The sequence below is a fragment of the Oncorhynchus kisutch genome, linkage group LG24 (assembly GCF_002021735.2).
Source record: "Oncorhynchus kisutch isolate 150728-3 linkage group LG24, Okis_V2, whole genome shotgun sequence".
NCBI classification, from domain to species: domain Eukaryota; kingdom Metazoa; phylum Chordata; class Actinopteri; order Salmoniformes; family Salmonidae; genus Oncorhynchus; species Oncorhynchus kisutch.
This window is the reverse complement of record NC_034197.2, coordinates 35057509-35345866: the sequence shown is the minus strand read 5'-3', so window position 1 is coordinate 35345866 and position 288358 is coordinate 35057509. Positions and strand designations below refer to the sequence as shown.

General features: G+C 42.7%; 4 protein-coding genes across 10 annotated transcripts; 1 reads left to right on the top strand and 3 right to left on the bottom strand.

The window, feature by feature from the left end:
- Positions 1–15566: 15566 nt before the first annotated feature.
- Positions 15567–32004, bottom strand: LOC109869552 (antigen WC1.1). 2 transcript variants are annotated; one of them, XM_020459770.2, is made up of 18 exons: positions 31931–32004; positions 28523–28834; positions 27996–28115; positions 27184–27390; positions 25595–25810; positions 24976–25290; positions 24194–24499; positions 23703–23996; positions 23175–23501; positions 22741–23055; positions 22001–22300; positions 21024–21299; positions 20585–20887; positions 20157–20291; positions 19420–19533; positions 17183–17347; positions 16711–16934; positions 15567–16458 (listed from the first exon to the last, which is right to left on the bottom strand). In XM_020459770.2, exons 1-17 carry the CDS (start codon positions 31986–31988, stop codon positions 16759–16761), a joined length of 3939 nt encoding a protein of 1312 aa, XP_020315359.1. In that variant the 5' UTR covers positions 31989–32004; the 3' UTR covers positions 15567–16458; positions 16711–16758. The 2 variants fall into 2 exon arrangements, with proteins under 2 accessions (XP_020315359.1, XP_020315362.1); XM_020459773.2 differs by having other exon boundaries at positions 15674–16458; positions 23011–23055.
- A 7486-nt stretch (positions 32005–39490) lies between these two features.
- Positions 39491–133127, bottom strand: kcnd1 (potassium voltage-gated channel, Shal-related subfamily, member 1). Its single transcript, XM_020459833.2, has 7 exons — positions 132973–133127; positions 127659–129571; positions 52789–52951; positions 52422–52505; positions 42041–42136; positions 41574–41821; positions 39491–40876 (listed from the first exon to the last, which is right to left on the bottom strand). The coding sequence occupies exons 2-7, from the start codon at positions 128771–128773 to the stop codon at positions 40675–40677; spliced, it is 1908 nt and encodes a 635-aa protein (XP_020315422.1). The 5' UTR covers positions 128774–129571; positions 132973–133127; the 3' UTR covers positions 39491–40674.
- Positions 133128–158506: 25379 nt separating this feature from the next.
- On the bottom strand, positions 158507–273364 carry LOC109869082 (GRIP1-associated protein 1). 6 transcript variants are annotated; one of them, XM_031804076.1, is made up of 29 exons: positions 273073–273364; positions 271866–271932; positions 271524–271585; positions 271346–271372; positions 267779–267886; positions 267481–267637; positions 267162–267334; positions 266682–266730; positions 257610–257776; positions 256215–256262; positions 256065–256096; positions 255188–255235; positions 254943–255042; positions 254627–254704; positions 251894–251986; positions 251325–251459; positions 251050–251145; positions 250443–250655; positions 250219–250332; positions 249598–249675; positions 244857–244952; positions 243036–243092; positions 233838–233937; positions 225679–225812; positions 224380–224496; positions 222993–223086; positions 191077–191261; positions 159270–159406; positions 158507–159156 (listed from the first exon to the last, which is right to left on the bottom strand). In XM_031804076.1, exons 1-29 carry the CDS (start codon positions 273112–273114, stop codon positions 159057–159059), a joined length of 2907 nt encoding a protein of 968 aa, XP_031659936.1. In that variant the 5' UTR covers positions 273115–273364; the 3' UTR covers positions 158507–159056. The 6 variants fall into 6 exon arrangements, with proteins under 6 accessions (XP_031659936.1, XP_031659938.1, XP_031659937.1 ...); XM_031804078.1 differs by having other exon boundaries at positions 257610–257680; XM_031804077.1 differs by lacking the exon at positions 251894–251986.
- A 1140-nt stretch (positions 273365–274504) lies between these two features.
- Positions 274505–285456, top strand: LOC109868937 (tyrosine-protein phosphatase non-receptor type 18). Its single transcript, XM_020458708.2, has 15 exons — positions 274505–274782; positions 278646–278754; positions 278866–278942; positions 279039–279134; positions 279437–279475; positions 279610–279678; positions 280182–280244; positions 280460–280602; positions 281183–281249; positions 281428–281505; positions 281651–281740; positions 282362–282447; positions 283834–284162; positions 284518–284607; positions 284802–285456. The coding sequence occupies exons 1-15, from the start codon at positions 274699–274701 to the stop codon at positions 284873–284875; spliced, it is 1494 nt and encodes a 497-aa protein (XP_020314297.1). The 5' UTR covers positions 274505–274698; the 3' UTR covers positions 284876–285456.
- The last annotated feature ends 2902 nt before the right edge of the window (positions 285457–288358 follow it).

Below are 288358 nucleotides of genomic sequence, written 5' to 3'. Positions count from 1 at the left end.
AATACTTTCCGAATACACTGTACATACTGCTTGAGTACATTCATGGCTGGCACTTTGGGCTCTGCAGATAAGCCCCGTATTACACTGGACCTGGACCCATCTCAGCCAGGACAACCAACGGTGACCCCAGCTGGCCAAAAGCCAACAGAAAGCTGGTTGCAACAGACTGGATCCGTCACCAGTAGATATATGGTTTAACAAATTAGAAGTTTTGAATCTGCTTTATATCCTGCAATAAGATAAAGGATTCCGTGTTATTATCGGTTTCCTTCATGTCAGCAGTGACAGCTAAACCACACTGCGGGTGGTAAGGTAATCTAGTCAGAACATCAGTTCAAGCACATGTGGTCTGTTCAATGAGTACATTCTCAGAGTGCTTACGTTGGCTTGGTTACAGAGCAATGAGAACCTAAATACATGTGGTTGAAAGTGTGTGTGTGTGTGTGGGGGGGGTTGCGGCGTCAACTGTAAAATGGAAAAGGGGCCCGCTCTACACACCTGTTTTGCTCTCAAATCCTTTATACAAATAAATGTTTGCTTATTGAAAGCAATATCAGGCAACAACTTTGTATCCTATTACATTTGTGACTGGCGAGTGCTGATACAGGGCTAATACAGTATAGTCTCTTCACTGTGTGTGACTGAGACTGATACAGGGCTAATACAGTATAGTCTCTTCACTGTGTGTGTCTGAGACTGATACAGGGCTAATACAGTATAGTCTCTTCACTGTGTGTGACTGAGACTGATACAGGGCTAATACAGTATAGTCTCTTCACTGTGTGTGACTGAGACTGATACAGGGCTAATACAGTATAGTCTCTTCACTGTGTGTGACTGAGACTGATACAGGGCTAATACAGTATAGTCTCTTCACTGTGTGTGTCTGAGACTGATACAGGGCTAATACAGTATAGTCTCTTCACTGTGTGTGTTTGAGACTGATACAGGGCTAATACAGTATAGTCTCTTCACTGTGTGTGACTGAGACTGATACAGGGCTAATACAGTATAGTCTCTTCACTGTGTGTGACTGAGACTGATACAGGGCTAATACAGTATAGTCTCTTCACTGTGTGTGACTGAGACTGATACAGGGCTAATACAGTATAGTCTCTTCACTGTGTGTGACTGAGACTGATACAGGGCTAATACAGTATAGTCTCTTCACTGTGTGTGACTGAGACTGATACAGGGCTAATACAGTATACTCTCTTCACTGTGATCAAGTCATTACTAAAGATAAACATGCCTGTATTGTTAAACCTGCCAATGTGTCCTTTTACTGTCCTGTGAGCATGGAGCGCATTGAGAGGTTATAGTGTTGTGAGCACATGTACCTTTGGTTCCCCCTAGGAGTTATATTGGTGTGTATTTAGTGTGTGTGTGTGTGTGTGTGTGTGTGTGTGTGTGTGTGTGTGTGTGTGTGTGGGTGGGTGTGTGTGTGTGTTTGTGTATGTGTGCGCCCATATGGGGGCATTCAGAAGTGGTCTCTGTAGTAGCTTTAGCCCTCCTCTCACCCTGGTCCAGTCAGCCAGCCACACGGCTCTCTGTTCCATAGCACCACTGCAGTAAGGTGAGGGAAGGACGGAGGGGCACTCAGCCAGCCACACAGCTCTCTGTTCCACAGCAGCACTGCAGTAAGGTGAGGGAAGAACGGAGGGGCACTCAGCACGCCACACAGCTCTCTGATCCACAGCACAGCTGCAGTAAGGTGAGGGAAGGACGGAGGGGCACTCAGCCAGCCACACTGCTCTCTGATCCACAGCACCAATGCAGTAAGGTAAGGGAACAATGGAGGGGCAGTCACTCAACCTGAGCTACGCTACTACACTAATTTGTACATGCATGTCACATGCCGGTTGTGTGTATGGGTGTTTGTGTTTGTGTGTTTGTGTGCCTGTGTGTTTGTGTGATTGTGTGTTTGATGCAACGTGTGTGCATGTTGGTTGTTCAAGGCCAATGGGATCCTCTACTAAAAAGGTAAGACAGGTAACCATGAATCATCAATTAATCCGTTTTCTAAACAGTATTTTGGTTGATGTCATTTTTAATGCTTGAGTATGTAGTGCAAAATGCAATGAAAAAATAGCAGATTTGTGAAACCATAGTTTTAGTTGAGATTTTATATGTAGTTAGACACCAATTATATATCTACGCCTACAAAATGTGCATTAATACGTCTTGCAGGCATGGCTTGGGTATTGCAAAACAGGATACTTTTTTTATGATAATGCATGATATGATGACAGAAACACTAAAAGTAGTCTAAATTTATAAGTAGAACTTTTCAATATTCACTGTGAAAAACGATCAATTGTGATTGTGAAACACACATTGCTTCCTTTTGTTAAATACTTTAAAGATTGGAAATAAATATAAAAAATTGTGTTCCTACAAAATCAGTTCTAATTTTGTTCATTTTGTTGTTCAAACATTAAATGAAATCTATGACATAACCTAAAAGAATAACATTGGAACTGATTTGGGGCGGCAGGGTAGCCTAGTGGTTAGAGCGTTGGACTAGTAACCGGAAGATTGCAAGTTCAAACCCCCGAGCTGACAAGGTACAAATCTGTCGTTCTGCCCCTGAACAGGCAGTTAACCCACTGTTCCTAGGCCATCATTGAAAATAAGAATTTGTTCTTAACTGACTTGCATGGTTAAAAAAAATTGTAGGAGCACCATTTAATTTTTTTTATTTTTTATTGACAATTGTGAAATAAACTCTACATACATACATACATACAGTATGCATCTGTTTCAGAACATTATATTATAAAATAATTCAAAATGGGGTAACTTTTGGGGTAACTCATTTTAAGTCCAACCGAATTGGATATTTGTACTGTAATAGTTTACATTATTTACATCGGCAATTGTAATAAATTGTTGTTGAATTAATTGAATGTATCTTTATTGTCTACATTTTAATTAGGCATTTACAGTATACTGCTACAATTACAGCAACGTGTTTTTTCACCACACAGTGCCGTATGATGGGGATAATCATTTCCTGATTAGGTTTGTTATGAACCACTGTTGCTGAGTTTTCAGCAGTCAGTGTGATTATTTGCTCATTTATTTGACCTCAGCCTTCACAAAACATACAAATCTTCGAGAAGTATTTAGGCTGTCACGTATAAGATAACCAGGCCATACAGAAATACATGTTCGGAGGAATCCAAGTAATACACCCTGTCATTAAAAATACTGCACTGATAATTCTGAACACCTGCAACAAGTCTACATAACATTTCATCTAGAGGTCGACCGATTAATCGGAATGGCCGATTAATTAGGGCCGATTTCAAGTTTTCATAACAATCGGAAATCGGTCATTTTGGACTCTGATTTGCAGACTTTTTTTGTGTTGTTTTTTTTACACCTTTATGTAATCTTTTTTTAACTAGGCAAGTCAGTTATGAACACATTCTTATTTTCAATGACGGCCTAGGAACAGTGGGTTAACTGCCTTGTTCAGGGGCAGAACGACAGATTTTCAATATGTCAGCTCGGGGGATCCAATCTTGCAACCTTAACTAGTACAACGCAATAACGACCTGCCTCTCTCTCGTTGCACTCCACAAGGAGGCTGCCTGTTATGCGAATGCAGTAAGTCAAGGTAAGTTGCTAGCTAGCATTAAACTTATCTTATAAAAAACTATCAATCATAATCACTAGTTAACTACACATGGTTGATGATATTACTAGATATTATCTAGCGTGTCCTGCGTTGCATACAATCTGACTGAGCATACAAGTATCTGACTGAGCGGTGGTAAGCAGGCACGTAAACATTCATTCAAACAGCACTTTCATGCGTTTTGCCAGCAGCTCTTCATTGTGCGTCAAGCATTGCGCTGTTTATGACTTCAAGCCTATCAACTCCCGAAATGAGGCTCGTGTAACCGAAGTGAAATGGCTAGCTAGTTAGCGCGCGCTAATTGTCGTTGTGTTGCTGGTTCGAGCCCAGGGAGGAGCGAGGAGAGGGACGGAAGCTATACTGTTACCCTGGCAATAGTAAAGTGCCTATAAGAACATCCAATAGTCAAAGGTTAATGAAATACAAATGGTATAGAGGGAAATAGTCCCGTAATTCCTATAATAACTACAACCTAAAACTTCTTACCTGGGAATATTGAAGACTCAGTTAAAAGGAACCACCAACTTTCATATGTTCTCATGTTCAGAGCAAGGAACTGAAACGTTAGCTTTCTTAGATGGCACACATTTTACATGGAACATATTGCACTTTTACTTTATTCTCCAACACTTTGTTTTTGCATTATTTAAACCAAATTGAACATGTTTCATTATTTATTTGAGGCTAAATTGATTTTATTGATGTATTATATTACGTTATAATAAGTGTTCATTCAGTATTGTTGTAATTGTCATTATTACAAATAAATAAATAAAAACCGTCCGATTAATCGGTATCGTCCTTTATGGTCCTCCAATAATCGGTATCGGTATCAGCGTTGAAAAATCATAATCGGTTGACCTCTACTTTCATCTAATCCCATAATTGTTCTTCACCCCATGTGATACTGTAAAATGGTAGGTTTTTGTATTAGTGTGCATGAGTGCGCGTTGTACAGAGACTGGGTGGTCAGTTCCGCTCAGCTGAAAGGTAGAGGGACATACAGGTACATTAGTAAGACTGACTATGGATTCCTCACTTTTCTAGAGCTTGTCATTGTGGTTCACCCCCTATTGACTGTCAATCAATTATTAGGATTGGCTTGATAAATACATTTGTAAAAAAATATATTTAAAAAATTACCTCAAAATTGAGCTCTGTTGTCTTGGTATAAACTGGGAATATCTACAGATGCAGGAAATGTCACATTTGAAGTGCATTTGAGGTTTAAAAAGGCTTCTAAAGTTTGTAATTTCCAATTAGAAATTTCAGACATTATTTTCCCTTACGAAAAAAAGTATCAACCCCTACAAAAACATCCATTAACTATAATATAATAATTTACATTTCCTGTTACTGCAGTATTATTTTCCTGCTGAAGCAAACCAGCTCAAATTAGAGTCCTACATCTGTAGTGTGTTTACATCAATAGTTGTTTGTTGTGAATTGTACAGAGGCATTGATTGGACCATAGCAATCATTAACCTATGGCTCTCTGATTGTCAGATTTGAGAGACAGAAAGAGAGTTGATTGAGCTGGGCCTTGATGAGCTGATGGCGCTGACGGCGCAGAGTCTGAGCCACCTAGAGATTAAAGAGCACTTCAACATCATCAAGGAAATCGTCTGGGGGGGGAGTATGACAAGGTGCTGCTGGTCACCCATCGCTGCAGGGGTAGGTAGCCTACTCATAGTTTAATAGGTTGAAATACTATTAGCTTTTCTTTGGTTCAATGACACAATGAAAGATTAATTTATTTCAAGTAACTTGAAAGTGGTTGAAAGTTTCACATCAAAGTATCCTTAGAATTGGCTTCCTAGTGTAGACTACTGCCAATTCTGGCAAAAAAAATCTGCTAATATAATTTATACCGTCTGCTATATCTACAGTGTTTTCTACAGTGTTTTCTACAGTTGTCTACAGTGGTCAAAACATTGCCTATGGTCATAACATTTTGCCAAGTTGTTACAAAAAATACAAACTGTCCTGATAAACCTTTATAGACACGAATACAATGTATTCTGTCTTCTAACAGTGTTTTCTGGTCAAAAACCTCATATGGTCAGTGGTCACATTTGGAAAGTTGTTATGAAAATGTAAATAGAAATAGTAAATCTGTGACCTATAAAGTGTTTAAGAAAACAATTAAAATGTGCATGTTATCAATGTTATTCTTTTAAGGATCCATAAAGCTCAATGTGTTGTCAAAGAAATCCCATATGGACTGTACAGTCTTCTAATTCACATGTTAGACAGGTACAATGACCCCAGAACAAATGGTGTAGCCATGTTGCAAGGCACACTATCCATAACCCACTGCGTGGGTGCGCACTGCATTATGGGTAGTGTAGGGTTTATGTTATTAACACAAACAACACACCACTCCTCTGCTCCCAGGTAGGTATCCCAGAGTGTGCTGTGAAGCGCTGTGTCCTTCAGATCACCAGTGCCCTGGAGTTCATCCACGAGCACGGTCTGGTCGACCACGACATCAAGCCTGGGAACATCCTGCTGCTGGGTCAGTGCATTTGGAAAGTATACAGACCCCTTCCCATTTCCCACATTTTGTAACAGCCTTATTCTGAAAAATATAAAAGAAAACAACGTTTTTTAAGATATGTTTGCAAATGTAAAACTGAAATATCCCAATTACATAAGTATTCAGACCCTTTGCTCAGTACTTTGTTGAAATCCATTCCAGGTGACTACCTCATGAAGCTGGTTGAGAGAATGCCAAGAGTGTGCAAAGCTGTCATCAAGGTGAAGGGTGACTACTTTGAAGAATCTCAAATATACAATATGTTTTGATATGTTTAACACTTATTTTGGACTACAAATCATATCAAAGTTTATTTGTCACGTGCGCCGAATACAACAGGTCACCTTACAGTGAAATGCTTACTTACAGGCTCTAACCAATAGTGCTATTTCATGTGTTATTTCATAGTTTTGATGTCTTCACTATTATTCTACAATGTCAAACATTTTAAAAATAAAGAGAAACCCTGGAATGAGTAGGTGTGTCCAAACTTTTGACTGTGGTTCTATGATAATACTAGCCTGGCACACCTGTATTTGGGGAGTTTCTCCCATTCTTCTCTGCAGATCCTCTCAAGCTCTGTCAGGTTGCATGGGGAGCGTTGCTGCACAGCTATTTTCAGGTCTCTCCAGAGATGTTCGATCGGGTTCAAGTCCGGGCTTTGGCTGGGCCACTCAAGGACATTCAGAGACTAGCCCTGAAGCCACTCCTGCATTGTCTTGGCTGTGTGCTTAGGGTCGTTGTCCTGTTGGAAGGGGAACCTTCGCCCCCAGTCTGAGGTCCTGAGAGCTCCCGAGCAGGTTTTCATCAAGGATCTCTCTGTACTTTGCTCCGTTCATCTTTGCCTCGATGCTGACTCGTTTCCCAGTCCCTGCCGCTGAAAAACATCCCCCCAGCATGATGCTGCCACCACCATGCTTCATCTTAAGGATGGTGCCAGGTTTCCTCCAGAAGTGAGACTTGGCATTCAGGCTAAAGAGTTCAAACTTGGTTTCATCAGACCAGAGAATCTTGTTTCTTGTGGTCTGAGAGGCTTTAGGTCCCTTTTTGGAAAACTCTGTGTGGGCTGTCATATGCCTTTTACTGAGGCGTGGCATCTGTCTGGCCACTCTACCACAAAGGCCTGATTGGTGGAGTGTTGCAAAGATGGTTGCACTTCTGGAAGGTTCTCCTATCTCCACAGAGGACATCTAGAGCTCTGTCAGAGTGACCATCACCTCCCTGACTAAGGCCCTTCTCCCCTGATTGCTCAGTTTTGGCTGCCAGCCTGCTCTAGGAAGAGTCTAGGTGGTTCCAAACTTCTTCCATTCAGGAATGATGGAGGCCACTGTGTTCTTGGGGACCTTCAATGCTACAGAAATGTTTTGGTACCCTTCCCCCAGATCTGTGCCACGACAAAATCCTGTCTCAGAGCTCTACGGACAATTCCTTCCACCTCATGGCTTGGTTTTTGCTCTGACATTCACTGTTAACTGTGGGACCTTGTATAGACAGGCGTGTGACTTTTCAAATCATGTCCAGTCAATTGAATTTACCCCAGATGGACTCCATTGAAGTTGTCAAAACATCTCAAGGAGGATCAATGGAAACAGGATGCACCTGAGCTCAATTTCAAGTATCATAGCAAAGGGGCTGAATAGTTATGTAAATAAGGTATTCTGTTTTTTTATTTGTAATACATTTGCTAAAATGTCTAAAAACCTGTTTTTTCGCTTTGTCATTATGGAATATTGTGTGTAGATTGCTAGGATTTTTATATATTTCTATCCATTTTATAATTATGCTGTAACGTAACAAAATGGGGAAAAAGTCAAGGGGTCTGAATACTTTCCAAAGGCACCGTAATATATACACACACACACACATGCACATAGTTTCAAATGTATGTGGACACCCCTTAAAATGTGTGGTTTTGGATATTTCAGCCACACCCATTGCTGACAGGTGTATAAAACCGAGCACAGAGCCACACAATCTCCATAGACAAACATTGGCAGTAGAATGGCCTTACTGGAGAGCTCATTAACTTTCAACGTGGCACTGTCATAGCATGCCATGCTAGAGCTGCCCCGGTCAACTGTAAGTGCTGTTATTTGAAGTGGAAACGTCTAGGAGCCACAACGGCTCAGCCGCAAAATGGCAGGTCACACAAGCGCACATAACGGGACCACCGAGTGTTGAAGTACTTGGCGTGTAAAAAGCATCTATCCTCGGTTCCAACACTCACTACCGAGTTCCAAACTGTCTCTAGAAGTAACGGGAAATAGGTTTCCATGGCCGAGCAGCCGCATGCAAACCTAAGATCCCCATGCGCAATGCCAAGCGTCGGCTGGAGTGGTGTAAAGATTGCCTCCGTTGGACTCTGGAGCAGTGGAAACGCGTTCTCGGGAGTGATGAATTATCATTGATGGTCAATATGTCAACTACAGTATATATATAAGTGGATTCTAATGTTAGAATGTTTTGCAAAAATGGAACGCCTGTTAAACCAGTATTTTCCATTAGTCATCCTAACACGACATAACAGTGCACACGATTTGGTCATCTAATACTTTGGCAGTTTCCTCAATCACAACATTTACCACATTCCTGTACAGCATGCCATTGATGCGGTGGACTGTTTGCACATCATTGATTTCCCCAAGCAGAAGCACTACCAATAATGCATCTCTTCTGTTATGGAAAATCAACTAAACTGGGCCTTTGTCACAGCCAAAGGCCTCCCCATTACAGAAATCAACAGAACTGGGCCTTTGTCACATCCCAGCCTGGTCTCATAGACTAGACATTACATGGATAAAAGTCCATCAGAGACAGTGAAATTAGTATGATATGCTACATTTGGTATGGTTACATAAGAATGATGGCTACTTAACCTTTTTACATGTGAGTTCCAAATATCATTAATGGCCGCCCCAGCGCAAGTTTTTTTTATGTGTGTGATGTCAGAATGTGATTGTTACGCAACATGGAGAGTTAACCCGCGCTACCCTCAAACCAAGGCACGCTGCCTGTTAATTATCTAAAGGCTATGTTTCAACTTCTCAATGTCTAATTATTTTTTAACAACAGTTTGAATTGAGGTATGTTCCGCCTCCTCATTAATTCGCATAAGAAGATCCCCATTTCACTGTTGCGGACAATTTATGTTTGAGGCTTTACTCAACTGGACAAACACGAGATCCCAAGCACTTCCCCAGATCAAGTATGCAGAAATTAGCTGTGTAACATAGATCATTAAGATGTCTTATCTGCATAGTATACTTATGTGATATTCTTGTTATTAGAATGTATCCCTTCGGACTCTGGTATTGGCAGTTGCACTTCTTCCCTCAGCTGGGGCTCAGTCACCTGGAGCCCGGTCACCTGGGGCTCAGTCACCTGGGGCCCAGAGAGGGGAGAGGTCAGGCTTGTCTTTCACATGTCCCTGGTGCTATGCAGAATATCAGAAAGCGAAGAGGACAGGAAGGAACATTGTCTTCATACAGTGAGTGGAAAAAAGTATTTGACCCCTCTGCAAAACATGACTTAGTACTTGGTGGCAAAACCCTTGTTGGCAATCACAGCGGTCAGACGTTTCTTGTTGTTGGCCACCAGGTTTGCACACATCTCAGGAGGGATTTTGTCTCACTCCTCTTTGCAGATCTTCTCCAAGTCATTAAGGTTTCGAGGCTGATGTTTGGCAACTCGAACCTTCAGCTCCCTCCACAGATTTTCAATGGGATTAAGGTCTGGAAACTGGCTAGGCCACTCCAGGACCTTAATGTGCTTCTTCTTGAGCCACTCCTTTGTTGCCTTGGCCGTGTGTTTGGGGTCATTGTCATCCTGGAATACCGATCCACGACCCATTTTCAATGCCCTGTCTGAGGGAAGGAGGTTCTCACCCAATATTTGACGGTACATGGCCCCGTCCATCGTCCCTTTGATGCGGTGAAGTTGTCCTGTCCCCTTAGCAGAAAAACAACCCCAAAGCATAATGTTTCAACCTCCATGTTTGACGGTGGGGATAGTGTTCTTGGGGTCATAGGCAGCATTCCTCCTCCTCCAAACACGGCGAGTTGAGTTGATGCCAAAGAGCTCCATTTTCTCATCTGACCACAACACTTTCACCCAGTTGTCCTCTGAATCATTCAGATGTTCATTGTCAAACTTCAGACGGGCATTTATATGCGCATTCTTGAGCAGGGAGACCTTGCGGGCGCTGCAGGATTTCAGTCCTTCACGACATAGTGTGTTACCAATTGTTTTCTTGGTGACTATGGTCCCAGCTGCCTTGAGATCATTGACAAGATCCTCCCGTGTAGTTCTGGGCTGATTCCTCACCGTTCTCATGATCATTGCAACTCCACAAGGTGAGATCTTGCATGAAGCCCCAGGCCGAGGGAGATTGACAGCTCTTTTGTGTTTCTTCCATTTGCGAATACTCACACCAACTGTTGTCCCCTTCTCACCAAGCTGCTTGGCGATGGTCTTGTAGCTCATTCCAGCCTTGTGTAGGTCTACAATCTTGTCCCTGACATCCTTGGAGAGCTCTTTGGTCTTGGCCATGGTGGAGAGTTTGGAATCTGATTGATTGATTGCTTCTGTGGACAGGTGTCTTTTATACAGGTCACAAACTGAGATTAGGAGCACCCCCTTTAAGAGTGTGCTCCTAATCTCAGCTCGTTACCTGTATAAAAGACACCTGGGAGCCAGAAATCTTTCTGATTGAGAGGGGGTCAAATACTTATTTCCCTCATTAAAATGCAAATCAATTTATAACATTTTTGACATGCGTTTTTCTGGATTTTTCTGTTGTTATTCTGTCTCTCACTGTTCAAATAAACCTACCATTAAAATTATAGACGGATCATTTCTTTGTCAGTGGGCAAACGTACAAAATCAGCAAGGGATCAAATACTTTTTTCCCTCACTGTATGTGAATGTGTCTTTACCTATTCTTTAACCATGTGAAGGGATGGCGTGATTAATGGGGACCCAATTACTTGTCTCCACAATGTCTATGCGCCAGTCACTCCCTCCTTTGGCACTGGGGGATGTGTGTGGTAGTGTCTGGAACCATTGTATGTAATCTCTGATGTTGCACTTAACCTGGAATAGTGTATGACCTAGAGGCTCACTCCCCTCAGTGAGCTTGTCCAGGAGTGTGGTCAATAAGGGGTTTTACTTGAGATGGGAGTATCTGGAATTGACAATTGATTTATGTCATTGGTCAAGTTGGTGTTTTTGTGCTATGAAGTACCAGGAAAGAGATCAGAACCTCGTCTTAGGGGCCAAACTGAACGATAATATATAGCGAATGCTATCTGGCTACGGGATATTCCTTTCTCATTTAAAAAGTCTCACCTTGTGACCCGTTCCAAACATCTGTGGTTTGTTATGTAGACTATGGGGTGGATCTTTGCTATAAAAGATCTCAGTAGCCTTTGTGTTGTGGCTCTCAACGGATCATCAGAGAAGGTGATTCGTTGACCAGCCATCGCTATTGCAAAGCTCTCACTATTAAAGATTTAGTTTAAGTATAACTCTGACTTGTGTGATAAGTTTGTCTCTCCTCATTTGATGGTAAAGAAATGAACCACCACACACCCGCATTACCTTCATTGTTGTTTTCCTTACAAATAATAACTTTGGACATGTGTGCGTAAATCATGTTGTCATTTCTACTGTAGCGCACTGAATGTATGTATGACGCATCATGCATTTTCTGCTTTATTCACGCTTTTCAAGTACTGGTGGCACATCATGAATTCAAATTCTTGCGTAGTGAAACGGTGGTCTTCCTCTGACGAGGAGGAGTAGTAGGAAGGATCGGAGGACCAATGCGCAGCGTGGTAAGTGTCCATAATATTTCATAAGAATCATGACCACTGAACAAAACAATAAACTACACGTGAAATAACTAACCGAAACAGTTCCGTGTGGAACAAACACTGACACGGAAATTAAACACCCACCAAACACAAGTGGGAAAAGGCTACTTAAGTATGATTCTCAATCAGAGACAACTAACGACACCTGCCTCTGATTGAGAACCATACCAGGCCAAACGCAAACACAACATCGAAAACGGAACATAGACAAACCCACCCAACTCACGCCCTGACCATACTAAAACAAAGACATAATAAAAGAACTAAGGTCAGAACGTGACACGTAGATTGTAATGGACACATATGATGTGTGTAAAATACTTTTTTAACGTTTTATGGTGCTTTGAAGGCAACTGGGAATTCGGAAAAATCATGGTCAAATCATGATGTCAGTGATCTTCAGGTCGTATAGTCGGAGCTCTAGAAAGAGGCCCGAGTTCCCAAGTTGGAGTTCCGAGTTGGATGACAGTTCAAAAATATGTTTTTTCAGAGTTCCCAGTTGTCTTGAATGCACTAAAGTCAGAAGTCTGAGATTTCCAAGATCCCAGCTAACCAGTTCCGAGTTGTTTTGAACACACTAAAGTCAGAAGTCTGAGACTTCCGAGTTCCCAGCTCCGAGTTCCCAGTTGTTTTAAACACGGCATCAGATTGTAACTATGGTATGTCAGGGTTACTAGATCAGACCCCCCCCCCCCTTCCTGGGGTTTTATTTGAACATATTTTTTATTTTATTTAGCTTACAAACTTCTCCTTTGCTATATTGATAAATCCCCCACCATAGTAATATTTGCCCCCCACTAATTAAATTAACCCTGCCACCAACCCCCCTAAAGTGGTTTCATCCATATCTGACAATCCTGTTTAGCTTCCGCACTACAGTTAGGCTAGGCAGTAGGCTTGTATTTGGGGTGATGATCTGTGAGGTGATAACATTTTATTTGCTTTGTGATTTGTCAAAAACTGTAAACAACTTGTCAAGTCATTTGCTTCGGTTCTTGTATTCACTGTAACAAGTACATCGAAGATTTGTAATATGCTGAAAAGTGGCCAAACTAAGTTAATATTTTTCATGCAATGGGAGCTGCCATCTTTAACTTTGACTTTGTTTATTTGCATCTTATAGTGAATGGCGTTCTGGGATTAGGAAGTTCTCGCTTGTCAAACATAAACAAACATGGCTGCCACCATAAAAAAATGTAGCTGCTGTTAGCTTAGCTGACACGCATCTCTTTTCTAAACAATATTATATTTCTTCCTTGTGCTCACCAGAGATGTGGTACATATTAATCAAGTCTGTCAGGTCGCTAACTTATGTTTTATGTCAGAGGAACCAATTATTTAGACTGATTTATGGAATGAGTTTGGATGAAGTTCACATTTATCTTTTACAATAAAAAATGAAATTGAGGAATAAAGTTTTGAAGACCTTATTTTCCATCAGTACCAAACATTATTTAGATTATTTTCAGACAACAATTCTGATTAGACGCGTTTGTTGCATCATATTTTCTGTTGCTACTGTTCCAATCACATATTTGCGATGGTACGTCCTTTTAGCTAACCCTTCCCATAACCCTAACCTAAACCCTTTAACCTAACTCCTAAACTTAACCCTAATCTTAACCCCTAACCCTAACCCCTAGTCTAGCTAATGTTAGCCACCTAGCTAGATGCATGATTCTCGTAAAAACTCGTAACATATTGTACATTTTTTAAATTTGTAACATATAATACGAATTGTAATTCGTAACATATCATACAAAATGGGTGCTGGACATCCACAAATGAATACATACCATACGAAAAGTAACATATACTAAATGGAGTGTCTCGATATCTAGTGGAAGAGGTTAGCTGGTTGACATTTCAGCAGTTAGTTCCACAAACTGCAGGGTCTTAGTTAATTGCCATTTAATTTATATATTAATTGCAGTGTAATTAAATGCAATAAAATGAATCGTTTTAACATTTTTTTATCCATAAGTTTAAATATTCAATTAACTTCAGTAACTCGTATTATTTAATTTCAGATTGTAAATGGTAAAACACACTGTTGCTGTTCAAGCCCTCAGAAGATCTATTTACTATGAACGAGGTAGTGATAAACCATGAACCATTTTGTCATGACTGCAGCCTCAGTGCTGTTAGACAAACCACATAACGTAACGCCATACACTGTCATTATCTTTAAGCGCATGCTTTATGCAATCAAAAAAGCTAAGTCAAATTGAAATCCGTACCAAAATACAGAGGCTGCAGAGATTGCTGTCAAATTAATTCAAAGTGTGCACTATGGATGCTCTGAAGTGACAAAAAGCAAGCCCAGAATGAAAATGTTATCCCCTCGTTTAGATATTGGTATGTACTCTGTTCTATTTCTGTTTATATGCAACCTTTCCCCCCCCCCCTTTTTTTCGTGATATCCAATTGATAGTTACAGTCTTGTTCCATCGCTACAACTCCCATACGGACTCGGGAGAGAGCAGTTCATCCTCGGAAACACAACCTCGCCAAGCTGCACTGCTTCTTGATTTGACTTGGAAGCCAGCCGCATCAATGTGTCGAATGAAACACTGTACACCTGACGACCGTGTCAGCGTGCATGCACCCGGCCCACCACAGGAGCCGCTAGAGCGCGATGACACAAGGACATCACGGCTGGCCAAACCCTCCCCTAAACCCGGACGACACTGGGCCAATTGTACGCCGCCTCGTGGGTCTTCCGGTCGCTGCCGGCTGCGGCACAGCCTGGGATCGAACCAGGATCTCCCTGCATCTTTTTTTAATCATGCATCCCTACCTTTACAAGAGCCCCCTGCTAGAGTGGGAGGCTGTGTGTGATGTTTACACATAACACTAGAATCACCATTTAAAAATGAATCCCGCTGGGTATATCCTCAGTCCTGGGACCTCAATGGGCACCGAACAACTCCTGATAGCGCATGTAATGCGGGATGCTGTTGTACTGCATGTGTCTGCCGTAAAGGGACAACATATATCAGTATTTTCATTAGAAACACTATAGCTGGTCATGGGAATATTTTTTTGTAGGTGTAACAGGCTGTGTGTCACAGAATCCTTTTTGTTTGCCTGAGAGAATGTGATGTGATGGTAAATGGCTTTTTATGCTGTGTATCAAACTATAGCTGTTCAAAAACATACAATTTAATACACAACACCAAAGCAATCTCCTATGTCTTGAACACCTGATTCTGTTTCCAGTCAGTCCGTGTTTACAGTAGATAATATTACAGTCTAACGAAGGTTAATCTATTGTCCTTTTTCACAGTATTGTCAACTCTTACCTACAGTATGTGCATGTCCCTTCACTGTTTTCACTTCTCTACACTGTAATAGTTTTTGGAGCACTGTAAACATTGAGAATATGTAGGAAAAACCATATACTATATAATTACCATCAATTGAATCATTTCATGTGAAATGTTGTATAAACACGACAGGATCAATAAAGCCAATAATTGGATCTCATTAGAAAACAACACAATACTGACATCACAGTATGTTATTATAGCAGTGCATTTTCATTTTTGTCCAAAGTGAATTACATAAAAAAAACTATCAGACACTTTAATCACATAATCAGGGCCAGTATTCTTAATTATATATTTTTTATCTCATCATCATCTCAAATGTCTTAATTTTTTAAGTTTAAGTCGACTGATTTTTTTACACTGGATATTCATTTTTTTTCCACCTATTGATACTATTCTTTAATTCCAGTCACCAAATCCCAAACATGATTTCATAGATAAAAAAACAACACACTAAAACAGACATGTTTTAAACAAAAGACAGACAAGCTCTTAACTACTACATTCATACATTATAATCCTTAACATTAAACAACTTCTAAAGGAAGAAAAATATTATTATTGATGTAAGATCATCATAATTAAGTTGAAGACCAGAATAAAAACAACATCATTTTTTTTGCACAATGCGACTGCAATTAAAAATACAAAATGTTTAAAATGTTATGTTTATAAATGGTAAAAGTAGTCATTTAAAAAAAAAAGTACAATAAAAAAGATTGAAAAACAGCTGTTGGCTATGAGCTTTGATGCATTCACTAAAAGCAGTTAATTTTGCAGGTCTTCATGGAAGGAAACATCACATTTCAAGATCATGTTTTATGAATACATGTGTTGTGGTGAGACAGACACTATTGAGTCCGTGTCAATCAGTTCTGTTTTACAGGCCATGGCACAACAAACTAATCAAAACAGATTTTTTTTTGAAGCAATATCAAATGTTAGACAAAAAAAAGTCAAGAAATTTGAATAATTGTATCTTTAAATATAAAAAAGAAATACCGATATTATATGAAGGAATGTGAGTTTTTTTTATGCAGGCAGCTTTTCCCCTCCAACTTTGGGATCCTGTAGACCAATGAGACAATCAAAATGAGAGACACACTGGGTTATTTAATACCCTCCAGATGACATTTGATGTGGTAATGTGTGTTTTTGCTATTTTGTCAAATTCAATCAACCAAACAGTAGTAATTTTACATGACATGATTAAAATGATAAATTACTGGCTAATTCCTTCATAAAGTAGAAAAAATTATGTATATCATTCAATGATGCATAGTGTCAATATAAACCATATCATCAAAACACCATAATCACCTCTCATAGTTCTGTTACACAACAGATCATGTCAAGCCTGCACGTTGCTCACTTCTGACCATCAGGCTCCAGGTAATCCTCGTCATCATGGATCGCCAGGCATTTGGGCTTGGGTCTTTCATGGACCTCTGCAATCTCCTCTCTGGTCTCAGCTGGCGTGATCATTGACACCACATCATCATAGCTCTCCTGTTGATCTTCCTCCACCTCGTAGGTAGCATGTTCTGTAAAAAATGTGGTACAGAGCAACACATTAAAATAGTATAATCTAAGCTATTTAGCAGCCACTTCGTATCCAAAGCGACTTGTAGTCATGCATGCATACATTTTTCATATGTAGGACCTCAGTGGGAAACAATCCCAAGACCCTCAGTGTTGTAAGCACCATTCTCTACCGACGGAGCCACATAGGACCAAAGACACAACACATTCATGTATGCATGTATGTAACTGAGCTGGACCTTTATATTACCGTGGGTAGCAGAAGGTCCAGCACCTGGGCCTGGGCTACTGGTTCCATCTTCTCCACTGGATACTGGTTGAGCTGGGACATTCTCCTCCTCAGCAATGTCATCATAAGACAGGGAAGACGCAGTACTTCGTCTGCCATTCTCTTTGTCTCCGCCACTCTCTGATTCTGTAGGAACGGAGATACAGAGAGGGATGGTACAGCAACGCATCACTTCATTTTACTAGGACAGCTACAGTGATCCATTCTCGACCCCTTATCATTACAGTAGTTATCCCTTCTGTCATATACAGTGCATTCGGAAAGTATTCAGACCTCTTGACTTTTTCTACATTTTTGTTAGATTACAGCCTTATTTTATAAATAATGTAATAGTTTTTTTCCTCATCAATCTACACACAATACCCCACAATGACAAGGCAAAAACAGGTTTTAACATTTTTAGCAAATGTATTACAAATAAAAAACTGAAATATCAGATTGACAGAAGTATTCAGACCCTTTACTCAGTACTTTGTTGAAGAACCTTTGGCAGTGATTACAGCATTGAGTCTTCTTGGGTATGACGCTACAAGCTTGGCACACCTGTATTTGGGGAGTTTCTCCCATTCTTCTCTGCAGATCCTCTCAAGTTATTTCAGGGTGGATGGGGAGAGTCGCTGCACAGCTATATTCAGGTCTCTACAGAGATGTTCAATCGGGTTAAAGTCTGGGCTCTGGCTGGCTACTCAAGGACCTTCAGAGACTTGTCCTGAAACCACTCCTAAGTTGTCTTGGATGTGTGCTTAGGGTCGTTGTCCTGTTGGAAGATGAACCTTCGCCCCAGTCTGAGGTCCTGAGTGCTCTGTAGCAGGTTTTCATCAAGGATCTCGCTTTACTTTGCTCCGTTCTTCTTTCCCTCGATCCTGACTAGTCTCCCAGTCCCTGCCGCTGAAAAACATCCCCACAGCATGATGCTGCCACCACCATGCTTCACCGTAGGGATGGTGCCAGGTTTCCTCCAGACGTGACGCTTGGCATTCAGGCCAAAGAGTTCAAACTTGGTTTCATCAGACCAGAGAATCTTGTTTCTCATGGTCTGAGAGTCTTTAGGTGCCTTTTGGCAAACTCCAAGCGGGCTGTCATGTGACTTTTATTGAGGAGTGGCTTCCCTCTGGCCACTCTACCAAAGAGGCCTGATTGGTGGAGTGCTGCAGAGATGGTTTTCCTTCTGGAAGGTTCTCTCATCTCCACAGAGGAACTATAGAGCTCTGTCAGAGTCACCATCAGGTTCTTGTTCAACTCCCTGACCAAGGCCCTTCTCCCCCGATTGCTCAGTTTGGCCGGGCGGCCAGCTCTAGGAAGAGTCTTGGTGGTTCTAAACGTATTCCATTTAAGAATAATGAAGGCCACAGTGTTCTTGGGGACCGTCAATGCTGCAGAAATGTTTTGGTACCCTTCCCCAGATCTGTGCCTCAACACAATCCTGTCTCAGAGCTCTACAGACAATTCCATCGACCTCATGGTTTGGTTTTTGCTCTGACATGCACTGTCAACTGTGGGGCCTTATTATTACGGGTGTGTGTCTTTCCAAATCATGTCCAATCAATTGAATTTACCACAGGTTGTAGAAACACCTCAAGGATGATCAGTGGAAACAGGATACACCTGAGCTCCATTTTGTGTCTCATAGCAAAGGGTCTGAATACTGATGTAAATAAAGGTATTTCTGTTTTTTAAGTTGAATAATTTTGCAAACATTTCTAAAAACCTGTTTTCGCTTTGTCATTATGTGTTATTGTGCGTGGATGAGGATTTTAGGATTTTTTTAGAATAAGGCTATAACGTAACAAAATGTGAAGAAGTCAAGGGGTCTGAATACTTTCCGAATACACTGTATATCTGTCATTCGACAAGGTTCTCTCTCTGCTACACTAAACACTGAATTTATATACTACAGTGCCTTGCGAAAGTATTCGGCCCCCTTGAACTTTGCGACCTTTTTTTTGTGAATAATTTTGCACGCCCAATTTTTCAGTTTTTGATTTGTTAAAAAAGTTTGAAATATCCAATAAATGTCGTTCCACTTCATGATTGTGTCCCACTTGTTGTTGATTCTTCACAAAAAAATACAGTTTTATATCTTTATGTTTGAAGCCTGAAATGTGGCAAAAGGTCGCAAAGTTCAAGGGGGCCCAATACTTTCGCAAGGCACTGTATATAATGTGTTGTTGATATTATATGTATATATATGGACTCACCGTGGCTTTTCAAATCTCTCATTTCCATTGGTCCAAATAGTTCACTTCCGTTGGTTTCCACGTCCTCATAGTCTCCACTCTCAAAAGCAGACACTTTTCTCGTTGAGAATCTCGCTGGATCCAGAATATTACACTAATTTTAAAAAATTCAGTCTCTCCAAAGCATACATATTAAGAACATGTATTTAAATGCATTCACGTTGTTGTTTTCACATATTCCATAACATTTGATTCAATGTGTTGTTGTTTCTAGTTTAGACCATGTTGTCAAAGTGCTCACTGAATGCCCTGTAGTGGTGGCTAATTGTACAAATGCATTTGAAATGTGTTTAGGACATAGAGATAGATAGAGGACTCATCAAGAATATAACCTATTTTAGCATGGACATTGCCGTTGAGGGCTTCCACCATTTTAAAGTAGTCAACTGGGTGGGGATTCCTATAAATTGGGAGCAATCAGCCAATAAAGAAGAAGAAAATTGAATACTTTAAAATTGAGATAGCCTCAATGACGCTGCCCATGCCGCCACAGACGCTATAATGGCAAAGATACAAGGATGAGTCTTATATCTATGGTTAGGATCTATACCACTTTGGGATAATTTCCTAATTGTGACAGAACTATACAGATACACAAATTATTACAAAGGTGTCCTTCAATTTGGCTATTTTACTGTAAGTGGCTTTAGTTGGTAAATCGCTACAGTATTATTATCAGCCGTTGAAATTGCACTTACACTTGAACCTGGTTACAAATCGTCTTCGCATGAAGAAGCAGAGGGCAACGACCATGACCAGAGACAACAGTCCAAGGGAAAGACCAACATACCAGTTGATGGGGATCGGGGGAATGGGCACTTTGATTGGATAATCTGAAATCATATTACGTGATTGGGGAGAAATATTATAATTTAAGACATAGACTGTACACATTTTGTCCATCGAAGATTTTAGAGAAAGAGTGTTTTGAGTTTTACTAAGATGGCAAAAGCAATTCTGAAAAATGAGAGAAATATTTTGCCCTTCGATAGCTAGATAGAGCCCCACAGTCAGCAACATATCTGACAACAAGGTTACCTCCTACATCGCGCTATAGCTAATTACAACCTGAAACATTGGAAATTAGCACTTTGAACAACTAATGGTGGTGTGGTCATTGCAGTACCTTCACAGTAGATTACACCAGGTGTTTTACATTCATTCTTCTTGATGATGCAGTGCTGTAAATTGCGATTCTCATTGGAACATTTGAGAGATGTCTCCGGTATTATTTTTCCTTCTTTTTCCTCTTCTGACTGTTCAATCTGATCCGGTCGGAGACTTTGAGGAATGCCACATCCTAGCTCTTTGCAAAGTAATCGACCTTCTTGTGAGAACATATTCGGTAGACATACCGACTCCCAGGTGCCTCGATAAAATACCTTAATGTTCCCTCCACATTTCTGAGTTGAATTGAATTTCACACCACCTGAAAAATAAATGATAAAGCTACACAATTTACTGCACTGCTAACCTCTGTTATGGAAACATCACTACTGCATTAATGACACCATTAGTTATCGCTTGTCATCTACACGTCTTCAAAGTTAATATTGAACTCTTACCTGCACAGGACACAGAAACCAATCCTCTAGCACACCTTCCTATTATTGTTTTGCACTGTCCGAGATAGGACTCCGAGCCAATGCAGCTGACGAAATGTGCATCACCTCGACTTCCTTTGTCGATTTCTTTGAATGAGATGCTGTTGCTACACTGCTGCTCTTGACATACTATTTTGGAGTGACTCTCACTCCAGTTATCATAACACACTGGCAAGTTATTTAACAGCACCTTCCCAGAGCAGTTACCTGTTTCTCCCAGGCTTGCTTTGAGATCATCTATGGGGAAACATAGGTGTAAGAACATATAGGCGACTCAGTCCTTCAGCAGTAACATCACTAATCTCTGCAATTTAAATACCACAACATTTATATGGTATTATAAACTGGGTGGTTCAAGCCCTGAATGCTGATTGGCTGACAGCCGTGGTATATCAGACCATACTATGACAAAATATGTATTTTTGCTGCTCTAATTAAGTTGGTAACCAGTTTATAATAGCAATAAGGCACCTCAGGGGTTTGTGTTATGTGGCCAGTATACCACGGCTAAGGGTTTTGTACAGGCACTCCTCGATGCGTCGTGCCTAAGAACAGCCCTTAGCTGTGGTATATTGGCCATATACCGCACCCCCTTCGGGCCTTATTGCTTAAATATACAGTACATTCAGGAATATATTAGGTACGTCCCAATAATATCTCCCTACTTCATGTTGGAAGTTTCATGATTTTCCTTTCAAATCAGTGAAGGGGAGTGAACAAGTGCACACTTTGGAATGAAGGGGAGATATTTCGGACATCGCCCCTGTGTTCATAGATATAGGGTGTCACGTGGGGCCTAAGGCTCATTGTGTATATGTTTCTACAGTGACTAATGTTGTCATTTTGGAATAAAGATATGCAGAGGCAAAAATCACACCATTATCAGTGAGAGTATTTGGAATTATTTGTCTTGTACAATTATTTGATCTGTATCTTACCTTGGCACTGTAGGTAGATCGACTGGTTTAGAGAGGGCCTGTCGTTTAGTTCACAGTCCCAGATGCTGATTGTCTCCCCTTTACAGCTGTACTTCTTCCCCCACAAGAGATCATGATAATCTGCCTTTTCCTTAGCAGTGTGTTTTATGTAGGCTCCACAGCCCAAGTTTTTGCACAAAACCTTGCTCTCTGTCTCAGTCCAACCATCGCTGCTGACAGCCCGACTGTCTGCTTCACTGTACACAAACACGTACCCTTCACAAGTCCCGTTCCCTAACTTCAACATCATTCTCCTCCATTCTGTGAAATAACACAAGGCACAGTGAAGGTTGGGCCAAGTTAAACACAGCAAAGCATGTGCAGCAGGTAGCCTAGCAGTTAAGAGCATTGGGCCAGTAACCGAAAGGTTCCTGGTTCAAATCCTAGATCTGACTAGTTGAAAAATCTGTGGATTTGCCCTTGAGCAAGATACTTGATCCAAATTGCTCTGCATAAGTGTATCTGCTAAATGACTAAACTGCAAAGATAAGTGAGGAAACCCTCAGGCAAATACAGTTTTAAGAATGCAAGGGCCCCAAACTATACTTTTTACAAAAGACAAACTAGTTATTGTGTACATAATGACTTTCATATGGAGATTGTAAATAGTAAAGAAAAAGTATAGCTGTTATTGTAAACTTTCTACAATATATTCTCTTATTTTGACTCCGGTGTTGAAAACATAGAAACAAACAAAATACCAGAGCATTGGAGACCACCGAGGGCACATTGTTGGTTGTTGGTCTTAGTAACTGTAACTGTGCACTCTGCCGAAGAATTGCTGTTTGCACTACAGGTGAGGCCTGACACAACAGCCCCACTGTTTGCAGATGAAGGGCCAAAGAACGAGAGAGGTTTGACACCATGTCCACAACCCTGCTCTCGGCATATAGTATTTTGGACATCTTTGTTGTTTAGGGCAGTCTTACAGACAGGGATCCAATTTCCTTGGTAGAACACCTGTACGTTACCCGAGCATCTGTCTCTATGCTCCATTAGCCTGGCCTTGACACTTCCTGCATTGGAATAATGACATCAATTTTTTTTTAACTGTCTTGCATTAGCAAAATACTGTGAGAATAAAATGACAAAAATATGGATTTAATGGAAAACAGGGACTGTTACATGATATTACCTGAGCAAACAACATAGGCTGGCTTGTCCTTACAGTAAGACTGGTCAACGTTTTTGACCATGTTGCACTGACTGATGTTAGTTGTCTGCTGGGTTCTGTGCACACTGCTGACGGTGATTTTGTCTAAAGCTGATTGTGATTTTCTCAGGAAGGACAGAGGATAGATGGCTGATCCACAATCCAAGTCTTTACACAACATGTCGGACTTCTTATCCGTCCAGGCATCCTCACAAACACCTCCACACGTTCCGTCGAGGCACACCTCCACCTTTCCCCAGCATTTTACCTCGTCTTTAGTGTCAACTTTCAGGCGTACTGTTTTACTACCTTTCAGGGCAAAGCCCGAGATAAGGAGGAACACCATGAAGACCTACTATTAGTATTATTATCAAATTATTACCATCACCTTTTATCATCATATACAGTTATTCTCCTTTGAAAAATAAAATAATCAACCATTGTAAATAAAGAGAGAGAGAGAGAGAGGAATGGGATGTCAAATGTTTTTGTCAATAGAATGCTGTGTACCTGAGCAGACGACAGAGACTATACTGTGGTTTGACAGATGCTCACTCCGCTCGCAGTCAAAAAGGGATTTTTTCCTTTCCAGGCAGTTGTAAGAGTATTTCCACAAATCAGTGGTTCCACTAGTGGATTCAAAGGTAAATGAGGTAGCATCCCCACAATCCATCTGTTGACACACCACCATGGCAGTTTGACGATCAAAAGTGGCGTTAGACCCAGACAGCCAGTAAGTCTTCCCAGCTTGCTCTATGCCCACCTTGCCAGAGCAGTCCCCCGTCAGAAACACCACCGCATGCTCTAAACAATCAGAAGAGAGGCAGGGGAAAAGTTCCACCAATCAGTAAAACACATGTAATCCTAAACAAACCATATTCAACTGCAGCATCAAAGCAGAAAATAGTTATATTTGGGTAAAAGTGTACCTATGATTAAAACAAACTTGCCATAATAAACTGTAAAGTTTAATATGCAAAAAAAGGAAAAAAAACGGATACCTTGGCAGATTAACATCTTGTTTGTATCCTGTTGTTGTGGCTGTTTCTTGGTTGACTTGATACAGTTAGAGATAGATTTAGAGTTACTAGTACAGATCACCTCATTGCTCAATACTTGACTTGTTCCTTGAATGAAGGAATCAGTATTAGCCATAGCATCACCACAAATCATTTGATTGCAAATCACTTTGGAGTTTTCCTCCTTCCAGTTGCTTTCACGGATGCTCTTCCACACTCCTTCATGCTGAATCTCTACTCTTCCAGCACACCTCCCAGGGCCATCTGACAAACGCACTTTCACACTACCTGGAGAACAATGTCAGGGGAAAAGAGTATGAAAAACGGTTTATATTATTCCAAGTATTAACAAACCTACAATTTAGCACATTACAAAAATGCGAAAATTAGAAAATGATAAACCAATGAGAAAGAAGATAAAGGCGGCACACTGCTCTTGCTAGTATCACTGCTCCTAGAGGGCCTTGAGGCCGATACGTCAAGCTGAATAAAGAGCAGTGATACTAGCAAGAGCAGTGTGCGTCCTTCTTTTTTTCTCATCTTATTCGGCTGTTACCATGCACCTGCTACTAAGATAGCTCAGATGTGCAATTGCCTTTTGAAGATTAGAAACCAAAATTCTACTTCTTTAGATATAGCATTTGAAATGAACAAAATAGTGGTAATAGTTTTCCACATATTTTTCATGTTGTTGTAATTCTATAAACAATGCTGAAAACAATCCTACTGCTCTCACGTTTTCTGTGTTGTGTAATGTATAGTACCTGAGCAGATGACAGTGGCTTTCCTGCATGAGGTTGGGTTCTTATGGTGCATGGCCAGACAGTGCCACAGTGAAGCCTCAGAGTCTTTGCAATCTACTAGGTCATGCTTTCCATCTTTCTGGAGTTTACTCCCAGAGCCGACTAACACAACCTCTCCACAACCCAACTCTCGGCACACGACTCGTCCATCCTTCTCATCCCAATTAGTAGAACACACAGCCTCCAGGGTGCCAGAGTGGTTGAAGTGTACTGACCCAAAACAATGATTGACATTCTGGCTTTGGTCATCTTTCAACAGGGATATGTTGATTTTGTCTGAAACACATTGAACAATAATTCTCAAAAACTTCTAGAAAGATATTATTTTATTTTTCCCCCCATGCACAACAAACAGAAACATGCAGCATTGGTCATCAAATAAATTAAATACATACACTAAATAAGTTTAACTCTGATAGTCTTTTCCCTTTTTAAGATTGCCTATTTAAAGCTTTGCTCGTGATTCAAAACCTTAGAACATTTGTGATTTTTGCAGATTTTTGCAGATTTTTGCAAATTTTTGCAGACACTGTAGCGCTGTCTCAAAGAATGAAAATGTTACCCCTTTAGAGAGCTTTACCTGTACAATCCAGTGAGATGTTTTTGGAACTGTCACAGACCATGTTTTCCTGACTGTGACTTTTGCCACACCGCATGTGTGAACACAGATCATCACTTGATTTGTTCAGCTTGTATTGGCTTTGGCATACAGGTTTCCAAACACCTTCATCCTCTTCCACTTCCAACTGTCCAGAACAGACATTGCTTCCACCTTGTAAACGAAAGTTGTGATGATCTGTTGGACATAAATCATAATTTTTTGGGGTAATTACACTTACAAAGGTAACATGAAAACGTTCCACTTTTATAAAATTAGTTGACATAGACAGTGTATATGTTGTTAAATTAGTCTTATCAGAAGGTGATCATAGTGCACAGGCAGATATCGGAACTTTGATACATTGACATTTGACTCATTTAGCAGATGCTCTTATCCAGAGTGACTTACAATCAGTTAGTGCATTCATCTTCAGATATCTAGGTGGGACAACCACATATCACAGTCACAGTATAAGAATATTTTGAAGATAAATGCACAATGCGGAGGACGAGAGGACTGGGATTAACGATCAATAGGAGTTGGTTTTCAGTTCAACATCTGTTTAGAATCTGTGTGCTGTCAGTCCTGAGAGCCACATGTGCTACATTCTGTACATTGAGTCTGTACATTGAGTCTGGGGCAGGATACTTGGTATTTGGCCATTGGCCAATTGTCCTGCAAGGACATCTCATTGGTCAACCCCAAACTTGGGTGGAGGGTTATAAATGGCATCCTGTTCCTTAGTTGGGTGGAGAAAAGCTCAGGACAGGAGAGATTGACCATCTACCTCCCAGCATAACATATTGATTTGTCCTTCTCAAATAAACCAATTTTTCTCCCCCTCATTTGCTTTGGAGTTTGTGTTATTGAAGAATAAATTGCCAACAACAGTAAGTACACTTTTCCTCAATAAAGTAGTTATCAGAGTCAAAGCTAGAAATTAGGGGGGTGGAGGGGAATCAAGTGCAAGTGTTGGTTCAGGACACCAGAGGTGGCAAAACGAAGTGCTAGGGTTGGGGTGTATGGTTGGAGCATAGCCTAAAGGTAGGGGGCAGTTCCCCTTGCTGCTCTGTAGGCAAGCACCATGGTCTTGTTGATGTGAGCTTCGACTGGACGTTAGCCACCTAGCTACAATTCGTAACATATCATGCGTTTGGTAAATTCGTACCATATAATACAAATTGTAATTCGTAACATATCATACGAAATGGGTGATGGATATCCACAAATTAATACATACCGTACGAAACGTAAGATATCAGACTAAACGGAGTGTCATGGATTTTACGTACAGAATAATACGAAATGCTGTGAGACCAGGTTGTTCCACTAAGACCTCCACTAACTTTAACTACTCAGTGGGCATAGAACTGCAAAACCTTATGAATGTAACCCCAAAAGTGAAGGGTGAAATCTGCAAACAGTTAGACACTAAAGCACCTTAATGCATCACATATACAGTGTAAGAATTATATGAAACAATTGAGATTAGAAGATAGTGGTTGTAAGATCAATGACTGTTAGCAGTGGTGAAAAAAAATGTGGTGAGGTGAATATGAAATACTTGCCTGAGCAAATCACGGAGACAGGTTCTGTACATACCACTTTAGGACTGGTTATACATTGCCAGATATGTTTCTGATGCTCTGTGTTGCTGCAATGTGTAGGTTTGAGGACCACATTATTCTCAATTTGTGAGAACATTCTGGCTGGTGGGAGACCTTTAGATTGGCCACATTTGAGATGTTCACACACAATATCAGCCTGCTTTTTATCTGAGCCAGAGGTAAAGAACAGACATGTGTTACGACCCAAGGGTGAAATTGTGCTGTAGATATTGGGGAAGATGAACAGTAGATGAGGGTCCTGGGTATCTCCCCGGAATTGGTTTTGACAATTTAAAACACATTTTCTGCAATTATGCAAATGCACCTAACCCCCTAAAAATAAAATACAATTTTGCCTATTGTTTTCACTGCTCACACAGTCTAGCCATACTTCTTGAAATAAATTTTTATAAAATAAAGAAGAAATATCTTCAAATGAAACATCCTGGATAATTGACACATTTGTAGTTTTGCTATTCACTACCTAAAACAAAATGTGGATAGTGATTGCTTGCACAACCTAATTAAGCATATAAAGTAAGTTCTAATGAAAGTTAATTGTTATCAAAATGATATAAAGTATAATTAGATTGTATATTAACAAAAAATGTCATGGGTCCCAAATTTTAAAGTAATTTATAATAACACAAAATCAAATCAGCCTAAAAACGATGAATGAATATTTCACCCATGCGAATGGTAAAACTAAAACTAAAAAGTATAGTATGTATTTGCTACCATCAGAGATGAAATTAACAAGACGTAGCTCTTACCCCATTTCGGATTACAAAAGTAGCCAGTTTCTTTGGCCTTCCCCATTGACATTTTTTTGTACCTGAGAGTTCCAGCACATCTAACCCCAGGCAAACTCTCAAGCTCAAGCTGAATCTTATCTGGTGATAAAAAAAATATGACTTGTGAGGCTCAAAATGTAATTCAAATGCATAATTTTGTGTTTAACTTATGGAATTAAATCATGCAAATACAACACAAAATAAAATCAATATTGTCAATATTCAAGTTGACAATCAGATGATGTAAAAAGTTATTTTGCTAAATATCAAAGTTAGTAGCACAACTTTTTTAATATCGGTATTTGGTATACCATATAGGCATCGGCCTTGTGACAGTGTCAGTATTAGCCAACAATTAACATAAGTAAATTACCAAACAGCCGAAGAACAACAAGATAGGTGGAGGAAAGGGGAAGAAAGAATGTCTGTCAATGTAGTAAAATATCCAACCTGATAGAGTTACCAATACACAACAGAATATGTAAATAACTTAAAAGAACACTTACCCGAACATGTGATTTTTTTGACTGTATCTTTGGTATTAGAGCTTCTGTTCCACCCAGGAAACATGCAGTCCCATAGATACTTCTCATTTCCATTGCACACCACCTCGTTCATCCATGTGGTAGACCGAACCTTCTTCAACATAATGTCTTTAGAGCTTATGGATGTCCCACAGCCGATGCTCTTGCAGATGACCTTCTCATTATTCAGCTGCCATTTCTGGTCACCAACAATACCCCATTTCCCATCATGGAAGACTTCAACATAGCCCTCACATGGACCATCCCCACCCTGCAGGATCAACCTGTCTTCCACTGCACAGTAAAATATATATTATACTAACAACCAGACCTATGGTTTCAATACATGTGTACAGTAGATTATCTTTGATTTATATACTCATTTTCTGTGTATTTGAGTATGTTTTAATAATGAGGCCCAAATCAACTACTTCTATTGGAAGTATTTGAAGATATTTTGAAATAATATTTGAAAGTGTTTTCACTATTTTCAAAAACCTATGTTAAATGGTTAGGAATGTATTTGAGTCAGTGTCTTTGTATGCCAATGCTTTCCAAGTCTATTTCCAAAGTTAATTCCAATATTCAACTACTTGTCTCTTAGAATAAATATCTGAATACTGACTTTGAAATGTATTTTAAAGTCATTGAGATATTTGAACCCAGGTCTGCTATTAGGTTACTGTAAATGGGAAATCTTAATTTACTCGCTATTTAACCAAAAAATGTTAGCCCCAATTTCTGAATGTGGTAGAAATATGGTACAATGTTCATAATCTGATATGATAGAGGAATATACTCAGTTTGGCTCTGCAGTAGGTATTTGGTATTATTATTCTTCAAAAGCCAAAATTGCTTGTTTGATTGCTTGTTAAAAGCATCCAGAACAGGTTAAGATTAGACAACAACAAAAAAATAAGCTTTTAAACCAAAATCCAGGACAATAATTGTATAATTATTAATAACATACATTTAAAAATCATACAAAATAATTGATTTACTCATTTACAATGCAGACACATCTGTATGATCTATAATTAACAAATACATTGTAGGCCTATGAAGGGATATTGTATGTATTGTTGGACAATTTACTTCCAGTGTTAACATCTTATAGAAATAATTCAGCTATGGCTAAATATATTGTCACCCATGCACTTTTCTTAAATAATTCAATTTATTTTTCTAAAATAAGTTGACATTGTGTCAAGAACTGCAACGCTGCTGGGTTTTCCCCGCCGTGTGTATCAAGAATGTCCCACCATCCAAACAACATCCAGCCAACTTGATACAACTGTGGAAAGCAATGGAGTCAACGTGGGCCAGCATCCCTGTGGAACGCTTTCAACACCTTGTAGAGCCCCATGCCCCGACGAATTGAGGCTACTCTGAGGGCAAAAAGGGCTGCAACTGAAAATTAGGAAGGTGTTCTTAATGTTTTGTACACTCACTGTATGTAGAACCTAGTGTTGTGCTGGAGATATTGAAAATGAGGTTGAAAAGCAGTGAAAATGACCCTAGAGAGATATTACCACCTAAGGCTGCAAATAGGCTATTGAGGAGGCTTATTATGTTTAACCAATAATAATGCACTAAATCACAGACTAGGCACATCATGAAACACTTTGAGGTGAAACATTTCAGACAGTAGCCTAGTCGCAAAATATAACTCAAGTGATTGAACATTACATGTATTTCAATATGATTGAACTAGCCTATATAGGCCCATATAGCCTGCGTATCTTTTAATGCCGTCATCTCCATTTTTCATTTGAAGCATCATTTTATTCTTCACTTATTTGTAACAATTGCAAATACTTTGGCAACTTTGTAATTGTAGTCAACTTTGTAATTGTAGTCAACTGTGTTCTGAAATTATCGGCAGTCACAGTCACACAGACAGCATAAACATCTGGATTCTATGTTTAGCGGAGATCTTCTGTAAATAAAGTGATGCAGAAGGGCAAAAAAAGCATCTAACGATGCCCCCTGGCCGCTCTACGAATGGTCTGGAGCACTAGTAGATGTGTAAAGGTTTTTAAGAACCATGCTACTAACGAAGGCTTTGGGAAACACCTCGGCTACTAAAAATACATCGTAAGAAGATTCTAACGATGATCTTAACACTACAAATGCTCTGGGAAACGAGGCCCTGAACTTAACACATTGGCCACTCCAGAACAGTCCAGCGTTTCTTCTTGAACTGTTTCTTCTTGAACCCTTCCTGGGTGCGTTTTGATGTGTGTTTGGTGTCATTGTCCTGCTGGAAGACCCACAGCCTTGTATGGAGACCCAGTTTTTGGACACTGTGATGAACATTTGATTTCAAAACACCTTGATAGTCTGTAGATTTCATGAGGTCTTGCACACATTCAAGGTCCCCAGTACCAGAGGCAGAAAAGCAGCCCCACAGCCTTATCGAAACTCCCCCATGTTTGCTTGTCGGGAGGGTGTTCTTTTCTTTGAATTCTTCATTTGGTCGTCAGTAAACATAGAGCTGATTTGTATTGCCAAAGAGCTCTGATTTTGTTTAATCTGTCCACATAAAATTAAGGCTTGTTAATGTGAATTCAGTTGGGGTTTCTTGTGTCTCTTTCAGAATTGGGGTGTTCCTATGTAAACCAACTTCATGGAGCATTCCAAGAAAAGAACACCCTCCCTACAATCAAACATGGAGAAGGTTTTATAGTGCTGTGTGGTTGCTTTGCTGCTTCTGGTACCGGGGGCATCATGAAATCAGCAGATTATCAAGGTGTTTTGGAGTCCAATGTTTAACACAGTGTCCAAAAACTGGGTCTCCGTCAAAGGTTGTGGGTCTTCCAGCAGGACAATGACCCCAAGCACACATCATAAAGCACCCAAGAATGGTTATAAAATAAACGCTGTTCTAGAGTGGCCAGCATTGAGTCCAGATCTGAATCCCTGTTCTGAAAAGAGCAGTTGGTGGAATGCACCCCTCAAATATTGCAGAATTGGAGCAGTTTGCAGCTGAAGAGTGGGCCAAAGTTCCAGCAGATAGGTGCAGCAAGTTCATTGATGGCTACAAGTAGTGTTTGTCAGTAGTTATCATGGCCATACAACCAAGTATTTGTTTTCTCAATTAATAAAAAAAAAAATTAACTTAAGTTTTAAAACAACTAAAATTGTTCTGCAAATGTTGAACATTCAGCATCAATGTTTTTTTCAATTTCAACTGAATTTAGAGGAAATAGGAAATTGTTTAAGAAAGGTGCAAGGGTATCAATATATTTGTCCGGAACTGTAAATGCATGGAGGGAAATTGTTTCAGTTATATTATTTATAACGCACTCCAAGAAGGCTACATATCCCTTAAATAAAGTACATTTCCTATCCTATTGACTTCCATTATTAATCAAAGTTTCTACTTGCCTTGAGTGGAGGACAGGTGTGGGGATGATGCATACCAGAGCAGTAGGAGGAACCACATAGTCACGACAGAACAGAAAAAATGAGGCAGAGAAAAACTACCTTGGTTTATAAGGAAGGGTTGCATTTCCTTAAACTATAAATACAGGTCATCTTTGTCACCACACCTAGAAAACGCCAGACAATGTAGCTCCAATAATCCCACGATTTATTACATTACTGTATTCTGAGTTCAAGAAATTACACACTTTGATAAAGCTATATTATATTTTACAGAATAATTTTCAATTGACAAATAAAGTTACATTTTACTGTAGGTGTCCATTGTAAATGAAGAGGCCTTGCATATTGACAAAAAAGTAGTCATCCACACTTAGATAAACCATGGTTTTCTTGTGGTCATATGAATCAGTATTTCATGATAGTAAGATGTAGTTTAGTAGGGTTGATATATTTACAGTAAAGGTACATGCATTATTGTCACAGAGTGCTTACAACTGTAAAAAAATAACTACAAGAGTAGAGGTTATTATCAAGTTTCATATGTCTTAAGAAAGAAAATGACATGTGAAAATCCCATATGAACACCAAATGCAACTAATATTAGCCTAAATTACGGTAAACACACACTTCTTGTAACCAATAGAGCGGCAGGAAGCCTGACGCTTAGAGAATTGGGCCAGTAACTGAAAGGTTGCTGCGTTTGAATACCCGAGCCGACAAAAGTGTAAAAACTGTTTAATGTGCCTGAACAAGAAACGTAACCATAATTTTCTCCAGAGGCGCTGTACTACTATGGCTGAACCTGTAAAACAACACATTTCACTGCACCTATTTGGTGTAAGTGACAATAAAACATTATTTTTATTATTATTTTTTACATGTAAGGTATCATATGTCATATTTCAACATAAATTTGTTTAACTTGAACAACTATGTTTTTCATGAGCAAACAAAATCATCTGAGACCCTCAGCTAGATGTCATCATGTTAGGCTGTGGCTGTGGCTGAGATAAGAGAAATGCCAGCTAAGTGGAAAGGTTGAGTGATCTGTGGTTTTGTGGTCTGTCTGCTTACGGAGGGAGATGCAGTTATCTCCTACCATCTCAGAAGAGGAATGGGTAGGGACACTTTTATTAAGCTCATCATCTTTAGCAGAGGCATTTTCATTCGTACACACAGTTCTTCTACATGTGTAGACGGGGAAATTCTCCATCTCCAAAGAGGACACCTCATCAGACTATGAGTAGGCCTATCAGTCATCCAAGTGTACCTTTTTTGTGGCAAATATTTAAACATGTTTTGTCATTTTTTTGTTGGGGGGTGGGGGTGGGCAGGGGGGTTAATGTTACAATATTTAAATGAACCTCAATCCACATTCTGTTCATATATTTTCAATTCATTATTTCTCACAGAACATAATGAATACAATACAGACTGATACCTAGTCAGTTGCAAAACTGAATGCGTCTTCTGCATTTAACCCAACCTGAATCAGAGAGGTGCGGGGAGCTGCCTTAATCGACGTCCGCTGCACCCTGGGAGTAGTTGTTGTTGGTGTTAACTGCCTTGCTCAAGGGCAGAACGGCATATTTTTCCACCTTGCCGTCTCAGGGATTCAAACCTACAACCTTCCGGTTACTGGCCGAACCCTCTGAACCGCTAGGCTACCTGCTGTACATAACTAAAATGTATTGATCATTTTGATCATATTATAAAGTTGAAGTAATAACACATTTAAAAAAAGAAGGGGCCTCCACCACCAACCCCCCATCCCATTCACCAAACTCCACCCAGCCAACATGCCACCACCAACAACCTCCCATCCTATCCCATTCACCAAACCCCACCCAGCCAACATGCCTCCACCACCAACCCCCCATCCCATTCACCAAACTCCACCCAGCCAACATGCCTCCACCACCAACCTCCCATCCCATCCCATTCACCAAACCCCACCCAGCCAACATGCCTCCACCACCAACCTCCCATCCCATCCCATCCCATTCACCAAACCCCACCCAGCCAACATGCCTCCACCACCAACCTCCCATCCCATTCACCAAACCCCACCCAGCCAACATGCCTCCACCACCAACCTCCCATCCCATTCACACAACCCCACCCAGCCAACATGCCTCCACCACCAACCTCCCATCCCATTCACACAACTCCACCCAGCCAACATGCCTCCACCACCAACCTCCCATCCCATTCACCAAACCCCACCCAGCCAACATGCCTCCACCACCATCCTCCCATCCCATTCACCAAGCCCCACCCAGCCAAAATGCCTCCACCCCAACCTCCAATCCCATTCACACAACTCCACCCAGCCAAGATGCCTCCACCACCAACCTCCCATCCCATTCACCAAACCCCACCCAGCCAAAATGCCTCCACCCCAACCCCCCATCCCATCCCATTCACACAACCCCACCCAGCCAACATGCCTCCCCCCCAACCTCCCATCCCATTCACACAACTCCACCCAGCCAACATGCCTCCACCCCCAACCTCCCATCCCATTCACCAAACCCCACCCAGCCAACATGCCTCCACCCCAATCTCCCATCCCATTCACCAAACCCCACCCAGCCAACACGCCACCACCCCCAACCTCCCAGTCCATTCACCCAACCCCAACCAGCCAACATGCCTCCACGCCCAACATACCATCCCATTCACACAACCCCACCCATCCAACATGCCTCCACCCCAACCTCCCATCCCATTCACACAACTCCACCCAGCCAACATGCCTCCACCCCCAACCCCCCATCCCATTCACCAAACCCCACCCAGCCAACATGCCTGCACCCCAACCTCCCATCCCATTCACACAACTCCACCCAGCCAACATGCCTCCACCCCCAACCTCCCATCCCATTCACCAAACCCCACCCAGCCAACATGCCTCCACCCCAATCTCCCATCCCATTCACCAAACCCCACCCAGCCAACACGCCAACACGCCACCACCCCAACCTCCCAGTCCATTCACCCAACCCCACCCAGCCAACATGCCTCCACCCCCAACATCCCATCGCATTCACCAAACCCCACCCAGCCAACATGCCACCACCCCCAACCTCCCATCCCAATGGATGTCCCAATGGGGACAAAGATTGTACTTTTTGGAGAAATGTCCTCTGGTCTGATGAAACAAAAATGTAACTGTTTGGCCATAATGACCATCATTATGTTTGGAGGAAAAAATGGGAGGCTTGCAAGCCGAAGAACACCATCCCAACCGTGAAGAACAGGGGTGGCAGCCTCATGTTGTAGGGGTGCTTTGCTGCAGGAGGGACTGGTGCACTTCACAAAATAGATGGCTTCATGAGAGAGGAAAATTATGTGGATATATTGAAGCAACAGCTCAAGACATCAGTCAGAAAGTTAAAGCTTGGTTGCAAATGGGTCTCCCAAATGGACAATGACTCCAAGCATACTACCAAAGTTGTGGCAAAATGATTTAAGGACAACAAAGTCAAGGTATTGGAGTGGCCATCACAAAGCCCTGACCTCAATCCTATAGAAAATTTGTGGGCAGAACTGAAAAAGCGTATGCGAGCAAAGAGGCCTACAAACCTGACTCAGTTACACCAGCTCTGTCAGGAGGAATGGGCCAAAGTTCATCCAACTTGTTGTGGGAAGCTTGTGGAAGGCTACCTGAAAGATTTGACCCAAGTTAAACAATTTAAAGGCAATGCTACCAAATACTAATTGAGTGTATGTAAACTTCTGACCCAGTGGGAATGTAATGAAAGAAATAAAAGCTGAAATAAATCACTCTATACTATTATTCTGACATTTCACATTCTTAAAATGAAGTGTTGATCCTAACTGACCTAAAACAGGGAATGTTTTACAATAATTAAATATCAGAAATTTTAAGAAAAACCGTGTTTAAATGTCTTTGGCTAAGGTATATGTAAACTTCCGACTTCAACTGTATGTGTGGGGCTTTAGCTGAGATTATTCTTTACAGAGTCAAGTATATTTGTCCAGGCCTTAATTGTGAGGTGATTGCCATCTAAGAGCCAACATTTTTTTTTTTTGTGGCAGGGCTGCCTGCCAGGGTACTTTTAAAGAAGCACTTAGTTAAGCACAGATAAAATGCACTCTGAAACTTCCCCCTGTTGCAATATGACTGAGGATAATCATTGTATGCATCATGTTTATGTTAATGAATTATTTGCTTTGGATGTAACTTAGTAGCCAAAGAAATGCTTGGATGTCTATCATAAAACTACTGTACTTGCAATGCTTGCTTTCATTTCACGAGTAAAACACACACCACAGAGACATCTCTGCTAACAGAAACCACATCTTCCATCATAGTGAGCCGATGCATTGACAGTTTTTTTTCACATACTGTAGGTATTACATGTCCTTAAATTGAACTTGCAATTTAGATGAATTCTTAAATTATACTGTGTCTCCATCTCTTTCTTTGTTTGTTTTTGATTTATTTAATTGAAAAAGTTTAGGTGTAATACAAAGTATGTGGGTTTCTAAAACTATTAGCTATTGCATAAGACACCCCAGTAACCGTGGTGACAGTGAGGCCTAATGGTCTATTGTGATGCAATAGGAGTGAAGCCGTGAATACCATTCAGTCATTCTCTAGCTAGCTCTGGCAGCCAATGCCACAAATCATGTTAGTGATGTCATTTTAAACAGGTTTAGTGGCACTTCAAAGGTCAGTGACAATGTCAGGAAGATTAAGTCAGACTGACAGAAAGAGATGGACAGCATCACCGAATACAGGTCATATTATGGTTAGATCATCCAGTGGTCTTAAACTAATCATACAGTACTTGAGATTTTAACTGCAAGGTATTTATTGTGCATTATTTATGAAAACAGACTGTTGGTAATTGTATTAAATGAAAAAAATGAATAAACCATTGGGATTATGTCATCCTTTGTCTACTCGCAGTGTTTCTTTATCCTGGTTCTGGGGACACAAAGGGGAGACATTTTTAATTTAGAGTTGTGTTTCTTTATCCTGGTTCTGGGGAGACATTATTAATTTAGAGTTGTGTCTCTTTATCCTGGTTCTGGGGAGACATTTTTAATTTAGAGTTGTGTTTCTTAATTCTGGTTCTGGGGAGACATTTTTAATTTAGAGTTGTGTTTCTTTATCCTGGTTCTGGGGAGACATTTCCAATTTAGAGTCGTGTTTCTTTATCCTGGTTCTGGGGAGACATTTTTAATTTAGAGTTGTGTTTCTTTATCCTGGTTCTGGGGAGACATTTTTAATTTAGAGTTGTGTTTATTTATCCTGGTTCTGGGGATACAAAGGAGAGACATTTTTAATTTAGAGTTGTGTTTCTTTATCCTGGTTCTGGGGACCTAAAGGGACAAACATTTTGTTTTTTTGCACAAGCACTACACCTGATTCAAATAATCAAAGCTTGATGTTGAGTTGATCATTTGAATCAACTGTGTAGTGTTAGGACAAAAAAACAAAACGTTTGTCCCTTTAGGTCCCCAGGACCAGGATTAAGAAACAGGACTCTACCGTCATTTGAGCGTAAGGTGAAAGGTGAAGATTTTATATCACACACTGTAGCGCCCCCTACTGGCGACTTATCAAATCTCACCATGAAGGGCATTATAGGTAAAAAAACATTTTTTTATGTAAAATAAAAATATAAACATATCACCATCATTCAGGGGGAGAAACACTAGAACAAACAAACAACTTAATAGCAAAACCATTTTCTAAATTCTTCTTGCTTTATTTGTGGAATATAGAATACACACCTCTGTGCCTCTGGTCTCTTTCAGCCATCATCCTCTAGGGCCCTCAAACTCAACTCTGGACCTCCAAGTTAGTTTCACTGCATTTTTTCATTGTTCTCCTCTAATCAGGGACTCCTTTAGAGCTGGGACACCAGGTGTGTACAGTTAATTATCAGGTAGAACAGAAACCCAGCAGTCGTCTCCAGACCTCGCAGGCTAAGAGTTCAATACCCCTGCTCCAGGGAATCAGTGTATCTCTATTGCCGACATGAGTACTGGTACCACCGCTGCTGAACCTACACATCCGCTCACTTGTCATTGGATCAGGTTTATGAGGAGCAGTATGGATAAGGTTCTCATGGCTACTACACAACCTCCCACTCACTTGTCATTGGATCAGGTTTATGAGGAGCAGTATGGATAAGGTTCTCATGGCTACTACACAACCTCCCACTCAAACACTTATTTTATTCATACACCATCCATCCATCCATCCATCCATATATATATATATATATATAGCATATGACACAACTTTACCCAGCTGTTATCACTTCCATTAGTGTAAATAATGTGATTCATATAGCTATGTATGTTTGGAAATTAATGTTGGCAAATATGTGTGAGATGTCCATAACATAGCTGCAGATTGTACACCAGATAATGAGATGAGAAATCACCAAAGATTTTTGTCATCCATTACTGCACGTTACAGGTTGGCCTACACAAAACGCTGCCATCGCTTCTTCAACTGACCTGGTATCGGCGATACTCTCTTCGTTCTCGATTCTGGAAAACAGTTGTCTTATAAATGACATTTACTGTATAAGGCAACTGTTTTCCAGATTTGAAAAGGAAGAGAGTATCGCCGATACCAGGTTATTATTTTATTTGTATGTAACCTTTATTTAACTAGGCAAGTCAGTTAAGAACAAATTCTTATTTACAATGCGGGTCTACCCCGGCCAAACCCTAACGACGCTGGGCCAATCGTGCGCCGCCCTATGAGAATCCCAATCACGGCCGGTTGTGATACAGCCTGGAATCAAACCAGGGTCTGTAGTGACACCTCTAGCACTGAGATACAGTGCCTTAGACTGCTGCGCCACTCGGGAGCCTCAAGTTGTTGAAGAATCTATGGCATTGTTTTGTATAGGCAAACCTGTAGCGTCCAGTAATGGATGCCAGAAATCTTTGGTTATATCTCATTGTCTGGTGTACAATCTGTAGTTATCCATAACAGTGCTCATTACTCTAGTCCTATCTGCACTATATAACCCAAAATAAAGCTAACGAATAAATACTAAAGTAACTTTAAAACAGCTGTAGTGCACAGTTTCAGATTTTTCATTGCAATATTATGCAAACAATAATAATTGTAGGAGGGGAAAAAAATGTAGGATTGTAAACACCAGATCTCATAGTCCAATCAAGTACAGTAACAGCACCGATATGTTAGCATGTTGAAGAGAAAAGTATTTTGTGTATTACACAGCCGTCAACAGGCTGCATATACACTTAAACCTGTAACACAATATTACAAGAGCGTCTGAACTGAAAAACACTGTTGGTGATAATGGATGTCTATGATAGGTTACTGTGAACTCAAAGATGGATAGATACTTTTTTTCTTACTTGTAACCTCTTCTCCCTTATTTATGACTCATTGACAGTGGATCCCTCCTCTACATTTGATTTCCCAAGGGGGGGGGGGGGGGGGACATGTAGAATACCTAAAACGGCATATCTGTGATGAATTAACACACGTCCTCCCAACCTACTACACACAGACCATACAATCGGACCCACTTTGCATTCTGGCGAGGAACATGCCTGAATGGTTTTTTATTTTGTTCATTTTTTTAACCTAATGTACACTTTTGGTGCAGACATCATTATTACGTTACAATGTTGTTGTCAGGGAAAAATAAATCAAACAAACTGTTCTGAGAGAAAGAATAAGATACCATGCAAAACGCCAGATGAGCTAGTCGTATCTGACACCACTAATATCAGTAGCTTCTCTTCTCCCCCGTCTACTGAACAGGACTAATATCAGTAGCTTCTCTTCTCCACCGTCTACTGAACAGGACTAATATCAGTAGCTTCTCTTCTCCACCGTCTACTGAACAGGACTAATATCAGTAGCTTCTCTTCTCCCCCGTCTACTGAACAGGACTAATATCAGTAGCTTCTCTTCTCCACCGTCTACTGAACAGGACTAATATCAGTAGCTTCTCTTCTCCACCGTCTACTGAACAGGAACATGCACTGCTGTATTAAGCTCGTCATTACACTGACAAGTTTGAAGATGCATGTGATTTAGAGACGTATGATACAAAATATGTTACATATGTAGTACCATCTAACGATCACTCCTTTTATTTTCAAATTCATTTGTGTAAAGATATCTATTGCAGAATACGGTATTCATATTTCTATCTGTAAAGATGTATTTAAATATCAATATAATTGTGCAATTATTCATAATCTTTATAATCTCTCCCTGCAATTTCTTTACACACATTATGTATATTAGTTTTTCCTGCTTGTTCTAACGTTGCATATCTTAAAAGAGTTAAAGGCTTTCGATGCCACGGTGGGTATATTATTGTTGAAAAGCACTCTTAGTAACCACACCATCCATCTGTGTCCCTTCTCTGAGTCCAAGAGGCATTGTCACCTGTTCCTGGTCAGCTCAGATTGTGTCTGTGGTACCCCCCCACCCCACCCCCCACCACCCGTATCTCCCTGGGCCAAAAGGTCAACCTCACAGTAACTGTTCCAGCACATCAAATGGATAGTTACAATTAATTTACTTTATTTTTCTCACGCTGCCCCTACCTTGACTATTCAGTAGACATTACGTTGGTATCGGAGTGAAGAATTTGCAAAGAGTGTGGACGTTATCATCCTTCTTTCCCATGTTCTTCTCTGACGGACCCCATTCCTGTTGTTTTGTGCAATGGGTCAAGCTCCTGTGCTTCAGAGGGTTATAAAGAGGAGATCTTGACAGTTTCCTGGGTGTTATAGATACTGGAGCGAGAGTTGCGTAGGATGCCAGGGATGGCGGGTGAGTTAGGTAGGCTCTCATCAGGACTGTTGGCTGGGGGAGTGGGGATACTGATGATGGCTGCTGTGTAGTCAGTACAGTTCAGCTTCAGGTCTCCAGTTCTGGCGTTTAGACTGGAGCGACTGCTCACACACACACACACACACACACACACACACACACACACACACACACACACACACACACACACACACACACACACACACACACACACACACACACACACACACACACACACACACACACACACACACACACACACACACACACCGAAATAAAGTTAGACAATGCACATATCTGTCACCATTACCACAAAATAGTCAAATGTGTTTATGTTGAGAGGACTTGTATGTGTCCTCATTGTAAGTGTATTCAAGACAAGTTGTTTGTTCTTCCACTGTCTGTATAGTGATACATCCATCATAGCAACTATGTATAGAAATGCAGGCACTCAATAAAACAAACAAACTCACCATTATCAACTGTTTCCCTTATAAATAAACAATGTCACGCTACAGTGACAAATTAAATACATTTTCCCATTGTTTTCAACTACATTTCTCATTAAACCCAATGGAGGTTGTTTTGACAAAACATCGACAGCATCAACATAGTTAGAGCCAGCAGAGTTTGAACAACTTAGAAACTGTTCGAACTCAGCTTGTAATTCAAGATCAGCAGAATGTTCTTTTTAATGAATGGGCCAGAGCTAAATGTAGTAAATCATCAACAGCCTACAGGTGATTGAGGGGTGAGGCAAAGATAGAAAGGGAGGAGTGGGCTCCTTGGATCAGGTGGACAGTGTGTGCTGTACAGTACCTCTGTGGGTACTGAGTACCAACAGGTGTCTTGGTGACGTGCAGCGTGTCCAGCTCCTGCACACTTCCCCGGCTGACAGATACGGTGGAGTTGGCAAGGCGAATGGCCCTCCTCTTGGCCCGCCGGGAGCAGCAGGTGGTGGTGGACCCCTGCTGGCTGGACAAGGAAGTGCTGCGGCTGGTGCGGAAGCCCATTGAGTCCATCATACACACCTCGCTGTAGGTGACTTCATCGGTGAACTCGTGATTCTGTCGAGACATAAAATAAAGAAAGACGTCTATCCTGGCCTCTGAACGGCCATCTTTAAACTAGCTGCAGGTGGCTGTATACTATATGATAACTTCTCATAACTGCTGAAAGTGTGAAACAGTGTGAAACACTGCCGAGTATATACACAGTACATCAAAATGAGCAATAAACGTATCAGACAATATTATCTATGAGATTTTTTTAAAAGCAGCACTCACGGTGGTTTTCTCCAAGCACTGCAATAGATGATGATGTTGATGCTCGAAGGCGGACCTGTTCTTCACACAAAAAGCTGTGCTGTCACTATCGCCACCCTGAGGGACACAGCAAGACAGCAGCTCACTTAGCCCAACATAGACACACATGAAAAGACCTTATCAGTGTAACTCGATCACATCAATGGTAGTTAGTAGTTGGCAACGTATTGCTGTGGTAAGCAAACTTCAGATTATAAACACAAATGGGAGGTGATTTTGTCCAACAAACATTGTAGAATGAGTTATTCTTTAGGCAATAATACAGTATTTGATGAGTAGAGCATATACTGATGAGTAGGCAGTATACTGAAGAGTAGACAGTATACTGCTGAGTAGGCAGTATACTGATGAGTAGACATTATACTGAAGAGTAGACAGTATACTGATGAGTAGGCAGTATACTGAAGAGTAGGCAGTATACTGATGAGTAGGCAGTATACTGAAGAGTAGGCAGTATACTGAAGAGTAGACAGTATACTGATGAGTAGGCATTATACTGAAGAGTAGGCAGTATACTGAAGAGTAGACAGTATACTGATGAGTAGGCAGTATACTGAAGAGTAGGCAGTATACTGATGAGTTGACAGTATACTGATGAGTAGGCAGTATACTGAAGAGTAGACAGTATACTGATGAGTAGGCATTATACTGATGAGTAGGCAATATACTGATGAGTAGAGCATATACTGATGAGTAGGCAGTATACTGATGAGTAGGCATTATACTGATGAGTAGACAGTATACTGATGAGTAGACAATATACTGATGAGTAGAGCATATACTGATGAGTAGGCAGTATACTGAAGAGTAGACAGTATACTGATGAGTAGGCAGTATACTGATGAGTAGACATTATACTGAAGAGTAGACAGTATACTGATGAGTAGGCAGTATACTGAAGAGTAGACATTATACTGATGAGTAGGCATTATACTGATGAGTAGGCATTATACTGATGAGTAGGCAGTATACTGATGAGTTGACAGTATACTGAAGAGTAGACATTATACTGATGAGTAGGCATTATACTGATGAGTAGGCAGTATACTGAAGAGTAGACATTATACTGATGAGTAGGCAATATACTGATGAGTAGAGCATATACTGATGAGTAGGCAGTATACTGATGAGTAGGCATTATACTGATGAGTAGACAGTATACTGATGAGTAGACAATATACTGATGAGTAGAGCATATACTGATGAGTAGGCAGTATACTGAAGAGTAGACAGTATACTGATGAGTAGGCAGTATACTGATGAGTAGACATTATACTGAAGAGTAGACAGTATACTGATGAGTAGGCAGTATACTGAAGAGTAGACATTATACTGATGAGTAGGCAGTATACTGATGAGTTGACAGTATACTGAAGAGTAGACATTATACTGATGAGTAGGCATTATACTGATGAGTAGGCAGTATACTGAAGAGTAGACATTATACTGATGAGTAGGCATTATACTGATGAGTAGGCATTATACTGATGAGTAGGCAGTATACTGATGAGTTGACAGTATACTGAAGAGTAGACATTATACTGATGAGTAGGCATTATACTGATGAGTAGGCATTATACTGATGAGTAGACAGTATACCTCCACAGCTTATTACTGAGTGACTGCCCTTGACTGTCTGTACAGTAAGTATTCTCCCTCTCTAGTGATGTTAACCCGGACACAAAGAACTGTCTCCTGTATACCCACGACTACGTGGTCTCACACAGTTCCATCTACATCAAGTTTGCAGACGACAATTTTATACCTGACTACCAACAACGACGAGACGGCCTACAGAGAAGAGGTAGGTACTCTGACGTCGTGGTGCTAGGTAAGAAACCTCTCCCTCAACGTCAGCAAAACAAAATAGCTGATTGTGGACTTCAAGAAGAACCAGGCTGGGCACGCCCCCATCCTCATCAACGGAGCCGCCGTGGAGACGAGAGGTCGACCGATTATGATTTTTGAACGCCGATACCGATTATTGGAGAACCAAAAAGCTGATACCGATTAATCGTCCGATTTGTAATTTCTAAAAATGTGTAATAATGACAATTACAACAATACTGAATGAACACTTATTTTAACTTAATATAATACATCAATAAATTCAATTTAGCCTCAAATAAATAATGAAACATGGTCAATTTGGTTTAAATAATGCAAAAACAAAGTGTTGGAGAATAACGGTTGTCTTGGGTGGAAGAAGGAGAGGACCAAAGCACAGTGTGGTTAGTATTTATCTTTTTAATAAACAACTGAACACTTCAAAAACACAAAACAAAGTATCAACTGAAACAGTTCTACCTGGTGCAGACACACAAAGACTGAAAATAACCACCCACAAACCCCAACAGAAAACAGGCTACCTAAATATGGTTCTCAATCAGGGACAACGATTGACAGCTGCCTCTGATTGAGAACCATATCAGGCCAAACACAGAAATAGAAAATCATAGAAAAACTAACATAGACAATCCACCCAACTCACACCCTGACCATACTTGTTACGGTTTTCTAGGTGTGAAGGAGTCGGACCAAAATGCAGCGTGTAGATTGCGATCCATGTTAAATGAACAAAAAACGAAACAATACAAACACTACAAAAACAAAGAACGTAACGAAAACCGAAACAGCCTTTACTAGTGAAAACTAACGCATAGCCAGGAACAAGGACACTAAGGACAATCACCCACGACAAACTCAAAGAATATGGCTGCCTAAATATGGTTCCCAATCAGAGACAACGATAAACACCTGCCTCTGATTGAGAACCACTCCAGACAGCCATAGACTTTGCTAGATAACCCCACTAGCTACAATCCCAATACATACACACCAAAACCCCAAGACAAAACACACCACAATACAAAAACCCCATGCCACACCCTGGCCTGACCCAATACATGAAGAAAAACACAAAATACTTAGACCAGGGCGTGACAATACTAAAACAAAAGACAAAACAAAGGAACTAAGGTCAGAACGTGACATGGAGAAGAAAGTAAAAGTGCAATATGTGCCGTGTAAAAAAGCTAACGTTTAAGTTCCTTGCTCAGAACATGAGAACATATGAAAGCTGGTGGTTCCTTTTAACACGAGTCTTCAATATTCCCAGGTAAGAAGTTTTAGGTTGTAGTTATTATTGGAATTATAGGACTATTTCCCTCTAAACCATTTGTATTTCATTAACCTTTGACTATTGGATGTTCTTATAGGCACTTTAGTACTGCCAGTGTGACACTATAGCTTCCATCCCTCTCCTCGCTCCTCTCTGGGCTCGAACCAGCAACACAACGACAACAGCCACCCTCGAAGCAGCGTTACCCATGCAGAGCAAGGGGAACAACTACTAGAAGGCTCAGAGCGAGTGACGTTTGAAACACTATTAGCACGCTAACTAGCCAGCCATTTCACTTTGGTTACACCAGGATAATCTCGGGAGTTGATAGGCTTGAAGTCATAAACAGGGCAATGCTTGACGCACAACGAAGAGCTGCTGGCAAAACGCACAAAAGTGCTGTTTGAATGAATGTTTACGCGCCTGCTTCTGCCTACCACCGCTCAGTCAGATACTTAGATAATTGTATGCTCAGTCAGATTATATGCAACGCAGGACACGCTAGATAATATCTCGTAATATCATCAACCATGTGTAGTTAACTAGTGATTATGATTGATTGATTGTTTTTTATAAGATAAGTTTAATGCTAGCTAGCAATTTACCTTGGCTTACTGCATTCGCGTAACAGTCTCCTTGTGGAGTGCAACGAGAGAGAGGCAGGTCGTTATTGCAGTGGACTAGTTACCTTTAAGATTAGATCCCCCGAGCTGACAAGGTGGAAATCTGTCGTTCTGCCATCATTGAAAATAAGAATGTGTTCTTAACTGACTTGCCTAGTTAAATAACAAAAAATACAGATTTCCGATTGTTATGAAAACTTGAAATCGGCCCTAATTAATCGTCCATTCCGATTAATCGGTCGACCTCTAGTGGAGAAAAAGTAAAGTCCCTGTAAAGTCCCACATCTTCAAGGAGCTGAAATGGTCAAACAACACGGACACCGTAGCGAAGAAGGCACGACAACAACTCTTCAACCTCGAGAGGCTGAAGAAATTCGGCCTGTCCCTGAGAGCCCTCACAGTGTTCTACAGGATCATCATTGAGAGCATTCTCTCAGGCTGCATCACAGCCTGGTACAGCAACTCCACCACCGCTGACCACAAGGTACTACAGAGGGTTGTACACTCAGTCGAACGCACCACTGGCTGCACACTGCCTGTGCTCCACGACAACTACAACACCAGGTGTCACAGGAAGGCAAAGAAGATCATCAGGGGACCCAGCCTGACCCAGCCTGTTCTCCCTGCTTTCACAGGCTGTTCTCCCCCAAAACATACATTTATCCACTGGCCCCTGCACACCCTCACCCCTCAATGAACAGTTATACTTGTCAGTCACTGGTCACAATCTTTGTTTACACACTTCGCCACTTTTAACTGCAGCAACTGTATAGAATTTTTTACTAATTGTAAATATATATATGTAGACAAGACAAGGTTCTGTCTATATTCTATTATTTTACTTGATATTATTACTAGTATTATTACTATTATTAGTACTATTATCAGTACTTTTATTACCAGTAGTATTACTAGTATTATTGCTATTACCATTATTACTAGTGTTATTACTATTACTCGTAGTATTATTATTACTGTTATTACTAGTATCATTATTAGCATTATTACCAGTGCCATTACTATTATTGGTACTAGCATTATTACCATTACTATTATTACCGGTATTATTACTGTTGCTATCACTGGTAGTATGATTGTCATTACTGGTGTGATTACTAGTATTATTACTAGTATAATTACTATTATTAGTACTATTATTAGTGCTGTTGCTATTATTACTAGTAGTATCACTATTATTAGTAGTATAGCTACTATTACCAGTGGTATTACTAATATTATTACTATTGCTATTATTACTACTATTATTACTGGTATTATTACTGTTGCTATCACTGGTAGTATGATTGTTGCTAGTATTGCCGATATAAATACTAGTATTATTACTAGAATTATTACTGGTATTATTACTGTTGCTATTACTAGTATTATTATTGTTGCTATTATTACTGGTATAATTACTAGTATTATTGTTGCTGTTAGTACTAGTATAATTACTAGTATTATTACCGGTATAATTACTATTATTATTGGTGCTATTATTGTTACAATTACTATTACTGGCATTATTACTAGTAGTATTACTATTATTACTAATATTATTACTAGTATTATTACTCGTATTAGTACTTTTATTATTACTTCAGTATTACTATTATTAATAGCATCATTACTAGTATGATTATTAGTACTATTATTATTACTTTTACCACTATTACTGGTAGTATTACTATTATTACTGGAGGTATTACTATTATTACTGGTATTATTACTGGTATTATCACTATTATCGGCACTATTATTATTACTATTACTATTTTTACCAATATTAGTACTATTATTACTAGTATTATTACTAGTATTAGTACTATTATTATTACTGGTACTATTATTACTAGTATTATTACTGTTATTAGTACTATTATTAGTACTATTATTATTACTGGTACTATTATTACTAGTATTATTACTGTTATTAGTACTATTATTATTACTGGTACTATTATTACTGGTATTATTACTGTTATTATTACTATTATTAGTACTATTATTATTATTGCTGTTGCTATTATTACTAGTATTATTACTAATAGACTTACTGTTATTTCTATTGTTAGTACTATCATTATTACTATTACTATTGTCACTTGTATCATTACTAGTAGTATTACTTGTATTATTGCAAGCACTATTATTACAAGTATTATTACTAGTATTACTACTGGAAACCAATGCTATTATTATTGCTGGCATTAGTATTATTACTATTGCTACTTGTGTTATCACTAGTATTATTACAAGTGTTATTACTAGTGTTAGTACTATTACTATTACTTGTATTATTACTACCGTTATTACTATTATTACTGTTATTACTTGTATTATTACTGTTACTGTGTGTATTATTACTTGTATTATTACCAGCATTATTACAATTATTACTATTATTACTGCAATTACTTGTATTATTACTGTTATTACTACTATCACTTGTATTATTACGAGTAGTATTACTATTTCTTACTATTATTACTTGTATTGTTACCAGTATTATTACTATCATTACTTGTATTGTTACTAGTATTATTACTATTGCCACTATTATTACTTGTATTGTTACTAGTATTATTACTGGTGTTATTACCAGTGTTATTACTAGTGTTAGTACTATTATTATTACTTGTATTATTATTTGCATTATTCCTATTATTCCTATTATTACTGGTGTTATTACTAGTATTATTACTTGTGTTGGTGCTATTATTATTACTTGTATTCTTATTTGCATTATTGGTATTATTACTACTATTACTTGTATTGTTGCTGGCATTATTGCTATTTTATTGCCTGTATTAGTACTATTATTGGTATTATTACTATTATTACTTGTATTATTACTAGCATTATTACTAGTATGAGTACTTACATTATTATTATTACTATTATTACGTATATTATTACTGGCAGTATTACTATTATTAGTACTTGTATTAGTATTATCACTTGTGATAATTTCTAGTATTATTACTATTATTATTGCCTGTATTAGTACTATTATTAGCACTAGTATTGGTAGTATCACTATTATTACTTGTATTATTACTGGCATTATTGCTATTATTAGTACTGTTACTATTATTACTTGTATTAGTACTGGCGTTATTACTATTATTAGTACTGTTACTATTATAACTAGTATTATTACTGGTATTATTACTGTTGTTAGTACTGTTGCTATTATTACTTGTATTATTACTGGTATTATTACTGTTGTTATTTCTTGTATTAGTACTATTATGAGTACTATTATTAGTACTATTACTATTATTACTTGTATTATTACAGGTATTATTACTGTTGTTTTACTCACTTATCTTTGACCTGCATTGATGGAGCTTGGAGCTTAAGAATTTCATTGTACCTTTCAATTACTGTACATCTGTGACTAATAAACTCTGATTTGATTTGAACACAGAACCCCAGAGGACCAGTGCCACCTCAGATGCTTCCTAAAAATCTAGCTAAGATTTCCAGGTCAAGGTGGTTAATCACCATCATAACTGTTATAGACGGTGAACAGCCTGTCAAAATCCTTACCATACAGATGATCTACTCTGTTAGACTGAGAGACATGAGTGTGCCAGGCTGGGAGGGATGGAGCAGGGAAACAGCTCTGTTAGTCACAAAGCCAGTCTGGTGACCTGCTGGAATCACTACAGACATGTCCGATAACATCGTCCCACGAACTGATATAGAGACTATACTGCAGCCAAAACCAAGAAAAGACCTGGGAGAGAAAACAACCCTTCTAGGTTTATAAATAACTCTGCAGTCCTGTAAGTAATGGGTTTATAGATCCCTGATCTCACTCTGGGATTGTAAATATTGGATTATACTGACTTCAACTGCTGAGAAGAAACAGAATAAAGACTACTCAGGACTCAACCTGGTACATTAGTAAAGATGGGAATTCAATCTCTCTCTATCTCTGCCTCCTCCTCCTCCTCTATCACCTCTAGTCCTTAAATCAGCAGACTGTCTTCTCATATTCTTCTGTCCTCCACTGGTGTGAAGAGAGATTAGGATACTGAAATATGTCTGCCAGGAAGATGGAACACTTCTTCACCTCCTTCCCCTGGCTACGGCTATTAAGGAAAGTTACAGGAGATATTTACAGTTGAATTATTTTCAATCATATTTGGCATCATAGCGTATACGCTCTTAGAAAAAAAAAGGGTTCTTCGTTTGTCCCCATAGGAGAACCCTTTTTTGGTTTCAGGTAGTCAAACCCTTTGGTGGTGAGGCAGGTAATACTTTTTAGTGATGAACATTTTAGTGGTGAAAGGTTTCCATGTATATGGATATGGCTCCCGAGTGGCGCAGCGGTCTAAGGCACTGCATCTCAGTGCAAGAGGTGTCACTACAGACACCCTGTTTTGAATCCAGGCTGTATCACAACCGGCTGTGATTGGGAGTCCCATAGGGCGGCGCACAATTGGCCCAGTGTCGTCCGGGTTCGGCCGGTGTAGGCCGTCATTGTAAATAAGAATTTGTTCTTACCGGACTTGCCAAGTTAAATAAAGGTAAATATAACACTTAGAACCTCGTATTTGTGAAAGGGTTCCACTTGGAACCAAAACGAGTAATTTCAGAGGTTTCTCAAATAAGGACAATGGAAGAATACTTTATGGTTCTAGGTAGCACCTTCTGTTCTAAGAATGGATTCAACACACAGATACTAAATAGACTAGTCTGCCATGCACACAGTACTGTATGTCGGTAGGTACAGCTGCAGGCCGACAGTAAACCTTACGCCTTTTCTTTTTCCCCAAAGCTTTACCCACAGGCTATTCTCTCCTCTTACGGTGGAATGCAGAATTTCTTTAAAATAAAAAAAACGCAAAAAATACAACTAAGGATTACCAACCGCCGTCGGCATAGCAACCCCATGAACTGCAATGGTTACGTGGGGTAAAATCTCTGTGAGGAGGGGTCATCCTGGAGGGGTTATGTGTTATGTGCAATGATAACATAAGAATAGTTACCCAATGCCTATATTCCATATAGGGCATTTCAAAAGAGGATATGGCCAATATACTATATGATGTGATTTTATACTATATGATGTGATTTTATACTATATGACATGATTTTATACTATATGATGTGATTTTATACTATATGATGTGATTTAATACTATATGACATGATTTTATACTATATGATGTGATTTTATACTATATAATGTGATTTTATACTATATGACATGATTTTATACTATATGATGTGATTTTATACTATATGATGTGATTGTATACTATATGACATGATTTTATACTATATGACATGATTTTATACTATATGACGAGATTTTTCCTCAGGAGGGCAATAACTAGGGAAATCCAAGTGACAACAAGCTAGATACTGTATGTTAGAATGTTTCATTTAGGTGAGGTTCTGGGTATTGGTAATACAACTGAGGTGAAAACAGCTAGGAGTGGAGGGTGACTCCTGAGAGAAGTGAATTGCAACTCATCCTCTAGTAACTCTCTTTATCTGTTCTGGTCCCCTGCTGCTAACATCATTATCTCTGTGTGTCCATAACCCACCTGTCCACAACATCTGCTTTCTGTCCTCTGACTCGATGACCTCACAATAGGATTCCACATCACACACACCTCTCAAGAATGCCTCATATAGGCAGGGACCTTATGTCATTGGTTAACACAGTGTCAATGAGACTTTGTCTCATTCTGGGGGGGGGGGGGGGGGGGGGGGGACTGCCTCCGGTGGATAGATTTAATCAAGGGGAAGTTTGGGATGAAATATTAATGACTGTCAATGTGACATTTGGTTATTTTAAACGCCTTTGAAACTGAAGATGACTGATCCCCGCAATGTGCTTTATTCATCCGTTTTGTGTTGTTGTCAGCGACATGACATTCTTATGCAGATTTAGTGGAACTGCAGCAGAACGTGCTGGTGTGGTGAAGGTGTTCCAGAATGGAGAGAGAGCGTTAGAGATAGAAATAGAGAGAGAGAAAGCGAGACAGAGAGAACAGTAATCTGTCTAATTCTGAAGTAAATACAGTCATTACTGGCCAAGAACAAGCTCCAATAAGTTACAAGCTCCAGTTAGTTACAAGCTCCAGTTAGTTACAAGCTCCAATTAGTTACAAGCTCCAGTTAGTTACAAGCTAAAGTCAGTTACAAGCTACAGTTAGTTACAAACTACAGTTAGTTACAAGCTCCAATTAGTTACAAGCTCCAGTTAGTTACAAGCTAAAATCATTTACAAGCTACAGTTAGTTACAAGCTACAGTAAATGATACCATGGCAACAAAACTGTCTCCTGAACAGAAACAACTTCAGATTAAAAGGTTTAGTGTTATTTTGTTTCATCACAAGGCTGAACAAGTGCTTGATCTTATCAGTCCATCCCAGCACTTTGGAGCCTCTGCTAAAAGCATTCATGTAGGTATATGTAACCTTTAATTATGCACTCGTCCCTACTTGGTTGAACAATCTTTAGATTAAATACTGTATTCTGTACATTTGAAATCCAAACGTGAACACGTGAAATTACCTTGATTGTCTGTATATGACCATAAGGTAACATTTGTCAATGTGAATTCCTCACCTGCAATCCCCCATCCTCTTTGTGCTGCAAGAATGCATTGGTGGCCCCTTTTTTAGCCATTCGAATCCTTGCCTGACGCACTTTCTGGAGAATGGAAAAGAATTGGACAGAAATGCCCGTGTCAGCACTTGTTCCACATACAACCCAGTGAGCAATATCTGGGGGAATAAAAACAAAACTCCCATTTCACAAGACAGTGTGTTTCCTCGTAGCTTTACAATAGGCTTTTTGCCTGACAAGAGCACCCTGTTATTTGAAGGCAGATTGCTCCGACTTATTTATCACACATATATCGCGCCATACATCAAAAGAACAACAATGTGACACACACATGATAAGAATGACATCATGCCTCTCTCTCATTTACCTGCTGTGCCCTCATCTTATCTGCCCTTTGGTTCTGGTGGTAGATCCTTGCGAAGTTGGAGACTATGACAGGCACAGGTAGAGCAATCACCAGCACGCCACTGAGGGAGCAAATGGAGCCAAATATCTTGCCCGCTATGGAGTCTGGAACCATGTCTCCATATCTGCAAACAGCAACAACAAGCCAGTGGGGGGTTAATGTGAGCAACGCTCCTCTCAGGTCATTACGGGGACTCGTACGACGGAATATCTGTATCTCAACATCACACAATAGACAGACAGAAAGAGGTACAAACTAACGGCCTTGAAATTCCTGCCTTGAATTTCGAACAGTTTACTTTAGAATTGCTCAAAAAAAATATCTAAGAAATAAATGTGGCAGAAATAGATGACAATTACAGCACTCTACCACCAGTGAGAAAACATATTCAAGTTAGAAACTCATAGGGTGAGAAGAGAATGAAATCAACCGAAGCATGCTCTTACTACAGTATGTGTAGTGAGACGTCAATACTGTATGTCCATTGTGACTAGTCTTCACTGTGCATGTATGAACATGTTATTTACAGTACATTACTTGTCCAAATTCAGAAACGTATCTTTGTAATTGAACAGCTCATTAAAGAAAGGCTGATTAGGGAGTGTACGTTGTTTATAATAAGGGTTACCTGTAGAAAATCACACCTCTCTGAAATGAGAATGGATGGAAACTTGGTCCTGTAAGCTTTACAATGCATTCATTTTGCACAGGGCTGCGGACCAGAAGGTTGTGGACCACAGTTGTAGCTCAGCCAATGAACGACATAGAAACGTAACAAAGGTTGTAGCTCAGCCAATGAACATCATAGAAACGTAACAGAGGTTGTAGCTCAGCCAATGAACATCATAGAAACGTAACAAAGGTTGTAGCTCAGCCAATGAACATCATAGAAACGTAACAAAGGTTGTAGCTCAGCCAATGAACATCATAGAAACGTAACAGAGGTTGTAGCTCAGCCAATGAACGTCATAGAAACGTAACAAAGGTTGTAGCTCAGCCAATGAACGTCATAGAAACGTAACAGAGGTTGTAGCTCAGCCAATGAACGTCATAGAAACGTAACAAAGGTTGTAGCTCAGCCAATGAACATCATAGAAACATAACAGAGGTTGTAGCTCAGCCAATGAACGTCATAGAAACGTAACAAAGGTTGTAGCTCAGCCAATGAACGTCATAGAAACGTAACAGAGGTTGTAGCTCAGCCAATGAACGTCATAGAAACGTAACAGAGGTTGTAGCTCAGCCAATGAACATCATAGAAACGTAACAGAGGTTGTAGCTCAGCCAATGAACGTCATAGAAACGTAACAAAGGTTGTAGCTCAGCCAATGAACATCATAGAAACGTAACAGAGGTTGTAGCTCAGCCAATGAACATCATAGAAACGTAACAAAGGTTGTAGCTCAGCCAATGAACATCATAGAAACGTAACAGAGGTTGTAGCTCAGCCAATGAACATCATAGAAACGTAACAGAGGTTGTAGCTCAGCCAATGAACATCATAGAAACGTAACAGAGGTTGTAGCTCAGCCAATGAACATCATAGAAACGTAACAAAGGTTGTAGCTCAGCCAATGAACATCATAGAAACGTAACAGAGGTTGTAGCTCAGCCAATGAACATCATAGAAACGTAACAGAGGTTGTAGCTCAGCCAATGAACATCATAGAAACGTAACAGAGGTTGTAGCTCAGCCAATGAACGTCATAGAAACGTAACAAAGGTTGTAGCTCAGCCAATGAACATCATAGAAACGTAACAGAGGTTGTAGCTCAGCCAATGAACATCATAGAAACGTAACAAAGGTTGTAGCTCAGCCAATGAACATCATAGAAACATAACAGAGGTTGTAGCTCAGCCAATGAACATCATAGAAACGTAACAGAGGTTGTAGCTCAGCCAATGAACATCATAGAAACGTAACAGAGGTTGTAGCTCAGCCAATGAACATCATAGAAACGTAACAAAGGTTGTAGCTCAGCCAATGAACATCATAGAAACGTAACAGAGGTTGTAGCTCAGCCAATGAACATCATAGAAACGTAACAGAGGTTGTAGCTCAGCCAATGAACATCATAGAAACGTAACAGAGGTTGTAGCTCAGCCAAGGAACATCATAGAAACGTACCAAAGGTTGTAGCTCAGCCAATGAACATCATAGAAACGTAACAGAGGTTGTAGCTCAGCCAATGAACATCATAGAAACGTAACAGAGGTTGTAGCTCAGCCAATGAACATCATAGAAACGTAACAAAAGTTGTAGCTCAGCCAATGAACATCATAGAAACGTACCAAAGGTTGTAGCTCAGCCAATGAACGTCATAGAAACGTAACAAAGGTTGTAGCTCAGCCAATGAACATCATAGAAACGTAACAGAGGTTGTAGCTCAGCCAATGAACGTCATAGAAACGTAACAAAGGTTGTAGCTCAGCCAATGAACGTCATAGAAACGTAACAAAGGTTGTAGCTCAGCCAATGAACATCATAGAAACGTAACAGAGGTTGTAGCTCAGCCAATGAACATCATAGAAACGTAACAGAGGTTGTAGCTCAGCCAATGAACATCATAGAAACGTAACAGAGGTTGTAGCTCAGCCAATGAACATCATAGAAACGTAACAAAGGTTGTAGCTCAGACAATGAACATCATAGAAACGTAACAAAGGTTGTAGCTCAGCCAATGAACATCATAGAAACGTAACAGAGGTTGTAGCTCAGCCAATGAACATCATAGAAACGTAACAAAGGTTGTAGCTCAGCCAATGAACATCATAGAAATGTAACAGAGGTTGTAGCTCAGCCAATGAACATCATAGAAACGTAACAGAGGTTGTAGCTCAGCCAATGAACATCATAGAAACGTAACAGAGGTTGTAGCTCAGCCAATGAACATCATAGAAACGTAACAGAGGTTGTAGCTCAGCCAATGAACATCATAGAAACGTAACAGAGGTTGTAGCTCAGCCAATGAACATCATAGAAACGTACCAAAGGTTGTAGCTCAGCCAATGAACATCATAGAAACGTAACAGAGGTTGTAGCTCAGCCAATGAACATCATAGAAACGTAACAGAGGTTGTAGCTCAGCCAATGAACATCATAGAAACGTAACAGAGGTTGTAGCTCAGCCAATGAACATCATAGAAACGTAACAGAGGTTGTAGCTCAGCCAATGAACATCATAGAAACATAACAGAGGTTGTAGCTCAGCCAATGAACATCATAGAAACGTAACATAGGTTGTAGCTCAGCCAATGAACATCATAGAAACGTAACAAAGGTTGTAGCTCAGCCAATGAACGTCATAGAAACGTAACAGAGGTTGTAGCTCAGCCAATGAACATCATAGAAACGTAACAGAGGTTGTAGCTCAGCCAATGAACGTCATAGAAACGTAACAGAGGTTGTAGCTCAGCCAATGAACATCATAGAAACGTAACAGAGGTTGTAGCTCAGCCAATGAACATCATAGAAACGTAACAGAGGTTGTAGCTCAGCCAATGAACATCATAGAAACGTAACAGAGGTTGTAGCTCAGCCAATGAACATCATAGAAACGTAACAGAGGTTGTAGCTCAGCCAATGAACGTCATAGAAACGTAACAGAGGTTGTAGCTCAGCCAATGAACATCATAGAAACGTAACAGAGGTTGTAGCTCAGCCAATGAACATCATAGAAACGTAACAGAGGTTGTAGCTCAGCCAATGAACATCATAGAAACGTAACAAAGGTTGTAGCTCAGCCAATGAACATCATAGAAACGTAACAAAGGTTGTAGCTCAGCCAATGAACATCATAGAAACGTAACAGAGGTTGTAGCTCAGCCAATGAACATCATAGAAACGTAACAAAGGTTGTAGCTCAGCCAATGAACATCATAGAAATGTAACAGAGGTTGTAGCTCAGCCAATGAACATCATAGAAACGTAACAGAGGTTGTAGCTCAGCCAATGAACATCATAGAAATGTAACAGAGGTTGTAGCTCAGCCAATGAACATCATAGAAACGTAACAGAGGTTGTAGCTCAGCCAATGAACATCATAGAAACGTACCAAAGGTTGTAGCTCAGCCAATGAACATCATAGAAACGTACCAAAGGTTGTAGCTCAGCCAATGAACATCATAGAAACGTAACAGAGGTTGTAGCTCAGCCAATGAACATCATAGAAACGTAACAGAGGTTGTAGCTCAGCCAATGAACATCATAGAAACGTAACAGAGGTTGTAGCTCAGCCAATGAACATCATAGAAACGTAACAGAGGTTGTAGCTCAGCCAATGAACATCATAGAAACGTAACAGAGGTTGTAGCTCAGCCAATGAACATCATAGAAACGTAACAGAGGTTGTAGCTCAGCCAATGAACGTCATAGAAACGTAACAGAGGTTGTAGCTCAGCCAATGAACATCATAGAAACGTAACAAAGGTTGTAGCTCAGCCAATGAACGTCATAGAAACGTAACAGAGGTTGTAGCTCAGCCAATGAACGTCATAGAAACGTAACAGAGGTTGTAGCTCAGCCAATGAACATCATAGAAACGTAACAGAGGTTGTAGCTCAGCCAATGAACATCATAGAAACGTAACAGAGGTTGTAGCTCAGCCAATGAACATCATAGAAACGTAACAGAGGTTGTAGCTCAGCCAATGAACATCATAGAAACGTAACAGAGGTTGTAGCTCAGCCAATGAACGTCATAGAAACGTAACAGAGGTTGTAGCTCAGCCAATGAACATCATAGAAACGTAACAAAGGTTGTAGCTCAGCCAATGAACATCATAGAAATGTAACAGAGGTTGTAGCTCAGCCAAGGAACATCATAGAAACGTAACAGAGGTTGTAGCTCAGCCAATGAACATCATAGAAACGTAACAGAGGTTGTAGCTCAGCCAATGAACATCATAGAAACGTAACAGAGGTTGTAGCTCAGCCAATGAACATCATAGAAACGTACCAAAGGTTGTAGCTCAGCCAATGAACATCATAGAAACGTAACAGAGGTTGTAGCTCAGCCAATGAACATCATAGAAACGTAACAGAGGTTGTAGCTCAGCCAATGAACATCATAGAAACGTAACAGAGGTTGTAGCTCAGCCCCAATGAACATCATAGAAACGTAACAGAGGTTGTAGCTCAGCCAATGAACATCATAGAAACGTAACAGAGGTTGTAGCTCAGCCAATGAACATCATAGAAACGTAACAGAGGTTGTAGCTCAGCCAATGAACGTCATAGAAACGTAACAGAGGTTGTAGCTCAGCCAATGAACGTCATAGAAACGTAACAGAGGTTGTAGCTCAGCCAATGAACGTCATAGAAACGTAACAGAGGTTGTAGCTCAGCCAATGAACGTCATAGAAACGTAACAGAGGTTGTAGCTCAGCCAATGAACATCATAGAAACGTAACAGAGGTTGTAGCTCAGCCAATGAACATCATAGAAACGTAACAGAGGTTGTAGCTCAGCCAATGAACATCATAGAAACGTAACAGAGGTTGTAGCTCAGCCAATGAACATCATAGAAACGTAACAGAGGTTGTAGCTCAGCCAATGAACATCATAGAAACGTAACAGAGGTTGTAGCTCAGCCAATGAACGTCATAGAAACGTAACAGAGGTTGTAGCTCAGCCAATGAACATCATAGAAACGTAACAGAGGTTGTAGCTCAGCCAATGAACATCATAGAAACGTAACAGAGGTATGCCCATCTGTATTTGGTCACCTCTTTCCTGTTTATATTACAGCTTGTTTCTAGCATAAAGCATCACGGACCAAATCGCTGTGATCGATCAAGTTATATAATTGGATCTGTTTAATGTCAGCACCACGATGTAATTTTCTCAAATCTGTCTTACTGTGAGGTCAATAACTCTGATAAATACATCATGGGAAAGAAACATATTGTTTTTATAAAAATATATAGTAAAAAATATATAGTATATAGTAGCAAGCTATCAAAGTTGACCCCCGGTCCTCCTTCTCATCTTTACACATTCCCTCTCAAACTGGACAGAACATAGGCTAGTCTTTACACACTCCCTCTCAAACTGAACAGAACATAGGCTAGTCTTTACACACTCCCTCTCAAACTGAACAGAACATAGGCTAGTCTTTACACACTCCCTCTCAAACTGAACAGAACATAGGCTAGTCTTTACACACTCCCTCTCAAACTGAACAGAACATAGGCTAGTCTTTACACACTCCCTCTCAAACTGAACAGAACATAGGCTAGTCTTTACACACTCCCTCTCAAACTGAACAGAACATAGGCTAGTCTTTGCACACTCCCTCTCAAACTGAACAGAACATAGGCTAGTCTTTACACACTCCCTCTCAAACTGAACAGAACATAGGCTAGTCTTTACACACTCCCTCTCAAACTGAACAGAACATAGGCTAGTCTTTACACACTCCCTCTCAAACTGAACAGAACATAGGCTAGTCTTTACACACTCCCTCTCAAACTGAACAGAACATAGGCTAGTCTTTGCACACTCCCTCTCAAACTGAACAGAACATAGGCTAGTCTTTGCACACTCCCTCTCAAACTGAACAGAACATAGGCTAGTCTTTACACACTCCCTCTCAAACTGAACAGAACATAGGCTAGTCTTTGCACACTCCCTCTCAAACTGAACAGAACATAGGCTAGTCTTTGCACACTCCCTCTCAAACTGAACAGAACATAGGCTAGTCTTTACACACTCCCTCTCAAACTGAACAGAACACAGGCTAGTCTTTACACACTCCCTCTCAAACTGAACAGAACATAGGCTAGTCTTTACACACTCCCTCTCAAACTGAACAGAACATAGGCTAGTCTTTACACACTCCCTCTCAAACTGAACAGAACATAGGCTAGTCTTTACACACTCCCTCTCAAACTGAACAGAACATAGGCTAGTCTTTACACACTCCCTCTCAAACTGAACAGAACATAGGCTAGTCTTTGCACACTCCCTCTCAAACTGAACAGAACATAGGCTAGTCTTTACACACTCCCTCTCAAACTGAACAGAACATAGGCTAGTCTTTACACACTCCCTCTCAAACTGAACAGAACATAGGCTAGTCTTTACACACTCCCTCTCAAACTGAACAGAACATAGGCTAGTCTTTACACACTCCCTCTCAAACTGAACAGAACATAGGCTAGTCTTTGCACACTCCCTCTCAAACTGAACAGAACATAGGCTAGTCTTTGCACACTCCCTCTCAAACTGAACAGAACATAGGCTAGTCTTTGCACACTCCCTCTCAAACTGAACAGAACATAGGCTAGTCTTTGCACACTCCCTCTCAAACTGAACAGAACATAGGCTAGTCTTTACACACTCCCTCTCAAACTGAACAGAACATAGGCTAGTCTTTGCACACTCCCTCTCAAACTGAACAGAACATAGGCTAGTCTTTACACACTCCCTCTCAAACTGAACAGAACATAGGCTAGTCTTTACACACTCATTCTCAAACTGAACAGAACATAGGCTAGTCTTTACACACTCCCTCTCAAACTGAACAGAACATAGGCTAGTCTTTACACACTCCCTCTCAAACTGAACAGAACATAGGCTAGTCTTTGCACACTCCCTCTCAAACTGAACAGAACATAGGCTAGTCTTTACACACTCCCTCTCAAACTGAACAGAACATAGGCTAGTCTGTACACACTCCCTCTCAAACTGAACAGAACATAGGCTAGTCTTTACACACTCCCTCTCAAACTGAACAGAACATAGGCTAGTCTTTGCACACTCCCTCTCAAACTGAACAGAACATAGGCTAGTCTTTACACACTCCCTCTCAAACTGAACAGAACATAGGCTAGTCTTTACACACTCCCTCTCAAACTGAACAGAACATAGGCTAGTCTTTACACACTCCCTCTCAAACTGAACAGAACATAGGCTAGTCTTTGCACACTCCCTCTCAAACTGAACAGAACATAGGCTAGTCTTTGCACACTCCCTCTCAAACTGAACAGAACATAGGCTAGTCTTTACACACTCCCTCTCAAACTGAACAGAACATAGGCTAGTCTTTACACACTCCCTCTCAAACTGAACAGAACATAGGCTAGTCTTTACACACTCCCTCTCAAACTGAACAGAACATAGGCTAGTCTTTACACACTCCCTCTCAAACTGAACAGAACATAGGCTAGTCTTTACACACTCCCTCTCAAACTGAACAGAACATAGGCTAGTCTTTACACACTCCCTCTCAACTGAACAGAACATAGGCTAGTCTTTACACACTCCCTCTCAAACTGAACAGAACATAGGCTAGTCTTTACACACTCCCTCTCAAACTGAACAGAACATAGGCTAGTCTTTACACACTCCCTCTCAAACTGAACAGAACATAGGCTAGTCTTTACACACTCCCTCTCAAACTGAACAGAACATAGGCTAGTCTTTACACACTCCCTCTCAAACTGAACAGAACATAGGCTAGTCTTTACACACTCCCTCTCAAACTGAACAGAACATAGGCTAGTCTTTGCACACTCCCTCTCAAACTGAACAGAACATAGGCTAGTCTTTGCACACTCCCTCTCAAACTGAACAGAACATAGGCTAGTCTTTACACACTCCCTCTCAAACTGAACAGAACATAGGCTAGTCTTTGCAACACTCCCTCTCAAACTGAACAGAACATAGGCTAGTCTTTACACACTCCCTCTCAAACTGAACAGAACATAGGCTAGTCTTTGCACACTCCCTCTCAAACTGAACAGAACATAGGCTAGTCTTTACACACTCCCTCTCAAACTGAACAGAACATAGGCTAGTCTTTACACACTCCCTCTCAAACTGAACAGAACATAGGCTAGTCTTTACACACTCCCTCTCAAACTGAACAGAACATAGGCTAGTCTTTGCACACTCCCTCTCAAACTGAACAGAACATAGGCTAGTCTTTACACACTCCCTCTCAAACTGAACAGAACATAGGCTAGTCTTTACACACTCCCTCTCAAACTGAACAGAACATAGGCTAGTCTTTACACACTCCCTCTCAAACTGAACAGAACATAGGCTAGTCTTTGCACACTCCCTCTCAAACTGAACAGAACATAGGCTAGTCTTTGCACACTCCCTCTCAAACTGAACAGAACATAGGCTAGTCTTTGCACACTCCCTCTCAAACTGAACAGAACATAGGCTAGTCTTTACACACTCCCTCTCAAACTGAACAGAACATAGGCTAGTCTTTACACACTCCATCTCAAACTGAACAGAACATAGGCTAGTCTTTACACACTCCCTCTCAAACTGAACAGAACATAGGCTAGTCTTTACACACTCCCTCTCAAACTGAACAGAACATAGGCTAGTCTTTGCACACTCCCTCTCAAACTGAACAGAACATAGGCTAGTCTTTGCACACTCCCTCTCAAACTGTAACAGAACATAGGCTAGTCTTTACACACTCCCTCTCAAACTGAACAGAACATAGGCTAGTCTTTACACACTCCCTCTCAAACTGAACAGAACATAGGCTAGTCTTTACACACTCCCTCTCAACTGAACAGAACATAGGCTAGTCTTTACACACTCCCTCTCAAACTGAACAGAACATAGGCTAGTCTTTACACACTCCCTCTCAAACTGAACAGAACATAGGCTAGTCTTTACACACTCCCTCTCAAACTGAACAGAACATAGGCTAGTCTTTACACACTCCCTCTCAACTGAACAGAACATAGGCTAGTCTTTACACACTCCCTCTCAAACTGAACAGAACATAGGCTAGTCTTTACACACTCCCTCTCAAACTGAACAGAACATAGGCTAGTCTTTACACACTCCCTCTCAAACTGAACAGAACATAGGCTAGTCTTTACACACTCCCTCTCAAACTGAACAGAACATAGGCTAGTCTTTACACACTCCCTCTCAACTGAACAGAACATAGGCTAGTCTTTACACACTCCCTCTCAAACTGAACAGAACATAGGCTAGTCTTTACACACTCCCCTCTCAAACTGAAACAGAACATAGGCTAGTCTTTACACACTCCCTCTCAAACTGAACAGAACATAGGCTAGTCCTTTACACACTCCCTCTCAAACTGAACAGAACATAGGCTAGTCTTTACACACTCCCTCTCAAACTGAACAGAACATAGGCTAGTCTTTACACACTCCCTCTCAAACTGAACAGAACATAGGCTAGTCTTTACACACTCCCTCTCAAACTGAACAGAACATAGGCTAGTCTTTACACACTCCCTCTCAAACTGAACAGAACATAGGCTAGTCTTTACACACTCCCTCTCAAACTGAACAGAACATAGGCTAGTCTTTACACACTCCCTCTCAAACTGAACAGAACATAGGCTAGTCTTTACACACTCCCTCTCAAACTGAACAGAACATAGGCTAGTCTTTACACACTCCCTCTCAAACTGAACAGAACATAGGCTAGTCTTTACACACTCCCTCTCAAACTGAACAGAACATAGGCTAGTCTTTACACACTCCCTCTCAAACTGAACAGAACATAGGCTAGTCTTTACACACTCCCTCTCAAACTGAACAGAACATAGGCTAGTCTTGCACACTCCCTCTCAAACTGAACAGAACATAGGCTAGTCTTTACACACTCCCTCTCAAACTGAACAGAACATAGGCTAGTCTTTACACACTCCCTCTCAAACTGAACAGAACATAGGCTAGTCTTTACACACTCCCTCTCAAACTGAACAGAACATAGGCTAGTCTTTACACACTCCCTCTCAAACTGAACAGAACATAGGCTAGTCTTTACACACTCCCTCTCAAACTGAACAGAACATAGGCTAGTCTTTACACACTCCCTCTCAAACTGAACAGAACATAGGCTAGTCTTTACACACTCCCTCTCAAACTGAACAGAACATAGGCTAGTCTTTACACACTCCCTCTCAAACTGAACAGAACATAGGCTAGTCTTTACACACTCCCTCTCAAACTGAACAGAACATAGGCTAGTCTTTACACACTCCCTCTCAAACTGAACAGAACATAGGCTAGTCTTTACACACTCCCTCTCAAACTGAACAGAACATAGGCTAGTCTTTACACACTCCCTCTCAAACTGAACAGAACATAGGCTAGTCTTTACACACTCCCTCTCAAACTGAACAGAACATAGGCTAGTCTTTACACACTCCCTCTCAAAACTGAACAGAACATAGGCTAGTCTTTACACACTCCCTCTCAAACTGAACAGAACATAGGCTAGTCTTTACACACTCCCTCTCAAACTGAACAGAACATAGGCTAGTCTTTACACACTCCCTCTCAAACTGAACAGAACATAGGCTAGTCTTTACACACTCCCTCTCAAACTGAACAGAACATAGGCTAGTCTTTACACACTCCCTCTCAAACTGAACAGAACATAGGCTAGTCTTTGCACACTCCCTCTCAAACTGAACAGAACATAGGCTAGTCTTTACACACTCCCTCTCAAACTGAACAGAACATAGGCTAGTCTTTACACACTCCCTCTCAAACTGAACAGAACATAGGCTAGTCTTTACACACTCCCTCTCAAACTGAACAGAACATAGGCTAGTCTTTGCACACTCCCTCTCAAACTGAACAGAACATAGGCTAGTCTTTGCACACTCCCTCTCAAACTGAACAGAACATAGGCTAGTCTTTACACACTCCCTCTCAAACTGAACAGAACATAGGCTAGTCTTTACACACTCCCTCTCAAACTGAACAGAACATAGGCTAGTCTTTACACACTCCCTCTCAAACTGAACAGAACATAGGCTAGTCTTTACACACTCCCTCTCAAACTGAACAGAACATAGGCTAGTCTTTACACACTCCCTCTCAAACTGAACAGAACATAGGCTAGTCTTTACACACTCCCTCTCAAACTGAACAGAACATAGGCTAGTCTTTACACACTCCCTCTCAAACTGAACAGAACATAGGCTAGTCTTTACACACTCCCTCTCAAACTGAACAGAACATAGGCTAGTCTTTACAACACTCCCTCTCAAACTGAACAGAACATAGGCTAGTCTTTACACACTCCCTCTCAAACTGAACAGAACATAGGCTAGTCTTTACACACTCCCTCTCAAACTGAACAGAACATAGGCTAGTCTTTACACACTCCCTCTCAAACTGAACAGAACATAGGCTAGTCTTTACACACTCCCTCTCAAACTGAACAGAACATAGGCTAGTCTTTACACACTCCCTCTCAAACTGAACAGAACATAGGCTAGTCTTTACACACTCCCTCTCAAACTGAACAGAACATAGGCTAGTCTTTACACACTCCCTCTCAAACTGAACAGAACATAGGCTCGTCTTTACACACTCCCTCTCAAACTGAACAGAACATAGGCTAGTCTTTACACACTCCCTCTCAAACTGAACAGAACATAGGCTAGTCTTTACACACTCCCTCTCAAACTGAACAGAACATAGGCTAGTCTTTACACACTCCCTCTCAAACTGAACAGAACATAGGCTAGTCTTTACACACTCCCTCTCAAACTGAACAGAACATAGGCTAGTCTTTACACACTCCCTCTCAAACTGAACAGAACATAGGCTAGTCTTTACACACTCCCTCTCAAACTGAACAGAACATAGGCTAGTCTTTACACACTCCCTCTCAAACTGAACAGAACATAGGCTAGTCTTTACACACTCCCTCTCAACTGAACAGAACATAGGCTAGTCTTTACACACTCCCTCTCAAACTGAACAGAACATAGGCTAGTCTTTACACACTCCCTCTCAAACTGAACAGAACATAGGCTAGTCTTTGCACACTCCCTCTCAAACTGAACAGAACATAGGCTAGTCTTTACACACTCCCTCTCAAACTGAACAGAACATAGGCTAGTCTTTACACACTCCCTCTCAAACTGAACAGAACATAGGCTAGTCTTTACACACTCCCTCTCAAACTGAACAGAACATAGGCTAGTCTTTACACACTCCCTCCCAAACTGAACAGAACATAGGCTAGTCTTTACACACTCCCTCTCAAACTGAACAGAACATAGGCTAGTCTTTACACACTCCCTCTCAAACTGAACAGAACATAGGCTAGTCTTTGCACACTCCCTCTCAAACTGAACAGAACATAGGCTAGTCTTTACACACTCCCTCTCAAACTGAACAGAACATAGGCTAGTCTTTACACACTCCCTCTCAAACTGACAACATAGGCTAGTCTTTACACACTCCTCTCAATAGGCTAGTCTTTACACACTCCCTCTCAAACTGAACAGAACATAGGCTAGTCTTTACACACTCCCTCTCAAACTGAACAGAACATAGGCTAGTCTTTACACACTCCCTCTCAAACTGAACAGAACATAGGCTAGTCTTTACACACTCCCTCTCAAACTGAACAGAACATAGGCTAGTCTTTACACACTCCCTCTCAAACTGAACAGAACATAGGCTAGTCTTTACACACTCCCTCTCAAACTGAACAGAACATAGGCTAGTCTTTACACACTCCCTCTCAAACTGAACAGAACATAGGCTAGTCTTTACACACTCCCTCTCAAACTGAACAGAACATAGGCTAGTCTTTACACACTCCCTCTCAAACTGAACAGAACATAGGCTAGTCTTTACACACTCCCTCTCAAACTGAACAGAACATAGGCTAGTCTTTGCACACTCCCTCTCAAACTGAACAGAACATAGGCTAGTCTTTGCACACTCCCTCTCAAACTGAACAGAACATAGGCTAGTCTTTACACACTCCCTCTCAAACTGAACAGAACATAGGCTAGTCTTTACACACTCCCTCTCAAACTGAACAGAACATAGGCTAGTCTTTGCACACTCCCTCTCAAACTGAACAGAACATAGGCTAGTCTTTACACACTCCCTCTCAAACTGAACAGAACATAGGCTAGTCTTTACACACTCCCTCTCAAACTGAACAGAACATAGGCTAGTCTTTACACACTCCCTCTCAAACTGAACAGAACATAGGCTAGTCTTTACACACTCCCTCTCAAACTGAACAGAACATAGGCTAGTCTTTGCACACTCCCTCTCAAACTGAACAGAACATAGGCTAGTCTTTACACACTCCCTCTCAAACTGAACAGAACATAGGCTAGTCTTTACACACTCCCTCTCAAACTGAACAGAACATAGGCTAGTCTTTGCACACTCCCTCTCAAACTGAACAGAACATAGGCTAGTCTTTACACACTCCCTCTCAAACTGAACAGAACATAGGCTAGTCTTTACACACTCCCCTCTCAAACTGAACAGAACATAGGCTAGTCTTTACACACTCCCTCTCAAACTGAACAGAACATAGGCTAGTCTTTGCACACTCCCTCTCAAACTGAACAGAACATAGGCTAGTCTTTACACACTCCCTCTCAAACTGAACAGAACATAGGCTAGTCTTACACCCCTCTCAAACTGAACAGAATAGCTAGTCTTTACACTCCCTCTCAAACTGAACAGAACATAGGCTAGTCTTTACACACTCCCTCTCAAACTGAACAGAACATAGGCTAGTCTTACACACTCCCTCTCAAACTGAACAGAACATAGGCTAGTCTTTACACACTCCCTCTCAAACTGAACAGAACATAGGCTAGTCTTTACACACTCCCTCTCAAACTGAACAGAACATAGGCTAGTCTTTACACACTCCCTCTCAAACTGAACAGAACATAGGCTAGTCTTTACACACTCCCTCTCAAACTGAACAGAACATAGGCTAGTCTTTACACACTCCCTCTCAAACTGAACAGAACATAGGCTAGTCTTTGCACACTCCCTCTCAAACTGAACAGAACATAGGCTAGTCTTTGCACACTCCCTCTCAAACTGAACAGAACATAGGCTAGTCTTTGCACACTCCCTCTCAAACTGAACAGAACATAGGCTAGTCTTTGCACACGATATAGAACTTTTTGGACTAATGTATATATTTATATGTATATTTTTTTAGGAAAAAGCCTTTGACTCTACTCCTGAACTGCCACTATAGGCCTACATAGCACAGCCATTGGTTAGGTAGCACAAAAAAAAAGTTTTGATCAGGAAGAGCAGAGCGGGGCACAGGGTTAGAATATCTGCACTCTAAAAATTAGGGGTTCAACCAGGGTTCTTCTAAGATCCTCAATGTTCTTTGATGAACCTTGGGGTAATTGATGATGAAAATTGCCCCCAAAAGGTTCTTCCAAGAACCCCATAGGAGGTGGGGTTCATTGAGGAACCTCCTTAGTTGGTGGGGGTTCTTGCAGTAACCTAACTGCCCAACGGAAACATTTGGAATTGAAAAAACAGCAGGCACTTAACTGAAAAAATGTAAAGATCTCAATTTAAGGTTTGTCCCTAGTATGATCTAAATTGATATTGTTTTCTGATGATATCTTTACATATTTGCTCAAATCTTTCTAAAACAGAAAATTGACACAATTCAATGGATATCAATCAACAAAGAGGTACAAATATGTAGGCTATAAGAATATGTTAAGAATATGATAAGGCTAGCTGTATTGGGTGCAGATGACTGAACTGCTCACTTTTGTGTCTGTAGGTATACGAGGAGGCATAACCAAGGTATGTCCATAATACCGATTTAATTTCATTCATATTTACTACAAAAACCAAGGTATGAATATTGTTGAGTGCATGTTTTTTTGATCAAGTGTAAAATTAAACATTTTTGGATTCACAGACTTCACCCTCCCTACACCTGTTCGAAACCTGTTCGATCACCATGCACTGTAAAATCATTCTGGCTGTGGATACGGAGAACATCAACACATTAACATCAACAGGCCAGAGGATATACCCATTGGACTTGGGGCTCTGCTGGGAGTTTACCTCATATTGGGATTTTTCTATACTGCTTTGCCACTAAAATCATAATAAACACTGAGAACTAAAATGTTGTTTTATTGTTTTTATTGTTATGCATATTATTATTAGTAATAATAGGGGAGGGGGTAGTTAAAATATTTACCCCAAGAAGTTCTTCAAAAGGTTATTTGAGGATAAATTAAAAGGGGTTCTTTGTAGGTGTTCCCCCACAGGTTTAATTTGAAAACCCCCTAAAGGATACTCCAGGAACCTTTTCTTTTTAGAGCGCATTGCAGTGTGTAATGCAGTCTAGTTTTATTTACACCATCCCAGCAGCTTCTCTGAGCATGCGCTTCATGTAGCCTAGCCTACAGCATATAGGCTACGGATCATTTGATAGAGACCACACTAAATAGCCTATAGGCTACGGATCATTTGATAGAGACCACACTAAATAGCATATAGGCTATGGATCATTTGATAGAGACCACACTAAATAGCCTATAGGCTGTGGATCATTTGATAGAGACCACACTAAATAGCCTATAAGCTATGGATCATTTGATAGAGACCACACTAAATAGCATATAGGCTATGGATCATTTGATAGAGACCACACTAAATACCATATAGGCTATGGATCATTTGATAGAGACCACACTAAATAGCCTATAGGCTATGGATCATTTCATAGAGACCACACTAAATAGCCTATAGGCTATGGATCATTTGATAAAGACCACACTAAATAGCCTATAGGCTATGGATCATTTGATAGAGACCACACTAAATAGCATATAGGCTATGGATCATTTGATAGAGACCACACTAAATAGCCTATAGGCTATGGATCATTTGATAGATTCCACACTAAATAGCCTATAGGCTACGGATCATTTGATAGAGACCACACTAAATAGCATATAGGCTGTGGATCATTTGATAGAGACCACACTAAATAGCCTATAGGCTGTGGATCATTTGATAGAGACCACACTAAATAGCCTATAAGCTATGGATCATTTGATAGAGACCACACTAAATAGCCTATAGGCTATGGATCATTTGATAGAGACCACACTAAATAGCATATAGGCTATGGATCATTTGATAGAGACCACACTAAATAGCATATAGGCACACTTGATATTGTGTGCCCAGCGGAGAATCAGAGATGAGGGGCAGCATCGGGCACACATCGATATATAGCCTAACAAGCAACTCATTCTAAAACACAGAGAAATATTGACATTTTATCAATTACAAATTACATGACCCTCCCCAGGACTACATCTAAATAATACTAAACCCTCCCCTTGACTGAAATGGAAAATTCATGACCCTCCCCCATTTTCCTCCATGTAACCATTCTGTACATTTCCATCCATCCCTTATCATGACTGAAAATGATCACGCCAGAGCAGCTAAGAAAAATATTTCTGTCTCTCTCCTCCACTCTCGCTGAACACACACGCGCACGCACACTTTTTTCCACTTCCTCTTAGCACATGCTATCAGGGACACAAGTTGCTGGTGCCTCATAAAGTACACCATCTGGCCTCTGATTGGCATAGTTCGTTCCATTGATCACTGGTGCTGAGTTGATTGGCGACTGTTGAAAATAAATAAAAATGGTAGGGGTGTCAGAAGCCTGTCAGGTGTGTAGGATGCATACGACCATAAAAGGTCAAAATAAAAATATATAGGAACACTGCCCCACAAACATATTTGATTTACTGCTGAAATTTTAAGCTACTGATGGACTCCTCAAGGCATACAGCCTTAGAAAAAAAGATGCTATCTAGAGCTTAAAATCGTTCTTTGGCTGTCCCCGTAGGATAACCCTTTTAAGGAACCGTTTTGGTCCCAGGTCCCACCCTTTTGGTTCCAGGTAGAACTATTTTGGGTTCCATGTAGAATCCTTTCCAAAAAGGGTTCTACCTGGAACCAAAAAGGGTTCTCCTATGGGGACAGTCGAAGAACGCTTTTGGAACCCTTTTTTCTACAGTTGAAATCAGTGCTGGATAACTGCAGGGGGAAACAGAGCGCTAAGAAAGATTACTCTACAAGTGCTGAGAAAGATTATTATTATTTTTTAATAAATTTTTTCTTTTATCCCCTTTTTCTCCCCAACTTCGTGGTATCCAATTGTTAGTAGTTACTATCTTGTCTCATCACTACAACTCCCGTACGGGCTCGAGAGAGACCATGAGAGAGCCATGCGTCCTCCGAAACACAACCCAAACCAAGCTGCACTGCTTCTTTAACACAACGCGCATCCAACCCGGAAGCCAGCCGCGCCAATGAAGGAAACACCGTGCACCTGGTGACCTGGTTAGCGTGCTCTGCGCCCGGCCCGCCACAGGAGTCGCTGGTGCGCGACGAGACAAGGATATCCCTACCGGCCAAACCCTCCCCAACCCGGACGACGCTAGGCCAATTGTGCGTCACCCCACGGACCACCCGGTCGCGGCCAGCTGCGACAGAGCCAGAGAAAGATTACTCTACAATTGATAGGAAAGCTAATGGAGTTACATGGGACTGGGGACATTTGTAAACCAACCAAGGCCTTTAGATTGGCACCGTTTTAAGCCTTTTTTTTGTGCCTCATACTGTAGTTATTGCAACACACCATAATCATGCTTAGGAGCATCAGCCATTTACAACCATCTCAGTAGTTGTAATAGCACTGTAAAGGTAGAGCTTCAGCCATTTACAACCATCTCAGTAGTTGTAATAGCACTGTAAAGGTAGAGCTTCAGCCATTTACAACCATCTGAGTAGTTGTAATAGCACTGTAAAGGTAGAGCTTCAGCCATTTACAACCATCTCAGTAGTTGTAATAGCACTGTAAAGGTAGAGCTTCAGCCATTTACAACCATCTGAGTAGTTGCAATAGCACTGTAAAGGTAGAGCTTCAGCCATTTACAATCTGAGTAGTTGTAATAGCACTGTAAAGGTAGAGCTTCAGCCATTTACAACCATCTCAGTAGTTGTAATAGCACTGTAAAGGTAGAGCTTCAGCCATTTACTACCATCTCAGTAGTTGTAATAGCACTGTAAAGGTAGAGCTTCAGACATTTACAACCATCTGAGTAGTTGTAATAGCACTGTAAAGGCTAGAGCTTCAGCCATTTACAACCATCTGAGTAGTTGTAATAGCACTGTAAAGGTAGAGCTTCAGCCATTTACAACCATCTCAGTAGTTGTAATAGCACTGTAAAGGTAGAGCTTCAGCCATTTACAACCATCTGAGTAGTTGTAATAGCACTGTAAAGGTAGAGCTTCAGCCATTTACAACCATCTGAGTAGTTGCAATAGCACTGTAAAGGTAGAGCTTCAGCCATTTACAACCATCTGAGTAGTTGTAATAGCACTGTAAAGGTAGAGCTTCAGCCATTTACAACCATCTCAGTAGTTGTAATAGCACTGTAAAGGTAGAGCTTCAGCCATTTACAACCATCTGAGTAGTTGCAATAGCACTGTAAAGGTAGAGCTTCAGCCATTTACAATCTGAGTAGTTGTAATAGCACTGTAAAGGTAGAGATTCAGCCATTTACAACCATCTCAGTAGTTGTAATAGCACTGTAAAGGTAGAGCTTCAGCCATTTACAACCATCTCAGTAGTTGTAATAGCACTGTAAAGGTAGAGCTTCAGACATTTACAACCATCTGAGTAGTTGTAATAGCACTGTAAAGGTAGAGCTTCAGCCATTTACAACCATCTGAGTAGTTGTAATAGCACTGGAAAGGTAGAGCTTCAGCCATTTACAACCATCTCAGTAGTTGTAATAGCAAAGTAAAGGTAGAGCTTCAGCCATTTACAACCATCTCAGTAGTTGTAATAGCACTGTAAAGGTAGAGCTTCAGCCATTTACAACCATCTGAGGAGTTGTAATAGCACTGTAAAGGTAGAGCTTCAGCCATTTACAACCATCTGAGTAGTTGTAATAGCACTGTAAAGGTAGAGCTTCAGCCATTTACAACCATCTCAGTAGTTGTAATAGCACTGTAAAGGTAGAGCTTCAGCCATTTACAACCATCTGAGTAGTTGTAATAGCACTGTAAAGGTAGAGCTTCAGCCATTTACAACCATCTGAGTAGTTGCAATAGCACTGTAAAGGTAGAGCTTCAGCCATTTACAACCATCTGAGTAGTTGTAATAGCACTGTAAAGGTAGAGCTTCAGCCATTTACAACCATCTCAGTAGTTGTAATAGCACTGTAAAGGTAGAGCTTCAGCCATTTACAACCATCTGAGTAGTTGCAATAGCACTGTAAAGGTAGAGCTTCAGCCATTTACAATCTGAGTAGTTGTAATAGCACTGTAAAGGTAGAGCTTCAGCCATTTACAACCATCTCAGTAGTTGTAATAGCACTGTAAAGGTAGAGCTTCAGCCATTTACAACCATCTGAGTAGTTGTAATAGCACTGGAAAGGTAGAGCTTCAGCCATTTACAACCATCTCAGTAGTTGTAATAGCAAAGTAAAGGTAGAGCTTCAGCCATTTACAACCATCTCAGTAGTTGTAATAGCACTGTAAAGGTAGAGCTTCAGCCATTTACAACCATCTGAGGAGTTGTAATAGCACTGTAAAGGTAGAGCTTCAGCCATTTACAACCATCTGAGTAGTTGTAATAGCACTGTAAAGGTAGAGCTTCAGCCATTTACAACCATCTCAGTAGTTGTAATAGCACTGTAAAGGTAGAGCTTCAGCCATTTACAACCATCTGAGTAGTTGTAATAGCACTGTAAAGGTAGAGCTTCAGCCATTTACAACCATCTGAGTAGTTGCAATAGCACTGTAAAGGTAGAGCTTCAGCCATTTACAACCATCTGAGTAGTTGTAATAGCACTGTAAAGGTAGAGCTTCAGCCATTTACAACCATCTCAGTAGTTGTAATAGCACTGTAAAGGTAGAGCTTCAGCCATTTACAACCATCTGAGTAGTTGCAATAGCACTGTAAAGGTAGAGCTTCAGCCATTTACAATCTGAGTAGTTGTAATAGCACTGTAAAGGTAGAGCTTCAGCCATTTACAACCATCTCAGTAGTTGTAATAGCACTGTAAAGGTAGAGCTTCAGCCATTTACAACCATCTCAGTAGTTGTAATAGCACTGTAAAGGTAGAGCTTCAGACATTTACAACCATCTGAGTAGTTGTAATAGCACTGTAAAGGTAGAGCTTCAGCCATTTACAACCATCTGAGTAGTTGTAATAGCACTGGAAAGGTAGAGCTTCAGCCATTTACAACCATCTCAGTAGTTGTAATAGCAAAGTAAAGGTAGAGCTTCAGCCATTTACAACCATCTCAGTAGTTGTAATAGCACTGTAAAGGTAGAGCTTCAGCCATTTACAACCATCTGAGGAGTTGTAATAGCACTGTAAAGGTAGAGCTTCAGCCATTTACAACCATCTGAGTAGTTGTAATAGCACTGTAAAGGTAGAGCTTCAGCCATTTACAACCATCTCAGTAGTTGTAATAGCACTGTAAAGGTAGAGCTTCAGCCATTTACAACCATCTGAGTAGTTGTAATAGCACTGTAAAGGTAGAGCTTCAGCCATTTACAACCATCTGAGTAGTTGCAATAGCACTGTAAAGGTAGAGCTTCAGCCATTTACAATCTGAGTAGTTGTAATAGCACCGTAAAGGTAGATCTTCAGCCATTTACAACCATCTCAGTAGTTGTAATAGCACTGTAAAGGTAGAGCTTCAGCCATTTACAACCATCTCAGTAGTTGTAATAGCACTGTAAAGGTAGAGCTTCAGACATTTACAACCATCTGAGTAGTTGTAATAGCACTGTAAAGGTAGAGCTTCAGCCATTTACAACCATCTGAGTAGTTGTAATAGCACTGGAAAGATAGAGCTTCAGCCATTTACAACCATCTCAGTAGTTGTAATAGCACTGTAAAGGTAGAGCTTCAGCCATTTACAACCATCTGAGTTGTTGTAATAGCACTGTAAAGGTAGAGCTTCAGTCATTTACAACCACCTGAGTAGTTGTAATAGCACTGTAAAGGTAGAGCTTCAGCCATTTACAACCATCTGAGTAGTTGTAATAGCACTGTAAAGGTAGAGCTTCAGCCATTTACAACCATCTGAGTAGTTGTAATAGCTCTGTAAAGGTAGAGCCTCAGCCATTTACAACCATCTGAGTTGTTGTAATAGCACTGTAAAGGTAGAGCTTCAGTCATTTACAACCACCTGAGTAGTTGTAATAGCACTGTAAAGGTAGAGCTTCAGCCATTTACAACCATCTGAGTAGTTGTAATAGCACTGTAAAGGTAGCGCTTCAGCCATTTACAACCATCTGAGTAGTTGTAATAGCTCTGTAAAGGTAGAGCTTCAGCCATTTACAACCATCTCAGTAGTTGTAATAGCACTGTAAAGGTAGAGCTTCAGCCATTTACAACCATCTGAATAGTTGTAATAGCACTGTAAAGCTAGAGCTTCAGCCATTTACAACCATCTCAGTAGTTGTAATAGCACTGTAAAGGTAGAGCTTCAGCCATTTACAACCATCTGAGTAGTTGCAATAGCACTGTAAAGGTAGAGCTTCAGCCATTTACAATCTGAGTAGTTGTAATAGCACTGTAAAGGTAGAGCTTCAGCCATTTACAACCATCTCAGTAGTTGTAATAGCACTGTAAAGGTAGAGCTTCAGCCATTTACAACCATCTCAGTAGTTGTAATAGCACTGTAAAGGTAGAGCTTCAGACATTTACAACCATCTGAGTAGTTGTAATAGCACTGTAAAGGTAGAGCTTCAGCCATTTACAACCATCTCAGTAGTTGTAATAGCACTGTAAAGGTAGAGCTTCAGCCATTTACAACCATCTGAGTAGTTGTAATAGCACTGTAAAGGTAGAGCTTCAGCCATTTACAACCATCTCAGTAGTTGTAATAGCACTGTAAAGGTAGAGCTTTAGCCATTTACAACCATCTGAGTAGTTGTAATAGCACTGTAAAGGTAGAGCTTCAGCCATTTACAACCATCTCAGTAGTTGTAATAGCACTGTAAAGGTAGAGCTCCAGCCATTTACAACCATCTGAGTAGTTGCAATAGCACTGTAAAGGTAGAGCTTCAGCCATTTACAATCTGAGTAGTTGTAATAGCACTGTAAAGGTAGAGCTTCAGCCATTTACAACCATCTCAGTAGTTGTAATAGCAAAGTAAAGGTAGAGCTTCAGCCATTTACAACCACCTGAGTAGTTGTAATAGCACTGTAAAGGTAGAGCTTCAGCCATTTACAACCATCTCAGTAGTTGTAATAGCAAAGTAAAGGTAGAGCTTCAGCCATTTACAACCGTCTGAGTAGTTGTAATAGCACTGTAAAGGTAGAGCTTCAGCCATTTACAACCATCTGAGTAGTTGTAATAGCACTGTAAAGGTAGAGCTTAAGCCATTTACAACCATCTCAGTAGTTGTAATAGCACTGTAAAGGTAGAGCTTCAGCCATTTACAACGATCTGAGTTGTTGTAATAGCACTGTAAAGGTAGAGCTTCAGTCATTTACAACCACCTGAGTAGTTGTAATAGCACTGTAAAGGTAGAGCTTCAGCCATTTACAACCATCTGAGTAGTTGTAATAGCACTGTAAAGGTAGAGCTTCAGCCATTTACAACCATCTGAGTAGTTGTAATAGCACTGTAAAGGTAGCGCTTCAGCCATTTACAACCATCTGAGTAGTTGTAATAGCACTGTAAAGGTAGAGCTTCAGTCATTTACAACCACCTGAGTAGTTGTAATAGCACTGTAAAGGTAGAGCTTCAGCCATTTACAACCATCTGAGTACTTGTAATAGCACTGTAAAGGTAGAGCTTCAGCCATTTACAACCATCTCAGTAGTTGTAATAGCACTGTAAAGGTAGAGCTTCAGCCATTTACAACCATCTCAGTAGTTGTAATAGCACTGTAAAGGTAGAGCTTCAGCCATTTACAACCATCTGAGTACTTGTAATAGCACTGTAAAGGTAGAGCTTCAGCCATTTACAACCACCTGAGTAGTTGTAATAGCACTGTAAAGGTAGAGCTTCAGCCATTTACAACCATCTCAGTAGATGTAATAGCACTGTAAAGGTAGAGCTTCAGCCATTTACAACCTTCTCAGTAGTTGTAATAGCACTGTAAAGGTAGAGCTTCAGCCATTTACAACCATCTGAGTAGTTGTAATAGCACTGTAAAGATAGAGCTTCAGCCATTTACAACCATCTCAGTAGTTGTAATAGCACTGTAAAGGTAGAGCTTCAGCCATTTACAACCATCTGAGTAGTTGTAATAGCACTGTAAAGGTAGAGCTTCAGCCATTTACAACCACCTGAGTAGTTGTAATAGCACTGTAAAGGTAGAGCTTCAGCCATTTACAACCATCTCAGTAGATGTAATAGCACTGTAAAGGTAGAGCTTCAGCCATTTACAACCATCTGAGTACTTGTAATAGCACTGTAAAGGTAGAGCTTCAGCCATTTACAACCATCTCAGTAGTTGTAATAGCACTGTAAAGGTAGAGCTTCAGCCATTTACAACCATCTTAGTAGTTGTAATAGCACTGTAAAGGTAGAGCTTCAGCCATTTACAACCATCTCAGTAGTTGTAATAGCACTGTAAAGGTAGAGCTTTAGCCATTTACAACCATCTGAGTAGTTGTAATAGCACTGTAAAGGTAGAGCTTCAGCCATTTACAACCATCTCAGTAGTTGTAATAGCACTGTAAAGGTAGAGCTCCAGCCATTTACAACCATCTGAGTAGTTGCAATAGCACTGTAAAGGTAGAGCTTCAGCCATTTACAATCTGAGTAGTTGTAATAGCACTGTAAAGGTAGAGCTTCAGCCATTTACAACCATCTCAGTAGTTGTAATAGCACTGTAAAGGTAGAGCTTCAGCCATTTACAACCATCTCAGTAGTTGTAATAGCACTGTAAAGGTAGAGCTCCAGCCATTTACAACCATCTGAGTAGTTGCAATAGCACTGTAAAGGTAGAGCTTCAGCCATTTACAATCTGAGTAGTTGTAATAGCACTGTAAAGGTAGAGCTTCAGCCATTTACAACCATCTCAGTAGTTGTAATAGCAAAGTAAAGGTAGAGCTTCAGCCATTTACAACCGTCTGAGTAGTTGTAATAGCACTGTAAAGGTAGAGCTTCAGCCATTTACAACCATCTGAGTAGTTGTAATAGCACTGTAAAGGTAGAGCTTAAGCCATTTACAACCATCTCAGTAGTTGTAATAGCACTGTAAAGGTAGAGCTTCAGCCATTTACAACGATCTGAGTTGTTGTAATTGCACTGTAAAGGTAGAGCTTCAGTCATTTACAACCACCTGAGTAGTTGTAATAGCACTGTAAAGGTAGAGCTTCAGCCATTTACAACCATCTGAGTAGTTGTAATAGCACTGTAAAGGTAGAGCTTCAGCCATTTACAACCATCTGAGTAGTTGTAATAGCACTGTAAAGGTAGCGCTTCAGCCATTTACAACCATCTGAGTAGTTGTAATAGCACTGTAAAGGTAGAGCTTCAGTCATTTACAACCACCTGAGTAGTTGTAATAGCACTGTAAAGGTAGAGCTTCAGCCATTTACAACCATCTGAGTACTTGTAATAGCACTGTAAAGATAGAGCTTCAGCCATTTACAACCATCTCAGTAGTTGTAATAGCACTGTAAAGGTAGAGCTTCAGCCATTTACAACCATCTCAGTAGTTGTAATAGCACTGTAAAGGTAGAGCTTCAGCCATTTACAACCACCTGAGTAGTTGTAATAGCACTGTAAAGGTAGAGCTTCAGCCATTTACAACCATCTCAGTAGATGTAATAGCACTGTAAAGGTAGAGCTTCAGCCATTTACAACCATCTGAGTACTTGTAATAGCACTGTAAAGGTAGAGCTTCAGCCATTTACAACCATCTCAGTAGTTGTAATAGCACTGTAAAGGTAGAGCTTCAGCCATTTACAACCATCTCAGTAGTTGTAATAGCACTGTAAAGGTAGAGCTTCAGCCATTTACAACCATCTGAGTAGTTGTAATAGCACTGTAAAGGTAGAGCTTCAGCCATTTACAACCATCTGAGTAGTTGTAATAGCACTGTAAAGGTAGAGCTTCAGCCATTTACAACCATCTCAGTAGTCACCGCGAGACTCACTCGTCTTATTAAACAAGTAATCTATCATAAGCAAATGGGACTTTATGAATAAGAAACAACAGCATATTTTTGTTTTACTGCAGAATCATTCAATTCCATCCTAGGTCTGATCCTAATCAATTCCACAACTAACTGTTTTCCCTTTGAAATAAAAAATAGATGAATGTGAGCAATGTTTTACCTGGTTGCAAGTTACGGAGGAAACAATGCGACCAGCCCATACCCGGAAGAATAATACTCAGAAAGCCCATAGCACAAAGTGTTTGCTGAAATCCTGCCTGCTGCCTGCTTCTAATGGGAAGAGGCTGCCTATTGTTGCATTCCCTGCTCCCCTTTCTTCAATAGCCCTTAAGGGGCTCTGCACTCCCTGGACCAATCTACATCAACCCCAGCCTCTAATCGCACTGGAAAACATCAAAATGATCGAAAGGAATGATATCTGCAGATAGCTCTGGGTTCAATGATATACATAGATCTGTAGAAAGATGGTCATTAACATAATTTTCTCTATGTACTATGAATGTTAATGCTCATTGATATCATGCTATGAAAGCTATACTGCATAATTGCAAACCATATCAATTTTAACAAGGGAATATTTACATTTGATTGAACACAGGCATTAATGTTATTCAAATGTAAATTTGATATGAAAACCAGAAAACTACTGTACACAGGCAGGCGATCAGTATCAGCGTATCTGTGTTTTCTTACACAGCCATATCCATGTGTTTCTCATCAGTATTATGAGCTCTTTAATTTCTCCATAATATAATAATGTCTTAGTTGGATGCCTCCCCCCCTATGGGAAAGAGCGATAGAGAAAGAGATAGAGAAAGAGAAAGAGAGAAAGAGAGAGAGAGAGAGAGAGAGAGAGAGAGAGAGAGAGAGAGAGAGAAAGAGAGAAAGAGAGAAAAAGAGAAAAAGAGAGAGAAAGAGAAATAGAAAGAGAGAAAGAGAAAGAGAGAAAGAGAGAGAGAGAGAGAGAGAGAGAGAGAGAGAGAGAGAGAGAGAGAGAGAGAGAGAGAGAGAGAGAGAGAGAGAGAGAGAGAGAGAGAAAAGAGAGAGAGAGAGAGAGAAAGAGAGAAAGAGAGAAAAAGAGAAAAGAGAGAGAAAGAGAAATAGAAAGAGAGAAAGAGAGAGAGAGAGAGGAGAGAGAGAGAGAGAAAGAGGAGAGAGAGAAGAGAGAGAGAAAGAGGAGAGAGAGAAGAGAGAGAGAGAGAGAGAGAGAGAGAGAGAGAGAGAGAGAGAGAGAGAGAGAGAGAGAGAGAGAGAGAGAGAGAGAGAGAGAGAGAGAGAGAGACAGACAGACAGACAGACAGACAGACAGACAGACAGACAGACAGACAGACAGACAGACAGACAGACAGACAGACAGACAGACAGACAGACAGACAGACAGACAGACAGACAGACAGACAGACAGACAGACAGACAGACAGACAGACAGACAGACAGACAGACAGACAGACAGAGAAAGACAGAGACAGAGAAAGAAAGACAGAGAAAGACAGAGACAGAGAAAGAAAGACAGAGAAAGAAAGACAGAGAAAGACAGAGACAGAGAAAGAAAGACAGAGAAAGACAGAGAAAGAGAGGCAGCCTGGCCTAACAGTAGTTAACATGCATGATTGAGTAGAGAGGAGTGAACTGAAAAATGTAAAAAGACTGTTAACTCCTCTTTTTTTTAAACAGCCCTGCTGGTAAATGCTTCACAAAATTCATTTTGAACGTGTTTTTTAAGGTCAGCTATTATTTCTATGGCTACCCAAAATGCTTGGCAGCCATGTGAATGCAGTACAACAATGCAGTGTCTGTAGTGTTAATGGTGCATCAGCTGAAGCACCATTAAAACTACAGACACTGCATCGTTTTATGCCTGTCTCTTTACAATCAAGGCATGATATTTGGCTGCTTGAAGGAGAGGTTTTGTCCATGATCCATGTATCCAGCCCAAAGGCTGTTTTCATGTCTAATAACAGTGCCATATGTTGCACATCAGTGGAGGCTGCTAAAGGGGAGGACAGCTCATAATAATGGATGGAACAGAGTAACGAAATGACATGAACGGAAACCGTGTGTTTCATACCATTCCACTGATTCCACTCCAGCCATCCCCACTAGCCTGTCCTCCCCAATTAAGGTGCCACCAACCTCCTGAACCCCCCCCCAACTGTGACTAAGAGGTCTGATTCAAACGAGCCACATCCAGCGTTCTCATTGGATGATCCGAACCTAAAATGTGAGAAGAAGAGTTCATGAAGTGACCACAAACAAGTCCATTGTGCTGGAGTCACCCAAGTTGAACCTACCGTCTGAGATCAGGAGTCTCACCTAATCAATACGGACTATCACATAATATGTATGGAACTGATATTGACTTGTGAGTTGTGAGTGGAATGGTGATTGTGTGCTGCAGCTGTGATTGGTTTAACACTGATCCACTGTACATGATAAACAGCTGCTCTGGAGAGGTTTCCAAACTCTTTTGGCCCGTGACCTCATTTTGATAGAAAAATAATAATTGAGACTTCACCATGTAAAAATAAGTGATGAAATCAACGGTCAATGTTTACGTTTTCTTATTGGGGCTATGACAGTCTATTACAAATCAGTCTGTCAGGACTTTTGACAGTGTTTCAATTTAAAGGAAGTATGGTCTTGAGAAGTTCAGAAGATCATCAGGCAATCATTTTGTATGATCTTCTGTGTAGAAAAGACTTTCATCATTGATGATGTTCTTTTTCCCCTCAGTCTAATTTAGTACCTGGTCTTGTCCACTCTGTTCTAATGAGTCCTGCTCCTGAGGATTGTAGACACATGTATGATCATGTGAGTCTTATCTTTCAGTGATGGGGTCAGAATATTTTGTAGCTTAAACCATTCAAAAGGTAGAGCCACATTTGTAGGAATAAAACAGAAACTGCTCTGTTTACTACAACCGCCTCTTGCAGCTAACAAAGGTTAATGATGTCACCCCTGTTCTGTGAACGAAGCACAGAGTTTATTTCGTGACCCCATTTTCACATCAATTGATTGGACAGGATTTGGAAAAGCACATAGCTGTGTAAATAAGTCAGAGCATAAAGCAAGCCATGAGGTCGAAGAAATTGTCCATAGAACTCAGAGACAGGATTGCGTCGAAACACAGATCTGGGGAAGAGTACCAAAACATTTCTGCAGTATTGAAGGTCCCCAAGAACACAGTGGACTGCATTATTCTTAAATGGAAGAAGTTTGGAACCACCAAGACTCTTCCTAGAGCTGGCCGCCCAGCCAAACTGAGTAATCAGGGGAGTAGGGCCTTAGTCAGGGAGGTGACCAAGAAGCTGATGGTCACTTTGACAGAGCTCCAGAGGTCCTCTGTGGAGATGAGAGAAACTCCTTGATGGACAGCCATCTCTGCAGCGCTCCACCAATCAGGTATTTATGCTTGAGTGGCCAGATGGATGCCACTCCTCAGTGAAAGGCACATGACAGCCCCCTTGGAATTTACCAAAATGCACCTGAAGGACTCTCAGACCATGAGAAACAAGATTCTCTGGTCTGATGAAACAAACTTTTAACTCCAAGAGCACCTCAGACCGAGGCAAAGGTTCACCTTCAAACAGGACCACAACCCTAAGCACACAGCCAAGACAATGCAGGAGTGGCTTCGGGACAAGTCTCTGAATGTCCTTCAGTGGCCCAGCCAAAGCCCGGACTCGAACATCTCTGGAGAGACCTGAAAAGAGCTGAGCAGCGACGCTCCGCATCCAGAATTGGATAAACTCCCCAAATACAGGTGTGCCGAGCTTGTAGCATCATACCCAACAAGACTCAAGGCTGTAATCACTGCCAATGGTGCTTCAACAAAGTAAAGAGTAAAGGGTCTGAATACTTATGTAAATGTCATATTTTTTATTGATCCATTTGCAAACATTTATAAAAACGTGTTTTTCCTTTTTCCGTATGGGGTATTGTATGTAGATTGATGAGGGGAAAAAACTATTTGATCAATTTTAGAATATGGCTGTAAAGTAACAAAATGTGGAAAAGGTCATGGGGTCTGAATACATTTTGAATGCACTGTAAGGTCTTGATTCACTCATATCAATTAGAAAGCCTAAAGATAAATAATCTTCCTTAGGATACAATGGTTCTTTGAAAATCATCAGCCACAATAGGTACCCTTCACTATACTCTGTAGACATGACGGGGGCAGGGAGTCTAGCGGGGTTAAGAGTTGGACCTGTAACCAAAGGTTTGAATCCTCTAGCCGACTAGGTCAACAATCTATTAATGTGCCCTTGAGCAAGGCATTTGCTCCTGCAAGTCGCTCTGGATAAGAGTGTCTGCTAAAATGACTGTAAATGTAAACATGACAAGGTGACTAACGTGGGAGCACAAGACATCAATGCAGAGTGACACTGTATGAGAATGTTGGGTCATTGCATCTCTGGACCAATATAAATGACTTTACATTATCCTCAGAAAACAGATTATCTCCATCAGTACAGAACTGGATGTAAAGTGAAGAAATACCTTTACGTTTTCTCAGTGAGAAAGTCGTGGATGAAGTTCTCCTTTGTGTTTGTTTGATTGTTTTACACTCCAGAGATAAGGAATCCAAATACTGAACTGCACCTTTAAGTGAGCTAACAAAACAGCCTGAAGGAAATTCATTCAAAAACAAACTCTTCTCCTCTTTTTCACAGGTTTATCTAAATGGTTCCCTTGAGCAAATAGACACTTTTTTTTTTACATTTCAATAAGCCATCTTGAAATGCTGCTCATGGAGGTGTTGATGCTACAAACGAGATAATTAGGGCAAAGGTCTTCATTAGCTGAGCACTATTTGCAGGATACTTGACTAAAAACAGTGAAGCTGGATCTCATTCAGGATCCTTTATTAAGATGAGTGAAGCTAGATCTAATTTGAGGAAGAACATTCTGTATTTCCACTGCAGAATATATACAAATTCCACATAGTAGCACAGAGAGAATGTGTTATTCCACTACTGGGATTCCACATAGTAGCACAGAAAGAATGTGTTATTCCACTCCTGGGATTCCACATAGTAGCACAGAGAGAATGTGTTATTCCACTACTGGGATTCCACATAGTAGCACAGAGAGAATGTGTTATTCCACTACTGGGATTCCACATAGTAGCACAGAAATAATGTGTTAATCCACTACTGGGATTCCACATAGTAGCACAGAAAGAATGTGTTCATCCACTACTGGGATTCCACATAGTAGCACAGAGAGAATGTGTTAATCCACTACTGGGATTCCACATAGTAGCACAGAGAGAATGTGTTATTCTACTACTGGGATTCCACATAGTAGCACAGAGATAATGTGTTATTCCACTACTGGGATTCCACATAGTAGCACAGAGAGAATGTGTTATTCCACTCCTGGGATTCCACATAGTAGCACAGAGATAATGTGTTATTCCACTACTGGGATTCCACATAGTAGCACAGAAAGAATGTGTTATTCCACTCCTGGGATTCCACATAGTAGCACAGAGAGAATGTGTTATTCCACTACTGGGATTCCACATAGTAGCACAGAGAGAATGTGTTATTCCACTACTGGGATTCCACATAGTAGCACAGAAAGAATGTGTTAATCCACTACTGGGATTCCACATAGTAGCACAGAAAGAATGTGTTCATCCACTACTGGGATTCCACATAGTAGCACAGAGAGAATGTGTTAATCCACTACTGGGATTCCACATAGTAGCACAGAGAGAATGTGTTATTCTACTACTGGGATTCCACATAGTAGCACAGAGATAATGTGTTATTCCACTACTGGGATTCCACATAGTAGCACAGAGAGAATGTGTTATTCCACTCCTGGGATTCCACATAGTAGCACAGAGATAATGTGTTATTCCACTACTGGGATTCCACATAGTAGCACAGAAAGAATGTGTTAATCCACTACTGGGATTCCACATAGTAGCACAGAGAGAATGTGTTATTCCACTACTGGGATTCCACATAGTAGCACAGAAAGAATGTATTAATCCACTACTGGGATTCCACATAGTAGCACAGAGAGAATGTGTTATTCCACTACTGGGATTCCACATAGTAGCACAGAGAGAATGTGTTATTCCACTACTGGGATTCCACATAGTAGCACAGAGATAATGTGTTATTCCACTACTGGGATTCCACATAGTAGCACAGAGAGAATGTGTTATTCCACTACTGGGATTCCACATAGTAGCACAGAGAGAATGTGTTATTCCACTCCTGGGATTCCACATAGTAGCACAGAGAGAATGTGTTATTCCACTACTGGGATTCCACATAGTAGCACAGAGAGAATGTGTTATTCCACTACTGGGATTCCACATAGTAGCACAGAGAGAATGTGTTATTCCACTACTGGGATTCCACATAGTAGCACAGAGAGAATGTGTTATTCCCCTACTGGGATTCCACATAGTAGCACAGAGATAATGTGTTATTCTACTACTGGGATTCCACATAGTAGCACAGGAGAGAATGTGTTATTCCACTCCTGGGATTCCACATAGTAGCACAGAGAGAATGTGTTATTCCACTCCTGGGATTCCACATAGTAGCACAGAGAGAATGTGTTATTCCACTCCTGGGATTCCACATAGTAGCACAGAGAGAATGTGTTATTCCACTACTGGGATTCCACATAGTAGCACAGAAAGAATGTGTTATTCCACTACTGGGATTCCACATAGTAGCACAGAAAGAATGTGTTAATCCACTACTGGGATTCCACATAGTAGCACAGAAAGAATGTGTTCATCCACTACCGGGATTCCACATAGTAGCACAGAGAGAATGTGTTAATCCACTACTGGGATTCCACATAGTAGCACAGAGAGAATGTGTTATTCTACTACTGGGATTCCACATAGTAGCACAGAGATAATGTGTTATTCCACTACTGGGATTCCACATAGTAGCACAGAGAGAATGTGTTATTCCACTCCTGGGATTCCACATAGTAGCACAGAGATAATGTGTTATTCCACTACTGGGATTCCACATAGTAGCACAGAAAGAATGTGTTAATCCACTACTGGGATTCCACATAGTAGCACAGAGAGAATGTGTTATTCCACTACTGGGATTCCACATAGTAGCACAGAAAGAATGTGTTAATCCACTACTGGGATTCCACATAGTAGCACAGAGAGAATGTGTTATTCCACTACTGGGATTCCACATAGTAGCACAGAGAGAATGTGTTATTCCACTACTGGGATTCCACATAGTAGCACAGAGATAATGTGTTATTCCACTACTGGGATTCCACATAGTAGCACAGAGAGAATGTGTTATTCCACTACTGGGATTCCACATAGTAGCACAGAGAGAATGTGTTATTCCACTCCTGGGATTCCACATAGTAGCACAGAGAGAATGTGTTATTCCACTACTGGGATTCCACATAGTAGCACAGAGAGAATGTGTTATTCCACTACTGGGATTCCACATAGTAGCACAGAGAGAATGTGTTATTCCACTACTGGGATTCCACATAGTAGCACAGAGAGAATGTGTTATTCCCCTACTGGGATTCCACATAGTAGCACAGAGATAATGTGTTATTCTACTACTGGGATTCCACATAGTAGCACAGAGAGAATGTGTTATTCCACTCCTGGTATTCCACATAGTAGCACAGAGAGAATGTGTTATTCCACTCCTGGGATTCCACATAGTAGCACAGAGAGAATGTGTTATTCCACTCCTGGGATTCCACATAGTAGCACAGAGAGAATGTTGTTATTCCACTCCTGGGATTCCACATAGTAGCACAGAGAGAATGTGTTATTCCACCCCAGAGTGATCAACTGAGGGCCTCTGAAATAAAGAGTTACCACATATGTGACGAGGATGGAAAACTGTACACAACAACAGTGGTTGTAGTGTATGACCTCATAAAAAGACGTACCGTACAGTGTGTCATCACGTACAGTGTGTCATCATGTACAGTGTACAGTGTGTCATCATGTACAGTGTACAGTGTGTCATCATGTATGAAAAGGTCAATCAGTCTACTGATGACACACTGTACGTCGTTCTCATGCCGTCATTCACAACAACTACTGTCATGTGCTGTACTGTATGTGTCCTTAACATAAACCTGAATCTTCCACCTGCAGCTCTGAAGCTCGGCGTCCTCAGCCACATAAAGCATGACTATGATGCATGTACCTCTACATTACCAATGTCTGCTGTATGCCAGGCCTTGGACGGGCACAACATTCCATTTGAGGTCATTCTTGAAGCACTCTCATTCCATTGTAAACGTCACTCTACAGGGAACACAAATGACGAAAACTAATTACAAACAATAATACCAACAAAAAAAACTGTCCATTTCATAATCTCAAAACAGAACTGTTCCTCAATGGATGTTTTCATTTTCTAACACAAGATTTCATAATCCCCTTTCCTCCTTCCTCTCCTCTTCCTCCATCTACTTAAACTTACAGACTTGGTTCATCATTTTGTTTCAGAGCTATTTTGTCTCAAAATGGCATATTCATACCAGTTTTAGAAATCTGCTTGCCTGTTTATAAGGTATGCTTGTTCAGGTGTACACCAGTCTTAATAAACCTTTTCAACGCTAGAGGGGAATCCACAGCTACCCATTATATATCACCTGCACAGGGGCTTCATATCTGCATCTCAGTGCTTTTGAATAAGTATCCGCACCTCATTATGGCTGAAATTATTTCAGTGTGCAGAGCTCTCATGATAAATAATGGACAGACACAATGCAGGCAGTTGGACCATATTTGCTTTTAGTCTTGCCCTTCACGGTACCTCTGTTTAAAAAGGGAAATGCAACCCAAGCCGACTGCGTCTATTGGCTTCAAGCCCAGGGCGAGGGACTGAGAGACTGCAGCATCGCTGTCAGACTAGACCGGGACCAACACGTTCTTTCAGACCAAGGACAATCTACATATATTACTAAAAATATCCCCAAGATATGGATATACAATCAAGAAAATGAAAATTATACAGACAAGTCACTGACAGTCTGGCTGTAACAGATAACCTTTTAATGGAACTTTATTCAGAAGTTGATCTTTTGAGGTTTTTGTTCTTTACTTTTTAATATTTCATCTGGAATGTTCTACCATCATACCCAGAGCCTTTGGTCTGCATAGCCGAGCACTAAAGCTGTTGACGTCAAAAGCTACAATATAATTAGGCTACTCCCCTCAGCACAACCTAAATTCATTGCTTGCTTTCATAAACTCATGATTTTGCTCTGTCTAAAGCAGGCTAACCCTTTTCAAAATGATTGTGGCTTTGACGTAAATATTGAGGAACTGGTAACAGATAGTCAACTGGAATCTAATGACAAAGAGAAAAGGCCTCCAGAAGAGTTTTGACGAACGGGTATTGCAGATAACTACATTCTTATGGTGTTTTCATACCTGCTCCCTTACAACCAATCTTTGTGAATTGTTTGTGCAGTGTGAACACTCCAAAGGAACTCAGATCCCTTAAAAGAGTCTCTAAAGCGAACCGAATTGAGAGCATCGTGAGAGGGCAATGTGCAGGGCCGGCTGTAGCTTTGTGGGGGCTCTAAGCAAGATTTGGTTGAACAAACAGCTAGTTTCCTGCAATTCTACCCATTTGGCAATGGGGTAGAATCAAATAAAATTCTATTCATCACTTGTGGTGTGGACTAACTGAAATGCTTACTTAAATTTTTTCAGTTTTAAAGCAAATTTCCAGCAATTCTACACATTTTGCCAATACTTATTTCATGTTAATGATAACTGAGTGAGATATCAAAATCAATGTGGGCCCCCTGGAGGTTGGTACCCCTGGGCACATGCCCTGCGTGACATGTCGGTATTTGGCCTTGATTACTACAAGTATAGATAGCTAGCTAGACTGATTTACCAATCTGAGAACTGGTAGCTGACATGGCTAGTTGAGTGACTGTCAGTGATTGACAGAAAAATAGAAACATGTCTGATGCAGAATAAAACTTCAAACCTGCATCTTGTGTATTCTACAATTCTAACTCTCAACAGTAAGATACTTTTTTGGGGGAAGGGGGCAGGGGGGTTCAATTATGTGCAGGTTTTTGGATATTGAATATTTGACCTTTGTTTAACGAGGCAAGTCAGTTAAGAACAAATTGTTATTTACGATGACGGCCTACCCCAGCCAAACCCTCCCCTAACCCGGGCGACGCTGGGCCAATTGTGCACCACCCTATGAGACTCCCGATCACGGCAGTTGTGATACAGCCCGGGATCAAACCAGGGTCTGTAGTGACACCTCTAGCACTGAGATGCAGTGCCTTAGACTGCTGCACCACTCAGGAGCTAGTGATTAGTGAATGTCAAGGATGCACAGAAATGCCAACATTTTTAGTGCAGATTATTTATTTGCAATATGTGATCTATATGCTAAGAGAGCTTCATAAGCTGTTTATTCCATTGTGGGGTTTGAATAGTGTGAGAAGACAACAACATATTTGGTGAGAATCACAACATAGGGTACAACATCGATTCTAGCTCTTAAAGGGCCAGTAGCCTATATTGGGAGTACAATGTTCCATTACAGCATCATTTAAACTGCAGTTATTCTTCTGCTATTTATTATCTTACCAATAATATTTACGTGTTAATAGCATCTTCTGATTACAATTATTATGTCTCATCTTTTTGACAAAATGTAACTAGGTATATCTAGCTGTCCGATAACACGTTCTGATGGAATGGCTTGTCCTGCACTTTGTAAAAACCCAGAGTGCATTGAGTGAATGTTAGAAAAAAGATCTTGGTTCCTTTCCAAACATAGCAATGTGAATGCAAAGAGGACTCGGACCACAAAATAGGAGAAGTTAACTGGCAAAAGAGTTGAGTCCTCATTCAAAGGCAGTGGCAGTGTGAATACAAAGGGAAGGGAGTTATTTTAGTCTATCACAGTTCAATCAGTTTTGTCACCAAAGCCCCATACACTACCAACCACTGCGACCAGTATGCTCTCGTTGGCTGGCCCTCGCTTCATACTCGGCACCAAACCCACTGGCTCCAGGTCATCTACAAGTCTCTGCTAGGTAAAGCCCCGCCTTATCTCAGCTCATTGGTCACCATAGCAGCACCCACCTGTAGCACGCACTTCAGCAGGTATATCTCACTGGTCACCCCCAAAGCCAATTCTTCCTTTGGCCGCCTTTCCTTCCAGTTCTCTGCTGCCAATGACTGGAACGAACTGCAAAAATCACTGAAGCTGGAGACTCATATCTCCCTCACTAGCTTTAAGCACCAGCTGTCAGAGCAGCTCACAGATCACTGCACCTGTATATAGCCCATCTGTAAACAGCCCATCCAACTACCTCATCCCCATAGAGAGAGAGAGAGACACACACACATAGACAGACACACAGAGACAGACACAGACATACAGAGAGACATACAGAAAGACAGAGAGAGACAGAGAGACATACAGAGAGACAGAGAGACATACAGAGAGACAGAGAGAGAGAAGGAAGAGAGAGTAGTGAAGGTAAAAAGTAAAGAGCAGAGAAATGGACACCAGCAATATGGAAAGGTGTAGTGATAATAAGGAAAGGAGGTGTCAGTGCTGGCTTGTCAGGATGCCAGAGGTGGATAAGTGGAAGAGGTGGGCCAAGGACAAATAAAAGGGCAAGGAAGAGGAAGTCCAGGAGAGGTCAAGGAAACAAGAGGAGCATGGGGGGGGGGAACAGGCTGATGATCAAGAGGACACCAGTGAAGATGCTGTTTGTGACCATGTCAAAGGGCTCAGGTGGAATGTTGTGGCTCTCTAAGCAGGAAGGGCATTCTAAATGCCCCCTATGCTCCAATGGATAAGGAGTCTGCTATTTAGAGGAGTCAGTCAGTGTGCCAGGGGATCTGAATGTCCTGGAAGAACACAATGTAGACAATGTGTACATTCTAGCGAATACTCTAATGCGGATTACAGAAAGTCATTAGGCAAGAATAATAATAACAATGACTTTAATCTTTACATGGCACTCAAAGTACTCTATATAAAACAGAAAACGAAGTAAATCTAAAATAAAAGATTGTCACCGTTTATTTACCTCTAACTATATGTTGCTATCTTCCATTTTAATTTTGAGTTTGAGGTGACCATTGCCCTAAGGGATAACCGGACCAAAATATTAGATCAAACAAAGCAGACCCATTGAAGTTAAATGAAACCTGATGGACCTTACACTAAACAGAGGTTCAATAAGCTGTACTGTATAGACTGACCATCACATCACAACTACAGGAAGAGAAAGTCAAGATGATCAAATCCAAAAATCAAATCAAATTTTATTAGTCACATGCACCGAATACAACAGGTTGTAGACCTTACCGTGAAATGTTTACTTACAAGCCCTTAACCTTAACCAACAATGCATTTCAAGAAATACAGTTAAGAAAATATTTACTAAATAAACTGAAGTAAAAAGTCAAATGATAAAATAACAATAATGAGGCTATATACAGGGGGTACCGGTACAGAGTCGATGTGGAGGCTATATACAGGTGGTACCGGTACTGACTCAATGTGGAGGCTATATACAGGGGGTACCGGTACAGAGTCGATGTGGAGGTTATATACAGGGGGTACCGGTACAGAGTCGATGTGGAGGCTATATACAGGTGGTACCAGTACTGAGTCAATGTGGAGGCTATATACAGGGGGTACCGGTACAGAGTCAATGTGGAGGTTATATACAGGGGGTACCAGTACTGAGTCAATGTGGAGGCTATATACAGGGGGTACCGGTACAGAGTCGATGTGGAGGCTATATACAGGTGGTACCGGTACTGAGTCAATGTGGAGGCTATATACAGGGGGTACCGGTACTGAGTCAATGTGGAGGCTATATACAGGGGGTACTAGGTACTGAGTCAATGTGGAGGCTATATACAGGGGGTACTAGGTACTGAGTCAATGTGGAGGCTATATACAGGGGGTACCGGTACAGAGTCAATGTGGAGGTTATATACAGGGGGTACCAGTACTGAGTCAATGTGGAGGCTATATACAGGGGGTACCGGTATTGAGTCAATGTGGAGGCTATATACAGGGGGTACCGGTACTGAGTCAATGTGGAGGCTATATACAGGGGGTACCGGTAATGAGTCAATGTGGAGGCTATATACTGGGGGTACTAGGTACTGAGTCAATGTGGAGGCTATATACAAGGGGTACCGGTACTGAGTCAATGTGGAGGCTATATACAGGGGGTACCGGTACTGAGTCAATGTGTGGGGGTACAGGTTAGTCGAGGTGATTGGTACATGTAGGTAGGGGTAAAGTGACTATGCACAAATAATAGCAGCCAGTAGCAGCAGTGTAAAAACAAAGGGTGGGGGAAGTCAGTGTAAATAGTCCAGGTAGCCATTTGATTAATTGTTCAGCATGTCAAAGAGAGCATCCTTAGCTGGTTGTGTCGAGCCAGATTGAGCAGAGGACACCAGGTGTGATGACTAAGGCAGAGAGAGGCATTTGATCGCAATCAACAGTATATCATACACAACCCACATCTAATCTGATTTAAGAAGGAGACGAGGAAGGGCAATTAAACGTCATGTTTACTGCAGCTACAAAAGAGATTATCGTGGACTTCAGGAAACAGCAGAGGAAGCACCCCCCTATCCACATCGACGGGACAGTAGTGGAGAAGGTGGAAAGTTCCTGGGCGTACACATTACAGACAAGCTGAAATGGTCCACACACACAGACAGAGTTGTGAAGAAGGCGCAACAACGTCTCTTCAACCTGAGGAGGATGAAGAAATGTGGCTTGTCACCCAAAACCCTGACAAACTATTACAGATGCACAATCGAGAGCATCCTGTCGGGCTGTGTCACCGCCTGGTACAGCAACTGCACCGCCCTCAACCGCAAGGATCTCAAGAGGGTGGTGTGGTCTGCACAATGCATCACTGGGGGCAAACTACCTTCCCTCCATGACACCTACAGCACCCGATGTCACAGGAAGGCCAAAAAGGTAATCAAGGACAACAGCCACCCGAGCCACTGTCTGTTCACACCGCTATCATCCAGAAGGCGAGGTCAGTACAGGTGCATCAAAGCTAGGACCGAGAGATTGAGAAACAGTATCTATCTCAAGGCCATCAGACTGCTAAACAGCAATCACTAACTCAGAGAGGCTGCTGCCTACATTGACACCCAATCACTGGATACTTTAATAAATGGATCACTAGTCACTTTAAACAATGCCACTTTCAAATCAAATTGTATTTGTCACATGCGCCGAATAGACCTTACAGTGAAATGTTTACTTACAAGCCCTTAGCCAACAAATTTATTCCCGTAAGAGATTTATTTTTATTTTTTTAAGATCAGCAGTAAATAACAATAGCGGGCCTACAGTGCCTTGCGAAATTATTCGGCCCCCTTGAACTTTGCGACCTTTTGCCACATTTCAGGGTTCAAACATAAAGATATAAAACTCTCAGCAAACAGCAAACTCTCTCCAGAAGTTCAGTGAGGATCTCTGAATGATCCAATGTTGACCTAAATGACTAATGATGATAAAAAAATTAAAAAAATATTTCACCTTTATTTAACCAGGTAGGCTAGTTGAGAACAAGTTCTCATTTGCAACTGCGACCTGGCCAAGATAAAGCATAGCAGTGTGAGCATACAACAAAGAGTTACACATGGAGTAAACAATTAACAAGTCAATAACACAGTAGAAAACAAAGGGGTGGTCTATATACAATGTGTGCAAAAGGCATGAGGAGGTAGGCAAATAATTACAATTTTGCAGATTAACACTGGAGTGATAAATGATCAGATGGTCATGTACAGGTAGAGATATTCGTGTGCAGAAGAGCAGAAAAGTAAATAAATAAAAACAGTATGGGGATGAGGTAGGTGAAAAGGGTGGGCTATTTACCAATAGACTATGTACAGCTGCAGCGATCGGTTAGCTGCTCAGATAGCTGATGTTTGAAGTTGGTGAGGGAGATAAAAGTCTCCAACTTCAGCGATTTTTGCAATTCGTTCCAGTCACAGGCAGCAGAGTACTGGAACGAAAGGCGGCCAAATGAGGTGTTGGCTTTAGGGATGATCAGTGAGATACACCTGCTGGAGCGCGTGCTACGGATGGGTGTTGCCATCGTGACCAGTGAGCTGAGATAAGGCGGAGCTTTACCTAGCATGGACTTGTAGATGACCTGGAGCCAGTGGGTCTGGCGACGAATATGTAGCGAGGGCCAGCCGACTAGAGCATACAAGTCGCAGTGGTGGGTGGTATAAGGTGCTTTAGTGACAAAACGGATGGCACTGTGATAGACTGCATCCAGTTTGCTGAGTAGAGTGTTGGAAGCCATTTTGTAGATGACATCGCCGAAGTCGAGGATCGGTAGGATAGTCAGTTTTACTAGGGTAAGCTTGGCGGCGTGAGTGAAGGAGGCTTTGTTGCGGAATAGAAAGCCGACTCTTGATTTGATTTTCGATTGGAGATGTTTGATATGAGTCTGGAAGGAGAGTTTGCAGTCTAGCCAGACACCTAGGTACTTATAGACGTCCACATATTCTAGGTCGGAACCATCCAGGGTGGTGATGCTAGTCGGGCATGCAGGTGCAGGCAGCGACCGGTTGAAAAGCATGCATTTGGTTTTACTAGCGTTTAAGAGCAGTTGGAGGCCACGGAAGGAGTGTTGTATGGCATTGAAGCTTGTTTGGAGGTTAGATAGCACAGTGTCCAAAGACGGGCCGAAAGTATATAGAATGGTGTCGTCTGCGTAGAGGTGGATCAGGGAATCGCCCGCAGCAAGAGCAACATCATTGATATACACAGAGAAAAGAGTCGGCCCGAGAATTGAACCCTGTGGCACCCCCATAGAGACTGCCAGAGGACCGGACAGCATGCCCTCCGATTTGACACACTGAACTCTGTCTGCAAAGTAATTGGTGAACCAGGCAACGCAGTCATCCGAAAAACCGAGGCTACTGAGTCTGCCGATAAGAATATGGTGATTGACAGAGTCGAAAGCCTTGGCAAGGTCGATGAAGACGGCTGCACAGTACTGTCTTTTATCGATGGCGGTTATGATATCGTTTAGTACCTTGAGCGTGGCTGAGGTGCACCCGTGACCGGCTCGGAAACCAGATTGCACAGCGGAGAAGGTACGGTGGGATTCGAGATGGTCAGTGACCTGTTTGTTGACTTGGCTTTCGAAGACCTTAGATAGGCAGGGCAGGATGGATATAGGTCTGTAACAGTTTGGGTCCAGGGTGTCTCCCCCTTTGAAGAGGGGGATGACTGCGGCAGCTTTCCAATCCTTGGGGATCTCAGACGAGATGAAAGAGAGGTTGAACAGGCTGGTAATAGGGGTTGCGACAATGGTGGCAGATAGTTTCAGAAATAGAGGGTCCAGATTGTCAAGCCCAGCTGATTTGTACGGGTCCAGGTTTTGCAGCTCTTTCAGAACATCTGCTATCTGGATTTGGGTAAAGGAGAACCTGGAGAGGCTTGGGCGAGGAGCTGCGGGGGGGACGGAGCTGTTGGCCGAGGTTGAAGTAGCCAGGCGGAAGGCATGGCCAGCCGTTGAGAAATGCTTATTGAAGTTTTCGATAATCATGGATTTATCAGTGGTGACCGTGTTACCTAGCCTCAGTGCAGTGGGCAGCTGGGAGGAGGTGCTCTTGTTCTCCATGGACTTCACAGTGTCCCAGAACTTTTTGGAGTTGGATCTACAGGATGCAAACTTCTGCCTGAAGAAGCTGGCCTTAGCTTTCCTGACTGACTGCGTGTATTGGTTCCGGACTTCCCTGAACAGTTGCATATCACGGGGACTATTCGATGCTATTGCAGTCCGCCAAATACAATCCACCTGTGTGTAATCAAGTCTCCGTATAAATGCACCTGCACTGTGATAGTCTCAGAAGTCCGTTAAAAGCGCAGAGAGCATCATGAAGAACAAGGAACACACCAGGCAGGTCCGAGATACTGTTGTGAAGAAGTTTAAAGCCGGATTTGGATACAAAAAGATTTCCCAAGCTTTAAACATCCCAAGGAGCACTGTGCAAGCGATAATATTGAAATGGAAGGAGTATCAGACCACTGCAAATCTACCAAGACCTGGCCATCCCTCTAAACTTTCAGCTCATACAAGGAGAAGACTGATCAGAGATGCAGCCAAGAGGCCCATGATCACTCTGGATGAACTGCAGAGATCTACAGCTGAGGTGGGAGACTCTGTCCATAAGACAACAATCAGTCGTATATTGCACAAATCTGGCCTTTATGGAAGAGTGGCAAGAAGAAAGCCATTTCTTAAAGATATCCATAAAAAGTGTTGTTTAAAGTTTGCCACAAGCCACCTGGAAGACACACCAAACATGTGGAAGAAGGTGCTCTGGTCAGATGAAACCAAAATTGAACTTCTTGGCAACAATGCAAAACGTTATGTTTGGCGTAAAAGCAACACAGCTCATCACCCTGAACACACCATCCCCACTGTCAAACATGGTGGTGGCAGCATCATGGTTTGGGCCTGCTTTTCTTCAGCAGGGACAGGGAAGATGGTTAAAATTGATGGGAAGATGGATGGAGCCAAATACAGGACCATTCTGGAAGAAAACCTGATGGAGTCTGCAAAAGACCTGAGACTGGGACGGAGATTTGTCTTCCAACAAGACAATGATCCAAAACATAAAGCAAAATCTACAATGGAATGGTTCAAAAATAAACATATCCAGGTGTTAGAATGTCCAAGTCAAAGTCCAGACCTGAATCCAATCGAGAATCTGTGGAAAGAACTGAAAACTGCTGTTCACAAATGCTCTCCATCCAACCTCACTGAGCTCGAGCTGTTTTGCAAGGAGGAATGGGAAAAAATGTCAGTCTCTCGATGTGCAAAAACGGATAGAGACATACCCCAAGCGACTTACAGCTGTAATCGCAGCAAAAGGTGGCACTACAAAGTATTAACTTAAGGGGGCTGAATAATTTTGCACGCCCAATTTTTCCGTTTTTGATTTGTTAAAAAAGTTTGAAATATCCAATAAATGTCGTTCCACTTCATGATTGTGTCCCACTTGTTGTTGATTCTTCACAAAAAAATACAGTTTTACATCTTTATGTTTGAAGCCTGAAATGTGGCAAAAGGTTGCAAAGTTCAAGGGGGTCGAATACTTTCGCAAGGCACTGTACATTCTCATATAGTCTACTTTTCAGTCATCATGTACAGTACTGTATTCTCTAAAGAAAGAATGACTCGGTCAAAGTAAGTCCTCAGGAGCATTTAGAGAATCTTATTATAACCATTATACTGTCATTTTATGCATGACCAAACACCAACACAAAAATAACGGAATTCTATTTGGCCTACTACAGGTCTGGAATAAAACTGTATGTTATCATACTAACAGAATAACCGACTGTAGACTGCCATTGTCGACCAGGGCAAGCTTTTGTACTCAACGAATTTAACAAATAAAATTTTATTAGATTTCCCATGAATATTAAAGACAATCATCTGTCAGGGAAATTACATTTAAATCAAGTCTCAATAATAGCAGATTGCTCAAGTGCAATGGAGAACTGTCATGTAGTTGTCAGACAAACTGTCTTTTCATAGAAGGAACTAAAGGACCAACCTTACTGTGCCATTGAGATATTTTCGTATATATTACTGTAAAGTATGTTCATGAATAATGTAAATAGCACCATGCAATAATTATTTAACAAAAATTCACTCAATTCAAAAAGACCTTCAGTTTTAGTTTATAGAAACATATCACATTCACAGTGTAGCTTCTGTACATACAATTGATTTAAATATAATTTAGCTAAGCGTCTATGTCCTTTTCAGTACCACATACAGTAGATGGCATGTGCAATGCAAGCATAGCTTCTCCCATTCCAACAGTTCATCAAAACAGTGTAATATTCAATTGAATATGATTTATTGATTAGACACGTATAAAAGTTGCAGGAGGAAGGATTGTTATTTTGTGTTACTATGCTCTTTGCTCGTCCCTGATATTGAATTGTTTACAGCTCTTTCTTCAGTGATCCTGTGTTATGCAGCTGAAATGGAGCGACAGAACCACACACACACCCTAGTTAGACACAAGAGCACTGTGCATTGACGTTGCTTGTAGATCGCTACTCAACACGTTCACTCCATCCTGCTTGACAGACCCGAAGAGATTATAATTGTTTTATTACAGTATCAACGTCAACTTTGTTCACACCTTTAATGGCATTGACGTGCTCGTCTCAGTGGTCTAAAACTGTCCCTTTAAAATGAAGGAGTAGTACAAGTAGTGTTGTGAAGCAGTACAATCATATGGAGGTATGAAACCTTTGGATTGTGGGTAGTATGTGCATTGATTTATCAGAATCAAACTGTAAAAAATTAAGTGAGTGGCAATGGAGGCAGCTTTTTATGCATGTCCTGGGGAACGTTATCTCTCGTCCTGGGGAACGTTATCTCTCGCCCTGGGGAACGTTATCTCTCGTCCTGGGGAACGTTATCTCTCGTCCTGGGGAACGTTATCTCTCGTCCCGGGGAACGTTATCTCATGTCCTGGGGAACGTTATCTCTCGTCCCGGGGAACGTTATCTCTCGTCCCGGGGAACGGTATCTCTCGTCCTGGGGAACGTTATCTCTCGTCCTGGGGAATGTTATCTCTCGTCCTGGGGAACGTTATCTCTCATCCCGGGGAACGTTATCTCTCGTCCTGGGGAACATTATCTCTCATCCTGGGGAATGTTATCTCTCGTCCTGGGGAACGTTATCTCTTGTCCTGAGGAACGTTATCTCTCGTCCTGAACGAGGCTGGTAGATACAGCCTGAATGGGGCTGGTAGATACAGCCTGAATGGGGCTGGTAGATACAGCATGAATGGGGCTGGTAGATACAGCCTGAATGGGGCTGGTAGATACAGCCTGAATGGGGCTGGTAGATACAGCCTGAATGGGGCTGGTAGATACAGCCTGAATGGGGCTGGTAGATACAGCCTGAATGGGGCTGGTAGATACAGCCTGAATGGGGCTGGTAGATACAGCCTGAATGGGGCTGGTAGATACAGCCTGAATGGGGCTACTACTGAAGATACAACTTTGGGGTATTGAGCAGTCAGTAGTCCCAGTCATGTTGTACAACTATTTCTCCCCTAGTCTATTAAATCCCAGATCTAGGGAAACAGCGCTATGGGAACATTGTTAACGTGGGAAGGAGACTATTTCCCCCCCTAAACACTTAGTGTATGTTCCACCTGCCTCAGTGTAACCAGTGGCCTGCCCAGTCTCGGTGAAACCAGTGGCCTGCCCAGTCCCGGTGTAACCAGTGGCCTGCCCAGTCTCAGTGTAACCACTGCCCTGCCCAGTCTCGGGGGAAACCACTGGCCTGCCCAGTCCCGGTGAAACCACTGGCCTGCCCATTCCCGGTGAAACCACTGGCCTGCCCAGTCCCGGTGTAACCAGTGGCCTGCCCAGTCCCGGTGTAACCACTGGCCTGCCCAGTCCCGGTGTAACCAGTGGCCTGCCCAGTCTCGGTGTAACCAGTGGCCTGCCCAGTCCCGGTGTAACCAGTGGCCTGCCCAGTCTCGGTGTAACCAGTGGCCTGCCCAGTCCCGGTGTAACCAGTGGCCTGCCCAGTCCCGGTGTAACCAGTGGCCTGCCCAGTCCCAGTGCTGAGCCCAGTCCAGCCCAGTCTGATAAGGCTGGCTGTAATGGCTGAAAGCCGAGGCGATGCATCCCACCATTCTCCTGTGATTAATGTTAGAATTGACAGAGGACATAAATCCAGAACTGTGCATAAAAGGTGTTAAATTAGTGGCTGTGCTGAGAATGAATGTGAGGCATCACCCCTCGCAACAGAGTCCTCTGAACACCCGCAAATTACCTCATAACTTAAGGAGAAACATGACATTGAATTGCCATTTGGCCAATTTTTACAGGTTTTGTCACCTCAACTGTACATTAACGCGCTGATTGTTCATGTTCAATTACTCAGTTTCCAAACCTTAAACCACCCACTTTTAGGCCTACAGTAGGTGAAGTATGGGTCGAGGTTGTTTGTAGACCAGAAATAAAGATTTAGATCACCTGTTAATTGTCTCAACAAATATTGTAGTTACATGATTGGATGTATAAGACTACAAAAGGCAACTTAAACTACTGTACCTCAGGATTACCCCAACAAGGTGAGAAAATGTACACATATATAAATAAGGGTGTGATTATATTACAGTTGCAATGGTTATTTCCATTTATGTAATTCTGATTAATGGCTGAGAGTTCATTAGCATACAGAATTTGCAGAAAACATTTCATGAAAATGAGAAAGCTCGCTTTAGAAATGTGTTCCTCTCTGTCTATTTTCAGAGAGAGATTGAGAGCTGCTGTCTCCTGGAGACGACACATCCCGAGGACGACACATCCCGAGGACGACACATCCCGAGGATGACACATCCCGAGAACGACACATCCCGAGGACGACGCATCCCGAGGACGACGCATCCCGAGGACGACACATCCCGAGGACGACACATCCCGAGGACGACACATCCCGAGGACGACACATCCCGAGGACGATACATCCCGAGGACGACACATCCAGGAAAACGACACATCCCGAGGACGACACATCCCGAGGAAGACACATCCCGAGAACGACACATCCCGAGGACATCATGAGGACAATGAGATCCTGGGGCTAAACTGGATTAAAATACAGGTACTGTAGGCTAAAGCCATATATTTAGAGTGTTGGGCAAACTTGTCATTTTTTATATTGTTGTAATTCTAGACATACAGTTAGAATGGGTAATTTAAAGTAACTGTCCAGTGTTTCCAGAGGTTTTCTTTAAGTGTTTTTTTCTCCAATTTACGCTTTGGCCACAAATACGAGTATAGGATGAGTCAACAACATTATTTGGGTATGAGTTAACAGAATATGAACTTTTAAAAGTGAGGATTTCACTGGACAGTTACTTTAAATATTCCCCATGTAATGTTAATGGGTCACTAACATGGCTGACATAGAATGTTGTAGTGTCATGTTAATGGGTCACTGACATGGCTGCCATAGAATGTTGTAGTGTCATGTTAATGGGTCACTGACATGGCTGACATAGAATGTTGTAGTGTCATGTTAATGGGTCACTGACATGGCTGCCATAGAATGTTGTAGTGTCATGTTCATGGGTTACTGACATGGCTGCCATAGAATGTTGTAGTGTCATGTTAATAGATCAATGACATGCCTGCCATAGAATGTTGTAGTGTCATGTTAATGGGTCACTAACATGGCTGCCATAGAATGTTGTAGTGTCATGTTAATGGGTCACTAACATGGCTGCCATAGAATGTTGTAGTGTCATGTTAATGCATCATAATGCAGAATCCTCGATGTCCCATTTCTCTAAATACATGGCTCTGCTGTAGTCTACCTGTCGAGGCTGAAGAAACACGGAGTAATCAGCTCTCACATCCCAACTTGGACCTTTTCTGCACAAGACTGCTGTATGTAAGCAAGTGTGTTGCTGACTATGTCTACAGTAACTGTGTAGACAGTTTTAAAAAAGTGTTGCAGACAGTGTCTGTTTTGTTAAATCAACATTGTCCAATAGATGTAACATGGGTTGGCAGTATCAGGTATTGTTAGGAACAGCCAATGCCAGAACATTCTGTACAATGTAAACAGTGGTCCTAATTTAGTTAAGGCACAGCAGTAGACAAGAGAGAGGACGATATGGTGGAGTGATTTTGGAAGAATCATAATAACATAATCCAATGTGCAGATCTCAACCGCCAATTGAGTTACAACTTGACATATGCCACTGTACTGGTTGCTACACATCATCTTCAATGTCCAGTTATGGGCATACTGTTGTAAATATAATTGTATAATTATATCATTGCTTTCTTGTACTCTTTGTAAGTGGATATGTGACTGAATAAGAGAGAATGCTGTGCGATGCAGAGCTGATCGATTTTCTTCCAACGTATTTTAGGGAAGGCATCTTGTAGTTAATGTGTTCACTGACTCTGGAAAAAGCAGGGGCAGGACAGGGAGGGGAACTTGCTCAGACTATCAGGAACATGTTTTGGGGGCCAAATAAAACATATATAATAGTGTTAGCTCTTCACTGTCATCATGAGGAATCTAAATTTCATAAAAAACAATGACCATACCTTGTGGCATGACCGAAATTAGGGAAGTATTTAATTTATAGTGGGCTATAGAAGAGCATTACAGCTTTAAAATGATATCGAAACAAAACATTGAATTCATAATGACGGAAATGACATAATTTCCTTTGAAAGATGTTTCTCAGCAGCGATACATTATACTGTTTCATTATTAGGCTACATTACTGGATCCAGAACATCCATTAGTCTTCCCTGATCCTTTCCACATCAGATAAAAAAAACATCCAGTTTCACAAAACAAACACTATCCATGGTAGGCTTATTACATTATGGCTTGTGCTAAGATATTTCATGGCATATAGTAATATAAATCGTAGTGGAATGCCTTGGGGACAATATGTAGATTCATTATTTTTCTCCATGGAGAAATCCTATTTTTTTAAACTTTGGCTATTTGAAAGTTAATGGTTTCCCTCCCTGATTTTCAAGAAAAATAACTATATAAGTTGGTGGTATTTTGTATTTTCATTGTGGACATTTATGTATTCTGAGAACTTGGATTAATATAATTGAAGAGTTTCATTCCAAAACGCAAGAGATTTTCAGAAATGTTGGTAACTTGACATTAATTAAAAATACATCTGTGAAAGAGAGCTATACTTTAAAAAAAATGTATCTTACCATGACATGGGCTAGTGAAAAGACAGACGTTATTTAGTTTGAAATATAATTGCAAGGTGATTATTTTTGAGACAAATAGTCATGTATTGTGGCAAAATGCACTTCAAAGAACAGAACTCCAAGAACAAAAAATCCAAGATGGCGGAGCAGTCAGGCGTCTGTCTTCGTCTTGTCGTGTCCCGTGTATATATCTTTTGATATCTTTTTTCTCTGCATATATTTTTCTTAACCTCAACTTCAACATGCTCTCCTGCAACCCGCCTCACCTAATGTGGTATGGATCTGCTATTTTCTTTACTTTAGAACCAGAAACCCCAACAGAAATGAGCCAGCTAACTAGCTACTAGTCAGCTAGCCACCGCAAGCAGTCATCAGCTAACCTTTAGCCCAGACAACTTCTGCCAGTCTGCACAGCGTGATTCAACCCAGAGCATATCGGACTTCTTCTTCTCCATATCTCCAGATTCCTACCGCAAGCTCTGAACCTTTCCACCTTGATCATCGCAGCTAGCTAGCTGCTATCCGAGTGGCTACTCCTGGCAAACGTCTCTGTCCCGAAGCAAACACCAATTAGCCTGGAGCTAGCATATGCTAGGCCCATCTCCCGGCTAGTTGAAGAGGTCCATCAGCCACTCTTTGGGCTACAATACCTATTTTGCCCATTGGTCTGGACCCCTTTTACTGCCGATACGGAGCTCCGCCAATTCATCACGACTGGACCACCGACGTAATCCGCGCGAGGGGTTTTTTCAACAGGCTCCATCGCAATGTCCCCTGAATGCCCATCTGCTAGCCTGCTAGCCGCGGCCCGCTAGCTGTCTAGAGCATATCGGACTGTTAGCTGAAGAGGTCCATCAGCCAATTTCTTGGGCTACAATAACTATTTTGCCAATTGGCCTGGACCCTTCTACTAAACAGAGCCCTGCTGATCCATCACGACTGGTCTGCCAACGTAACCGCACGATGGTGGCAACAGACTTTTCCCGCCGCGATGTCCCTCTAGGGCCCTTCTGCTAGCCTGCTAGCCCCAGCCCGTTAGATGTCTGAATCGCCATGTCTCCAGCCCGCCTAGCTACTAACTGGACCTCTATGATCACTCGGCTATGCATGCCTCTCCCTAATGTCAATATGCCTTGTCCATTGCTGTTTTGGTTAGTGAGTATTGTCTTCTTTCACTGTAGAGCCTCCAGCCCTGCTCAATAAACCCTTAAATTTCCATCCCTATCTATAATATTTTCTGACAAGATAGAACTGCCAAAGGGGGTGGAGTTGCAATCTACTGCAGAGAGAGCCTGCAGAGTTCTGTCTTACTATCCAGGTCTGTGCCCAAACAATTTGAGCTTCTACTTTTAAAAATCCACCTTTCCAGAAACAAGTCTCTCACCGTTGCTATAGAAAAACCTTCTGCCCCCAGCTGTGCCATGGACACCATATTTGAATTGATTGACCCCATCTATCTTCAGAGGTCGTGCTGTTAGGTGACCTAAACTGGGACATGGTTAACACCCCGGCCATCCTACAATCTAAGTTGGATGCCCTCATTCTCACACAAATTATCAATGAACCTACCAGGTACAACCCCAAATCCGTAAACATGGGCACCCTCATTCTAACCAACCTGCCCTCCAAATACACCTCTGCTGTCTTCAACCAGGATCTCAGCAATTACTGCCTCATTGCCTACGTCTGTAATGGGTCTGCGGTCAAACGATCAACCCTCATCACTGTCAAATGCTCCCTAAAACACTTCAGCGAGCAACAGCCCTGCACCCCCCCACAGCAACTTGCCCAAGCCTTCCCATTTCTCCTTCACCTAAATTCAGATAGCTGATGTTCTGAGAGATGCAAAATCTGGACCCCTACAAATCAGCTTGGCTAGACAATCTGGACACTCTCTATCTAAAATTATCAGCCAAAATTGTTACAACCCCTATTCAACCTCTCTTTCATGTCGTCTGAGATCCCCAAAGATTGGAAAGCTATCGCGGTCATTCCTCTCTTCAAAGGGGGAGATACTCTAGACCCAAACTGCTACAGACCTATATCCATCCTTCACTGCCTTTCTAAGGTCTTCGAAAGCCAAGTTAACAAACAGATCACCAACCATTTCGAATCCCACCGTACCTTCTCCGCTATGCAATCTGGTTTCTGAGCTAGTCATGGGTGCACATCAGCCACGCTCCAGGTCCTAAACAATATCATAACCGCCATCGACAAGAGACAATACTGTGCAGCTGTATTCATCGACCTGGCCAAGGCTTTCGACTCTGTCAATCCCCACATTCTTATCGGCAGACTCAACAGCCTTGGTTTCTCAAATGACTGCCTCACCTGGTTCACCAACTACTTCTCAGACAGAGTTCAGAGTGTCAAATCGGAGGTTCTGTTGTCCAGACCTCTGGCAGTCTCAATGGGGGTGCCACAGGGTTCAATTCTAGGGCCGACCCTTCTTTGTATACGTCAATGATGTTGCTCTTGCTGCTGGTGATTCTCTGATCCACCTCTACGCAGATGACACCATTCTGTATACTTCTGGCCCTTCTTTGGACACTGTGTTAACTAACCTCCAGACGAGCTTCAATGTCATACAACTCTCCTTCTGTGGCTTCCAACTGCTCTTAAATGCAAGTAAAACTAAATGCATGCTCTTCAACCGATCGCTGCCCGCACCTGCCCGCCCGTCCAGCATCACTACTCTGGACAGTTCTGACTTAGAATATGTGGACAACTACAAATACCTAGGTGTCTGGTTAGACTGTAAACTGTCACACCCTGACCATAGTTTGCTTTGTATGTGTATATGTTTTGTTTGGTCAGGGTGTGATCTGAGTGGGCATTCTATGTTGTGTGTCTAGTTCGTCTGTTTCTGTGTTTGGCCTGATATGGTTCTCAATCAGAGGCAGGTGTTAGTCATTGTCTCTGATTGGGAACCATATTTAGGTAGCCTGTTTTGTGTTGGGTTTTGTGGGTGGTTGTTTCCTGTGTTAGTGTTTGTGCCACACGGGACTGTTTTCGGGTTTTCACTTTGTTGTTTTGGTTATGTGTTCATGTTCAGTTTTCTAATTAAAAAACCATGGACAACTACCGCGCTGCATTTTGATCCGCCTCTCCTTCGACACAAGAAAACCGTTACATAAACTCTCCTTCCAAACTCACATTAAGCATCTCCAATCCAAAATTAAACAAAGCATCCTTCACTCATGCTGCCCAACATGCCCTTGTAAAACTGATTCTACTGCCGATCCTTGACTTCGGCGATGTCGTTTACAAAATAGCCTCCAACACAATACTCAGCAAATTGGATGCAGTCTATCACAGTGCCATCCGTTTTGTCACCAAAACCCCATATATTACCCAACACTGCGACCTGTTTTCTCTCGTTGGCTGGACCTCGCTTCATATTCGTCGCCAAACCCACTGGCTCCAGGTCATCTATAAGTCTTTGCTAGGTAAAGCCCCACCGTATCTCAGCTCACTGGTCACCATAGCAGCACCCACCCGTAGCACGCGCTCCAGCAGGTATATTTCACTGGTCACCCCCAAAGTCAATTCCTCATTTGGCCGCCTTTCCTTCTAGTTCTCTTCTGCCAACGACTGGAACAAATTGCAAAAATAACTGAAGCTGGAGACTCATATCTCCCTCACTAACTTTAAGTACCAGCTGTCAGAGCAGCTCACAGATCACTGCACCTGTACATAGCCCATCTGTAAATAGCTCATCCAACTACCTCATCCCCATACTTTTATTTATTTATCTTGCTCCCTTGCTCCTGCACATCTATCACTCCAGTGTTTAATTTCTAAATTTGAATTATTTCACCACTATGGCCTATTTATTGTCTTACCTCAGTTATCCTACCTCATTTGCACTCACTGTATATAGACATGTCGCAGTTGTAAATGAGAACTTGTTCTCAACTATCCTACCTGGTTAAATAAAGGTGTTCTCAACTATCCTACCTGGTTAAATAAAGGTGTTCTCAACTAGCCTACCTGGTTAAATAAAGGTGTTCTCAACTATCCTACCTGGTTAAATAAAGGTGTTCTCAACTATCCTACCTGGTTAAATAAAGGTGTTCTCAACTAGCCTACCTGGTTAAATAAAGGTGTTCTCAACTAGCCTACCTGGTTAAATAAAGGTGTTCTCAACTAGCCTACCTGGTTAAATAAAGGTGTTCTCAACTATCCTACCTGGTTAAATAAAGGTGTTCTCAACTATCCTACCTGGTTAAATAAAGGTGTTCTCAACTAGCCTACCTGGTTAAATAAAGGTGTTCTCAACTGGCCTACCTGGTTAAATAAAGGTGTTCTCAACTATCCTACCTGGTTAAATAAAGGTGTTCTCAACTAGCCTACCTGGTTAAATAAAGGTGTTCTCAACTAGCCTACCTGGTTAAATAAAGGTGTTCTCAACTAGCCTACCTGGTTAAATAAAGGTGTTCTCAACTAGCCTACCTGGTTAAATAAAGGTGTTCTCAACTAGCCTACCTGGTTAAATAAAGGTGTTCTCAACTAGCCTACCTGGTTAAATAAAGGTGTTCTCAACTAGCCTACCTGGTTAAATAAAGGTGTTCTCAACTAGCCTACCTGGTTAAATAAAGGTGTTCTCAACTAGCCTACCTGGTTAAATAAAGGTGTTCTCAACTATCCTACCTGGTTAAATAAAGGTGTTCTCAACTATCCTACCTGGTTAAATAAAGGTGAATAAAATATTAATAAAAAAACTCCAACAGAAAAAGTACTGTATCCTGGTTGGGTTTTAAACAGTCAGGCTACAAGTAATAAAGTATTGATACATAAATAAATATTAAAATCAATTTGTTTGAACTATATAGGTTGTGTGTATACAGTGCATTCGGAAAGTATTCAGACCCCTTCTCTTTTTCCACATTTTGTTACGTCACAGCCTTATTCTAAAATGTATTAAATTATTTTTTTCCTCATCAATCTACACAATATCCCATAATGGCAAAGTTTTTAGCAATTTTTGCAAATGTAGAAAAAAAACACCAGAAATACCTTATTTACATAAGTATGCAGACCCTTTGCTATGAGACTCCGCCCAAACTGAGCAATTGGGGAGAAGGGCCTTGGTCAAGGAGGTGACCAAGAACCTGAACCTGACAGTCACTCTGACAGAGCTCCAGAGTTCCTCTGTGGAGATGGGAGAACCTTCCAGAAGAACCACCATCTCTGCAGCACTCCACCAATCAGGTGTTTATGGTAGTGGCCAGACTGAAGCCACTCCTCAGTAAAAGGCACATGACAGCCCGCTTGGAGTTTGCCAAAATGCTCCTAAAGGACTCTCAGACCATGAGAAACAAGATTCTCTGGTCTGATGAAACCAAGGTTGAACTCTGGCCTGAATGCCAAGAGTCACATCTGGAGCAAACCTGGCCTCCATCCCTTTGTTGAAGCATGGTGGTGGCAGCATGTCCTTCAATGGCCCAGCCAGAGCCCAGACTTGAACCCGATCGAACATCTCTGAAGAGATCTGAAAATAGCTGTGCAGCAACGTGCCTCATCCAACCTAAATGAGCTTGAGAGGATCTGCAGAGAAGAATGGGAGAAACTCCCCAAATACAGGTGTGCCAAGCTTGTAGCATCATATCCAAGAAGACTCAAGGCTGTAATCGCTGCCAAAGGTGCTTCACCAAAGTACTCGAGTAAAGGGTCTGAATACTTATGTAAAAGTGATATTTCAATTTAAACCCCTGTATTTTCTTTGTCATTATGGGGTATTGTGTGTAGATTGATGAGGGGAAAAAACAATACATTTTCAAATAAGGCTGTAACGTAACAAAATGTGGAAAAAGTAAAAGGGTCTTGTAACGGTGTTCTTCGTTTGTTGAAAGAGAGTCGGACCGAAATGCAGCGTGGTGGTTACTCATGTCTTTAATGAAACAAATGACGATACATGAAAAACTATTGAATACAAAAACAACAAACGGAACGTGAAAACCTAATACAGCCTATCTGGTGAACACTACACAGAGACAGGAACAATCACCCACAAAATACTAAGTGAAACCCCGGCTACCTAAATATGGTTCCCAATCAGAGACAACGAATATCACCTGACTCTGATTGAGAACCGCCTCAGGCAGCCAAGCCTATGCTAGACACACCCCTAATCAGCCACAATCCCAATGCCTACAAAAAACCCAATACGACAACACAATAAACCCATGTCACACCCTGGCCTGAACAAATATTTAAAGAAAACACAAAATACTAAGACCAAGGCGTGACAGAACCCCCCCCCCCCCCAAGGTGCGGACTCCCAGACGCACCTCAAAATCATAGGGAGGGTCCGGGTGGGCGTCTGTCCATGGTGGCGGCTCCGGCTCGGGACGTGGACCCCACTTCATTAATGTCCTAGTTCCTCCCCTTCGCGTCCTGGGATAATCCACCCTTGCCGCCGACCATGGCCTAATAGTCCTCACCCAGAACCCCACAGAACTGAGGAGCAGCTCGTGACTGAGGGGCATCTCGGGACTGAGGGACAGCTCGGGACTGAGGGGCAGCTCGGGACTGAGGGGCAGCTCGGGACTGAGGGGCAGCTCGGGACTGGGGCAGCTCAGGACTGAGGGGCAGCTCGGGACTGAGGGGCAGCTCGGGACTGAGGGGCAGCTCGGGACTGAGGGGCAGCTCGGGACTGAGGGGCAGCTCGGGACTGAGGGGCAGTCCGGAACTGAGGGGAAGCCCAGTACTGAGAGGAAGCCCAGTACTGAGAGGAAGCCCAGTACTGAGAGGAAGCTCAGGTAGGTAGTAGGCTCCGGTAGATCCTGGCTGGTTGGCGGATCTGGAAGATTCAGGTTGACTAGCAGATCTGGAAGATTCTGGTTGACTAGCAGATCTGGAAGATTCTGGTTGACTAGCAGATCTGGAAGATTCTGGTTGACTGGCAGATCTAGAAGATCATGGCTGACTGGAGGATCTAGCTGCTCTATGCAGACTGACAGCTCTGACTGCTCCATGCAGGCTGACAGCTCCTTGCAGACTGGCAGCTCTTTGCAGACTGGCAGCTCTGGCTGCTTCATGCAGACTGACAGCTCTGACTGCTCCATGCAGGCTGACAGCACCCTGCAGACTGGCAGCTCCTTGCAGACTGAGCTCCTTGCAGACTGACAGCTCCCTGCAGACTGGCAGCTCCTTGCAGACTGACAGCTCTGACTGCTCCATGCAGGCAGACAGCTCCTTGCAGACTGACAGCTCCTTGCAGACTGGCAGCTCTTTGCAGACTGACAGCTCTGGCTGCTTCATGCATACTGACAGCTCCCTGCAGACTGGCAGCTCAGGCTGCTTCATGCAGGCAGGAGGCTCCGGCAGCGCTGTAGAGGAGGAAGGCTCTGGAAGCGCTGAACAGGCGGGAGACTCCGACAGCGCAGGAGAGGAGGAAAATGCTGGCTGCGCTGAACAGGCGGGAGGCTCCGGCAGCGCTGTAGAGGAGGAAAACGCTGGCTGCGCTGAACAGGCGGGAGGCTCCGGCAGCGCTGTAGAGGAGACAAGCTCTGGCTGCGCTGAACAGGCGGGAGACTCCGGCAGCGCTATAGAGGAGGAAGGCTCTGGCTGCGCTAAACAGGCGGGAGACTCCAACAGCGCAGGAGAGGAGAAAGGCTCTGGCTGCGCTAAACAGGCGAGGCGCACTGAAGGCCTGGTGCGTGGTGCTGGAACTGGTGGTACTGGCTCGAGGACACGCACAGGAAGCCTGGTGCGGGGAGCTGCTACCGGAGGACTGGTGTGTGGAGGTGGCACTGGATAGACCGGACTGTGCAGGCGTACTGGAGCTCTTGAGCACCAGCCTGCCCAACCTTACTTGGCTCGATGCCCACTCTAGCCCGGCTAATACGAAGAGCTGGTATGTACCGTACCGGGCTATGCACCCGCACTGGAGACACCGTGCGCTCACTAGCATAACACGGTGCCTGCCCGGTCTCTTTAGCCCCCCGGTAAGCACAGGGAGTTTGCGCAGGTCTCCTACCTGGCATAGCCATACTCCCTGTAAGCCCCCCCCCAATACATTTTTGGGGCCGACTCTCAGGCTTCCATCCGCGTTGCCGTGCTGCCTCTTCATACCAGCGCCTCTCCGCTTTAGCCGCCTCTAGTTCTTCCTTGGGACGGCGATATTCTCCAGGCTGAGCCCAGGGTCCTTTTCCGTCCAGTTCCTCCTCCCATGTCCAATTCTCCAAGTGATGCAGCCTCTCCCACTGCAACTGCTCTTCACGATAAACAGGGAGAGTTGGCTCAGGTCTGACACCTGACTCATCCACTCTCCCTCTGAGCCCCCCCCCCCAATACATTTTTTGGGGTGACTTTCGGGTTTCGCTCTGCGCCGCCGTGTCTGTTTCTCCAACTCCATTCGCCTATAGCCCTCTTCGCACTGCTCTAGCGAATCCCAGGCGGGCTCAGGCACTCTCTCTGGGTCGGCCGCCCACCTGTCTATTTCATCCCACGTCGTATACTCCATGCTTCTGCTGTCCCTAACGTCCTCATAACAGCGTCTCGTAAGTGCCTCCTTTCGCTCCTGCTGTTGCTGCCTGTAACCACGCCACTCGGTCCGTGTGTGGTGGGTGATTCTGTAACGGCGTTCTTCGTTTGTTGAAAGAGAGTCGGACCGAAATGCAGCGTGGTGGTTACTCATGTCTTTAATGAAACAAATGACGATACATGAAAAACTATTGAATACAAAAACAACAAACGGAACGTGAAAACCTAATACAGCCTATCTGGTGAACACTACACAGAGACAGGAACAATCACCCACAAAATACTAAGTGAAACCCCGGCTACCTAAATATGGTTCCCAATCAGAGACAACGAATATCACCTGACTCTGATTGAGAACCGCCTCAGGCAGCCAAGCCTATGCTAGACACACCCCTAATCAGCCACAATTCCAATGCCTACAAAAACCCCAATACGACAACACAATAAACCCATGTCACACCCTGGCCTGAACAAATAATTAAAGAAAACACAAAATACTAAGACCAAGGCGTGACAGGTCTGAATACTTTCCGAATGCATATCACATAACCGATTTATTGTATCGAGAGGGTGAGCAGCATATAAAATGTGTTTTCTTTGCAGACATTTAAGCAACTTTTACAAAAAATGTACAGGTTTTTTTCGTTAGGATAAATCAAGGACAGTTTTTTTTAATGTATTATTTACAGGTAAGGGAAGGATTTAAGGACTAGTAAGGACATTGAAAGTCTGGTGGATCCTTATAGTCAATGACACAGGCTGCTGTTCGCAGTCTCAGTATATGTTTGCAGTCTCAGTATATGTTTGCAGTCTCAGTATATGTTCGCAGTCTCAGTATATGTTCGCAGTCTCAGTATATGTTCGCAGTCTCAGTATATGTTCGCAGCCTCAGTATATGTTTGCAGTCTCAGTATATGTTTGCAGTCTCAGTATATGTTCGCAGTCTCAGTATATGTTCGCAGTCTCAGTATATGTTCGCAGTCTCAGTATATGTTCGCAGTCTCAGTATATGTTCGCAGTTTCAGTATATGTTTGCAGTCTCAGTATATGTTCGCAGCCTCAGTATACGTTTGCAGCCATATTACTGTTTCCCCTCACCTGAGTGGCGATGCATCTTGGCTCTCTCCTTCTTATGAGGTTGTTTAGCAAGTTTCCCCTTTGAGCCAACAGGAAGAGATATCACGGGCTCCAATAAACTGCTGAAGGGATCCATAACCAAAAGGTCCGGGACACACGAGTTCAAAGCTAATGTAACACTAGGTAGACAGCTGAGAGCGACAGCTGTTAGCCTAAATTAATAAGATAAAGGTTCGGATTACGTTCCTCAGTGTGGAAAAAGTATTTAGAAAAACTTAACTTACGACTGAACAGAGAAATATGAAAACAATTCGCTAAATGACTCACTTTCACGCCATCGTAAAAAACCATATGGACTGTTCCATCCATCTGGACAGTGGATATAGCCAGAGCCATGGATTTTGTTATGTAAATGCATTATAATGCAGGAACTTCATTGTCCCAACTCTGTAAACACATGGCTCGGTATATAGCGCATTTTGGTATAAAACAAGTGTTTTGCAAAAAAAACACATCTAAAGTAAATGTTTTAAAAGGATGAGAACAGCCGTTCATACACATACAGTGCCTTCAGAAAGTAATCATACCCTTATTCCACATTTTGTTGTCTTACAGCCTGAATTCAGATTGGATTGAATATACCCATCTGCACACAATTACCCATAACGACATAGTTGAAAACCTATTGAAAATGAAATGCAGAAATATCTCATTTACATAAGTATTCACACTGAGTTAATACATGTTAGAATCACCTTAGGCATCGATGTCACGATCGTCTAATGAAATAACGGACCAAGGCGCAGCGTACGTAGAGTTCCACATGTTTAATCCATTTTTTATTTTAACTTTATTTAACTAGGCAAGTTAGTTAAGAACAATGTCTTATTTTCAATGACGGCCTAGGAACAGTGGGTTAACTGCCTGTTCAGGGGCAGAACGACAGATTTGTACCTTGTCAGCTCGGGGGTTTGAACTTGCAACCTTCAGGTTACTAGTCCAACACTCTAACCACTAGGCTACAATAACAACAAAGAAGAATAAACAATACGTGAAGCTCAAGCAGTGCTCAACAGGCAACTACACAGAAACAAGATCCCACAAAGCACAATGGGGAAATGGCTGCCTAAATATGATCCCCAATCAGAGACAACGATAAACAGCTACCTCTGATTGGGAATAATACCAGGCCAACATAGATATAAACACACTAGATCCCCCACCCTAGTCACACCCCGACCTAACCAAAATAGAGAATAAAAAGGCTCTCTATGGTCAGGGCGTGACAGTACTCCCCTACCAAAGGTGCGGACTCTGGCCACAAAATCTTACTCTATAGGGGAGGGTGCGGGTGGGTGTCTAGCGTCGGTCGTGGCTCCGGTGCGGGTCTTTGGCCCCGCCCAGATGCCGGGTCCGGCCATGGAGCCGGGTAGAACACCGTACCCGGACTGGGCACCGGCGCAGAGGAAGGCTCCAGCCTTGGAGCGGGACTGGACGCCGTGCCTGGACATCGGCGCAGAAGAAGACTCGGAGATGGGCTCTGACTCTGGCCGTGGACCATCTCAGGAGGTTCCGGACCGTGGACCGTCTCAGGGGGTTCCGGACTGTGGACCGTCTCAGGAGGTTCTGGACTGTGGACCGTCTCAGGGGGTTCTGGACTGTGGACCGTCTCAGGAGGTTCCGGACTGTGGATCGTCTCAGGAGGTTCCGGACCGTGAACCGTCTCAGGGGGTTCCGGACTGTGGACCGTCTCAGGAGGTTCCGGACTGGGAATCGTCGCCAGAAGCTCTGGACTGGGGACCGTCGCCGGAAGCTCCTGAGACGGTCCACGGTCCGGAACCTCCTGAGATGGCCCACGGTCCGGAACCTCCAGCTCCATGGCCGGAGCCTTCCCCTGCGCCAACACCCAATCTGAGCACAGCATCCAGTTTAGCTCCAAGGCCAGAGTCTTCTTCTGCATTGGTGCCCAGTCCAGGCACAGTGTCCAGTCCCGCTCCATGGCGGGAGCCTTCCCCTGCGCCGATGTCCAGACACAGCATCCAGTCCAGCTCCATGGCAGGAGCCTTCCCCTGCGCCGATGTCCAGTCCAGACACGGCATCCAGTCCCGCTCCAGGGCAGGAGTCTTCTTCTGCACCTAGGTTCAGTCCAGGCACAGTGTTCAGCCTGGGTCCATGGCTGGATCTGCGGGATGAGCGTGTTCTTCATCCTGCACCAGAGCCGCCCCCAATGCTGGCGGATCCGCGGGATTAGCAGGTTCTTCGCCCCGCACCAGAGCCGCCACCAACACTATGTTGGTGATTGGTATGATTCCCAATTAGAGGCAGCTGGTAATTGTTGTCTCTAATTGTGGATCATATTTAGGTAGCCTTTTTCCACCTGTGTGTTATGGGATATTGTTTTGAGTTAGTGCACGTAGCATCTCGTTAGTCACGGTTCATTGTTTGTTTCTTTATTTGTTTTGTTTTTCACTTTAATAAATTATGTGGAAACCATATCGCGCTGCAGCTTTGTCCGACCATTATTACGACGAACGTGACAAGCGATCACAGTGTCTTTCTGGTCAGTGGTGGAAAAAGTACCCAATTGTCATACTCACCCAGTAAAATACTACTTGAGTAAAAGTCTAAAAGTATTTGGTTTTAAATATACTTAAGCATCAAAAGTAAATGTACTTGCTGAAATATACACTACCGTTCAAAAGTTTGGGGTCACTTAGAAATGTCCTTGTTTTTGAAAGAAAAGCACATTTTTTGGGCCATTAAATAACATCAAATTGATCAGAAATACAGTGTATTTACAATAGTTATAAATTACTATTGTAACTGGAAACGGCAGATTTGTAGTAAATATGAAGAGTGGTACTCAGTGAAGTGTTGTATATGCCACAAACATACAGTAAGGCTTTGTATTCAGGACATACAGTAAACATTTTAGCCATATTTTTGGGATTTTAATTAGGTGCCTTATTCTGTCATTTAGGTAAGTATTGTGGAGAAGCTACAATGTTGATGCAGCCTCAGTTTTCTCCCATCACAGCCATTAAAGGAAAAAATCCACCCAAAACCACTCAGTCCTGTAATTTACAGTGTTGCATAACACTAATATGCGAGAACAATATTTTTTGTAAACAAATGTTTTATTTTGTTGTCATTATAAAGGTTGGTAGCAACATGTTCAAATTGTTGTGGAAATCTGTTGCAGCTCAAGTTGCCTACAAAACCCACAATGCAATGGTCTCTCTATGGGCTGGCTGCCGAGCTAGCTAGCAAACGTAGCTACACACAATAATACCAAAGTCAATATCAGCATGTGAATTAGCTACTTAGCTGTAAAAACCTAAACAAACTGTACTATCAATTTAGGAGTCCACAATCTCACCATGTTCAAACTGCAGATCGATGTGCCTCACAGAGTGAACATGCATAAAAGACGTTTTCGCAATCTAGAAGTCATATTCCTATGAACTTCCAGTGTAGTGAGAGAGACTTTATCACAATGCTGTGTCATACCGGCAGAATTTCTGCCTGCATGAATGGCCATAGCTCAGATACACATAAAATATAACACAATATAACATTCAAAATGGGTGAATCTTTACTTTAAAATCGAACTATTTTAAAGTCACCATTGGCCTCATGGTAAAATGTCTGAGCGGTTTCCTTCCTCCCCGGAGTGAAAACCTACAGGACGGTAGCTCTCCAGGAACAGGGTTGGAGTGTAAACCTACAGGAGGGTAGCTCTCCAGGAATAGGGTTGGAGTGTAAACCTACTGGAGGGTAGCTCTCCAGAATCAGGATTGGAGTGTAAACCTACAGGACGGTAGCTCTCCAGAATCAGGATTGGAGTGTAAACCTACAGGACGGTAGCTCTCCAGAATCAGGGTTGGAGTGTAAACCTACAGGACGGTAGCTCTCCAGAATCGGGATTGGAGTGTAAACCTACAGGATGGTAGCTCTCCAGAATCAGGGTTGGAGAGCCATGACTGAATCCCCTGTGTTCCCCCCCACTCAAGACAAGAAACATGCTTTGCTCATTATAGCCATATAAATGAATGATGTTGAACCACAGAATGGGTACAATTACATGTATTTTTCCCCTATTGAGAGTGTTACATTCATCACACAACAAGAGCAATGGCATGCGTGTGCTTCTAACAAACCAAAGTTATCTGTAGCAATATGTGGGTCATATACAGTAGAGACAGAATATAAACACTGCACAGAGAAAAAAATGTTGTACATTTTCTTGGAGAGAAGGAAACTGCAATAAGTACTGATGGAGTAAACTGTCCAGAAATTCATTTGCAGTGCCAGTTAGATGCAGTTAAATTGCTCATCTCAAGCATTGTATTGCCGTTTTAGCAAATTGTGTTATTGATTTGGTGCTATGCATAGAGCTAAGGAGCTCCCATTTTGAACAAATGAATATGGATCACTGTACAGTAAGTATGTCCTCAGAGGGTCATCTTTGTTATTTTCATCTTAATGTGGAGGTTGAGCCGAGTTATATTCCAATAATAACTCACAATCTCACATTTTGGCTTGGCTACATATACATATTCGTGCGTGCATGCAAGTGCTTTTATTATCAAGTAACACAAAACCATGGAAACAAAAGAATGATATAACCCAGCTTAGCCCAGTGAGGATTTCAGGCCCTTTAAATATACACTGTGACGCTGTTATAAGTACAAGGAAACTTAATGAAAATAATTGATGAGAGTAGAGTATTCGCTGGAGTTTCAGCGGCTGTGCTCTCTGCCTCAGTGAGAGAGATATTCAGAGACAGAGTCTAAGCGCCGCAGCTGTACAGTGTCTGCCCATTCCTGAGAGCTCCGCGGGGAGAGGTGTGGATACTACTGAGGCAGACGGGAACTTGGGAGGAAGATACGTCAGTGTTGTCATCGCTCCACGCAGCCTGTAAATAGGTCAGCCTGAGAAGGCAGAAGGGCCACAGCGAGAGCCTGCCCAAAACTGTGAGCACATCCAATTACTTAGAGAGGAAGCCAACACAAAGCTACATAGAGAACAGGAAGGGGAAAAAAAGGAATAGCAGACTAGGAAGTATTTTTTCTACTGAAACATGTAAGACTGGTGCTCTTAGTCATACGTTTTACTGACCTCGTTTAAGGTTTCATGCCAAGTACTTACTTACTTACCTACTACTTACTTACAACTAACATACTACTTACTTACTACTTACAACTAATTTCCTATTAACGTACTATTAACGTACTATTAATGTACTATTAACGTACTACTAACGTACTACTAACGTACTATTAACGTAACACTAACGTACTATTAACGTACTATTAACGTAACACTAACGTACTACTAATGTACTATTAACGTACTACTAACGTACTACTAACGTACTATTAACGTAACACTAACGTACTACTAACGTACTATTAACGTACTACTAACGTACTATTAACGTACTACTAACGTACTATTAACATACTACTAACGTACTACTAACGTACTACTAACTTACAATTATACTTTTTTAATTGAACATTTTGTAGCGACCCGCACAGACAGCTGTGTGTTATGTGTTATCCAGTCAACCTGCTATCTGCCAACCACGGGAATGCCTGGAATGTTCTGGTGCCGGGCATCCTGGTAGTTGGCGGAGCGGCGAAGTGGGGTGTGGCAGCGGGGTGGAGTATCACAAGTTTAATATCATGTTTAGCCATTGTTCTCTCTCTCTTATGTCTGGTCTTAACAAGAGATGGTCACAGGTGTTTTATACGGGTATCCTTGATTTATTTGGCGTGGGCTACGGCCAAACAGTAGCCTGTGTTGAGTTGGGTTAATAAACAGGGAATTCGTAAACTAAATCCTTTGTCCGGACAATTGTTCATTTATGATCCAGCCAGGTCATTAGTGTCAGAAGTAAAAAGGTAGATACAAGTTAGCCAGCTAGCTAGCTGACTACTGTGGCCAGCTAGCAGCTGACTACTGTGGCCAGCTAGCTAGCTGACTACTGTGGCCAGCTAGCTAGCTGACTACTGTGGCCAGCTAACGTTAAGTGGGGAAAGGGTGTTGAAAATGTTTCGAGGGAATCCGAAAGGGAAGGTGGTGATAGGGTTAACAAACAGAGAATTCGTAAACTCAATCCTCTGACCGGACAATTGTTCATTTATGATCAAGCCTGGTCATTACACTTTATTTAACTAGGCAAGTCAGTTAAGAACAAATTCTTATTTACTATGATGGCCTACCCCGGTCAAACCCGGACGACGCTGGGCCAATTGTGTGCCGCCCTATGGGACTCCCAATCCCAGCAGGTTGTGATACAGCCTACCTACCTACCTACTTACTATGTGTCATGCAATGTATGCAGAGTGACAATGCTATTTAACTTATAAGTTACATGAACAACAAAGCAGAGCATTGTGATTGATTGTACAGTATACAGTACCATTAAATAAAAGAAGACATCATGGTGCAGATCTACCTTTCCATTTGTTCAGTCTATGTTAAACTCCCTGACTGAAGTGCAGACGTATCCCACTTTATATTTGAGTCATTTAGTAGGTGCTATTATCCAGAGCGACTTACAGGAGCAATTAGGGCTAAGTGCCTTGCTCAAGGGCACGTCGAACATGTTTTTCACCTAGTCAGCTCTGGGATTCGAACCAGCGACCCTTCGGTTACTGGCTTAGCTCTCTTAGCCACCTGCTGCCCTACCGGCTGCAATTCATGACATAAATTAAGCCAAGGGCCATTACCTCAACCTGTTGTGTTTTGCTGATGTTTTCTTCTTTGGAATAGAATCCCCTACGGAGCCACCTCTCCTCACGTGTGCTTTATCCTGGAGGTTCATCAAAGTCCACAAAACAGATTTCAATTACTGTGACCTCAGAATGGTCCCTGAAGAACTCAAATCAGCTTAGCATTTGCACAGTGCACACTGAATCTCTTCTACAATAACTGGGTTATAACAAGAGTTTTAACCTAATACCAATTATCTTTTCAATTTCCATTGACCGATTTGATTGACCAGAGAAAGTAGCATACTCTTCTGACTCCCAACTTCCAGGTCCTTGTCAGTGTGTGGTTTCTTATGACACTAATCCGCGCGACGCACAGCCGATCTGTACACCTTAATGGGTCAACAAATCCAGTTATCTGTAGAAAATCCAGTTGTCTGCTTTTTCCAAGTACTGTCAAAATGACAGCATAATTACACATGACAATCCATCTAATGGTATAGAAAAGAGCTTAGAAACGGCTCCATGAACAATTAACCCTTGCCTGTCCTGACAAATAGTCAGTGTCTCAGAAAAGTAAAATACATAGTGAATGCTGGATCGCTGCTTTGGCACAGGCTGTTCTCCACCTCTCTCTCTCTCTCTGAGGAGTGTTGACTTCTGGGAACACTGTGTTCTGCCATCCAGTGGGCGAGAGCAGTTCGAGAACAAAAGGTCAGACCAGTATGAAACATCATACGATATATGGTACTTGGCTGACATGGTTAAAATGAGATTCTTCAACAAAAGGAAACAAAACTAATTTCAAGTCAACAAAAATAAATGTCTCTTTATGGGTGTTCTCAACCTCCAGCAACAAAGTTAATAGCACCAGCAGGTAGGTAGAAAAGACATGCCGTCCGGTACAGTATTTGGAAAGTAGAAGGCAATTTCTAAGTATCACATGCATCAGAAATGAAGATTAAGGAACATTACATCACAAGATATTACAATTTGTTCATAAATACTAAACCCAATCTCAGGCAAAGGAGCTCATGGTCAGAACTACACGTTGAGATACAACAGTTTGTCACGGAAGATTATGTGCACTCAGTCATAAAACATTTTGGTGTCGGTGAGCCCAGTCAGTCAGCCTATTATTGTTCAAGGAGAGAGGCGCTCCCCCCAAAAGGCACTTACATAAGACAGTAACAGATGGTGACTGATGTGTGTTGGGACTGAATTTACTCAAGAGGAGGAAAATGATGCAACGGAAGTAAAAAGGCTTGTCATTTAAACCAAAATCAAGGATCAAAGTCAATGAGGTATTTCACCTCCTTTTGTAATGTATTTCACCAGTTCTTGATGGGATTGGAGAGTTTCACTATGAACAAGGTATGCAATGATGTATAAATACTGTATACAATAATGATTATTTCTTAATAATATTTGTAATAAGAGTAAATAAATAATTACTACATATAGGAAAACGGGACTGTGATGACATTGTGGGAAGGTTTTCACGGCTAGTTATTTCGTACTACTATCTTGAATAATTCCTTTCCTTTTAAACTATTAGCCAGTGTGCTGGATGGGAATAGGACAAGCTCAAACAGGGGAATGAAAAAAAGGTAGAGATGAAGTCCTATTAAGGAGGAATCAAGTCAGTTGCCTTAGAGACATGGTCAAGTAATTACAAATAGAAAAATGCGCTTATTGGAGCCTCCACAAGTCTTTCCCACTGGTTTGATCAGCATAGCTACATTACATGCAATCTTTCTGCAAAGGAAGACTAAAGCATTATGTTTAATGAGCTATCATCAGTGAGCATATTACCTAGCTTCTAGCCTGAACAGATAGAGAATACATTACCCAGAGTCTAGCCTGAACAGATAGAGAATACATTACCCAGAGTCTAGCCTGAACAGATAGAGAATACATTACCCAGAGTCTAGCCTGAACAGAGAGAATACATTACCCAGAGTCTAGCCTGAACAGAGAGAATACATTACCCAGAGTCTAGCCTGAACAGAGAGAACACATTACCCAGAGTCTAGCCTGAACAGATCGAGAATACATTACCCAGAGTCTAGCCTGAACAGAGAGAGAATACATTACCCAGAGTCTAGCCTGAACAGAGAGAGAATACATTACTTTATCATTATCTTTACTTTCTCCCTCTGTTGTATAACTGCACAATAATAAACAGCTTACTGTGTAACATAGAATAACCACAGTATAGTAATCCCCATGTTCCTTCCCTCTGTCATGGTCATTTGCTTTTGAATGAGTAGGAAAAGCTTTTGATCTGAAATGGTGGTTAAAAGGTCCACGGCAGCTGTTTTTGTCTCATATATGAAATTATTTCTCGGCAACAAATAAGTGCCTTACTGTGATTGTTTTAAATTCAAATGTGGGGAAACTGTGGGGAAGAGTGGGGAAACTGAAAACTAGCTCTTTATGGCAGAGACGTTAGGAACTCTCTTTCTTAATGGTGATGTCGCCAGGCAGGACAAAACTAGCTCTTTATGGCAGAGACGTTAGGAACTCTCTTTCTTAATGGTGATGTCGCCAGGCAGGACAAAACTAGCTCTTTATGGCAGAGACGTTAGGAACTCTCTTTCTTAGTGGTGATGTCGCCAGGCAGGACAAAACTAGCTCTTTATGGCAGAGACGTTAGGAACTCTCTTTCTTAATGGTGATGTCGCCAGGCAGGACAAAACTAGCTCTTTATGGCAGAGACGTTAGGAACTCTCTTTCTTAGTGGTGATGTCGCCAGGCAAGACAAAACTAGCTCTTTATGGCAGAGACGTTAGGAACTCTCTTTCTTAGTGGTGATGTCGCCAGGCAGGACAAAACTAGCTCTTTATGGCAGAGACGTTAGGAACTCTCTTTCTTAGTGGTGATGTCGCCAGGCAGGACTAAACTTCATTCCACCAAAACAGGCAGTAATTTCAGGTGGTCTTTTCAAACAGCTCTTACACTAAAAGGGCTTTATCATTTTCAATTTCATAGTATTATTCCAACCTTAGTGTGTGAAAATACACAGAGTGGACAAAACATTAAGAACACCAGCACTCTACACACACGCTCCAAGACTAACCAGGTGAATCCAGGTGAAAGCTATGATCCCTTATTGATGTCACTTGTTAAATCCACTTCAATCAGTGTAGATGAAGGGGAGGAGACGGGTTAAAGAAGGATTTTTAAGCCTTGAGACAATTGAGACATGGATTGTGTATGTGTGCCATTCAGAGGGTGAATGAGCAAGACAAAAGATTTAAGTGCCTTTGAACGGGGTATGGTAGTAGGTGCCTGGCGCATTGGTTTGAGTGTGTCAAGAACTGCAACGCAGCTGGGTCTTTCACGCGCAACAGTTTCCCATGTGTATCAAGAATGGTCCACCACCCAAAGGACATCCAGCCAACTTGACACAACTGTGGGAATCATTGGAATCAACATTTGACACCTTGTAGGGTCCATGCCCAGACGAATTGAGGCTGTTATGAGGGCAAAAGGTGTTCCAAATGTTTTGTACACTCAGTGCAGTGTACATTAAACACTGCACTGGGCCTTTAACACAGCCCTGCTATTGACTGCCATTGAACTGTTAATCAATTCTTGAAACGCAGAAAAATGTCACTGCCGAGGAAAGCCCATGCATCTACATTGTTCAAATCAAATCAAATTTTATTTGTCACATACACATGGTTAGCAGATGTTAATGCGAGTGTAGCGAAATGCTTGTGCCTCTAGTTCCGACAATGCAGTAATAACCAACAAGTAATCTAGCTAACAATTCCAAAACTACTACCTTATAGACACAAGTGTAAGGGGATAAATATGTACATAAATATATATGAATGAGTGATGGTACAGAGCGGCATAGGCAAGATAAAGTAGATGGTATTGAGTGCAGTATATACATATGAGATGAGTGGCTAGTGATACATGTATTACATAAAGATGCAGTAGATGATATAGAGTACAGTATATACATGTACATATGAGATGAATAATGTAGGGTATGTAAACATTATATTAGGTAGCATTGTTTAAAGTGGCTAGTAATATATTTTACATCATTTCCCATCAATTCCCATTATTAAAGTGGCTGGAGTTGAGTCAGTGTGTTGGCAGCAGCCACTCAATGTTAGTGGTGGCTGTTTAACAGTCTGATGGCCTTGAGATAGAAGCTGTTTTTCAGTCTCTCGATCCCAGCTTTGATGCACCTGTACTGACCTCGCCTTCTGGATGATAGCGGGGTGAACAGGCAGTGGCTCGGGTGGTTGTTGTCCTTGATGATCTTTATGGCCTTCCTGTGACATCGGGTGGTGTAGGTGTCCTGGAGGGCAGGTAGTTTGCCCCCGGTGATGCGTTGTGCAGACCTCACTACCCTCTGGAGAGCCTTACGGTTGTGGGCGGAGCAGTTGCCGTACCAGGCGGTGATACAGCCCGACAGGATGCTCTTGATTGTGCATCTGTAGAAGTTTGTGAGTGCTTTTGGTGACAAGCCGAATTTCTTCAGCCTCCTGAGGTTGAAGAGGCGCTGCTGCGCCTTCTTCACGATGCTGTCTGTGTGGGTGGACCAATTCAGTTTGTCTGTGATGTGTACGCCGAGGAACTTAAAACTTACTACCCTCTCCACTACTGTTCCATCGATGTGCATAGGGGGGTGTTCCCTCTGCTGTTTCCTGAAGTCCACAATCATCTCCTTAGTTTTGTTGACGTTGAGTGTGAGGTTATTTTCCTGACACCACACTCCGAGGGCCCTCACCTCCTCCCTGTAGGCCGTCTCGTCGTTGTTGGTAATCAAGGCTACCACTGTTGTGTCGTCCGCAAACTTGATGATTGAGTTGGAGGCGTGCGTGGCCACGCAGTTGTGGGTGAACAGGGAGTACAGGAGAGGGCTCAGAACGCACCCTTGTGGGGCCCCAGTGTTGTGGATCAGCGGGGTGGAAATGTTGTTGCCTACCCTCACCACCTGGGGGCGGCCCGTCAGGAAGTCCAGTACCCAGTTGCACAGGGCGGGGTCGAGACCCAGGGTCTCGAGCTTGATGACGAGCTTGGAGGGTACTATGGTGTTGAATGCCGAGCTGTAGTCGATGAACAGCATTCTCACATAGGTATTCCTCTTGTCCTGATGGGTTAGGGCAGTGTGCAGTGTGGTTGAGATTGCATCGTCTGTGGACCTATTTGGGCGGTAAGCAAATTGGAGTGGGTCTAGGGTGTCAGGTAAGGTGGAGGTGATATGGTCCTTGACTAGTCTCTCAAAGCACTTCATGATGACGGAAGTGAGTGCTACGGGGAGGTAGTCGTTTAGCTCAGTTACCTTAGCTTTCTTGGGAACAGGAACAATGGTGGCCCTCTTGAAGCATGTGGGAACAACAGACTGGAATAGGGATTGATTGAATGTCCGTAAACACACCAGCCAGCTGGTCTGCGCATGCTCTGAGGGTGCGGCTGGGGATGCCGTCTAGGCCTGCAGCCTTGCGAGGGTTGACACGTTTAAATGTTTTCCTCACGTCGGCTGCAGTGAAGGAGAGTCTGCATGTTTTAGTTGCGGGCCGTGTCAGTGGCACTGTATTGTCCTCAAAGCGGGCAAAAAAGTTATTTAGTCTGCCTGGGAACAAGACATCCTGGTCCGTGACGGGGCTGGTTTTCTTTTTGTAATCCGTGATTGACTGTAGACCCTGCCACATACCTCTTGTGTCTGAGCCGTTGAATTGAGATTCTACTTTGTCTCTATACTGACGCTTAGCTTGTTTGATTGCCTTGCGGAGGGAATAGTTACACTGTTTGTATTCGGTCATGTGTCCGGTCACCTTGCCCTGATTAAAAGCAGTGGTTCGGGCTTTCAGTTTCACGCGAATGCTGCCATCAATCCACAGTTTCTGGTTTGGGAATGTTTAACATCATACTCTCAGGCAGCCTCCACACAATAGCAGAAACCCAGGTCAAAACAGGTCACCTGACATCACACATACATGTGTCACGCAGTGGAGGCTGGTAGGAGGAGCTATAAGAGGACGGGCTCACTGTAATGGCTGGAATGGAATAAATGGAATGGTATCAAACACAAACATGTAAACCACATGTGTTACTGTTCCATTTACTCCATTCCAGCCATTACAATGAGCCCGTCCTCCTATAGCTCCTCCCACCAGCCTCCACTGGCGTGAGGAAAACAATAGGCCAAGCTAGCTCTCCCTTCTCTGATCTCTTTGGCTCTGACCGTTTGCACGATGACACTGAAACAGCCTCCAACCTCCATCAATCAAATGGAAAGATGCTGTTGTAGCGGTGATAGCCAGAAACCTGGAGCAGTCCGTCTGACAGAGCCCATTTCTCCGTTGATAGCATGGTTGCTACACTTCAGTAGAGGCTCATCAAGCATCCCTTGCTAGATCATTAGCTAAGGGTGAAGCTACAGTCGTAAGCCGGCGCTAGATAATGTCATTCGACATGTGGTAAGATGGACACAGATATATGTTACCACACTACAGGCACTACATGGGCTCAAGAGTGGCATAGCGGTCTAATGATCTGCATCTCAATGTATGAGGTTTCACTACAGTCCCTGGTTTGAATCCAGGCTGTATCACATCTGGCCGTGATTGGGAGTCCCGTTTGGCCGGGGTAGACGGTCATTGTAAACAAGAATTTGTTCTTAACTGACTTGCCTAGTTAAATTACTTTTTTTTTCAACTTTTTTTTTACATTAAAAAGGCCAAAACCACACATTCAGTTTCTAATCCATTCCAGGAAATTTGCAAACACAGATATTTTACAACTGGATGACTTTGTAATTCTACAGAGGAAATCAAGGAGATTGCATGAAGTTTTATGGCATCGCGGTACATTAAATCTCTCTACATATTAACACATTGATAGTCTCAGAGTCAAATTGGTTGGAAGCTGAAATCATAATGGAGGATGAAGTTTGTCAGGCAAAATGGAGACAGTAGTAAAAGCTTATGTGCTGCGTTAATTGAGCCCATTTAGTGCTTGGACACATACTGATTTGAGTTTAATGGCCTGGGGGGGATTGCCATAAAAACAAGCCGGGTGAAAGGTTGAAAATGGGGTGTATTGAAGAGGCCTGGGTGAAGACAGGGCGAGGACCACGGCTCACTGGGGTACTGTCATTGCTGTGGCCCAGCCACACTTGAAATAATCCAACAGATGAGTCCTCAATCACCAAAACAACATGTACTCTCTGCTGCAGTGGTAGTCTGATGAAGGACCGTTTGAAACAGCGTGCAGCTCATCTGAGGTCCCTTAAATATCTATTTTCCTGCACTCACTCTGCATATTTCATTCCCCTCCACCACAGCATGATACTCATCTGCCAAACGCTGCTCTTATTTACAAAATTAATCCGCATTCATTAGCAATGGTTTCATGTTTGCAAACTAAATGGAATTCTGTGACAGGTTCCCCACATTGGGGAACTGTAATACAACATTCAGTATCTTATCTACAGCCCAGAGTACTATTATTACATAATGATAAACCTTATGTCAAATAAAACGTGCTGCAGGATTTTTTTACTACTCAATCTCAAATGCAAAAACTACAATCGTTATTGTTAAACCCTGGTCGTTTACATCAAGTGCCTGCAGTGGGCTGTCAATTCTTCTGAACCCCATTCATTTCCCATTCACAGCACACAACCCATTACGTCCCCATTCATAACACACAGCCCATTACGTCCCCATTCACAGCACACAACCCATTACGTTCCCATTCACAGCACACAACCCATTACGTCCCCATTCACAGCACACAGCACACAACCCATTACGCCCCATTCACAGCACACAACCCATTAGGTCCCCATTCACAGCACACAACCCATTACGTCCCCATTCACAGCACACAACCCATTACGTCCCCATTCACAGCACACAACCCATTACGTCCCCATTCACAGCACACAACCCATTACGTTCCCATTCACAGCACACAACCCATTACGTCCCCATTCACAGCACACAACCCATTACGTCCCCATTCACAGCACACAACCCATTACGTCCCCATTCACAGCACACAACCCATTACATCCCCATTCACAGCACACAACCCATTACGTCCCCATTCACAGCACACAACCCATTACGTTCCCATTCACAGCACACAACCCATTACGTCCCCATTCACAGCACACAACCCATTACGTCCCCATTCACAGCACACAACCCATTACGTCCCCATTCACAGCACACAACCCATTACGTCCCCATTCACAGCACACAACCCATTACGTCCCCATTCACAGCACACAACCCATTACGTCCCCATTCACAGCACACAACCCATTACGTCCCCATTCACAGCACACAACCCATTACGTTCCCATTCACAGCACACAACCCATTACGTTCCCATTCACAGCACACAACCCATTACGTCCCCATTCACAGCACACAACCCATTACGTCCCCATTCACAGCACACAACCCATTACGTCCCCATTCACAGCACACAACCCATTACGTCCCCATTCACAGCACACCTGCAGGGAGAGTGTGACACCTGAGAGCAGTGTAGCACTGAGGTGACGACAAGGGATTGGCGCTATAAAATTACTCATTCACAGTCCAAGACATTTCTCGATTGATTCTACTGGGAATACTCCCACCCATTTCATATGCAACAGTATGTGGGTGGTGGAAGTCGATATGGAACTGGTGATGATGCTCTTACAGTATATAAAGGGTAAGTAGTATAACAACATCCAAACACTTACCCTAGTGTTGTCATGGTGACAATGGTGTACCAGAAGGAGGCGGGGATGCTGGAAAACGTGGTTCCCTTGGTGCCTTTCTCAGCATAGAACATGACTGTGGCGAAGATGATGACAGCCATGGTGAGGGAGAAGAGGAGGAAGCCCAGCTCCGAGGCGCAGGCCTGCAGAGTGCAGCCTAGGATGCGCAGGCCCTGAGAGTGGCGGGAGAACTTGAAGATTCTGAAAACCCGGAAGACTCGCAGGGTAACAAAGGCCCCACTGACTTCTTCGTTCTCGGGCATGATAAGGCCGATGTAGAAGGGCAAGATGGCCACCACGTCAATCACGCTCATCACCGAACGTGCAAAATCACAGCGGCTGGGGGCAGCATACAGCCTCATGAGGTACTCGCAGGAGAAAATAAGCACACAGGCCGTGTCCAAACAAGAGAAGGCCACAGAAAACTTCTCACCACACGGCAGGTCCTTTATACTCCCTTTGAGTGGTCGGCAGGGAACCGTTTCCACAACGTTGGCAATAACAGACACGGCGATGAAGAAGCCGGTGACGTAGTAGAACACCAGGGCCATAGTGGAGGTGTGAGGGTTCTCGAAGGCCCTCCATAGCTTATCACGTAACGTGGCGTCTGGGGGCAGGGGAGCGTCTCCGGCATTCTCTGCCTCTGTGTCCTCAGCCAAACGCTCCTGGTTCTCCTTCTTACGATCCCGGTACTCTTCCATACAGCAGTCACCTATGATCTCAGGTATTATGCCATAGAAAGCCAGCTCCTCCTCAAAGGCCTGAATGCATTCATGTCGGGGATAGTGTAGCTTGCCTGTTCTAAAAAAGTTTAGAATATGGCGAAACATCTCTGGATCCCTGTCAAAGAAATATTCCTGAGTTTCCTCATTGTAGAAAAACTCCTTTTCTGAGCTGCCTAGAAGGGTGTCCGGATAACGGTCCAACGTGTTCTTCCATGTCTGGAAGCGTAGTCCACTCACATTAACAAACAGGATCTCATCACTGCGACTTGTTTTGTCCACAGGAGGCTTGGGCATGGTCTGTTGGGCCAGTGGTAGCCAGCCCACGGCTGCTGCCCGAGCAAAGGGCATCCATGTTGCAACTCCAGCAGCCATTTTGTTTAGTAGCTTATGTTTCAGGAGTAAACGGGATGTTGAGTAATGGTACAGAGAGTCTCTAGGTACTTGATGGTTATTTCTGGGTCTTCTCTGATCAGAAGGAAAAGGATAGGTATATCCAATCTAATCATCCGTCTGAACTGAAGGCCTCAACAACCAGATTGGCTTGCCTCCATTCCCAGTCTGTCAATTTGTTTGTGCATCAGTTTCAACAGGAGAGGGAGAAGTGATGCCGGGAGAGAGATGATAGTGTTTTCATTGTCAAAGAAAAGGGTCACAGCAGTTGTGGACTGAACAAAGGTCAGGCCATTGGAATAGTTCAGGAAAACTTACTCTGATTCATAAAACATCAGACTATTGACCTCTCATCTAAGTAATAGCACAGTGATATTGTAGAACAATACTGTATATGGCTTTTCAGTCGTGTTAAAACAGACTTCCAGAGAACTAGTGGTTGAAGTCTCCGGTCTTTGCTTGCTGCCTCGCCTCTCTCAGAAGACAGATTGGTTGCAGGGCTGTGGTTTTCAAATTCGTATTAAATTGTGATGATGTTCCCCGAAGATGCAAGATAGACACATTTTTCTCTTGCTTTTTTTTCTCTCCCTTGCAGTGTTGCTCTCCAACTTTGATTATGGGATGGCTCTCTTTGTCCCTTAGTTTCTGTATCCCTCTGTCTCAAATGCACAACCAAACCTTAAGTGTACTCGATTTCTCCGATGTCTGAGAGGCCTTCTGAATGGAAAAGTTAGAGTCTTAGGCGTTTCTATCCCTTGTATGGTGGTCCCTTTTTTATACCTGTCAAGACACACAACACACACAACTTAGATATTGAGCAGCACAGGCTGTAAAGGCACGGTATGCTACATCTATTTGTGTCACAGCTTGGGTAAAAGTCTGAGCTTCAAAAAACAAAGGAAACTTTGAAGTTGACCATGTTTGAATGGTATTTAGAACCAAGACCAAACAGTTGTACCAATATAAATACAATCCTTATACTTAAATGTCCATTTTGCAATAATTGTCAATCTGTACAGAGACTCAACCCAAATAAGCACTGTGCCCCTTTGATCTTTAAACACATTATGCATCAACCACACAACTGTACCTCTTCAGTATCAATCCACAAAGGGATTATGCTTTCAATGTGTCATAACATAAATAATGCTGAATTGAATTTCAATATAAAAAATGTTACCATTAAATCCCGAGATTCAATTACTATATTTTGTTTTGAATTTAAATGTCACTCTTCTAAACAAGAGAGGTGTTAGGGTGTATCCATGAAACATCTAGTCTGCCTTGTGAGGGAGTTGGAGTGTACCCAGACCCGTCTCTAACCAACAGACCCGTCTCTAACCAACAGACCCGTCCCTCTAACTAACAGACCTGTCCCTAACCAACAGACCAGTCTCTAACCAACAGACCCGTCTCTAACCAACAGACCCGTCTCTAACCAACAGACCTGTCTCTAACCAACAGACCCGTCTCTAACCAACAGACCCGTCCCTCTAACTAACAGACCTGTCCCTAACCAACAGACCCGTCTCTAACCAACAGACCCGTCTCTAACCAACAGACCCGTCTCTAACCAACAGACCCGTCTCTAACCAACAGACCCGTCTCTAACCAACAGACCCGTCCCTCTAACTAACAGACCTGTCCCTAACCAACAGACCAGTCTCTAACCAACAGACCCGTCCCTCTAACTAACAGACCTGTCCCTAACCAACAGACCCATCCCTCTAACCAACAGACCCGTCTCTAACCAACAGACCCGTCTCTAACCAACAGACCCGTCCCTCTAACCAACAGACCCGTCTCTAACCAACAGACCCGTCCCTCTAACCAACAGACCCGTCTCTAACCAACAGACCCGTCTCTAACCAACAGACCCGTCCCTCTAACCAACAGACCCGTCTCTAACCAACAGACCCCTCCCTCTAACCAACAGACCCGTCTTTAACCAACAGACCCGTCCCTCTAACTAACAGACCTGTCCCTAACCAACAGACCCGTCTCTAACCAACAGACCCGTCTCTAACCAACAGACCCGTCTCTAACCAACAGACCCGTCTCTAACCAACAGACCCGTCCCTCTAACTAACAGACCTGTCCCTAACCAACAGACCAGTCTCTAACCAACAGACCCGTCCCTCTAACTAACAGACCTGTCCCTAACCAACAGACCCATCCCTCTAACCAACAGACCCGTCTCTAACCAACAGACCCGTCTCTAACCAACAGACCCGTCCCTCTAACCAACAGACCCGTCTCTAACCAACAGACCCGTCCCTCTAACCAACAGACCCGTCTCTAACCAACAGACCCGTCTCTAACCAACAGACCCGTCCCTCTAACCAACAGACCCGTCTCTAACCAACAGACCCCTCCCTCTAACCAACAGACCCGTCTTTAACCAACAGACCCGTCCCTCTAACTAACAGACCTGTCCCTAACCAACAGACCCATCAATCTAACCAACAGACCCGTCCCTTGTCAACAGACCCGTCTCTAACCAACAGACCCGTCCCTCTAACCAACAGACCCGTCCCTCTAACCAACAGACCTGTCTCTAACCAACATACCTGTCTCTAACCAACAGACCCGTCCCTCTAACCAACAGACCTGTCTCTAACCAACAGACCTGTCTCTAACCAACAGACCCGTCCCTCTAACCAACAGACCCGTCCCTAACCAACAGACCCGTCCCTCTAACCAACAGACCTGTCCCTAACCAACAGACCCGTCCCTCTAACCAACAGACCCGTCTCTAACCAACAGACCCATCTCTAACCAACAGACCAGTCTCTAACCAACAGACCCGTCTCTAACCAACAGACCCGTCTCTAACCAACAGACCTGTCTCTAACCAACAGACCCATCCCTCTAACCAACAGACCCGTCCCTCTAACCAACAGACCTGTCTCTAACCAACAGACCTGTCTCTAACCAACAGACCCGTCCCTCTAACCAACAGACCTGTCTCTAACCAACAGACCTGTCTCTAACCAACATACCCGTCCCTCTAACCAACAGACCCGTCCCTAACCAACAGACCCGTCCCTCTAACCAACAGACCTGTCTCTAACCAACAGACCCGTCCCTCTAACCAACAGACCCGTCTCTAACCAACAGACCCATCTCTAACCAACAGACCCATCTCTAACCAACAGACCCATCTCTAACCAACAGACCCGTCTCTAACCAACAGACCCGTCCCTCTAACCAACAGACCCGTCTCTAACCAACAGACCTGTCTCTAACCAACAGACCCATCTCTAACCAACAGACCCATCTCTAACCAACAGACAGGTGACCCAACCCAGAAGCATAACTGTGTACAAGATGTTCCCCCAATCAAAAATCAATAAGACACTATAAGACAGCATTCCTGCTGCAGTGGACAGGAATTAGATCCAAAACAGCTACTACAGTAAACAAAACCAGAGCAATCTCACATATCAGTCAAGTACTAATGGTTAGTCTACAAGTTAAATGAGGCTTTCTTGCTGTGTTCACTTTGCCTTCTATGTAAAGTGTTACATTAATGTGCTCCTCATGTTACTGTGCTCCTCATGTTGATGTGCTCCTCATGTTACTGTGCTCCTCATGTTAATGTGCTCCTCATGTTACTGTGCTCCTCATGTTACTGTGCTCCTCATGTTAATGTGCTCCTCATGTTACTGTGCTCCTCATGTTACTGTGCTCCTCATGTTGATGTGCTCCTCATGTTAATGTGCTCCTCATGTTACTGTGCTCCTCATGTTACTGTGCTCCTCATGTTAATGTGCTCCTCATGTTACTGTGCTCCTCATGTTACTGTGCTCCTCATGTTACTGTGCTCCTCATGTTACTGTGCTCCTCATGTTACTGTGCTCCTCATGTTACTGTGCTCCTCATGTTAATGTGCTCCTCATGTTGTTGCTTACAACAACATGGCCACTCAGTCAAATGAAAATGAAATATGAAATATCCCCAAGGAAAAGGCATCATTTCAACTAAAGTATCTTTAGACTAGCACTTCAATTCAGGTAAGGATGAATAAAAAAAAGAAAAGATGTATTGTAGAGTAAGTTATGTGCATCTGAATAACATACATCTGAATGACTCTTGAAGTTATGTGTCTGTTCCATTACTATTAAGGCTTTTAAATGTCTAGCAATGTATCTGGAGAAATTAAGATCATAGCTACTTACCATGCATTACAGCTGAAGACAATGTAGGATGAAGGGTCCAATGTATCAGAAAAGAGAAAGGAGATTTAAAACCAGGCATGAACAAGCCCCTCTCCTGGAATGGAACCATATCGCACACCGGATAGTGGGGGAGTGATTCTCATGCCTTAGCTCCACTCTCTCCTCTCACTCAGCACTGTGACTCCGCTTGCTCTCACTCTCTCCAACTCTACCTCTCATTTGCTTGCTCAACCCTCCCCCCCACCCTCTCTATTGTGCTCTCCCTTTCTCCGATCACACATACTCACCTCCATAACCAATGAAAAACACAGAACAGAATACATGTACAGTTAAGTCATTTAGCAGACACTCCTTATCCAGAGCGACTTACAGGAGCAATTAGGGTTAAGTGCCTTGCTCGAGGGCACATCGAACTTGTTTTGTCACCTCGTCAGCTCAGGGATTCAAACCAGCAACCTTTCATTTACTGGCTTAACACCCTTGACCACTAGACTACCTGCCGCCATTAGGCTGATAGGAAACAAAGATAATGTTATTTGATATACCAAAATCCTACAGACTGTTCAGAGTGTTTTTGAATGCACCATAGCTAATGAAGTTTGACTCAGCAGTTTTACTGGGGGAATACACTTCATATTTTATACTCAGTCTCGACCCATTCCTAAAGATGTTGTTTTCCTACAGTATTTATAGGGCAGCTTGATTAGAAAGCAATAGGAGTGGAATTTCAGGCCGTGTTTAAGCTTTAATACCTAGCCAGAGAAGAAGAAGACAAGACAGGGCGGCTCTGTAAGGTTGGGAATAGTAGTGATCTTAATCATTATCGCCCCATTTCAAGGCTTCCTTGTCTAGTTAAGATTCCTGAATCCTTAGTTGATGTATCTGAGAAATTAATTTTGAATGTAAACCAATCAGGAATTTGGCCTGGGCACAGCACTATTACAGCTACCACTTTAGTTGTTAATAATCTTAGACACTCAAAGGAAATGTGCTGCTTTGTTTGTGGAGTTGTCAAAAGCTTTTTATACTGTTGATCATGCTATTTTATTGAACAAGTTGTCCTTGATAGGCCTGAGGTCAGACTCCTGTTCATGGTTTAATGATTATCTTAGTGACAGAACTCAGGCCATCATGATTGATGGGGTTTCGTCTGAATTTCTTGATGTACTTAAAGGTGTACCACAGGGGTCAATTTTGGGACCAGTTTTCTTCACTATTTATATAATCACTATTGGTCAATCTGTTAAAAATGTGAAACATAATCTATATATGTGGATGATACTATTATGTATGCTGTTGCCCAGACTGTTGATCTGGCTGTGTCAAAACTACACTCAGATTTTATAGCTATGCAGGAATTCCTTGCTGATTTAAAACTTTGAATACATGATGTTTTTAAACTCTCGTAAGAATGTTTCAGATGAACTACATGTTCACTCATTAGATGGTTCTCGAATTGAAAGTGTTCCTGCATATAAATACTTAGGTATTTGGATTGATATGGATTTGACGTTTAAAAAACATTTAGATAAACTGGTTTTAAGTAGCTAAGATTTAAAACTAGCTTTTTCTACAAAAACAAATCGTGCCTCTCTCTTAGCAGTAGAAAGCAGGTTATTCAGTCAACCTTTTTTTTAATCTGTTCTTGATTATGGTGATATTATTTATTAAAGTGAATCTGCTACTACTCTTAAACGTTGTATGACATCTACCATAGTGCCCTTTGTTTTTTATTTGCCGGTGTCCGTTTTGAAATTCACCACAGCAATCCTATATGAAAAGGTTGGCTGGACTTCGCTAAAGACCCACAGACCCACTCTACATTACTCCCTTTTTGCTTACAAGACCCTACTTCATAAACTTCCGTCCTATCTAACTTTTCTGTTGAAGTATAGACACCTGATTGTCTACCACATTCACAGGGTTGAGGATCCTAGGGTCTCCACCGAGCTAGGTAAATCTGCTTTTAGTTTTAATGCACCGTATTGATGGAATAAAATTGTTTAAAAAAAACATTTAATCTTGATGTTCTGGTGCCTTTCAGGCAATATAAAGCATTGATTGGGTGTAACGTTTTGTTTGTCTGGTGAAGGAGAAGAGGACCAAAACGCAGCGTGGTAAGTGTCCATAATATATTTTAATGAAATATCACTGGACACAGAAAACAAAAGGAACAAGAGAAATAAATTAAAACCGACACAGTCCCGTGTGGAACAAACACTGACACGGAAAAATAATCACCCATCAAAACACAGGTGGGAAAAGGCTACCTAAGTATGATTCTCAATCAGAGACAACGAACGACACCTGCCTCTGATTGAGAACCATACTAGGCCAAACACGTAGAAAATATAACATAGAAAAAAGAACATAGACAACCCACCCCAACTCACGCCCTGACCAACCTAACACAAAGACATAACAACAGAAACTACGTTCAGAACGTTGGGGACTTATTTGTAGAGGAATGTAATGATTTGTGATGTTGTATTTGTGCTTCCCATGACTGTGTTTTTTTTATTTTAATGTGTGTGTATACAGTACATCCGGAAAGTATTCAGACCAATTGACTTGACTTTCCACATTTTGTTACATTACAGCCTTATTCAAAAATGGATTAAATTGGTTTTTCCCCCTCATCAATCTACACATAATACACCATAATGACAAAGCAACAGCAAGTTCTTATACATTTTTGCAAATGTATATATATTTTTTAAGTGGTCAAAAGTTTAAGAAAAGCTGTCATTATGGCAAAAAGTGGCTATTTGAAGAATCTCAAATATAAAATATATTTTGATTTGTTTAACACTTTTTTGGTTACTACATGATTCCATATGTGTTATTTCATAGTTTTGATGTCTTCACTATTATTCTACAATGTAGAAAATAATCAAAATAAAGAAAAACCCTTGAATGAGTAGGCGTTCTAAAACTTTTGACCGGTAGTGTAAGTATTCAGACCCTTCACTCAGTACTTTGTTGAAGCACCTTTGGCAGCGATTACAGCCTAGAGTCTTCTTGGATATGACGCTACAAGCTTGGCAAACCTGTATTTGGGAAGTATTTCCCATTTTTCTCTGCAGATCCTCTCAAGCTCTGTGATGGGGCGCGTCGCTGCACAGCTATTTCCAGGTCTCTTCAGAGATGTTCGACCGGGTTCAAGGCCACTCAAGGACATTCAGACTTGTCCCTAAGCCACTCCTGCATTGTCTTGGCTGTGTGCCTAGGGTCTTTGTCCTGTTGGAAGGTGAACCTTCACCTCAGTCTGAGGTCCTGAGCGTTCTGGAGCAGGTTTTAATACAGGATCTCTTTGTACTTTGCTCCGTTCATCTTTCCCTCGATCCTGACTAGTCTCCCAGTCCCTGCCACTGAAAAACATCCCCAAAGCATTATGCTACCACCACCATGCTTCACCGTAGGGATAGTGCCAGGTTTCCTCGAGATGTGATGCTTGGCATTCAGGCCAAAAAGTTCAATCTTGGTTTCATCAGACCAGAGAATCTTGTTTCTCATGGTCTGAGAGTCTTTAGCTGCCTTTTGGCAAACTCCAAGTGGGTCGTCATGTGCATTTTACTGAGGAGTGGCTTCTGTCTGGCTACTGTACCATAAAGGCCTGATTGGTGGAGTACTACAGAGATGGTTGTTCTTCTGGAAGGTTCTCCCATCTCCACAGAGCAACTCTGGAGCTCTGTCAGAGTGACCACCGAGTTCTTGGTCACCTCCCTGGCCAAGGCCCTTATCCCTTGATTGCTCAGTTTGGCTGGGCGGCCAGCTCTAGGAAAAGTCTTGCTGGTTCCAAACTTCTTCCATTTAAGAATTATGGAGGCCACTGTGTTCTTGGGGACCTTCAATGCAGCAGACATTTGTAGGTCCCCTTCCCCAGATCTGTGCCTCGACACAATCCTGTCTTGGAGCTCTATGGACAATTCCTTACACCTCATGGCTTTGTTTTTGCTCTGACATGCACTGCCAACTGTGGGACCTTATATAGACAGGTGTGTGCCTTTCGAAAGCATGTCCAATCAATTGAATTTAGCACAGGTGGACTACAATCAAGTTGTAGAAACATCTCAAGGATGATCAATGGAAACAGGATGCACCAGAGCTCAATTTCGAGTCTCATAGCAAAGGGTCACCAGTATTAACGTCAACAGTGAAGAGGCAACTCCGGGATACTGGCCTTCTAGTCCAGAGTTGCAAAGGAAAAGCCATATCTCAGACTGGCCAATAAAAATAAAAGATTAAGATGGGCAAAAGAACACAGAAACTGGACAGAGGAACTCTGCCTAGAAGGCCAGCATCCCGTAGTCGTCTCTTCACTTGACGTTGAGACTGGTGTTTTGCAGGTACTATTTAATGAAGCTACCAGTTGAGGACTTGTGAGGCGTCTGTTTCTCAAACTAGACACTCTAATGTACTCGTCCTCTTGCTCAGTTGTGCACCAGGGCCTCCCATTCTATTCTGGTTAGAGACAGTTTGCGCTGTTCTGTGAAGGGAGTAGTACACAGCCTTGTACGAGATCTTCAGTTTCTTGGCAATTTCTTGCATGGAATAACCTTAATTTCCCAGAACAATAATAGACTGACGATTTTCAGAAGAAAGTTCTTTGCTTCTGGCCATCTTGAGCCTGTAATCGAACCCACAAATGGTGATGCTCCAGATACTCAACTAGTCTAAAGAAGGCCAGTTTTATTGCTTATTTAATCAGAACAACAGTTTTCAACTGTGCTAACATCATTGCAAAAGGGTTTTAAAATGATCAATTAGCCTTTTAAAATGATAAACTTGGATTAGCTAACACAACATGCCATTGGAACACAGGAGTGATGGTTGCTGATAATGGGCCTCTGTACGCCTTTGTAGATATTCCCCAAAAAATCTGCCGTTTCCAGCTACAATAGTCATTTACAACATTAACTGTATATATATTATTATATAATGTGTATATTTATGTCTTATCATACAGGGCACATTTGAAAACGAGACCAATTTCTCAATGTCTTCACTGTTAAAATAAAGTTATGTGGTGTCATGTTTGCCCTACCACTTACAAATACAAAATTCATGTTCAAATAGCTCTCACTATATCCTACGTGGATACTGTGCTTGGACAACATTTTTAATTAGACAAATGAATGGCTGAAGAGAAAAGTTTACGACGTTCACAGACACAGCCTGAGGAGGAACATATAGGATCAACAGCATCCTAATAAGAACATGAAGAAACAGTCAAACAAACACAAGCTGTGGCCATTCTATTCCCTCACTTGAATTATTAATGTGGGCAAAAGCTGCATTCAGCACTCTGACATTCATTCAACCTACCATTTACAACTAGCCAATGACCATTGACCGAAACAAACATACAGCACAATCCCACGTGTGTGAATGGGATCACCATTTAATGCAACTGTACTGAAATATTGGTTAATTCTGCAAAAATAGTGGGACTTGATTCTGTTAACATCAATAAAATGTAAATAAAATATATATACTGGATATATATATAATGCACATCGTACAAAAAGTCGCATTATACAAGGTTCTCAGAATATGAGAAGAGTACACACGTAATGATCGGTCATGTGTACCTGCAGGAAGCTTATGAGGTATTGAACTGCACAGCAATCAGATATGGATCTGTTTGCCTTTGAAACCGTCACTGGAAAGGATCTGGAGCTGATGAACTATTTTGTAGATTCTCTGGTTTTATTTTTATGCCCACTTGTTTATTGTCAATGATAGCACAGCCATTACAGAGTACATGCGACTCTCCTGGTCTAATTAAGTGGTGGAAATGTGTTCTTTGGGGCATGAGGACCAAAACGGATGTAAATTGTATACTTCTTTGTGATTATCCTCATTGAGTATTAATCAAGTGTGTAATTTGTATGTGTATCTTGTTTTAAATGATCAAATAAACTAAACTAAACTAGGTAATTGTGACTGAAATACTATAAGAATGGCCCCAAGACACCAACATGGATTCTTCACTGCGTTAGGTATTGATTTATAGGGGGTCGATATCCCTGCCTTCAATAGTGAATAAAAACACAACAGATACATTTAACTACAGAGAGAGGGAAAGCACGGCAGAGGCACTTCGTCGAAGGAAGATGGCTGAATTGCATTGAGGTGAATGACTTGATAGTGATTGAGGCTGCATAAAGACTCACTGCTCAAACGAATATTAATGGCAATCATGGCAGTTAGTTTAAGGAAGAGTTTCTCTATTCCAATCAGTGAAGTAGTGACACAATAATCAAAGGGAGGGCTTTTCATTGAAGTCAAATTTCATTGGCTGCTTCTGCAGTCTGTATTATCTTGTTAATATTTCAGCAATCTCAGTGCAGTCCTGTGCAGAGTGGAAACAATGGGATGGAGAAAACTGTTGAAGTGAATTTAAAAAAAGTGGATAAGGAATGATGATGGGGAAAAGAGGAGCTCATTGGCTAGTCTCTACCTGTCCCTGTAGCTGTCTGATGGCTAGTCTCTAACTGCCTCTGTAGCTGTCTGATGGCTAGTCTCTACCTGTCCCTGTAGCTGTCTGATGTCTAGTCTCTACCTGTCCCTGTAGCTGTCTGATGGCTAGTCTCTACCTGTCCCTGTAGCTGTCTGATGTCTAGTCTCTACCTGTCCCTGTAGCTGTCTGATGGCTTGTCTCTACCTGTCCCTGTAGCTGTCTGATGGCTAGTCTCTACCTGTCCCTGTAGCTGTCTGATGTCTAGTCTCTACCTGCCTCTGTAGCTGTCTGATGTCTAGTCTCTACCTGTCCCTGTAGCTGTCTGATGGCTAGTCTCTAACTGCCTCTGTAGCTGTCTGATGTCTAGTCTCTACCTGTCCCTGTAGCTGTCTGATGGCTAGTCTCTAACTGCCTCTGTAGCTGTCTGATGTCTAGTCTCTACCTGTCCCTGTAGCTGTCTGATGGCTAGTCTCTAACTGCCTCTGTAGCTGTCTGATGTCTAGTCTCTACCTGTCCCTGTAGCTGTCTGATGGCTAGTCTCTAACTGCCTCTGTAGCTGTCTGATGTCTAGTCTCTACCTGTCCCTGTAGCTGTCTGATGGCTAGTCTCTAACTGCCTCTGTAGCTGTCTGATGGCTATTATCTCCCTGCCTCTGTAGCTGTTTGATGGCTAGTCTCTACCTGCCCCTGTAGCCATGTGATGGCTAGTCTCTACCTGCCCCTGTAGCCATGTGATGGCTAGTCTCTACCTGCCCCTGTAGCCATGTGATGGCTAGTCTCTACCTGCCCCTGTAGCCATGTGATGGCTAGTCTCTACCTGCCCCTGTAGTCATGTGATGGCTAGTCTATACCAGCCCCTGTAGCCATGTGATGGCTAGTCTCTACCTGCCCCTGTAGTCATGTGATGGCTAGTCTCTACCTGCCCCTGTAGCCATGTGATGGCTAGTCTCTACCTGCCCCTGTAGTCATGTGGTGGCTGGTCTCCAACTGCCCCTGTAGTCATGTGATGGCTGGTCTCTACCTGCCCCTGTAGTCATGTGATGGCTGGTCTCTACCTGCCCCTGTAGCCATGTGATGGCTAGTCTCTACCTGCCCTCTACTCTTAATTTTTTCCATTGCTTGGTCTGGTTGGGTCTGGCTTGGTTTGGTCTGGCTGGGTTTGGCTGGGTCTGGCTTGGTCTGGCTGGGTCTGGCTTGGTCTGGCTTGGTCTGGCTGGGTCTGGCTTGGTCTGGCTAGGTCTGGCTAGGTTCTCCTTGTGTGGTTCACTGGGCTTTCACCTCCTGTTCTCCAGGGACGTTTGGTGGCTGGCTTTACATTCTTGTTAACTCAGCTAAGAGTCCTCAGCTCCCATCACATCCACCAACACATTCCTCCCTCCTTTCCTTTACTGTAATGTTTAGTAACCTGGTTAGAAATGGGCCCTTGACACTTTTTCATTTTCCATTCAGTGATGTTATGTTCAAATCTTAGAGCAGTACTATGCAGCCTAATGACCCTATTCTTCATACAGTACACGAAGAGTCATTATACTTGCCATCCGAGCACCATGCATGTTGGCCTGTAGCTGAGACCAGTGTATGTTTCATGTTTAATTTATCTCCACCTTTCTATGAATGATTTACAGAGAGGTTTAAAAAGCCCTCCTGTGCATATAGCACTTCATTCCATCACTTCAAACGCTCACTCAGCTTCGTCTAACAGCAAGCTATACGGCTTTACTTGGGATTTTTCCTCGTATTCATACTAACCTCTACATTAACACTTCCTGGCCCGCTATCCAGGAAAGAAACCATGCTGAAATATATGCCCACTTGCTTTTCGACCACGCAGTTACATTTCCTTCACTATTAATCATAGCATTTTTCAATGTTCATAAACATGTAGTACACTTTGGTTTACTGTGAAATTTGTTTGGCTTATGCCCTTTTTACGCCCGTCTCTATTTCATACTAGTTCAAATCACCCGGAAGACACAAGGACTAAAATTGAATTAGCCACCTATAATACTAAAACAATGACAGTATGATGCATACAATAGAAAGTCAAGGCCTTTGAGACCTTTATATAACTCTGTTTCCCAGAACATGTTAGTCTGGTGAAATAGGGACCAAGTGTATATAATTTAAGATTCATGAATGAAATATGAGGAGCTCACATAGACTGGGTAGAATTCAGACACAAAGTTATGAGTTTAAAGCTATGAAATGGAAATGTGTCTGAAATTGCATTTGAAAGCACTCTCAAAATTCTGAGTGCCACCTCAAAAATCTGCTCATCCTCTGGGAGGACAGCCAGTGGAACAAAAACGAATCACTATTCATAGCGACTGACATTTTTTTTTTTTTTTACCTCAGCACAGATCATGTTTATAGTGTACATACTGTGGATTCATGTAAATTCTTCGCCTGTGTTTTATGTTTTTCATCTACCCAGCCAACACTGCTGTCCCATGTATAAAGAGACATTATAAACAAGGTGATTCGAGCCCTGAATGCTGATTGGCTGACAGCCGTGGTATATCAGAACGTATACCAGGGTATGACAAAACTTTTATTTTAAGTGTTCTAATTATGTTGGTAACCTGTTTAAAATAGCAATAAGGCACCTCAGGGGTTTGTGGTATATGGCCAATATACCACGGCTAAGGGCTGTATCCAGGCACTCCACGTTGCGTCGTACAAAAGAACAGCCCTTAGCCAGGCCAAGGATTGGGCGGCAGCTAGCCTAGTGGTCAAAGTGTTGGGCCAGTAACCGATCGGTTGCTAGATCGAATCCTTTAGCTGACAAGGTACAAATCTGTCGATCTGCCCCTGAACAAGGCAGTTAACTCACTGTTCCTAGGTTTTCATTGTAAATAAGAATTTGTTCTTAACTGATTTGCCTGGTGAAATAGAAATAACAAAAAATGACCACACCCCGTGCCTTATTGCTTAATTCAACACTGGACACTTTCGGTTTCTTTTAACACCGTTTTCACAGTGTGTATTTACATACTGCATTCTTCACATACTGTATCTCATTCTAATATACACTGAGTGTACAAAACATAAAGAACACCTGCTCTTTCTGTGACATAGCTTTCACCTGGATTCACCTGGTCAGTCGATGATCCCATGTCTCTTGTTAAATCCACTTCAATCAGTGTAGATGAAGGGGGAGGAGACAGGTTAAAGAAGGATTTTTAAGCCTGGAGACAACTGAGACATGGATTGTGTATGTTTGCCATTCAGACGGTGAATGTAAGTGCCTTTGAACGGGGTATGGTGGTAGGTGCCAGGCAGAGGGCTGTAACGGTGACCATATTACTGACACACCAGCAGTCATGAGTCAGGACCACAGTAAAATTCCATATGACTGTTGAGTCACGGTAATCTCCTTTAATGTACTCTGGACATGTTTTGGTAGTACCTTACTTGCTAATGACCATCAGGTCACTAATGACCTGGTACTCAGGGCTCTACTGTCCCTCGAACCACTCTGACATCAATGCAAATCATCTAAAAATCACATCAAACACTCATTTAAAACTCACCCCACTATGATAATCAATTTGAAGTTAAACGCCTTTGAGTGTGGACTGTATTATTATTCATACTGGATGGACAGTTTACATACGTTATGCTACACTCCAAAATGAAACATGTCTATCCACGAGTCTGGAAGAGAACCTATAGCCCTAGGCCATGCTGTTGGTTCATTGATTGTGCAGGGTGGCTCACAGTTAGCCTATAATTACAGTGCATTTGTATAGCCTAGTAACATGGCATTTTTAAAATTTTCATAATTAATAGGCTGAGACATTACATTTAGCTACATAGAATATCTCACCACCGTGCGTTTCCATCTCCTCCTCTCTCTCCTTTATTCCTTTCTCGACGGCGTACACGGGCTGTCAACAGCTTAGTGAAATTCTGTATGTTTTATTGCAAAAACATGTTACTATTGACGTTCCCAAACAGCTTTTTACTTGGTTTCCTATATTAAGCACTGGGTAGCTGCAGGAACAGGGTTGGAGAGCCCATGGCAGTTTGGGCAGAATCACCTGTCGCGCAGCGAGAGCATGCTCCTCAAACTGTCACACCCTGATCTGTTTCACCTGTCTTTGTGTTTGTCTCCTCCCCCTCCAGGTGTCGCCCATCTTCCCCATTATCCAAGTGTATTTATACCTGTGTTCTCTGTTTGTCTGTTGCCAGTTCGTTTTGTTTTCGTCGAGCCTACCAGCGGTTTTCCCCTTGCTCCTGTCTTTTCTCTAGTTCCTGTTTTCTAGTTTTCCTGGTTTTTACCATTCTGCGTGCCCTGACCCCGAGCCTGCCTGCCGTTCTGTACCTTGTCACACCACCTTGGATTACTGACCTCGGCCTGCCCCGACCCCGAGCCTGCCTGCCGTTCTGTACCTTGTCACACCACCTTGGATTACTGACCTCGGCCTGCCCCGACCCTGAGAATGCCTGCCGTTCTGTACCTTTCTGACTCTGCTCTGGACCACTGACCTCTGCCTGTCCTGTCATTTTCCTGCCCCCCTGTTTTTGTAATAAACCTTTGTTACTTCGAAACTGTCTGCATCTGGGTCTCCTCCTGAGTCGTGATACAAACAGTGGTTAACGCAAAAAGTGAAATAAGTGTTCTTATATTTATTTCTCAGCTGCTCATATTAAGCACATGCTCCACTATAAAACCGAAGTAGCCTACCCGGCATCATTGCAAAACTGACCGGTGGGCCTCCGTTCACTGACTGAGTGCATACAGATTACATCCCTGTTCCTGCCCATTGGATAATGGGCCATTCGAAAGCTAAACTAATTCTACATATTAGTAAAGACAAGATTAAATTGAGAATAATCTGATGGGTGTAAATATGATGATCACTTGATGAGAGAACAGCTGTGCAGCTTGAGGCAAGGAAAAGAGCTTAAGCTTTTTTTGCAAATTTCTCAAATCATCAATAGCCTGTAGTCGCATTATGCAATCATGTATGTTTTAATTTCTAAGACATTCTGAGGTTTGTATCAGTCACAACTAAAGTTGCCAAATAACTCTAAATCTAGCATATACAGTTGAAGTCGGAAGTTTACGTACACTTAGGTTGGAGTCATGAAAACTTGTTTTTCAACCACTCCACAAATGTCGTGTTAACAAACTAGTTTTGGCAAGTCGGTTAGGACATCTACTTTGTGCATGACACAAGTCATTTTTCCAACAATTGTTTACAGACAGATTATTTCACTTATAATTCACTGTTTCACAATTCCAGTGGGTCAGAAGTTTACATACAGTAAGTTGACTGTGCCTTTAAACAGCTTGGAAAATTCCAGAAAATTATGTCATCGCTAATTGACATCATTTGAGTCAATTGGAGGTGTACCTGTGGATGTATTTCAAGGCCTACCTTCAAACTCAGTGCCTCTTTGCTTGACATCATGGGAAAATCAAAAGAAATCAGCCAAGACCTCAGAAAACCTGAAAGGCCGCTCAGCAAGGAAGAAGACACTGCTCCAAAACCGCCATAAAAAAGCCAGACTACGGTTTGCAACTGCACATGGGGACAAAGATCATACTTTTTGGAGAAATGTCCTCTGGTCTGATGAAACAAAAATAGAACTGTTTGGCCATAATGACCATCGTTATGTTTGGAGGAAAAAGGGGGAGGCTTGCAAGCCAAAGAACACCATCCCAACCTTGAAGCACGGGGGTGGCAGCATCATGTTGTGGGGGTCCTTTGCTGCAGGAGGACCCCAAGCATACTTCCAAAGTTGTAGCAAAATGGCTTAAGGACAACAAAGTCAAGATATTGGAGTGGCCATCACAAAGCCCTGACCTCAAACCTACAGAAAATGTGTGGGCAGAACTGAAAAAGCATGTGCGAGCAAGGAGGTCTACAAACCTGACTCAGTTACACCAGCTCTGTCAGGAGGACAGGGCCAAAATTCACCCAACTTATTGTGGGAAGCTTGTGGAAGGCTATCCAAAATGTTTGACTCAAGTTAAACAATTTAAAGGCGATGCTACCAAATTCTAATTGAGTGTATGTAAACATCTGAGCCACTGGGAATGTGATGAAAGAAATAAAAGCTGAAATAAGTCATTCTCTCTACTATTATTCTGACATTTCACACTCTTAAAATAAAGTGGTGATCCTCAATGACCTAAGGCAGAGATTTTTTAGTAGGATTAAATGTCAGGAATTGTGAAAAACGGAGTTTAAATGTATTTGGCTAAGTTGTATGTGAACTTCCGACTTCAAGCGTACATATGAGATGAGCAATGCAAAATATGTAAACATTATTAGGTGTATGTTTTGAAGGTTTGAAGGTAGGCCTTGAAATACATCCTCGGGTACACCTCCAATTGACTAAGTGTATGTTAACGTCCGACTTCAACTGCATTGTTGGTGTTGGCATTAACTGAATTTGGATTAATTACTGATAGTGTTATTTATGTTGTTAACTAGATTAGTCCTGACATTTGTGATTGTTTTTCGTTTTTGATTATTTGTGTACTTGTCTGACATTTTTACCTCACTGTTAGGAGCTAGTAACACAAGCATTTCGCTGCACCCGCTATAAAATCTGCTAAACTGTGTATGCGACCAATAAACTTTGATTTGATTTATATTCTATCTTCTGCAGCAGCATCATTTCACCAAATCAAGTTCTGGGTACATTATATGTAAATGTATTGCCGAATAAAGGTGATTCCGATACTGATTCTGATCATACCTTACAATACAGTAGCATACAATACAATAACACTATTTCAATTTTTCCACAGGATTGGTAGTTAGTATTGAATAAATGAGTAAAAGTACCACAGCGCTAAAGAAACCAGAGTAGATGGTGGTTTGATCATCAAGATAAGCTGGTAATACAGTGGCTTCTCCATTAAGCCTAATATCTCACTCTGAGATGTGCTCTGATTGGACCAAATAAAATAAAAAGGAAGATAAACTAAACTGCCTCCAGAGAATAAAAGCATCGTAACCACTGTGTACAGTATTATGTGCTCCTTCCAAATAAAAAAAAGTAATTTAATGGCATACTGTAGTATTCTTTCATCACAAATGTTTTTTGTTTAGCCAAACTGGACAGAATCATTCAATAATATGTACCCAACAGGTGGCTGAATGCTGTGCTACAGCATAATTGATTTGATCTTTAAATAGTAGGCAGCTAATTACAGTTACAATTTAGGCCAGTTGCTCTGGCTGAGATACCCAATGGAAACTGAGGGTTTCTCAGAGAAATGGAGCTCTACATCAAAACTATTGCCTGGAAAAGGAGTCAGATTTCGATGGTATTGTACAGCTGGGACCTGAGTCCACATCTGCCATATCTGCATGTATGGTTTGTAGGGTGTATCCATACATTTAGTTACATGGACATTAATACAGAACATTATCCGACATTTTGGATATCCTTGGACATCTCAGGGAGACGGTTAGGATATCTTAATCATTACTCCTCTATGGCTTGCTCAAATAACTGTGGAAGCTCAGAGACATGACGTGAACGAAATGCAACACTGACAAACTGTGGGATATTCTTAGGAGAGGAGCATCCTTGCGGAGAGATGAGAGAGAGAGATTTTTTTGAGCATGTCTAATTCCTACCTCCCCAGAGAGGTTTTCCATCAGGAAGGTCACTGTCTCCATTAGTGGCAACATAACAGTCAGGAGGAACACTCACTCCTTACTGGACACTTTTATACACTCTGATATCGTCACTACACACACTCGCTCCTTGATAAAAATACTTCCTTAGTTCCAACTCCAAAATTGACACCTTTGCCAATCTAATTATCTTCAACGTCATTGTAGGGATTACTTTTCCCTCATTGACTAACTGACTAATGTCTGTCTCATGCATGGCCTCATTGACTAACTTACTGTCTGTCTCATACATGGCCTCATTGACTAACTGACTAATGTCTGTCTCATGCATGGCCTCATTGACTAACTGACTAATGTCTGTCTCATACATGGCCTCATTGACTAACTGACTAATGTCTGTCTCATGCATGGCCTCATTGACTAACTTACTGTCTGTCTCATACATGGCCTCATTGACTAACTGACTAATGTCTGTCTCATGCATGGCCTCATTGACTAACTGACTAATGTCTGTCTCATACATGGCCTCATTGACTAACTGACTAATGTCTGTCTCATGCATGGCCTCTGACTAACTGACTGTCTGTCTCATACATGGCCTCATTGACTAACTGACTGTCTGTCTCATACATGGCCTCATTGACTAACTGACTAATGTCTCTCATACATGGCCTCATTGACTAACTGACTGTCTGTCTCATACATGGCCTCATTGACTAACTGACTAATGTCTGTCTCATACATGGCCTCATTGACTAACTGACTAATATCTCTCTCATGCATGGCCTCATTGACTAACTGTTTAGCGGTTAAGGGCATTAGGCCAGTAACTTAAAGGTTGCTGGTTTGAATCCCTAAGCTGACTAGATGAAAAATCTGTCGATGTGCTCGAGATAGGCACTCAATCCTAGTTGCTCTGTGAAAGAGTAGCACTAAAATGTCAACGTTAGGATGGATGTCAGAGGTGGCGCAGTGTCCTCTAACTAATGAATAATCCCCAGGAACATGGTTAGACCCAGTCTTAGTGCTCTCCCTGGGCACTAAGACTAAGAGTGTTCAGAGAGAGTCTAGATTATGAATTTGTGCACTGACAACGCTATGCTTTAGCCTACAGAACCTGTTAAAATCCAGGTAGTCAAATTTAAAAGAGGCCAAGAAAAAGAAATGAGTTCATTTTAAGGGCGGTGTTTTCACCAGGTTGGGTCCCATACAGCAATGAGATACACAATAGAGTCAGTCTGTCATAATGACACAGTATGATACCAACATAGCTGCAGGGATAACTGGTGCTGATGGGACAATGAAAGTCCCTCTTGTAGCTTAATGAACACTCTGCACTCGGAGGCCTTTAACTGAGTGCAGATTACTGTGTTGTGAATGATGGTCATCTCATAATAGTCCGTGTGCTAAAGCTTCTACACAATGTCTCCCTTCCATGCCGACTTGACGTGACATTGTAATTATTTCCAGATGTTACCTGAGTGGGAAGGTTTTTCTAAAATGTAAATGCCCAGTGTTTCACAGCAGATCTCTTTTATACGTGTAGAAGTTGGTGTGCAGTGGGAGGACGTTGTGGCATAGTCACAATTGGGTGAAACTGAATCATGAAAGTGTGTGTGTGGCGTGTGTGTGTGTGTGTGTGTGTGGCATGAGTGCCCATTCTCCCACCATGTCCACTCTCCTTCTCTGAGGCCACACCCCTTCAATTGTCAGCACTTATTGTAGATAATGCTGTTGATTGTCAAAACGAATTGTTCATTGTGATGGATATCCTGTTGTATGAGCATTAGTGCTTTAGATGATGTTGGAAAGGATCTTTGAAATGCTCTTATTTTATAACCTTTATTTAACTAGGCAAGTCAGTTAAAAACAAATACTTATTTACAATGACGGCCTACCCCGGCCAAACCCGGACGAAGCTGGGCCAATTGTGCGCCGTCCTGTGGGACTCCCAATCACGGCTGGATGTGATACAGCCTGGAATCGAACCAGGAACTGTAGTGACACCCCTTGCACTGAGATGCAGTGCCTTAGTCCGCTGCGCCACTCGGGAGCTCAATGTTATTTATCAGAGGACCTCACAAAAGGCACATAGCAGGTACCCTCCTCCTGTCACAATAGGAACGTGTGGAGGGCTATGGAGATCCATCCCTGCTAATGCAACATGGGAAACATGCAAAAACAAATGTATTAAAACTAAACATGCTCTTGAGAGATGTCCCAAATGGTTTCAATCTACCTATTACAAATGACTGTCATTCATTGCATAGTGCCTTCAGAAAGTATTCATACCCCAGGACTTATTTAACATTTTGTTGTTACAGCCTGAATTCAAAATCTTCACACAATACCCCGTGATAACATGGTAAAAACATGTTTTTAGAGATTTTTATTGAACATTTATTGACAATTAAATGCAGAAGTATCTATTTTACATAGGAATTCACACCCCTGAGCCAACACTTCTTGTCACGATCGTTGTATGAGTGAGACCAAGCTATACAATATAGTGCTGACAGGCAACTACATATAGTCAAGATCCCACAAACACCAAAGGGAAATGGCTACCTAAATATGATCCCCAATCAGAGACAACGATAAACAGCTGTCTCTGATTGGGAACCATATCAGGCCAACATAGAATTACGAAAACCCCTAGACCTACTAAAACCCTAGACAATACAAAAAACCCTAGACATTACAAAACTAGCTTACCCACCCTAGTCACACCCTGACCTAACCAAAATACAAAGAAAACAGAGATATCTCAGGTCAGGGCGGGACACTTCTGGGAGCACCTTTGGGCGCATTACAGCTATGAGGCTTTCTGGGTACATTTCTGGTCACCTGAATTGTTTAATATTTGCACACTACACTTGAAAATATGGAGAGTGGTACACAGTAATGTGTTGTATTGGATTTGCACCAAACATAACACTTTGTATTCAGGAGAAAGAGTTAATTGCTTTGCCACATGTTTTTGCAATATTAATTTAGTGCCTTGTTGCAAACAGAATGCATGTTTTAGAATATTTTTTATCCTGTACAGTATTCCTTCTTTTTACTGTCAATTAGGTTAGCATTGTGGAGTAACTACAATATTGTTTATCAATTCCTCAGTTTTCTCCTATCACAGCCATTAAACTTTGTGACTGTTTTAATAATGTCACTATTGGTTTCATGGTGAAATCCCTGAGTGGTTTCCTTCCTCTCTGGCAAATGAGTTAGACAGGACGCCTGTATCTTTGTAGTGACTGGGTGTATTGATACACCATCCAAAGTGTAATTAATAACTTCACCATGCTCAAAGGGATATTCTGCTTTTTCTTTATACCCATCTACCAATAGGTGCCCTTCTTTGTGAGACATTGAAAAACGTCTCGTCCATTGTGGTTGAATCTGTGTTTGAAATTCACTGCTCGACTGAGGGACATGACAGATGATTGCATGTGAGGGATAAAGAGACGGGGTAATAATTCAAAAAATCATGTTAAACACTATTATTGAACACAGAGTGAGTCCATGCAACTTATTATGCCCTGTTAAGCAAATGTTTACTCCTGAACTTATTTAGTCTTGCCATAACTAAGGGGTTGAATACTTATTGACTCAAGAGATTTTTGCTTTTAATTTTTGATTAACTTGTAAACATTTCTAAATACATAATTCCACTTTCAAATGATGGGGTATTGTGTGTAGGCTAGTGACAACATCATCTATATTTAATCCATTTTAAATTCAGGCTGTAACACAACAATGTAAAAAAATAAGTCAAGGGGCGTGAATTCCTTCTGCAGACACTGTATTAGGCCTAAACTACAAATCAAACATCTCATAATGTAATTACTGTATTAATATTACATAGGATTTACTAGCCCTGCCACAGTGATGACTTGAGAAACAGATCATATTATCTGAATGATCAGCAGTAATCTTTTAAGACTGGTGTTTTTATAGTCAAACTGGTCTCATAGACCATACATATAACATAGTATATGAAAATCAGCGACACTGAAATTAGTATGATATGTTACGTTTGGTATGGTGAAATATATTTTCATCACAGACAACTTTAGCATTTTAGCTAATAATCAACTTTGCAACTACTTAGCATGTTAGCTAATCCTAACCTAACTCCTAACCCTAACCTTAAAGAGCCACTGAACACGCTGATTAGCATGTGTTTTTCTGTTGCTCAAAATAATTGTTTTGGAGGTGTGTTTCCTGACCAGATTGGTTGTCCCTCATGAGACACTGTAGATGTGGAAGCCTATTTCACTCCCCCAAAATCCCCATAACAATTTTTTTTTAAAGTAATAAATCTGTAATTCATTTAGCCGTTTTTGCAGAGGATGTTTAAGTTGCACAATTTTACATCTAACTAAAGGTGTTTGGTGCAGTATTTCTCAAGTAAAAAAAATGTGAGACGTGTTGTCTTATGTAAACAAAGTCAGGCTGCAAGGCAGGTCTGTCTCACTGTCTATGCTATTGGATAGAGAGCAATCAACACAGCTGTTCACCCCATGTCAGTGGGCAAATGGACATCGTCAAATCAAAACCCAACCTTCATTTACCCATTGTGACACATGGATGTTCAAAACTCGGTTTTAGATGAGACAAAATGATCCTATTTACACTTTGTAGTCATGTTTGACACTAGAATAACTGTTTCTGACTCATATCAATACCACATAGGCCATATTCAAAGGGATTTGTTGCTTTTTAAAGGCAGTCGCTCTTTAACCCCTAGCCTAGCTAACGTTAGCCACAACAAATTGGAATTTGTAACATATCATACGAACTGTAATCCGTAACATATCATACAAAATGGTTTATGGACATCCACAAATCAATACATACCATTAGAAACGTAACATAACTAATTGGAGTATCCCGGAATTGAATTGACTATGTTATGTCTAACCCCTAGTCCAGGTTGGGATAGTGCAGTGGGAAATGCCTGTAGAGCAACATCCTTTTTTGACTTTTTTTCGACTACTTAACAAAGCATTTAAAGGATAGATGATTCTGTGATGATTCTGTAAGTATTCATTTGCCATTCCATGTCATACATACTGTTTTATCTTACCTTTATTTAACTAGGCAAGTCAGTTAAGAACACATTCTTATTTACAATGACGGCCTACCAAAAGGCAAAAGGCCTCCTGCGGGGACGGGGATTAAAAATAAATAAAAATGTAAGACAAAACACACATCACGACAAGAGAGACAACACAACACTACATAAAGAGAGACCTAAGACAACAACATAACATGGCAGCAACACATGACAACAACATGGTAGCAACACAACATGACAACAACATGGCAGCAGCACAAAACAGGGTACAAACATTGTTGGGCACAGACAACAGCACAAAGGGCAAGAAGGTAGAGACAACAATACATCACGCAAAGCAGCCACAACTGTCAGTAAGTGTCCATGATTGAGTCTTTGAATGAAGTGATTCAGATAAAAGTGTCCAGTTTGAGTGTTTGTTGCAGCTCGTTCCAGTCGCTAGCTGCAGCGAACTGAAAAGAGGAGCGACCCAGGTGCTTTGGGGACCTTTAACAGAATGTGACTGGCAGAATGGGTGTTGTATGTGGAGGATGAGGGATGCAGTAGATAACGCAGATGGGGGGGGTGAGGCCTAAGAGGGTTTTTATAAATAAGCATCAACCAGTGGGTCTTTCGACGGGTATACAGAGTATAGAGTGCAGTGTTCTATAAGGAGCATTTGTGGCAAATCTGATGGCCGAATGGTATAGAACATCTAGCCGCTCGAGAGCACCCTTACCTGCCGCCTCCGTAATCTAGCATGGGTAGGATGATCATCTGAATCAGGGTAAGTTTGGCAGCTGAGGTGAAAGAGGAGCAATTACTTGAGCCTGCAGCTTTGATATGTACTGAGAGAAGGACAGTGTACCATCTAGCCATACTCCCAAGAACTTGTATGAGTTGAGTACCTCAATCTCTAAACCATCAGAGGAAGTAATCACACCTGTGGGGAGAGAGGCCTCTTACCTCTTCCTCTTACCAAACCACATGACCTTTGTTTTGGAGGTGTGCAGAACAAGGTTAAGGGAAGAGAAAGCTTGTTGGACACTAAGAAAGCTTTGTTGTAGAGTGTTTAACACAAAATCCAGGGAGGGGCCAGCTGAGTATAAGTATCATCTGCATATAAATGGATGAGAGAGCTTCCTACTGCCTGAGCTATGTTGTTGATGTATTATCCATCATCACTATTTTACTAGCATGACAGCAAATTGCATTCCTCTGCACTGAATGTAAGCTTCTTAATGAAATGGGATGCAAAGAAACAAGGAAAGCAAAACCAATAAAGTAATGTGACACAAGTGTGTGTTTGGATTTGAATGTGTCCTTCACACAGTTGTGGTGCTCTGAGTCAGTGTACATCCTCATTTACCCAGCCTCCTCTTTCTCTCGCCTCCACCCAGGATTACGTCTCCACTGCTTGCCTCAGTGACTCCATTAGATTTCAATTATGTCTCTTTCCCCCCCCCCCCCGTCCTGTAAATCCAGGGAAGTGTTAGAGTAAGGAGAGAAAAGATGCTGTGTGGGGCAGGAATACGGGTGAGCGAGAGTGAGTAATGTAAAAAAGATTGGTGGAGATCGAGGCAGAAATACATTATTAAAAGATTGGTGGAGATCGAGGCATGAATACATTATTAAACGATTGGTGGAGATAGAGGCAGAAATACATTATTAAAAGATTGGTGGCGATCGAGGCAGAAATACATTATTAAAAGATTGGTGGAGATCGAGGCATGAATACATTATTAAACGATTGGTGGAGATAGAGGCAGAAATACATTATTAAAAGATTGGTGGCGATCGAGGCAGAAATACATTACTAAAAGATTGGTGGAGATCGAGGCAGAAATACATTACTAAAAGATTGGTGGAGATCGAGGCAGAAATACATTACTAAAAGATTGGTGGAGATAGAGGCAGAAACATATTTATTCATAATGATGATTCTGTAATGATTTATTGATAGCACCCATTAACAGAAGGTAATCTCTTTTTATTTCTCTCTATTTCTTTGAAGTCAGTTTTATACTCCGGACTGGAACATCGATGCAGGGCAATGGGAGAGCCAAGGCTGTTTGTCCTCTGGAGTGGGATCAGTGAGAAAAAGGCTGAAGTGTGAGAGTTATCTGAAGCTGTTCTCTCCCTCACCTCCTGCTTCTAAAGCCAATCTCTTTGTCTCCTGGGTCACATTGTGCGTATTGATGATTAGTGTCCTCTCTTAACCTCTCTCTCGACAACAACAAAGAAGTTCTTTCCCATCCATTTTTAATGCTCAACGTTGGCAGATAATGTGTCCCAAAAGAGCTACATTCGGTTATGGATTATAAATTTAAGACCATTTTGTGCTATTACTATAAAGAATAGATGTAGTTGAGAAAAACAACAAAACGACCTTAAAGCTAGGATCCTATGCTGCTATATCCATTTTTTGACTTATAAGTAAATGATTATACACACACACACACACACACACACACACACACACACACACACACACACACACACACACACACACACAGTGTGACATAGTTAATGTTGTAAATTACTATTGTAGCTGGAAATGGCTGATTTTTAAATGGGAATATCTCCATAGGCGTACAGATGCCCATTATGAGCAACCATCACTCCTGTGTTCCAATGGCACGTTGTGTTAGCTAATCCAAATGTATAATTTTAAAAGGCTAATTGATCATTTGAAAACCCTTTTGCAATGATGTTAGCACAGCTGAAAACTGTTGTTCTGATTAAAGAAGCAATAATACTGGCCTTCTTTAGACTAATTGAGTATCAGGAGCATCAGCATTTGTGGGTTTGATTACGGGCTCAAAATGGCCAGAAACAAAGACCTTTCTTCTGAAACTCGTCAGTCTATTCTTGTTCTGAGAAATTAAGGCTATTCCATGCGAGAAATTGCCAAGAAACTGAAGACTACTGTGTACTACTCCCGTCAAAGAACAGCGCAAACTGGCTCTAACCAGAATATAAAGAGGAGTGGTAGGCCCCTGTGCACAACTGAGCAAAAGGACAAGTACATTAGTGTCTAGTTTGAGAAACAGATGCCTCACAAGTTCTCAACTGGCAGCTTCATAAAATAGTACCCGCAAAACACCAGTCTCAACTTCAACAGTAAAGAGGCGACTCTGGGATGCTGGCCTTCTAGGCAGTTGCAAAGAAAACGCAATTTCTCAGACTGGCCAATAAAAATAAAAGATTTAGATGGGCAAAAGAACAAAGACACTGGACAGAGGAACTCTTTTCTTAAAAAAAATGTTTTTTCTCTAAGTGACCCCAAACCTTTCAACGGTAGTGTCTATAACTTATCAATCAATGCCTTGTGAGCTTAGTTCAACGGTCATATCCAATGAGAACCCAAAATAGGCTTGTTTTACTCCAATGTTTGTAAACAATGTACATGTTTGTTTTTTTTACACTGTATAGCCTCAAAGCATGGTTAGAACTATCATTTTGACACCATATCTCGTCAGTACTCGTATCCATAGCTCTGTCTATGAATTTGAGTAGTTACATTTTCTCCATGCTCATCCCTCAGTTTTTTACCAAAAATAAGAGGCAGGGGTGACTGCTTTGTTATTGTTTCAACTAAGGATTCTAGTTTACAATTTATTTCATTAAGATTCAATTCAGAGATCACAAATCAATTAGATCAATAAAGTGCCATTAAATGTACTGAATGGGAATAGATTTTTCTTTCGGGTTCTGTAATTCATTTGTCAATATAGATCCGTATGTGCATGAGAGTGAGTATACTATCCTACCTCTTTGAATGCAAGACAGATGAGGTGCATCACTGAGTAAGTTGAAAACCTATTTAGTTCATGAAACATCCGATTTGATCAGTGACCAATAGAAACCAGAACAATTGCCCTGCTCTAATTGGACCATACTGCAATGCATCATGCAGAAGAGACTTGTAGGGCCAATTACTTGATTGTTTGTGACAACTGTTTACAAAATGTTCTCTTTAAATGTATAAATAGATTCACGTACGTTTCAAACAGGTCAGTAGTACACTTCAAGTCCCTCCAGTTACCATAGTTCCTTTCTGTGTATTTCTACAGTATTGTAGAGTAGGTAAGAACAAGGACTAGTCAGGACATTATTAGAAGGCAATATGATCATGTGCCATTCTGCTTCATTGAAATCAATTAGATCAAATTCCATCTATGCATCAATATCACAGCCATTCAGTGATGAAGGTTGTGCCCTTCCTTGCTGTGATATGTGTATAGGTTTCATACCCATGTCTGCCTGTGGCATGTCAACGTTTCTTAAGCATCAGGTAGCCCATGGATAATGGATTGAGCTGGGCACAACAACCTGGCTGGCACTGAAGCTATGGAACCTAATCTGCTAGAACCATGCTGCTGGCAGCGGCTGAGACAGCAGACAGGTCTGGTGTTCATTCAGGCCAAATGGCCCTGTTGTATTGGCACAGAGGTGAACAGTCAGCCCAACCATTATCTCAACAAACAGTGGGTGATACTGGAGGCCCAAGCCCACAAAAACAGCCAGGTAGGAGTCAGGGTGTTAATGGAGGCCCAAGCCCACAAAGACAGCCAGGTAGGAGTCAAGGTGTTAATTTTGGCCTAAGCCCACAAAGACAGTCAGGTAGGAGTCAGGGTGTTAATGGAGGCCCAAGCCCACAAAGACAGTCAGGTAGGAGTCAAGGTGTTAATGGAGGCCCAAGCCCACAAAAACAGACAGGTAGGAGTCAGGGTGTTAATGGTGGCCTGAGCCCACAAAGACAGTCAGGTAGAAGTCAGGGTGTTAATGGAGGCCTAAGCCCACAAAGACAGACCGGTAGGAGTCAAGGTGTTAATGGAGGCCCAAGCCCACAAAGACAGACAGGTAGGAGTCAGGGTGTTAATGGAGGCCCAAGCCCACAAAGACAGACCGGTAGGAGTCAGGGTGTTAATGGAGGCCCAAGCCCACAAAGATAGTCAGGTAGGAGTCAGGGTGTTAATGGAGGCCCAAGCCCACAAAGACAGTCAGGTAGGAGTCAGGGTTTTAATGGAGGCCCAAGCCCACAAAAACAGCCAGGTAGGAGTCAGGGTGATTACTGGAGGCCCAAGTCCACAAAGACAGTCAGGGTGATTCTGGAGGCCCAAGTCCACAAAGACAGTCAGGGTGATTCTGGAGGCCCAAGCCCACAAAGAGCCATGTAGGAGTCAGGGTGTTAATGGAGGCCCAAGACCACAAAGAGCCATGTAGGAGTCAGGGTGTTAATGGAGGCCCAAGTCCACAAAGACAGTCAGGGTGATTCTGGAGGCCCAAGCCCACAAAGAGCCATGTAGGAGTCAGGGTGATACTGGAGGCCCAAGTCCACAAAGACAGTCAGGGTGATTCTGGAGGCCCAAGTCCACAAAGAGCCATGTAGGAGTCACATGTTATCATGATCTGTTGGTTCCAACGTAAAATATTTTTTATTTATCTAGGCAAGTCAGTTAAGAACAAATTCGTATTTACAATGACGTCCTACACAGGCCAAACTCGGACAACGCTGGGCCAATTGTGCGCTGTTCGACGTCCAAACGTCAGTCACTTGTACTGATCCAGGACAATGGATTAAAGTGAGCAAATTAAATTAATCTGCCTTTTTTGTTGAGTGCTCCAGCTCTTTTCTGCCTTGAATTAGTATTTTTTGAGTAGTAGTATTTACTACAACTACTGGTGCTACTACTACCCCTGGTGCTACTACTTACTACTACTGCTGGTGCTACTACTACTAGTATTGGTGCTACTACTACTACTACTACTGGTGCTGCTACTACTACTACTACTACTACAGCTGGTGCTACTACTACTAGTATTGGTGCTACTACTACTACTACTACTACTGGTGCTGCTACTACTACTACTACTACTACTACTGCTGGTGCTACTACTACTAGTATTGGTGCTACTACTACTACTACTACTGGTGCTGCTACTACTACTACTACTGCTGGTGCTACTACTACTACTACTACAGCTGGTGCTACTACAGCTACTACTACTGGTGCTACTACTACTACTACAGCTGGTGCTACTACAGCTACTACTACTGGTGCTACTACTACTACTACTACTACAGCTGGTGATGGTGCTACTACTACTGCATTATAGATAGACTCATGATGGTAAATTGAATGGACTGTTCCTACCAATATAATCACATCTCTAGTGCATCATAAGGCCCAGTTTACAAGCATGGCAGAGTAATGAAGTGGACAGGTTGGAAAAGCCATCAGTGGACAGACAAACAGACAGACAGCGCACGTTGGCCCAGAGAAATGGACTATGCAGATGAATTAACTGTCCCGAGAGAACTATAAAGCAATGGTCATTACCAGTGGTTCCTGCAAAAACAGTTCATCTTTAAAATCCATAAAAATCCACCTTCTCATTTGACAATAAGGGTTATTTATTCCTAAGGGGGCAAGAACACATGGGGAAACATCTAAGCCAGCTAAAATAACATTTGATGTAAAAAAAATCATTGAGGTTAGTCTAGTATTTTTCTTGACCCTAGGCACAAATGAATCACATCAATTGTTGGGACAGGCATGGGCTGTTCGGTCAGACAGTAGCTAAGCAAAATGTATGACAAATGCTTTACACTCATTCAAAAATATATAATTTGAGTTTGTACAACATGAATAAAGACATGTCCTACAGTATATAGTTATTAACTCTGACCTTTAAGACAAGAGCTATTCTAACACTTATTCCATGGGCTCAGATAGTAGGGGGAAATCTTTCTCATCTCTTTTGGGATGTGAAAAGGTGATTGAGTGTATAATAATAACTCCAGGGAGGCCGTTTTCATGATCTCCAGACAACTACTGGAATGGATCAAACAGCACAAAGAGAGATATATGGCAAACGATCATTTGACTCCCCCCCCCCCCCCCCCTGATAAATGGTTTCTTCAAGAAAGACTGGATTTAAACCCTTCATTCTGAATTAGGAGATTCCCACACACACTCTCTGACAGCCTCCCACGCCGGATGGCCGTGTGCGTGCACTGCCTCAATGACACACTGCACACCCACTCTGGGGGCCAAAAAGAAAAGAAAAAACAAAGGCAGATTTCATTACACAGACACTTAGAAGGAGAATCAATACAGCCTTAGCAACATGTTACCGTGCTCTTCAAAACATCTCACATTGAAGGGCAGGAGATAGCAACGTCTGCTGGTAGTAAGAGGGCACTGACGTAGGAAATTGGTTGCATCACAGGTTTCCCCTCCCTGGCTGGTGTTGAAGGAAGCTTGTGAGAGCTGGGATGATGCAGGGATGATGGCTGAGGAAAATGAAAGAAAATGAAAGAACTGAGACAGGAGCCCATTTAAGATGGTATAGAAGGGCCTACTGCAAATGTCATCATAGATTGCTAGTGATAGCCTATGTGGTCAAACAAAAAGCAAACAAAAAGTAATTGATTATATGATGTAATATCTGATATCAAAGGCAATAGTCCCCTCCTGTACTCCCAAGACTGAGTGACCAAGCAAGACTCCAACACCATCATTAAGTTTGTTGACGACACAACAGTGGTAGGCCTGATCACCGACAACGACGAGACAGCCTATAGGGAAGTGGTCCTTCAACGTGAGCAAGACAAAGGAGCTGATCATGGACTACAGGACAAGGAGGGCCAAACACGCCCCCTTTCACATCGATGGAGCTGTAGTGGAGCGGGTCGAGAATTTCAAGTTCCTTGGTGTCCACATCACCAACAAACTATCATGGTCCAAACACACCAAGACAGTCGTGAAGAGGGCACAACAATGCCTTTTTCCCCTCTGGAGACTGAACATACTTGGCATGGGTCCCCAGATCTTTAAAAAGTTATACAGCTGCACCATCGAGTGTATCCTGACCGGTTGCATCACCGTCTGGTATGGCAACTGCTTGGCATCCGACTAAGGCGCTTACAGACGGTAGTGCGTATGGCCCAGTACATCACCAAGCTTCCTGTCATCCAGCGCCTCTATATCAGCCGGTGTCAGAAGAAGGCCCAAAAATTGGTCAAAGACTCCAGTCACCCAAGTCATAGACTGTTCTCTCTGTTACCGCACAGCAAGCGGTACCGGAGCACCAAGTCTAGGTCCAAAAGGCTCCTTAACAGCTTCTACTGCCAAGTCATAAGACTGCTGAACAATTAATCAAATGGCCACCTGGACTATTTACATTGACACAACCTCCCCCCCTTTTGTTTTAACACCCCTGCTACTCTCTGTTTATTATCTATGGATAGTCACTTTACCCCTACCTACATGTACAATTTAACTTGACTAACATGTACCCCCGCACATTGTCAGGACTGTCCTGTGAGGATCCGAATAAGTCAGATCAGCTTGCCAATAAATAACTTCAGCCAGACCAGCTATCACACTATAGAGGGGGGAGAAAGGAGCTGGTGGGGGGTTGACAGTTGTAAATTAAGGATTAGAACTTTCAGCTATCTCCCTCTCCAAATTCACACAGGAATGTGCCTTTGTTTCACAGACGTTTTCCCGTGAAATTCTAAGACGTTCTAAAGTGAATACTGGAACAATAATTCTAACAGAATGTTGGCCATCTAAAGAAAAATAATGTAATTTTGATAGTTTTTTTGTGATGTCATTAAAAATGTAAAAAGTCTCCATCCTCTACATTGCGTATGAAATATGAAAAATTATTAAAGTGTTTTTAAGAGAGGGATGTGATATTAGAACCTATAAGAGGAAATTGTTTCTATAACTTCGTACAAGTGAGTAGTCGCCGCCCCTTGAGTAAGGTCAGAGAGCGTGTCAGCCTCACGAACCACCCCTTTTGAATGAACTGTATAAAACAATGGGTTAAGAATGAACATATCAGACCAGAGAGGCGTGTAGCTGCAGCTCACGTCCAAAGTGGTTCGAACTCTGAATATCAACATGAGGTAGAGGCGAGAAGCTCACCTCCTGGATAATCACTGGTACTGCTGATTAGCTGTCCTAAGTAAAGTATCTAGAAAAGCTCATTTAAGTGGGACCATCCACCACTTTTCAAACCATCATATTCTACTACTCTCATCACCCCAGTGAGAACCATCGATACGGCTGGCTAGCCTATCTTCAAATAATAATCTCCCAGAGCGAGTGGAAGCAGAGTCAGCTGAGTCAGCTCTTTTTTCTATTGTCTCTTTTTGGTCCATTTAGATTGTTAATGTAGATTGTATACAAAAAAAAATGTCAAAAATGTTATGGTGAAAAATGTTAATGTTTTACTGTGTCTTGTTGTAGGCTCCTAAGTGGACCATAAGGTTAAAAACCAAACCAAATTAAGAAAACTAAACAAAAAACTAAAATAAAAAACTAAGTAACTCCACCAGAGTGTCTCTTTTGGGTCACTGTTGCCGGTCCCAAGCCTGGATAAAGGAGGAGGGTTGGAATTGTGACGTAAAAAAAAACAAGAATCGACAGAAGAAAGTTCATTTGTAGTTCTAAACATATTTAGGGTGTTTTTACTCACTTTGTGTCTCTCCCGCGACGTCCTCTCTCCTACAGCGTCCATCACAATTACCTCTCCTACAGCATCCATCACAATTACCTCTCCTACAGCGTCCATCACAATTACCTCTCCTACAGCGTCCATCACAATTACCTCTCCTACAGCGTCCATCACAATTACCTCTCCTACAGCGTCCATCACAATTACCTCTCCTACAGCGTCCATCACAATTACCTCTCCTACAGCGTCCATCACAATTACCTCTCCTACAGCGTCCATCACAATTACCTCTCCTACAGCGTCCATCACAATTACCTCTCCTACAGCGTCCATCACAATTACCTCTCCTACAGCGTCCATCACAATTACCTCTCCTACAGCGTCCATCACAATTACCTCTCCTACAGCGTCCATCACAATTACCTCTCCTACAGCGTCCATCACAATTACCTCTCCTACAGCGTCCATCACAATTACCTCTCCTACAGCGTCCATCACAATTACCTCTCCTACAGCGTCCATCACAATTACCTCTCCTACAGCGTCCATCACAATTACCTCTCCTACAGAGTCCATCACAATTACCTCTCCTACAGCGTCCATCACAATTACCTCTCCTACAGCGTCCATCACAATTACCTCTCCTACAGCGTCCATCACAATTACCTCTCCTACAGCGTCCATCACAATTACCTCTCCTACAGAGTCCATCACAATTACCTCTCCTACAGCGTCCATCACAATTACCTCTCCTACAGCGTCCATCACAATTACCTCTCCTACAGCGTCCATCACAATTACCTCTCCTACAGCGTCCATCACAATTACCTCTCCTACAGCGTCCATCACAATTACCTCTCCTACAGCGTCCATCACAATTACCTCTCCTACAGCGTCCATCACAATTACCTCTCCTACAGCGTCCATCACAATTACCTCTCCTACAGCGTCCATCACAATTACCTCTCCTACAGAGTCCATCACAATTACCTCTCCTACAGAGTCCATCACAATTACCTCTCCTACAGCGTCCATCACAATTACCTCTCCTACAGCGTCCATCACAATTACCTCTCCTACAGCGTCCATCACAATTACCTCTCCTACAGCGTCCATCACAATTACATGCACATGGCCAATTATGCAAATTAGGTGATGACGTCATTTAGCGACTTTTAGGACAGCCAATAGCTACTTTCCTTACTGAGGAGTTGGCAACACTGGCAGAGACAAACTACAAGTTGAACTCAGTGAGATATACTCCTAAATTGACAGAGCAGTATGTTTTAGCAATTTTACAGCTAGCTAGTTACTTCACATGCTGATATTGACTTTGGTATTATTGTGTGTAGCTACAGTTGAAGTCGGAAGTTTACATACACCTTAGCCAAAAACATTTAAACTTAGTTTTCACAATTCCTGACATTTAATCGTAGTAAAAATGCCCAGGATCACCACTTTATTTTAAGAATGTGAAATGTCAGAATAATAGGAAAGAGAATGATTTATTTCAGCTTTGATTTCTTTCATCACATTCCCAGTGGGTCAGAAGTTTACATACACTCAATTAGTATTTGGTAGCATTGCATTTCAATTGTTTAACTTGGGTCAAACGTTTTGGGTAGTTTTCCACAAGCTTCCCACAATAAGTTAGGTGAACTTTGGCCCATTCCTCCTGACAGAGCTGGTGTAGCTGAGTCAGGTTTGTAGGCATCCTTACTCGCACATGCTTTTTTCAGTTCTGCCCACAAATCTTCTATAGGCTTGAGGTCAGGGCTTTGTGATGGCCATTAATACCTTGACTTTGTTGTCCTTAAGCCATTTTGCCACAACTTTGGAAGTATGCTTGGGGTCATTATCCATTTGCAGCCAAGCTTTAACTGATGTCTTGAGATGTTGCACAAATATATCCATATAATTTTCCTCCCTCATGATTCCATCTATTTTGTGAAGTGCACCAATCCCTCCTGCAGCAAAGCACCCCTACAACATGATGCTGCCACCCTTGTGCTTCACAGTTGGGATGGTGTTCTTCGGCTTGCAAGCCTCCCCCTTTTTCCTCCAAACATAACGATGGTCATTATGGCCAAACAGTTCTATTTTTGTTACATCAGACCAGAGGACATTTCTCCAAAAAGTACGATCTTTGTCCCCATGTGCAGTTATAAACCGTAGTCTGGCTTTTTTATGGTGGTTTTGGAGTAGTGGCTTCTTCCTTGCATCTTCACAAGGTCCTTTGTTGTTGTTCTGGGATTGATTTGCACTTTTCAGACCAAAGTACGTTCATCTCTAAGAGACAGAACATGTCTCCTTCCTGAGTGGTATGACGGCTGTGTGGTCCCATGGTGTTTATACTTGAGTACTATTGTTTGCACAGGTGAACATGGTACCTTCAGGGGTTTGGAAATTGCTCCCAAGGATGAACCAGACTTGTGGATGTCTACAAATATTTCTGAGGTCTTGGCTGATTTCTTTTGATTTCCCATGATGTCAAGCAAAGAGGCACAAATACATCCAAAGGTACACCTCCAATTGACTCAGATGATGTCAATTAGCCTATCAGAGGCTTCTAAAGCCATGACGTCATTTTCTGGAATGGCACAGTCAACTTAGTGTATGTAAACTTCTGACCCACTGGAATTGTGATACAGTGAATTATAAGTGAAATAATCTGCCTGTAAACAATTGTTGGAAAAATGACTTGCGTCATGCGCAAAGTAGATGTCCTAACCGACTTGAAAAAACTATAGTTTGTTAACAAGACATTTGTGGAGTGGTTGAAAAACGAGTTTTCATGACTCCAACCTAAGTGTATGTAAAATTCCGACTTCAACTGTATATACAGATGCCTTGGACTAAATAAAGTAATGTTACAGAGGGTATATACAGTATGAAAGTATAGCAATAAAAGGTATAAACTGTCATTAAGGCACATCACTGATACAACCTGCGAGACAAACCAACCTCCCAACAAGCTCAGGTTGTTGTGAGTTTGTTGTGACCTGACCTGAATGACCCGATAGGAAAGAACTAAGAGACCTGATACTTCAGACACCTGGGACAGCAACTCTACATCAATCAAAAGCTGCTGGTAATGGAGAAGTGTGTGTGTGTAACTGGATAAGTATACTAGAGAGCAATGAGCTTCACAAAGAAAGCTGATTATGCGTCACTAAGGAGTAGGTAAGCTGTGCCTCCCAGTCTGCCAGGAGTGTCCCCTGGTTTGTTGGTTGGCATGCACCATTAAGGTTACATCTATAAATGACGAGTCGTACGCACTGTGTGGAAACACTGGACATAATGCAATGGGACACATGAGAACATAGCAGTAATTTACTAGTGTGTTTTTGACCTCTAAAATAAACTCAATGGCCAGTTTATTAGGTACCCCATTCACAAAAATGGTTTGCGCCTACAGACAGTGAGTCACTTGGCTATATAAAAGCAGGCAGACAGGCATCGAGGCAGTCAGTTACTGTTTGATTGAATGTTAGAATGGGCAAAACGAGTGATCTAAGCGATTTTGAGTGTGGTATGATCGTCGGTGCTTCCAGTATCTCAGAAATGGCCAGCATCCTGGGCTTTTCACACACGACAGTGCCTAGGGTTTACTGAGAACTGTGCAACAAAAAAACATCCAGTCAGCGAAAGTCTTGTGGGCGAAAACAGCTTGTTGATGAGAGAGGTCGAAGGAGAATGGCAAGAATTGTGCAAGCTAACAGGCGAGCACGAACACACAAGTAAAGGCACAGTACAACAGTGGTGTGCAAAACAGAATCGTGGGAATGCACAACTCATCGGTTCCTGTCACGGATGGGCCACTGCAGCAGACGACCACACAGGGTTCCACTCCTATCAGATCAAAACCAGAAGAAGCGGCTCCAGTGGGCACTCAATCACCAACACTGGAAAATTGAGGTGTAGAAAAACATGGCCTGGTCCCCCGAATCTCGGTTCCTGTTGCGTCATGCTGATGGCAGAGTCAGGACTTGGTGTAAACAGCATGAGTCCATGGCCCCATCCTGCCTGGTGTCAACGGTACAGGCTGGTGGCAGTGGTGTAATGGTGTGGGGAATGTTTTCCTGGCACACATTAGGTCTCTTGATACCAATTGAGCAACGTTAGAACACCATACCTTGTAGAATCCATGCCCTGTGAATTCAGGCTGTTCTGGGTGCAAAGGGGTGTCTGACCCGGTACTAAGTAAACTGGCCACTGGGTATGGGGGCTGACAGGGGCATTAACACAACAGCACTGCTAAGGATGCTTAAATAGCCAAGTTTAGCCATTTGTTTGTAATGTGAGTAGCAAAGATCAGTTTCTCACAACACTGATACCAAGAGGATCCACCTGTCTGTACATAGCCATGTAAGTGTAAGAGAGCCATGCTATCACATCTCTAGCCCCCTCCAAAGAGGGACCTGATGGACGACTATCTGAAGAGCATGCAGATGCATCTAGGGATCAAAGTGCTCCTGCTGCAGGACACCAACAGCCTGGAGGCTCAGCTCAGCACCCAGCAGACCAGGCTAAAGAACTCCATGCTACGAGACGGTCAGATGACCCCTGCTTCCTCAAGCACTGAGTGAACGGGGCCGCCTTCCACACCCAGATTCGAATTCACAAGGCTCGAATGGAGAAGGGTATAGGGGACAATCACATTTTATCACCTCCACTGATCCTCAACACGGGGCCCCCACAAGTGTGCGTGCTCAGCACCCTCCTGTACGCACTGTTCACTGCGTGGCCATGCACGCCTCCAACTCAATCATCAAGTTTGCAGACAACAGTAGTAGGCCTGATTACCAACCATGACGAGACAGCCTACAGGGAGGAGGAGAGCACCCTGGGAGAGTGGTGACAGGAAAATAACAAAATGAGCTGATCATGGACTTCAGGAAACAGCAGAGGGAGCACGCCCCTATCCACATCGACGGTACAGTAGTGGAGAATGTGGAAAGCTTCAAGTTCCTCTGCGTACACATCACTGACGATCTGAAACGGTCCACCCACACAGACAATGTGGTGAAGAAGGTGTAACAGCGCATCTTCAACCTCAGGAGGGTGAAGAAATTTGACTTGGCTCCTAAAACCCTCACAAACTGGCTGTATCACAGCCTGGTATGGCAACTGCCCCACCTGCAACTGCAGGGCTCTACAGAGGGTAGTGAGGTCTGCCCAACACATCACCCGGGGCAAACTACCTGCCCTCCAAGACACCTACAGCACCCGATGTCACAGGAAGGCCAAACAGATCATCAAAGACAACAACCGCCATTGCCTGTTCACCCCGCTATCATCCAGAATGCGAGGTCAGTACAGGTGCATCAAAGATGGGACCAAGAGACTGAGAAACAGCTTCTATCTCAAGGCCATCAGACTAAAATAGCCATCACTAGCCGGCTTCCACACAGTTACGCAACCCTGCACCTTAGAGGATGCTGCCCTATTTACATAGACTTGGAATCAATGGTCACTTTAATCATGTTTAAATAATGATTACATACTGCTTTACTCATCTCATATGTATATACTGTATTCTATTCACTGTATTTTAGTCAATGTCACTCCGAATTTTCTCAATCTAATATTTATATATTTCTTAATTCCATTCTTATACTTTTAGATGTGTTAATTGTTAGATACTAGCTCCAACAGTGCAGTAGTAACACAAGCTTTTCACTACACCTGCAATAACATCTGCTAAACATGTGTATGTGACCAATACAATTTCATTTGATTTGAATGCACAAAAACAGGTGAGGAGATCCTGAGGCCTATCGTGTGGCCCATTTTTTTTAAAGGTATCTGTAACCAACAGATGCATATCTGTATTCTCAGTCATGTGGAATCCATAGATTAGGGCCTAAAACATGTATTTCAATGGACTGATTATCGTATGAACTGTAACTCTATAACTGTAACTGCAAATTTTGTTCAGTATATAACAGTACCAGTCAAACGTTTTAGAACACCTACTCATTCAAGGGGTTTTCTTTATTTTTACTATTATCTACGTAATAGCGAAGACATCAAAACTATGAAATAACACATATGGAATAATGTAGTAACCAAAAAAGTGTTAAACAAATCTAAATATATTTTATTTTTGAGATTCTTCAAAGTAGCCACCATTTGCCTTGATGACAGCTTTGCACTCTCTAGGCATTCTCTCAACCAGCTTCATGAGGAATGCTTTTCCAACAGTCTTGAAGGATTCCCCACATATGCTGAACAGTTGTTGGCTGCTTTTCCTTCACTCTACGGTCCGACTCATCTCAAACCATCTCAATTTGGTTTAGGTTTGGGGATTGTGGAGGCCAGGTCATCTGATGCAGCACTCCATCCCTGTCCTTCTTGGTAAAATAGCCCTTACACAGCCTGGAGGTTGTCATGGAAAATGACATAGTAATCATGCAATCCCGTGTTTTACTGTTTAAAGAATTGTCTCTTGTTATATGCTAGTGTTTTTGCTAACCTGATACAAACTTGTCTTTGTGGGACTTAGCTGTATGATTAAGATTCTTATGACTAAGTTCCGCTTGGGTGCGACATCCCGTGGGTTTACTATCTACAGAAAGTCACATGTATGGAAAATAGCAGAAAATAGCACATTAAGGTGTTTTGCTGTTGTGAATGCAGTTAGACGGTTGAGCCCTCGGGTTATCAACCTTGTTCTACCTTAAGTCTGCACAGACAACTAATGACCTTTAACACACGATCTGCTGACTGCCACGTAAGCAGAAAGGGGTTGCATTTCCTCTATAAAAGCAGAGACCCGGCTATGTTTGTTAAGCTTTCAACTCTGAACCATTCTTGGTGATGGTTGATTTGCTTCATTTTGGCAAATCTTATAATAAAAGTGTTGTTTGAAAGAATCTGCAGTCTCTCTTCCCTTTGATTAGATATTCCACAACCAGGTGTGTTGGGTCATTGTCCTCTTGAAAAACAAAATGATAGTCCCACTAAACCCAAACCAGATGGGATGGCGTATCGCTGCAGAATGCTGTGGTAGCCGTGCTGGTTAAGTGTAGCTTGAATTCTAAATAAATCACAGACAGTGTCACTAGCAAAGCACCCCCACACCATTACACCTCCTCTTCCATGCTTTACGGTGGGAAATACACATGTGGAGATCATCGTTTCAACCTACTCTGCATCTGACATAGACACGTGGTTGGAACCAAAAATCTCAAATTTGGATCCAGACCAAATTTCCACCGGTCTGATGTCCATTGCTCATGTTCCTTGGCCCAAGCAATTCTCTTATTATTATTGGTGTCCATTAGTAGTGCTTTTCTGGCAGAAATTCAACCATGAAGGCCTGATTCACACAGTCTCCTCTGAACAGTTGATGTTGAGATTTGTCTGTTACTTGAACTCCGTGAAGCATTTATTTGGGCTGCAATTTCTGAGGCTGGTAACTCTAATGAACCTATCCTCTGCAGCAGAGGTAACTCTGGGTCTTCCTTTCCTGTGGCGGTCCTCATGAGAACCAGTTTCATCATAGTGCTTGATGGTTTTTGCGACTTTCAAAGTTCTTGATATTTTCTGAACTTCATGTCTTAAAGTAATGATGGACAGTCGTTTCTCTTTGCTTATTTGAGCTGTTCTTGCCATAATATGGACTTGGTATTTTACCAAATAGGGCTATCTTCTGTATACCCCCCCCCCCCTAACTTGGCTCAGAAGCATAACATGTTTTACTTAAGGCACACATGTTAATTGAAATGAATTCGAGGTGACTACCTCATGAAGCTGGTTGAGAGAATGACATGAGTGTGCAAAACTGTCATCAAAACTGTCATCAAAACTGTCATCAAGGCAAAGAGTGACTATTTGATGAATCTCAAATATATTTTGATTTGTTTAACACTTTTTTTGCTTACTACCATGATTCCATGTGTTATTTCATAGTTTTGATGTCGTCACTATTATTCTACAATGTAGAAAATAGTAGAAATAAAGAAAAACCCTTGAATGAGTAGGTGTTCTAAACTTTGACTTGTTCTGTATATATACACAGTATATATATATTTATTTAACAGTGGAAAGCTGCATTTTGTACCATGTACTGCATATGATGGTCAATCTTACCATCACAGAGATGACAGGTATTGATTTAGTTTAAGTATCAACATGTGTTGGGATATCAACATGTCTTACTCTATATTTCTTGTGGTTTCTCCCATCTTGTTGATAAGCTGCAATGTTCAGCTTTTATTTTGTATGGGTTGTGGGCTTGAGGGGAGGGTCAGCTGTTTGTGCTGGGAGGCTGTTCAAAACATAATTGCTCATTTACAGTTGGCAACTACAGCCCTAACTGGCCCGATAAATGTGTTGCTGAGACGACAGGAGGACAGCTTTTTTGTGCAATGTTGTTTTGATGTTAAATCTCTTTTCAAAAGGGAGGCAGTGAGAATAGACGAGAAGCACAAAATACACTGTGACAAAACAGACTGTGTTGTCTGCATGGCACTACTTTATACATCCTATTCATAGATAGATTTAAGGTTAAAAAAAAGAAAAGAAGAGGTATTGAATTCAAACACAGTAACACCGGTTGGCGCATTCATCTTGAAGTGGAAGCATAAAGCAGTTTCTCAAACTTTGTGCCAGGGACCGGCATGGCCTTCTTCCGTGGGACCGCTTGGGTAAAAAATTGACAATCGCTTTTAAAATTCAAAATACAAATTTTTCTATGCGCTTCTCTATGATATCTACTATCCTAACACAGAATTGCTTAAGATAGTAATAACATGGACCATCAAACAATTTGATTAGCTATTTTATGATCACCTCGGGGTATCAGAAACAAATGTGTAAACCATTTTTGGGGAAAAAACTAGATTTTGGCCTCCCTGACATTATCTAAACAAATTCAAATAACATACAAAGGTATGTCAAATCAGGTAGGCCACATTTTAATATGAAGGAATTATGGTTTGTAGTGATTGAAATGCATCAGAAAGTATTGGGAAGTTCAGGAAAACGATCATCATGTAATTATTGTGTGTGTGTGTAGAAAATGCAATTTTCTAACAGTCCCTTCTAGCTTGTCCTGTGCGGCTTGTGAGCATTAGCAGAGGGAAACAGAAGCCACACACGTGTTCATGGGAGTTATAGCTCTCAGGAATTGTTAATAGCCGACGGCTAAAGTTAGAGCGACATTCGTAGGATGAAAACAGACACCGCTCTATCAACCACTAAGCGGACATTGGAGGTTACTAACGTAACTGTGGTTCTATGAACTAAACATTCAGTGGATTTAGACGAACCAGTGCAATCAGCAGGACTTTTACATGAGGGATATGCCGCAGACCAACAGGCATTCCTCCACAGACCAGCGCCGGTCCACAGACCTGGGTTTGAGGCTGATTTCATGGAATTACTCACTATTGGGTGAACAGAGAACACAGGTTCAGAAGTAGCCCTGAGGTCAACATGAAGATATATTAACTGAAAAATTCAACGCTCAGGAGGAACACTTCATTCTACTGTTGAACCACCACTGTATGCCCACGTCAGTCCAATTACAAGAGTCAAGAGCCAGACGCCTCAGTGAATTGCGTTTAATTAAAAACAGATTAGAAAGGTTGGTACCATGACACTACAATTACTCAATAAAACTTGTCTTCACCTTTCGATACTTCATTTTCCAGGGGGACATAAATACAAGAAAAGCAATTAGTGTAACAAAACATATGCAATTTAGAGACTATGACATCAAATAAAACAGTAAATTCCATATTCTAAAAAACATCTATACACTAATGGTGGCTACACAACACATCAACTTTACATTTATTTATTCTCGGTCTCAAATCCCATTACTTAATTAAACTGTCACTCAATTTGTAATCCGAACAGTGATTGGCGACAAAGCTAGCTAGTCTGTTTGCAAGTCACCTCCGGGGAATCTTGCAAGGTGGGCAAAGGTTGGGTTGCTTCACAAGCCTCTCTGTCAATCATCACTAAATCCAGTGCACACGCTTAACAAATCAGGCACACTGCTAACAATGTATTCCATCTCACAACGCTTATAGACATGTGTGCTACACATGTGTTCACAGGCCAGATGTCTACTTCAGCTTTAAGCAAATCTATGAATTATACATGATTTTGAGATTTGTTTGGAGGTCAGTGAAGAGCTTAAAACCACTTGCACTTCCTGGTTCTATTTTGAAGTAGTGTATGTTTGGGTGCATTACTTTATCCCCCTTCTAACAAGTACAGCATCCATTATGTCACCTGGGTATGCAATGCCTTTCTATTTTTATGAGATTAGTACAACTACCCATTGTTTGTGTTTACATTAGTTTATTTATGAATAATGTACTCGGTTCACCTCTATGTTAATCTTCAATGGCCTCGCCTACTTCAGTGCTGCTAACCTTCTTCTCGCTCTCTTCCTGCATCCAATGTGTATACCATAAGATTGGTCTCAACCTCAGACCCAGAGGAGTGAATTACATTCCATGCACCTATGAGGGCACTTGCCTAAAGTGAGCCTCTGAAGGGTATAATTATCAGCGCTCAATAAATACACTGAACAAAAATATAAACACAACAATTTCAAAGATTTTACTGAATTACAGTCAGGGGTGAAAGTAGATGTAATTTCTTACCGATACCGAGCACGCCTTTTTATATGTTTTATATACTACAAAAATGACAGGGTAGCCTACTCTGCTGACACTGACAAACAGGAATAAAAACAATGTTGTCTGATCCATATAAATCGCACTCAGAAAAAGGGAGACAAATACAACATGATATCCATCTTACCTGGAGGAGGAAATGATTGTTCAAAAACAAACCAAAAAGTGGCACTGTCCCAATGATAAAGACAGTGGATATGTACACTCACCGGGGATATGGCACATGTTCTCGGCTGGTGCCAATAAGACAGGCTACTGTTCGCTTAATTAAGTTAAGAATAATCCTAACTAAAAGACAGATTGAAGTATTTTCACTGTCATCTCTTTACAACAATAGCTATTTATTTTCCACGATTGTATTTTTAAATATTGCGATATGCCTAGCTGGGTCTCTCTGCTTTTCACTGACAGTTGCAATTTAACAATCATCTATTTGGTATTTGCAGCGCGCGCTGCTCAAATTGCGACCCCTTCCGACTGTAGAGATGAGATTTAAAACAATCCACAGGTTATTTATTTATTTTAAGAAGCTAATAATCCTCTGTGGCCAAATCATGCTTTCTGGTGAAGTAGCCCACTTTATATGATTGGTATTAGTTTCTGTATGGACAGGAGTAAGCAAATTAGGCTATATAATTTTGGCAATTAAATGTATTTTACTTCAGGGAAAGCTTCCCCTAGCCTTATAGACAGCCGCCTATGCTTTGTAATGTGGCATAAACAACCAGTCACAGTGTTTTCATCTGATTGTCAAACAATCACTTAATAAAAGGCACCTCTGTAGGTAGGTTCCCCTTGCACATTTGTTCACTCACAAAATTATTTCAGCATCTGAGCCCCAACAGTGCACTGTGCACCCGCAATTTGATGAATGGAAAGAAACATCGGTTATAAAACACATACATGTATTGTACTGCCATTTTGCGGTTGTCATTAGGCCTACACACACTGAATTGATGTTATCCAAGTGCACCTTGATCTCGGCCACTCATCTCCACCTTGACAACATTTAAGTGTTCTCCATAAACCACAACGCAATTTGGAGTGTATACCACTCGGTTTATCTGTGAATTCGAAAAATGTTCATGCTGCTTACATGCAATAATGTTAAATAATGGTGTAATCGCAAAGAGTTTTTGGGGCATGTTGTGTGATAGGCTCACGTTTTACCCATACGGCTGTACCTGACCATATCGCCTTACTTTCACCCCTGGTTACAGTTCATATAAGGAAAGCAGTCAATTGAAATAAATTCATTAGGCCCTAATCTATGGATTTCACATGACTGGGAAAAAAGGTAGGGCGTGGATCAGAAAACACATCTCCTTCGCATACGGTTGATCAGGCTGTTGATTGTGGCCTGTGGAATGTTGTTCCACTCCTCTTCAATGGCTGTGTGGAGTTGCTGGATATTGCCGGGAACTGGAACACGCTGTCGTACACGTCGAACCAGAGCATCCCAAGCTTGCTGAATGGATGGCATGTCTTGTGAGTATGCAGGCCATAGAAGAACTGGGACATTTTCAGCTTACAGGAATTGTGTACAGATCCTTGTGGCATGGGACCATGCATTATCATGCTGATACATCAGGTGATGTCGGCGGATGAATGGAACAACAACGGGCCACAGGATCTCGTCATGGTATCTCTGTGCATTCAAATTGCCACCGATAAAATGCAATTGTGTTCGTTGTCCGTAGCTTATGCCTGCCCATACCATAACCCCACTATGGGACACTCTGTTCACAATGGATGACACCACACGATGCCATGCATGCTGTCTGCCATCTGCCCGGGACAGTTGTGAAGAGCACACTTCTCCAGTGTGCCAGTGGCCATCAAAGGCGAGCATTTTCCCACTGAAGTTGGTTATGACACCGAAATGCAGTCAGGACCATGGTTAGGATGACAAGCACGTAGAAGAGTTTTCCTGAGATGGTTTCTGACTGTTTGTGCAGAAATTCTTTGATGTTGCAAACCCAGTTTCATCAGCTTTCCAGGTGGCTGGTCTCAGACGATCCCGCAGGTGAAGAAGCCGGATGTGGAGGTATGATAGAATTTAAAGTGCCTTAATTATAACAACAAAAAACTACACAATCATAATGTGTACCAGTAAGTAATATGCTGTTCAATTATCTTAATGTTGATTATACAATCTGTGTGCTCTTGATGTCTGATCTGAATTGTATAGGTTATACCTAGGACTTCCTATAGGGGCACACAGGGCTTCCCAGCTCACTCCTTACAAGTGACTTGAAGCCAAATCTCTGTGATTTATTTCTATATTTCCCCATTAGGTATGAATGCAATTTTGAATGTATTTGTTAATGTCAGAATGTTACATATGTTACTGTGTTATTTAGTCAGCAGCAAAGGTGTTTAAAACATTCAAATGTGTTATTTGTGTCTAGACCACTTTGAAATTAGCCGTTTTGCTAGCTAGCTTGCTAGAAGGCTGCTCACTTGCACGAGGGCTTCATGATCGGAGCATGCCCGAGAGAGGCCGCGCACAGCTCCTGTGTGTCTGGGTGAAAAAGAACAATGGAAAACTTTTGGCAAATGTGAACGTTGTTATCTAAAGCACTATTTTCTACCTAATGGTTGATTTTACATGAAAATACTCATTACAAGTAACTTGAAGCAGATGCTACATCTGTGTGATTTATTTCTAGATTTCCCCCTTTAAGGGGTATAACAGAGGTCCTGGGCTGGCATGGTTACACATGGTCTGAGGCCGGTTGGACATACTGCCAAATTCTCATGCCAATTGCATGCTCCCTCAACTTGAAACATCTGTGTTTTGTGACCAAACTGCACATTTTAGAGTGGCCTTTTATTGTCCCCAGCACAAGGTGCACCGGTGTAATGATCATGTTGTTTAATCAGCTTATTGATATGCCACACCTGACAGGTGGATAGATTATCTTGGCAGGGATGTAAACACATTTGTACACAAAATTTGAGAGAAATAATATGTTTGTACATATGGAACATTTCCGGGATCTTATTTCAAGTCATGAAACATGGGACCAACACTACGTTCCGTTCATATTTTTGTTCAGTATAGATGAATAATAGTAATTGCTGTTTTCTGACTGAAAGGATGGGAGAGAAAATGAGATATGCAAAAACAAAATTTAAAAAATCAGCTAGCTTCAAGAAATAAGGGCTAGATTCAACTCTGAGCGCCGAAGATCCCCATTATAGACCGATTGAAAATAAAAGGGAATTTACGATTGAGCCGAAATCCTGTATGTAGTGTTTAGCGTTTAGGCAGTCTCCACAAACGCGGGAACATTCAGTTTAAATATGAAATCTTCCGCGCTCCGGATTGAATCTAGGCCTTAGTCTCACGTGTCTGATTCAGCACGTTAGTCTGCAATATGAACACTGCAGGCGTTTGAACTGAGATGTTAAACTATATGGCAGGGAGACATACTGTACCTCAGATAACTAGATCGTTTCAGGTCAACCTTGTGTTCTCTACCGGTATGACAATAAATTGCTGTTTCGTTCTGAAATTACAAAAACACCCAAAGGGATGAAACATGGAATATATTTGAGACATTTTTATTGACAGTGGATACATACAGTAATCTTAAAGAAATGAATAGTCCACTGGGCACGCTGTTGAGTACTACTGTGATGTGTATTTTGAAACCCCTTGATGATTACATCTGTTATTATTTATGAGGACTTTGCTGCAGCCGAGTTTGGCAGTTCAAACACTTAAAGTAAATGTATAAGTGGACAAGACTATTTAAATAAAGCACACAATCTTTAATCTACTGAAAAAGTGCAAAGTGTTACTCATCTGCTAAAACGTCTTTAATGGATGACTGGGCTTTTTAAAGAATGTTCCTCAACACATCTTCTGAACCTATGTAGGGGTATTTTACTGTAAACTTAATTGATAGCATTACAAATAGAATACAGGTATAAATAAATGATCAGAATTTTAAAATGTTAAATATAAAAGTCTTAATAATGTTAAATGACAAATTAACTAATGACATACAATTACTGTATATCCTTATTGATTTCAGACGGATATGTAGACAAGCCTTGTATTATAGGTCTGGGCGATATGGCCTAAAAGTCATATCTCGTTTTTTTCCTTCTAATTTATGGGCGATTCACGATATCGCTCTGGATTTAACAAAAAATATTTTCTCTAAATAAGCGTTGCTTATTTGACAATTAAATGTCAATACGCTACATTTCAAAGAGTCTGGAATAATCTAATGAATTCAGGGCTTTAAAAATTATACCTAGGCTAAATAGGTCTTCCACAACCATAAACCACAAACTACTAATAGTTTGACCAGCATTTTTGCAATAATCACTGACCTGGCTTTCACGTCTGTCAATAAAAATGTTTAGGGATTTTTTTTTTTTACACAAATTTAACCAGAACAATGCACAGCCACCAACAATGACCAACTTCTTGTAGCAGGCATTACAGAAAATGAACACAGGTCTCATAAACAATCTCTCAAGCACAAGCCCACGTGCTAGTGAGTAGCCAGCTAATCTTTATTTACTGAACAAAAATATAAAACGCAACAAAAGATCCCCCAAATTTTCCATATGCACCAAAAACATATTTCTCTCACATTTTGGGCACAAATTTGTTTACAATACCTGTTAGTGAGCATTTCTCCTTTGCCAGGATAATGAATCCATTTGACAGGTGTGGCATATCAAGAAGCTGATTAAACAGCATGATTATTACACAGGTGCACCTTGTGCTGGGGACTGTAAAAAGCCACTCTAAAATGTGCAGTTTTGTCACACAACACAGTACCACAGATGGCTTGTCAAATACACATTTCAAAATACGTTTTTCTGCTAACTTTAGCATGCCGCAAACTTTTTGCAGAGCGACTTACTGTGGATACATTTGGCGCAGTGGTCTAAGGCACTGCATCGCAGTTGCTAACTGAGCAACTAGAGATCCTGGTTCGAGTCCAGGCGGACAGACCTATGGTGCGGCGCACAATTGGCCCAGCGTAGTCCGGGCTAGGGGAGGGTTTGGCCGTCAGGGATGTCCTTGTCCCATCGCCCTCTAGTGACTCCTGTGGCAGACCGGGCGCATGCACGCTGACACGGTCACCAGGTGAACGGTGTTTCCTCCAAGACATTGGTGTGGCTGGCTTCCGGGTTAAGCAGGTGTTGTGTCAAGAAGCAGTGTGGCTTTGTTGGGTTGTGTTTCAGAGGACCATGACCTTCGCCTCTCCCGAGTCTGTAGCGATGAGACAAGACTGTAACTACCAATTGGATATCATAAAAGCATGGACCTTGGTCTCTCCTTACAAAATATCACTTCTTTTTTTTACATGACAGCAGTTACACACCTTTGATGTGATGCAAATTGTTTGGGAAAAATATGAATTGTATTTTATACCGTTATATTTAATGATATTCTTAGCCTATTCAATAATACTGTATATGTGTTGACTGATCAGGGTAGCCTGGTAAGTGTGCCTTGTCTGTTTAAGGAACAAAATCACTATTGGTTTCATGTGCATGGCACAGCCATTTAGAATATAGGCTGCACAGACCAGTAACATAATTTCAAATCAAAATATGCCATTCTATTCTTCTTGAAAACATATTTTATTAGTCTTATGTTTCTTAGGACCTGCCAAAAACGTATTTGTGATGGTGTACATTCAATTAATTTATTCAAATACACCTCCCACTCCTAATCTTGCCGGCATGTGCACTGGAGGCATAAAAGACTTAACGCGGCAAAAATTGGACTGTATGAATGGGGCTCTAAAAAAACACAACCTGATTTTTTTTTTTTAACAAGCAACATACCAAACAATGAAGCAACAATGAACATAAAATAAAAACCTAGATTGTTGTGACATAGGCATTTGAAACATCGTGCCAAAAAATACATTTGAATATATTATATTAATTTGATATATCGCCCAGCCTTACTTGTACATAAGAGAAGACGTTCTTGGGGGGGGGGGGGGGGGTCTTCCAATGACCAATCTGTTCGTTCCTAAACAAGTGTTCACGGAGGCCTGAATGAAGTGCATACATTCTCAGATAAGGGAAACATGTCTCAAAGTATAAAAAGCTAACACAGGTAGGTATGCACGCTGTGTTAGACCACCCTGTGTTATACCATCTGATCTGCCCAGCTACTGCTGTTCAGTCATGTTGAGAAGTTATTTAAAATTAGACATTTGCTAAGTGAGTCAAAGACAGGTGAAATAGAAGGCACAGCTTCACATGATTCATGTTTCCCTCATCCTACAGGGCATGGGGCCAGTTCTTCTGACACACAGTAATGGCCAGGTATTGATGGCAGATAATAAATATTGGTGATGAGTTTCCTGTCCATGTTGAACTCAGCGAGCACACTGATGAGCTTTGCCAGAGTGAAGGAAGAGTTGAACTCAAAGACAACTGACACTGTTGTTAGACCTCAGCCAGGGGGACAAATTAATCTGCTCATCACAGAGAATCCTCTGCTTCCTTTTATTTGGAATCTAATATTTTTTAGAAAATATCAAAGTGGAGTTAAGCCGGAATTAAATGTGCAAATCTAAAGACACCTGGAGTCTTAATTGGGGATAGAGAAAGCAGCCAAAGTGACATTTTGAAAGCAGCCCACAAAGCAGGCATCCAGCCAGTCTCTGTGGAGTTGGACATCATGTTCATGTTGACACCAGATGCTGAGCTGCCAAGGCCTCCCTCCGTGCTTCTGCTGCAGTCACGGGACTGGTGCAGATTAAAAGGAAACGAGCACAGAGATCTAACCCAGTGAGTGGACACAGGGGTGGTGTGGTCCAGCGACCCAGAGATAGGAGTGGTTTTGTCCATTCCCCAAGAAACAGTGGTGGTTTGGTCCAGTCCTCAACACTATGCATGTTATTGAGTTTTTGTAAATACATATTTTTACTACTGGCTTTAGGATACTCACACTTTCCCCAGACAAACTCAAACTGGACATTTCAGCATCTAGAATGTATGACGGACATAAAACCCTTACAATCATTTTGGCTCATATACAATACTGTAACAACCCTGCTGTTTCATTACAATACGTATTACTCTGAGAACAGTTCAATTACTACAGTTGTTTTTCATATATACAGGATTTATACAAACAAAAACAAGAGTTGCAGAGTTGAAAGTATAAAGAAATGAATACGAGTACAGGCAAAACACAACAGCTTAAGCCTCTGTATGAGTAGGCAAAATGTCTCTTGTTATTCGCAACATTAAACAATCTCTTGAAGTTGTGAACCAGTAAAGCACTGTGTCCTGGCATCCAGACATTGTTGCCTTCTGCTATTCTTCAGATCACACCAGAGTGGGGAGGCAGAGAGTGCAGACAGACAGAAGTCAGATCACACCAGAGTGGGGAGGCAGAGAGTGCAGACAGACAGAAGTCAGATCACACCAGAGTGGGGAGGCAGAGAGTGCAGACAGACAGAAGTCAGATCACACCAGAGTGGGGAGGCAGAGAGTGCAGACAGACAGAAGTCAGATCACACCAGAGTGGGGAGGCAGAGAGTGCAGACAGACAGAAGTCAGATCACACCAGAGTGGGGAGGCAGAGAGTGCAGACAGACAGAAGTCAGATCACACCAGAGTGGGGAGGCAGAGAGTGCAGACAGACAGAAGTCAGATCACACCAGAGTGGGGAGGCAGAGAGTGCAGACAGACAGAAGTCAGATCACACCAGAGTGGGGAGGCAGAGAGTGCAGACAGACAGAAGTCAGATCACACCAGAGTGGGGAGGCAGAGAGTGCAGACAGACAGAAGTCAGATCACACCAGAGTGGGGAGGCAGAGAGTGCAGACAGACAGAAGTCAGATCACACCAGAGTGGGGAGGCAGAGAGTGCAGACAGACAGAAGTCAGATCACACCAGAGTGGGGAGGCAGAGAGTGCAGACAGACAGAAGTCAGATCACACCAGAGTGGGGAGGCAGAGAGTGCAGACAGACAGAAGTCAGATCACACCAGAGTGGGGAGGCAGAGAGTGCAGACAGACAGAAGTCAGATCACACCAGAGTGGGGAGGCAGAGAGTGCAGACAGACAGAAGTCAGATCACACCAGAGTGGGGAGGCAGAGAGTGCAGACAGACAGAAGTCAGATCACACCAGAGTGGGGAGGCAGAGAGTGCAGACAGACAGAAGTCAGATCACACCAGAGTGGGGAGGCAGAGAGTGCAGACAGACAGAAGTCAGATCACACCAGAGTGGGGAGGCAGAGAGTGCAGACAGACAGAAGTCAGATCACACCAGAGTGGGGAGGCAGAGAGTGCAGACAGACAGAAGTCAGATCACACCAGAGTGGGGAGGCAGAGAGTGCAGACAGACAGAAGTCAGATCACACCAGAGTGGGGAGGCAGAGAGTGCAGACAGACAGAAGTCAGATCACACCAGAGTGGGGAGGCAGAGAGTGCAGACAGACAGAAGTCAGATCACACCAGAGTGGGGAGGCAGAGAGTGCAGACAGACAGAAGTCAGATCACACCAGAGTGGGGAGGCAGAGAGTGCAGACAGACAGAAGTCAGATCACACCAGAGTGGGGAGGCAGAGAGTGCAGACAGACAGAAGTCAGATCACACCAGAGTGGGGAGGCAGAGAGTGCAGACAGACAGAAGTCAGATCACAATACCACAGAAAGAACCAAGACATGTTACAGTAAGTACATTCAGTAGTAAAGCAGTTTCAAGAGCACTAACCCCTTCCTACCCCCCTCTATCCCTCTCCTTTCATCTGTGTTCCCAGCCAGAGGTTCAGTCAGTCAGTTAGGTAATGTCCTCTTGTTGGCCACAGAAACAGGTGAAGAGAGAGGGCAGAGAGGAGGGTCTTGTTCCAGTCTTTTAGCCCGTAGCTGAGCCAGCTCCAGGACTTGAGTCTTTACTTAAACGGACAATCTCCTGAGACAGAACTTCAAGGTCCTAAAAAAAGACAAACAAAAATTGCTATTTTAATACCACAAAGCTGAGTAGCAAACCAAAACCTCTGTTCATTCCTGGCATTTTCATATCCAAAACTCTTTCATCCTCGCTCATTCTGAAGTACTGTAGCTAACGAAATACCAAACATCAGAGAGTTCATGCAAGGTGTTGGGAAACAACTGTAACATTGACAATTGTAGCATGGAGACTATATAATATCAACCAAATCAACATTTTCTCCAGCCAGGGTGCAGGGGAGCCATTTAGCAGACAGACTCAGGTTCAGCTACAATCTCCTACCAGAAAAAGCCAATGTCCCTTCCTCTGTGTGCTCACTCTAAAGCAAGAGCCATCAAATATTAACAGGGCTGTTTGTTTCTGGGCTGGTGGCTCCAACAGGCACTGAATATTCATGACTCGCTGCTGGCCGCTGCCCACCAAATCCAGAGAGGAGATGGGGGGGGGGGTGAACCTGCCCACCTGCAGGTTCACCAATATCGAGCGCAATCATCACAGCACCCTTTGTCATTCTGCACTTTGTGGGCTGCGACACGGCTTCATCATGCTCCAGCACACGATTAGGAGCCCATGGCTGAAAGGCTACTTGGTAGCAGCGGTGAGGGACGGTGAGGGGAGGGAGGGATGGGGAAGGAAGGACGGTGAGAGTGGGACGGGGGAAGGAGGGACGGTGAGAGTGGGACGGGGGAAGGAGGGACGGTGAGAGGAGGGCCAGGGGAAGGAGGGAAGGGGGAAGGAGGGACGGTGAGAGTGGGACGGGGGAAGGAGGGACGGGGGAAGGAGGGACGGTGAGAGTGGGACGGGGGAAGGAGGGACGGTGAGAGTGGGACGGGGGAAGGAGGGACGGTGAGGGGAGGGACGGGGGAAGGAGGAAGGAGGGACGGTGAGAGTGGGGCGGGGGAAGGAGGGACGGTGGAAGGAGGGACGGTGAGAGTGGGACGGGGGAAGGAGAGACGGTGAGGGGGGGGGACGGGGGAAGGAGGGACGGTGAGAGTGGGACGGGGGAAGGAGGGACAGTGAGAGTGGGACGGGGGAAGGAGGGACGGTGGAAGGAGGGACGGGGGAAGGAGGGACGGTGAGAGTGGGACGGGGGAAGGAGGGACGGTGAGAGTGGGACGGGGGAAGGAGGGACGGTGAGAGTGGGACGGGGGAAGGAGGGACGGTGAGAGTGGGACGGGGGAAGGAGGGACGGTGAGAGTGGGACGGGGGAAGGAGGGACAGGGGAAGGAGGGACTGTGAGGGGAGGGACGGTGAGAGTGGGACGGTGAGGGGGGGGGGGCGGGGGAAGGAGGGACGGGGGAAGGAGGGACGGTGAGAGTGGGACGGGGGAAGGAGGAAGGAGGGACGGTGAGAGTGGGACGGGGGAAGGAGGGACAAGGGAAGGAGGGACGGTGAGAGTGGGACGGGGGAAGGAGGGACGGTGAGAGTGGGACGGGGGAAGGTGAGAGTGGGATGGGGGAAGGAGGGACGGTGAGAGTGGGACGGGGGAAGGAGGGACGGTGAGAGTGGGACGGGGAAAGAGGGACGAGGGAAGGAGTGACGGTGAGAGTGGGACGGGGGAAGGAGGGACGGGGGAAGGAAGGACGGTGAGAGTGGGACGGGGGAAGGAGGGACGGTGAGAGTGGGACGGGGGAAGGAGGGACGGTGAGAGTGGGACGGGGGAAGGAGGGACGGGGGAAGGAGGGACGGTGAGAGTGGGACGGGGGAAGGAGGGACGGGGGAAGGAGGGACGGTGAGAGTGGGACGGGGGAAGGAGGGACGGTGAGAGTGGGACGGGGGAAGGAGGGACGGTGAGAGTGGGACGGGGGAAGGAGGGACGGTGAGAGGAGGGCCAGGGGAAGGAGGGAAGGGGGAAGGAGGGACGGTGAGAGTGGGACGGGGGAAGGAGGGACGGGGGAAGGAGGGACAGTGAGAGTGGGACGGGGGAAGGAGGGACGGTGAGAGTGGGACGGGGGAAGGAGGGACGGTGAGGGGAGGGACGGGGGAAGGAGGAAGGAGGGACGGTGAGAGTGGGGCGGGGGAAGGAGGGACGGTGGAAGGAGGGACGGTGAGAGTGGGACGGGGGAAGGAGAGACGGTGAGGGGGGGACGGGGGAAGGAGGGACGGTGAGAGTGGGACGGGGGAAGGAGGGACAGTGAGAGTGGGACGGGGGAAGGAGGGACAGTGAGAGTGGGACGGGGGAAGGAGGGACGGTGGAAGGAGGGACGGGGGAAGGAGGGACGGTGAGAGTGGGACGGGGGAAGGAGGGACGGTGAGAGTGGGACGGGGGAAGGAGGGACAGGGGAAGGAGGGACTGTGAGGGGAGGGACGGTGAGAGTGGGACGGTGAGGGGGGGGACGGGGGAAGGAGGGACGGTGAGAGTGGGACGGGGGAAGGAGGGACAGGGGAAGGAGGGACTGTGAGGGGAGGGACGGTGAGAGTGGGACGGTGAGGGGGGGGACGGGGGAAGGAGGGACGGGGGAAGGAGGGACGGTGAGAGTGGGACGGGGGAAGGAGGAAGGAGGGACGGTGAGAGTGGGACGGGGGAAGGAGGGACGGTGAGAGTGGGACGGGGGAAGGAGGGACGGTGAGAGTGGGACGGGGGAAGGAGGGACAAGGGAAGGAGGGACGGTGAGAGTGGGACGGGGGAAGGAGGAAGGAGGGACGGTGAGAGTGGGACGGGGGAAGGTGAGAGTGGGACGGGGGAAGGAGGGACGGTGAGAGTGGGACGGGGGAAGGAGGGACGGTGAGAGTGGGACGGGGAAAGAGGGACGAGGGAAGGAGGGACGGTGAGAGTGGGACGGGGGAAGGAGGGACGGGGGAAGGAAGGACGGTGAGAGTGGGACGGGGGAAGGGGGGGACGGTGAGAGTGGGACGGGGGAAGGAGGGACGGTGAGAGTGGGACGGGGGAAGGAGGGACGGTGAGAGTGGGACGGGGGAAGGAGGGACGGGGGAAGGAGGGACGGTGAGAGTGGGACGGGGGAAGGAGGGACGGGGGAAGGAGGGACGGTGAGAGTGGGACGGGGGAAGGAGGGACGGTGAGAGTGGGACGGGGGAAGGAGGGACGGTGAGAGTGGGACGGGGGAAGGAGGGACGGTGAGAGTGGGACGGGGGAAGGAGGGACGGTGAGAGTGGGACGGGGGAAGGAGGGAAGGGGAGGTGGAAGAGGAGAGGAATGAGGGTGGCTCTACATGGTTGCTCTCCCCTACAGCATTCTCTCATAAGTGCTTAATTAGATCAGGATTTTCTCATTTAATTTGGATAAAAGCAAACAGTTACATTGCTGTTAACAAGTCTGGCACAACTAGCCACCAGCGTTGGGTTCCTTATGTCAGAGCCTACAGCCGCTTCTCCCACAACTAGCCACCAGCGTTGGGTTCCTTATGTCAGAGCCTACAGACGCTTCTTCCACAACTAGCCACCAGCGTTGGGCTGCTTATGTCAGAGCCTACAGACGCTTCTTCCACAACTAGCCACCAGCGTTAGGCTGCTTATGTCAGAGCCTACAGACGCTTCTTCCACAACTAGCCACCAGCGTTAGGCTGCTTATGTCAGAGCCTACAGACGCTTCTTCCACAACTAGCCACCAGCGTTGGGCTGCTTATGTCAGAGCCTACAGACGCTTCTTCCACAACTAGCCACCAGCGTTGGGCTGCTTATGTCAGAGCCTACAGACGCTTCTTCCACAACTAGCCACCAGCATTGGGCTGCTTATGTCAGAGCCTACAGACGCTTCTTCCACAACTAGCCACCAGCATTGGGCTGCTTATGTCAGAGCCTACAGACGCTTCTTCCACAACTAGCCACCAGCGTTAGGCTGCTTATGTCAGAGCCTACAGACGCTTCTTCCACAACTAGCCACCAGCGTTAGGCTGCTTATGTCAGAGCCTACAGACGCTTCTTCCACAACTAGCCACCAGCGTTGGGCTGCTTATGTCAGAGCCTACAGACGCTTCTTCCACAACTAGCCACCAGCGTTGGGCTGCTTATGTCAGAGCCTACAGACGCTTCTTCCACAACTAGCCACCAGCGTTGGGCTGCTTATGTCAGAGCCTACAGCCGCTTCTCCCACAACTAGCCACCAGCGTTGGGTTCCTTATGTCAGAGCCTACAGACGCTTCTTCCACAACTAGCCACCAGCGTTGGGCTGCTTATGTCAGAGCCTACAGCCGCTTCTCCCACAACTAGCCACCAGCGTTGGGTTCCTTATGTCAGAGCCTACAGACGCTTCTTCCACAACTAGCCACCAGCGTTGGGCTGCTTATGTCAGAGCCTACAGACGCTTCTTCCACAACTAGCCACCAGCGTTGGGCTGCTTATGTCAGAGCCTGCAGACGCTTCTCCCACAACTAGCCACCAGCGTTGGGCTGCTTATGTCAGAGCCTACAGACGCTTCTTCCACAACTAGCCACCAGCGTTGGGCTGCTTATGTCAGAGCCTACAGACGCTTCTTCCACAACTAGCCACCAGCGTTGGGCTGCTTATGTCAGAGCCTACAGACGCTTCTTCCACAACTAGCCACCAGCGTTAGGCTGCTTATGTCAGAGCCTACAGACGCTTCTTCCACAACTAGCCACCAGCATTGGGCTGCTTATGTCAGAGCCTACAGACGCTTCTTCCACAACTAGCCACCAGCGTTAGGCTGCTTATGTCAGAGCCTACAGACGCTTCTTCCACAACTAGCCACCAGCGTTGGGCTGCTTATGTCAGAGCCTACAGACGCTTCTTCCACAACTAGCCACCAGCGTTGGGCTGCTTATGTCAGAGCCTGCAGACGCTTCTTCCACAACTAGCCACCAGCGTTGGGCTGCTTATGTCAGAGCCTACAGACGCTTCTTCCACAACTAGCCACCAGCGTTGGGCTGCTTATGTCAGAGCCTACAGACGCTTCTTCCACAACTAGCCACCAGCGTTGGGCTGCTTATGTCAGAGCCTACAGACGCTTCTTCCACAACTAGCCACCAGCGTTGGGCTGCTTATGTCAGAGCCTACAGACGCTTCTTCCACAACTAGCCACCAGCGTTAGGCTGCTTATGTCAGAGCCTACAGACGCTTCTTCCACAACTAGCCACCAGCATTGGGCTGCTTATGTCAGAGCCTACAGACGCTTCTTCCACAACTAGCCACCAGCGTTGGGCTGCTTATGTCAGAGCCTGCAGACGCTTCTTCCACAACTAGCCACCAGCGTTGGGCTGCTTATGTCAGAGCCTACATCCGCTTCTCCCACAACTAGCCACCAGCGTTAGGCTGCTTATGTCAGAGCCTACAGACGCTTCTTCCACAACTAGCCACCAGCGTTGGGCTGCTTATGTCAGAGCCTACAGACGCTTCTTCCACAACTAGCCACCAGCATTGGGCTGCTTATGTCAGAGCCTACAGACGCTTCTTCCACAACTAGCCACCAGCATTGGGCTGCTTATGTCAGAGCCTACAGACGCTTCTTCCACAACTAGCCACCAGCATTGGGCTGCTTATGTCAGAGCCTACAGACGCTTCTTCCACAACTAGCCACCAGCGTTGGGCTGCTTATGTCAGAGCCTGCAGACGCTTCTTCCACAACTAGCCACCAGCGTTGGGCTGCTTATGTCAGAGCCTACAGCCGCTTCTCCCACAACTAGCCACCAGCGTTAGGCTGCTTATGTCAGAGCCTACAGACGCTTCTTCCACAACTAGCCACCAGCGTTGGGCTGCTTATGTCAGAGCCTACAGACGCTTCTTCCACAACTAGCCACCAGCGTTAGGCTGCTTATGTCAGAGCCTACAGCCGCTTCTCCCACAACTAGCCACCAGCGTTGGGCTGCTTATGTCAGAGCCTGCAGACGCTTCTCCCACAACTAGCCACCAGCGTTGGGCTGCTTATGTCAGAGCCTGCAGACGCTTCTCCCACAACTAGCCACCAGCGTTGGGCTGCTTATGTCAGAGCCTGCAGACGCTTCTTCCACAACTAGCCACCAGCGTTGGGCTGCTTATGTCAGAGCCTACAGACGCTTCTCCCACAACTAGCCACCAGCGTTAGGCTGCTTATGTCAGAGCCTGCAGACGCTTCTCCCACAACTAGCCACCAGCGTTGGGCTGCTTATGTCAGAGCCTACAGCCGCTTCTCCCACAACTAGCCACCAGCGTTGGGTTCCTTATGTCAGAGCCTACAGACGCTTCTTCCACAACTAGCCACCAGCGTTGGGTTCCTTATGTCAGAGCCTACAGACGCTTCTTCCACAACTAGCCACCAGCGTTGGGTTCCTTATGTCAGAGCCTACAGACGCTTCTTCCACAACTAGCCACCAGCGTTGGGTTCCTTATGTCAGAGCCTATAGACGCTTCTTCCACAACTAGCCACCAGCGTTGGGTTCCTTATGTCAGAGCCTACAGACGCTTCTTCCACAACTAGCCACCAGCGTTGGGCTGCTTATGTCAGAGCCTACAGCCGCTTCCTCCACAACTAGCCACCAGCGTTGGGTTCCTTATGTCAGAGCCTACAGCCGCTTCTTCCACAACTAGCCTAATTTTTGGGGAACTGTAATTGAGCTCCCCTCCCATCTGCATAAAACAAATGCGTGACGACGTTCCCAGAATATTTACCATGGTTAAATGTAATCATATTTACAATGGAGAACATCAAAGAGGATCATCGGCTGTCTGTAAATCAAAGATCCAAAGGAGGACGACTGCAACCGAATATCAGACTTGATTTATTTTTATGGACACACTGACAGCTATTCTAAGTTATCTAGAAAATTAGCAGAGCCAGAGTGCCGGAAAGCCCTGTCCCAAATTTCTCAAGTGTCTTCCAAGCCAAGGTTAAAGCCGGTTGTTTGTGTAACCTACAACTCCCCGTGGGAGTTACACACCACACAGCCAAGAACCTAGACTGTCTCCAAGACCCTACTACAGCACTACATCCCTCACTGTAGCTAACCAGCACACACCCACACTATAAATATCAACAGAGAACTGTATCATTGATGCAACAATAAACAGGGTCAGTTACCACCCCCACCACCGATTAGTTCAGCACAGTTCCTCAAAAGGCCAGGAGAAATTTGATAGGTTCATGTTCTGAGGTAATAATCTGCATGATGATGGAAACACCACACTGTAATCCAATCAAACAAGAGACTGCACCACCATACTTTGCATGGAGGAGGTCCATTTCTATTCCTGCATATAAACCCATTTGAACATTAAGGCAGTGCGCCAACGCCTTGGCCTGTGATGAATAATAACCTCTATGGTGCGCTAGTCTCAGGGCTGGATGACAGCAGGCAGGCAGGCCACCTACACAGTCACACTGACTGACTACACACATCTCCCAAAGTCACACATTTGGCCCTCGGTATGGATCCCCACACATCAACTCATCTGCAGTGCAGCCCGCCTTACCTTCCGCAGTGCAGCCCGCCCACCTTCCGCCGTGCAGCCCGCCCGCCCACCTCCCGCAGTGCAGCCCGCCCACCTCCCGCAGTGCAGTCCGCCCACCCAACTTCCGCAGTGCAGCCCGCCTACCTCCCGCAGTGCAGCCCGCCTTACCTTCCGCAGTGTAGCCCGCCCGCCCACCTCCCGCAGTGTAGCCCGCCCGCCCACCTCCCGCAGTGCAGCCCGCCCGCCCACCTCCCGCAGTGCAGCCCGCCCGCCCACCTCCCGCAGTGCAGCCCGCCCGCCCACCTCCCGCTGTCTAGCCCGCCCGCCCACCTCCCGCTGTCTAGCCCGCCCGCCCACCTCCCGCAGTGTAGCCCGCCCGCCCACCTCCCGCAGTGCAGCCCGCCCGCCCACCTCCCGCAGTGCAGCCCGCCCGCCCACCTCCCGCAGTGCAGCCCGCCCGCCCACCTCCCGCAGTGCAGCCGCCCGCCTACCTCCCGCAGTGTAGCCCGCCCGCCTACCTCCCGCAGTGTAGCCCGCCCGCCTACCTCCCGCAGTGTAGCCCGCCCACCTCCCGCAGTGTAGCCCGCCCACCTCCCGCAGTGTAGCCCGCCTACCTCCCGCAGTGTAGCCCGCCTACCTCCCGCAGTGTAGCCCGCCTACCTCCCGCAGTGTAGCCCGCCTACCTCCCGCAGTGTAGCCCGCCTACCTCCCGCAGTGTAGCCCGCCTACCTCCCGCAGTGTAGCCCGCCTACCTCCCGCAGTGTAGCCCGCCTACCTCCCGCAGTGTAGCCCGCCTACCTCCCGCAGTGTAGCCCGCCTACCTCCCGCAGTGTAGCCCGCCTACCTCCCGCAGTGTAGCCCGCCTACCTCCCGCAGTGTAGCCCGCCTACCTCCCGCAGTGTAGCCCGCCTACCTCCCGCAGTGTAGCCCGCCTACCTCCCGCAGTGTAGCCCGCCTACCTCCCGCAGTGTAGCCCGCCTACCTCCCGCAGTGTAGCCCGCCTACCTCCCGCAGTGTAGCCCGCCTACCTCCCGCAGTGTAGCCCGCCTACCTCCCGCAGTGTAGCCCGCCTACCTCCCGCAGTGTAGCCCGCCTACCTCCCGCAGTGTAGCCCGCCTACCTCCCGCAGTGTAGCCCGCCTACCTCCCGCAGTGTAGCCCGCCTACCTCCCGCAGTGTAGCCCGCCTACCTCCCGCAGTGTAGCCCGCCTACCTCCCGCAGTGTAGCCCGCCTACCTCCTGCAGTGTAGCCTACAGTGCTGTGAAAAAGTATTTGCCCCCTTTTCTGATTTTCTAAATGTTTGCATATTTTTAATAGTGAATGTTTTTCAGGTCTTCAACCAAAACATAATATTAGATAAAGGGAACCTGAGTATACAAATAACAACAAAAGTATACTTATTTTAATTATTTAATTAAAAGTTATGTAACATTCAATTCCCCTGTGTGAAAAAGTAATTACCCCGTTACACTCAATAACTGGCTGTGCCACCTTCAGCAGTTGTTGATCCGTCTGTCACATCACTGTGGAAGAACTTTGGCCCACTCCTGCATGAAGAACTGCTTTAACTTAGTGACATTTGTGGGTTTTCAAGCATGAACTGCTTGTTTCAAGTGCTGCCACAACATCAACTGGGATTAGGTGTGGACTTTAACTAGGCTATTCCAAAATTTCCAAATTTGTTAATATTGAACCATTTTCATGGGTTTGGAATATTGTATTGCTGCATTCAGTTTAATTATTTATTTTATTTTTGTTGTTATTTGTAAACTCAGGTTCCCTTTATATAATATTAGGTTTTGGTTGAAGATCTGAAAAGATTCAGTATAAAAAATGTGCAAAAATCAGAAAGGAGGCAAATAGTTTTTCAGTGCGGCCCACCTCCCGTAGTGCGGCCCACCTCCCGTAGTGCGGCCCACCTCCCGTAGTGTTTGCCCACCTCCCGTAGTGTTTGCCCACCTCCCGTAGTGTTGGCCCACCTCCCGTAGTGTTGGCCCACCTCCCGTAGTGTTGGCCCACCTCCCGTAGTGTTGGCCCACCTCCCGTAGTGTTGGCCCCCCTCCCGTAGTGTTGGCCCACCTCCCGTAGTGTTGGCCCACCTCCCGTAGTGTTGGCCCACCTCCCGTAGTGTTGGCCCACCTCCCGTAGTGTTGGCCCACCTCCCGTAGTGTTGGCCCACCTCCCGTAGTGTTGGCCCACCTCCCGTAGTGTTGGCCCACCTCCCGTAGTGTTGGCCCACCTCCCGTAGTGTTTGCCCACCTCCCGTAGTGTTTGACTACCTCCCGTAGTGTTTGCCTACCTCCCGTAGTGTTTGCCTACCTTCTGTAGTGTTTGCCTACCTCCCGTAGTGTTTGCCCTCCTCCCGTAGTGTTTGCCCTCCTCCCGTAGTGTTTGCCTACCTCCCGTAGTGTTTGCCTACCTCCCGTAGTGTTTGCCTACCTCCCGTAGTGTTTGCCTACCTCCCGTAGTGTTTGCCTACCTCCCGTAGTGTTTGCCTACCTCCCGTAGTGTTTGCCTACCTCCCGTAGTGTTTGCCTACCTTCTGTAAATGCATGTTCTTGGTCAGCTGTTCTTCCAGCATGTTCTGCAGCTTCTTGTTCATTTCCCGCATGTTCTCGTCCCCAGGCTTCACCAGGTCCCTGAGCACAGAGCCCAAGCCATGACCATGTCCCCCCACCTGGCCCACGTGATGGGCAACCGCCGTTGCACCATGTGCACCATGTGCTGCAGGGGAGAGAAGGTACACGTTACTCAAAGGGACAATTCACAGCCATGCTTCATTGAACAAGAGCCAGCAGTTGTTCCTCGAGACCAACCCAGGAAATAACCAAGGGCCCTAGTTAAAACTGCCTTATAAATGATATCTAGTGTACATTTAATTTGTCAGTGATGCATGCAATTCATTCAATGTGAATCAGTTATAGTACATGTTGAGATCAATGTTCCAAATGCAGCAGTATCACCCATCCATTAGCCGACATCTAAATCACTTGATAACTTTATGCAGCAGGCACATTACAATATGGTCTGTGAGTTGATTCTAGTCAGTTCTAGTCAGTCTATTCTGGGAGGAGTATGCCCTGCTGGAGATCCCTGGTTAGGTACTTTAAACCCCTCAACAGTCTGACTAATGAGATATTGTTCCTCACGTCCAATACCATTTGAAAAGACAACACTAGAGATGCTCTACAAGGCAGATATAGATCTATTGCCAAACAATGACAGTTGAGAAAAAAAAAATGTGAACCTCCTGTGTGATAATGTGTTTAGGTCTTCTAGCATACCCATGGTAGACTTAAAACACATACACCATAAATACAAAAGTATGTGGACACCCTTTCAAAATGCTGGATCCGTCTATTTCAGCCACAGCCGTTGCTGTCAGGTGTATAAAATCAAGCACACAGCCATGCAATCTCCATAGACAAACATTGGCAGTAGAATGGCCTTACTGAAGAGCTCAGTGACTTTCAACGTGGCACTGTCGTAACATGCCATCTTTCCAGTAAGTCAGTTGGTCAAATTTCAGCTTCGCTAGAGTTGCCCTGATCAACTGTAAGTGCTGTTCTTGTGAAGTGGAAAAGTTTAGGAACAACAACGGCTCAGCCACAAAGTGGTAGACCACACAAGCTCACAGAACGGGAACAGCGAGTGCTGAAGCGCGTACCACATAAAAATCATCTGTCCTCGGTTGCAACTACCAAGTTCCAAACTGCCTCTGGAAGTAACGTCAGCACAATAACTGTATCGAGAGCTGGAGTGGTGTAAAGCATGCCACCATTGTACTCTGAAGCAGTGGAAACACGTTATCTGGAGTGATGACATGCATCAGGATCTTGCAGTTCGCTGGACGAATCTGGGTTTTGCAGATGCCAGGAGAATGCTATCTCCATGAATGCATAGTGCCAAATGTAAAGATTGGTGGAGGAGGAATAATGGTCTGGGGCTGTTCATGGCTCGGCTAGGCCCCTTAATACCAGTGAAGGGAAATCTCACCTCTACAGGATACAATGACATTCTAGATAATAATGTAATTCCAACGTTGTGGCAACAGTTTGAGGAAGGACCTTTCCTGTTTCAGCATGACAATGCCCCCGTGCACAAACCAAAGGTCGACACAGAAATGCATTGTTGCGATTGGTATGGAAGAACTTGACTGGCATGCACAAAGCACTGACCTCAACTCCATCGAACACCTTTGGGATGAATTGGAACGCTGACTGCGAGCCAGGCCTACTTTTAGTCATGTAGAGTATGATTTTACGGTTCCTTTAAACTAGGACCTACAGTTGAAGTCGGACGTTTACATACACCTTAGCAAAATACATTTAAACTCAGTTTTTCACAATTCCTGATATTTCATCAGAGTAAAAATTCCCTGTCCTAGGTCAGTTAGGATCACTACTTTATTTTAAGAATGTGAAATGTCAGAATAAATAGTAGAGAGGGATTTATTTCAATTTTCATCACATTCCTCAGTGGCTCAGAAGTTTACATACACTCAATTAGTATTTGGTAGCATTGCCTTTAAATTGTTTAACTTGGGTCAAATGTTTTGGGTAGCCTTCCACAAGATTCCCACAATAAGTTGGGTGCATTTTGGCCCATTCCTCCTGACAGAGCTCGTGTAACTGAGTCAGGTTTGTCGGCCTCCTTGCTCACGTTCTCTCAGTTCTGCCCATACATTTTCTATAGGATTGAGGTCAGGGCTCTGTGATGGCCACTCCAATACCTTGACTTTGTTGTCCTTAAGCCATTTTGCCACAACTTTGGAAGTATGCTTGGGGTCATTGTCCATTTGGAAGACCCATTTGTGACCAAGCTTTAACTTCCTGACTGATGTCTTGAGATGTTGCTTCAATATATCCACATAATTTCCCTCCCTTATGATGCCTTCTATTTTGTCAAGTGCACCAATCACTCCTGCAGCAAAGTACCCCCACAACATGATGCTGCCACCCCCGTGCTTCATGGTTGGGATGGTGTTCTTCGGCTTGCAAGCCTCCCCCCTTTTCCTTCAAACATAACGATGGTCATTACGGCCAAACAGTTCTATTTTTGTTTCATCACACCAGAGGACATTTCTCCAAAAAGTACGATCTTTTACAACTGCACATGGTGACAACCGTACACTGGCTTCTTTATGACGGTTTCGGAGCATTGGCTTCTTCCTTGCTGAGCGGCTTTTCAGGTTATGTCGATATAGGACTCGTTTTACTGTGGATAAAAGGTACTTTTGTACCGGTTAACTCCAGCATCTTCACAAGGTCCTTCCTGTTGTTCTGGGATTGATTTGCACTTTTCGCACCGGTTAACTCCAGCATCGTCACAAGGTCCTTCCTGTTGTTCTGGGATTGATTTGCACTTTTCGCACCAAAGTACGTTCATCTCTAAGAGACAGAACACATCTCCTTCCTGAGTGGTATGACAGCTGCGTGGTCCCATGGCGTTAGTACATGCATACTATTGTTTGTACAGATGAACGTGGTACCTTCAGGCATTTGGAAATTGCTCCCAAGGATGAACTAGACTTGGAGGTTACAATGTTTTGATTCTTCCATGATGTCAAGCAAAGAGACAGAGTTTGAAGGTAGGCCTTGAAATACATCCACAGGTACACCTCCAGTTGACTCAAATTATGTCAATTAGCCTATCAGAAGCTTCTAAAGCCATGACATCATTTTATGGAATTTAAAAGGCAGTCAACTTAGTGTATGTAAACTTCTGACCCACGGGAATTATGGTGTATAAATATACAGTGCCTTGCGAAAGTATTCGGCCCCCTTGAACTTTGCCACCTTTTGCCACATTTCAGGCTTTGTCTTCCAACAAGACAATGATCCAAAACATAAAGCAAAATCTACAATGGAATGGTTCAAAAATAAACATATGCAGGTGTTAGAATGGCCAAGTCAAAGTCCAGACCTGAATCCAATCGAGAATCTGTGGAAAGAACTGAAAACTGCTGTTCACAAATACTCTCCATCCAACCTCACTGAGCTCGAGCTGTTTTGCAAGGAGGAATGGGAAAACATTTCAGTCTCTCGATGTGCAAAACTGATAGAGACATACCAAGCGACATACAGCTGTAATCGCAGCAAAAGGTGGCGCTACAAAGTATTAACTTTCTTTATGTTTGAAGCCTGAAATGTGGCAAAAGGTCGCAAAGTTCAAGGGGGCCGAATACTTTCGCAAGGCACTGTGTGTGTATATATATATATATATATATATATATATATATATATATATATATATACATATATATATATACACACATATACATATATATATATAAGTGAAATAATCTGTCTAAACAATTGTTGGAAAAATGACTTGTGTCATGCACAAACTATAGTTTGTTAACAAGAAATTTGTGGAGTGGTTGAAAAACAAGTTTTAATGACTCCAACCTAAGTGTATGTAAACTTCCGACTTCAACTGTATGTATTTACAATGCATTACAAGGTCATCGAAAGTGTTTCTGGAAGTTTAAGTTGAATCAAGGAGTGAAATGTAGCTATTTAATGAAACATCAAAGTTGAGAAACTGTTCAAGGCCCGGGATGATACCAGTACCGCGATACTTTTTAGTACCGTGGCAAGAAAACAAAACACAAAGCGGAGTTAACTTCTTTACAGCCCTAGTACTAAACAGCCCTAGTACTAAACAGCCCTAGTACTGGAAACATGTCATCCAGTCACATTTATTCATTTCCAAGCTATAGCACACAATATTTGACATACATTTGGTTTTTAAAAGGACCAAAGAGGTCCCCTGTTTTGATACAGGTCAATTCTAAATCAAAACAAATGTCCCATATATTATTTAGTATATGTAAAGACAAGATTAAATCAAGAATAGTCTGATAGGTGGACCATATCCCTTGTAATTGGCAACATTAATGGTTTTGTGATAAATAAGCCGTCTGATTTGATGGAAGATGGCGTTGAATGTCTTTATGTCATTGTGCTTGGCTTTTTGTTGAGTTTAGTCACATTTCTCAATTTGCAGTGGGTCAGATGTGCAGCCAGACTTATTAGCCCCTCCTTTTGCCCCATCTCTTTCAACCATACAGTTGTTCAATTCCTCATCAATCCATGGAGCCTTAACAGTTCTAACAGTCAGTTTCTTAACAGGTTCATGTTTATCAATAATTGGAAGAAGCAATTTCATAAATTCATCAAGTGCAGTGTCTGGATGCTCCTTATTAATCATATCAGACCAACAAATATTTTTAACATCATCCACATAAGAGTCACAGCAAAATATTTTGTATTATCTATTATACACTATTTTAGGCCCAACATTTTGAAATGTGGCTTTCCTGGATATTGCTACTATATTGTGATCACTGCATCCAACGGGTACGGACACAGATTTAGAACAAAATTCTACAGTATTAGTAAAATGTGATCGATACATGTGGATGAGGTTGTTCCTGTAGTGTTTGTAAACACCCTGGTAGGTTGATTAATAACCTGAACCAGATTACAGGCACTGGAAACAGTGAGAAGCTTCCTGTTGAGCAGACAGCTTGATGAAAACCAGTCAATGTTCAGGTCCCCAAGAAAGTGGACCTCTCTGTTTACATCACATACACTATCAAGCATTTCACATATCTTATTTAGATACTTGACTGTTGGCACTTGGTGGCCTAAAGCAACACCCCAAAAGAAGGCTTGCAACCACAACACTTCAACACTTGACATAAGCTCTTCTCTAAGCATTAGCTATCAGAGATAAGAGATAAGACACAAGACTGAACAGAGCAAACAAAGCAAGAGAGAAAAAAAATAGACATTCAGCAGTTCATTAATCAATTGGTGTGCGTGCTGTGGGGTTGAAGCTACGAACCCATAGGCTTGGCTCTCTCAATAAGGTTTGTATCACAACTAAAGTGGCCAAAAGGTCTTAAAATTAAGCACATTAATCCGCTTTACAAGGGGTGTAGAGCCTAACTGGCATTTTTAAGCAGCGTGCGAGTTTCTAGTTTGGGGAAGACAATTTTCAACATAAAAATGCACCTTTATATTAAAAGCATTAAATGCATAATGGCATTTGCTGTCAATTTTGATAATGGTGTTGTCCGCTAATGGAACATTCACGCTTATCGCCTACTGCCATGTGTGCATTGCTGCGCTTATCGCCTACTGCCATGTGTGCATTGCTGCGCTTATCGCCTACTGCCATGTGTGCATTGCTGCGCTTATCGCCTACTGCCATGTGTGCATTGCTGCGCTTATCGCCTACTGCCATGTGTGCATTGCTGCGCTTATCGCCTACTGCCATGTGTGCATTGCTGCGCTTATCGCCTACTGCCATGTGTGCATTGCTGCGCTTATCGCCTACTACCATGTGTGCATTGCTGCGCTTATCGCCTACTGCCATGTGTGCATTGCTGCGCTTATCGCCTACTGCCATGTGTGCATTGCTGCGCTTATCGCCTACTGCCATGTGTGCATTGCTGCGCTTATCGCCTACTGCCATGTGTGCATTGCTGCGCTTATCGCCTACTGCCATGTGTGCATTGCTGCGCTTATCGCCTACTACCATGTGTGCATTGCTGCGCTTATCGCCTACTGCCATGTGTGCATTGCTGCGCTTATCGCCTACTGCCATGTGTGCATTGCTGCGCTTATCGCCTACTGCCATGTGTGCATTGCTGCGCTTATCGCCTACTGCCATGTGTGCATTGCTGCGCTTATCGCCTACTGCCATGTGTGCATTGCTGCGCTTATCGCCTACTACCATGTGTGCATTGCTGCGCTTATCGCCTACTGCCATGTGTGCATTGCTGCGCTTATCGCCTACTACCATGTGTGCATTGCTGCGCTTATCGCCTACTACCATGTGTGCATTGCTGCGCTTATCGCCTACTACCATGTGTGCATTGCTGCGCTTATCGCCTACTGCCATGTGTGCATTGCTGCGCTTATCGCCTACTGCCATGTGTGCATTGCTGCGCTTATCGCCTACTACCATGTGTGCATTGCTGCGCTTATCGCCTACTACCATGTGTGCATTGCTGCGCTTATCGCCTACTACCATGTGTGCATTGCTGCGCTTATCGCCTACTGCCATGTGTGCATTGCTGCGCTTATCGCCTACTACCATGTGTGCATTGCTGCGCTTATCGCCTACTGCCATGTGTGCATTGCTGCGCTTATCGCCTACTACCATGTGTGCATTGCTGCGCTTATAATGTGAAGAAATAGCTTAATAGTTTAACGTAAACGTTCTGATCTGTTGTGTCAGCCACATTGCATTAAAAAAGGTTTTTTGATGCTAGTGGTTGTATTAATTTGGGATCTATAGCATCCCACAGCTGTCCCAGACTACGTTTGGAATATTTATTTCCTCACAGAGAATAGGTTGACTATAGGGGATAGTAGATTGACATAGGCTAGTGCTTTTGCTGTTGGTTAGACCTACTCATCTTGTTGGCTGACAAAAAGTAAATGTGGACAGTTCTTCCAATATCTTCAATATGCACCTCTGAATTGGATAAGGGCGTGCACAGTTGCCACAGCCCTAGTCAAAGCAGCTGTAACTCTAAACGCAGTAGGCTTTACTTAAAGATCATGACAGCTGTCATTGACGTGATATTGTAACTGGACAAGCTAATGGCATGATTAATTGAGGACATGTTTTCTATTGGGGGAGTTGATGACATTGTCAGCTCCTTGTAGACACAAGGTCCCCTACTTGAAGGGAGCACAGTGCTCCACTGGCCATGAAGTCAGCTCCCTGCTGAACTGCCACACTGTTAAGTGGGGTTCAACACAGGTCAAGAGCAGAGATCATCTGAACAGCGTCGGTTGCCAGCGTTGCAAACGGTACTCTTTGTCAGCCTAGACACGTCTCTCAGTTGAGACAGGCACATCCAATCAAGATCACCTTTCACAATCTGACACTTAAAACATCAAGCCCACTGAGGAGATTCTAGGTTAACTTTCTCTAGACTAAATATATGTGTGTGTGTGTGTGTGTGTGTGTGTGTGTGTGTATGTGTACAGGGGTGCATGCAAGTCATGTGTGACACTTCGGAAATGTGTATTTAATATTTTAGAAAAGGTTCATTTTAGTTCACCATGTTTCCCGTGACAAATCAATATTGTGTTTCAGTACTGTGGCTGATAAAGGAAGAGCTGGCTCAGCAGAGTAAGTGACAACACATTGATAATGGAGACATTTGTTCCAACATTTAAAGGGATACTTTGGGATTTTGGCAATGAAGCCCTTCATCTGACTCAGGGGAAGTAGATAAAGCCCTTTATCTACTGACCCAGAGTCAGATGAAGCCTTTTATCTACTGACGCAGAGTCAGATGAACTCATGGATAACATTTTTATGTCTCTGCATCCAGTAGGAAGGAAGTTAAGAGGTAGTTTTGCCAGCCGATGCTCAGCACAACGACTAGAAGTCTATGGTATCTACTAGCATCCTAGCAGTTTTCTATATTTCCAGTCATTGAGCTAATGCTTTGGGGCGGCAGGTAGCCTAGTGGTTAGAGTGTTGGGCCAGTAACCGAAAAGGTGCTAGATTGAATCCCCGAGCTGACATGGTATAAATATGTCATTCTGCCCCTGAACAAGGCAGTTAACCCACTGTTCCTAGGCCGTCATTGTAAATAAGAATTTGTTCTAACTGACTTGCCTGGTTAAATAAAGTTTAAATACATTTTTTTTTTAATGCTAGTTAGCAACATCCTTCAAACTGCACACAGAGATATAGAAATGGTATCCATGATCCATCTACTGAGGAAGTAGGAAAAGGGCTTCATTGCCAAATTCCTGAAGTACCCCTTTAAAAAACTTCTTAGGGCTGAGATCCTGTTAACGGAATCGATATGACAACAGCCAGTGAAAGTGCAGGGCGCCAAATTCAAACAGTAATCTCACAATAAAAAAAATACACGTATTTTATACCATTTTAAAAGGTAATCTTGTTGTTAATCCACCACAGTGTCCGATTTCAAATAGGCTTTACAGCGAAAGCACCACAAACGATTACGTTAGGTCAGAGCCAAGTCACAGAAAAACACAGCCATTTTTTTCCAGCCAAAGAGTGGGGTCACAGAAATAGAGAATAGAGAATTAATCACTAACCTTTGATGATCTTCATCAGATGACACTCATAGGACTTCATGTTACACAATACATGTACGTTTTGTTCGATAAAGTTAATATTTATCTAAAAAAATCTCAGTACACATTGGCGCATTATGTTCACTAGTTCCAAAAACATCCAGTGATTTTGCAGAGAGCCACATCAATTTACAGAAATACTCAATTATAAATGTTGATGAAAATACAAGTGTTATACATGGAACTTTAGATAAACTTCTCCTTAATGCAACCGCTGTGTCAGATTTTAAAAAAGCTTTACGGATAAAGCAAACCATGCAATAATATGAGTACGGCGCTCAGACACCCAAGAAGCCAAAAAGATATCCGCCATATTGTGCAGTCAACAGAAGTCAGAAATAACATTATAAATATTCACTTACCTTTGATGATCTTCATCAGAATGCACTCCCAGGAATCCCAGTTCCACATTAAATGTTTGTTTTGTTCGATAATGTCCATCATTTATGTCCAAATCGCTACTTTTGTTAGCGCATTTTGTAAACAAATCCAACCTCGCGAATCCAACCTCACTAGGAGCAGACAAAATGTCAAAAAGTTCTGTTACAGTTCGTAGAAACATGTCAAACGATGTATAGAAACAATCTTTAGGATGTTTTTAACATAAATCTTCAATAATGTTCCAACCGGAGAATTCCTTTGTCTGTAGAAAAGCAATGGAATGCGAGCTACCTCTCACGTGAACGAGCCTCACGAGCCTGTGGCACTCTGCCAGACCACTGACTCAAAGAGCCCTTATGAGCCCCTCCTTTCCAGTAGAAGCCTCAAACACGTTTCTAAAGACGGTTGACATCTAGTGGAAGTCCTAGGAAGTGTAACATGACCAATATCCCACTGTATCTTCAATAGGGAATGAGTTGAAAAACAACCAACCTCAGATTTCCCACTTCCTGGTTGGATTTTTTTCTCTGGTTTTTGCCTGCCATATGAGTTCTGTTATACTCACAGACATCATTGAAACTTCAGAGTGTTTTATATCCAAATATACTACTATGCATATATTAGCAACTGAGACTGAGTAGCAGGCCATTTACTCTGGACACCTTATTCATCCAAGCTACTCAATACTGCCCCCAGCCATAAGAAGTTAAAGATTAGCCAACCTTTGGTGGGATTGCCTTGCTTTTATTGTTCCAGGCTATGTTTGACATTTTTGTCACCCGTGAAGACTGACAGTAAACACCACAAGTAGACTGCCTTTCATTGCTATAATACAGTACAAAAATGCTACGCTCTTGACGTTAACAAGTCACCCTCATCTTCATGTGATTCTAGTAAGAAATGTACTTAATAGGAAAATAAATACAATAGAAATACACATCAAAAAGCTATACTTGAATATAGCCTAGATGTACTTCATCTCCAATCCCATCTTTCCTTCTAGTACTAGTGCGGGGATACTCATTAAATTAAATAAATAAATCAAATCTGAGTCAAACTAGGCAAGTCAGTTAAGAACAAATTCTTATTTACAATGATGGCCTACCCCAGCCAAACCCTAACGACGCTGGGCCAATTGTGCGCCGCCCTATGGGACTCCCAATCACGGACGGTTGTGATGTAGTGACGCCTCTAGCACTGAGATGCAGTGCCTTAACCTGCTGCGCCACTCGGGAGCCAAATGCAGAGCAGACTGCCATAACACAAAGTGACACAACATCTGCAACACCGACTCACTGATGCTGTAAGCCCAGCTTGAACCAGAGATGGAAGATAGACATTCTCACCTTCCTTTAACTAATGATACCTCCTGTTCAGAATCAAACACTGTTATTCTACTTTGCTCTGGTAAGGTTAGAATTCTACAGAACACTGATAACACATCAAAGATCTCTCTAATAGGTAAGAATGGCTCTTTTCTTGAATCATGGAAACCTTCCAGCTCTTTTCGTCCCATAAGAGAGGTTTGCTGCAGAAGTGCACTGAGATGCCAGCATGGCCATGCTACTAGTCTCAGTGGTCCTGGTGCTACTGAACTGCTGAAGCAACACAGTGAGCTATGGCTGCCAGCCACCTCAGAGGCACTACAACTAACTGCAGCCCAGCCTGCTCTCAACTCCCACAGGATGAGAGTGGGCTAAGTGGAAACACTACCAGGAGGTATACAGGCTAGATCTATAGAAACAATGATGCCCTGCCTGTTGAAAGTGTACAGTGTCTTCAGAAAGTATCCATACCACTTGAATTTTCCCTAAATGTGTTGTGTTAAAGCCTGAATTAAACATTTTGTCACTGGCCTTCACACAATACCCAATGATGTCAAAAGGGAATTATGCTTTTCAAAATTATACGAATTAATTAAAAATGAAATGCTGAACTGTCTTGTCAATAAAGACTGTCAATAAATATTCAACCCCTTTGTTATGGCAAACCGAAATAAGTTCAGGAGGACAATTTAACAAGTCACAGACTCACTCTGTGTCCAATAATAGTTTTTAACAAGATTTTTGAACGACTACCTCATCTCTGTACCCCACACATACAGATAATTGTAAGGTCCCTCAGGCTAGCAGTGAATTTGAAACAGATTCAAACAAATCCACAATGGATTTCCAATGCCTGGCAAAGAAGGGCACCTATTGGTAGATGGGTAAAACTGAGGATGGATCAACAACATTGTAGTTACTCCACAATACTAACCTAGTGAAAAGAAGGAAGACTACAGAACAAAAATTATTCCAAAACATGCCTCCTGTTTGCAACAAGGCATCAGACTTTGGGAAATTAATAAACCTTTCAGCAGGACAATAACCTAAAACCCAAGGCCAAATCTACACTGGAGTTGATTACCAAGAAGTCAGTGAATATTCCTGAGTGGCCGAGTTACAGTGTTGACCTATATCTACTTGAAAATGCAAGACCTGAAAATGGTTGTCTAGCTATGATTAACCAATTTGACAGTGATTGAAGAATGAAACAAATAATAATGAGCAAATGTTGCACAATCCAGGTGTGAAAAGCTCTTAGAGGCTTACCCAGAAAGACTCATCTGTAATCGCTGCCAAAGGTGCTTCTAACATGCACTGACTCAGGGGTGTGAAAAGCTCTTAGAGGCTTACCCAGAAAGACTCATCTGTAATCGCTGCCAAAAGTGCTTCTAACATGTACTGACTCAGGGGTGTGAAAAGCTCTTAGAGGCTTACCCAAAAAGACTCATCTGTAATCGCTGCCAAAAGTGCTTCTAACATGTACTGACTCAGGGGTGTGAAAAGCTCTTAGAGGCTTACCCAAAAAGACTCATCTGTAATCGCTGCCAAAGGTGCTTCTAACATGCACTGACTCAGGGGTGTGAAAACTTAAGTAAATTAGATACTTCTTCTGTATTTCCTTTTCAATACATTTACAAACATTTCTTATTACATGTTTTCACTTTGTCATTATGGGGTATAGTGTGTAGATGGGTGAAGAAAACAACAATTTAATACATTTTGAAATCAGTCTGTAACACTGCAAAATGTGGAATATGTCAAGGGGTATGAATACTTTCTGAAGGCGCTGTACGTGTCGTTTCGTGTTATGGACGCACTACATTACACATGTCGTTTCGTGTTATGGACGCACTACATTACACATGTCGTTTCGTGTTATGGTCGCACTACATTACACATGTCGTTTCGTGTTATGGACGCACTACATTACACATGTCGTTTCGTGTTATAGACGCACTACATTACACGTAATTTCGTGTTATGGGCGCACTACATTACACGTAATTTCGTGTTATGGACGCACTACATTACACATGTCGTTTCGTGTTATGGACGCACTACATTACACATGTCGTTTCGTGTTATGGACGCACTACATTACACATGTCGTTTCGTGTTATGGACGCACTACATTACACATGTCGTTTCGTGTTATGGACGCACTATATTACACGTCGTTTTGTGTTATAGACGCACTACATTACATGTCATTTCGTGTTATGGATGCACTACATTACACATGTCATTTCGTGTTATGGATGCACTACATTACACGTCATTGTGTTATGGACGCACTACATTACACATGTTGTTTCGTGTTATGGACGCACTACATTACACATGTTGTTTCGTGTTATGGACGCACTACATTACACATGTCGTTTCGTGTTATGGACGCACTACATTGCACATGTCATTTCCAGTGATAAATCATTCATCTACAAGAGCAGATCTATACAATGTTCACTTGTAACAACTTCATTATTAAAAATGACTTTCTGTGTGGAGCAATCCCATGACATTGTTTCCATTAACAGGTTCAGAGAAAATAAATGAGGCTTTGGGAAAAAGAAAGGATGCAATAATCAACACGCTTCCCAAATTGATAAAGCACCTACTGTGATTTATCACATCCAATAAAACATCGACCTGTAGGCTGCTTCATTCTAGAAGGTTGGGCGTTTCTGGAGTTGTCCAAGCAGAACAAACAGTGTTGGATGAAAAGGTTAGACAGTGGCCTACGTCACACAGCTGCAGCAGTGGTGTACAAGACGAGGGGGTTACAGACTGCAGCAGTATAAAACTTCTCTAGCAGGGAAGAGCACTTAACCAGGAGAGGAATCTAGTCTACGAATAAACTCCCTGTCCACACGACTGCAGCGCAGACCTGACTGACTGCCCCATTAACCAACTCCCATAATCCCTAGTACACTCCATGTCTCTCTCGCTCCATCTCTCTCTCGCTCCATCTCTCTCAATTCAATGGGCATTATTGGCATGGGAAACATGTCTACATTGCCAAAGCAAGTGGAATTGATAAAAACAAAAGTGAAATAAACAATCAGAAATGAACAGTAAACATTACGCTCACAGAAGTTTCAAAAGAATAGAGATATTTCAAATGTTATATTATGGCTATTTGTAACCTTTGTGCAAACGGAAAATAAATAGACTGATAAATATAGGTTGTATTTACAATGGTGTTTGTTCTCCACTGGTTGCCCTTTTCTTGTGGCAACAGGTTACACATCTTGCTGCTGTGAAGGCACACTGTGGTATTTCAACTAATAGATATGCAAGTTTATCAAAATTGGAATGGTTGAAAAAAAATAGTGTGTCTAATCCGAGGGTGTAACTCAGTGAGGTGGTGAGAGTAGGCAACAACACAGGCTGACCCTGTTTTGAGGTGTTTGAGCACCTGGAGGACCTCCTCTGCCACTTTCATGTCATCAGACAAGGTGACGATGACTTTTTTTCAGGGTCTTGTTTGTCAGTGCAGACTATACAGCTGCCTGTTGCTCAAGATGGCTCTCCAACATGTCATACGTGGAGTTCCATGTTGTTGTGACATGGTGTATGAGCTTGTGGGTCAGTAGCTGTAACATTTCTTACTTGGTCTTAAGCACATGAGTGGCTGTTGGGCTTTGGTGGAAAAAGGAAACCACCTCCCTGATCCTCCCAAGGAGGCGGTCCATCTGGTTCACTGAGAGTTGGCTCCTGTCCCTGACACACCAGGGTGATGCTTTAAATGTGTGGCCATGCTCGATGTATTTCCATGATCAAGTCAAGATTTCTTGTGGCACAATGCCTACACACCATAATGGTCTTGTCCACCACCCTTCTTCCGTCATCATATTTGACAGGGAAGCCAAAATGCTCCCATACATGAGACTTAAATGAAGCGGGAGGCTTTTCCAGTTCTTCAGCTCCTCCGCTAGCCATGGCTGTCACTGCTCTTTAGTCTTCTTGGCTTTTTGCAACGCGAGCATCCAGGATTGATTCGTTGGGATTCAATAGGCGTGAACAATACACACAACTGCTTTAAAAAAAAAAATCTATTCAACCTTCAGGCTTCAGAGTAAAACACAGCACACATATGTCTTGTGTTTATCTTTTCACTGCAACTCTACATCGAGATTTAGAGAATTATTACTTTAAAAGTAACCGCGGCAGTAAAACTGTATTACACACTATGATGGTTAAACTTAACAATTGATCCACATTCGGGCCGAACCGTGGGGGGTGATCCGTACGGATCACGGATCAACTACGGTCCGTTAAACCACTAGTCAAGAGCTACAAGTTCCTCAGTGTCCACATCACTGAGGAACTATCATGGTCCAAGCATACCAGAAGGCACAACAATTACTTTTCCCCATCAGGAAGCTGAAAAGATTTGGCATATGGGCCCTCAGATCCTTAAGAGGTTCTACAGCTTCACCATTGAGAGCATCTTGACTTGCTTTAACACCGGTGGATATGGAAACTGCTTGGCATCCGTCCACAATGCGCTACAGAGGGTAGTGAGAACGGTACAGTACATCACTGGGGCCAAACTTCCAGTCATCCAGGAGGTGTCAGAGGAAGGCTCTAAAAATTGTCAGAGTCCAGTCACCCAAGTCATAGACTGTTCTCTGTAGTACCGCACAGCAAGCGGTACCGGAGCACCAAGTCTGGGACCAAAAGGCTCCTGAACAGCTTCTAACCCCAAGCCATAAGACTGTTGAACAGTTAATCAAATGGCCACCCGGACTATTTGCACTGACTCTCTTGCACTGGCTCTATGAACACTCACCGGACTCCACCCAAAACCTCACACATACTCCACTGACACTCCAACACACACACACACACTGCTGCTACTCTGTCTATCCTGATTGCCTAGTCACTCTTACCCCTACCTACATGTACTTATTACCTACATTTCTTCAACTGCCTTGTACCCCTGAAAATCAAATCAAATGTATTTATATAGCCCTTTGTACATCAGCTGATATCTCAAAGTGCTGTACAGAAACCCAGCCTAAAACCCCAAACAGCAAGCAATGCAGGTGTAGAAGCACATTGACCTGCACATTGACTTGGTACCGGTACTCCTTGTAAATAGCCTGGTTGGGAGAGTAAGCATTTCACGGTGAAGTCCACACCCGTTGTATTCTACGCATGTGACTAATATGACTCTTCATCGCTCTCTAACAATCACAATTCAATTTATTGTCATGAGAAACATATGCCAAAGCAAGTGAAATATAAAAAAAAAATAATGGAAATGAGTAGAAATTAACAGTAAACATTGAAAAGTTAAAATAATAATAGGCATTTCAAATGTCACATTATTGATGATCTCCATTCGTCTCTCGCCCTCTGCCTCCATCGCTAGACCGCTGTCTAACACATCAAGACATCTCTATTACACCAACTGGTCACTCCTCAAAACTCTTAAATACAGTGCCTTCAGAAAGTACTCATACCACTTCACTTATTCCACATTTTGATGTGTTACAGCATGAATTCAAAATGTATTAACGTTTTTTTCTCACGCATCTACACACAATACCCCATAATAAACATGCTATTAGAAATGTTTGCAAATTTATTAACTTCTTATGGCTGCAGGGGCAGTATTGAGTAGCTTGGATGAAAGGTGCCCAGAGTAAACTGCCTGCTCCTCAGTCCCAGATGCTAATATATTAATATTATTATTAGTATTGGATAGAAAACACGCAGAAGTTTCTAAAACTGTTTGAATGTCGTCTGTGAGTATAACAGAACTCATATGGCAGGCAAAAACCTGAGAAGAAATCCTAACAGGAAGTGGGAAATCTGAGGTTGGTCGATTTTCAACCCAGCCCCTATTGAATAGACAGTGGGATATTGGTTGTGTTGCACTTCCTAAGGCTTCCACTAGATGTCAACCGTCTTTAGAAACTTGTTTGACGATTCTACTGTGAAGTGGGACCAAATGAGAGAGGAATGAGTCAGAGGTCTGCAAGCAGTCACGCGCTGGTCACCCGCATTTCACATGAGAGGTAGCTGCGTTCCTTTGCTTTTCTGAAGACAAAGGAATTCTCTGGTTGGAATATTATTGACGTTTTATGTTAAAAACATCCTAAAGATTGATTCCATACATCTTTTGACATGTTTCTACTGACAGTAACGGAACTATTTGACATTTCGTCTGCAACTAGGGAACGCGCTTCATGACTTTGGATTTGTTTACCAAACGTGCTAACAAAAGTAGCTCTTTGGACAAAAATGGACATTATCGAAAAAAACAAACATTTAATGTGGAACTGGGATTCCTGGGAGTGCATTCTGATGAAGATCATCAACGATAAGTTAATATTTATGATGCTATTTATTACTAATGTAGACTGCACAATATGGCAGATATCTTTTTGGCTGCTTTGTTGTCTGTCTGAAAGCTGTACTCAGATTATTGCATGGTTTGCTTTTTCCGTAAAGCTTTTTTAAAATCTGACACAGCAGTTGCATTAAGGAGAATTTTATCTATATTTCCATGTCTAATAATTGTATTTTCATCGACATTTATAATGAGTATTTCTGTAAAATGATGTGGCTCTCTGCAATATCACCGTTTTTGGAACTAGTGAACATAACGCGCCAATGTATACTTAGATTTGTTTTATATAAATATGAACTTTATCGAACAAAACATACATGTATTGTGTAACATGAAGTCCTATGAGTGTCATCTGATGAAGATCAAAGGTTAGTGATTAATTCTCTCTCCATTTGTGCTTTTTGTGACTCCTCTCTTTGGCTGGAAAAATGGCTGTGTTTTTCTGTGGCTTGGCTCTGACCTAACAATTGTTTGTGGTGCTGTCGCTGTAAAGCCTATTTGAAAGCGGACACCATGGTGGGATTAACAATAAGATGCATGCATGTTTGAGGAATTTTAATTATGTGATTTCTGTTGTTTGAATTTGGCGCTCTGCACTTTCACTGGTTGTCATATCAATCCTGCTAATGGGATTGCAGCCCTAAGAAGTCAATAATCAAATACAGAAGTCTTCACACACCTGAGTATATACTTTGTAGAATTACAGCTGTGAGTCTTTCTGGGTAAGTCCCTAAGAGCTTTCCACACCTGGATTGTGCAACATTTGCCCATTATTCTGTTCAAAATACTCAAATTGATTGTTGATCATTGATAGACAATCATTTTCAGGTCTTGCCATAGATTTCCAAGTAGATTTAAGTCAAAACTAGCTCGGCCACTCAGTAACATTCAGTCTTCTTTGGTCTTGTGTTTTAGGTTATTGTCCTGTTGAAAGATGAACTCATCTCCCAGTGTCTGATGGAAAGCAGACTGAACCAGGTTCTCCCGTAGCTCCAATCAGTCTCCTTTTTATCCTGAAAAACTCCCCAGTCCTTAACGATTACCAGCATACCCATAACATGATGCAGTCACCACTATGCTTGAAAATATGGAGAGTGGTACTCAGTAATGTGTTGTATTGAATTTGCCCCAAACACAACGCTTTGTATTCAGGACAAACTATCAACAGATGTCTGTTGTTTTTTTACCCATCTATCAACAGGTGCCATTCTCTGCCAGGCATTGGAAAACCTCCCTGGTCTGTGTCGTTGAATCTGTGTTTGAAAATCACTGCTCGACTGAGGGACCTTACAGATAATTGTATGTGTGGGTTACAGAGATGAGGCAGTCTTATTAGGGCTTGTTAAGTAAATGTTTTCTCCTGAATTTATTTAGGCTCGCCATAACAAAGGGGTTTATTACTGGAGGTATTTCAGCTTTTCATTTCTGGCCGGGGGGGGGGGGGGGGGGGGCGTTCTAGCAGCTCCTCAGGGCGGGCCGGGTGCCTGCAGGATGACCTCGGTTGTCAGTTGAACAGTGCTTCCTACGACACATTGGTGCAGCTGGCTTCCGTGTTAAGAGGGTGGGAATGAACACTTTACTGTAGAATCATTCACACACTGTTAATGTGTGGAGAGTTTGGGGCTCATTACCCAGCAACCACTTCCACAAGCTGTGTAAGATTCCTCAGACAAGTGAATAAAATCACAAAGGAAAGTAGGTTGGAAAATTGATTAATTAAATAACTGTCAACATGTACATTACCATTAGCTACAAGAACATGACGTTATGGCACTTAGTTGCTGAAAGGACTATGTTACGATGCATGGTGCAGCAGAGCAGACAGGCAGTGTGTGTGTGCGGGTGTTGACCAGGTAGGCAGCCAGGCACTAACATTACTGGGTGCTCCTCCTGTCCCGTTGCTGCCTGCGTCTCACCAGCAGGGCTGAGCAGAGGGCTGAGCAGAGGGCTGAGCAGAGGGCTGAGCAGAGGGCTGAGCAGAGGGCTGAGCAGAGGGCTGAGCAGAGGGCTGAGCAGAGGGCTGAGCAGAGGGCTGAGCAGAGGGCTGAGCAGAGGGCTGAGCCTGCTGCTGCATTATTGAAGATGAGTGTTGGGTTCACTGAGGCATGTCTGCATCCTGAATCATTTACATCCTGCTAATGTCAGCTCTCATCTACCACCAACGCCTTACTGCCTAGCTACCTTAAACAACATGCAAATAAGCCAAATCTCAAGTGAAAACCAAAATTCTCTCTTCAAAGACATCGGCTAAGAATGTATTTTTTTCTCCCCCACTTCACCCCGTTGTTTACGCAGTCTGACAAGTCCAGGGAACAGGAGACCTTCAACCTTCAACCACATAGCACCACAATATTGGAAGATGACGGCCTTAACAGAATCTAGCCTGGCATTCCAATGTTAAATCATTCAGTCGTGAAAGGAAAACCAGGAGGAGAGCACACACAGAGGAGAGAAGGAAGCCACATCTTATATGCGGAGGATGGAAAGTCCAACCCACTTCCTCTAAATGAGGATGACTATGTTAAATAATGACCTCTTATTGTTAAAACCAAGGTTGTTACAGGGCACAAGAGGTACTAAGGATCCTACCTCCACCACTCTGCAAACTGGAGTCAGCGTGTGCCCGCACGTGCACGCCAAGCACTGTCCCTTGAGAGATGAGCACAGACTTCTTTATTAGGTCATATCAACCTCCACTCATCTCTGAGCTAGAAAAACAGCACTACTGACCATTGGACTTCTAGGCTCAATCCCAATAACCTCCTGTAGCCCTTCCCCTCCACGTTGCGTGATCCAGCATCAAGTCGGAGTGGTGTTGAAAATTCAACATTGAATGACAGGTCGTGCCTTTTCAGGCCTCTAGTTGACCCTCCAAACGATGCGAATCGCCAGACTTCCTATCAAGTGGTTATCAAAACTCCCATAAAGCTCTATGAACCAAGGATCTAATGTTGCTTCAGGAAGATGGCTGACAAAAATACTTGAATGAAAGCAAATATAAGTAATTATAACTTAATAACAAATTGAAGATGGCGCTGTACTAGATGACCGCTAGCTCCGACCAAACTTAGCTTTTGTTTATTTTTTTATATATTTTTTATTTTTTATGTATCCGCTGTCATTTCTTACAACCGAGAATAACTTTGAACATCAGATTGGCAGTTACCTCAATTCTGGTTTTAACTTCAACTCATCTGTCCTGGGCTCGGTCTGTAATTCCAACTTTTCGGGCTACCCAAGAGGAAATACCGACATCACAGAGGCAAGAGAGGGGGGATCCTGGTGAGATTAAGGCGAAGGAAGAACTGGAAACCTTTTCCCCCCATTCTATTGGCCAATGTACAGTCAGTTGATAATAAGATGGATGACCTCAGATCGCAGATTTGCTACCAACATGACTCTCGAAACAGAAATATTCTCAGCTTTTCTCAAACAAGCCTCTCAGACAATATATGGGACTTATTTGACTTGTTCCTGTCCTCTGCCGTAGCCTCAGGGTTGTCTGCGGTACCCCTGTTCTTTAGCTATCCAACTCTATGGATTCTTCATTCACTGTCCCGACAGGACAGTGGAGTTGGGGAAAATCGATGGGGGAGGGGTTTGCCTCTTCATCAACAACTGGTGTGCTGACTCGAGCAACGTTGAAGTCTTGACTAACTGTTCACCGTCTTGGAAAACCTTATGGTCAAATGCCAACCCTTTTACCTCCCGAGGGAGTTTTCAGCTGTTATTGTGACTGTTGTATACATTCCACCTCAAAACAAGAAACATAACAAGCTGGCATTAAAGGAACTGTATGAGGCTATAACCAAGCAGAAAAACGTACATCCAGTGGCTGCTTTACTGGTTGCCGGCGATTTTAATTCTGCTTCATTGAAAGGCGTGATGCCCAACTTCAACCAACATGCCTCCCTCGCCACTAGGGGAGATAAAGACTACCGTTAATCTACCCTCAAGCAAGCATACAAGGCCCTCCCTGGTCCGCCATTCGGGAATACAGATCAGGTACTCCTGCTTCCTGTTTACAAGCACACGCTCAAACAGGAATTACCCCTGACTCGCTCCGTCGAGAAATGGTCTCCAGAATCAGAGATTATGCTACAGGGCTGCTTTGCGAGCGCTAATTGGAATGTTTCGGGACTCCACCAATAACATCGACGAGCAAACCACCTCCGTCACCGGCTTCATTAGGAAATGCATCAGTGTTGTTGTCCCCACAGTTAAGGTTCGCTAAACTAAAGGATAGGGGTACTGCAGACAACCCTGAGGCAACGGCAGAGGACAGGAACAAGAAGTCCCGCTACGACCTCCAGAGTCATCAAACGACAAAAGGACAATATAGAAGTAAGGTGGAATCATATTACACAGGCTCTGACGTCCACCGCATGCAGCAGGGGCTACAGCCGATTTCGAATTAGAAAGGAAGAGCCAGCCATGATCTGCCCAACACTGCCTCTACTAGACAAACTCAATGCAATTTATGCTAGCTTTGACATTAACATAGTGCAGAGTGTGAGGGCTGCCACCAACCCAGAAGATTTGGGTCCGAGCGAGATCACCGATTGGTTATGGCACACAACTCCATCATCCCAGACCCACTCCAATTTGCATACCAACAGATCCATAGACGACGCAATCTCAACTGTACTCCACACTGCCCTCACCCACCTAAATAAGAGGGTGTGTGCTTAGTCACTTCTTGTACTCCCTGTTCACCCATGACTGCGTGGCAACGCACGACTCAAACACCATCATCAAGTTTGCTGACGACAAGACGGTGGTAGGCCTGATCACCAGTGACAATGACACAGCCTACAGGGAGGAGGTCAGAGACCTGGCAGTGTAGGGCTGGATCAACCTCTCCCTCAACGTTAGTAAGACCGAGGATCGTGAACTACAGGAAACTGAGGGGCGAGCACACCTCCATCCACATTGACAGGGTGGCAGTGGAGCGGGTCGAGAGCTTCAAGTTCCTCGGTGTCCAAATCACTAAGAAGGCGTGGATCCACCTGAGGTCCTCCATTATCAACCACCCTCCAACTTTTCATTACATCATTTACAACTACTGTTGTTGTCATTATCTGCTAAGAAAGTTTTCTTGCTCTATCATACTGGGCACATAATATGAAAGATACACAGATTAACTAAAAACACTAGCACTGCAAACACCCATTTTCCTTCTTCGTCCCCCTGAGACTGGCTGCCTGTTGAGAACAAGTAACAGGCCGAACCTCCCACCCACACAGCAACCACCTCCTCTATATATTCCACACACCAGAATTCAGTATTTGATCCTATGATTGCCATCTGAGTGCACAAAAAAAATCTTTGAAAATAAATTAATGACACAACTGTACCAAAAACTATTGAAGTTTATGTGTTGAAATCTTAAATATTGGCAGGTTGGTTTTCACAGCTGTTTCACAAGGTGTTCATTATTAATAAGTTGTAAGGTATCCTTTGATGTTATTTATTTTGTTCCACATTATTCATTGTTGTATCCTAGGGCCTACAATAGATCCATATATATTAAACTACAACGGTGTACTAATGAGCTATGAGATTTAAAAACAAACCATAAGAGGACTAGTGAAATTATATTATTTCAGTGTAGACAAGGGAAGGGCAGGTTAAAATATAAACATGACAGCCAGACAAGCCAGTGTATGAATCAAACGGATTTGCACATGAATGGAGTGGGAATTAGCTGACTTCCTGGTCTGCAAGGTAAGTAACTTTAATGTGTCAAGCAGATTGCATGTTTTCTCTGCCATTTCCAAAACATAGCAATATTTAAGACATGGATTTCATGTTGTAATGTAAACACGGTAGCCAAAAGTAATTTGAAGTAATGTTTTCATTTCATTAGCTAAACAAAACCTGTATAAACAGTAAAATTGACGCGGAAATCAGCCTTGTTTGCATAGCAATGATGAAAAGAACGTCATTGTGGCTGTAATGATTTCCAAAATTTGAATCATTAGGTCATCCCACCGCTGATATAGCAACGGACGCTAATAGTTTATCGAATCCCATTGCGACGTAGAGGGGGGCATTATTTGGCATGACAGGCCCTCAAATCCTCAAAAGGTTCTACAGCTATACCATTGAGACCATCTTGACTGACTGCGTCACTGCTTGGTATGGCAAGAGCACTGACGTCAATTGCATGGCGCTGAGAGAGTGGTGCGGACAACCCAGTACCATCACTGGGGCCGAGCTCCTGGTCATCAAATCTGACTCCAACAGGCTCCTGAACAGCTTATCCCCATGCCATAAGACTGCTAAATAGCTAACTAAATGGCTACATGAACGATCTGAGTTGACCTTTGCATTTTATTTTTGGACTGCACACAGGGCCATACATACTATGCACACATACTCCAACACACATACAAACAATCCATCGTTTGCTCTCACACACATAACATACACACACATTTACACTGCCTCTACACACACCCAATCACATACAATCATCATATACGCTGCTGCTACTCTGTTTATCATATATCCTGATGCCTAGTCACCTCACCCCTATACATATCTACCTCTATCACTCCAGTATCCCTGTCACCTCACCCCTATACATATCTACCTCTATCACTCCAGTATCCCCGCACATTGTAAATATGGTACTGGTACTGACCCTATATATATATATATATAGTATGCTTACTTTATCGTGTTCTTCGTATTTCTATCTTGTGTGTTTTTGTTCTACCTTGTTATTCTTAGTATTGTTGGGGTTAGAGCTTGCATTTGACTGTACTTGTGCATATGACATTCAAACTAGAAACTCGAATCATGCAACAACAAAAAAAGTACAGTTAAGAGGAATGTGTTAGTTAATGTTGAGAAATGCATATTTACGGAAATAGCTTTTTAATTACTTTTTAATAAGCTAGCTGTCTAGCTAACATTAGCCAACTAGAAAAACATTTAGCTTGCTGTATAGACGTTTCACATTTGTATGAATGTGTTGTATAATGTTTTAGGGACTCCTAAGCAAACCAGTAAACCAGGCTGTCATCTTGTGAAGTCTAGTGGATGTAAATAATCTATCCATCTAGCTAGCTACCTAAAGCATTTACTGCAAATTTAATGTACAATTGTGTAAGCTTGCCAACCCCTATCACAGAGTGATTCCATGAAACTTATGTGATTGGTTAAGCTAAATTTTACTACTGAACTAATTTAAGTTTGCCTAAGCAAAGGGCCTGAATACTTGTGCAACGACTATATTTTAGGTAAGAATGTTAAAATATACATTACATTTTTCTTCCACTTTGACAAGAGTATTTTCTGTAGATTGTTGACAAAAAAAAATCAATTTCGATCCAACTTTGGTACTACTTTTTCAAGCCACTGTATTGGCAATGTCTTTCCTTTGGCAAACTAAAAAGCACTACCACTGTTGAAAGACAAGTTGAGACCTACTTTGATCTGCTGTGGTTGCTTCTTTCTTTGTTTTGAGTTTTACATCTAGCACTAGACTGTAGTATTAGCAACAGTCATCAAAATTATTAAAATCTTTTAAAAACAATTGTAATAAATGCAACAGTTGGACAATGAACAAAGAAACTACACATTAAGATTTTTTTTACATCCATCAGATATTGACTGAATTATAGGTATTACATTTATTGTCAAATCTCATATTTTCCATATTTTGTGTTAATAAAGAAAATGATCTGCATAAATACTTGGGGGATTTGCAAATATTAATAAATTAACATAATGGAGTGGAATATGGCTTCAACCACCAAAAACCTGCTCTTTCTAGCCTTACTCACATGCACCGTCTAGACTGCCTCACTAATTATGGTTGTCATGTTCTGATGCATAATTTAACAAATGTGTCAATAACAGGATACCCTCGGATTAAAAATCAACAGGCTTGGCTCTAGATTACACTAATCTATAAATACTTTACATTGTTTGCGAGATCAGACATAATATCACTAAAATCCAAGGGTTAATTTTCGGGAAGTTGTATTCATTCGTTGCATCTCATTTGTAAACAACCTTATTAAATAGTGATGCACCGATATCACATTTTTGGGCTGATACCGATGTATACCGATATTTTAAGATAATATCGTCCGATTCCGATATGTTCAGCGATATATCTTGCATGCCTAGCATTAAATTGTAAATTTTTTTAGTTCCACATAAAATAAAACACCATGAAAATAACGTTATTTCTTCTCTTTCTTGTGAGTCTCGAGACAATGCATTAAATCCCAGACAAACTACTACAGCGACTGAAATGACTGCAACACGTAAAGAGCTGCAGTTAGTTTCAGAATGGGTGGCAAGGAATAAGTTAGTCCTAAATGTTTCAAAAACAAAAAGCATTGTATTTGGGACAAATTATTCACTAAACCTGAACTAAATCTTGTAATGAAAAATGTGGAAATTTAGCAAGTTGAGGTGACTAAACTGCTTGGAATAACCCTAGATTGTAAACTGTCATGGTCAAAACATACTGTCACGGCTCCTCCTCTGCAGTGCAGGGGGCGGTTCCTCCTGCAGGCAGAGGAGGGTCGTTAGTGACTGGAGTCACCTGGGCTCAGGGTATTTAACCTGCTCCTCCAGGTATGATCCTGTTAATGTACACAAAGAGCTGACATTAATAATATGCATGTCAATCTCTCCTGGCTCAAAGTGGAGGAGAGATTGACTTCATCACTACTTATATTTATGAGATGTATTGACATGTTGAATGCACCAAGCTGTCTGCTTGTACTACTGGCGCACAGCTCGGACACCCATGCATACCCCACAAGACATGCCACCAGAGGTCTCTTCACAGTCCCCAAGTCCAGAACAGACTACGGGAGGCGTACAGTACTACATAGAGCCATGACTACATGGAACTCTATTCCACATTACTACATAGAGCCATGACTACATGGAACTCTATTCCACATTACTACATAGAGCCATGACTACATGGAACTCTATTCCACATTACTACATAGAGCCATGACTACATGGAACTCTATTCCACATCACTACATAGAGCCATGACTACATGGAACTCTATTCCACATTAAGTAACTCATGCAAGCAGTCAAAAAACAGATAAAAATACACCTTATGAAACAGAGGTGACTGTGAAGAGACACAAACACAGGCATAGACACAACGATGGGCATAGACACAAACACAGGCATAGACACAACGATGGGCATAGACACAAACACAGGCATAGACACAACGATGGGCATAGACACAAACACAGGCATAGACACAACGATGGGCATAGACACAACGACGGGCATAGACACAAACACGGGCATAGACACAAACACGGGCATAGACACAACGATGGGCATAGACACAAACACAGGCATAGACACAACGATGGGCATAGACACAAACACAGGCATAGACACAAACACAGGCATAGACACAAACACGGGCATAGACACAAACACAGGCATAGACACAAACACAGGCATAGACACAAACACAGGCATAGACACAAACACAGGCATAGACACAAACACAGGCATAGACACAAACACGGGCATAGACACAAACACGGGCATAGACACAAAGACGGGCATAGACACAAAGACGGGCATAGACACAAAGACGGGCATAGACACAAAGACGGGCATAGACACAAAGACGGGCATAGACACAAAGACAGGCATAGACACAAAGACGGGCATAGACACAAAGACGGGCATAGACACAAAGACGGGCATAGACACAGACACAGACACAGACACAGGCACAGACACAGACACAGACACAGACACAGACACAGACACAGACACAGACACAGACAGACACAGACACAGGCGTACACATAGACATGGATTTTGTGTTGTAGATATGTGGTAGTAGTGTCCTGAGGGCACACAATGTGTTGTAGATATGTGGTAGTAGAGTAGTGGCCTGAGGGCACACAATGTGTTGTAGATATGTGGTAGTAGAGTAGTGGCCTGAGGGCACACAATGTGTTGTAGATATGTGGTAGTAGAGTAGTGGCCTGAGGGCACACAATGTGTTGTAGATATGTGGTAGTAGTGTCCTGAGGGCACACAATGTGTTGTAGATATGTGGTAGTAGTGTCCTGAGGGCACACAATGTGTTGTAGATATGTGGTAGTAGAGTAGTGGCCTGAGGGCACACAATGTGTTGTAGATATGTGGTAGTAGAGTAGTGGCCTGAGGGCACACAATGTGTTGTAGATATGTGGTAGTAGAGTAGTGGCCTGAGGGCACACAATGTGTTGTAGATATGTGGTAGTAGAGTAGTGGCCTGAGGGCACACAATGTGTTGTAGATATGTGGTAGTAGAGTAGTGGCCTGAGGGCACACAATGTGTTGTAGATATGTGGTAGTAGAGTAGTGGCCTGAGGGAACACAATGTGTTGTAGATATGTGGTAGTAGAGTAGTGTCCTGAGGGAACACAATGTGTTGTAGATATGTGGTAGTAGAGTAGTGGCCTGAGGGCACACAATGTGTTGCAGATATGTGGTAGTAGAGTAGTGTCCTGAGGGAACACAATGTGTTGTAGATATGTGGTAGTAGATTAGTGTCCTGAGGGCACACAATGTGTTGTAGATATGTGGTAGTAGAGTAGTGGCCTGAGGGCACACAATGTGTTGTAGATATGTGGTAGTAGAGTAGTGGCCTGAGGGAACACAATGTGTTATAGATATGTGGTAGTAGAGTAGTGGCCTGAGGGCACACAATGTGTTGTAGATATGTGGTAGTAGAGTAGTGTCCTGAGGGAACACAATGTGTTGTAGATATGTGGTAGTAGAGTAGTGTCCTGAGGGAACACAATGTGTTGTAGATATGTGGTAGTAGAGTAGTGTCCTGGGGGAACACAATGTGTTGCAGATATGTGGTAGTAGAGTAGTGTCCTGAGGGAACACAATGTGTTGTAGATATGTGGTAGTAGATTAGTGTCCTGAGGGCACACAATGTGTTGTAGATATGTGGTAGTAGAGTAGTGGCCTGAGGGAACACAATGTGTTGTAGATATGTGGTAGTAGAGTAGTGGCCTGAGGGCACACAATGTGTTGTAGATATGTGGTTGTAGAGTAGTGGCCTGAGGGCACACAATGAGTTGTAGATATGTGGTAGTAGAGTAGTGTCCTGAGGGCACACAATGTGTTGTAGATATGTGGTAGTAGAGTAGTGTCCTGAGGGAACACAATGTGTTGTAGATATGTGGTAGTAGATTAGTGTCCTGAGGGGACACAATGTGTTGTAGATATGTGGTAGTAGAGTAGTGTCCTGAGGGCACACAATGTGTTGTAGATATGTGGTAGTAGAGTAGTGTCCTGAGGGAACATAATGTGTTATAGATATGTGGTAGTAGAGTAGTGTCCTGAGGGAACACAATGTGTTGTAGATATGTGGTAGTAGAGTAGTGTCCTGAGGGAACACAGTGTGTTATAGATATGTGGTAACTGTATTGTAACGTTTTTAAAACTGCCTTCATTTTGCTGGACCCCAGGAAGAGACTGCCTTGGCAGCAGCTAATGGGGATCCATAATCAATACAAATAGACGCAACAGAAAGACAATGTATTCCATTGAGCCCATTTCAGCCATTACCGGGGTGTGTTTGCCAGGTCATTATAATCATTTCCACGGTCGTAGATCTAACGGGGAAAAACAGCAGGCGCGAGCAAGAAGAGTATGAAAGAGTCGCAGGAGTCAAATGAAAGCAATCAATCCATGCGAGATTTAAATGACAAGAGGATTCTGCACCCCTCCGTCAAAGGAAATAGACAGATCTTCAGGTGGTTGGGTCATGCGCGTTGCTAGCAGTACAACTCAATCTCCTTTTCTCTCAGATTCATTGAACTGGGTTATAGAAGAGGAGCACACAAAAGAATGCATCAGTCAAAGTTAAAAGTGAATTTGAATACTTCCAAGATTTAAGCTAAATATTCAAAGTTTAAGCATAAATGTCAATGTGAAATGAGCTTTAGCATTAACACTAACACCGTAGCATTTTAGAACATGGTGTAGAGTAAAACACATTGCTTGGTTCAGAAATCTTGCCATTGTCCTTGCATCTTTCACCTCATATCTGTACTCTCTATGCCATGATTAACTTATGACACATTTCAACAAACAAGCTCTCTTTTCAGTATCATGTAACTAAGACTTGGCCTATATAAAAAAAAAAGTCTTAATAATTCAATCAATCATTGCAGTAGTTACGGTTAAGGGGCACAGCATCTACAAAGAAAACGGTAATGATGAAAATATCCTCTCTAGCATCGCCAACAGGAGGACCATTATGAAGATCAAGAGAAAACATCCAAGGGTGAACGAGAGCTTTATTTGAGAGTGAACTACTTCAATGTTTTTTTGCTAATGCTTTCCTAAACTCATGCCCTGGAGTGTGCCCTCTGAGTGCAGTGCAGCACAGCCCTATCACGGTGTTAAAGGCCTTCACGAAACTAAAGCCTGATGATATCATTGCGCTTGAGTGCCTGCAGAGCTCACAATAAGGACGGCATTCCGACAGAGACCCAAGTCACTGAAGACAAGTCCAGGTGGTGAAACTGGGTCAGTCTCTATTGAGCTTATGGTCCGTTTTAAAGCCCATCTACATCAGTTTAACGTGAAATGTTGCTATGGTTGACGTTTTGGATCTGCGAAATATGCCGTTTCGATTTGAATTTCTGAAACTGTCTTTACTACCTAGCCAGTAACACCACAGCTAGCATACTTAGCATAACTTTATTATGTTTCACTGTGCTAATCATTCTAAAAAAAAGTGCTTGAATTTAATTCTGAATAGATTTTCTTGTAAACTCTGCCAGTTTTATATGGTAATGGAGCTCCATTTACCTCTCCACTCTACATAATGCCTCACGGACGTTAAATTAGCACGGATAACACTTAGAACGGAACTTGTGCTATTTTTTTTTTTTTACCTTTATTTAACCAGGTAGGCAAGTTGAGAACAAGTTCTCATTTACAATTGCGACCTGGCCAAGATAAAGCAAAGCAGTTCGACAGATAAAACGACACAGAGTTACACATGGAGTAAAAACAAACATACAGTCAATAATGCAGTATAAACAAGTCTATATACAATGTGAGCAAATGAGGTGAGATAAGGGAGGTAAAGGCAAAAAAGGCCATGATGGCAAAGTAAATACAATATAGCAAGTAAAATACTGGAATGGTAGTTTTGCAATAGAAGAATGTGCAATGTAGAAATAAAAATAATGGGGTTCAAAGGAGCAAAATAAATAAATAAATTAAAATTAAATACAGTTGGGAAAGAGGTAGTTGTTTGGGCTAAATTATAGGTGGGCTATGTACAGGTCTGATCTGGTCGAGGACAACAGCAGAACAGGGTGCAGAGGAATCTCAAATACCCAGCCAGCCGAACCACCCTGACCTTATTAAAAGAAAAAAACTAAATGTTAAGCAGAGCCCACAGCTTATCATGGAGTTAGTAGTTTGAACAGAGAGCTGTTTCAAGTGTATCTGAGCACTCCAATAGTGGCAAATTTAAAATCGAATTACCGTAAAATGTTAAACGCCAAATCTCAAATAGCCGCCTGTACCTTTTAATAGCCAAGCAATGGCAAACATTTCACCAAATAAACGCGCTGTTTCAAATAAATGCCCTGTCTAAATGAATTATTTACAAAGTCAACATGAATTACCATTAATTGTTTGTTACACTAAATAATTCAGTAATGACAAAAAAATGATGCCATTTTAAATCCCCAGTAAGAAACTGCTAGCCATGGGCTACTAACAGCTGAGCACTGCTAGCTAACTGGCAACCATAACAATCAACTTTGAGAGTACAGACCCCTAGAAATCGGCCGATCAACCTCTAAGAACTGCTGAATAAGCACAGTCAAGGAAAATAATTATTCTGTCAAGGACATTGACTCTATTTAGAAAAAAATTAATATACTAAGACATGATAACCGTGACAGTGTGTCAATGATAACACATAAGTGTTGAAGAAATTGCTGGAAGGGAATGCTGGAATTAAACAATTAACTATGCAAATGAGCAAAAGCTGTGTGCATTAAGGAAATAGAAGCCTGGCTGAAATAGAAGCCTGTCTCTAAAAAGTATCTGTTGTGTTCAGTGATTTAAGCACATAAACTTCAGGGATATTAATTTAAATTTTACGGAATAATAAATAGGAACAGAAAAGCATTTAAGAGTGGATTATAAAAGCAATACAGTGAGTCAGGTTCAAATGTAATAATATAATTGAATAAATCCCCCACTGTGAATAGGTTATTTACGGTGAAATACAATTTCTACTTTTGCCCTCGAGACATGAAACCAGATGTACTGGAATAATCAACAGTCAAGTCTAATCTTTAACTGCCCTTAGTCTTTTGCTTCAACAGTCATAACCATAAACTCACAACTTGAAAAATAAATTGCACGAACAGCGAAAATACACTGTTACTTCCTAGTTGGGCTACATTTCAGCAGACAAAATGAAAGTAAATCTTAACTGGATTTAAAACTTACATTGCCATTCAACAGACAAAATACTCAGCAAAATATGTAGTTATACAGTTAATTCGGAAAGTATTAATACCCCTCGAGTTAGTCCACATTTTCTTATGTTAGTCGTATTTTAAAATAGATTGGGGCGAAGGTTCACCTTCCAACAAGACAACGACCCTTAGCGCACAGCCAAGACAATGCAGGAGTGGCTTCGGGAGAAGTCTCAATGTCCTTGAGTGGCCCAGCCAGAGCCCGGACTTGAACCCGATCAAACATCTCTGGAGAGACCTGAAAATAGCTGTGCAGCGACACTCCTCATCGAACCTGACAGAACTTGAGAAGATCTGCAGAGAAGAATTGGAGAAACTCCCCAAATACAGGTGTGCCAAGCTTGTAGCATCATACCCAAGAACCCTTGCTGTGAACCCTGGCTGTAATCACTGCCAAAAGGTGTTTTTATACATTTGAAAACATTTATAAAAACCTGTTTATGCTTTGTCATTATGGGGTAGTGTATAGATTGATGAGGGGAAAAAAAAAACATTTCAATCCATTTTAGAATAAGACTAATAAAATGTGGAAAAAGTCAAGGGGTCTGAAAACTTTCCGAATGCACTGTACTTAAAGTAGCAACAAATATTAGCATTTCTTGAAAAAGAACGGTATTGAAAAACCATCCTGTGGCTATTTCAAATTCCCCCTGGTATACAGTATATACAGTATATCGCCCAAGCTCAGAACGTTACCTATCCTGCTGTCCATGACATAGGTCTCGATGATAGAACTTTTCTTACAGATGTCATCAGCCATGGAGGAGCAGCTGACCTCTAGGTGTTTGACCTGCAAGCACAGTAGAGACATATTAGATGCACCAGAACCACAGGAATACATACATACTGTATACAAAGCACCCGTCACAGCTACCAGCATGTACCAAGTCCATCAATCATCTCTCACACAGAGCGAGCGGTCGGGTGGGCAGGCAGGCAGGCAGGCAGGCAGGCAGGCAGGCAGGCAGGCAGGCAGGCAGGCAGGCAGGCAGTGTAAGAATATAACATGATCTCAGGAAAAAATGTCCTAGGATGCAAAACAGCCAGGCCAAGGCACGGAAACAGCAAAGCATGAAAACAAGCAAAAGGTTCCCGTTCAGTGCAGGTACAGACATATTCTGGTGCATTTCAAAGTGATTTAAAATCACCAGTAAAAGATGGCATCACAATTTCATTGGGAAATAAATCAATTCTAGTGGCCCAAAAATAAGGATTCATCACTGCCGCAGACTCATAAATTGCAGAGAGGAACATTAACCTTATTCCACAACTTTCTTTCATGTCATCTCATTCTAAAATCATGGCCATTAATATGGAGTTGGTCCTCCCTTCGCTGCTTTAACAGCCTCCACTCTTCTGGGAAGGCTTTCCACTAGATGTTAGAACATTGCTGCGGGGACTTTTAGCATTTAGCCACAAGAGCATTAGTGAGGTCGGGCACTGATGTAGCGCAATTAGGCCTGTCTCGCAGTCGGCGCTCCAATTCATCCCAAAGATGTTCGATGGGGTTGAGGTCAGGGCTTAGTGCAGGCCAGTCAAATTCTTACACACCAATCTCGACAAACCATTTCTGTATGGACCTCGCTTTGTGCACGGGGGGCTTTTTAAAGCTGAAACAGGAAAGAGCCTTCCCCAAACTGTTGCCAAAAAGTTGGAAGCACAGAATCGTCTAGAATGTCATTGTATGATGTAGCGTTAATTTTATACCCGTCACGTGTCGCTGAATTAGCCAAAAAAGGGGTGTCCACATCATTTTGGCCATGTAGTGAGTATATATAGATGATAGTATGGTATAGAGTAGTATAATAGTATATTGTAACCTGGGTGGATCGAGCCCTGAATGCTGATTGGCTGACAGCCATGTTATATCAGACCGTATACAATGGGTATGATAAAACATGTATTTTTACTGCTCCAACTAAATTGGTAACCATTTTATAATAGCAATAAAGCACTTTAGGGGATTGTGATATATGGCCAATATACCACAGCTAAGTGCTGTGTCCACACCTCCGAGCCCTTGCTGCTTATGTATACACTAGTATTATATTATAACTAAGTATGAATAGCGTAGAGATTATACCTTCTCCTCCAACATCCACTTCTCCTGCTGCACCCCAGCCAGCCTCTGGAACAGCTCCCCAACCTCATCATCAGACAGGTCAGCAGGCCGCTGGGACTGGGGGCTGCCACTGGCGGACTGAGGACACACAGGACCAGACAGCACTGTTACACCTTCCCTACATGAACTTAGAGACAGAGTCAGACGGAGCGAGAAGCTTATTTTGTGCAATCCGTTTATTATACTTCTCTTTATCAGTGACTGGGAGCTTGACAAGTCTAACGGAACAAGTTTATCTCTGTATTATACACACAGAACTGGAATACCTATTTGATCTGTTCAGTGGAAACAATTGGAGGATTGTAAATTGTATGGTTTAGAGATTTTTTCTCTCCCTTTCCTTAACAATCCACATCCCTGGCAGAGAAACATTACAGAACATGTATTTATTCAAAGGATTCTAATTATAGTATCCACATGTTTTTATAAAGCTATTCATAGCAGAGGAGCACATAAACATGAAATGCATGTGAGCTCCCTGTTGAGCTGCCTGTCATGACTGTGGTTGCTGAAAGTTCAGCCTCTCATCTCTGCCTCAGTGTGTACTGGTTGTACTCTGTGCAGTTACCAACGCAATGTAAGAGGTAGTGTGTTGCTGCAGACAACATCATTGGTTCTCTTTGTGGTTCCATACATCAAAACATTTCTCATTATTCAAATGGGTGGATCTTTCCCACCTCATTTGTACTCTTTACTGTCAAACATCGATCTAGTCAATACTCTGCGTACCATTGCTTTCACAAACTACATTATATGTGCCTTGGCCAGTTCTGTGGACCCGTGTGCAGACTTGGTTTCCTGTCTCTAGCTGACTAGTGTAGTGTACTTTGTTGGTGCTTTGATGACTGATGTAGTGTCCAGTACCTTGTTGGTGCTCTGTGCTGACTGATGTAGTCTACAGTACCTTGTTGGTGCTCTGTGCTGACTGATGTAGTCTACAGTACCTTGTTGGTGCTTTGATGACTGATGTAGTCTACAGTACCTTGTTGATGCTCTGTGCTGACTGATGTAGTGTCCAGTACTTTGTTGGTGCTTTGATGACTGATGTAGTCTACAGTACCTTGTTGGTGCTCTGTGCTGACTGATGTAGTCTACAGTACCTTGTTGGTGCTCTGTGCTGACTAATGTAGTCTACAGTACCTTGTTGGTGCTCTGTGCTGACTGATGTAGTCTACAGTGCCTTGTTGATGCTCTGTGCTGACTGATGTAGTCTACAGTACCTTGTTGATGCTCTGTGCTGACTGGTGTAGCCTACAGTACCTTGTTGATGTTCTGTGATGTGGCTCCCTCCTTCATGATCTCCCCGTAGCTGAAGGACGAGACACTGCTGCTATCTCCCCTCTGCTGCTTAGGACTAGGAGAGCTGATCTCTGACAACACCAGCTCTTCCAGGCCTGGAAACACACACAAACACTCTCTCAATGGGGGAGTCTTACTGAGGAATTACAGCTGAAGTAATTATTTCTAAGTGGTGAAAAAAGTAGTCACCAAACACCTTTTGATGTGGTTAATATTCCCTTTCAGGACAAAGCAAGGGCACCCTGCTAACCATTTCAACCCGCTTACGTATGGCTGGTTTTCATAAGCTGCATTTACTGTCCTCCCAACTGTAACTACAGAACATCGTCTACCACCAACATCCATTATGTGGCTTGGATAAGGAAACAAACAAACACAGTAATTAAGTTAGGACCCAGGACATTGTGCATAGAGGGAAGCCTCAGTCCGTAGGCACTTATGGATTTCCCATAGAAAACTAATGGCTGCTGTGGGAAGAACTTCTTGGCAGGCGTATATACAGTTGAAGTGGGAAGTTTACATACACTTAGGCCGGAGTCATTAAAACTAGTTTTCAACCACTCCACAAATTTCTTGTTAATAAACTATAGTTTTGGAAAGTTGGTTAGGACATCTACTTTGTGCATGACACAAGTCATTTTTCCAACAATTGTTTACAAACAGATTATTTAACTTATTATTCACCGTATCACAAGTCCAGTGGGTCAGAAGTATACAGTGCCTTTAAACAGCTTGGAAAATTCAGGAAAATTATGTCATGGCTTTAGAAGCTTCTGATAGGCTAACTGACATAATTTGAGTCAATTGGAGGCATACCTGTGGATGTATTTCAAGGCCTACCTTCAAACTCAGTGCCTCTTTGCTTGACATCATGGGAAAAATCTAAAGAAATCAGCCAAGACCTCAAAAATAATTGTAGACCTCCACAAGTCTGGTTCATACTTGGGAGCAATTTCCAAACGCCTGAAGGTGCCACGTTCATATGAACAAACAATAGTACACAACTATAAACACCATGGGACCACGCAGCCATCATACCGCTCAGGAAGGAGACGTGTTTTGTGTCCTGGAGATGAACGTACTTTGGTGCGAAAAGTGCAAATCAATCCCAGAACAACACCAAAGGACCTTGTGAAGATGCTGGAGGAAACAGGTGCAAAAGTATCTATATCCACAGTAAAACTAGTCCTCTATCGACATAACCTGAAAGGCCACTCAGCAAGGAAGAAGCCACTGCTCCAAAACCTCCATAAAAAGCCAGACTACGGTTTGCAACTGCACATGGGACAAAGATTGTACTTTTTGGAGAAATGTACTCTGGTCTGATGAAACATAAATAGAACTGTTTGGCCATAATGACCATCGTTATGTTTGGATGGAAAAGGGGGAGGCTTGCAAGCCAAAGAACACCATCCCAACCATGAAGCACGGGGGTGGCATCATCCTGTTGTGGGGGTGCTTTGCTACAGGAGGGATTGGTGCACTTCACAAAATATATGCCGGAGGGAGGAAAAATATGTGGATATACTGGAGCAACATCTCATGACATCAGTCAGGAAGTTAAAGCTTGGTCGCAAATGGGTCTTCCAAATGGACAATGACCCCAAGCATACTTCCAAAGTTGTGGCAAAATGGCTTAAGGACAACAAAGTCAAGGTATTGGAGTGGCCATCACAGAGCTCTGACCTCAAGCCTATAGAACATTTGTGGGCAGAACTGAGAAAGTGCGTGCGAGTAAGAAGGCCTACAAACCTGACTCAGTTACACCAGCTCTGTCAGGAGGAATGGGCCAAAATTCACCCAACTTATTGTGGGAAGCTTGTGGAAGGCTACCTGAAAATTTTGACCCAAGTTAAACAATTTAAAGGCAATGCTACCAAATACTACCTGAGTGTATGTAAACTTCTGACCTAGTGGGAATGTGATGAAAGAAATAAAAGCTGAAATAAATCACTCTACTACTACTATTCTGACATTTCACATTCTTAAAATAAAGTGGTGATCCTAAATGACCTAAGACAATGAATCTTTACTAGGATTAAATGTCAGGAATTGTGAAAAACTGAGTTTAAATATATTTGGCTAAGGTTGATGTAAACTTCTGACTTCAACTGTATGTAGGTATCTACTAACTTAGGACCCTTCTGGACTGGTGTTGGGTACAGTACCCTTCTGGACAGAGATAACTCTCCCTACTTTAAAATGTCTGATTCTCAAGATTCTGTAGAGAAACCATTAAACATTTAAGACCAGCTGGTAAATTATACATGGCCCAAAAGAGGCCCTGGCATCACCAACAACCTACGGAGAGGAAGTAAGAGCATGCATTGCTCTGTGGCACATTTTAAGAGGGGGTGCAACATAAAATATTACGATATCTTAATCTCATTGACCGTGTGTTTGGGGTGAGGTGGGGGGTGAAGGGGCTGTTCCCACAGGAGTAAATGTTTTTAATACACCACACTTTACTGAGAAAAACACAGGTACTGCAGTGGTTGTTTTTCTGTTTCTCATCTTTGGGTGCCACGTGGTCACTTTCTTTGTAAAAACAACAGGAACATTCAGAAGGTGACATCATGTTAATGGAGAGATGTGGCATAAACCACATGCCAATTGGCAAGTAAATATGTAATCCTCACTAGCTCTACATATCAATATCACGTTCAACAATCAGCTGCTCATCATATTTAGAAACACAAGTGTCTCTAGAAACTAAGGGACAATAACACCGTTGGTTCCAAGCCATTACCATTCCTAAACATATTTTACTTCTTCAATGTCTCGAACAATTCACACTCTCAGTTATAGATGCTGTATGATATTGGTGAACAATGCACCTCTTTGCCTCATTTTTCCCTGCCTGTAGCAAACCACACTGCGGACATCGAGGTTGTCATCTCTGCAGACTCACTTCCCGGCGCTAAATGTTTCATGTCTGTGATGATGTAACATACGCTGCATCATAGTTCAGGGCATGAAAGGATGTCCTTCAAACCCAGTCAACCCCCCCAAACACCAACGCATATTTCACATAGAACATGTAGCTGAAGAGCCTTCAGAAACTATTCCCACCCCTTGACTTAATATACATTATTGTGTTACAGCAAGAATTCAAAATGAATTAGATGTATATTTTATGTCATCCATTTACACACAACATCCCATAATGACAACGTGAAAACGTTTATTGAAAACAGAAATTGTATTTACATAACTATTCACAAGCCTGAGTCAGTACATTGTAGCAGCAACATTTCTGGGAAACTCGATAACCAATAAGACTCTAAACCCCATCTAAGCCAGGGGCACTGAATAACAGATTCACTATATAAAACCGGAAGTTTATTCTGAAGCGTAGCCTAGTGGTTAGAGCGTTGGACTAGGAACCGGAAGGTTGCGAGGTCAAACCCCCGAGCTGACAAGGTACAAATCTGTCGTTCTGCCCCTGAACAGGCAGTTAACCCACTGTTCCCAGGCCGTCATTGAAAATAAGAATGTGTTCTTAACTGACTAAATAAAGGTTAAAAAAAATAATATATATATATAAAAAAATATTTAAAAAAATCTGAGAGATATGTAAACATTTGTTATATACAGTACCAGTCAAAAGTTTGGTCACACCTACTCACAGGTTTTTATTTGTACCATTTTCTACATTGTAGAATAATAGCGAAGACATAACTATGAAATAACACATATGGAATCATGTAGTAACCAAAAAAGTGTTAAAATATTACATGTATTTTAATTTGTTAGATTCTTCAAAGTAGCCACCCTTTGCCTTGACAGCTTTGCACACTCTTGGCATTCTCTCAACCAGCTTCATGAGGTAGTCACCTGGAATGTATTTCAATTAAAAGGTCTGCCTTTTCTTTCCTTCTTAATGCATTTGAGCCAATCAGTTGTGTTGTGACAAGGTAGGGTTGGGTGTACAGAAAATAGCCTTATTTGGTAAAAGACCAAGTCCATATTATGGCAAGGACAGCTCAAATAAGCAAAGAGAAATTACAGTCCATCATTACTTTAAGATGTAAAGGTCAGTCAATTTGGAAAATGTCAAGAAATGTTCCAGTTTCTTCAAGTGAAGTTGCAAAAATCATCAAGCGCTATGATGAAACTGGCTTTCATGAGGACCGCCACAGGAAAGGAAGACCCAGAGTTACCTCTGCTGCAGAGGATAGGTTCATTAGAGTTACCAGCCTCAGAAATTGCAGCCCAAATAAATGCTTCACAGAGTTCAAGGCAGACTTAACCAAGGCAGACTTAACCAGCATGGCTACCACAGCATTCTGCAGTGACACGCCTTCCCATCTCGTTATCGCGTAATCATTTGTTTTTCAACAGGACAATGAGCCAACACACCTCCAGGCTGCGTAAGTGCTATTTGACCAAGAAGGAGAGTGATGGAGTGCTGCATCAGATGACCTGGCCTCCACAATCACCTGACCTCAACCCAATTGAGATGAGATGTATGATTGACAATAAATTTCACATGCTGTTGTGCAAATGGAATAGACAACAGGTGGAAATTATAGGCAATTAGCAAGACACCCCCAATAAAGGAGTGGTTCTGCAGGTGGTGACCACAGACCACTTCTCAGTTCCTATGCTTCCTGGCTGATGTTTTGGTCACTTTTGAATGCTGGCGGTGCTTTCACTCTAGTGGTAGCATGAGACGGCGTCTACAACCCACACAAGTGGCTCAGGTAGTGCAGCTCATCCAGGATGGCACATCAATGCGAGCTGTGGCAAGAAGGTTTGCTGTGTCTGTCAGCGTAGTGTCCAGAGCATGGAGGCGCTACCAGGAGACAGGCAAGTACATCAGGAGACAGGCAAGTACATCAGGAGACGTGGAGGAGACCGTAGGAGGGCAACAACCCAGCAGCAGGACCGCTACCTCCGCCTTTGTGCAAGGAGGAGCACTGCCAGAGCCCTGAAAAATGACCTCCAGCAGGCCACAAATGTGCATGTGTCTGCTCAAACGGTCAGAAACAGACTCCATGAGGGTGGTATGAGGGCCCGACGTCCACAGGTGGGGGTTGTGCTTACAGCCTAACACCGTGCAGGACGTTTGGCATTTGCCAGAGAACACCAAGATTGGCAAATTCGCCACTGGCGCCCTGTGCTCTTCACAGGTGAAAGCAGGTTCACACTGAGCACATGTGACAGAGTCTGGAGACGCCGTGGAGACCGTTCTGCTGCCTGCAACATCCTCCAGCATTACCGGTTTGGCGGTGGGTCAGTCATGGTGCGGGTTGGCATTACTTTGGGGGGCCGCACAGCCCTCCATGTGCTCGCCAGAGGTAACCTGACTGCCATTAGGTACTGAGATGAGATCCTCAGACCCCTTGTGAGACCATATGCTGGTGCGGTTGGCCCTGGGTTCCTCCTAATGCAAGACAATGCTAGACCTCATGTGGCTAGAGTGTGTCAGCAGTTCCTGCAAGAGGAAGGCATTGATGCTATGGACTGGCCCGCCCATTCCCCAGACCTGAATCCAATTGAGCACATCTGGGACATCATGTCTCGCTCCATCCACCAACGCCATGTTGCACCACAGACTGTCCAGGAGTTGGCGGATGCTTTAGTCCAGGTCTGGGAGGAGATCCCTCAGGAGACCATCCGCCACCTCATCAGGAGCATTGCCAGGCGTTGTAGGGAGGTCATACAGGCACGTGGAGGCCACACACACTAATGAACCACATTTTGAATTGTTTTAAGGACATTACATCAAAGTTAGATGAGCCTGTAGTGTGGTTTTCCACTTTAATTTTGAGTGTGACTCCAAATCCAGACCTCCATGGGTTGATCAATTTGATTTCCATTGATCATTTGTGTGTGATTTTGTTGTCAGCACATTCAACTATGTAAAGAAAAAAGTATTTAATAAGAATATTTCATTCATTCAGATCGGATGTGTTATTTTAGTGTTCCCTTTATTTTTTTAGCAGTGTGTGTGTGTGTGTGTGTGTGTGTGTGTGTGTGTGTATATATATATATATATATATCTCTCTCTGTCAGAAGTTAACATACACCTTAGTCAAATACATTTAAACTCCGTTTTTACAATTCCTGACATTTAATCCTAGTAAAACTTCCCTGTCCTAAGTCAGTTAGGATCATCACTTCATTTTAATAATGTGAAATGTCAGAATAATAGTAGAGAGAATGATTTATTTCACATTCTCAGTGGGTCAGAAGTTTACATACACTCAATTAGTATTTGGTAGCATTGCCTTTAAATAGTTTACTTTGGGTCAAATGTTTCGGGTAGCCTTCCACAAGATTCCTACAATAGGTTTGGTGAATTTTGGCCCATTCCTCCTGACAGAGCTTGTGTAACTGAGTCAGGTATGTAAAGGCCTCCTTGCGCGCACAAGTTATGCCCACAAATTTTCTATAGGTTTGAGCTCAGGGCTTTGTGATGGCCACTCCAATACCTTGACTTTGTTGTCCTTAAGCCATTTTGCCACAACTTTGGAAGTATGCTTGGGGTCATTGTCCATTTGGAAGACCCTTTTGCAACCAAGCTTTAATTTCCTGACTGACGTCTTGAGAAGTTGCGTCTATATATATATCCACATAAGTTTCCTTCCACATGATACCATCTATTTTGTGAAGTGCACCAGCCCCTCCTGTAGCAAAGCACACCCACAACATGATGCTGCCAACCCCGTGCTTCACGGTTGGGATGGTGTTCTTTGGCTTGCAAGCCTCCCCCTTTTTCCTCCAAACATAACGATGGTCATTATGGCTTTTTTATGGCAGTTTTGGAGCAGTGGCTTCTTCCTTGCTGAGCGGCCTTTCAGGTTATGTCGATAGAGGACTAGTTTTACTGGGGATATAGATACTTTGGTACCAGTTTACTCCAGCATCTTCACAAAGTCCTTTGCTGTTGTTCTGGGATTGATTTGCACTTTTCGCACCAAAGTACGTTCATCTCTAGGAGAGAGAACGCGTCTCTGTCCTGAGCGATATGATGGCTGCATGGTCCAATGGTGTTAATACTTGCGTACTATTGTTTGTACAGATGGACGTGGTACCGTCAGGCGTTTGGAAATTGCACCCAAGGATGAACCAGACTTGTGGAGGTCTACAATTTTCTGAGGTCTTGGCTGATTTCTTTTGATTTTCCCATGATGTCAAGCAAAGAGGCACTGAGTTTGAAGGTAGGCCTTGAACTGATGCAAATTAGCCTATCAGAACCTTCTAAAGCCATGACATCATTTTCTGGAATTGTCCAAGCTGTTTAAAGGCACAATCAACTTAGTGTATGTTAACTTATGACCCACTGGAATTGTGATACAGTGAATTATACGTTTAATAATCTGACGGTAGACTATTGTTGGAAAGATTGTGTCATGTACAAAGTAGATGTCCTAACTGACCTAACAAGAAATTTGTGGAGTGGTTGAAAAACTAGTTAATGACTCCAACCTAAGTGTAATGTAAACTTCCGACTTCAACTGTGTGTGTGTGTGTGTGTGTGTGTGTATATCCACACACACACACACACACACACAAACACAATGCCTGAGTTTTCTATTATCTCCTATATAGGACTTGTGATTTACTTTTTCACTTCTTTTTGTGCCATTTATGAATGTGTTTCTATGGGATATAGTAGTAAAGGGATATTCGATGTCTGTTTTTTGTTTGTTTTTACCCATCTACCTATTGTTGCCCTTTTTGCAAGGCTTTGGAAAACCACTCTGGTCTTTGTGGTTGAAATTCACTGCTCGACTGAGGGACCAGAGGAGGGAGTCATTCACAAATCATGTTAAACACTATGCAACTTAAGTGACTTGTTAAGCACATTTTTACCCCGGCCATAACAAAGGGGTTGAATACTTATTGACTCAAGATATTTTAGCTTTCATTTTTTAAATTTAATTTGTAAAAATGTCAAAGAACATAATTCCATTTTGACATCATGGGGTACTGTGTGTAGGTCAGTGACCCCAAAAATAATGGTGTGTTGTATTCAGGCTGTAACACAACAACATTTGGAGAAAGTCGAGGGGTTTGAATACTTTCTGATGGCATCATTAAGTGGTATATATAACCTTTGGCCTGATGACATAACATGTGTGTAGGTCAAGCATGTTCTCTCCTCTCACCTGTCCTGGTCTTAGTGTTGGTGAGGATCTCCTGTAGTCGCTCCTGGAGTTTATCAGCTCTCTTCCTCTCCAGCTGTAGCTGCCTCTTCAAGTCTTTCAGCTACAAACATTACAAAGCCCATGAGAGGAGAGTACACTACTTCATTTGAAAAACACTGCAGCATGTTTTCATTTTCTCTATGCATAGACAACAGCATACGACTCAGGCAGAGGCATCTTAGATAAGCATCTGATTAAGACCAAGAAAACAATCAAATAAGATGAACCATCCTACCCTGAAAACGATTTAGATTGTGGCTGGAAAAAGGAGCTACAGAAAGCTCTTACGGCCCCTACGCCTCACGGCCCCCTACGCCTGACGGACCCCTACGCCTGACGGCCCATCTGCAGAACAAATACTTATCAAGGCAGGCAGGCATCTGATAAGTGGTTACAAAGGGATCTTGAGTGGCGCAGAGGTCTAAGGCACTGCTTCGCAGCCCAGGTTTGGTCCCGGGCTGTATCACAACCGGCCGTGATCGGGAGTCCCATAGGGCGGCACACAATTTGCCCAGCGTCGTCCGGGTTAGGGGAGGGTTTGGCTGGGGTAGGCCGTCATGGTAAATAGGAATTTGTTCTTAACTGACTTGCCTAGTAATTTTTTTCTTTTTAAACGTACATATCGAAAAGGCTGCCCCAATTCTATTTTTCAAGAGAAGAGTGGGTGCGGCTGTATGAGTTGTCTGCCTACCTGCCACCTGTAAGTTATCATTTACATTTCCACTCTGTACTAAATGGAAGGGGACTGACTCATCAGTTTCCCTGCTCAGAAGCTAGTGGTGTGAGAGACAGCGAGGCGAGAGAGAGAGAGACAGCGAGGCGAGAGAGAGAGAGACAGCGAGGCGAGAGAGAGAGAGACAGCGAGGCGAGAGAGAGAGAGACAGCGAGGCGAGAGAGAGAGAGACAGCGAGGCGAGAGAGAGAGAGACAGCGAGGCGAGAGAGAGACAGCGAGGCGAGAGAGAGACAGCGAGGCGAGAGAGACAGCGAGGCGAGAGAGACAGCGAGGCGAGAGAGAGACAGCGAGGCGAGAGAGAGACAGCGAGGCGAGAGAGAGACAGCGAGGCGAGAGAGAGACAGCGAGGCGAGAGAGAGACAGCGAGGCGAGAGAGAGAGACAGCGAGGCGAGAGAGAGAGACAGCGAGGAGACAGCGAGGCGAGAGAGAGACAGCGAGGCGAGAGAGAGACAGCGAGGCGAGAGAGAGACAGCGAGGCGAGAGAGAGACAGCGAGGCGAGAGAGAGACAACGAGGCGAGAGAGACAGCGAGGAGAGAAAGAGAGACAGCGAGGAGAGAAAGAGAGACAGCGAGGCGAGAGAGAGAGAGACAGCGAGGCGAGAGAGAGACAGCGAGGCGAGAGAGAGACAGCGAGGCGAGAGAGAGAGCGAGGCGAGAGAGACAGCGAGGCGAGAGAGAGAGAGAGACAGCGAGGCGAGAGAGAGAGAGAGAGAGAGACAGCGAGGCGAGAGAGAGAGAGAGAGCGAGGCGAGAGAGAGAGAGAGAGAGAGGAGGGAGAGAGAGAGCGAGGCGAGAGAGAGACAGCGAGGCGAGAGAGAGACAGCGAGGCGAGAGAGAGACAGCGAGGAGAGAGAGAGACAGCGAGGAGAGAGAGAGACAGCGAGGAGAGAGAGAGACAGCGAGCGAGGAGAGAGAGACAGCGAGGAGAGAGAGAGACAGCGAGGAGAGAGAGAGACAGCGAGGAGAGAGAGAGACAGCGAGGAGAGAGAGAGACAGCGAGGAGAGAGAGAGACAGCGAGGAGAGAGAGAGACAGCGAGGAGAGAGAGAGACAGCGAGGAGAGAGAGAGACAGCGAGGAGAGAGAGAGACAGCGAGGAGAGAGAGAGACAGCGAGGAGAGAGAGAGACAGCGAGGAGAGAGACAGCGAGGAGAGAGGAGAGAGAGAGAGACAGCGAGGAGAGAGAGAGAGACAGCGAGGAGAGAGAGAGACAGCGAGGAGAGAGAGAGAGACAGCGAGGAGAGAGAGAGAGCGAGGAGAGAGAGAGAGCGAGGAGAGAGAGAGAGACAGCGAGGAGAGAGAGAGAGAGAGAGAGAGAGAGAGAGAGAGAGCGAGGAGACAGCGAGGAGAGAGAGACAGCGAGGAGATAGAGAGAGAGACAGCGAGGAGATAGAGAGAGAGACAGCGAGGAGATAGAGAGAGGAGAGAGAGAGGAGAGAGAGAGACAGCGAGGAGAGAGGAGAGAGAGAGACAGCGAGGAGAGAGAGAGAGACAGCGAGGAGAGAGAGAGAGAGAGAGAGAGAGAGAGAGAGAGAGCGAGGAGAGAGAGAGAGAGAGACAGCGAGGAGAGAGAGAGAGACAGCGAGGAGAGAGAGAGAGACAGCGAGGAGAGAGAGAGAGACAGCGAGGAGAGAGAGAGAGACAGCGAGGAGAGAGAGAGAGACAGCGAGGAGAGAGAGAGAGAGAGAGAGAGAGCGAGGAGAGAGAGAGAGAGAGCGAGGAGAGAGAGAGAGAGAGACAGCGAGGAGAGAGAGAGGAGTAGCAGTACAAAACAACTATATATATATATATATATATATATATATATATATATATATATATATTCAGGCAAACGGCAAAAGAAGCACAATTGAAATTGATAAAAAACAAAAGATCACAGATGACAACTGGTTTGATGCAGATTGTAAAATTATAAGGAAAAAACTTAGAACACTATCCAAACAAAAACAGAGACCCAAATAACGGTGAATTACACCTTTACGGCTTTAAAACTCTATAAACGTACACCAAAAAAGCACAGTACAACAGCAAGCAGCTGACACTAATTGAGGAGTCCAAACACACACAACTTCTGGCAAAATTGTAAAAAAACAAACAAACAAAAAACATCTAAACAAGAGGAATTAGCAATACAAAATGGTGACATATGGACAACCCATTTTGAAACACTCTACAACAACGTTCAAATTGACACAAACGCAGAACACCAAATTCATGAGAAGTTGATATAAGAAACTTTAGGCTCTCAAATTTTTAAAAAACATGCGGACCTGATGGCATCTTAAATGAGATGCTCAAACTCACGAGTGCAACATTTCAATTGGCTATATTAAAACTGTTTAATTTGATCCTGAGTGTAGGTTATTTCCCTGACATCAAGGACTCATAACCCCAATCTTTAAAAACGGAGACAACTTTGACACTAACAATTACAGAGGCATTTGAGTAACCTGGGGAAGGTTTTCTGTTGTATTATAAATGTAAGAGTTCTAAACTTCCTTAATAAGCACAATGTCTTGTGTAAAAGCCAAATTGGATTTATATCAAAACATCACACAACTGATCATACATTTAACTTAATGTTAGATCCCTTACTTCAAAGGCAATTATAGTCAATGAACTAATCACTGATCATAATCTTGATGTGATTGGCCTGACTGAAACATGGCTTAAGCCTGATGAATTTACTGTTTTAAATGAGGCCTCACCTCCTGGCTACACTAGTGACCATATCCCCCGTGCATCCCGCAAAGGCGGAGGTGTTGCTAACATTTACGATAGCAAATTTCAATTTACACAAAAAAAAATGACATTTTCGTCTTTTGAGCTTCTAGTCATGAAATCTATGCAGCCTACTCAATCACTTTTTATAGCTACTGTTTACAGGCCTCCTGGGCCATATACAGCGTTTCTCACTGAGTTCCCTGAATTCCTATCGGACCTTGTAGTCATAGCAGATAATATTCTAATCTTTGGTGACTTTAATATTCACATGGAAAAGTCCACAGACCCACTCCAAAAGGCTTTCAGAGCCATCATCGACTCAGTGGGTTTTGTCCAACATGTCTCTGGACCCACTCACTGTCACAGTCATACGCTGGACCTAGTTTTGTCCCATGGAATAAATGTGGTGGATCTTAATGTTTTTCCTCATAATCCTGGACTATCGGACCACCATTTTATTACGTTTGCAATTGCAACAAATAATCTGCTTAGACCCCAACCAAGGAACATCAAAAGTCGTGCTATAAATTCACAGACAACACAAAGATTCCTTGATGCCCTTCCAGACTCCCTCTGCCTACCCAAGGACGCCAGAGGACAAAAATCAGTTAACCACCTAACTGAGGATCTCAATCTAACCTTGCGCAATACCCTAGATGCAGTTGCACCCCTAAAAACAAAAAAAATGTCTCATAAGAAACTAGCTCCCTGGTACACAGAAAATACCCGAGCTCTGAAGCAAGCTTCCAGAAAATTGGAACGGAAATGGCACCACACCAAACTGGAAGTCTTCCGACTAGCTTGGAAGGACGGTACCGTGCAGTACCGTAGAGCCCTTACTGCTGCTCGATCATCCTATTTTTCTAACTTAATTGAGGAAAATAAGAACAATCCGAAATTCCTTTTTAATACTGTCGCAAAGCTAACTAAAAAGCAGCATTCCCCAAGAGAGGATGACTTTCACTTTAGCAGTGATAAATTCATGAACTTCTTTGAGGAAAAGATTATGATTATTAGAAAGCAAATTACGGACTCCTCTTTAAACCTGCGTATTCCTCCAAACCTCAGTTGTCCTGAGTCTGCACAACTCTGCCAGGACCTAGGATCAAGAGAGACGCTCAAGTGTTTTAGTACTATATCTCTTGACACAATGATGAAAATAATCATGGCCTCTAAACCTTCAAGCTGCATACTGGACCCTATTCCAACTAAACTACTGAAAGAGCTGCTTCCTGTGCTTGGCCCTCCTATGTTGAACATAATAAACGGCTCTCTATCCACTGGATGTGTACCAAACTCACTAAAAGTGGCAGTAATAAAGCCTCTCTTGAAAAAGCCAAACCTTGACCCAGAAAATATAAAAAACTATCGGCCTATATCGAATCTTCCATTCCTCTCAAAAATTTTAGAGAAGGCTGTTGCGCAGCAACTCACTGCCTTCCTGAAGACAAACAATGTATACGAAATGCTTCAGTCTGGTTTTAGACCCCATCATAGCACTGAGACGGCACTTGTGAAGGTGGTAAATGACATTTTAATGGCATCGGACCGAGGCTCTGCATCTGTCCTCGTGCTCCTAGACCTTAGTGCTGCTTTTGATACCATCGATCACCACATTCTTTTGGAGAGATTGGAAACCCAAATTGGTCTACACGGACATGTTCTGGCCTGGTTTAGATCTTATCTGTCGGAAAGATATCAGTTTGTCTCTGTGAATGGTTTGTCCTCTGACAAATCAACTGTAAATTTCGGTGTTCCTCAAGGTTCCGTTTTAGGACCACTATTGTTTTCACTATATATTTTACCTCTTGGGGATGTTATTCGAAAACATAATGTAAACTTTCACTGCTATGCGGATGACACACAGCTGTACATTTCAATGAAACATGGTGAAGCCCCAAAATTGCCCTCGCTAGAAGCATGTGTTTCAGACATAAGGAAGTGGATGGCTGCAAACTTTCTACTATTAAACTCGGACAAAACAGAGATGCTTGTTCTAGGTCCCAAGAAACAAAGAGATCTTCTGTTGAATCTGACAATTAATCTTAATGGTTGTACAGTCGTCTCAAATAAAACTGTGAAGGACCTCGGCGTTACTCTGGACCCTGATCTCTCTTTTGAAGAACATATCAAGACCATTTCGAGGACAGCTTTTTTCCATCTACGTAACATTGCAAAAATCAGAAACTTTCTGTCCAAAAATGATGCAGAAAAATTAATCCATGCTTTTGTCACTTCTAGGTTAGACTACTGCAATGCTCTATTTTCCGGCTACCCGGATAAAGCACTAAATAAACTTCAGTTAGTGCTAAATACGGCTGCTAGAATCCTGACTAGAACCAAAAAATTTGATCATATTACTCCAGTGCTAGCCTCTCTACACTGGCTTCCTGTCAAAGCAAGGGCTGATTTCAAGGTTTTACTGCTAACCTACAAAGCATTACATGGGCTTGCTCCTACCTATCTCTCTGATTTGGTCCTGCCGTACATACCTATACGTACGCTACGGTCACAAGACGCAGGCCTCCTAATTGTCCCTAGAATTTCTAAGCAAACAGCTGGAGGCAGGGCTTTCTCCTATAGAGCTCCATTTTTATGGAACGGTCTGCCTACCCATGTCAGAGACGCAAACTCGGTCTCAACCTTTAAGTCTTTACTGAAGACTCATCTCTTCAGTGGGTCATATGATTGAGTGTAGTCTGGCCCAGGAGTGGGAAGGTGAACGGAAAGGCTCTGGAGCAACGAACCGCCCTTGCTGTCTCTGCCTGGCCGGTTCCCCTCTTTCCACTGGGATTCTCTGCCTCTAACCCTATTACAGGGGCTGAGTCACTGGCTTGCTGGGGCTCTCTCATGCTGTCCCTGGAGGGGGTGCGTCACCTGAGTGGGTTGATTCACTGTTGTGGTCATCCTGTCTGGGTTGGCGCCCCCCCCCCCCCCCTTGGGTTGTGCCGTGGCGGAGATCTTTGTGGGCTATACTCAGCCTTGTCTCAGGATGGTAAGTTGGTGGTTGAAGATATCCCTCTAGTGGTGTGGGGGCTGTGCTTTGGCAAAGTGGGTGGGGTTATATCCTTCCTGTTTGGCCCTGTCCGGGGGTGTCCTCGGATGGGGCCACAGTGTCTCCTGACCCCTCCTGTCTCAGCCTCCAGTATTTATGCTGCAGTAGTTTATGTGTCGGGGGGCTGGGGTCAGTTTGTTATATCTGGAGTACTTCTCCTGTCCTATTCGGTGTCCTGTGTGAATCTAAGTGTGCGTTCTCTAATTCTCTCCTTCTCTCTTTCTTTCTCTCTCTCGGAGGACCTGAGCCCTAGGACCATGCCCCAGGACTACCTGACATGATGACTCCTTGCTGTCCCCAGTCCACCTGGCCATGCTGCTGTTCCAGTTTCAACTGACCTGAGCCCTAGGACCATGCCCCAGGACTACCTGACATGATGACTCCTTGCTGTCCCCAGTCTACCTGGCCATGCTGCTGCTCTAGTTTCAACTTCCACCTGACTGTGCTGCTGCTCTAGTTTCAACTGTTCTGCCTTATTATTATTCGACCATGCTGGTCATTTATGAACATTGAACATCTTGACCATGTTCTGTTATAATCTCCACCCGGCACAGCCAGAAGAGGACTGGCCACCCCACATAGCCTGGTTCCTCTCTAGGTTTCTTCCTAGGTATTGGCCTTTCTAGGGAGTTTTTCCTAGCCACCGTGCTTCTCCACCTGCATTGCTTGCTGTTTGGGGTTTTAGGCTGGGTTTCTGTACAGCACTTTGAGATATCAGCTGATGTACGAAGGGCTATATAAATTTGATTTGATTTGATTTGATTTGATCATACTTACACCCTACACACCCTGATAGATAAACATGTCCACCAAAATAATACCAAAATATAGGCTTGCTTTATCAACTACCAAAAAGCATTTGATTCTAGTTGGCATAAAGGACTGTTCTACAAGTTATTGAAAGTGGTGTAGGGGGTAAAACATATGACATAACTAAATCAAGATATACTGGCAATACGTGCAGCATTAAAATTGGCAAAAAAAGAACAGAATTCTTTAACCAGGGGCGGGGCCTTCGTCAGGGTTGCAATCTGAGCCCTGCACTCTTCAATATTTACATAAATTAATTGACCACTATTCTAGAAAAATCCTCAGCCCCTGATGTTAGTTTCCACAATTCAGAAGTTAAATGCCTACTCTTCGCAGATGACCTATGCCTGCTGTCACCCACAGCACATGGCCTACAGCAGAGCCTGGACCTGCTAGAGCAGTACTGTCAGACCTGGGCCCTGGCAGTAAAACCCCAAAAAGACACAAATAATGATTTTTCCAGAGAAGATCCGGATCTCAGGTAATTAGACCAAAGTTCTCAATTGGTACAAAATATATAGATTACTGTACACACTACAATTACTTTGGTTTAAAAATAAGCTCAACTGGACACCTTAATGAGGCAGTGAATGAACTGAGAAAGCACGCAGGGCATTCTACACCATTAAAAAGCTCATTCAAATTGAAATACTGATTCAAATTTGGCTAAAACTAATTGAATATGTCATTGAACCAATTGAACTTTATGACAGCGAGGTGTGGGGTCCACTTGCAAAACAAGATTTCATCAAATGGGACAAACACCCCATTGAAACCCTGCATGCAGAGTTCTGTAAGATTCTCCTTCATGTCCAGAGGAAAACTACAAACAAAGCATGCAGGGCAGAATTAGGCCAATATCCACTAATAATAAAAACTCAAAAAAGAGCAATTAAGTTTTAGAAACATCTAAAATACAGTGACCCCCTCTCATACCACTACCAAGGCCTGCAATGCCAAGAGCTGAGCAAAGAAAAGAGTCCCCTCATCCAGCTGGTCCTGGGGCTGAGTTCACAAGCCTGTTCTACTAACGCACTGAAGCCTCAGGACCAGAACATCCAATCAATCAGAATAAACCAAATTACAACACAGTCAAAACAAAACTATATTGCTTATTGGGAAACACAAGCACAAAGCAAAATGCAGTGCTATCTACCCTAAATCGACAGTACACTGTGGCTAAATATTTGACCATGGTTACTGATCAAAACCTTGGAAAAACCTTGACAAAGTACAGGCTCAGTGAGCACAGCCTTGCCATTGAGAAGGGTAGACACAGGAAAACCTGGCTCCCTGTAGAGGAAAGGCTGTGCAACCACTGCACAACAGCAGAACCTGAGACGGAGCTGCATTTCCTGACAAAATGCCCCAAATATAAAACAATTAAAGAGTGTCATTTCCCCAAATTTGAAAACCTTATTCAAGGTTTCAAAGACCTCTCTGATGAGGATAGGCTACCCGTCCTGTTGGGGGAGGACGCAGAGCTGTGGGTTGGCAGCGCATTACTTTGCTGACTGCCATAAGATGAGGGACAGTGTCTGACAGACCAATCATCCTGCACATGTACTCTACTGTATGCTTATTGTCATTGTTGAATGTATGGTTCTTTTGACACTTGGTTATTGTTGTTACTGTTGTCCCGTTGACAATTTTGATTCTCATTTTTACATTGTAAATATCCAAATTAAGCTTTGGCAATATGTACATTGTTACGTCATGCCAATAAAGCAAATTGAATTGAATTGAGAGACAGCGTGGAGAGAGCGACAGCGAGAGAGAGAGCGACAGCGTAGAGAGAGACAGCGTTCAGAGAGTGAGGAGAGAGTGTTCCACTTACTGCTGAACTACCTTTCTTCTCCAGGATCCTCTGGCCATCCACCGTGTCTTTAATCTCCTGTACACCACAAAGACAGGGAGAGTACTTAATGGAGGCTCTAACGAGAACCATTACATGACCCCACAGCCTTATTATACAGCTTCTAAACTCAGCAAAAAAAAGTCCTCTCACTGTCAACTGTGTTTATTTCCAAGAAACTTAACATGTGTAAATATTTGTATGAACGTAACAAGATTCAACAACTGAGACAAACTGAACAAGTTCCACAGACAAGTGACTAACAGAAATGGAATAATGTGTCCCTGAACAAAGGGGGGGGGGGGTCAAAATCAAAAGTAACAGTCAGTATCTGGTGTGGCCACCAGCTGCATTAAGTACTGCAGTGCATCTCCTCCTCATGGACTGCACCAGATTTGCCCGTTCTTGCTGTGAGATGTTACCCCACTCTTCCACCAAGGCACCTGCAAGTTCCCAGACATTTCTGGGGGGGAAATGTCCCTAGCACTCACCCTCCGATCCAACAGGTCCCAGACGTGCTCAATGGGATTGAGATCCGGGCTCCTCGCTGGCCATGGCAGAACACTGACATTCCTGTCAGCAGTATGGCTGGTGGCATTGTCATGCTGGAGGGTCATGTCTGGATGAGCCTGCAGGAAGGGAGGAGGATGTCTTCCCTGTAACGCACAGCGTTGAGATTGTTGTCAATCTTAGTCCAATGATGCTGTGACGCATCGCCCCAAACCATGACGGACCCTCCACCTCCAAATCGATCCCGCTCCAGAGTACAGGCCTCGAATGAGCGTTACACCCTTTGACGATAAACGCAGATCCGACCATCACCCCTGGTGAGACAGAACCGCGACTCGTCAGTGAAGAGCACTTTTTGACAGTCCTGTCTTGTCCAGCGACAGTGGGTTTGTGCCCGTAGGTGACGTTGTTGCCGATGATGTCTGGTGAGTACCTGCCTTACAACAGGCCTACAAGCCCTCAGTCCAGCCTCTCTCAGCCTATTGTGGACAGTCTGAGCACTGATGGAGGGATTGTGTGTTCCTGGTGTAACTCGGGCAGTTGCTGCCATCTTGTACCTGTCCCGCAGGTGTGATGTTCGGATGTACCGATCCTGTGCAGGTGTTGTTACACATGGTCTGCCACTGCGAGGACGATCAGCAGTCCATCCTGTTTTCCTGTAGCTCTGTCTTAGGCGTCTCACAGTACGGACATTGCAATTTATTGCCCTCTCACTGTCAACTGTGTTTATTTCCAAGAAACTTAACATGTGTAAATATTTGTATGAACGTAACAAGATTCAACAACTGAGACATAAACTGAACAAGTTCCACAGACAAGTGACTAACAGAAATGGAATAATGTGTCCCTGAACAAAGGGGGGGGGGGCACATCTGCAGTCCTCATGCCTCTTTGCAGCATGCCTAAGGCACGTTCACGCAGATGAGCAGGGACCCTGAGCATCTTTCTTTTGGGGTTTTTCAGAGTCAGTAGAAAGGCCTCTTTAGTGTCCTAAGTTTTCATAACTGTGACCTTAATTGCCTACCGTCGGTAAGCTGTTAGTGTCTTAACGACAGTTCCACAGGTGCATGTTCAATAATTGTTTAAACCCTTTACAATGAAGATCTGTGAAGTTATTTGGATTTTTACAAATTATCTTTGAAAGACAGGGTCCTGAAAAAGGGACGTTTCTTTATTTGCTGAGTTTGTGTGTGTACATGTACGGAACATTTCAAACAGTACTTTCCTCTGAAAACTTGATGGAAAAATAACTTTAATAGTAGTTTCTACCAGTTACAAAAAGGGTTAGTTTACCTGTTTCAGTTTTCCAATGGTTTCAAAATGCACATCCCTTTCCTTCTCTACCTCTGTCAACTGCAGGTTCACACCATCTATATCAGATGCCTTTCCCTGAATGAGAAACACAAAGAGCACGTATTCCGTTTCAGTTATTTTCACATATCCGATGTAAATCAAATCCGTTTCAACATAAGGTTACTAGTCACACCATGCTAATGGAATATCTACAGTGATGACAAGATTAACACAACAGTTCCATTCAGAATTAACTTCATGATACTAACAGGATTTTAATTGAAACAGTAGGGGTTCAATTTCAAACAAGCATATCACCAAACCTACCTGACCAATTAGAGTTAGACTCATAAGAAACACTTTTAATGGCTAAATAAGTACAGTTCAATAAACATCAGGTACTCAGCAGACGAGAATAGCAATGCGAGTCATAGCTTCATCTACCTGAACAAAGTCCACATACTACACTGACTGGGAGTGTATTTCCCTGGGCCAACTAGTGTTGTCACGATACCAGAATTGTCCCTTCGATACTGATAGCAGGTTTAGTATCACGATACCCGATATGATACTCCATGACACAACAACGAAAAGGCCAAAGTCACAGAATGGCACTTGATCCAGACAGAAACTATGTTCAATCGTTGGGCATCTTCAGAATTCAATATCATTACATTTGAAAAATTGTACATCCAGTTTATTTTTTACAGCCATGGGTGCATTAATTAATAAACCATACAAATCAATGACTTTGTTTTTACCAATCTAACTACAAAACTTAAATGGTAATCATTGATTTGAATGGTACTGTAAATCTCTATTGATAAACTGGGTAAATAAGATAATACGATATAGCCTAGTTCTATTTAAAATACAGGTGAATGCAGATTATTAAATGGGAGTGTGTGCATGCTTTGAGTTATTGAGCTTATAAAATCTGATTTCATGGGGCTACAGATGAAACAATCCCTCCCATTTAGGAGTTATTTTATTGGCAACTGCTAGAAGAAAATATTCTATTGTACCGATCAATTCTCCATAGAAGAAGCCATCTCCTTTATAAAAGTCTTAAAGTACTGACATCATTGGCTGTGGAATGTGTCTTTGTGGCTATGGAATCTAGAGAAAACAGGAAGGGAGATGAGGGATCGGATGACCAAACGGGGACATGCTCTGGGACCCCCGACCTTCAGCGGGGCCCCAGATAGAAAAACATGTAGAATTTCAGGAAATTAGCTTTAAAAAAAAACTGCCAAAACATTTTAGTCTTCCAACAAAATGGGTAGAAATGGCATTATAAAACTGCATGTTTCACAAGGCTGAGCTTGCTTTATGTTGATTTGCATCGAGCAGTCCTGCCCTATGCAACTGTAGGCCTAAATAAACATGTATTCACAGTCTATATCACCTATTATGTTGATTGATCCATTCCAGTTAATCATTTTGGATTGAAAAAGTCTAGGCAGCCTGGTCAGTTTGAAGATGAAACTAATTTGATCCCATTCACATTTTCTCACAAACAAATGGGCTATGAATACATAAGGTTACCGCTGGGTTTACCCTGGCCAGAGGGACACAGTGAATAGTAGGTTAGACTATGGGCTATGAATACATAAGGTTACCGCTGGGTTTACCCTGGCCAGAGGGACACAGTGAATAGTAGGTTAGACTATGGGCTATGAATACATAAGGTTACCGCTGGGTTTACCCTGGCCAGAGGGACACAGTGAATAGTAGGTTAGACTATGGGCTATGAATACATAAGGTTACCGCTGGGTTTACCCTGGCCAGAGGGACACAGTGAATAGTAGGTTAGACTATGGGCTATGAATACATAAGGTTACCGCTGGGTTTACCCTGGCCAGAGGGACACAGTGAATAGTAGGTTAGACTATGGGCTATGAATACATAAGGTTACCGCTGGGTTTACCCTGGCCAGAGGGACACAGTGAATAGTAGGTTAGACTATGGGCTATGAATACATAAGGTTACCGCTGGGTTTACCCTGGCCAGAGGGACACAGTGAATAGTAGGTTAGACTATGGGCTATGAATACATAAGGTTACCGCTGGGTTTACCCTGGCCAGAGGGACACAGTGAATAGTAGGTTAGACTATGGGCTATGAATACATAAGGTTACCGCTGGGTTTACCCTGGCCAGAGGGACACAGTGAATAGTAGGTTAGACTATGGGCTATGAATACATAAGGTTACCGCTGGGTTTACCCTGGCCAGAGGGACACAGTGAATAGTAGGTTAGACTATGGGCTATGAATACATAAGGTTACCGCTGGGTTTACCCTGGCCAGAGGGACACAGTGAATAGTAGGTTAGACTATGGGCTATGAATACATAAGGTTACCGCTGGGTTTACCCTGGCCAGAGGGACACAGTGAATAGTAGGTTAGACTATGGGCTATGAATACATAAGGTTACCGCTGGGTTTACCCTGGCCAGAGGGACACAGTGAATAGTAGGTTAGACTATGGGCTATGAATACATAAGGTTACCGCTGGGTTTACCCTGGCCAGAGGGACACAGTGAATAGTAGGTTAGACTATGGGCTATGAATACATAAGGTTACCGCTGGGTTTACCCTGGCCAGAGGGACACAGTGAATAGTAGGTTAGACTATGGGCTATGAATACATAAGGTTACCGCTGGGTTTACCCTGGCCAGAGGGACACAGTGAATAGTAGGTTAGACTATGGGCTATGAATACATAAGGTTACCGCTGGGTTTACCCTGGCCAGAGGGACACAGTGAATAGTAGGTTAGACTATGGGCTATGAATACATAAGGTTACCGCTGGGTTTACCCTGGCCAGAGGGACACAGTGAATAGTAGGTTAGACTATGGGCTATGAATACATAAGGTTACCGCTGGGTTTACCCTGGCCAGAGGGACACAGTGAATAGTAGGTTAGACTATGGGCTATGAATACATAAGGTTACCGCTGGGTTTACCCTGGCCAGAGGGACACAGTGAATAGTAGGTTAGACTATGGGCTATGAATACATAAGGTTACCGCTGGGTTTACCCTGGCCAGAGGGACACAGTGAATAGTAGGTTAGACTATGGGCTATGAATACATAAGGTTACCACTGCTTTTACCCTGGCCAGAGGGACACAGTGAATAGTAGGTTAGACTATGGGCTATGAATACATAAGGTTACCGCTGGGTTTACCCTGGCCAGAGGGACACAGTGAATAGTAGGTTAGACTATGGGCTATGAATACATAAGGTTACCGCTGGGTTTACCCTGGCCAGAGGGACACAGTGAATAGTAGGTTAGACTATGGGCTATGAATACATAAGGTTACCGCTGGGTTTACCCTGGCCAGAGGGACACAGTGAATAGTAGGTTAGACTATGGGCTATGAATACATAAGGTTACCACTGCTTTTACCCTGGCCAGAGGGACACAGTGAATAGTAGGTTAGACTATGGGCTATGAATACATAAGGTTACCGCTGGGTTTACCCTGGCCAGAGGGACACAGTGAATAGTAGGTTAGACTATGGGCTATGAATACATAAGGTTACCGCTGGGTTTACCCTGGCCAGAGGGACACAGTGAATAGTAGGTTAGACTATGGGCTATGAATACATAAGGTTACCACTGGGTTTACCCTGGCCAGAGGGACACAGTGAATAGTAGGTTAGACTATGGGCTATGAATACATAAGGTTACCACTGGGTTTACCCTGGCCAGAGGGACACAGTGAATAGTAGGTTAGACTATGGGCTATGAATACATAAGGTTACCGCTGGGTTTACCCTGGCCAGAGGGACACAGTGAATAGTAGGTTAGACTATGGGCTATGAATACATAAGGTTACCGCTGGGTTTACCCTGGCCAGAGGGACACAGTGAATAGTAGGTTAGACTATGGGCTATGAATACATAAGGTTACCACTGGGTTTACCCTGGCCAGAGGGACACAGTGAATAGTAGGTTAGACTATGGGCTATGAATACATAAGGTTACCGCTGGGTTTACCCTGGCCAGAGGGACACAGTGAATAGTAGGTTAGACTATGGGCTATGAATACATAAGGTTACCACTGCTTTCACCCAGATCACTAGTGTTTAGGCTGCTACATTTATGGAAGAGTTTTCACTTGTGTCTGTCTGGAGTCGTGTGATCACAATCACTAAATAAAAGGCCTGAGGAAAGTGGAGAGCACGCACCTTAAGATGAATGCATTGTTCCATGAACCTGATTGGTCAAGAGCCTGCAGCAGCACTCCAATGTGAAGGACAGAGAAATGGTGCTCGAGTTCAAAACTCCTAAGGCAAATCAGCATTTAAAAAAACGAGGTACGACCCTCTAACACTTTGCGTGAATATATTTATTAAACTAAATCAAAAGTTGATTGAAAAGTGCTGTGGCAATGATTCCTCACCACAGGTTTTCCCCTGGAATGAGTAGGTGGAGCAGGCACTTTGCTCTTGGCGGTATAAAGGCTCTGCGGTGACAGACTTGACTCTCTCAATCACGTGAGACACTTGACAGAAGTACCGATCGTAACAACAATTCCAGTAACAAACAGTTGTTTTTTTCTCTCACAGACAGTAACAAAGTTTCGGTATACCGTGCAACACTAGGGCCAACTGCAGTGAACAAAGCCTACATGCACTCCCAGTCAGTATTCCCCTGGCCCGGAGGAAAGTGTCTGAGTGTGTTGCTGTGTACACCACTCTGCCGTGTCTGAGAAGAGAAAAACAAGTCAAACAACCTCCAGTTGGAGAGAGTGCTCTTCCTGCAGCTTCTCCGTGCTCTCCTGGTGCTCCAGACAGCTCTTCTCCATGCTCTCCTAAACACAGAGGGGAACACCACACATCAGCACACATGTATTTTTAGAATTCTTTAAAAAGGCTAAACTACTACACATATTTAAAGTCATTAATCACAGTAAATGCTAGAAAACAAAACAAATCTGAGCATAAATAAGTAAGAAGCACTACTGACACCTTGTGGTCAGTGTTACCGCGATGCCCCGTGGGCAGGGTTACCGCGACGCCCCGCGGGCAGTGTTACCGCGACGCCCCGCGGGCAGTGTTACTGCGACGCCCCGCGGGCAGTGTTACCGCGACGCCCCGTGGGCAGTGTTACCGCGACGCCCCGTGGGCAGTGTTACCGCGACGCCCCGAGGGCAGTGTTACCGTGACAGGCATTACTCCGGGCAGAGCGCCTCTAACTGCCAGTATTGATCACTTATTAACCTCATCTCTGTATGTTCATGTACAAGATTTAAAGTGTATAGTGGTACAACACAGCATAACTACACTACATATTCCAGTAAGTACTGGAATATTCTAGTGAATAAATCAATGTGAAAGTGAAGTTGGTCGTGTACCTCAGCATCTTTGAGTCTGCGTTCGAACCAGCCCTTAGTGTCCTCCATGGACTGGACCTGGGCCTGCAGCTCCTCCACACACTGCTGCAGACCCTCCAGCTCCTTATTGCGAGCCTATAGGTCAAAGGTCACATTAATACACAAGCAGAGCACCTCATGTTCTCTCCCTTCTCGTTGGCTATGTGGCCCTGAATCTAAAATGTGCCTCGCCCCCCGCACTTCACCTTCTCGTCTCGGAGCTGTGAGCGGATCCCCTCCTCTGTGCGGTTCTTGTCCTCATGGAGTCCCCTCAGCTCCTTCTCGTAGCGTGCCCGCACCCCCAGCACCTCCTTCTCATGCTGCAGACGCACGTCGCTCAGCTCCTCCTTGTGCCGGGACTTCTCTGTGATTATCTCCATGGCCAGTTCATCCAGCATGGCCTTCCGCTTGTCAGCTGTCTGCAGGGGAAGGAGACGGGAGGATAACTCATTTATGGTGATGATGGATGAACAATAACATTCACACTCATCCAGCACTGATTCACTGTTTCTTAAACAAACCATGAGTCTTTGAATCATAATCCTGAATTCATGTCAATTTGACTCAAAGATAACTCTGTGATAAGTCCAAGACTGGCACATATGCTAATTGAAGCTGTGCTGTCCATTTATGGCTTGTGACACTGTGGGCAGAAGGAGTGGAGCTTGAGAGAGGTCAAATCAGCACTCCCACCTTCACTGGCATACAGTAATGACAATTACTACAGTGTGATGTGTGTATGCCTGCTGTACGCATCTCTGTTCACTGTGTGTGTGTGTGTGTGTGTGTGTGTGTGGGTCACAGATAGCCCACCTTTTTAGCCTCCTCTAGCTCTTGCTGTAATCGGTCTTTCCATTGGTCCAATACAGTCAGCTGTTCCAACAGTCTGCTGTTGGCACGGTTCCCCTCCTACAGAGAAAAAAAAGAGACAGCTAAAGAGAGGATAAAAATACATTTGCAACTCCATCTTTTTCCTCCTTGACCTACAATAGAAGACCTTTATCAAAGTACTAACCACTGTAAGTGAGGTGTATTTCAGTGGTTCTCGGAGTATGCATGCATTAGGACAATGTGAGGGTCACACAAACCTGTAGCTGAGAGTTAAGGTCATCTCTCTGTGCCAGGAAGCTCTCCTGCTCTGTCCGTCTCTGCTGCAGCTCAACGTTCAGAGCCGTGTTTTGGTCACGCAAAAGGTTCATCTCCTGAGTCTTCACCGTCTGAATCTAATGACACACAACACCCACTAGTTAGGACACACTGAGCTTCACAATGGAACAACATTTGATTACGTTTTACAAAAAAGGTATTTCTAGACTTTGTTTAATGAAACCAAGTGGATCAAATGTGTCAGAAGTGGAGAAAGTGAGACATGAAAAGCAGATGTTGAACGTCTTTGGATTAAAGCTTTGTAGGAAAAACAAAAAACCGTTAGGAATTGTTGCTACTTACAATAATATTGTCTGAACTATTGAAATAATCACCATCCGTCAGTATGGTGAAAAATGTCTTTACCTCCCTGACTTTATTCACAACAGCTCGACTTGTCATAATGGTGATGCATCATGGGTAATGGCTGGTGAGTGGTGACAGTGGTAGAGTGAATAGTGATGAGGTTCCGTGGGGGGGTCCTGGCAGGGCGCGGGTCAGAATACTATACCTGTTCCAGAGCGACTAGGTTAGTCCTGAGAGCATCGTTCTCAGTCAGGATACTCTCCACCTGCTCCTGACTCACAGCACTCTGACACGCTATCTGCATCACAGCACCACACACGGGGTAAACACAAAGGGGGGCTACCCAGGACAGCCATGGAGGGAAGAGAGACGGAGCAAAAAGACAACGAGGTGCCGATTGGCAGCACAACAATATGGATCGAAAGAGAAGGGGGAAAGACGTGTTAGATTAATAGGATGGATCATCAACGGGTCGGCTGAAATTACCAGAAGAGGATCAGTAAAGGCACGGACAACAGAATGAAAAACAAGAAGGACAAATGAGGGAAAGAAACAACGAAAGAACGGTGACAGAAGCCAGATCAGAAACAGAACGTCTGCATGACTTGCCAAAATGACTTGAAATAAAAAATATTTCCATATTGTAAAGAGAAAACAAAAAGAGAAAACAGCAGACCCAAAATCCTTATCTTATCTGTTCAAAGAGTTTGAGTTCATAAAGACGTGTGACATCACAGAGGACATAAGTGCCAAGTTATGACAAGTCCTAAGTTTTCATAACTGTGACCTTAATTGCCTACCGTCTGTAAGCTGTTAACGACCGATCCACAAGTGCATGTTCATTAATTGTTAATGGTTCATGGAACAAATATGGGAAACAGTGTCTAAACCCTTTACAATGAAGATCTGTGAAGTTATTTGGATTTTTACTAATTATCTTTGAAAGACAGGGGCCTGAAAAAGGGACTTTTTTTTTATTTTTTTTTGCTGAGTTTAATGAAACTAAAAGTTGAGAGAAAATGTAAATAAGGTTTGCATGTCAGATGCCTTAATTGTTTTGAAACAAATATTTCCATATTACAGCTGTGATGAACTCAGTTCATACAAATGAAAAAGCTCTACATTATACGACTTACAGTATGGGTATCAGACTCTACTTCCATTATACTACCTAGAGTATGGGTATCAGACTCTACTTCCATTATACTACCTACAGTATGGGTATCATACTCTACTTCCATTATACTACCTACAGTATGGGTATCATACTCTGCTTCCATTATACTACCTACAGTATGGTATCAACTCTACTTCCATTATACTACCTACAGTATGGGTATCATACTCTACTTCCATTATACGACCTACAGTATGGGTATCATACTCTGCTTCCATTATACTACCTACAGTATGGTATCAACTCTACTTCCATTATACTACCTACAGTACGGGTATCATACTCTACTTCCATTATACTACCTACAGTACGGGTATCAACTCTACTTCCATTATACGACCTACAGTACGGGTATCATACTCTACTTCCATTATACTACCTACAGTATGGGTATCATACTCTACTTCCATTATACGACCTACAGTATGGGTATCATACTCTGCTTCCATTATACTACCTACAGTATGGTATCAACTCTACTTCCATTATACTACCTACAGTACGGGTATCATACTCTACTTCCATTATACTACCTACAGTACGGGTATCAACTCTACTTCCATTATACGACCTACAGTACGGGTATCATACTCTACTTCCATTTACGACCTACAGTACGGGTATCATACTCTACTTCCATTTACGACCTACAGTATGGTATCATACTCTACTTCCATTATACTACCTACAGTATGGTATCACTCTACTTCCATTATACTACCTACAGTACGGGTATCATACTCTACTTCCATTTACGACCTACAGTACAGTAACTAAGTATTTTGTCCCTTTCTGATTTTCACTATTTTTGCATATTTTTAATACTGAATGTCATCAGATGTTCAACCAAAATCTAATATTAGATAAAGGGAACCTGAGTTTACAAATAACAACAAAAATATATATGTTTATTTAATGAACAAAGTTATGCAACACCCAATTCCCCTGTGTGTGTTAAATAACCGTTTGGCGAAGTAGGCTATGATTCAATGATAAATTAACAGGCACCGCATCGATTATATACAATGCAGGACAAGCTAGATAAACTAGTAATATCATCAACCATGTGTAGTTAACTAGTGATTATGTTAAGATGGATTGTTTTTTATAAGATACGTTTAATGCTAGCGATCACCTTACCTTGGCTCCTTGCTGCACTCTTGCTGCGCTCCTTGCTGCACTCGTATGACAGGTAGTCACAGCCTGCCACACAGTCTCCTCGTGGAGTACAATGTAACCGCCATGAATGGTGTTCAAAAATGCAGATTACCGATTGTTATGAAAACTTGAAATCAGCCCTAATTAAAAATCGGCCATTCCGATTAAATCGGTCGACCTCTAGTTTCAAGTCCTGATTAGGTCTGGACTTTGACTCTGCCATTCCAAACCTTCAAATATTTAGATTTTTCCCCCGCCATTTTCATGTAGGCTTTTCACACAGCGGCATTGGGTGTTGCATAACTTTGTTTATGAAATAATTATGTAATTGTTGTGTTATTTGTTCACTCAGTTTCCTTTTTATCTAATATTAGGTTTTGATTGAAGATCTGATAACATTCAATATTTTTAAAAAAATTCAAAACTTGAGAAACTTAGAAAGGGGGCAAATCCTTTTTTTATAGCATAAAAACTAAGTAGAGCAAATTACGGTTAAAAGGTTTGAGTTTTACCTGATCTCTGAGTGGTGTAGAACTAACTCATGCTCATTGTTTTACCTGATCTCTGTGTGTGTGTAGAACTAACTCATGCTCATTGTTTTACCTGATCTCTGAGTGTGTGTAGAACTAACTCATGCTCCTTCTGTCGGCTCTGTAGCTGCTCCTTCATCTCTCCAACACTCTAATAAAAACACAGGCAGCAAGAGTCAGCTTCCTACTAGATTCTGTCAGGCTGTCAATCATTTTAGGATATGGGTCTAGTGCATACCTACTACAACCCAGCTAGAAATCTGTTGAAGTTAATAAGGAGTATGTATTGTCATAATACAACAACATGAGTACTTCAGGTGCAATACCAATCATAAACAATATATTGAGATTGATCTCATAACAGGACAGGCAATATCGGGATGTGTGACCTGGTTGGCTGACAGCAGATCTCCCTGTAACTTCTGGATGCGGATGTTCAATGACTTTAGCTCCTCCTCCTTCCTCTGTTGAATCTCATCGATTTTAGTCCTGGTGCAGATATAATGTATTTTAATCAAATGGCATCTGGCTTTTTTTTGTTTTACATAAATTATTATTTTTTTAAATAATAAACTCATCCTTCAGAAGCTTGGTGAAAGTGAAAAACAAATTGAATCTTTATGCATGCCCTTACCTGCTGTCATTATAAAGCGCTTCTTTTTCAGCTTGCGAACGCAGAAAGCTATAAAACAAATCATAAAAAGCCAGTGAGAAAACTGCTCCACCATGAAACCTCCCAGTAGAGGAGATATAAGAGACTCCGAGCGTGAGGCCAGGGCTCTGGAGGCCAGGGCTCTGGAGGCCAGGGCTCTGGAGGCCAGGGCTCTGGAGGCCAGGGCTCTGGAGGCCAGGGCTCTGGAGAACAGGGCTCTGGAGGCCAGGGCTCTGGAGGCCAGGGCTCTGGAGGCCAGGGCTCTGGAGAACAGGGCTCTGGAGAACAGGGCTCTGGAGAACAGGGCTCTGGAGAACAGGGCTCTGGAGGCCAGGGCTCTGGAGGCCAGGGCTCTGGAGGCCAGGGCTCTGGAGGCCAGGGCTCTGGAGGCCAGGGCTCTGGTGGCCAGGGCTCTGGTGGCCAGGGCTCTGGTGGCCAGGGCTCTGGAGGTGTGAAAAGAGCCCGTGAGGGGAGATTTGGGAAGACGTCTTTGCAGATACAGCAGATGATAGTGACTGATGGCAAAACAAGTTGAGGTTCAGTCTCATTACTCCCGACTGCTGACTGTCCACGGAGCCGGTGCCTAGTGTTGCATTGCTATACTGAGCCTGAGACGGCTGCCCAATAATGACAGAGAAATAGCACTATAACAGGACAAGGCCCAGGTGCTTATCATTACTGTCATACTCTGATGTAGTTCATCACAGCTGAGCCAAGGAAACTCAAATACATTCATCCACATTGGCAAGGAAATACAATCGATCTATTATGAAATTGTCTTTTTATGCTTTTTAAGTTTTACTTTGTGTAGAACCAAAGAAATGTCTTCATAACACTTGCAAGGTAAATAGAATCTTACCGGTCTTGTTTTTTCTTCAATTTATCAGAGAGCTAGAAAGCAACACATAGATCAAATCACTTTTCCATTACATGTAGGGGCCTAGATGCTAATATACACTAGAGCCTGATCTATACAACGAAGAACACATCTGATCTTATAGTTAGTTACCTTTGCTATTTCTTCTTGAAGTTGAGTGATGTCTGCCTGTTTGGATGACTGGAGGAGAGAAATTAAATATCTAAGTACTTAGATGAAGAGACATGGAAATAGCCAACAAATTGTTGTCTGTCCTTAATTGTGCCTTAGGGAAAGTCTGTCCACAGCGTATCATATTTACATAAACCCACATACACTCAATTAGCCTAGTAAATGGAGGAGGCAGGTAGTGACCAGAGCTGCATATCTTACTGCTTCACTGAGGCACTAGGGCAGGTAACATAAAAACTGAATCAAATAAAAAATAACAAAACGTATAAATGTTTCTAGGAGAAATGGCCAATTAGAGAGCATCACCCTGAGTCGTTAGCGCCTAACCTAGGGTTGTAGGGTGGGTCGTTAGCGCCTAACCTAGGGTTGTAGGGTGGGTCGTTTGCGCCTAACCTAGGGTTGTAGGGTGGGTCGTTAGCGCCTAACCTAGGGTTGTAGGGTGGGTCGTTAGCTTTTAACCTAGGGTTGTAGGGTGGGTCGTTAGCGCCTAACCTAGGGTTGTAGGGTGGTGGTCGTTAGCGCCTAACCTAGGGTTGTTGGGTGGGTCGTTAGCGCCTAACCTAGGGTTGTAGGGTGGGTCGTTAGCGCCTAACCTAGGGTTGTAGGGTGGGTCGTTAGCGCCTAACCTAGGGTTGTAGGGTGGGTCGTTAGCGCCTAATCTAGGGTTGTAGGGTGGGGGTCGTTAGCGCCTAACCTAGGGTTGTTGGGTGGGTCGTTAGCGCCTAACCTAGGGTTGTAGGGTGGGTCGTTAGCGCCTAACCTAGGGTTGTAGGGTGGGGGTCGTTAGCGCCTAACCTAGGGTTGTTGGGTGGGTCTTTAGCGCCTAACCTAGGGTTGTTGGGTGGGTCGTTAGCGCCTAACCTAGGGTTGTAGGGTGGGTCGTTAGCGCCTAACCTAGGGTTGTAGGGTGGGGGTCGTTAGCGCCTAACCTAGGGTTGTTGGGTGGGTCGTTAGCGCCTAACCTAGGGTTGTTGGGTGGGTCGTTAGCGCCTAACCTAGGGTTGTAGGGTGGGGGTCGTTAGCGCCTAACCTAGGGTTGTAGGGTGGGTCTTTAGCGCCTAACCTAGGGTTGTTGGGTGGGTCTTTAGCGCCTAACCTAGGGTTGTTGGGTGGGTCGTTAGCGCCTAACCTAGGGTTGTAGGGTGGGGGTCGTTAGCGCCTAACCTAGGGTTGTAGGGTGGGTCGTTAGCGCCTAACCTAGGGTTGTGGGATGGATCATTAGCACCTAACCTAGGGTTGTGGGATGGGTCATTAGCACCTAACCTAGGGTTGTATGGTGGGTCGTTGGCACCTAACCTAAGGTTGTATGGTGGGTCGTTAGCACCTAACCTAGGGTTGTAATGGGTTAATAATTACCTCTAGTGCTTGGAGCTGCTCCTTCAGTAGGCGTTTCTCCTCCACCTCAGTGTGCAGCTGCAGCTCCACCTCTGGCCCAAAGCATTGCGTTATTGGATTTGGACACAGTGCTGACCACCTAAGAGCATCCTGTTTCATAACTAGCCCGGGGGTCCTCACTGCAGGTCCTGCAGGGCACGCAGGTAGTCCAGCTCAGTCTTAAATCACAGTACCACAACTCACATGGTAATCACTTTCTGGGCATGTGGCAAAAGCATAACCCCTGTCGATTTCTACAATGCATCTTCTTAACTGATTTGGAACCTAACATTAACCCTAACCACACTGCTAACCTTATGCCTAACCCTAACCACACTGCTAACCTTATGCCTAACCACACTGCTAACCTTATGCCTAACCCACACTGCTCACCTTATGCCTAACCACACTGCTAACCTTATGCCTAACCACACTGCTAACCTTATGCCTAACCACACTGCTAACCTTATGCCTAACCCTAACCACACTGCTAACCTTATGCCTAACCCTAACCACACTGCTAACCTTATGCCTAACCACACTGCTAACCTTATGCCCAACCCTACTGCTAACCTTATGCCTAACCCTACTGCTAACCTTATGCCTAACCCTAACCACACTGCTAACCTTATGCCTAACCCTAACCACACTGCTAACCTTATGCCTAACCACACTGCTAACCTTATGCCTAACCACACTGCTAACCTTATGCCTAACCACACTGCTAACCTTATGCCTAACCACACTGCTAACCTTATGCCTAACCACACTGCTAACCTTATGCCTAACCACACTGCTAACCTTATGCCTAACCACACTGCTAACCTTATGCCTAACCCTACTGCTAACCTTATGCCTAACCACACTGCTAACCTTATGCCTAACCCTACTGCTAACCTTATGCCTAACCCTACTGCTAACCTTATGCCTAACCCTAACCACACTGCTAACCTTATGCCTAACCCTACTGCTAACCTTATGCCTAACCCTACTGCTAACCTTATGCCTAACCCTACTGCTAACCTTATGCCTAACCCTACTGCTCACCTTATGCCTAACCCTACTGCTCACCTTATGCCTAACCCTACTGCTCACCTTATGCCTAACCCTACTGCTCACCTTATGCCTAACCCTACTGCTCACCTTATGCCTAACCCTACTGCTCACCTTATGCCTAACCACACTGCTCACCTTATGCCTAACCACACTGCTCACCTTATGCCTAACCCACACTGCTCACCTTATGCCTAACCCACACTGCTCACCTTATGCCTAACCCACACTGCTCACCTTATGCCTAACCCACACTGCTCACCTTATGCCTAACCCACACTGCTCACCTTATGCCTAACCCACACTGCTCACCTTATGCCTAACCCACACTGCTCACCTTATGCCTAACCCACACTGCTCACCTTATGCCTAACCACACTGCTCACCTTATGCCTAACCACACTGCTCACCTTATGCCTAACCACACTGCTCACCTTATGCCTAACCACACTGCTCACCTTATGCCTAACCCACACTGCTCACCTTATGCCTAACCACACTGGTCACCTTATGCCTAACCACACTGCTCACCTTATGCCTAACCACACTGCTCACCTTATGCCTAACCCTACTGCTCACCTTATGCCTAACCCTACTGCTCACCTTATGCCTAACCCTAACCACACTGCTCACCTTATGCCTAACCCTAACCACACTGCTCACCTTATGCCTAACCCTAACCACACTGCTAACCTTATGCCTAACCACACTGCTAACCTTATGCCTAACCCTACTGCTAACCTTATGCCTAACCACACTGCTAACCTTATGCCTAACCCTACTGCTAACCTTATGCCTAACCCTACTGCTAACCTTATGCCTAACCCTACTGCTAACCTTATGCCTAACCCTACTGCTAACCTTATGCCTAACCCTAACCACACTGCTAACCTTATGCCTAACCCTAACCACACTGCTAACCTTATGCCTAACCCTACTGCTAACCTTATGCCTAACCCTACTGCTAACCTTATGCCTAACCCTACTGCTAACCTTATGCCTAACCCTACTGCTAACCTTATGCCTAACCCTACTGCTCACCTTATGCCTAACCCTACTGCTCACCTTATGCCTAACCCTACTGCTCACCTTATGCCTAACCCTACTGCTCACCTTATGCCTAACCACACTGCTCACCTTATGCCTAACCACACTGCTCACCTTATGCCTAACCCACACTGCTCACCTTATGCCTAACCCACACTGCTCACCTTATGCCTAACCCACACTGCTCACCTTATGCCTAACCCACACTGCTCACCTTATGCCTAACCCACACTGCTCACCTTATGCCTAACCCACACTGCTCACCTTATGCCTAACCCACACTGCTCACCTTATGCCTAACCCACACTGCTCACCTTATGCCTAACCCACACTGCTCACCTTATGCCTAACCACACTGCTCACCTTATGCCTAACCACACTGCTCACCTTATGCCTAACCACACTGCTCACCTTATGCCTAACCCTACTGCTCACCTTATGCCTAACCCACACTGCTCACCTTATGCCTAACCACACTGGTCACCTTATGCCTAACCACACTGCTCACCTTATGCCTAACCACACTGCTCACCTATGCCTAACCCTACTGCTCACCTTATGCCTAACCCACACTGCTCACCTTATGCCTAACCCTAACCACACTGCTCACCTTATGCCTAACCCTAACCACACTGCTCACCTTATGCCTTACCCACACTGCTCACCTTATGCCTAACCACACTGCTCACCTTATGCCTAACCCACACTGCTCACCTTATGCCTAACCCACACTGCTCACCTTATGCCTAACCCACACTGCTCACCTTATGCCTAACCCACACTGCTCACCTTATGCCTAACCACACTGCTCACCTTATGCCTAACCACACTGCTCACCTTATGCCTAACCCACACTGCTCACCTTATGCCTAACCCACACTGCTCACCTTATGCCTAACCCACACTGCTCACCTTATGCCTAACCCACACTGCTCACCTTATGCCTAACCCACACTGCTCACCTTATGCCTAACCCACACTGCTCACCTTATGCCTAACCCACACTGCTCACCTTATGCCTAACCCTACTGCTCACCTTATGCCTAACCCTAACCACACTGCTCACCTTATGCCTAACCCTAACCACACTGCTCACCTTATGCCTAACCCTAACCACACTGCTCACCTTATGCCTAACCACACTGCTCACCTTATGCCTAACCCACACTGCTCACCTTATGCCTAACCCACACTGCTCACCTTATGCCTAACCCACACTGCTCACCTATGCCTAACCCACACTGCTCACCTTATGCCTAACCCACACTGCTCACCTTATGCCTAACCCACACTGCTCACCTTATGCCTAACCCACACTGCTCACCGTATGCCTAACCCACACTGCTCACCGTATGCCTAACCCACACTGCTCACCGTATGCCTAACCCACACTGCTCACCTTATGCCTAACCCACACTGCTCACCTTATGCCTAACCCACACTGCTCACCTTATGCCTAACCCACACTGCTCACCTTATGCCTAACCCACACTGCTCACCTTATGCCTAACCCACACTGCTCACCTTATGCCTAACCCACACTGCTCACCTTATGCCTAACCCACACTGCTCACCTTATGCCTAACCCACACTGCTCACCTTATGCCTAACCCACACTGCTCACCTTATGCCTAACCCACACTGCTCACCTTATGCCTAACCCACACTGCTCACCTTATGCCTAACCCACACTGCTCACCTTATGCCTAACCCACACTGCTCACCTTATGCCTAACCCACACTGCTCACCTTATGCCTAACCCACACTGCTCACCTTATGCCTAACCCACACTGCTCACCTTATGCCTAACCCACACTGCTCACCTTATGCCTAACCCACACTGCTCACCTTATGCCTAACCCACACTGCTCACCTTATGCCTAACCCACACTGCTCACCTTATGCCTAACCCACACTGCTCACCTTATGCCTAACCCACACTGCTCACCTTATGCCTAACCCACACTGCTCACCTTATGCCTAACCCACACTGCTCACCTTATGCCTAACCCACACTGCTCACCTTATGCCTAACCCACACTGCTCACCTTATGCCTAACCCACACTGCTCACCTTATGCCTAACCCACACTGCTCACCTTATGCCTAACCCACACTGCTCACCTTATGCCTAACCCACACTGCTCACCTTATGCCTAACCCACACTGCTCACCTTATGCCTAACCCACACTGCTCACCTTATGCCTAACCCACACTGCTCACCTTATGCCTAACCCACACTGCTCACCTTATGCCTAACCCACACTGCTCACCTTATGCCTAACCCACACTGCTCACCTTATGCCTAACCCACACTGCTCACCTTATGCCTAACCCACACTGCTCACCTTATGCCTAACCCACACTGCTCACCTTATGCCTAACCCACACTGCTCACCTTATGCCTAACCCACACTGCTCACCTTATGCCTAACCCACACTGCTCACCTTATGCCTAACCCACACTGCTCACCTTATGCCTAACCCACACTGCTCACCTTATGCCTAACCCACACTGCTCACCTTATGCCTAACCCACACTGCTCACCTTATGCCTAACCCACACTGCTCACCTTATGCCTAACCCACACTGCTCACCTTATGCCTAACCCACACTGCTCACCTTATGCCTAACCCACACTGCTCACCTTATGCCTAACCCACACTGCTAACCTTATGCCTAACCCACACTGCTAACCTTATGCCTAACCCACACTGCTAACCTTATGCCTAACCCACACTGCTAACCTTATGCCTAACCCACACTGCTAACCTTATGCCTAACCCACACTGCTAACCTTATGCCTAACCCACACTGCTAACCTTATGCCTAACCCACACTGCTAACCTTATGCCTAACCCACACTGCTAACCTTATGCCTAACCCACACTGCTAACCTTATGCCTAACCACACTGCTAACCTTATGCCTAACCCTAATCTAGAAGTGAAAGAAACGCACACCTATTTAGACGAGGTGCTGGCTAGCGGAGTAGAACACTTAAAAAACAAAAGGAGAGCCACACACTCTAGGAGCTCAGATGCAAAAATATTTATGTCCAACGTTTCTCGGCAGACAAGCTGTCTTCATCAGGGTATAACGACAAACACTGTGGAGTGACTCGTTTATATAGTGTCTAAAGACACAAATGTGACTGTAATCATGGCCAGGTGTGGCCTGATATCATTGGTTAATTCTCATATATTAAAATAGCATACAAAAAAACATAAATGGATAACATCTGATCACAGATAATACATAAGCCTACAAACATTTACAATGAATAGCAAAATCACATTAATCACAAGAATGGCTTCAGATCAAAGTCTACGTTGAGACCGAAGGGAGCAAGGTTCTTTAAATTACAGATCCAGGCAGCCTCTCGTTTTAACAATAAATTGTTGAGGTCACCGACTCTCCTAGGGAGCATAACATGTTCGATGCCAATATAACATAGAGACGAAATCGAGTGGTTTGCTTCCAAAAAGTGGACCACAACTGGTTAAGTCCAGTTTTTGCACCTAATGGTGCTACGATATGCATTTTCAATTTGCGCTTTGTTTTAGCCACATAATTTTTGCCACAAGGACATGTTCTAAGATAAATAACTGCCTTAGTGGAGCACGTGATGACACCTTTGATTGGGATCCGTTTCCCTGTTTGAGAGTGTTTGAAGGATCTACATTTATAAGTGCCACTGCATTGAGCACAGCCATTACATTTGTAGTTTCCATCCAGTAGGGGCGCAAATACACCCTGTGCAGGGATATCTTGGGGTGGTAAAATCAGCGCTTACCAATTGATCTCTGAGGTTTCTGCCCCGTGAGAATATGACCAAGGGAAGGTCCGAAAACACATTACCAATACTATCATCGGATCTTAGAATGTGCCAATGTTTGTGAACGATTCCCTTAATTTGTTCAGAGCACTTTGAATAGTAGACAGTTAGAACGCAAGAATGCTTCTTTTTGCGAGACTGACCTTGAAAAAGGTCATGTCTCATTTTGTTTTGAATTTTCTCAATGGCAGTATTAAATCTGACCATTTTTGTACCCCCTCTCCTTGAATTTTCTTTGAGTCTCGGCCATATTTCTGTCGAAATCTGATTGTTTTTTTAACATTATTTTGATTTGACAGAATTGGCTGTAGGGCAAACTGTTTTTCAAGGGAAGTGGGTGACAACTATCAGCCCTCAACAAACTGTTAGGATCAGTAGGCTTCCTGTAAAGATCAGTGTATAAAACATTATCTTCACACAAGATCAAGGAAACTGATTTGACGTGTATCAGATTGCATAGTAAATCTCAGATGCTCAGAACAGGAGTTAAGAAAAGCATGGAACGCCTGAAGCTGTTTTGCATCACCCCTCCATAGAACAAAAATATCATCAATATACCGTTTCCAAATAATGATGTTAGGCAAGAAAACATTTGAGAGGATTGAAAATAGACTTTCTCCATGTAACCATATACAAATTAGCATAGTTAGGAGCCATGGGGGATCCCATAGCCGTACCATTCGTCTGAATAAAGAAATCATTTAGAAACATTAAATAGTTATGTGTGAGTACTATTTCAGCCCAATGTTATAATGCAGGCACTGGAAGGTAGTTCATTAGGGTCACGTTGCAGAAGAAAATGTTCCATAGCTTCAATACTGCCCTCGTGTGGAATATTTGTGTATAACGACTCAACATCAAAAGTAACTAACAAAGCATTACCAGGGAGAGGACGGATCAAGAGATTCAATGATAGAGATCATATTAGTGGTGTCTTTTACAAAGGAGGGGAGCTGTTCTGAGATCATGGGGCGGCAGCGTAGCCTAGTGGTTAGAGCGTTGGACTAGTAACTAGAAGGTTGCGAGTTCAAACCCCCGAGCTGACAAGGTACAAAAAAATCTGTCGTTCTGCCCCTGAACAGGCAGTTAACCCACTGTTCCCAGGCCGTCATTGAAAATAAGAATGTGTTCTTAACTGACTTGCCTGGTTAAATAAAGGTAAAATAAAAAAAATAAAAAATAAAAAAATCATACTGCTGGTGTTCTTTAAAGGAGGGGAGCTGTTCTGAGATCATACTGCTGGTGTTCTTTAAAGGAGGGGAGCTGTTCTGAGATCATACTGCTGGTGTTCTTTACAAAGGAGGGGAGCTGTTCTGCGAGTGGTCTAATAAATAAATAACTGCATCAATGCCCGCTACAATAGGGCGCCCTGGAGGTTTTGTAATCTTCTTGTGTAATTTCGGCTAAGTATAAAAAAAGTTGCAATTTTAGGGTGTTGAATAGCCAAAAAGCCGTGTTCTTTTTCGGTTATCTGACCAGAACTTAAATACCCATCTAAGGACAGTAAAGATCGTGTTCTGAAATTGGGCCGTGGGGTCACTTCTGAGTTTCTTGTAAAAGGTTAACCACACTGCTAACATTGTGCCAAACCCTAAATTAAGATAAAAACAGTGATTTTTGTTTTCAAACTTTTTTACAATTTATACAGTTTTGACTTTACCACTTGCCCATCTAGTGCGAATCCGGTCGCACGCTCCTGACTGGTCTCTGACATACTGTAAACAAAAGCTGGATGCCTGCTGGACACATGCCCCACACAGCCTGCATTGGGGAGCAGTGAACTGGACTATGTTCTATCCGATTGGTAGGAAACCAGCGGTTAAATTATTTAAGCAACATTTGGTGCTGGGTAGAGGTCGACCGATTAATCTGAATAATTCGTTCTGATTTCAAGTTTTCATAACAAATCGGTATGTTTGGACGCCGATTACATTGCAACCCACGAGGAGACAGCGTGGCAGGCTGACCACCTGTTACGAGAGTGCAGGCAGCAAGGAGCATGCATATAATCAATGCGGTGCCTGAAATTGTGTCACTTCTTTTGCGTTCAGTGTAAGCAGAGTCAGGGTATATGGAGCAGTTTGGGCCGCCTGGCTCGTTGCGAACTGTGTGAAGACCATTTCTTCCTAACAAAGACCATAATTAATTTGCCAGAATTTTACATAATTATGACATATTGTACAACGTTCAATGTTATAACAGCAATATTTAGACTTAGGGATGCCACCCGTTAGATAAAATAAGGAACGGTTCCGTATTTCACTGAAAGAATAAACGTTTTGTTTTCAAAATGATAGTTTCCGGATTTTACCATATTAATGACCAAAGGCTCATATTTCTGTGTGTTATTATAGTATAATTAAGTCTATGATTTGATAGAGCAGTCTGACTGAGCGGTGGTAGGCAGCAGCAGGCTCGTAAGCATTCATTCAAACAGCACTTTCATCCGTTTGCTTTATGACTTCAAGCCTATCAACTCCCGAGATTAGGCTGGCAATACTAAAGCACCTATTAGAACATCCAATAGTCAAAGGTATATGAAATGCAAATGGTATAGAGAGAAATAGTCCTATAATAACTACAACCTAAAACTTCTTACCTGGGAATATTGAAGACTCATGTTAAAAGGAACCAACAGCTTTCATATGTTCTCATGTTCTGAGCAAGGAACACAAACTTTAGCTTTTTTTACATAGCACATATTGCACTTTTACTTTCTTCTCCAACACTGCTTTTTTGCATTCTTTAAACCAAATTGAACATGTTTCATTATTTATTTGAGACTAAATTGATTTAGACTTATAGTAAGTTAAAATAAAAGTGTTCATTGTTCATTCAATATTGTTGTAAAGCTTATTATTACAAATATAGATATGTAAAAAAAATTGGTATAGGCTTTTTTTGGTCCTCCAATAAATCGGTATCGGTTTTGAAAAATCATAATCGGTCAACATCTAGTGCTGGGAGTCAACATTGTTAACAAAGATGTCAATTAATTAAGTCAAACACTCTTGTAAAGTAGCACAACAACCAAAGATTCAACTTTATTATTGCTCTACTAGGCTTTCCAGACTATTTCTGAAGATATATTCTCCATAAGAAAGACTCAACTCACCACTTAGCTCAGCCACTCGCTGTTCCAGTTTGGCACACTTTGCCTCTGCCTGGGAAAAAAACAAAAGGAAATTCATTTAAGAACAACTCAACACAATGCCATACTGCATCCATAATTCAAAACCGTAATCTAAATATGGGGTTGTTTGTGAAATAATCTTGTAATTAAATAACAAATAAACATAAAACCAACCACCATGTATAACACAAAGGCTTGATCTAAATAGGGTCTGATTCATGTGTTGAAATACTCCAGTTTGCATTCCATACTGTAACGGTTTAATATGATGTAAAAACATACAGGCACAGCATAATGGACAGAATAAACAGAGCCTTTTGTATGTTGAATAGAGCAAGCAGCTCAATAATGAACAACAGCGACCGGTGTATACATTTATGTATGCCTGATACCACAGTGGAAGTGCATCTGAGGAGATTTTCAAAATGGCAGTTCCTTTGAAAAATGTGTTTATGATGTCACCTGTTCCAGTCTGTCATTGGTTCCGGCTGCAGAGTCCTCCCTGGTCTCACTGACGTCAGAGTGCAACCGGACACCGTTGGTGTCAGCCAGGCCATCTGTCTCTGAGGCTTTGGTTTCACTGACCTCCGCTCCTCTCTGGCTCTTTATCTCACTCTCATGGTGCTCCTGAAGGGCTGAGGGGAAAAACACAGCAATGTAAAGGGTTAGTAGAGATTTTTGTTTTTAAACTGATGATGTGTTGCCATTACCAGATACATCTCATCTAAGAAATGCCTTTGAAAATGTTGATTTTCTACAACGATAACCAACATAAGCATACCCGTCATCTTTTTCTGAAGGGCAGCGTTCTCTGCCTGGAGGCGCAGTAACTCTCCATCTACAGAGATGGAGATGGTACCGGAGGATTCGGCCTGCAGCCCCTTGCCATCCTTTAGCTCTTTGATTTCATGTTGTAGCTCCTCTATCTGAGTACATAACTAAACGGGGGAATGCAATAAATGAAAAATATTACTGTTATATAATCATGAAATGTGATCAGGAAGGTGGGGCCTTCATTTACAAGGACATTCCCCTCTTCTGAAACAGTGGCATGTGCGGGAGCAGGGGACATCCAGTACCTTGGACAGCTCCTGCATCAGGGTGCTGTTTTGCAGTCTGAAGTCGTCCTCTTGGCTGTGCAGCTTGCCTTGCAGCATCTCGTTCTCGCTGAGTAATGCATCCACCTCCTGAGCGCACACACCAGACAACCAATCCATGTAAACAGAAAGTAGGCACTCTCACACAGGATGACGACTTTATCATCCCCACATTTCTAGATTGTTATCGTGTTTTTTTGTAAGAGTATTCAATGTACTTTGCTGATTAGAAAGAATGGTGAATAAATTGGAGGACATTGCTCTACTTCGATATCATACTTTGATGTGCCGCCACAAATCAGATTTTCCAAAACATTTCCAAATGATCTAAAATACTCTGGGGAAAGGTTAAATATGCATATTTAAACAGCAGAGGGGGCTGTTGACTGCATTAATACAACATTAATTATAAATCAGGCCCATATACATCATATACCTATGCTACAGTCACTGAAGATGTGGAAGAACCTAATGAGTAAATGCATGAAATGAAGTTAACAGACAAAAGGAGTGTGTCCTATGTTCTCTACATGTACTTGGGAATAATCTCTCTATCCATTAAGTTTTACTTATCACATGCACAAGTACAATGATATGCTTAACTTGCAAGCCCTACCCAACAGCGCAGTATTCAATATAAAAAAACTAATAGTAGAACTAATGAAATAAAACTAAAATAAGAGAGCAAGAGATATATATCTATATAGGGTCAGTGCCAGTACCAATTTTAAAATGTGCAGGGATTACAGGATTATTTGAGGGAAATACAGTATGTGCATGTGGGCTGGAATTAGCAGAAAGTGACTGGTAGTAGGATAAATAATTATAATAATAGTAAACAGTATGGCAGCAGAATAAAGACGTCCGCATGTTTCCCATCTCAAAGGTAAGGTTTTTTCCTGGCTGTTCGTGCACACGTAATTATTTCTCGAGCCAAGCCGAAGTCAGTAGCCGAAGTCTACGCCCCTTCTTTGGTGATTGGTCAAAAGTCGGGATTCTTCAATGAAGTGTTTGTTATCGTTCAACGACAGATGAATTGTTTTCATGCTCACTTTTTTTTCACCAAACAACATCTTAGTTAGATGTCACATTGCGCGACTAAGACCTCCGACAAAAACAAACTTTTTTTAAATGTAATTTTTATTTAACTAGGCAAGTCAGTTTAAGAACAAATTCTTATTTACAATGACAGCCTACTGGGGAACAGTGGGTTAACTGCCTTGCTCAGGAGCAAAACGACAGATTTACTTTGTCAGCTCGGGGATTCGATACACTTTTTCCTCGTTTTTGAAGTGAAGGTCTTTAAGGGGGCATGTGAGCACACACGTCCGGTTCGCCAACGGCTAAGCGCCAGCCCAACCGAAGCATGCAGAAGACTGAAGTGTTGGGTGGGTTTGTGCGTGGTGGTGAGTGTGAGCGTGTAACATTGTCAGTGTAGGCGTGATAGGTGGATGTACATGTAAACAGTGCTGAAAGTGACTGGTAGAAGAAATATAAATACATTCTATTGGTTACATGCGCCGAATACAACAGATGTAGAATTTATCATGAAATGTTTACTTACGAGCCCACTCCCAACAAAGCAGAGTTAAAAAGTAAGAAAAATAGTAACAATGAAATAACAATAACGAAGTTATATACAAGGAGTACCAGTACCGATTAAATGTGCCGGGGTACGAGGTAGTTGAGGTAACACAGTATGTACACGTATGTACATACATTTAAACTCAGTTGTTGACAATTCCAGATATTTAATCATAGGTCAGTTAGGATCACCACTTTATTTTAAGAATGTGAAATGTCAGAATAATAGTAGAGTGATTTATTTAATCTTTTATTTCTTTCATCACATTCCCAGTGGGTCAAAAGTTTACATACACTCAATTAGGATTTGGAAGCATTCTTTAAATTGTTTAACTTGGATCAAACGTTTCACGTAGCCTTCCACAAGCTTCCCACAATAGGTTGGGTGAATTTTGGCCCATTCCTCCTGACAGAGCTGGTGTAACTGAGTCAGGTTTGCCTCCTTGCTCACACACGCTTTTTCAGTTCTGCCCACAAATTTTCTATAGGATTGAGGGCTCTGTGATGGCCACTCCAATACCTTGACTTTGTTGTCCTTAAGCCATTTTGCCACAACTTTGGAAGTATGCTTGGGGTCATTGTCCATTTAGAAGACCCATTTGCAACCAAGCGTTAACTTCCTGACAGATGTCGAAACGTTGCTTCAATATCCAAATAATTTTCCATCCTAATGATGCCATTTATTTTGTGAAGTGCACCAGTACCTCCTGCAGCAAAGCACCCCCACAACATGATGCCACCCTTGTGCTTCATGGTTGGGATGGTGTTCTTCGGCTTGCAAGCCTCCCCTTTTTCCTCCAAACATAACGATGGTCATTATGGCAAAAAAAGTTATATTTTGTTCCATCAGACCAGAGGACATTTCTCCAAAAAGTACGATATTTGTCCCCATGTGCAGTTGCAAACTGTAGTCTGGCTTTTTTTATGGTGGTTTTGCTGCAGTGGCTTCTACCTCGCTGAGCGGCCTTTCAGGCTATGTCAATAGAGGTCTCATTTTAATGTTGATATAGACACTTTTGTACCGGTTTCCTCCAGCATCTTCACAAGGTCCTTTGCGGTAGTTCTGGGATTGATTTGCACTTTTCGCACCAAAGTACGTTCATCTCTAAGAGACAGAATGCATCTCCTTCCTGAGTGGTATGACGGCTGCATGGTCCCATGGTGTTTATACTTGTGTACTATTGTTTGTACAGATGGACGTGGTACCTTCAGGCGTTTGGAAATTGCTCCCAAGGATGAACCAGACTTGTGGAGTTTACACATTTTTTTCTGAGGTCTTGGCTGATTTCTTTTCATTTTCCCATGATGTCAAGCAAAAAGGCACTGAGTTTGAAGGTAGGCCTTGAAATACATCCACAGGTACACCTCCAACTCCCTCAAATGATGTCAATTAGCCTATCAGAAGCTTCTAAAGCCATGACATAATTTTCTGGAATTTTCCAATCTGTTTAAAGGCACAGTAAACGTCTGACCCACTGGAATTGTGATACAGTGAATTATAAGTTAAATAATCTGTCTGTAAACAATTGTTGGAAAAATTACTTGTGTCATGCAAAAAGTGAATGTCCTAACCGACTTGCTAAAACTATAGTTTGTTAACAAGAAATGTGTGGAGTGGGTAAAAAACTAGTTTTAATGACTCCAACCTAAGTGTATGTAAAATTCCGACTTCAACTGTATAATAAACAGAGCAGCAGAAGCATATGTTAAAAGTGAGAAAGTATGTGTGGGTGATGGAGTGTCAATGTAGTATGTGTGATTGCGTGGCTAGAGTCTAGTGAGTGTCCCTCGAGCCAGTGCAAAACAAATTACAATAAAAAAAAGTATATGGTCATTTATACACATGTAAACTGGAGTAATGGCTATTATGGCATATAACATGTATAGCAAGCTAATGTTCATACTATCTTGTCAAGATCATTTTAGACAGCTTTGAAATAGTTGTAGAAGATGCAAGTAACCCACCTGAGCTTTCTTGCTTTTATTCAGAGCCTGAAGATAAAACAAAAAGCTCATCAGAATAGAATCACAAACAAAGGTACCTTTTATTCTGTCTCAAACATGATGCCTTGAGTTTCAGTGCATTGAACTCCACAGCTCTATTATCACGGTTTTAATCTAAATGTAGATTAGCTTGCTATACCTTCTGTGCTTTGATGTAATCTTTCTCCAAGGTCACAGTCTTCAGACGAACAGCATTCAGCTCTGGAAAAGAAATCAACACTAAAATATTGAATATCCCCAGAGCCTAGTATTTTCTTTTTAATCACTGAGACATAACTAACCCATTTTGAAGTTAGATACAGTGCATCACATGGGTTACTACACACACCACTCACTTGCATTAAGAGGGAGACTAAATCGGAAGTCCATCCTGGAGTTGCATTGAAATGCTCTTTTCATTTTAGCAGTAAATATTGATCCCAATTCAAGGGCACCAACTGAGCTCCAGAACATATTTACATTACGAGCTGCTGCTCCTTACCAGTTGTGTTCTTCCGCAGGTCATCTGAAAGTTGGTAGTTCTGTGTCCTCAGCTCTAAAAGCTGAGCCTGGAAAACAACAAAAAGGTTATAGAAGGAGGGGATGACATTGCACTAAAACACATAAAAGCCTTTGACCAGTTAGCCTTGTCAGAGCTAGAACGGCACATAGGACATAGGTCTATCTCCTGTTTCTGTAAGGTGGGGCAGCCTAATGTACAAGTATACCCCCTGGACAGGAAGCTAGTCTGTTGCAGGGCCTTACCCCCAGTCCATCTCCTTAATTCTGAGTGCCAAGCAGAGAGGCATCAAGTCCCATGTTTTGACTTTTTGGTAAGGGACACTAACCACAAGGCCACGGAGTTGGTTTAAGCCTGTATAAAGGGTCAACTTAATTAAACATTAAAACATCTGACTGTACACATAATCTGATTCAGGTGACTTCAGATGAACAAGCAATGCATTATTTGGGCTAGCTAGCCATGGGCACTATCTGGTTTGGAATACTGAACACACCCACTATAATAAACAGTGAATGGCGTCCAGTCCCTAAAGGCTGCGAGCAGGCATGAGGCTAACGTTGAATGACCAAACCCATGACCCATAATAAGTCTTGGAAAGCTATTAGTTACGCGAAATTAACTAGCTAGCTAACGTTATAGTTTTCACCGAATGTATTTATTTAAAACATTTAACAAAAACAGCACACAAATATAAGACACGGATGTTTGAAATCAATAACTAACAGGAAGATAACTTTGCCATTAATAAAGATATTGTCGTGAAGATTAATGAAGACCAGAGTATGTCATTTCAAGCTAACTAGCTAGCCTAGCCATTTAAGCTAGTTAACGGTTAACTCGCAAACCAGCTAACGTTAGCTATCTGTTAAACTAATGTTATTTGAACATAAAGCAAACTATTGGGATTATCACATTTGCATGTTTGTATAGAATAATAAAACGATATGACCAACTGCCTGTTGCTTTTGGAATAGCAATGTTTGCTGACACTATCAACATAGCTAGCCACATCCCTGGGTTGCAATGTTGGCCTAGCTAGTAAAGGAAGCTACCACGTATGCTTTACCGTTCCGTCGTTTAGCTCTGGACAGGTTGACGGAAAATCCCATTTTCAGAAAATACTCTGAAGGTGACAACAAATTTGAAACAACGGGCATTCAAAATGGACATCTGTCAACCTAGCTACCTGCATCCGATGGAACTCCTCCTCTGATAGTGCTTGCGCCATCTTCACTCAAGCAGCTAGGAAGGACTCTGCTATTAGCAGAGGTCCTGTGTGATAAAAGCGCCCCTGGGAATAGGCTATACTTTCATGCCTTTCTGTATATCCTTATGGAAAACACGACGTAGTTGTAAATAGAAATGTAAATGTATCGGACGACTTGGCTTTTAGATGAGGGAGGGAGTGCACTATCACCATTTTCCCTAATCTAAACATTACTCCATAGCTAGGTATTGTCATTGCAATAACCACACCTGTCCAGTAGGTGGAGTCCTGAGTCCAGATCCATGACCTCATTTTATGAACTGGGTGGTTTGAGCCCTGAATTCTGATTGGCTGAAAGCCATGGCTTATCAGACCGTATAACAGGGTATTTAGTTTTACTGCTGTAATTAAGTTGGTGACCTGTTTATAATAGCAATAAGGCTCCTCAGAGGTTTGTGATATATGGCCAATATACCATGGCTAAGGGCTGTATCCATGCACTCTGCATTGCATAAGAACAGCCCTTAGGTGGTATATTGGCCATCTACCACACCTCCTCCAGACTTATTGCATAAGTGACACAATGGAGGTGCCTCTAGCACTGAATTACCACGTGATTGTAAACTGTGAGCTTATTAGTCCATTTGAAGTAATTGTTTGTTCGTTGTGATTGGTTGTAGTGTTATGATACTGATGGATGGTGAGACCGATTGTTTGTATGGTTGTGGCTAGTGGATAATAGTTGTTGCCAACTGTAGCTTTTAAAAAAATGTAACCAGGCAAGTCAGTTAAGAACTAATTCTTATTTACAATTGTGCGCAGCCCTATGGGACTCCAAATCACGGGCAGGTGTGATATAAGCCTGGATTAGAACCAATTATCCCATGCTGCTAAGTAAAGTCATGTCTGTCCGTAGCTGGGTTATGCTTAGCTCAAATGTTGCAGTTGTCAACAAACCATCAGTATCACCGCACAAGTATGACGAGAAAGCACCTCCACCTATTATTTACTATGGCGGTGCGTTTTCCAGAGGCAGAGGGGAAGCGTTGCACAGCGATTGATAAAGGATATATTTTTTAGAAAGTGTCAGGCTAATTAATATCCCTGAGAATATTATCAGGCTGCAAGTTTTAGGACTACCTATTAGTCTAAATGTGATTCATGCATTGATAGCCTGCTTGATAACTTTATAATAACACATTATTTAACTGTACAACTAACGTAAAATAATAGAGCTTTTGAAAATGCGTTGAATGTCTTTTGAAGATGCTTTGAATATTCTTGTTGGCAAAGAATAAATATGCTATACATGTTTCCATTTGTTGTAATAGTAGTGTATTGGAGTTTATGTGAAAGTTCCTCCCCTGTTTTGACGCCAATAAATAAGCCAGTAGCTTTCAATGCGGAAATGTACATGACTTGCCTCACAGTGACAATGACATAAGGAACGTTCCAAGAGGTACACGCGGAACCTAGGCTAATCATCGCACTAGAGATTGGTGCGGCAAGGCGCTCTGCGTTTGTTTAGAATTGTTGTATTGATATAGTGGCCGCCCACTGCCTGCCATTTAAAAAGTTAAATTGACATCCCTAGCCGCAGCACGGATGGAGCATCTATCGAGGTTCGTAGGTCAGATGTCCTTGACAGATGACAGCAGAGCAGAGGGCATCATATCATCGGAGTATAGTGTAAGTGATAATCACCATACCTGTATATCAAATCAAATCAACTGTTATTGGTCACATGCACATGGTATATTCTCGGGTTATAATTAATTCCCATAGAAAGACAATAAGACCAGGTGATATTTTCAGATGAAAAAAAAAGTATGTTTTAAGGCATGTGCAAAGTACTTCGTTGGACTTTCACATTGCAATTGCATTAATCTATTGATTCCAAATAACTGGTTGAATAATGGCTAAAGATTGTGTGTACGCTGTGCATGATGTACAACATCACAGGCTGCACATCATACACTGGTCCAGTTGTAGATAAGGGTAGTAAACCTGAGAGGTATGATGATTAAACAAAGGAAAAGTAGGCTACTGAATTGTTTGTTTGAATGTTATATCTGCAAATCATGTTGGCTACTTGTTTTCTGTATAGTATAATACAATGCATGTTGTAACTTGCTTTCTGTATAGTATAATACAATGCATGTTGTAACTTGAATGCAGTTGACAAAAACCTTCTTTCAAATCAGTGGCATCTCTCTTTAAGGCACATACAGAAGTGAACCTTGGTTATTTAGTTATGTTTTGACATTACACTGAACTGAATAGCAAAATTTGCAGAAGTATATTTTGTTAAACTACTGTAGGCTATTGCTCTTCTTACATGTAAACCTCTGTAAGTGTTAAGATACAGTAGGTAGGCTAGTCCTTTTTTTTCCTAATTTAGCTTCCAAAGTTCAAAACTAAGTTATTTATTAACACTGGGGCCACTATGGGAAACATTTCCTTGTTGCAGCTAGTAGACTGTTGCGTAAGATTCTTTATTGACAATGTTCCATTGTTAGGGGTGCCACTGTTTTTACATGCCAGCCTCAGATTGGTTTTAATAAACATGATTCTGTTGACTGTTTGTACCTTGAATTAATGACAGTAATGATCGAAATAGTAATACATGTGAACTATTTTCTAACCAGCCTCATTCAAATCAAATCAAATTGTATTTGTCACGTGTCGAATACAACAACCTTACAGTGAAATGCTTACTTTACAAGCCCTTAACCAACAATGCAGTTTCAAGTATTAAATAAATAAATAAAAGTAACTAATAATTAAAGAGCAGCAGGAAAATAACAATAGCGAGGCTAGGTACAGGGGTACCGGTTCCGGAGTCAATGTGAGGGGCACCGGTTAGTTGAGGTAATATGTACATGTAGGTAGAGTTATTAAAGTGACTTGGCATTGACAATAACAGAGAGTAGCAGCAGCGTAAACGAGGGGGGGGGGGGGGGGGGGGGGCAATGCAAATAGTCTGGGTAGCCATTTGATTAGATGTTCATGAGTCTTATGGCTTTGGGGTAGAAGCTGTTTAGAAGCCTCTTGGACCTAGACTTGGCGCTTCAGTACAGCTTGCCATGCTGTAGAGGAGAGAACAGTCTATGACTAGGGTGACGGAGTCTTTGACAATTTCTAGGACCTTTCCCTGTGGTAGATGTCCTGGATGGCAGGAAGCTTGGCCCCAGTGATGTACTGGGCCGTACGCACTACCCTCTGTAGTGCCTTGCGGTCAGAGTCCGAGTAGTTGCCATACCAGGCAGTGATGCTCTCGATGGTGCAGCTGTAGAAACTTTTGAGATCTGAGGACTCATGCCAAGTCTTTTCAGTCTCCTGAGGGGGAAAATATTTTTGTTCTGCCCTCTTCACGACTGTCTTGGTGTACTTGGACCATGTTAGTTTGTTAGTGACTAAGGATGTGCCAAGTGAGAAATGGTGGTAATGTAATAATGTAATTATGTCTATATTATGGCATGAAGAAAGCTGTGATATTGTATCAGTATTACTTCAGTCCCTATCTTCACCCCAATCTGGTCTTGAACTAGGGACCCTATGAACACAGCAACTGCCTCCCATGGAGCATCGTTACCTGTTGCTCGACAAAAGCCGCAGTGCAAGGGAATCAACTAGTTCAAGGTCTCAGCGCTAGTGACGTCAGCGATTGAACTGCCACTAGCACACACAGCAAACTAGCCAGCCATTTCACACCGGTTACATTATTACATGCAGGGCCTTCAGAAAGTATTCACGCTCCTTGATTTCTTTACACATTTTGTTGTGTTAAAGCCTGAATTTAAAATGGATTACATTTCTAAATGTTTACATATTAATTGAAACTGAAAAGCTGAAATCTCATGAGTCAATAAGTATTGAATCCCTTTGTTATGGCAAGCCTAAATCAGTTCAGGAGTAAAAATGTGCATAACAAGTCACATAATAAGTTGCATGGACTCACTCTGTGTGCAATAAGAGTGTTTAACATGATTTTTGAATTCCTACCTCATCTCTGTAAGCCACACATACAATTATCTATATTCTGTAAGGTCCCTCAGTCAAGCAGTGACTTTCAAACACAGATTCAACCACAAAGACCAGGGAGGTTTTCCAATGCCTTGCAAATGGCACCTATTGGTAATAAAAATAATAATAATATCCCTTTGAGCATGGTAAAGTTATGAATTAGACTTTGGATGGTGTATCAATACACCCAGTCACTACAAAGATACAGGTGTCCTTCCTAACTCAGTTGCCGGAGAGGAAGGAAACCACTCAGGGATTTCACCCCAATGGTGACTTTAAAACAGTCACAAAGTTTAATGACTGTGATAGGAGAAAACTAAGGATGGATCAACAACATTGTAGTTACTCCACAGTACTAACCTAATTTACAAAGTGAATATAAGGAAGCTTGTACAGAATAAAAATATTCCATTACGTTTGTAACAAGGCACTAAAGCATGGCTCTCCAACCGTGTTCCTGGAGAGCTACTGTCCTGTAGGTTTTAACTTTAACCCTAATTTAGCCCACCTGATTCTAATGTTTATCTTCAACTGGGGTTGGAGTGAAAAGTTACGGCAGGGTAGCTCTCCAAGAACAGGGTTGTAAAACACTAAAGTAATACACAGGGTTGCAAAACACTAAAGTAATATTGCAAAACATTTGGCAAAACAATTACGTTTTTGTCCTGAATACAAAGTGTTATGTTTTGGGCAAATCAAATACAACACATTACTGAGTACCACTTTCCATATTTTCAAGCATCATGTTATGGGTATGCTTGTAATCGTTAAGGACTGGGATGTTTTTCAGGATAAAAAAAGAAACGTATTGGAGCTAAGAGCAGGCAAAATTCTAGAGGAAAACGTGATTCAGTCTGCTTTCCACCAGACACTGGGAGATGAATTCACCTTTCAGCAGGACAATAACCTAAAGGACAAGTCCAAATATTCACTGGATTTGCTTACCAAGAGGATATTGAATGTTCCTGAGTGGCCTAGTTACAGTTTTAACTAAAATCGTCTTGAAAATCTATGACTAGACTTGAAAATGGCTGTCTAGCAATGATCAACAACCAAGTTGACAGTGCTTGAAAAAAAATTACAAGAACAATTTGCAAATATTGTAAGATCCTGGTGTATAAAGCTCTTATAAAGGCTTACCCAGAAATACTCACAGCTGGAATCACTGCCAAAACTGATTCTAGCATGTATTGACTCAGGGGGTTGAATACTTACAGTATCTAATCAAGATATATTTGTCATTTATTTAGGATTCATATTTAACAAACTTTCGAATTTTTCTTCCACTTCGACATTACAGAGTATTTTGTGTAGATCATTTTTTTTTGTGACAAAAGGGCTGAGGGAATATGGCTAGTACAGTATGTGGTTACTAATGTGTAAAGATTGGTTTCGTTGGACCCTATCTGAGACTTCCTACATTCAAGGTTTCTGCTCTCAATCTACCTCTCTTTTAATTACAGTTTCACAATCATGAAAGTTGCTCCCAACCTCATCTCAGCTTCCATGTCTCTTTGTGTTTGTAGAATATCCGTGATCGAACTTCCATCATCAAGAAAGATCTTGGCCTCACAACGAAAGCCGGGGCACTGAAGGACAATGTAAAGAAGAATCGTTACAAAGACATTTTACCATGTAAGCACAATGATGGAGACTTAAAAAACGTTAGTGGTTTTTACTCTAATTGAAAATTATATTCTTGCTTAATATTAAACTTATCTGAACAAAACCCATATTTTTGTATAGATGACCAGACCCGTGTTCCCCTAACTCTACTGACGAATGGCAATGATTCTGACTATATCAACGCCAGCTTCATTAAAGTACGGTATTGCCCTCTCTCATTCAGTAAGTCCTATTGCATTTCATTCAGCTCGGTCTGATGCTGATTATTCTGCTATATCTCGTCTGTCCTCTAGGGTGCAACAGAGACCAGAAAATACATAGCGACCCAAGGACCTCTGAGGCACACTTTGGTTGACTTCTGGCAAATGATTTGGCAGTATGATGTAAAGGTAAGGAAGATTGTATTCAGCTTTCCTATAAATGTAGTACAGCTTGTACAGTAGCACAGATGAAGAATGGGAAAATTGTCTCAATCTAATTTAACTAGGCAAGTCAGTTAAGAACAAATTCTTATTTTCAATGACTGCCTAGGAACAGTGGGTTAACTGCCTGTTCAGGGGCAGAATGACAGATTTGTACCTTGTCAGCTCGGGGATTCGAACTTGCAACCTTCCGGTTACTAGTCCAACGCTCTAACCACTAGGCTACCCTGCCACCCCTAATGTTACCTCTATTCCTATCCCTGTTTTAGGTTATAATCATGGCTTGCAGAGAAATTGAAATGGGAAAGGTAAATGCCCTTTTAGTCACATTTGAATAAAAAAAAGGTACAGTGGAAGTGTGAACATATTATTGTACTGTATAATTGATCAACTTTGGTGCTGGTCTCCACTTGACTCATAATGTTGTTGTTGTTTTTTTTAGAAAAAGTGTGAGCGCTATTGGACAACTGTCAAGGAAACAACCCCCTTTGGTCCCTTTATTGTCTCAAATGTACGTCTTTGTCGATATATCTTCATTATATTGTATACTGTGAAGATACACAGGCCACAGAGAAGTTGTAGCTGCATTGACACAACTTTCAGTTGATCCAGATGTATCTTCTTAGTTGTATTACTATTCAGGAGTCGTCCCAGACAGATAGGTTGCCTCCCACAATGTCACCGATATTCCAGCATGCACAGAGTGCTGTCCCACTAGGCACAGATGTCAATTTAATGTATATTCCACATTGGTTAAGTGACATATTGAAATTATTCAACCAGTGTTTGCCCAGTGGGGTTGTTTTATAGTCTGGGTTTTCAGAGAATATTCAAGAAGACTTCCCTTTTTACCCAACATCCTCCACAGATGATGTGTCAGTTCCTGTGTACTAAAGTTGACTCAGTTTGGTTATTTCATGGCATATTGACTCACATGTTGTTGTCTGCATCACAGGCACCTGTTTCAGGAAACACTAGAAATGTTTTTATTGAAATGTTATCATGTTTTTACAGCTTGAAGAATCCAACCCAAATGAGGAAGTAGTCTTGAGGACTCTGACTGTGAGATTTCATAATGTAAGTGTCCAACTGTGAAAAGGGTATTATTTTGTGTTGTTTTCCATCAGCAGCACTAGAAATAATTCTTCAATATCGTAGAAAAACAAGTCAGTGTTATTTTCCAACAACCATTATCCACATTGGATAATCTGATATTATTTGTTGGTATCCAGGAAGTTGAATGAGCGGGAGCCCGTGAAGTCATATGCAAACCATGTTTTCTGTTTGTCTAGGAAACACGGACTATCTCTCAATTCCAATACACAGCTTGGCCTGATCATGACATTCCATACACAGCTGGTGGTATTTTAGAAATGATGGATATGGCTCGCAAAGCCCAGGGAAACAACACTAGCCCTGTTCTCATCCACTGCAGGTCTGTTTGTCCCCTATACATGACATACAGCACAGCCCCTATGATTACTGTCTGCCCAGTGGACTTGTTGTGCTCCGAGAGGAAATTGTCGCACACAGAGACAGACTATGATCTATAAGCCCATTAAAATCCATCAATGCATATCATTCAATGTTGTTTATCACAAGTCCACATGTACTCCTTGAGCTCCATGTGTTTTAATAATGCCATTTCGATGGGCTCCTGAGTGGCTCAGAGGTAAAAGGAACTGCATCTCAGTGCCAGAGGCATCACTACAGACCCTGGTTCAATCCTGGGGTGTATCACTACTGGACGTTATTGGGAGTCCCATAGGGCGGCGCACAATTGGCCCATCATCGTCTGGGTTTGGCCTGGGTAGGCCGTCATTGTATATAAGAATTTGTTCTTAACTGACTTGCCTAGTTAAATCAAGATAAATTGAGATATGTTAAATATTCAGGACCTGAAGGGGTCTACCGTGTCATATCCAGACTGGGGAACTTCTCTGGTAATGTTTGAGTACTGCTGTAAGAGACTGAATGGAGCAGACCATGTATTTGGTTGTGTTTTGTATTTCCAGTGCTGGTTGTGGAAGAACAGGGGTGATTTGTGCCCTGGATTATGTTCATGATCTTCTTGTCACAAAGGTAGTACTGCATTACATTGATGCATTACATTGATGGCATCATTTAGGGAATTGGTTTTACCAAGACCTTTGTAGACTGCAACTAAAAACAATAATACTTGTAAAAAAATATATATATTTTTTAAAATATTGGTGGGTATGAGTGTTTTGACTAATGCATTCTCATATTTCTCCACCAGCAAATCAAAGGAGATTTCAATATCATGAAGATTGTAGTGGAACTAAGGAGACAGAGGCCATCAGCTGTTCAGACAAAGGTATTTTATTATCAGACTTATCAGAATTACATATGAGACGTTGTGTTTATTTTCTGCAGGGTGTTATATATCATGCAATAAATACTGTAATTCTCTCCTGTGGAAATGATGGCTTCAATCATCTTTTTTCTATCCTTCCAACCAGGAGCAGTATCAGTTTGTGTTTTCTGCCGTGGCTTATATGTTTGAGAAGGCTTTACGGTCACCTGAGAACAACTACCAGAATCTCACCAAGGTAAGACAGAAACAATTATCACGTTTTTGTAATTGCTATCTCCAACCGACAGATGTCAGCCTTTCTAAAGGCAAAATACAACACAGTATTCAACACATGCCGTACTAGCATTCAGGTTCAAGCAAGCTTTACTAGAACAATAAGACATGAGAGGGTATAGAGTATTATTGGGGTTTATTGACACATCTGTTTTGCGGTCAGATGCTGCGTTTACACAGGCAGCCCAATTCAGATCTTTTGCCCGGGTCAGATCAGATCGTTTGCCAATAATTGGGCAACAGATCAGAATTGAGTGGCCTGCACAGCCAGAGGTACAAGGCAAAGCTGACACAATATGTCAGTTTGTCTGTTATTAAAAATAGAAACTAACAAAGGTCTTTTCCTTGTGTCATCCATTCAATCTGATCATATTTATACTTCCGTCTGACATTTCAATGTGACGAGTGGAGTAAAAAGAACATTAAAAAAATGTTGCGTAGGAAACCAGCCATCACACTTCCTCTCTATGCAAATATTGGCACATTGAAGATGATTGTTCACACATTTTCATACAGAGCCTGAGCTTTAGAGACACAGTCCTATACCTCTCTAGTCCTTTACGGCTTATTTTGTTGTTTATAGAGCAACCAACCTCTCTATGATGACGTTGAGTCTGTGAAGACCTCTCCACCGATAACATCAGCCATCACTCAGCCACTTGAAAAAAGGTAGGAGCGAGTATTTCTTTCTTTGTTCAGTCTGATGTGTGATGTGCATCAACATATACACACAATAACAACCGTTTCTGACTTCAATAAGCAGCCTGAGATATTGGTATACCACAGTAAGGTTGTGGAGATGTGGAGATGTTGACTTTCAGTTTGCGAGAAAGAGAGAGAGAGGGAGAGAAAGAGAGAGAGTGAGAGAGAAGCAGATAGAGAGTGAGAGAGAGAGAGAGAGAAAGAGAGAGAGAGATTTAGGGAGCTTCCTGTTTTGTACAAGTGATTCCATTGTCATCTATTTCAGTTGGCTGTACAACAGGGTTTTGTGTTTGTTGGGTGTGTAGTTTTAGTGTACGTAAGCTTATCGATACCAAGTCATTTATTCATATTTTGATTGATTGATTAAGTAAACTATTACAGAATACAATAGATATGATATGTACCTGCCTTGACAATCAAGCAAACACTAGTAAAGTTGCAGTATGTAACTGTTGTGGTCAAATATACACTACCGTTCAAAAGTTTGGGGTCACTTAGAAATGTCCTTGTTTTGAAAGAAAAGCACATTTTCTTGTCTATTAAAATCACATCAAATTGATCGGAAATACAGTGTAGACATTGTTAATGTTGTAAATGACTATTGTAGCTGGAAACTGCAGATTTTGTATGGAATATCTTCATAGGCGTACAGAGGCCCATTATCAGCAACCATATATTTCAAGCGGTTTAGTACAATGATTCAATGACACTATACTTGCTTGTTTTATCACAGAAACTGTAATTAGGCTAGTTTTAGCAACCAGGAAATGGCTGAGCGATATCTGCGTAGTGCACCTTTAATATTGCTAAATGTACTGTATATTCAAATACTGTGTTGTCGTACACGTTGAAGATCTTGACGTGAAAGGGACTTTAAGCCAGTTATTGTTAGTTACATTTGACAGACCTTTAGGGAAACATGATTCATGAATCAGAAGGATGTCACCATTCCTGTACTACTAAACATTCATCATGCTGCAGAGGAAGTGACACACAGGGCTGTTAAACATCACTTTCACATCCTCTTTCCTTCCTCCCATATGTTAAACTGTTTCCCCGCCAGCTCGTATCACAGGCTTATACACAAATTATCTATATCTCTGTAAACATGGTCAAAGAGTCCGTAGGAAATCAGGATTGTAACATTGACATTTTTAATCAATCTTAATTTCTATACCAATATACTAATGGTAAAAATCCACTGTGGAAGCCCCAGAAAGAAAACGGACTAGATAAGGAAAATTCAGTCATATGTATAATAGTTATGGCCATCTAGTGTGTAGAGCAGAAACAATAAGGCCACATTTGTACTTCTCACTGTTGATGGAATTGTGGATGTCTACTCCTCTTTAGAAATTCTAGTGTGCAGCCCAGAGCGCCTCAACTGTGCCAGCAGACGATGGATGACACCTATGCTGTGGTCAACAAGTCCAAACAGCTTCCGTCACTAGCCTCTTCCTCAGCTCCTCCGGCCGCTCTCCATCACTATGACAACGCAGAGCTGGGCGCCCTGAGATGCCCCGCCACTGCTCTCTACAGCACGGTCAAGCCCAAGAGCAGGTGTCCTCCAGTCAATCCACCTCCAGCGGCCTCACCCATATATGACACAGCTAGACCGGCCAATCACAGGCTAGCTGAGGCCACGTTAGGGAAGGAACAGAGTGGCTATGAACAGGTCACAGGTGAGAGCATTTTAGGGAGACCAATCTGAGGCCAGCTCTGATTTTGTTTTAGTCATTATGCCTTGCAAAGAATATCCAGTCTTTTAGAAGAGCATTGTAATCTAGATCTAGTAATCTCAGTCCAATACTGTGAAACTGGGGAAATTGTGTAATGTTATTTACGACGGCATACACTGTCCTTTTAAGTATTAAATCAATGCGAAAAGTAATTTGAGTCCTACATTGACCACAAAGGAGCAATATTTTGTTTTCCATCTTCATTCAGTTTCTTGCCAGTAACAATTCCTTGACAGCCATATTGAGCTGTTTATGTGGAAAATGTTTTACTGATTCTTCACTGTTTCCTTTTCTCTAGCTGAGCATCTTTCCTCGATGGGAGATGACTATGAATATGTCTCAAATCCCATCAAAGACCTGACCAACAGCTGTACTCCTGGTAGCATGGGTGAATATCTGCTTGTGTTTGTGATACTGTTATCCAATGCCTTTTACTGTTACTATCCCATGCCATTATAGCTACCCAATGTAATATCCATTTCCTCAGAATCTCATGATAATTGTGACTGGATGTCAAAACAAGGCTATGTTCTTGCAGGTGCCTTCAACTAATCCCAAACACATTTCTCAACTGTCCCTCAGGGTTCAACTGTCGCATTAGGAAACCCAAAGGGCCCCGGGATACCCCGGCAGAGTGGAGTCATGTGGAGAGATGATACAGCAACCCCATACCAGGCCTGGGAATGGGCTCTTTCTTTTGTAACCCTTTTGAGTTGGTATATTTTTCAGATCTGTTGTACCACTTCTTTATTTATTGTGATTGATATGACTGAAGGAAAAAAATATATATATATATTATGAAACATCGTCCCATTCTGAGACAGGTATTGTTTTTGGATACTACACAGGTTTTGGATCTTCAGCTGTCTCCATTGGAGAAGCCTTTTAAATAACAACTTTTAGTTCCAGGTAGAACCCTTTCCACAGAGGAACCCTGAAGGATTCCACCTGTAACCAGAAATTATTCTTCAAAGGGTTCTCCTATGTGGACAGTCGAAGAACCCCTTTGGAACTTTTTTTTTATCTATGAGTGTATTTACCAAATTCAAGTTATGGTGTGATGGCACTAACCAACAGGGGGCACTATAGTAACATGGGATAATGAGCTTTCCAATATTAACGAAACAGGTATTGTCAAATGTTTTTTCACAGGTATTTAAAAAAAAATCTCTACTCATTTCTGGTGACAAGGACTTACAATAAAGACAAAAATTTCTTCAAGGTTCTTTGAAATAAATCTTTGTATTAGGCCTGCTTACTTACCACAGTCAATGCAGCATACATGTAGATACAACAAATGTTCTGGTGATCACATTAAAAACAATGTGCTTTACTTGAAAACACTTTGTTGAACATTCTGTGCTGGAAATACCAGCTTTGAAGATTGACCTCTGACTTCTGTGGCTATGCTGATATTGTGTTTCAGTCACGCAAATCTTCTTACACATGAACATCTGTGTATCTGCCAGATACCAAGCTGATACTCTGTCTGTCAAAAGCAACAACAAAAAAACAGAGAGAAGTCTCTCTGGAGATTAAGTCAGCAATGCACTTAAATAGCCAACATTATAGCTATGTTTTTGTTTACCATTATTTAACTAGGCAAGTCAGTTAAGAACAAATTCTTAATTACAATGACAACCTACACCAGCCAAACCTGGATGACGCTGGACCAATTGTACGCCGCCCTATGGGACTCCCAATCACGGCCCGGTTGTGATACAGCCTGGATTCAAACCAGGGTGTCGGTAGTGACACCTCTAGCACTAAGATGCAGTGCCTTAGACCTCTGCGCCAGTCAGGAGTTTAGATGTGTGGTCCTATGTCATGTTCCTATAGAAAGTTGCCCATAAGAACCTTTTTTTTTTACCCAGCCGTGGAGACCCAACGCTGGGACGAGCGTGTGTGATAGACAATTGAGGGGGTGTTGCTAATGGCTACTCTGTGTTCTAGTTGGCAGTGCATGTGGGATGTCAAGGGTTTAAACTCGGCTGGATGGCTAATCCCATTCAACAGATGCTAATGTGAAAAGACAATCTAATGACCTGTACCATGGCTTCTCAACCCAAGCCTCCAGCTATCTCATAGCAACCCTTCACCCAGATTTAGCCACCACACACACACACACAAACACATGTTCACATATGCATTTTCACACACACACACACACACACACACACACACACACACACACACACACACACACACACACACACACACACATTAAAATGCACTAAAGCAAATCAATATTTTGACCTTTTTTCATTCTTATTTGCTGCTGTGTCTGATGTATTGACTGGTGATATTAAATCTCCCTTTATGGGATCAATAGAAACCTTACCTTATCTTATTATAAACTCATGAAAATGAATCAGAACAAAATGAGCCTCTACAAATTATAGTAACTGTCATACTGAGTGGGACGTATTTAATACATCAGACTAAGAAAAGTAGATACAGATGTAGGATCTTAATTTGATCACTCTTTTGTTGCTGAGTATTTCCTGCACCGAAATGCAGATGAGCTTTGTGATTTACATAGATTCACTGAAAACCCACACTAACATATGGTTGCATTAACAGTATTTAACTTTTTATGTAGCCTATACTTTTGGCCAGCTAAAAGCCTTACCACCGATCAAGCAACATTATGGACTAAAGTCCATTTGGTGCAAGATTGTTTTGCTGTGACAATATAGGTCATATCCGACATATGTATCTGGATAGCATTACATTAAAATTGTATTTTTTAACTATTTAGAATGGATGTTTCTGAAGTTTGTTCATGTTTCCGGAGAGTACAACACAGAGAAAGTGTAAATACCGCCCTCTTAGGACACAATTGTTTCTCGTTATAACCAAGTTAACTAAAACTGTTAACAATAGTCTGTGGCCATTGTGTAAACTCCAGACATATTAGGGTAGGCACTTGGAAATTGATCCTGATCTGTTTAGTCTTTTTACGAGCAAAAAAGTATTGATTGGTCGATACCTTGCATCTGATTTCATTTCCCATCTGTTTTCTTACTGAAATTACCATTCATTACATTCAGGCAAATACATTTTACAGTAAGACCTTTACTATCTTTCAGATCAAATATCAAGGAAATAAATTCATATATGAATAAAGAAAAATAACATTCTGTGTGAAATGAGTGTAAGGGAATTGGAGAGGGAGGGTGAGATTCCAACATGAGCCCAGGCCTTTGTGACTAGGTGTGTTGGTATTGAGTGAATAGGCCAAGTTTTGGATGTATCTTGCTCTGAGCTGCAGAGGGTTAGAGCCAGAAGAAGTGAAGTAGGGGGATGCAGGGGTGAAAGGGAGTTAGTTTGGACCGGTGTCAAAAGGTCTGTGAGACAGGAGGGAGAGAGGGGAAGAGGCTGCTTTCAATTAAAGACCTGGCAGGACTGGACGCTCAGTAGTTTGACTCTGGTGAAAAGAGGCGAAAGTTCAATAGCTGTAATGTAGTATTCCACATAATTACATGTATTATTTATTTTACATTATGACACTTCCAAACCAACAGAAAGTCCACTGGATTACACCATAGCGATGGAATGTGTCGTGAGTGACAGTGCACCTTTAAGGATTGCCAGGATCTGGGCATTCTGTAGCGTTCTCAGAATAACTCTGAGATTAAAACATTGTCCAAGGAATGAAACATGTTTATAAAGAGTAAACACAGAAGATAAATATTTGGTAATTGGCAACAGTATGCTTCTTTATTTTGTTCATCTAACATGTGCAGTGCAGTATCACTCAGCTCCACAGTGTTTTCATTTGAAGACGACTAAACAAACACCTCTTTTTGAACAAGTATGCTAGGCCTCCCTTCCTGTTGTCTCCGTGTTCACTGACTCACTCCTCTCTGTCTCAATATTTTCCTGTCTCAGGGCCTTTGTCAGTTCCCCCTAGCCTTCAAACTGTAATCTAAAATGTGTCACCATCCCTGGATGTGTTTTTTCATTAATCAATTGATATGGGATTAAGCTAAATGACAGCGTAGAGCCGAGGAGTAACTGACTCCTCTCCTCTTCAGTTTGATAATGCCTGTGAGTTGGCCTCTCTGGGGCAAAGAGCTGGTGTGTAGGAGGTTTGGGAATGTACTTTGATTACAGCAAAGGATGCTGGTAGAGCA

Bases quoted from the DNA above. Each gene is read 5' to 3' on its own strand.
- LOC109869552 (XM_020459770.2), bottom strand. From the start codon at position 31,988: ATGTGGTTCCTCCTACTGCTCTGGTATGCATCATCCCCACACCTGTCC. The intron at 20,292-20,584 runs GTACTGCAATGA...ATATGATTTCAG, and splicing joins TGGTGTAATCTACTGTGAAG to ATTATCCAATCAAAGTGCCC. The intron at 16,935-17,182 runs GTAATATAAAGG...CATTTTTTACAG, and splicing joins TGGACCTTCTGCTACCCACG to AACATGCTACCTACGAGGTG.
- kcnd1 (XM_020459833.2), bottom strand. From the start codon at position 128,773: ATGGCTGCTGGAGTTGCAACATGGATGCCCTTTGCTCGGGCAGCAGCC. The intron at 42,137-52,421 runs GTGAGGAATTCA...TGTGTCCCTCAG, and splicing joins AAGAGGATGGGGGATTGCAG to GGTGGCGATAGTGACAGCAC. The intron at 41,822-42,040 runs GTGAGTGCTGCT...ATGTCTCGACAG, and splicing joins AGTGCTTGGAGAAAACCACC to AATCACGAGTTCACCGATGA.
- LOC109868937 (XM_020458708.2), top strand. From the start codon at position 274,699: ATGGAGCATCTATCGAGGTTCGTAGGTCAGATGTCCTTGACAGATGAC. The intron at 281,506-281,650 runs GTATTTTATTAT...CCTTCCAACCAG, and splicing joins CATCAGCTGTTCAGACAAAG to GAGCAGTATCAGTTTGTGTT. The intron at 281,741-282,361 runs GTAAGACAGAAA...TGTTGTTTATAG, and splicing joins ACTACCAGAATCTCACCAAG to AGCAACCAACCTCTCTATGA.
- LOC109869082 (XM_031804076.1), bottom strand. From the start codon at position 273,114: ATGGCGCAAGCACTATCAGAGGAGGAGTTCCATCGGATGCAG. The intron at 271,933-273,072 runs GTAGCTAGGTTG...GTTGTTTTCCAG, and splicing joins AGGAGTTCCATCGGATGCAG to GCTCAGCTTTTAGAGCTGAG. The intron at 255,236-256,064 runs GTAAGATTCTAT...TTTGTTTTATAG, and splicing joins TTGAAGAAAAAACAAGACCG to CTTTCTGCGTTCGCAAGCTG.